Source organism: Urocampus carinirostris, chromosome 12 (genome assembly GCF_059441175.1).
Source record: "Urocampus carinirostris isolate Australia breed hairy pipefish chromosome 12, RoL_Ucar_1.0, whole genome shotgun sequence".
NCBI lineage: Eukaryota > Metazoa > Chordata > Actinopteri > Syngnathiformes > Syngnathidae > Urocampus > Urocampus carinirostris.
In genome coordinates this window covers 25,978,598-26,232,286 of record NC_142360.1, presented here as the reverse complement: position 1 = coordinate 26,232,286, position 253,689 = coordinate 25,978,598, and the positions used below count along the sequence as shown (strand labels likewise).

Below are 253,689 nucleotides of genomic sequence, written 5' to 3'. Positions count from 1 at the left end.
CTTAATTGTTTTTGCGTGTGTAAGCTATGTGTGAATTGGATGATCCTAAATTACTTTGAGTGAAATTAAAAAGTTATATATTTTACCTAGCCAGACACTTTGGGTGATCAGCAACCCCAAAGCCCTAAACCTAAAATTGCCCCTGTATTTACCAGAAAATTACAAAATGAAAGGTCAAGCATGGGCTCGCCTGACTTAAGTTGGTTGCACGTGGCATTCGAGTATGGGGTGCCATCTAACATCAGCTCTCACACTTGCTCCTTAAATGTTCTCATACATAAGAGCGCAAAGGAACACACATGTCAAAAGCTTACACAAGTACTGGTCAAATGCGTGCGTTTATTGCTGCAGGTCAAACTTCCTCACTTAGATACACTACACTAATGAAATCCTCTCATAAACTTATGTCATAATTTTACACAAGTACTGCTCAAATGTGTTAGCCAGCACTGATCAAATGTTCTCGCTTACACTGCTGAAATGGCCTCAACCTATATCCAAACACGGGTAAAACTCTTGCATGTGCCCTCGAGAAATATTTGTCTTCTAAAAAACATCCAATACAATCGTAACGTCTTTATCTTCCGGACAACGTTGTGTCGCGTCTGGGAGTGAATACGTGGACCTTCTGCTCTACCTTGTGTTTCGCTTAACAAGAAGTCGAATGTAGTTTAACGCTCCTTTCACAAGTGGTGAGTAAGCACAGTGAAAAGCAATTGAAGCGTCCTTCTCTGTCTGTCTGCTTCAGACGTCGGCATCCAAAGATTCCTAGAAGAAAAAGATGAGATGTCATGAAAGGTGAACAAACACACCTGTAAGCACCACTAGGACCTATTAGCGCACACTGATTCTTCAGGAGCATGAACTGGGACGTGCACTGACTACTGTGAAGCCCCAGGAAGGCAGCTGGCTGGATGGAGTACCAGGGAGTGTGCTGATGGAGTGCGGTGACCTTGTTACAATCGCACTATTAGTATAACGTAGACCAGTCTTTAAGCACTAAGTTCAAAACACGTTTTCCTATTTATCCTGAAAGTCTCATCTTTTTTTCCTCCCCTTTTAAACATGTTTATCCTGGAGTGCTATGTCTAATCTCATTGCATACATTGTTTCACTATGTCGAAGTCAACGCTAAAAAAGATGATTTAATTCAATCAGGAGTAACACCAGCCTCAACCAAAGCATCTTTGTGTACATCTTCTAGATCCGGGGTGGGCATCTCTGACCCTCAAGAGCTGGAGCCCTGCAGATTTTAGTCATTTCCCTTCTGTAACTCACATGATTCATGAGTCACTTGTCAGCAAACCAAGAAAAAAAAATCGAACAATATTCTTAACCATGACAGGGAGGTGGCTCTGTGGAGGAAACTTCACAAGTATTGAAAACTGTTATGTGCTCTACCATAAAGCTTATAACGCTGAAAAGAACTTCCAAATTATAATCGGATAAACACGGGACACGAATGTTCAGAATATAAAACATCATTTCGCCGAAGTAAATATTTTCAACAAGTGATTTTTAGACAAGATACAAATGCCCGGTGCTTTACTGTTGTATTACATTCCCCAAAATTTCGATACTAAGTAATTTTAGTAAGGTTGGCGAGAGGGGAACGCAAGGGTTGCATTTTTTGGCAAAACGAAGCACAGTAATCCATACCAGCTACGAAGAGCTGGTAAGCATCCAGACTTGTATAAGCTTTTAGATCATCACTGGGGGTACTCCATTTATGATATAGTGGTACAGATTGTATGGACTAAAGTCAGGCAGACTGGAGGATTTATTTTGATGTGGGAAAAAGTCAGGAGGAGGACTGTATCGCTAGGTAGCTAGCATTGCTAATGCTATCGTCCGTTTTTCTAAATAGTGCATTTTGTGCTTTCTGACAAGGTGAGCCATCTCATTCCACAGCTACAAAATATTAGTTTGACTAATCATTGTCAATGGTGTTCAATTATATAGCTTTTTTGGTTGTTGTCCACTGTTGACTACGGGTTACTACCATCCGTCATGGTGTCGTCACATGGTTCAATCATGTGTGGGCGGAGGGTCAATAGACAATGGCATTGTCATCAACATAGTTGTAGGGATCAGTGATTTGCTTAGGAAGATTTGGACGTTTTAAGTAGACTACTTCAAATGTGTGTAGTGCATACCTGTCAACCTGTATGTTTTTGTCGTACAAAGTATGTTTATAATGCATTTTAAGACATGTGCGACGTACAAGAAAATCTATACGGAAAAACGCAAATTTGTCAATTATGGGTACCATCAGGTATATCACGAAACGGCAAATCAATCAAGTCAAACGAGTTCGCCGCGGTAGCCTCTATCTCGGTATCGTTTTTTTCGTTGCAAAAGAAGCGAGCGGTTTGATGCTACTGTGCGCATGCGTCTGCCGCCTGGGGATTTCCTATCATGCATCATTCCGATCACACAAGAACAAAGGCTTCAAAAACATCGGATTTCATGTGGTAGTTGTTTAGTGAAAGGAAGTCCGTATCTTTTTAGAGAACCGTCTTTTTCGGCTCAACTCATTAAAGAGTGCCGGCTCTCAAATGGCTCACTTGCTTTGATGCATTGTATTACGAATTATTATCTTGTATAAAAAGTTAAGAAAAAAAGGAAGTATAAAAGGAGAAAATGAAAAAAGACAGGTTTGTGGTTATCCCTTTAATCAGTTAATTACCAACAATAATTTAATGCAGAAAATGAATTCATAATTTGAATAAGAAAATGTATTATTCTACTTAATTCTATTTGCATGTATTTTTTCCTTCTACAGTGAACGTCCAAGCTACTTCATTTTTGAACTTTTTTCATAATAAACCTCATTCATGTCGAGCAACTCAGGATCTCACAACAACATGTTAAATAACAATATATATAATATAACGAAACACATGTACAATGTAACATGTGAAACTACATAAATAAACACGTTGAAAAAAAATATGGTGTAAGTTTTGTTTTGTATTTTGTAAGGGAAAATACGACAGTTTGTAAAGGGCATGGAGCCCTGGAGCACGACAGGTGTTTAGTGTAAAGCATAACAATATGTTGGGAAGACAAATGCAATTTGGATTTTAAATGACTGATAATGTACATAGGTAAATATGTTTTCATCTATATCAAAATATTGACATAATTTTCCTTTCAATTAAAATGGTACAGTCTTGTCTCTTAACTTATCAATATATACCTGAATGTCTTCCCAATAACAATAACAGCTCATTGCTATTCTATTCATTCCAGTTCCGCCTCCATGGCTAAGTGGACCGTCTTTGAGTCAAAAAAGGGGTCCACTCTCTGTGTATGAGCAGGGTTGGGTAGGATTACTTTAACTGGATTACTTTCAATTACTTTTGGATTACTCCAATACCAAATATGTTAATAAAAGACAAGAGAAACTAAATATGAATAAAATGATGACTCACAACACGTGGTAAGCTTTTTCTCCTGGCTCTGATCTCTTTGATCTCCGGCAAAACTAACAAAAAATGTGACAGAAACGAAATGAAAATAAATCCAAACAGCTTGCCAAAATCACTTTTGTCGTACCATGTATTCCGTTACTCCCCAAGCCTGCACGAAATTTAGTCATTTTATTCATATTTAGTTTATTTTGTCTTTTATTAGCATATTTGGTATTGGAGTAATCCAAAAGTAAATGAATGTAATCCAGTTAAAGTAACCCTACCCAACCCTGTGTATGAGACGATTTCAGGTGCAAGTGTAAGAGCCGATCCTGAATTTTGGCCCACACGGGACTCTATATGGCTTAAAATTGCTGCACAGATTCAGCAAACTTGAAGCATTTCCATGACGACCGATTGGTAATCAGTTGAGCGCCAGACTGTCGCCCGCCACTGCTTAAACACGCGTGCGCGAAGGTGGAAAGGGCGGGGCGATCAAGTTGGCCTTTTTTTCAAGTGTTGCATTTCGTGAGGGCGTTTTGTCTCTTGTTAGAGAACCGGCTCTTTCTGCTGACAAACGGAGTTTTTTTTTTTTAACAGCCAGTGTTGGGCACGTTACTTTAACAAAGTAATTATATAATAATAATAATAATAATAATTTCCTTTGTATTGTCATTCTTTTGTAACAATGTACACAGAACGAAATGTCGATACACCTGACCCGTTGTAGCGAGCCGATGCAGCCGCAGCCAACAGAGGGCGCCGCCATTTTACCAATGTTATAAGTCTTAGGTATGACTCGGCCGAGGCGCGAACCAGCGATTTCCCAGTATTTACTCAGGGTTGGGTATGGTTACTTTAACTGGGTTACTTTCAATTACTTTTGGAGTACTCCAATACCAAATATGCTAATAAAAGACGAAAGAAACTAAATATGAATAAAATTATGACTCACAACAAGTGGTAAGCTTTCTCTCCTGGCTTTGATCTCTTTGATCTCCGGCAAAACTAACATAAAATGCAACAGAAACAAAATGAAAATAAATCCAAACAGCTTGCCAACATCATTTTTGCCGTTCCATGTATTCCAAGCCTGCACAAAATTTAGTATTTTTATTCATATTTAGTTTCTTTCGTCTTTTATTAGCATATTTGGTATTGGAGTAATCCAAAAATAATTGAAAGTAATCCAGTTAAAGTAACCCTACCCAACCCTGTATTTACTCACTACTTCTTCCCAAAACTAACTGATGTAGTATATGAATTACCTTATAGTAAAAATAACTAGTTACTATTTCCGTTTCTTTAAAAAAAAGTTGTATGTCCGAACAGTATTTGAATCAGTTAAATAGAGAAGAACAGACAGTTTTTGTCATAGAACTTTGTAATATTTATTGCTCCTCACTGGCACCAGATTTATCCTACATTTAAAGTGCAACAACAATAAACAGTAAACAATAAAGTAAAATAACTGTCAATATATATCCCAACTGCATATCTCTTCTTCTCTATGCTACTGGTAATTTCTTCTACCGCATCAATAACAGCCATTTGTTGTTGATCTGTTCGCCCTAAAACTATATTGACTTTCATTAATTAATTTATGCGTTTCTATACATTTTTCTAGTCATATTTATGTCAAAACAATCAGTAGATGTTTTATTTCTACAATTGTGTCTATTATTTCTGATTCCATTACTCCACACAAAAACATGTCTTCGAATTCATTTTTTATCAGTGACTCGAGTTGTTTGCTACTGCTCTCGGGGATATTTGCAGCTAGTTCGGGTCCAACATTTACAAAAAAAACGATTAAAATTTTCCACAATGTGATTTAAATTATAATTGTTACTATTCAAGTCAATTAAATAGTTTGAATATGCATTACTTACATGATTACCTTTTATCATGGTTTTTAAGATTCCCTAAATACCTTTGATATTGTTTTGTGCTTTTGTAATAAACTAGTATAATATAATTGCTTACTTACTCTGAATAGAATGTACATAATACATAATATAATGGTGACAGTAATATAATAACAATAACAGCGTTCAACGATATCAATAAGAATAGTCATATAGTTGATAATGATAATAATATTAATATCAACAATAACAACAAAAACAAATGTAATAGCCTTGTTAATAGTTATAATAATAAATACAAACTTAATTATTAACTATTGACTGTATAAGGCTTCTACCCACTAACATGATTTGAAAGCTGATACTAATAATGACAATTGTAACATAACAGTTATAATCAGCATCATCATAAAGCTTATAATACAGTACCTTATTTTCCGCGCTATAGGGCGCACCGGATTATAGGGCACACCCCCCAAAAATAGTTTTTGGTCCTATATCTTCCATAGATAAGGTGCACCGGATTATAAGGCGCTACAATGGGAACGTCGACAAAACAGTCAGATGATTCAGTCAAACTTATTACCCCCTTAACATTTCCAAAGCTTGCAAAGAAGCAAATACGTGTCTCAGACATGCGCGGATGCGGTGTCCGTACGATGTCATTCAATTGCGTCATTCCACATATCATTCGGAAGGTTAAAGTCTTGGGATTCAAGAAATGCCAACCATTCCTTAGTTTCTATTTTCTTTTTCGCTCGCAACTTTACTGTGCATATGACAATAAACACTTGGGATTGAGTTTAATTTAAAAAAAGACCCATCACAGAAACATCGATATCACTCTGAAACAAGATACTGGGAAAATATATAGCCGGAGTAGCTCACCGAAGTCGTTGCGTTCAATAATAATGTGCAACCATGGTCCTCTTATATCCGTGAGTGTAGTAAATCCAGGAGGATAAAATATTTACAAATACAGAATAGTAAAACATGCTTTCTCTATGCCGTAGACAACCAACCAATCTTGCTTTTCACATTCATCTTTTTCAGCCAGTTGCAGGCTTTGTTTTGTCCCTTTAGCCTATGCAAGCCCGTAAATGATAAAAAGGATCCGCCCCCTTTACCTCTGAATAACTTTAGCCAATAATGATCGATTCAACTGATGATTGACACATCTTTTTCGGCCAATTGCAGGGTTTGTTTTGCCCCTTTAGCCTATCCGAGCCTGTAAATGATAAAAAGGATCCGCCCCCTTTACCTCCGAATAACTTCATCCAATAATGATCGATTCAAATGATGATTGACACATTGGTTAGACTACTTCACGTTCGGGGGAAAATCTAGTTGGCGGCTGTTGCTTTAGTTGCAAGACTTTGCGACACACCATTGAGCCATATATAAGGCACACTGTATTATAAGGCGCATGGTCAGCTTTTGAAAAAAATTAAGACTTTTAGGTGTGCCTCATAGTGCGGAAATTACCGTAATTCTATCCATCTACCCTAGTCATATCCCTCGAGTGGTGTGACCGAAAGCAAGACAAACACATACAAAAATAAAGAAAATTTAAAAAGGGAAAAAGTAGCAAAAAACACACACAAACATTTTTGGACCATGGCCAACCCACACCCCCTTACCCAAACAAGTTAAGCACCTTGGCACCCAAGTCGGTCATGCTTTTGTCCCTCCAGATGAAACAGGACGCAAGAATGCTGCCATGTCACTCGGGTCAGGGTGACACAACGCTCTCTTCTGTTCAACAGCAGGGCCTGACAGCTTTCACTGGTTTACCCCTGCAGCATCATACAGGTACCCTTCCCATCCTATAGAACACATTTAAACATAACACTATCCTTTTACAACACCTCTCCACTCATTCCTATCACCAACAAGAGCTCTAGCTTCCTTCTTGAAGGGTCACTAATACAGTAATAGCAAATTAATTATTAGTTTTACCCATCTATGAACACTATAATGCTACCAATCACAAACATATAATTCGAACACCAATAATAATGACAATAATAACAACAATTGCAATAATAACAGAGATAGAGAATTAGAGAGGAACAACACAGAGAAAAAGAGAGAGAGAGGGAGAGAAAGTTAGAGAGAGTTACACGACAACCTACTCCCCCATTAAGAGCCGGCTCCCGCTTTTTTGCTCCTAGGAGCCTGCCTATAGAGCTGTATCGTCCACGAATGACACATCTGAATGTTGGGATACTGGCCTACTAATCGATGCGCGCAATTAAAACGAATTGCACGTGAACGCTAACAATTGCACGATCAGAATTGCTTTTTATTTTTCAGTCATGGACTCCAGCGAATTTTTTCATCTTTGGAGAGACTACATGGGCTTGGCAGGCGCCCTGCGAGCAATCTCCCTCAACACTCGAACGGTAGAGACCCAGACGGAACCTCACCGTTTTGGAGCTATTGCTGAAAGTTGTAACATTGAAGACGAAGTTCTGGATTTTCGTTCCCGGGTTCCAGAACATTGCTCGACCGAGGAAGAGTCGTCCAGAGGCCGCAGGAAACGTTGTCCTAATTTGCCGTTCCAGGCCATCCGTGGGAGAGGGGCGAGATCTTTGCAGGAACCTGCAAGACCCGGGACCACCTCCAGGAAAAGACCCGGGACACCTGCAGGGGAAATGAGGTGCGCGTTTTGCCTGAATAACCGGGAGGACGAAGTGATCTACTCATCTCACTGGCTGAAGGATCTAAACGGCGAAATCCAGTGTCCCTTCCTGCGGCAGTACGTGTGCCCAATTTGCGGTGCTACTGGCGGCCATGCGCACACTTTGCGATACTGTCCGAAGGTCGCATTCGACTACTGCCCGGTTCATCGCGTCCGCACCAGATTCCGACGCTGAAGTTTAAACCGACGACAAAGTATTTTTACCTCCTCGCATGTTTTGGAGAAATTTGAGGACTTTCAATGTTCTGATACAAAAACTGCCTTTCCAGCTTCCACCACGTGCCCTGCTCATGTTTTGTGGTGTTTTAAATAACGTTCACGTTTTTTCAAGAACGGAAAAACAGTTTGAAAAGTTATTACGCAGAAATGTTTGTTGTTTTTATGAATCCTTGTTATAAATATGAATGTTAAGGCCTCTTATGCTTGTCATTTGTGTTATTTGCTACTCTAGCTGCACTCTAACATTGGGGATCCTCAAAGTGAGCCAGGTATACGTGATGATAAGAGTTAAAAATGAAATGAAATGATCTGCATTTATATAGCACTTTTCAACTCAATGACTTCCCAAAGCGCTTTACAATGTGCTCCACATTTCCCAATAGCGGCCTTGCAGCCATGTAAGGCGCTAACCGGCTTATTGGGGGTAATAGGGGTTCAGTGTCTTACCCAAGGACACTTTGACATGTAACTAGGATGAGCCGGGATTCGAACTGGGATCCTTTGATCCCAAGATGAGCGCTCTACCTCCTGAGCTACAGCAACACGATTTGACGATAGTGACAATAAAGTTAACAGTTCATATTCGTCAAAACAGCGAAAAACAGTGCGCAAATATAGTCAAAATTAGCAACTGGCATAATATGCAATCTACTTTGCAGGTGTCCAAAAACTAAAACAGAATAAACTTATCACTTGTCAAACAAATGATGAACTAGCCGTACAGTAGGTTCGAGATCTGACTGTGCCTCACCACAAATAAGCATCACCGTAACGGAATGTTCCTTATAATGATGGGTGGGTGCTTCAAGGTTCGAATCGTGCATTGAAGTTGTGTTTAAAAATGTGTGTTGGGAATGTTTCGTTAAAATAGTAATAAATTATAGTTACTCACTACTTTGTTCAAAAGGTAACTTAGCTAGTATCTTAATTAATCTATAGTCACAGGAACTACTTACCAGGAAAAGTAACTGTTTCTGTTAATTTAAAAGTAGGTTGTTGTATGTCAAATTATTTCAACTTTTTTGAGCAGTGTCCGAGTCAGATGAATAGAGAAGTCACACATATAGTTGTAACCTTGTAATATTTATTGCACCTTGCAGGAAAATATTTATCCTACACAACATACTGAACAGTAAACAATACAATAAAATAACAATTATCAGTAAACAATATAAAGTGAGTTTAATAGATCATATCTAAGTTTCACAACCTAAAGCCAGTTGGTCAAGTATACTACTGTACTTCAAGTATTTGGTTCACGACAAAAGTCAACTATGAGTATAACTGTAGAAAAATCACTCTTCTCAGACAACTGCTCAAGTAGACATATGCTACTGTACTTGAAGTATTATCATACAGCAAAAGTAAACAGTTCAACAATATAAAGAGCGTTCAACACTGCAGTGTAAAATAAATAAATCCAACTCTCACAACCTTAAACACTGGTCGAGTCGCTTTAAATATTTTGTTCACAACAAACAGTCAATCGATATAAAGTGACTATTCAATCCCTCTATGTCAGATATTTTTGAGGCCAGAGTAACACAAAAGGCACCTTGATAACGCACTTCAGAAACAAGAAATTTAAAGTGATGAATTAATGAATTATATATTCTATCTCACTGATATATTTTGTGAGAAGTGATTTTCAGTATTGGGCAGCACGGCGGCGCAGTGGTTAGCGCTTGTGTGGCACAGTTCATGTCATGGGAACCTGTCGTGGGTTCAAATCCAGCTCCAGACTTCCTGTGCGGAGTTTGTATGTTCTCCCCGTGCTTGCGTGGGTTTCCTCCGGGCACTCCGGTTTCCTGCCACGTTCCAAAAACATGCATTTCAGGTGAATTGGCCGGTCCAAATTGTCCCTAGGTGTGAATGAGCGAATGAGTTGTCTGTCCCTGTGTGCCCTGCAATTGGCTGGCAACCAGTTCAGGGTGTCCCCTGCCCACTGCCCGGAGATGGCTGGGATGGGCTCCAGCCCCCCCGCGACCCTAATGAGGATAAGCGGTACGGCTGATGAGATGAGAGATGAGATGAGATTTTCAGTATTAATATTTATTCAGAATGATTCAATAAGGTAGGAAACAGATAAACTTGAAAATGCAAAATTGTATTTCTTCTTTACCTTTCCAATTGTTTCAATTACAAATGATGAAAAGGAAACAACACAAAAAAAGAATACTTTCACGATATTTTGCAGGAAATCACGTTACATTTTTCAGTTTCATGAACTGTGAACCATTTTTGTACAAATGATCAATTATGGAGGAACAAAAAGAAACTCTTTTTAAATGAGATCACATTTCTACTAATTACTAAATGTGCAGCGATTAAAACAAAACATATCTGTTAAACTTAGTAACCCATCTTTAACAGTTTTTCAATATTTTAATTGGAGTGAAAATTGACCGTGTTCGCCCCCAGCTGGACATCGGAGAAAGTAGAAAGGCTATCGCTCCAATTCTTTTCATCTTTAAGTACGGTATTGGAAATAAGCATCATGGCTTCTTGAAGAACCTCCTCTTCTGAAATAGCCTTCTTCCCCTTTATCGAAAATAGCGTGGCTCTAAAAGAGCCTTTTTGAGAGTTTTTTTTTGCCAGCCATGTAAAAAAAGACTACAAAAATAAAACTACAAAAATACTGTACTACAGAAATACTACAGATAAACAACAAACATTATTGAATGGAAATAATACAAAATACAACAGAGATGGTACACAAATACTAAAAAAAGAATACTACAGAAATACTATATTCATAAAACTACTGTAATAATACAAAAATACTACGAAAATATACAAAAAAATCTACTTTTAAAATACAACAAAAGTACTACATAAATACTTAACAAAAATAATGCGATCGAAATACGACATAAAATTACTTCAGAAATACTACAAAAATAAAACCACAGTAACAATAAAAAAAAACTACAGAACTTTAATAAAAATACTAAAAAAAACAAAACAAAAAAAAAAACACGGGGATACTTGAAAACTAAATAACAAATGAAGTCCTTGAAACAGGGACCTAATATAGTATTTTCCTGTAATTGTGGTCGTTATAAAACTAATTTGATAAAACGTATCGATTTCAAACGAAGTATAAGATGTCACATGTGGCCCCTGACTTCTAATAGTTGCACACCCCTGGACTAGAACATGGAATTGGTTCTAGTAGGTAGAGAAATGATCAAGTAATTGGGGGCCCCAAGTCTAATTTTCCTTAGGGCCCCATGAAGGCTCAGGCCAGCCCTGGATTTCAGTTAATCATGCCTCCTAGTACTCACATACATGTACACTTTAGAACTCCACTCTACACTTCACAGATTCATCTGTGTCGCCCAGTCCACACTCATTGCTTTCACCAGGGCCGTTGCCGGACATGAGTCAAGGGGGGCATATCAAATGCACGGGGAACGGGGGGCATCTACTATTACCCTCGAATTTTTTGCACAGCACCGTTTCCATTGTTTTTCAGGGATGTGTTTCACAATTAGCTCTTTTTTATAGAAACCAAAACGCAGTTTATTCTTGTATTTCGTAGTTTATTTGTTGTTTTTGTTAGACATTTTGTTGTGTCACGCATTGATTCCAGTTTGATGTTGCCTAGTATGGCAAATAGTAAATGGTCAGCTTTAAAGTGGCTTGCGAAACTATTTGGCCCCCTTGAACTTTGTGACCTTTTGCCACATTTCAGACTTCAAACATAGAAATATAAAACTGTAATTTCTTGTGAAGAATCAACAATAAGTGGGACACAATCATGAAGTGGAACACACTTTATTGGATATTTTAAACTTTTGTAACAAATGAAAAACGAAAAAGTGGGTGTGCCAAATTTTTCAGCCCCTTTACTTTTAGTGCAGTAAACTCTGTCCAGAAGTTCAGTGAGGATCTCTGAATGATTCAATGTTGATCTAAGGGACTAATGATGATAAATGGAATTCACCTGTATGAATGCATCTGCACTGTTATAGTCTGAGAGGTCTGTTTAAAGCGCAGAGAGCAACATGAAGAACGAGGAAGTTTAAAGCTAGATTTGGATACAAAAAGTTTTCCCAAGCTTTAAACATCCCAAGGACCACTGTGCAAGCAATAATATTGAAACGGAAGGAGTATCAGACCACTGCAAATCGACCAAGATCGGGCCGTCCCCCTAAAGTTTCAGCTCATACAAGGAGAAAACTGATCAGAGATGCAGCCAAGAGGCCCATGAGATGAACTGCAGAGGTCTACAGCTGAGGTGGGAGAATCTGTCCATAGGACAACAATCAGTCACTTAATGTACGATAATTTGTAACCATAGTTACTGACAGCTTTATACATGACTTTTTGGTGCCGGTAGTCAAGTGGGTAACTGAACTACTGTATTTTCCGCACTATAAGGTGCACCGGGTTATAGGGCGCACCCCCAAAAAATAGTTTTTGGTCCTATATTTTCCATACATAAGGCGCACCGGATTATAAGGCGCTACAATGGGAACGTCGACAAAACAGTCAGATAGTTCAGTCAAACTTATTACCCCCTTAACATTCCGAAAGCTTGCAAAGAAGCAAATACGTGTCTCAGATATGTACGGAAACAGTGTCTGTATGATGTCACCAATCACTCAAATGCATCGTTCCAAATACCATTCGGAAGGTTAAAGTCTTGGGATTGAAGAAATGCCAAACATTTCTTAGTTTCCATTTTATTTTTTGCTGGCAACTGTGTGGACAGCAAAGTAAGAATTTTATTGTGCAGGGAAACGGGGTTCTTTACTGTGCATATGACAATAAACACTTTGAATTGAATTTAGTTTAAAAATAAGACTCATCACAGAAACATCAAGAGCGTTCTAAAACAAGATACCGGGAAAATATGAAGCCGAATAGCTCACCTAAGTTCTCTTGCAGCCATCACGTTCAATAATGATACGTAACCATGGTCTTCTTACAACCGTGAGTGTAGTAAATCCAGGAGAGTAAAATATTTACAAATACAGAATAGTAAAAAATGTTTTCTCTATGCCGTAGTGCAACCCAACGTGTGATTCACATTCATCTTTTTCGGCCAATTGCAGGCTTTGTTTCGCCCCTTTAGCCTATGCGAGCCTGTAAATGATAAAAAGGATCCGCCCCCTTTACCTCTGAATAACTTTAGCCATTAGTGACTGATTCAAATGATGATTGACACATTGGTTAGGAAATGAAACGCCGGGATATAAATCCCAGCATACACCGCGGACGACTTCGCCTTTGGGGGAAAATCTAGTCGGCGGCTGCTTGCCTTAGTGCAAGACTTTGCGACTTAATGTTGATCCATAAATAAGGCGCACTGTATTATAAGGCGCATGGTCAGCTTTTGAAAAAAATAAAGGCTTTTAGGTGCGCCTTATAGTGCGGAAAATATGGTACTTTTTACAGGAAGTAACCAGTTCATGGTTTCCCTTAACCGCCTGGGTCGTCGGGGCACCACTTCCTGTAGTTTGTCATGGGCAAATACACCTGGGTGGCGCCGATCCCTCTCCAGGCTGGAAGTGACAAGAAACTGTAAATACTGTTTTTCAGTAACACGCTCAAGACTTTCTACAACAGAGTGGACCGGATTAAGGCCAAAATTCAACATCTGAAATAAGTCTGGTGCAAGGTGGGTACAAAGCATGACAAAGAAGCCAAAAGCAAAGTCAACTTGATTTAAAAATGAGTCCAGGCACGTATGATGGATGTAATAATATTTATTTTCAGTTCACAGTGCATACAAGAGGTGCGATTGCACCATCAACAAACACCTCATGACTGACCTCGGCTGATTTTTTTCCACGACGACAACATGCAAATGCGCACGGAATCGAAAAGTACCAGAGTTGTTACAAAACAAAATTGAATCACGTCTTCGCTGCTAATACATGGTTGAATATTTTTGGCGTACGAAATGTTTTGTTACCATATGAAAGGTACCTGCGCTCATTAATGCTACATTAGCACACTTTGCGAAATAGCAACAAGCGGCTGCCACACACAATAGCATGATTGTAAACAGTTCCCATCCTTTTTCCTGTTTCAGTAGTTCTTCGCTCACCTGTTGACTCTTACGGTTTACTTACAGCAGCCAATGAAAATATAAAATAGATTCTTCTACAAGGCAGACGATTTAAATACTACAATGTAATCCAATGCAAGGCAGAAAAAAATATATTTACGTCATTCTTTTGTTTTTTTTGATGGGTCTACGTGCTAAATAGAGTTAAATAGCAATAATTCTGAAGTAGATCTTTGTTTACATCCGAGTACTTAACATGCGTGCAGTAACAACATCATCATGGACCACATGGTTTATAGGTTAAAAACATTCAAAATTGGGTGTCAATGCTAATAAACAACAATCATATATTACTTATGTAAGATACATTTGAAAAGAAAAATACACGTTAGCTGAAAATATTCTAATCGTAGTTTGTCGTACTAAAATGAAAACCTCTGCGAAAGCATTTAAATGCCTTTTTTTGTTTTGTTTTGACCTATGGTTAAAAAAAAATCATGAACTCATGGAATAGAAAATGAAATCTATTTAGTATAAAACAAAGACAAGGCGCTACCCGTCTGAAATATTTCACCTGAGTTCACTTCAGGTCATTTGGTCACAAACACTCCAACGTTGTTTTTATTCATAAAACAATCAAACGATGAGTTTAACATTGCATAATACTGTACCCGGTATTTCATAAGGCACACACACGCACGCACACTCCACATGTGGCTTATTTCCATTCTAAACTAACTTGATTGTTCTTCAGTTTTTCAAGTAGTCAAAGTATTTTATATCTTTTGATCTGGAAATGTTTGCATAGTCATGAGAAGGTGTTTGCATGTTGTGGAAATGGGTCGCTTCTAGCCTCTGCCTTTTTTGGACTGGATAGATAAACGCTGAACCAGCCAGTGGCGGAGATCTGAGAAAGTGCCGGGCGGGCTGCTCTGAATCACGAAAAGGGAAAAGCACCAAATACAAAAAGGAATGGGAAGGGGGTCACATTTCGACCCCCAGTTTTTGTCTGAGTGTATGTATGCTAGAGGTAAGATCATGCCGATGAATCAGCCAAACTCTCCCCTCCTCCTCCCGAGTCCTCTAATATATTAAAACTCGGGTTTTCTTTGGACTCGGTCCCTCAAATCAAGTTGAGTAGTCGGACTTGGGCTGATTCGGGTCGGGCTTGATTTTTAAAACCGGATCTTACCTCTTATGCATGCTAGAGAGTACAATCAAACACCCCATCATCAGTGTCGGATTGGAAGCTGGAAGACAAGACTGTTGCCGTCTGATCTTCATCCTTTGTACAAGTAAGCTCTTTGTCCTCTCAATTCGGCACACAAGTACTAAAAAATTGTTGTTTTAGTATTCTCTCCCCCACACACACAGATATACTTCGACGTTAGGCTATCAATTACTATCGTGAGGAAAATAATGCTTCACTAGTAGTCTACTTAAGGCCAAGTTGGTCAGAACTCAGTTAATAGTTGCTTCTCGTTTTTTACTTGTAGCACCAAAATTTACAACTGATTGCTTCAAAGCAAAATACTTCAAGTAGTATGCAAGATGAATCTCTGATCGTTCACCATAGTAGCCTCTTTAAGGCTTACTTCTAAAGATTTGATACCCGCAACAGCAACTGATAAGAGTTTTGGTCACGTTCTGAGAAAGTGCCGAAAAAAATAGTTTAAGCAGTTCCTTTTAAGGGGCACTATGTAATATTTGACCAATAGATGGCACTGAATTGTGTAGTGCTATCAATAATGAGTGCTAAAAATAACAAGTAAGAATACAAACTAAAGGGACTCAAAGTGATCAAACCTCACCAATTTTGTTCTTGTTTTTTGCTCAGCCTTTCACAAGGTTTTTGGGGGTAACTGTTGCAGCAAGATGGCGGACAATCACGTCAGCTGCTTCTAGGTCAGCCTCATATTATGTCAATAAACACAAATTTCTCGACCTACTTTCCAACGGCAGATGCCAGGGCGGCAGCCGACTTGGGAAACCCGATTGAAGTGAATGGGCTCCATTCAATTACTTTTCAATTAATGCCCACCTTGGCCGCTAGGGGTGCCCAACTTAGTTAGCTCATTTCCAATAGCAGCTGCAATACCCACGACAGCCATTAGGGTTGCTTGACCTAAGAGAGCCCTGTTGTAACGTGCAAAAGTCTGTAATGGGTAAAAACTTGAGAGTTTGAGAAGACAAAGAGCTGACTCGTCCCCAAAAATGATAAAACGTACTTTAAATGGTAAAATAAATTGAGACAACTCAAGATGTAACAAGGACCCATGACCAGAGAGTGACATTGTAAGGGACAAAAAACCTTGTAGTTATCATTAAAGTGGATGACCTGAAGTGTGATGTACATTTTAAATCACGTCATCCGGAACAGAAATGTTTTGACCAACGTACTGCTCACAATGGACATTATGAGCGAGTAGGGAAGAGCTCCACAGACGATCTGTTAAGGCAAAATGAGGGAAGCACTTGTAAGCATTGTCCGAATCCAAACGCGTCCGCTTCCAATGTTATTTCATTTTTTGTGATGCTCATCGAAATATTCAGGGAACGAGTTTACTCATCAGAAAGTGCTAACGTCCTCCGCTTCGGTGAAATGTGACGACCTTTGACATGAGGACAGGATTGAGCCTTGTTACTTATGGTACGTGAAAAATGCAATATGGACGCTACTCTCAAAAATGCACAACTTGCAGATGACTATAAAGACAAAAGTCTTGGGACACAGATGAGACTTCCATTTCCTGTATATTAAATGGTGTCCCAATAGTTTTGACCATATACAGGTGCATCTCAATGAAGTAGAATATGCTCTTTTTTTCCTCCACATCAAAAAGAAGAGTAAAAAAAACGATAATTGATAGCATAGAAGAAGACTATGTCAGTTTCGATGACCAAGCTAGTTTGCCTGGCTGACCTTGCTATCAGTGTGTGATTTCTGTGTGAATGGGTAAGTGTGAAGCACATTGTAAAGCACTTTGGGAAGTCTTCAATGACGTGAAAAGGGCTATATAAGTGCAGACCCAGGCAACTGATATAGCTGATAGGCATCACATTTAAATTAAACACAACGACTTTATGTATTATTTAATTGGTAGAAAATATTAATTAACGAATTATTATTTTTTCCCCACCCACCTTAATCCTTTTTTCTTACTTTTAGCAAAACTGTACATTACGTCAGTGGTAAGGGAGGGAGGGCCTTGTTAAAAATTGACTTTATGCTAGTCACCACAATTATTTTCTTAAAGTTATTCGAGCGCATCCAAGTAATGCACATACTTGCATGTGCAACATGAAGAGCTTGACAGAGGCTGCAATGTGATACAAGCCAGAAGATGGCATCAGCGTGTAGAAATGGTCTAAATTCTGTACAGCACCTTTGAAAAAGTGAAACTGGAGTTTCCCTGATATTCTATTTTGTTGAGATGCACCTGCTAAAAGTATTGCCTTTCTTTTGCATCACATGAAGACATATTTTCCTGGGTAAGACCTTGGTATTGTTCACCAGTTTTTCCTGTTCGGGTTAGCCTCCGCCTATATAATGTCACATGACTCACTGAGGGCCTAGAATTCTTGGGCCTATTACGAGGGCTCTGTGTTTTTTCCGTGGTGCCCACTGTTGCAGTGGACCTGCGAGAGCTGAAGGCCACCTTGGAGGACGGGACCCACGCAGCACATGGATTCGATCTCCTCCAAGAGGCCGCGATCCTGCACCGCTGGACCCCCACTGGGACCAACCCCCGGCTTTGCCTCCGCATAGTCCTTCTCCCAAGGGACCTGCACAGAATGGCTGTTTCTCGCCCGGCTCTCCTTGCTAGCTTGCCTGTGCAGAGACTTTTCCTTGTAGTTCTTTACCGTCTCCTTGGACAGAACTTTCCTCCTGAGGATGCCCGTGGAGCCCGTCGGGTTGTGGGTGGGAACGGCTTCGCTGCTGGCGTGCGGCTCCGAACATGTACGGGGGCGGGATACCGGCGTCTGGGCTGCATTTGGGTAAGATGACATTGCTGGCGAACAGGAGAAGCGATCTGACGCTTGTTTGGCGTGTGGAGTGGGTGGGGGCGGTACTGAGGGTTTCTTTAGGCTGCTTTTGGTGGGCTGTCTTCGCGGGGACGGTGGGAGATGCTTGCCGTGGACGGCACTGTCGTCTTGACCCATGTTCCAGCCCCCTGCTTCCCCACCTCCATCGCAAGAATTTCCAATTGATGGAGGGCAGTCGCTAATGGCACTCTTCTTACTCTGAAAGATACCAACAAAGAGAAATTAAAGGGGAAGCCGACACAAAGGATTGTACAACAATAATAGATCGTGGGCCCCATAAATGTACCATAATTACAAGACGACATCTTTGGCTCCATTTTAAACACTGCGGTTTTTAATATGGTGCGGCTTATTTTTATGTTTTTGATGTGTCACCGAAGAAAATGGCGAGCAGTTCTCTCTTGGGTTGAGATCAGGAGTCTGGGCAGGCCTTGTCATTAATTTAATGTTTTATCTTTCAAGGAAATTCTTTACTTGTTTTGCTGTGTAACTTGGAGCATTGTCCTGCATGAAGACTGCAGGCTGGTAGGGTGATGAACGCAAATAAGGAACCTTGTGCAGTTAAAGAAGGTTTTTAAACACATTTGCATTCCCTCAGCCATGTAGATCTCCAAGAGACCTAACTCCTGCTGCAGAAAACTTGCTCCAAACCATGACACTTCATCCTCCAACTTTCACTGACTTTTTTTTAAACACTTTGGGTTTATTCTTTCTCCAATGTGTTGCCGAAAACAACGCTCCCCATCAGAACCAAATAAATCACATTTCACTAAAGTTAACTTTGTACCAGTTCTCCTCTGTCCACGTAACATGCTCCTCAGCAAAAGCTCAGTCTAGCTTTTAATTTGGATCTTTTCCTAATGAGGGGTTTGGTCACTGCAGTGTAAATCTTCAGTCCAAATGCTTTTAAACAGAGACACACTGTATGGCGAGATAGATCCTTACCATGTTCAGCATGGAAGTGGTGAGCAATTCCAGCTGCAGTGTGGAAATAATTACCCATTGATATCGTGCGCAGTGACCTGTCCTCTCTTGCGCTAGTCTTCCGTGGAAGACCAGCCTTCTTGGAGGGATTTCAATGAGTTTGTAGTTTTGTAAAATGAAATATTCTTGAAATCACAGGTTGGGAACGATCAACTTGTCTTGGCTGATAGGGTCGTCCCTTTCGTTTTGATCTGGAAAACCTGCTACCGGAGGCTTTCAATCACTTGAGAACCGCACACCATCTTGCAAAGTCAGTGAAACTGACAGTTAGAATGCCAGTTAAATAGGGGTTGTTTAAGCCAATCAGATGTGTTGTTTTATGTCTGCTTTCCAATAAATGAGTTTCTAGCCATAGGAGGAACGTGATTCCTTCCAGAGCTGATCTTGGAAGTAGACCTTGGAAGCACGCAACTCAAATGGAAGGTTTATAAAATTTCTGACTCAGTGCGTGTTCTTTTCTTTATCCAAATACAATCTCAGGTTTCACCTCGACAAACACTACTTTAGAGACAGGGCTATTACACCTTTTTCATGGCCAAATTCAAACACTTTTAAGGACTATCAAAGCCAATTTGCCATTTTCTACCAGTACCATTAAAAATACATTTACCACTGGGAAACGCTAACTTTATTTTTTAAACAGCCGTAATAAATGTCCATAATTTATACGTAATGCTTGCATTAATGCACATCACATTATTTCATTATACCCAATTTAGGTAGCATCCAGAAAATGGTTAGTAGAAAAATTAAGAGATTATAATTAAGCTAGTCATCTTCGGGAATTACTATTAATATGACTGGAGAAAGCCGACTCTCCCATTGTGAAGAGTTGGATCTCTTTTTTGCATACTTTGCAGCATGCTGTGCATGAATATATTCAACCTTTTTAGCTGTTGTGTGTATTTTTCGTTTTTTTAACCTTCGTTCTTTGAAATGGCAGCCTCCCGTGATGCACCTGTTCTCTTCAGCTCAACACATTTTTTAAGCAGACTCGTTTTATTTTTTTGGTTTGTGTTAGGTTTACGCAGGGTTTAAAATGTAATGAAGACCAGAATTTGTTGATTTTTATGACGGTTTAACCCCTTAGGCTTTAAATCTGGTTAGGCTCATACAAAGACAAAATAGATTTTTTTTTTTTAAGCATGCGGCTGTTATTAAGTTGTGCTCTGAAGTTTGTGATTCGTGGTCAACTTTATTTAAATTTATATTGTGTTAAAAAATGGAGCCAAGCAAAAAAAGCAAAACAAAACAATATGATTCCCCGAAGGTGGCAGTTACTTTGTTACTTGCTGTCCAATAAAAATGACATCATCGTTGCACCAACAAATCACGTTTTACTTGTTCACTAAAGCAGAGCCGTGACTGGTCCTTAGTTTTATGATTCAAAATGGCCGACCATCTAAGATAGAAGAAATAACTTTTTAAACTGCAATCATACTCCGGATGTTTTTTTGAACATATATACAGAAAAAATGTTTTAGAGTGAAGTTATAATTTATCAAAACTGGGACCCTAAAGGGACCGTGTATAGTAATTTGTGCATTCTAGTGGTACAAATTTAATTCAGTAAAAACAAAACGAAACGTTGATAAATGTTTTTAATTTTATTTAAAAAAATCATAAGCCGAAAAATTTAATTTTCATCTACATAGTGGAATCCATACCTAAGATAGCCGCCATGTTTGTCTGTCGTCTTGCTGCGACACTGTTCTTTGTTCGCATTAGACAACAGTGCCATCTAATAATATTACACACTGAATTTTTCGAGGCCAATGATAGTTTTAGGCAAGGGAAAAAATGTGTGTATTTAATTTATTGAAAACAATATTGTTCAGAAAGTGTAAAATAATTTCTTGCAAACAAAAGGAGTAATTTTCTGTGAATAATAAACTAATTTATTTTTGGTTCTCAGAATGTATTCAAAGAAAAAAAGTAAAAGTTCAGAAATGCATATTTGAATTTAAATGTATTTGCGCCGGGCTATAAGGCGCAATAAAAACCTGACAATGTTGCCAGAAATTCAGAAATCCGCCTTATAGACCAGAAAATACAGTATTTATCTGATGTATGTGTGTGTTGCACAGGCCTTTTTATTTGTTACCACTATTTATGTTAGTACATAGAATAATAAACCTGCACCAAATAAACTTGCTTATTATTTTCTTTTACTACCAGCAAAACAAATGTTAACACTAAAGTACAAAAAACACAAACATTTAGCTACAGGATCGTTTCAAATATATTTTTTTAAGAATTATTTATAACTTTTTAATAACTAAGAAAAGTTACTCGGAAAGATAGTTTTCTTCACTCTATTTGTTCTTTTTTATTTGTGATTGACTTCACACAGTATTTGTACAAGGCTGTATAGACTTCTACATTTGCTGTAGATACCGCACACATCGAGCGGTTTACGTGATGCGTGTCTCCTACCGGGGCCTGGTAGTCCAGATCCTCCAAAGACCTGAAGAAGTCCAGACTCTTGGCCGCACTCAGCTTGCCTTGCTCCAAAGTGCTGGTGTTGAGAGAGTCCAAGATCTCCTCCAGGAGGTTCATCTTGCCCGTCTGTGAAGAGTCCATGTCCAGCTCCAACGAGTATGAGTCGTCACTGTCCTCCGGGTAGGAGGGCGCATCGCCACTGTCTTCCGAAGAGATCCTACGGCAAAAACAATGGAACAAATATATAACCTCAATTCACAATTAAGTTTTTGCCCCCGCACTATAAGCTGCAGCATATTATAAGCTGCACCCCCCAAAATATATATATTGGCTCTTGGGAATTTTAACTCATTCAGTGCCATAATGTATAACCTTTTTGGGAAGTATCGTCCCTGAGTGTCAAAATGAAAAAACCTTTTTTTGGGTTTTATTTTAAAAAACAATTATTAAGGGGTTGGCGCTGCTCATCAGTAAGTATCAGGCCTCTGTGAATTTTAGTCTGACAAGTTACCATTAGATGACAGGAGTGGCTTTGATCAGAGCCCAACTTCCTAGTGTTGTTTCCTGTATTCAGCAATTGAGTGTGTAGTCGGACACTGGACAGGCAAAGTTAAGCAGTATGGTGAGAGTAGCGATGATATTGACATGTATACTAGACAGGTAATGCTTCAACAGCTTTTTTATTGATAAAAAAATGACATCCATCTGCTGGAATGCGATCGTCACGGTTATTGAAAAACAAAATTCTGAAGGCTTTGGCGCTGCTGATCAGTAAGTATCAAGCGTCTGTGAATGATTTAAGTATGATAAATTAACACTAGATGGCAGGAGTGGCTTTGTTCAGATCTTGGTCATCACACTTTGTGCCTTGTTTTGTTTCTTGCACGTATGACACTGTATGGAGTGTGCGGGGGGCCCATATGGCGTATGTGATGAGAAAAGAAAAGATAAGTAAAGACAGTTTAACGTTTTAAAGCTCAATTCTATCTAAAAAAAATGACAAAGTCCCTTCGTCATCGTTGGGAAAGAAAGAGAAGCTGTTTTGTGCATGTCCACAATCGTCATAACGACCCGAATCATGTGAACACAATACGGGTAACAACTAGTTCTCGTAATAACATGTTATTCTACAAGCAAAGTGCCCTTGTGTTCATGGAAAGCAGAACACCGCTTCCTCCTTCCACCTCGCACTCACGTCAGATCTCATTTACTCTTCTTGTCATTAGCTTACAAGCTTTACAAACCTATTTTTCGGGGGGAAAAAAAAATCACTATTTGCAGCTTGTTATCTGCAGGTAAAGATTTTTTTCTGTGCCAACTCGTTCGCGTTGCACTTGCGGTGCACACTTCATATGAGGGACTCAGCCCCGAATAAACCCCAAGCTGCGTAGTTTAGCCGAAACAAACAGTTCGACGACGAAGTACACATGACCGAAGTAAAGCTTCCCGTTTACTTGTGTAGTAATGCATACCTATAAATAATGTATACATTTCTAAACTTATCTACCGTATTTTCCGGTATATAAGGTGGACTGGCTTATAAGATGCACTTTTAAATTTTTGGCTAATTTCTGTTTTTTTTGTGCGCCTTAAAGTCTGGAAAATATAGTGCCTTACACAACAAAATCATCCATGGACTTGCTCCCTCATATCTTTCAGATTTAATTTCCACCTATGTTCCAGTCCGGAGCCCTCACTCTGAAAATGCTGGTCTACTAGTGATCCCAAGAGCCAAGAAGAGATCCGCAAGTTTGAGAGCGTTCTTCATTCGGGCCCCGGTGGTGTGTAATGCTCTTCCCCCTGAGATTCGATCTGCAACCTCAGTGGAACTGTTTAAATCTATGCTTTAAACACACTTCTATTCTATAGCATATGTATAACCTATATTTTATTTTGACAATATCTGTGTATTATTTGTTATTGCAACCTGGTCATCCTGGAAGGGGGATTACCTCATGTGCAATCTCTTCTCAAGGTTTCGTCCTTTTCGTCATGTTGAGGTTTTTGAGTTTTTCCTTGCCCTCATGGAGGTTTTAGATCAGGGGATGGTGTCATAATACTCTGTAGTTTGAAATAATCTATGGTCTGTGCAGCCCTTTGAGACTCTGTGATTAAGGGCTATAGAAATAAACATGACTTGACTTGACCAATGTATCAAAACAGTTTGGCCAAATTATCTTGTTGTACTGACAATCACCACTTGGGGACAGTACAACCATGACTAAAAAGAGAAGTCAACTTCAGAAAATGTATTTTAGGGACCTTTAAACTTCTTTTTTAAACCCAGAGGACTTGAGTGATGGAAAGTAGTACTTACTTGCTGGTGCTGTCCAGCTCTTCGTCGTCCAATCCGTAGTTGAGCTCTCGTGGGCCCAGCCTCATAGGAGAATTCAAGTTTTGCTGTAAGGTAAAATAAAAAAATAATAGAATACTATAAGACAATTCGATCTGGTGTTTCCTTGAGGGACAGTGCTTGTTTTATACGACCTGAACCCAAAGAGACACGATACTACATCAAAACAGGGTTAAGGATGATCATGTTCAGAAGCATTTTATCAAATGAAGCATTAAGTTGGTTGCTTTAACAATCGCCACAGTAACTTCTTGCCGTGTATCGTTTTTCTGACTTATCGCTACGCGGTGTCATTTAGTGGCCCTGTGGGCTTAATAAGCGACCTGTGTAACATTTTAAATACGGGTTCAATAGAAGACAGCATCTTTTACACTTCCTCCATCTGCTTACGAACGAGGCCACCGCCACCACGAGGGGATTCTCTCCTCCCCTTAACACTTCTTCTTTGACATTTCTCTCACAGAGAAAACAAACGCCAAGATACGTAGGATTTTTCAGCACTGTTTTAAGCACGTCATAAAATGCAAGAAAAAGACAAAACACCTCAGGGAGGTACGTAAGTTCAAGTGGGTTCACTCAAGTGCAGAGGTGGGTTTTACTTAAGTAAAAGTACTCTTAATTCTGAAACATACGACTCAAGTTGAAGTAAAATGTAGTCATCCAAAAAAACACTCAAGCATTGAGTAACTGAAGCAAAGTCTAATTCATTGATTCATTGCGATCATCAAAGTGCATCCAATCAACAATAAATGGTACACAAATGTCTGTGTGAAGCAACAGCTATATACACTGCGCAGACAGTTCACAGATCCCTTAACCACCAGGGCAATTTACAGTGTCTCGTTTGCCCGCGTCCCTGCGTCCTAGACGCATCATTTTTGCTGGGGACGCAGTGTCGAATCAACGTGCGTCCCGGGGACGCAACTTTTTCGACGCAAAATTGTCATTATTACGCGATTACTTTTATTTTTAACAAAGATTTACCGCACTCCAAACTTTTCGTCAGGCGGATCCGCCATTGTTGTTTTGGTCTCGCGGTTCGAGTTCGTGCTGGCGAAACAATTTGGACCGGCCAATCAACCTGCTGTGCATGTTTTCGTCTGCACGCCGATCTCGGCAAACAAGATCTCGTTTCTTCGAGATTACGTCATTGTTGTGGTGGTTGTTGTCGATTTAGGGTGAAAATCAACACAAAATTGGTAATTTCTTCAGTGTCAGTAATAAGTCGAAACATAACGTCGAAAGTGATAACAACGGCAATAATTCCGGCACGAAAAAACGGCGGAGATATTCTTCGGAAGATCGCAAGGAAAACACGAGAGGCTAGGAAAACACGTAGGTTGAAGCGAACGACTCGACGAAAGAAAATATACAAAATAATACTCCTAAACAAGATAAGGACTTTTCTGCCAAAATGGACTTAATTTCATTCCTGGTTACTCTATGAGGATGATGATAATGGATTGGACCTTGAGAAGGCAAAGGCGTGACAGCAAACCACTAAGAATATATGAACTGAAAAATAAGTGATAACTGCTTTGTATAACCAATTAACTGTGATGATTAAAACTGCATGAATATATAGACTAATATTTCAGCAATATTATTTTGTATAATTTACAATATTGTGAACTGAAAAATCTGAAGTGATAACTGCTTTGTATTACCAACTAGACAATTCCCACGGCAATTGTAAGAGTTGTGATTGATCTGGAAGATGATACGGGGATCAAGCATAAAGTTTTTAATTGGGAGATCTGTATTTGTAAATTTTTACTTAGTTCTCTGGATGATGATCCCGGCATGTATATATAACCCCGGTTGTTAGCATTATGAGTTAGCATACAGTTTTCAACTCAGAGCGATGTTTCTGTCATTTTTAACTTGGTTCTGTGGGGGGACTCCACCCCTCCACACCCCCCTGGTACTGGCAAGTTCATTTTTGCCTTGTGGAGGTCTAAAAAACACATTCATGGTAATAACATAGTAATAACACTGTTATTACCAGCTCAGTAGCCTAGATGGTAAGGCGCCCGCTTTGAGACTGGGAGGTTCGGGTTCGCGCCCCGGCCGAGTCATTCCTAAGACTTAAAAAGTGGTCGGCGGCGCCCTCTGTTGGCTGCGGCTGCATCGGCTCGCTACAACGGGTCAGGTGCAATCGACATTTCGTTCTGTGTACATTGTTACACAGAATGACAATACAAGGAAATTATTATTATTATTATTATTATTATTACACATTAAAAAATTTAAAAGGTACATGTTCGAAAGGAATGAGCCATTCTATCTGAATTGGCCCATCCAGAATGCATTGAGCCCATTCAATTTGCTGAGTCATTAGCATGATAGCATTAGAGTAATTTTTCAGCATGAAGAAGTTAACATTTAGCCGTTAGCATCACTTTTTAGCATGTATCCATTAGCATAACTCCTCAGTTTTTACTGCTTACAGCACTTGGCAATGTAGTTGTGCCTTGCTGAAGCAATCACAACTAATTAACTGTGATGATTAAAACTGAATGAAAATATAGATTAATATAATTATTTCCGCAAAAATATTTTGTATAATGTACAATATTGTTGTGAACTGAAAAATCTTGAAATGATAACTGATTTGTATTACCAATAAACTGTGATAATTAAACCTGAATGAATATATAGATTTATATTATATATTTGTCGCCGATTTACAATTTCAACCGCGATAACACTAAATTTTGGGGACCCATAGATCTCTGTTGGGACCCGTAGATTTTTGAGCATGCGAGTCCCCGGGACCCATCACTTTTCACAGGTAAAATGAACACTGGGATTTCAAGTTTCTATTCGAAACCCTCTACATATGGAAGGATCGGTCCTCGTCAGCAGACACGAGTCACGGGTCAGACAAACAGACGGAGGTCTCCCTACAATTTTGCTTTTCCCAAAACTTTCTCGCAAAGAGTTCCTCGAGGGCGGGCGTCTGAACTGGCATGCTCGACGAAGGGAAAAATGGCGTTTAGGAGCGCGCAGGCACCCGCAGTTAAATATAGACGAGCCCCCGGGCTCCACGGCGCAGGCGAAAACTTAACAAAGAGGAGGCGCATTAGCAGCCTGCCGTGCCATTAGCTTCTTGCTGTGTGCTAATAGTGAAATGAAAGGTGCAAATAAAGAAGAGCTCCCTCAGTCTCAGATTGTCATTCACTTCTGTCAAGACTCAATAAATAAATACATTTAAGAAAAATAAGACTTAGCAAGTCAGCCAACCTGGTAAACGCATTCACTGCACTACAAAAAATAAATTCTTACCCCTTGTCAGAAATCTGTGCTCACTTTAAAGCACAGGTGTCAAACAGGCAGCCCGCGGGCCAGATCAGGCCCGCTAAGGGATTTAATCCGGCCCGCGAGACAACACTCAAAGAAGCGCAACAGAAAAACGAGCTGCAGGTTGAAATGTGTCAACTTGATGTTGCCAAAGCCAGGTGCCTCGAACAAACTTAACTTCCTTTTTTTCCTTTTGTCCCTTTTCTCTTTCTCTCTTCATACCCTTTGCGCTTTCTTTTCTCTTTTCTCTCCTTCCGTCTTTCTATTTCTCTTTGGATTTCTTTCTTCCTCTCCCTTTCTTTTCCCCCTCTCTCACGACTTTTTATCTTTTGGTTCTCATGTTCTCTCCCTCTCTCTCTTTTTCTTTCTTTGTCCCACCCTCTCTCCATATCCCTCCCTCTTTCTCTTTTTACTTTATCTCTCTATTTCTTTAATCTACTAGTCCGGCCCCAGACAGAATGTTTGTTCTATCGTGTGGCCCCCGAGTTAAAATGAGTTTGACTCCCCTGCTTTAAAGGGACAGTGCGTAATATTTGACCATTACATGCCGCTGTATTGTATAGTGCAACCCTATTCTATGCAATCTCCTTTGCAAGTGTTTAACATTAAAAACAGAATAAACGCATGAATATATTATCTTGCTTTTTAAAGAAAATAAGAAAAAACATCCTTAATACAAGGACTAATTGTGATCTGATCTACAGAAATGAGTCACAGTGAGGCAAATGTCAGATTTGGTTTTTGCTATCAATGGAAAGTATAAGAAATTATCTTTTTGTCATGGTTGCCATGGCGCCCAATTGGCCCAACCCATGTGGCGCCAGCTGCGGTTCGTTGACAGATTGGCTTTCCTTCTATTTAAGCTCGGTGCTCTCACTCACCCTTTGTCAGTCCGTCAATGAACCTCGGCACCCACAAGACATGGGTTTTGACTCTGTCCGGTTTCCGGTTTGTGTATCCTGTCCGATATCGATCCCGTCTGTTTCGCCCTGTTTTGATCAGTCTCCGGTCTCCAGTGTCTAGTATCGTTCCTGTGTATGTCATCCTGTCAGTTTTCTGTCTCCAGTCTCCTATATCTGTTATTGATCCCGTCAGTCCCATTCTGTCCGTTATCGACACCATCTGACTCGTGTAACTGGTATCGATCTCGTTGGTCTTTTGCTTCCTGTTGTTCCACGCCAGACTGCTGTCTTTCCTCTTCCGCCCAGCAATAGCCGAATCACTGGCGTTTGTGTTAATGTGCATGACTGCACACACAGCTTGTGTGAGAAACGTCACGCATTTGGGTTCTCCTCCAGTTCCGGTTCATGACACTTTCAAATGATACCATAGTAAAATCTTTATACTTGCCATTGATTCATTGGACTATTATGATCATATTTGGGTAAGAGAAATGCTTTTTTTTATTATTATTACACTGTCTAGAGCATGTACATGTTTAAGTCAAGTAATCTTTATTTGTTGTTTATTTGAGACGCCCTTAATCCCGCAAAGGGCTGCACAGACCACAGACCATTGCAAACTACGGACTATGATTACACAATCCCCTGATCTAAAACCTACATGAGGGCAAAAACTTGAACATTCAGGGAAAAAAATGGAATACATTCATCAAATATTATTCATCGCCTATTATGTCAATGTTGCCATATGGCATCGTTGAGCTTTGGTTGTAGTCAAAATGTGTGTGATAGCAGTCTTGAGTGTATTGTCATCCTTCAGCACAAGTTTAGTACAACTCAAAGAGGTTTGGCATAAAACAAGAGTGCAAATGTAACAGTTAAGAGCAACAGTATATATACTATGTAGTATACAATCCATTCTTCTACACCTCACTTTAACCGCACCCACATCAATCTCGAAGATATCTCTTTCCACTCCACCAGTTTTTCCTTTGCTTTCTCACTCACAAGCACAGCCACTCCTTCTTTGGCATGTCCAACCGTAATTCCAGACTTTCTACCATACATACCTCCAAGCTGTAATTCACCCTTTCCTTTCATCTTTGTTTCACTCAAAGCTAACACATCAACCTTCGTTTTAGTCATCGTCCTTCCGATCTCCTCTTTCTTACACTAAGTCGCTTTACTTCCACATCCTCTCACATTTAGTGACCCTATAACTAGGGTTTGCGGGACCTTTCGGTCTCCCACCCCCCTTTCTTTGCCTTGCTGTCTCTTAGGGAGTAGAGATAGAGAGGAGAGGATCCCCGAGACCCTCGCTCCCTCCACTTTAGTCGGCTCTCACGACACCCAGCGGACCATGGTGGGAGAATTCTCTCACCTCTCAGGAGGAGAGGGCCCCTCACCACAGGTGATAGGAATGAGTGGAGAGGTGTTGTAAAAGGATAGTGGGATGTTTGGACGCGTTCTAAGGGATGAGCAGGGCACCTGTATGACGCGGCAGGGGTAAACCAGTGAAAGCTGTCGGGCCCTGCTGTTAAACAGAAGAGTGTGTTGTGTCACTCTGACATAGCCGCTTTCTTGTGGCCCGTTTCAACTGCAGGGACGAAACCATGACCAACTTAGGTGCCTAACTTGTTTGGATGTGTGTTTTTTTTTTTTGCCATTTTTTTCCCCCCTTTTATTTTCTTTGTTATTGTACGTGTTTGTCTTGCTGTCGGTCACCCCTCTTGAGGGATATGACCAAGGTAGGTAGATAGATATATACATAGATATTATACAATATGCAGGTGATTACGTAGGACAGTGTTTTTCAAACTTTTTTGAGCCAGGGCATTTTTTTTGCGGCACAACACTAACCAAAAATGTTATACAATGACACGGAACAGTATGTTTAATTACAATATCATTTAGAATACCCCCAGTTTTTACAGCACAGACACTTGACAATGACATATTTGCAGAAAATGATTCATAAATGTTTTATAAAATTTTAAATTTTAAAAAGTGACATTGGATAATTTCTAACGGCACACCTGACAATCTTTCACGGCACAGGGGTTGAAAATCACTGACGAAGGGTATATATATATATATATATATATATATATATATATAGATAGATAGATAGATAGATAGATAGATAGATAGATAGATAGATAGATAGATAGATAGATAGATAGATAGATAGATAGATAGATAGATAGATAGATAGATAGATAGATAGAGAGAGAGAGAGAGAGAGAGAGAGAGAGAGAGAGAGAGAGAGAGAGAGAGAGAGAGAGAAAGGGTTAAACTGAAAAAAGCCACTCTTAAAAGCAAAACAATCTGCCAATGAGGTAAGATTTCTTTTTCAAGTGGTCAGTGCTCCAATCTCAAACTCATGTGTGCAAATGATGAAATGACAGTTCTGAGGGCTTCGCAAAGCGCCCCCCCAAACGTTTCCCCGCTTCTGATGCAAGACATTAGCGTTCATTCCGGATTAGAAGAAGAAAATCAAACCGTCGGCATCCCTTAAGTTGCATGCATCACAAGGAACTAACTTTCCTCCTGCGTGACCGTTTAAGAGGGACAACTTTCTCTGTGGCGAGGCCAAACTCTTACGGGCCTTGAAAGTCCACCTTGCATTATGCATTTCATAGGATATTTCAGAGCAGCCACTGATCTCACAGATTGGCAGCGTATGACAAGAGATACCGCTAAAATGCAAACAAACCTTGGGGAGAGGCAAGAAGTGTGGCCAAGTCCGCCGGTTTAAGAGCGGCGCGTTCCAAAGAGGAAAAAGCGCCTTCGTCTGTCCAACTGGCCTGTTCTAAAAGCGCACTTTAAAAAAAAACGGGCGCAGTATAGAAAAGAAAGAAAACGTGAGGCGGGCTTTTTCCGTTTTACCCCTTATTGACCAAGTACCAAACAGGCCGCTTGTAAATTTTTTCTAAGTTTGGCCATAAAAGAGTGAGAAATAAGGTTATGAGTGGTTACTTTTGGTCCTTTTTTTATTAGAACAAACCAAACTTTGAATATCTGACAATAGCTACCATAAATATGTGTTAAGACAATGTGATAACAGTTTAAAATGAAACATGAACAAAAAACGGACTTGGATTTTTCAGGATTCTATTAGTATCGAACAAGGGAGGGCAAATATTTGAAGTCAGGGGCCACATTGGGTTGAGAAAATTGGATCCTGGAGACCTATCCAATTTTGCCATGATACATTTCTTTAGATTTGTTTTAAAATAAATTAGTTTGATTAAATTGGTTCCAAAACCGTCAAAATTAAAGCAAAATATTTTATAAGGTCCCAGTTTTAAGCACTAAATTTGATATTTAGTTTTGTAATATTACTGTAGTTATATCTTTTGGTATTTTTTAGAACTGCTGTAGTAATATTTTGTAGTATTTCAGCAGTGGTATTTTTGTAGAATTCCTGAATTATTTCTGTAGTATTTCTAAAGTACTTTAATAGGAGAATATTTGGAGTATATCTGGGATGTGGTGCATGTAGACCTCAGGCTGTAATATTCCCCCCTCTGGTATAGGACAACTAAAGGGACCTATCTGTTTCCTTTTTCCCCCAAGCTTTTTTCTTGCTTCCCCCCGAGATGATTTTTTTTCTTGATTTTTTCTTCCCCCCCGCCCCTAGCTTTTAACTTCTGTTTCATGCTTTCTTTCTCTCTCTTTATTATACGCCCCCCCTTATTTACCCACCTTTTAAGTCATTGGTGTGCATACTGTTAATGCAATACCTACTCACTGCCGCCAGATGGCACTTTGGTTCCAGTCAAGAGGAGCAGATGAGTGACATAGCTGTCGGCCCTGCCTACTATATTTGCACGTCTTTGATTCATTCTGAATTTAGGATATTAAAACAACATTATTGGATGTTTTAATAGATCATCAATGGCGTGCAAAAACATTTCAAGGGGAAGATGGTAAAAGGAGAAATAAAAGACGCTTCACTGCATCTGCCCATTTCTGTATTGAAGTGTAAATATAACAATAATCAATGAAATACACGAATGAAACAATAATATTTAGGAAATTATTGTATTATGTTAAATGCAATTTCATCTTATTTTGTATTTTTTTTACTTAAAAAATATTATTTTGAGCATCAAGTTTAAAACAGATACAAAATTAAGTACTACAATGCATATTAATATACGTTTGCTGGTATTTTAAAAAGATTAGTATTTGTAAAGTGAAATTTGTAATTGTCCACAAAATTTACCACGTATAGTTTAATACTTATATTTAATGATCCTTTTATGAATAAATTTTGAACCTATGTATCAACAAAACAACCTAATCATGATTAATATTTGGAAAATAAATATTCATTTTTTTTAAGATTAATATTTTAGTAAAGTGGCAAGTTGTAATTTTTTACAAAGTTGTACTTGTTCATAATACTTGTAGTTAATGGTCTTTTTATGCAGAAATACTTAAACTATGTATTCACAAGACATTCGAACCTTGTTTAATTTTTGTAAAATAAATATTTGTATTTTTTCCGATGTGTTCTATATTGTCTGTAAAAATAGTAGCTGTGGAATTTTAGATACGCTTTTTACACATTTTTAACACCCTATTTTCTATTTTCAACATTATTTATTATATTTTCAATACATTTAATAATAATTACTATTTATTATTTTTGTTGTTGCCAAATGAAACTGTGAATATATACAAAATATATATATATATATATATATATAAATTATATGCACCGCTTAGGGTCGCGGGTGTGCTGGAGCCCATCAAAGTTATCTTCAGGCAGTGGCCAGGGGACACCCTGAACTGGTTGCCAGCCAGTCGCAGGGCACACAGGGACAGACAATTCGCTCGCTCATTCACACCTGCGGACAATTTGGACCGGTCAATCAACCTGCTGTGTATGTTTTTGGAATGTGGGAGGAAACTCGAGTGCCCGGAGGAAACCCACAAAAGCACGGGGAGAACATGCAAACTCCACACAGGAAGGTTTGATCTCGCGACATCATCACAATAACCACTGCGCCGCCGTGCTGCATACACACACACACACACACACATTATATATATATATATATATATATATATATATATATATATATATATATATATACAGCATATATGCAGACATGCATACAGACACAGCCAGATTATTTTCCAGATTAGAGTACATGTCAAGTTTTGTGTACACATTATATTGTCTGTGTCCACTCGCCATGAATATATGAGCTGTCTCTTCCTGAAAGAATTCGCAAACATCGGCAAGCATGCATTTATTCAATTCTAGCTTGCTCACACTCTCACACACACGCCTGCGTGCACAGGCCCCACAGTGAGCTCCCTCTCCATCTGCGCATATTTCACAACATTCTGGGTTCTGCGCAAGGGGACCTGGGCCGAGTCTGCTGCTTGATTGTCCGTAACTTGGTCTAGGACACCTCTGCTCTTTCTTCTACTGTCACTTTGTTCCCAGTGACAGGCATAACAATGTATAACAAATACGTCTGCCGTTGCCAGCTAGCCTAACGCAGCCAGGCGAAATCGCATCCCGAACATTATCCAACATCCTCAACGGGCTTTCGAGAGCCGCCGCTTACACAGAGGGAGCCAAAACAGTGGCGGCGGATGTTTGAAGCCAGCAGCCTTGATTTGATCAAACCAAAGCATTCCTCCTACATTCCTAATCAACAAGCTTTCCAAGAGGCAAGGATGGATTGTGCATCCGCTACGCGCACACATTAGGGCAGTTCATTCATCTCAACTTTTCTAGGCAAGAGTTTCGGTGGTTTGCCAAAAAAAAAAGGATCTTTGGGAGATTGGAATGGTTCTTTATCAGATAGTGCTTTTGAAGGTTGTGCTGCTACTGAATGCTTGTCAAGTCACACTGTAGGCCAATGCAGCAGAGCAAAGTCACTCTTTCAGAGCATGTGCTTACTAACATTTTTTGAGTGTGTTGGAAACTCTACATCTAATCCAACCTAAATCCCAATAAATACCAGCAACATTCATACACATCTGCTTTTGTGTGGTCTGCTCTCGTGGGTTGTCATGTCAAAAGACTGACCTGAGGACAATTACAGTCCGTGATCAAATTTTTACTGTCCCTGTTATGAGATTAATATAATGTGGCCCGCCAGTAATGTTAAACGAAGTATAAAATAAATTTGTACAAAAATAAATTCATCATTTCATCAGAGTTTTAGCCCACCCCATTTCCAACATGGCGACTGTAAATAAGTCAAGTCATGTTTATTTGTATAGACCTTAGTCACAAAAAGTGTCTAATAGCTGCACAGACCACCATTACAACATCCCCTGTTCAGAAACCTACACGAGGGCAAGAAAAAACCCAAAACTTCAGCATGAGAGAAATGAAAATAAGAAAAGTTGACTGTGAGGGGCTGCCAGTCCCAGGACAAGCAGAAATCTGAGTATTTTTATTACTAAAATCCAAAACTGCGTCTGCTTAATCTGCCAAGAGAATGTGGCTGTTTTCAAAGCATATAATATCAAGAGGCACAGCCAGACAAAACATGCTGATCACAAAAAGCCAAAAAGCTAACTGAAGCTGTTTTAATGGCAGAACAGCTTCTTTTCACCAGACCATCCGAGTCAAATGAAAATGCTACAGAGGAGAGCTACAAGGTCACAACGCTGATCGCCAAGCACTGCAAACTTTTCAAAGAGGGTGAATTTATTAAAGACTATTCAAAGAATGCCATGGTGAATAGCCAGCCCAGACCGTTTTCAGTTTACCAAATCTGGCCTGCTTTTCTGACATTGAAAGTGAAAAGAGAAAGGTAGGACAAAAGAATGCTCGAATCAATAGGCAAAAGTTTTACAAAGTAGTGCTTCAAGACTGGTCTAAGTTGTGATTACATGCAATGAAAAAAGCCCATCGTAACAATAGTGCAATAAAAACTAGTTCAATCATATTGAACAGCAAAAAAATGGCCATCCATCCATCCATTATCTGCACCTCTTATTCTCAGTAGGGTGGCGGGGATGCTGGAGCCCAACCCAGCTATCCTCAGGCAGTGGGCAGGAGACACCCAGAACTGTTTGCCAGCCAGTCGCAGGGCACACAGAGACGTACATCTCATTTGCTCATTCACACCTAGGGACAATTTGGACCAGCCAATTAACCTGACATGCATGTTTTTGGAATGTGGGAGGAAACCGGAGTGCCTGGCGGAAACCCATGCAAGCACGGGGAGAACATGCAAACTCCACACAGGAAGGTTTGATCTCATGACCTCAGAACTGAGCAGGGGACGCGCTGGTGTGCTGCTTCAAAAATTGCCAAATACGTAAAAAAAAAGAGATGAAGAAACAATTTTCAATGCAACTCGCAAGATAGAATACATTTAAAGGATAAAATTACTTATAACCTTTTTAATGTAACACACGGATAAAAACTGATCGGGGTTTTTTTTTCAGCTACCTCCACCTACGAAACATCAATTCATGAATCTTAAATTCTATCGCGGCTGCTCGGTTTCCACGTTCTTCCGCGGAGCGTAGACATCAACACACCATGGCGGAAAAGCGAAAACACGGAAAGCATTTAATGAAGGGAAAGTGAGGTTTTGGATATAATTCATATTTTGGGCGACAACTCTGTTCCGCCTCCTATAGCACAATAATTTCAAATTGCTAGATACGCTATGGCGTTCTCCATGAGTACTTCTGTAAACAATCTTGCATGTGCCGAAAAGTGTCCTCTTCTGCAGAAGTGGGACACATTTCGTTCTGTGTGCATGGGCACAAGAATGACAATAAAAGTAAATTCTTTTTCTTCTTCTTCTTCTTCTTATTTGGAGTGTCTACTAACTTATTAACATAATGAGCAAAATGAAAGGTTTCACATAAAAGTAAAATAAAAACAAATATTGCTTTACCATTGTGTGCAGCAAAAACTTGTTGACATAGGATTTTTTGTTTTTTTCTCTCTCAAAAATTATACTTAAAATTCTATGTGGGGTGAATCAATTGAGGTGTCCTTATAAAAGTGTCTGTTAAACCAGTGCTTATATAGTGGGGGGTTTAGTGGGCAGCTTGCAATTGACTGTGGTAAAATAATGCTAAGAAGAAGAAAAAACAGATGGTCAATTAAACTCCTTAACAGTAGATGCCGATAATGCCCGGCTCAATCTCTTCTTTTTGCTCAGTCAATCGGCGCGTTGGAGAGGGACAACATCTCATTTTATGTGATTTTGTAGTTTTTTTTCTGCCCCTGATAATGGGTCTCAAAGTTAGTGTAAAGTAAAGAAAAAGTGAAAAACAGTGACAACAACGATTGAGTCAGAGAGGGAAACGATCACGAAACATGAAAATATAGTCCGCTATTGAAGCGCTGCCGGAAAGGGAAAATTGTTTAAAAATGTTATGTTTTTAGCTTTTTACCAGAACTGCATATTAATCCCTATTAACCATATATTTAAAAAAATGATCGATGCTTAAGTACATGCTTTATTAATATAATGTGTTGCTATTTGAAAGCAGTTTCAGGGGGCACTTATATGCGATGGAGGGTAATGCAAAAGTAAACACGGTACTTCAAGTTGTTTTGGTTTTGCTGGTCTTTTTCTTTTCTTTTTTTTTTAACAATGTGAATATATTATACTATCTCTGCTTTAAACTACACATTTTTTTCATTGGATACATATTGGAAGAGGAATTTTTTTTCTTGTCCGGGTCGTTGCTTGGAATTAGGTTGGAATGGTGGGTCCTGAAATCAGACCAGTTGAGAACTACTGTAATAAACTATAAATGTATCAATTATCTGTAATTAATTACATCTTTTTATTAATTGCTTATTTAGTCAGTGGCCATTGCGTTTTCCATCACAAAAGAAGAACCTACATTTGGATCATATAAAAAGAATTTTTTTTACAGAAAAGAATCAATATAAAAAAGAAAGTCACGCTAAAAACAGTTGTGAGGATATCGTATGTTTTTGTACCACTGGCCGATGATAAATACACCCAGCTTTGGGACGTGCATCCCGGGGTCTTTTGTGACCCTCCCGCAGCGGTCTCCAGGGACCCGTTACAGACTTAATGGCACGGAGGCGACCGTGAGCGAGTGTGTTTGCTTAATTCGCCGCGTGCGTGTGTGTTAGTTGCACCCATCCGCGAGCATCCTTTGTATGGACGTCGAAAGTCCTGGTGAAAAAAAAAATCCCTAATTGCCGTTCCTCTGCTCTCCCCCCGCAGGCCTTCGCACCTTCTCGTGTGCGAAGAATTTTCAGGCCGAACGCACGCACACACTGGACACACAATGCTAATTAGGGAGCCCGCAATCTCTCCTAATCACAGTCTTACACGAGCTGGACCAAAATGTCACTTTGTGCATGCAGACATTATGTTGAAAATGGCCATGTTTGAATATAAAAGAAAAGAAATCCACTTGGGAATCCCGAGGGATCTGTGTTAAATAAGTCCTGTCCAGATATGTGTGCTTAATCGCTAAATTCTCTTAAAACTGGAAAGCGAATGTTCACATTAACGGTGCACTGAAGTACAATCCAATTTTCTCTCATTGCATACGTGCAGTAGTACTTGATACAAACTAAGGCAAGAACTCAATATTCTCAGCAGAATATATATCACTGTCTATTGCTGCCTACACTCCTCTGCCTGTCTAACAGCATCAAGTGGAACACTGAGCAATTTTTTGTCTTGATTTGAATGGGATGGTGGGTCCTGATGTAAGACCAGTTGAGAAACACAACTTTAACCCTCTTGTGACCATGGGGGCACTATTTAAATTATCATAACCCTGCGACTGTTATAAAAAAATACATCAAAATTAGATAGATAGATAGATAGATAGATACTTTGTTCATTCCCGAAGGGAAATTCACATTTCCAGCAGCATCCCTGAGCTGAGAACAATCGAGAACAATCAAAAATAACACGGGAGCTGCTGGAGTGGCTGCCATTCGTGACGGCGCCGGAAGAAAAGATTCAATTTGAATCATGTACAAACAAACAAACAATTGAAATTAATCAAAGTAGTTCTCAAAAACCCCCACAAGGTGTCATTAACTTCCAACAATCGTATCTTACAGGCATCCACGTGTTGAAACAGACCAATCACAGGCATTTTCATGCATTTTGTAAAGCAATATATTTTTTTTTAAAAAACATTCCAATCATTTGAACATTACTTTATTAGTTTAGCTGGTCAAAGGGGCAATCGATTGGGGTACTGATGGGTCATGTATGGTCTCTGTCTATCTCCAGGAATTGCTGCACACAGGACCAAGAAACAGCTGGTCATGATGAAAAATAGTTGACAATATATGACTGAGACCCAGACTAAAAAACTGTTTTTTTTTTTTTTTTTAATGTTTTTTTTTTTTTTTCCAGTTTATGTCTTCTTAAAATCTGTTCATGTTCAGTTCCAGTCTCTACTTTATTATAATGAAAAATCCAAGTCCGTTTTTAGTTTGGTTTTTCATTTTAAACTGTTAATATATCGTCTTAATAAATACGTATGGTAGATATTGCCAGATATTGACAGTTTTGGGTTCTTATGAAAAAAGGGTCAAAAAGTACCTACTTTTTAACATAATTTTTGAATCTTTCATGGCCAAAATAAAAAAAAAAATCAAATTGGTCAATAAAGGGTTAAGGTAACCTGATGAAGCAGGGTTTTGTTGATGCAATGTAAGTGCTCAATTCTAACATAAGAAAAAAAAAACAACATAAACACTTTGCCAAGAGAGACACTTATGATTTCAGTTTTGGAAAATAAATAAATAAAATAAAATAAAAAAAAATATATATATATATAAATATATATACAGTGGGACCTCGCTACTTTGCGGTTCCACGTTCTCGGGTTCAGAGCTTCGCGGGTCTAAGATAATAATATTAATAAAAAAAAATTACAAAAAAAAAAAATATATATATATATATATATATATACACATATAGAGATTTTTTTTTCTCCTCTCTCTCTTTTTTAAGCATTTTTGAAGGGGCGTCGCTACTTCGTGGTTCCACGCTCACGGTTCCACGTTCATGGGTTCAGAGCTGCGCGGGTTTAAAAAATAATAATAATTAAAAAAAAAAATGTAAGCATTTTTGAAGGGGCGTCGCTACCTCGCGGATTTTAACTTTTCACGGGTGGTTTTGGTCCCCATTAACCGCGATAACCGAGGGATTACTGTATATATATATATATATATATATATATATATATATATATATATATATATATATATATATATATACTCAGTAGGTTGCGGGGGTGCTGGAGCCCATCCCAGCTATCTTGGGGGCAGTGGGCAAGGGACATCCTGAACTGGTTGCCAGCTAATTTGATTTTATGAATTATTGAATTGTTTTTCTTTAGACTATATCATTCATTATTTTACCATGTCTCTTTCACTCAATAGTTGTAGTTCCCGACTTCAACACCCCTAAAAAATCTATCATGAAAATAAACAAGAACAAATTTGTTCGTAATAAAGTTATAAATTGTCTGTCTGGTCCAGTTCGGTGCGGTCCAGTCCAGTCCGGTTCTAATCTCAGTCTTAGTCTGTCTCCCTCATATCCGATTTTGGTTTCCATTTTAGTCCCAGTCAGTCGTTCTACTATCAGTCTCATCTCAGTCTGTCCCTCTCATCTCCGTCTGTTTCTCTCTCTCGTCTCACTCCAAGTCTCTCACTAAACTTCTTGAATGTGTTTAAAAGTCACAAACTACACTTGGCACAGGCGACTTAACCACAAATGGGTATTCATGGGTATTCAAAAAAAATAATCATTTAACTGCTATTATTGCTTAAAATACATTTCTATACAATATTTCTCATAAAGGACTGACCCATTGATTTTCAATAAGAATTTGGTTGCACCAAACGTTTGTGCCGTGTACCAATTCCAAATGTTCGTGCACCAGTGCAAAACGATAGTATAGTTTGATAGATGAGCAAGATGATAAGGAGAAAGGGAGTGTTGGAATGACGTCATGGGAGACAAAGGAAAACCCAGCTGAAAGGCTGCATCTATTTCAGTCAGATTCTGTCCAGATCTGTGCAGAGGCAGTTAACTAATTTAATGGTGTGCAGTGTCTGCTTATGTGTGTGTGTGTCATACCCGTCTCATCCTTTGCAGTCGCCTTGGAGACAGGCTCTTGGTACTCGTGGGGGACCCTGCACAGACAGTCATGCCTTCCTCCTCTTCTTCCTGTGAGGCCCGAATAGTGAGCATCAGTCTCAGACATTTTTGTGGACATGTGACTTGCAAACACGTTCACCCAGCCACGGTCCAAAACATCATTTCAAAGACAAACCTCCCATACATTTGCTGGCCTCTCGTTATTATAGAAAGGTCATGATGTATTTCACAATTAATTAACACCAGGTCGAGTTTAGATATCAATGTCCCATATTTTCTGGACTTTACCTTAAAACCCCAAAATTCAAACGTGCGCCTTACATTTTGGTGCCCCTTATAGACCGGAAATACGGTATATCAAATCTGAAATACATAACTACAAATCAATTTTTCACTTTTGGTAAAACCATTAATGAAGAAATTAATTCATTTTAATTTCGATTTACTAATACAGGATTCCTACAGTTAAAGGAAAGTTAAATTCAATACTTTTAAAGACTTTTACAATTTCTTTTGAAATCAAATTTAAGATTTAAGTGGATAAAAAAACAACTGAAACAAAAAAAAAGAAACCACATGAATTAGAAATTTCTTATCTGAGAGCCTTTCTTCTGGGCCTCCATGCAAATTCGAAATCCATTGATGTCCTCTCTCCTTATTTTGAGTGCCTATTCAAGTTTGAACTTCACATTTGGTCCTTCGATAGCAGTCTGCATTACGCTTGAGGCTTAAAGGCACATGCAGAATGATGGCTATTTGACACATCTACTTCCTTCTGGTGCCCAGAAAGAGCATTTTGTTGGCAGTTATTTAAAAAATCATAACTTCTGATAGAAATGACCTAGAGAGCTGCTTTTTCTGAAACAATCAAAATTCATGGCAAGCCGGATTAGATGATAAGCTGGGCCTGGCCCGTGGGTTATATGTTTGACATGCCTGCCTTAAATAATATACATTTTTAAACTTTAAACCTTGTGAAATTTCCTAGATTCGTCCCGGCAGTAAAAAATGTTTTTCATATTTCCTTGTATGCTGTTTTATAAAGTACAAAGATGGTCTTTAAAATGGGGCTTAAGTGATGGTATTGTTACTAGATACGATTAACGAGTTACATTCAAACCCTATCCTTCTCAATTCAGGTATTCGGAACATGGCAACCAAGCTTAATGTCTTTTACTGTCCATTATCGGCGTGCAGCAATGAGGTTAAGTTGATGACCAACAAAGAAACAATCTTTCACAAGTCCTTAAAAACAACAAGATTATCAACTACGAGCAAACCGAGAGAGGTGATAATGTTTTCATTTTGTATATTTATCTGTCTGTTTGAACTTTTGGTTTTGCTGACCCAGCATTCCCAGAAAGACATTAAACTCTGCAAGGCCATATTTAACAGCATATTTAAAAGTCAATCAGAGAAGTTACCCTAGATGTGATAACTGCAAAAAAAAAAAAAAAAAAAAGCTGATTTAGCACTTTTGATTTTGCTTTCCCAGATAGACACTCAACTCTGCAAGGCCCGAAAGAAATGGATATCAACACCATATTTAACATTCAGTCAGGGAAGTTACCCAAGATATGAAAACTGCAAAAAAGCTGACTCAGCGCTTTTGGTTTATTGACTCCGAATTTTTCCCAGAAGGATGTTCTACTCTCTTAGACCAGAACATGGTTGGCCAGGACTCATATCTTTCACAAGCATTAGGGTAACGACCCTGCCAAAAATGGTTTTGCGTCTCAATGCGGGTGATGCTCTTATGGCACACAGTCATTCTAGTTTCAGATTTGTATTCATTTATTTGTGAGTGTTTGCGCACATGGATGTTTTACAGAGTACTGCAAATTCAGCACCCTGCTGATAGTTCAAACTGTGTTTCCTTCATCAAATTCAGCGCCCTAATGGTAACATACACCTCGTTCCATTCGCTTTGAGGAAATCTCAGGATCGCTGATGAAATATGCAGACGATAAAGCTGGTAGAGGGGCTGGGGGGCAGGTGACAGTCCATCGCCAGAGGGGCATTACTTGAAAACAGAGCAATAGTAACAAAGTGACAAGGCAATTTTGCCACTCATTAAAGCAGTGGTCCCCTAACTCCACATTTGGTTCGGCCTTCTGAACAATACGAGGGAGAATTTGACGCACTATTATTATTCTTTTTAACAAAAATCAATTCAAAATCTTGGTGCGTGTGTGTTTCTGGTTGTACAGGATTCAACCCCAGGTCGCTAGGGTGAGAGTGCCAATCTATTACCACTGAACTAGAAGTGATATAGATGACACGTGAAAAGATATTGGGCTTAGAGATAAGAACCTGCCTAAATTAAATTTCAGCTTGAACCAGCGTGAGCCTGACCAATTAACTTGATTTGCAGGACCAAGCCCAGAGGAAACCTGAAATTTCCTTTTTTATTTGTGAGGACCCAGGCAGGGGAAAGGTGATTTATGCTAACAAATAAAGTGCTGCTTTTTGTAATGAAATAAAAGTTACCAAGAATGTATCATCCGCAGAGGATACAATAACCGACAATTTTTCATTATTGACAGAACTGTTTCACAATTGGCAGTCAATCATTTTGACGGGTTGAAAATTGTGCCACTTGCCAGAGCAGCAAAACTAGTCCATGGCAGCACTTGCATTAAGATGGAGGCAGAAGGACAAAGGAGAACAATACTGGGTAGAAAATTAAAAAATATATATACAGTAGTGAGGGAAAAGCCTGCTCCGGCCCAACCCGAACATAATGATTGAACTTTTAGGCCCAACCAAAAATTTGGCTTAATATCTTTCATCTAGTTTAGTTTTACCTCATTATCACAATATCTTTAGTAATGGTACCAGACTCAAATGTTAATTTCATTGTGCATTTCACATGTTCAAATTACAACTAGACCCCCAGTGGTAAATACAGTGTTACCTCTACCTACAAACGTTTCTACATACAAAAGTTTCAGGTCACAAAGTACCTGAAAAGGAAATAATTGCCCCGAGGCCTTTCAGTATACAAAGTCAAAAGTACAGTGCGGTACACGCTGCCATTTTCCGATCCCAAAGGTCTACCTGGCAAACCTACACCTAACACTAGCTGTAACTCTAGCCCTAACCTTGTTTCGAATCGTAACCCTTTCTCTAAACTATTTTGTAACCCTACATCCAGTTTAGAACCCTAATATGGAGCTCAAAACCTAGTTTCTAAACTTAAACCTACACCTAACTCAAGCTGTAACTCTAGCCTAAAGCCTCATTCAGAACCCTAAATTGAATTCATACCCTAATAAGGAGCCTAAACCTTTTACCCTAGCCCCAATCCTATTTTGGAAACATAAAATAAGTTTAAAACCCTTGTTAGAAGGCCAAAACCTAGCTTTTAACCTTAGCTAAACATATAACCTATGAAACATGGTAACAATTTCAAGCATTTACAAGCACTTCACCTAAACTTCAAACACTTTTCACACCTTGAAAACACTACATCAGAATTGAAGAATTCTTAAGTATTTCAAGCAGCCGTACGAACCCTGACAATCTTATCTGCCACATTCTGCGGAAAATAAGTCGCGCGAGGTTATAAGGCAAACTTTCAAATTTCTGGCCATGGTTCTTGGATGCGCCTTAAAGTCCGGAAAATATCGTAACCTAATTTTGACCTATTAAGACGGTTCACGGCCAGGGTTGGGTAGGGTTACTTTAACTTGATTACTTTCAATTACTTTTGGATTACTCCAATACCAAATATGCTAATAAAAGACAAAAGAAACTAAATATGAATAAAATTACTAAATTCTGTGCAGGCTTGGGGAGTAACGGAATACATGGAACGACAAAAATGATTTTGGCAAGCTGTTTGGATTTATTTTTATTTTGTTTCTGTCGCATTTTATGTTCGTTTTGCCGGAGATAAAGAAGATCAAAGCCAGAAGAGAAAGCTTACCACGTGTTGTGAGTCATAATTTTATTCATATTTAGTTTCTTTTGTCTTTTATTAGCATATTTGGTATTGGAGTAATCCAAAAGTAATTGAAAGTAATCAAGTTAAAGTAACCCTACCCAAACCTGTTCACGGCACAAACGAAAGTAAATGTTCTATGGATTTTTTTTGTGCGTGAAGGACTCACAGATGAAATTTTTGTGAAAATGTATTTTATGAATAATATTATTATTTACATTCTGACTTTTGTTCAGTAAGGAATCCAGTGCGCTGGATTTCTGGAAAACAATACAATTTTACCTTTAGGCACTTCTGCAATTGTTAAATCAAGTCAGGTAATGTTTATTTGTGACACCCTTAATCACAAGGAATCTCAAAGGGCTGCACAGACCACATATATATTACTATTACACCATCCCCTGATCTAAAACCTACAGGAGGGCAAGGAAAAATTCAAAAATCTTATCATGAGGAAAATAAAGAAATCTTGAGAAGGAACACGCATGAGATAATCCCCCTTCCAGGATGCAATATTCATTGTTGGTCTTAGTTTTTTATCTAATATTCTAATTGTGGTATTTCATCTAGTAAATGTTCTTGCACCTTAAAAATGGAACTTTTTAATTTTGTTGTGCTATTCACATGTTACAATGACAAAAAAATCTATTCTATTCTATTCTAAAAGCAAGCAATGACTCTCTCTCTAGCCCTTTTACAAACTGCCCCTTCATCAGAGAAGTGAAAAGTTATCTGGCCCTTACAGGAAAAGTTTCAGGAACACCTGCTTTAAAGACTCTGGCGATGGAACAGCATGCTCTATGTAAAACAGGCACACCGTCTCTCGCTTTGATGGGGTATGTGTGTCCGGCTTCCTTGCAAGGGTGTTTATCCATGTCATTCTGAATGTGAGTGGTTATGTAACTGTGTGTTGTTGTGTGTGAGCTGCGAAGGTCCGCAGTGAAGCTCACCCGTGCTTTGAGCCGACCCTTGATGTCCCGGATGCCCCTTTTGGCGTGACTTTTGGCCTGGAAGGAAACACATAAACATTGATTAAGAAAGAAAAAATGTATCACCAACTCGTTTGCTGTGTTTTCATCGGTGATATATTAATATTATCACATACAAGAGCACTTTGAACATTCATTTTAAAGGCAGGAAGCAGCTCATTAAATTCTCTATTTAAAGGGTGGGCCGTATTGCGTACAAAATGTGGCAAGAGGGCCAGGAGGGGGGGAAAAAGATTTAAATATTTTTTTGTATAAAAGGATTAAGTCTGATATCAGATACCTCGGCAATACATGAGGTAAAGATTATCTGGGCCTATCTTGTTTTTCTCATATTTTTGCTACCTTTTCAAAATGACGGATCTTTATTTTTGGCTTTTTATTTTTTGTCGTTGTATATATTGCACATTCTATCCAAATAAAAAAAACGAGAAAAAAATGAAGATAAGAGGATATATATTTATGAATAGACATACAGACATTTACCAATAGAGGTTATATTCCTTTTTTTTGGTCTATTAATAAACCATTGAGTAAAATTGATTTTGAAACATTCAGAATTAAAGCGAAGGAATAGATGACACCCTATTTTGAAGCTCTTAATATTATAATCTCTCAGCTCAAAGCTCCCTTATTCACTAGGGTCATTGGGGCACCACTTCATGTGGTGTGCCTTGGGCATTTACAGCATGGCGGCGCCCATCCATCTCGAGGCTGTTTTTTTAGGTAGGGGTTTTATCCCCCACATGAAACAGAAAGTACTGGTTTCCATGGTTGCTAGTAGCAGGATAAGCCGCCTGATCTGACACTGATATAGATCCTACATGCATTGAACAACTCAAAAGTTACCTAAGCTAGCTCAGAAGTTGTTTCCCATTAAATCTGATATATGTGTTCATAAATACCACAAGTACACAAAAAAACAGCAAGTAAAACAAAAAGTAGCTAACTGAATGTTGGTGACACTGAGGACAAGAGAAGCAGCAAATGAATACATTTTCATTAGGAGAACCGTAAACTCCAGACTAAAAGCCTCTACCTTTTTGCTATATTTTAAACAATGTGGCTTTGATTACGGTGAAACTTATTAAAAATGTATTTATTACGGCGGCAACCACCAGTGACAACGACACAAAAAGCCATGTCTGTGTTGCAAACTGGCACTATTCTCCAGAGTACAGTTGGCCTTGCGCAGCTGTCTAAAAATATAGGGCTCATATTTTAGGCAACGCAGATCTAATTCGTGTCAACATGGGTAGACCTCAACAATGAGAGACAGAATGTGGAAAAAAAAACATTGTTTGATTTTTAAAATATTTATTTCCAAATTAGAGTGGAAAATAAGTTTTAGGTCAACCACAATCAAGCAAGATTTCTGTCTCTCAAAGAGGTCTTACTTCTTTCAAGGAGGTCTAGGCTCCACTCAATACCTGTATTAATGGCACCTGTTTTAACTCAGTATCGGGGTAAAGGACACCTGTCCAAAACCTCAGACAGTCACTCTCTGTCGAAGGACACCAGAGACAAAATTGTAGATTTGTACAAGGCTTGGAAGACTGAATCTGGAATAGCTAAAACGCTTAGTGTAAATCAATGAATTGTGGGAGCAATTAATAGAAAATGGAAGACATACAAAACCACTGATAATCTCCCTTGATCTGGGGCTCTATGCAAGACCTAACACCATGGAATCAAAATAATAAAACTAATGGTGATCAAAAATCCCAGAACCACATCTAGATCTAGTAAATGACCTACAGAGAGATGGGAACCCAGTAACTATCAGTGACACAATGCGGTGCAAAGGACTCAAATCCTGCACTGCCAGACGTGTCCTCCTGCAAAAGTAAGTACTTGTCCAGGACTGTCTGCGATTCGCCAGAGAGCATTTGTCACAGTCAAAGTCAAAGTCAGCTTTATTGTCATACAGTCTTTATTGTCAACAGATAATTTAAATTACGTTACACTCAACCCTCAGTGTCTAGAACATTTAAAAAAAAACACAAACCCCCCCCACAAAAAAAACAACAACACTATGCTACACACTACACTAAGCAACACAGGTAGACAGTACAACACATAAATAGAAAGTGCGGACACATAGTCATAAAGTGCATATTAGACCTTTGTAAATAAGTCGTGCAAATTTGGATGATCCAGAAGAGCCTCGAGATGGATGGGCAAAGCCATGCTGTAAATGCCCAAGGCACACCACATAAAGTGGTGCCCCAACGACCTTAGTAGATAAGGGAGCTTTGAGCTGACTGGAAGAATGTGTTATGGACAGATGAAACCAAAAGACAATTTTTTTTGGGGGGTAGAAACACAGATAGATAGATAGATAGATAGATAGATAGATAGATACTTTATTCATCCCCTAAGGGAAATTCACATTTCCAGCAGCATCCCTGAGCTGAGAACAATACAATAATAAAGCCAAAAGAAAACAATATACAAATACCCAGTGTGACGTGCAAATGCCCACTTTAGCATGTTATATAGATTAACTAAATAGTGCTACACAGAACACATAATGCAGTAAGATCCAATGTAGGTGGTGTGGTTTAATGTGGGCCTTTACTCTGCCGGGTGGAGTTAAAGAGCCTCATGGCATGAGGAAGAAAAGATCTCTTCAGTCTGTCCGTAGTACAAGACAGTGACAGCAGTCTGTCACTGAAACTGCTCTTCTGTCCGGAGATAATGCTGTGAAGCGGATGCGATGGATTGTCCATGATTGACCTCAGCTTTTTCAGTGCCTGTCTCTCAGCTGCTGTTGTTAGGCTGTCCAGCTCTTTGCCCACAACAGAGCTCGCTTTCCTAGCCAGTTTATTGAGACGAGAGGCATCCTTCTTCTTGACGCTGCCTCCCCAACACGCTGCCGCATAGAAGAGGGCGCTTGCCACTACTGTCTCATAGAATATTTTCAGGAGCTTTTTGCAGATGTTGAAGGAGGCCAGCCTTCTGAGGAAGTAAAGTCGGCTTTGCCCTTTCCTACATAGAGCTTCTGTGTTGGCAGTCCAGTCCAGTTTGTTGTCCAGCTGCACACCCAGGTATTTGTAGGTCTGGACAAATTCTACACATTCTCCCTTGATGGTTACAGGAACCGGGTGAGTTCTGGTTCTCCTGAAGTCCACCACCATCTCTCTGGTCTTGGTGGTGTTTAGGTGCAGGTGGTTTGCGTCACTCCATCGGACAAAGTCCTGAATCAATTTCCTGTACTCCTCCTCCTGCCCGTTTTTGATACATCCCACGATCGCAGTGTCATCGGCAAACTTTTGCACATGGCAGGACTCAGAGTTGTACTTAAAGTCCGATGTATATAGAATGAATAGGAACGGAGAGAGAACGGTCCCCTGCGGAGATCCTGTGCTGCTAACCACGGTGTCCGATGTACAGCCCCCCTGTTTCACATACTGCGGTCTGCCTGTCAGGTAGTCAGTAATCCATTCTACAAGGTGTGAGCTAACTCCCATCTCTGTCAATTTCCTACTCAGTAGCAGAGGCTGTATGGTATTGAAGGCACTAGAGAAGTCCAAAAATGTAATCCTCACAGCCCCCTTCGCCCTATCCAGGTAAGAGAGGGATCGGTGTAACATGTATAATATAGCATCCTCCACTCCCACCTTCTCCTGGTAAGCAGGTTCTTGTTTTTGGAGGAGAAAGAATACTGAATTGCATACAAAGAAGACCATACCGACTGTGATGCATGGGGGTGGAAACATCATGCTTTATGGCTGTTTTTTTGCAAATTAACCAGGCCGACTGATATGTGTGAAGAATCGAATGAATAAGGCCATATATCAAGAAATTCTAAGAGAAAATATCCTTCCATCAGCAAGGACATTGAAAATAAGAAGTAAGTCAGCATGACAATGATCCCAAACACACAGCCAGGGCAGCAAAGGAGTGTCTTCGAAAGAGCATTTAAAGGTGCCGGAGTGGCCGAGTCAGTCTTCAGACCTGAACCCCATAGAAAATCTGTGGAGGGAAGTCCATGTGGCCCAATGACAGCCCCAAAACATCACTGCTCTAGAAGAGATCTGCATGGAGAAATGAGGCAAAATACCGGCTAACGGTGTGTGAAAAGCCTGTGAAGAGTTACAGAAAACATTTGCCCTCCATTATTGCTAACAAAGGGTACATGACTAAGTATTGAGAAAAACTTTTGGTATTGACTAAATACTTATTGTCCACCATGATTCACAGATACATTCTCTAAAAACAAAACAAAGTGATTTCCTGTTTGTCTTCTTCACATTCTATCTCTCATGTTTGAGGTTTACTCATGTTGACAATTACAGGTTTCTCTAATATTTTCAAATTTGAGGTGGGCTCTGTAGTCCGGAATTGATAGTACTTTTTTTTAATACATATTCATCATTATATTTTCAACATTTCAATTGTGCAGGCCACATGAAAAAGCTGTAGTTTGCCCACCCATGCTCTATTTCCATCAACATCATATATATGCTTTTCTTTTGTTTCCAAAATGTCTTCATTTAGACTTAATTGACCAGAGGTGTTTTAAAGTTCAGGCCAATGGACATGGATAAGCATCAAACTGTCTTCCTCCCTTTTGGTAAGACTTTTACCTTTGTCACTGCTGTGTTGATGAGTGCTCCACCTCTCTGTATACAAAAAACACAATGTCATTGGTCAGAAGTCATATACAAGGACAAGCAAAGGGACTTTATTTCTGTATGTGGAATTGAATTTCAAGAGGGACTGAAAAATGTAAGGGATTAAATATTCAACACAATTTGAATAGATTCAACAGTTTCCACCATCTTTGTTCAAACTAATTCAAATTTTGTTCTTTAAATTTACTAACCTGCACAGCAAAATACAAGTTGTAGGTTGTAAGTAATTAGGCTATGCTTATTATACTTTTTCAAGTCTAATAAAACCACAATATATTTCCTATGTTGAAATATACTGCATTTAAAATTAGCAAAATGGGTCAATATGGTTGACTGTTGATAATTTGCAAATTTTGGGTATACTTTTTTGTTTTTAAAAGAGAAAAAATCTTTGGCTGAATAAGATAATGATAATAAAAAAAGAGACGGTAGCTAAAGATAATAGCTGGCAGATTTTTCTCATTTTAAATATTATGTAAACATTTTTTGCTTCTCATAGTGTGCTCTTCATTATCACAGCTAGCAGCGATGGGCTTTAAATAGAATCGGCGTGCAATTTCACAGCAACGTTGCAGGCACCTGGCTAAATATCATCAGTGCATAAATCTCCCGTTTCAAGGCATTATGGCGGTTTTTATTTAGAAACGGCGAATGGAAGGGACATCGTTTGATTGATAACCACTTTGAGGCCACCGTGCTCAGACTTTTTATTTCATTTTTTTACAGCATCATCCAGAGTTATTTGTCTTCTAGCTCGTGCTCCCTTAAGGTGTAGGTAAAAGCACAAAGCTAAATAAACAGCTAAACCGAGACAAATACAAGCAGTGTTTAAAGGTGTGGTGCATTGTTTAACGGGTCCTTAAAAAAGTTAAATATTTGCTCGTAAGCATGTGTTAGAATTCCCAACTGAGTTCAAATACCCCTTATGCTTTTTGATTTTCACCGCTATCTGCTTTATCTTTTTTTTTAGCAAAGCTGTTCGGTACAAAACACAAGAAAAAGGAGGTTTGGGGCAAACGGGGGAGGGTGGTCGAGAGTGACATTAAGCTCGACCCCACTTTTGGGTTTCTATTTGTTCGTGTATGACAGATGATTCATCATTTCCTTTTGATTTAAAAAAAACTAAGTTATTTTGAAACACTATGCACTAGAATAGGGGTTGGAAACCTATAGCTCGGGAGCCAGATATGGCTCCTTTTTTGACTACATATGACCCGGAAATAAAATGCCAAAGTTCTTCTGACGCCTTTAGATTCCGATAAGTGCTATGCAAAATTAGGGTTGTACATGTCTGGAGCTGCGCTAGTATTCCAAAGGGTTCAGTCCAGTAAATAAAAAGCACAGTTTAACTACATTTATATGTAAGGTGTCACACCAACAGACCTCGGTTTGTCTGTACGTTGCTAAGGAATCCTTTGTATGGAAGCTCATTAAATAATGTATGTTTACTGTTGGGACACTTTATGATAAAAAAAACACAGAGCAAACTGTAACTGAAACACTAAAAAACACCAGCAAAACTTTTCGTTTGTATCTTTTTTTTTACAGATTTATAAAAGAACTCAAGTTCCCCCTGGTTTTGAAACCATTATTTATGAAAAAAATAAAAGTCAAGATGAGCCTCAACGGTCCTGAATTACTGTGGGAGGGAAACAAGTTTAAAAGTAAAGTGTGTAAAATGTAGTGCCTCCTGGTGGGACAAAAAAACTTTGATTCAGTAAATATTAAATTTTGATTTGAACACTGGACAAAAATACATTAACTATCACACCAATGTTATTTTTTATAAAATAAATTCTAGGTGGTAACATTTTTATTTATTTTACAGAGTGGAATCCCAACTTAGGTCGCCACCAGGTTTGTTTGCCGTTTTGTTACTTGCTGTGGAACTGGTTTTAGTTTGTAATAGACAACAGTGACATCTAGTGGTCAAGTATTACACACTGGGGCCATAAAGTTGTATACGGCATTTGTTGATTTAGGACACAGGCTCTGTCATTTTTCTGATTTCATACATTTGATCAAAATATCTTATGTCACACAGCGAAATGAAATGCGAGGAAAATTTTGTATTTGTCTAGTGAGCTGGTTTGGCGGTTATGCTGAATTTTGTCTGTGTCTCTTTCTCTCTCAAAAACAAAAATCAAAATATTTTGGTAGTATGGGTCTTTGTGTCAAAAAGGTTACCGACCCATGCACTAGAATATAACAAAAAACAAACTAAATTAAGCTGTTGGCCTTAAGGTTGTGTACAGTTTAGCATTTTGCTATATACCATCAAGTCTTTGTAGAAGAAGTAGAAAATCAATCATTCAGAGAAGAAAAATATGATTTCCCCAGATAGTAACTTGCTGTAAGCACTACTGAAAAAAAAGAGTAGTTTCTCAGCAGTTTTTCGTGCATTTTTACTTTACTCTTACTGTTACGGCTTCAAGTGAAAATTATGGGGAAAAAATAAAATGATTTCATAACAAAAATAGCAAGTACTTTAATATTTTGAGATTAGATATCCATTGAATGCCCATGCTTCATTCCAACTTGCTTTGTACCTCAGTATCAATCCTCTTAGTTGTATTCACACTTCCCAAATTCCCCGATTGCATTTATTATGATACAAATCCCTTGTAAAGAATCATTTTTGTGTTCCCGTATCCCTGCCCAACTTCCCAGTTCTGTTTTAATTTTCCATCAATTTAGTCTGGAGTCTGTCACTATGCACGCATGCATAGAGGGGTTTGAGGTGATGGTCCTCTTATAGACCCCTGTCAGTCAGGAAGTGTGAACTTTAACAAACCTTTGAAGAGCACTCTAGAGAACTAATTCAACCTCAGTTGACAGCGGGGGAAGTTAGCTTCAGTCAGTGTAAAGAGTGAGAGGAAGAGACAGAGATTGGATTTGTGGTTGTGTGTGTGTGTGTTTGGGGGGATTCTGTGCCAGATATGAAGCGAGGAAGACAGATAAAGAGAGACAGCCAGCGAGAAAAAGAGCAAGAAAGAAGGAAGGGGATCCATTTTCCCGCTTCGGTCCGACGCGGAAACGCCGATGTTTGCGGCCAGATCAACACGTCTCGTCCGTCTCGTCAGATCACGTCCGTCTCTGCTGTCCGGCTGCACGCGCCACTTCACGCGGCCTCGGAAGCTCGGCAGCTGCGCACGAGCATCCGGGCGGCCCCTTGCAGGACTGTCAGTCATGCTTTTAATTAAGTTTCAAGAAAATGGAGAGGAAGACGAGAGGGAGCGAGTGCCATACGGTGCAAGTGCAAGTTATACTATGGAGGGGAATGAGTGAATACCTTTACAGTGTGCATCCACTGCTGATAGGACTTTGCATTACCTAAAGAGAAAAATGAAAGAGGGCTCGATCAGTCGATTCAGTTACTAAATGTATTCATTCAGGTTAAATATTGAATTAATAAAGCATGCATGTCCAAGGCCCATGATGGTAATGGTAAGCAGTCAGCAATTTATATAGCCGTTTTTAACTCACTGAAGACCTCCAAAACAGTCATACATCAATAGCGGCGACCTGCTTATCATTAGGGATTCAGTGTCTTGCCCAAGGACACTTTAACATATAAATCGGAGTATTGCTCTACCTCGTGAGCTACGCCTCTACGTGATCAAATTTTTACTGGCCCGCAGCCTCTGTCATAAAATTTATAGTATGTGGTCCGCCAGTAATTTTTACCGCAGTATAAAATACATTTGTACCAAAAAAGAAAATCACCATTTCACCAGATGATGGCAGTAGCCCTTTGGCCACTCTGCCTTGGCATTCTGCAAAAATTTTAGTCCACCCCATTTTTTAAATTGCGACTGTAATTAAAAAAGTAAAGTCGACTGTGAGAGCCACCAATTCCATGACAAGTTGAAATCGACATATTTTTTTCACCGCAATCCGAAACAACTGCCTCTGGCTAATTTGCCAAGAGACAGTGGCTGTTTTCAAATAATATCAAGAGGAACTGCCAGACCAAACATGCTGACTACAAATACTAAGTGTAAATGATTGCTAAGAAAAGGTGAAGAACAAGAAGTTAATCATTTAAACGTGTATTTTTTTAAAAATATTCACAAGTCGAGATATTAGTATTTATTTGACCTCACCAAGAGGGAGCTGACATAGTGTAATTGTCAGCCATCTTGCTGCTACGGGTACCCGAAAACCCCAAAGCCTCACGAAATGCTTGGCCAAAAGAATTAAAAGAATAATGAAGCGGTTTGGTCACGTCGATCCACTCTCTTGTGCTCTTTCTCACTCATTTTGTTTGCAAGACACAATACAGCGATATCTAGTTGTAAAAACATTTGATTGGCCCTTTAAGCGAGTCCAATTTATATAAATCGGAAAACGTTTACCGATACCCACTATAATGCCGGGGACGAAATGGCAGAGGAGGAACGAAAGGGACACTGTGTTATATTTAACCACTTGATGTCGCTGCATTGTATAGTAAAACCAAGAATGAGTGCTAGAAAGCACAATGAATACAAACTACGGAGACTCAATGAGAAAAAAAGCACTCTTTTTCTAAATAGTCTTTTGCCCAGTATTTAACAAGGTTTTTGTTATTTTGGGGGCTATCCCTAGCAGCAAGATTGCAGACAATATATCAGCTCCCTCTAAGCAGACATGGGACCAAGTCACACATGTGCAAGTCTCAAGTAAGTCTCAAGTCTTCACCTTCAAGTCCCAAGTAAGTCCCAAGTATTTTTTTCTTGGGCAAGTCAAGTCACAAGTCAAGTCCCGAGTCTTAGATTGCCAAGTCCAAGTCAAGTCACAAGTCATAAAAACAGCGACTCGAGTCGACTCGAGTCCAAGTCACTAAGTCTCAAGTCCCCATGTCTGCCTCTAAGTGAACTTCATGTAAAAAAAGAACCTGGAGTGTCATACAAATTCCTTCAAGATTTGTCTGTCTCACATACAATTATAATCATTTCCGTCAAATGCATTTTGCCAAATTGAAAGTCAGATTTATATCAGGCATGTCAAAAATGAACATAACTGATTCTTTTTGAAAAAGGTACAGCCTTGCTTTAAAATTGACAGTTGAGTCTGTGTCACTTCAAGGTGTTTCTCAAAGCTTGATGCTACCTTTATTGTCTGAAGTAATTACAACCCAGTAGTCTCATCAATGTATTAAATCCTATTGTAACAGAAATACCAGCAGTTATTCATGATTGGTTATTAGAATACACCTCCGACAAACTTTCAGACAGTGTTCCTCAACTGATGGATTGGGACTCAAAAGTGGGTCATTGACCTGTTCGGGCACGTTTTTAGTGAGTCGCAGGCTTTTGCCTATGCAAAAGCATTATAACGAAAAAAATAACTGAGGGTCTTTCAGACTTCTTAACAGTAGATGGTGATAATTCCCCGTAAATGAGAGTTGAGTTGACACCTGCTATTTCAGATACAGATTCAGATTCAGATATACTTTATTGTCATTCGTGTACACGTGTATACAGAACAAAATGTCGATGCATCTGACCCGCACAGTTTCCTTGAGCGTCAGCCGGGATAGATAAGATTAACCATGTCTTCGTCAGAATATTAGCGCGGCAGTTCGTCATCTCGCGGTTCGATGTTAGTTCCAGTTGTAAATGGTCCAGTTTATTGTCCAGAGAGCGAACGTTGTAGAGGAAAATGGATGGGAGAGGCGTTTTGAAGGGTTCAGCCTTTAGCCTAGCGGTTAGCCGGCCCGACAAACTCGCTTCCTCCTCCGGTCACATCGCTCTCTTGCCACTCTGCTTCGCTGCTTTGTAGGCCGTTGGGTCTTGTTGACGTAGCAGTCCGAGGCTAAGTAACCACTCCCGAGTGGTCGTAGCACCGAGCACTTGATTTCTGGATGATCGCATATCCAGCAAAAAAAACTGCGATCGTATATTAATCTGCGGTTTGAGTTGACTTTGTTTGCCGTCAAAACTGAGTCGAAGACTGGGTTTTATGACCGAAGTGTAAAAAACTGTAGCGAGCCGAACAGGACCGTTAATATTACATGGAATTCACCATGGAAATTAAAAGGGTCATCCTGATAGTACAAGAAGATTTACAAGATAAAATACCATAGTTTGAAATGAGGTAAGAGTAATAGTATAAAAGAAGTAAAATGAAATAAAAACAAATATCACGGATCTCTTAACCGCACTGGTCATCGGGGCACCGATGAGGGCACAACTCTGGACAGCTTTCTCCACTGTTGACGGTTCCTGGCTTGTTTTTGGCAAAGTTGGTACTAGTCCATTCCTTAATGTTGTCGGCCCACTTATTTTTCGGTCTTCCTCTCCCCCTGCCCCCTTGGACTGTGTCCTGGAAAATTATCTTAGGCAGTCTTGATCATCTTGTGACGTGACCATAAAACTGAGGTTTTCGTTGATGGTCCTAAGTATTCGACCAGAAGGCATCAGTAGATAAAGTTTATTTACACATGCTAAACATGGCCAAACGCAGATACAGCACAGGATATATGAGATATGGATTTTATTATCTTGAAGCCTATTACTATTACTATATTATATAACTTGAAGTCCTCTTGGTTATGCTTTTCTTTTTATAATGTGAATATATTTGAATGTCTCCAATTTAAATTGAAAAGTGGAATTTGTCGTCCTGATTTGAAATGCGCCTTGCAATACGGATGGGATGGTGGGTCCTGAAGTAAGAACAGTTGAGAAACACTGAGTTCGCCCTCTAATTGCCATGGGGTGCTGGTGTCCCCGTTTTACAAGCACTATTTAAATTACAGTAACTCCGCGACCGCGAGAGAAAATTCAAACGTTCCTGGAAGAGAAGACGGGCTTTGCGGCGATATAAAAAAAAATCAAATTGAATCAAAGTAGTTCTCGAAAATACCAACGAGGTGGCAGCAACTAATAAAAATAGTATCTTACAGGCATCCATGTGTTGAAACGGACCAATCACAGGCAAGAAATGACAGAGATGGGGCATAATTAGTAATGCATTTTTAGTTACTTGTAACCAATAAAAAACATTCAAATCCTTTGAACATTATTTTATTAGTTTGGGATTGTCAAAGGGGCAAGGAATTGGGGTATGGGTCATGATGTTGGTCTCTATCTTCATGAATTCCTTCATCATCTACCATGCAGGGCTCAAAACGCCTGGTCTTGGTGAAAAAAAGTTGACCATATTTATGGCAGTTTATATTTTCAGTTTATGTTCTATTAGAATGTGTTTCGATTCAGTTACAGTCTCTACTTCATCATAATTCTGAAATGTAGTTAGTTTTATTTGTTTTGTTCTACAAATTATGGTAGCTCCTGCCAGATAGTGAAAGTTTTGGTTGATCTGAAAAAAGTGCCAAAATAATTCACTCATAACATGATTCCTGGCTCTTTCGGGCCAAACTTTGAAAATACTTGCAAGTGGCCTGTATGGTACTTGGTCAATAAAGGGTTAAGATGTGTTATTTCCCTTTATCACCTTTTTACTTGAGCACAATACCTTTCATGTAGTAGTTGACATACGAGCAGTTAATATCAAGTGACTAATTGATGGACAGGTCTGCCGCCACTCACTTCCACAAAAGCCTCCTTCTGTGATCTCCTCTTCAAACGCGTCAGTAAAGCCGCGGCCTGCGTTCAATTTGGCCAGCCGTCCGTCGATGAACTGCAAACATAAATTAACAAGCGCTTTATTAAGCGGAGGAGGAGGGGGGGCAAGCAGGCACTTAAAGTGATATACAGGCACGTGGCCAGCGCACAGAGTCAACGGCCAGGGTGTTATCAATCCTGGCAGACGGAACCGCAGGACAAAGATTAGGTGCTTTGCAGGTTATGGGGATCTGGCTAATATGGAGCAGGTGAGGACTTAGTGCTAGCGACTGTTTGCGGAAAAGCTTCCGACACAGGGGAAGTTTCATTTCCGATCTTTGCAACACATCTCATAAACAGGAAGGTGACAGCCGAGACGGAACTTGATTCAGGACACTCCACAAGTGCATGCATCATAGAGATTAAAGACATCGACAATAATTTTTTTTTCAATTGAAAAGAAAAAAAAGGGCTATGGCTAGCAACGAATGAACCAGTACTTGGCTGTTGGTCGTTTGGTACTGGGCTGCACAGAAAAAATAAATGTTACCTCATTTTTGCTTATAAAACTTTATTTGTGTATACATGTATTTTTCACCCCCCAAAAAACTGAGCGTTATGTTGAGGATTTATGGTCGTATAGTGTCATTAAAAGTATTTGCCGTCTTCCTGATTTCTGTGTTTTTTGCATATTTATCACTCACAAAGGATTCAGCTCATCAAGCCAAACCAAACCAAGAACCTCAAAAAACATCCAAGCAACTGCCAACCTTGATGGCCTTAGTTAAGGTCAGTGTTCATGACTACGAAAAACACTGGCCAAAACTGGCATAGCTGGGAGAGTTCCCAGGCGAAAAATTACTGCTGACGGATCTATTGACACTAACAAAGATGTTATATAACGAAATTGTGAATATGCTTGATTGCTATTAAGATTTTCGAGAAGGGTTGTTCAAACCTCACATTGTGTTTGCTGTTAAACGTCATATTGAAATATAATATTGTGAATGTGCTTGATTGCTGTTGAGATTGTCAAGAGGGGTTGTTCAAACCTCCCACTGTTTGTTTTCTGTTACTAGTGTCAATAAATTTGTTCAAACCACAAACCGGTGGATTTGTTCAGACCAAAAAAAAAACGGCTTTGGCCTGGACGGATCTATTGACACTAACAAAGATGTTACATAACGAAATTGTGAATATGCTTGATTGCTGTTAAGATTGTCGAGAAGGGTTGTTCAAACCTCACATTATTTGTTTGCTGTTATTAGTGTTAATAAATTTGTTCAAACCACAAAGGAACACAAAGAGTTGTCTCATATTTGCCAAAAAGCATCTTGATTATCATACCTGTCAACCTCCACGGGTCCATGCCCGTACAAACCGTCGTATTTTCCCATAAAAAAACCCAAAATAATCGTATACTGTATCTTTTTTTTCCGGAATGATGCATGATGGGAAGTCCCCAGGCGGCAGATGCATGCGATTGACAAATTTCCGTACAGATTTTTTTGTACGCCGTACTCGTCTTAAAATGCATAAAAAACGTACTTTGTACGGCAAAACTGTACAGGTTGACAGGTATGGATTATCCACAAGACTTTTGGAGAAACATTCAGTAAACTGACGAGTCAAAAATGGAACTTTTTGGAAGGTGTGCAGCCCGTTATATCTGGCTTAAAAATAGCCCAGCATTTGACAAAAGAACATGATGCCAACAATTAAGCATGGTGGAGGCAGTGTGTTGGTCTGGGGCTGCTTTGCTGCCTCAAGATCAGGACAACTTGCTGTGGTTGATGGAATATTGAATTCTGATGTTTACCAGAAGATTCTGAAGGAGAACCTACGGCCATCAGTTTGTGCCCTCAAACTCAAGTGATATTAGACCATGCAGCAGGACAACAATCGGAAACTCACCAGCAAGTCAACCTCTGATTGGCTAAAAAAACAAAACGAAATGAAGGTTCTAGTGGCCAAGTCAAAGTTTACATTTAAATCTAATTGAGACACTATGGTGAGACCTTAAACTAGCAGTTCATGCTAGAATATGGCAGATTGGAAACCATTTCGCAAAGGTCCACAGCATTTTTAAAGACTCACGATCAATTATCATAAACGTTTGATTTTAGTTATCGCTGCCAAAGGTGGCCCAACTCCCCATTAGGTTCAGGGGGATATTACTTCTTCACATAGGGCCGGATAGATTTTGATTTGTTTGTGCCTTAGCAAATTGAATCAACATTTCAAATCTGCATTTTGTATTTCTTAAGGTTGTCTCTGTGTGAATGAGCTAATCTCATTTGCTAAGTATTGAATGCAACGGGAATCTAGCCGAGAACCCGGCGGTGAGAGCGCAGAATCCTAACCATTACCCTATTAGGTTTGTAGATGACTAAGGAAGCAGTTACAGTTTATTTCAAACAAACTATGATTAAAAGCATCAAAAACCAAAGGTTACAGTTTCTGGGAAATCCAATATAGACGTCAAAATACAAATAAAGAAAGGTAATGTTTAGAAAATAGAAAATAAAAAAAGTTTCTCGGATTGATTCTTAGTCATGATACCGCATAAAAATAGCATACGATCCAAATTAGCAGAGAGCATGGCACTGATGAGTAGATCTGACGCAAAAATCCTCTATATAATTTACAGTTCATTTAATTTGGCTTATTTCAATCATTGTATAGACATTTGGGGAAATACATTTAGAAGTGTTTTTGACTACGAAAGAGAGCTGTACATAACGCTGGTTACAAAGAACATACAAGCAAGTGTTTTGAAAATCAAACAGGTTAAAACATGAAGATATAATAGATGTTTAGGGTAACTATAAGTACATGAAGCAAGTAAACATAAACTCCCAATACATTTTTAAAATCAAATATCCACAGTGCAGATACTTATCACCATATGACTTTACGAAATTGTATTAATTTACGGAAATGATCACCATCAGGGATCATGAAACCCTAAGAAACTGTCATGTGAAGTCAGCTCCTATATGGCCTTTTGTGAAGGCCCCAAAAAAGCCCATATTGTTCCATTTGTGAAATCTAGATCGTGATGATTCTATAAATCACACTTTGCGTTTGTGTGAGTGTGTGTGTGAACGATTTTCGTGCAATTTCATACAGAACACTTTTGGGCCTCTAGGAGTGGCTTTAGCTAGGATTCATGTCAAGGCACCCTAAATAAATACCAAAAAATGGATAACCATCTGCTTTTGTGCACAAACTGCTCTGCAGCTCCATGCAGTCGTACTGCTCTATGGCACTCCCTAGTTGCTAACTGGCACTTTTTCAACAAACCACAGCCCAAAAAACTTCACTCAAGTAGAATACCCAGCAGCACTGAGTTATTATGCTTGTTATTAGAGTAAAAGTCTCTGTGTGCAAGAACTGGCATTTGTATGCAAGTATGTGTTAAGAAACATGTGCGGCGCAAAACTTTAAGTGTATTTTTGCAGATACATTACTTGCACAAAATGTCCGGTCAACTTCTGATTTCATTTTTGGCTGTCGCTATTGTGTTATAATAGTGTTTTTCTAGCTGGGCCCAAACCGACGCTAACAGTAAAAATGTAAAAATTTATGATGCAGTGATTTTTTTTTTAACTTAATGTTGTCAAAATGTACACTTGTGACAGTCAAGAAGACTTGATACGATAAACAAATGTATGTTTTTGTATGCATATAAAATCGAAATCAGGTGAAACATAAAAGGAGGGGTTTGAGAAGAAGGAGGAGGCTCACAATTTCCATGTAAAATTGTTTATTAAAAAACAAAAAAAAAAAACAATTTTTGATCATCTCCTTCCCCTTTAAATACATCTATAGATTGGCAGGAAATGATTATTTCTGCTGATCAGTGTTCTAATTATTGGTCACAATGAGTCAAGTCGTAAGCTCGAGAGAGATAAATGGCGTCTTTGCTTCTGTGTTGATGTGAGTAACTTGATTATGTGCTCTAATTGGAGCAGCTCAAGTCGCCCAGTCGTCTCTCACCTCTCATTAAAACCATCTAATGATGAGCTTCCAGCTCCCAGACCAGGGGAGCGGCTGGCCGTGCCGCTTGCTAGTTAGCGACCATTCCCTCTAGAGACCTGACCAACAACAACCTGTGTTCTGGCTGCATGTTGCACACACTTGCAAATTAGGGCTGGGGCAGTCGGCCTAAAAATGAAAGAGTGTACATCAATTAATGGACACGTAATTTCTTTTTTGTCTCTCCTCTTTGATTGTCCCTGCATCTGTGTTAGATTATTCTTTTTCACTTGAGGGTCTGCTCCACTTTGTATCAACACTTCAAACTTAATGCTTATACGCTGAGCTATTTGAGCTAAGTGGAGGCTTTATGTAAACAAAGCACTCTGCTAAGGAAACCGCCACTGGGCTCTAGTGTAGTGGAGGTGCAATTGCAATTTATTCTGGGAATGTAAAAAAAATAAAAAATAAAAGTTTCTTGATCTAACGCGCCCTCCCCTTGACGGAGCCTCGCGACACGTAAGGGGGGCCTGCCCCGCGGTTCATAAACCAATGCTTTAATGTGATAGTATTATTGGAAAAAAACAAAACACAAAAACAGCAGTCAAGACCCACGAGAAGGAAGTTATGCCGTTGCACGCATAGAATATATGCACGTTGTTCGGAGCGGATATGGGTCAGGGCCAGTGCATAGCTCGCGCACGCCACTGGCATCTCGGTCAAAAGAGGAGTGGGGGAGATAAGGCCGCTCTCATCCCCCGCGTCGGAGCGCTGATAAAGGCTCGTTTCCCAACATTGAAACAGAGGCGGGAGCCAGTCAGGAGGAGGCTTTGAACTGCTGCTCGCTATCTGCTATACTCTGGGAAAAATGAGAGATGGAGCGCAGTGTCCACAGAAACAAAAGGCCGATTGAGGGCCGCTCTGCTGTACTGTGGGGGGTAAATCACACCACTATCACGGGTCAGGGATCACAAAGAAAAATTTGAAGGGTTGAAGAGATATGTTCTCCGTAGCAGGGGTGCCTGAAATAGCTGCGTTTGGTATGATGGAAAGAATTTGGTAGAACAAATTACATAGTACACGTGAATGAATGAAAGGAAAAATGAACTTGAGGTGAACAACTTGTCAATGGCATATTTGAACATTTCTTAATTAAAATTCTTGCAAAGCGCCTGAGCCGCCTGGAGTGTATGCGGAGATAAGCACTGTAAACATGATCATGAGGTCAGTAACCATCTAACAGTCTTCTGTCTTTGCTGCTTCCCATCACTCAGAGAAAAAAAACCGAAAGAGTCGACAAGCTGACTTGAATAATAGCAAGTCAGCACATGGTTTGCTGAGCGCACTCTATAGAATTTCCCACAAGATCATCTAGAAAATGATGACACGTCTTGATGTTGTGGGGCGGTGCGAGCCTCATGAATGATGCAAAATGCTTGAAAAGGTCCTATGACAGAGATGTCAACACAATAAGGCACAAAACAGGGGAGTAGGACACAATAGTACAAAAAAATAAAGCGAAGTAAAAAAAATAAATACTTAGCGCTTCGGTTATCGCTGGTTCACTCCTTCACAGTTTTTAAATTGAATCGATTTTGTATTCATAGTCACTGATATCATTGTATCGTGCATTAGTTTATGTAACACACCATCGACTGTTAACTTAACTGTTGTAGGCTGGTCTGACTGTCTGTGTGCCTAAGTTGTGATAGGTATGCTGTCAGTCAAAGAGCAGGCAGGCACAGACCCTGTAAAAAAAACTGAGAAGCATGGCAACTGCTTGCTTTTAGCGGCTAGTAACATACTGTCATACATACATTTATCAATTAAATCAGACTCTAAGGAAAGTCAGAAGAACGCTAAGAAATTGTTATCACTAGCAGGTGCATACTGCATTATATTGGGTTCCAGTAGCCACTAGGGTGGTGTCAGCGTGAAGGCAAAAACGGTGCTCCTGGTCCGACCTACTGCTAACGGCTAGGCTAAGAACTCTCCTAAGCAACGGCTGTGGACTCTGTATCTTGCCAAAGCCAGATTTATTAGCCATAATGTATGACCTGGAGCCAGAACTTGATGGAACCAGCTACATTCTGGATGGACTTATTTTAATCATCAAAGAGATCTGACACCCGATGCTAGTGCACAGCTAGCCAGACACTCTAAATAGCTTTCGTACACTGAAAGGAGAAGTTCTTCAATGTCGGTTTACTTTGGCAATAAAATAATTAATTCAGCTTCTATTATGTGTTAGTTTTTATTATCTAGAGTTCAAAATAATTGTTTTTTGTTACAGTCGTATACTCTCATATGGTTATGACGTCATCCCCAGGTAAGTTTAACCCTTTTGGGGCTTTAGTGAAGGTGAAACACTTCTTCGTGGATTAGAACATTAAGCAAGTGGTTCTGATCCCCATTAATCTCAGAAATCAAGGGATCTCTGTTCTCCAATTATGATTTCATAGTAAATATCGATTTATGAAGCTATTGTGTCAATAATTGTTTTTATGTTACAGTCATATACTCTCCTTTGGTTATGACGTCATCTCAAGTTAAGTTTAACCCTTTGGGGGCTTTATTGACGGTGCGATGCAACTTTGTGGATTTTCACTTTTAGCAAGTTGGTTGTGGTCTCCATTAATCGCAAAAACTGAGAGATCTATGTAATCTAATTATGATTTCAAAGTAAATATCGATTTATGAAGCTATTGTGTCATTAATTATTTTTTCATCGCTTTAACTATACGTTCTCTAAAGTTATTATACTGTTCAGGCGGCAGTAGCTCAGGAGGTAGAGAGCTCGTCTTGGGATCAAGGGTTCCCAGTTCGAATCCCGGCTCGTCCGTATTACATGTCGAAGTGTCCTTGGGTAAGACACTGAACCCCTGATACCCCAATAAGCAGGTTAGCGCCTTACATGGCTGCAAGGCCGCTATTGGGAAATGTGGAGCACATTGTAAAGCGCTTTGGGAAGTCATTGACTTGAAAAGCGCTATATAAATGCAGATCATTTCATTTTCATTTCATTTCATTATCAGACATGATACATATTAGCAGTGGTCGGCGACCACCAGGCCGCGCACAGGTACCAGGCTGTGGGTGGTTTGGTACCAGGCCACACAGAAGAAAGAAAAAGCCTTATTTTTTGCCTATGTCTTAATTCATGTACACACAATTTTTTTACAACAAAAAAAAGCACTCAAAGTTTGGGTGTGTGTTTTATGGTATTATATCATTGTAATTGAGCAATGATTGATCAATGGATGAATATCGCTGACCTCACTTGCTCATCAATGGATGCAACAGGAATCGAAACCAGATTGCGAAAGTGAGAGCACCAAATCCAAACCACTTGGCTACTAGGATTTAAAACATCAAAGGAAAATGCATTAGATTCTATCTCATAATCACCAGCGCTGGACTTATTATTACTCATATTATGATTATGTTTATCGTCATCCTTACTATGGTAATTATTGGGGCAGAAATGAAACCAGTCTGTGGTGCAGAAAAGGTTGCCGACCACTGCATTATAGGAAAAGTAAGGATATCGGATATATTTCATAATATTTTGGATTTTTTTCTTTTAAAATCACAAGAGCAGATTTCTATATAATTTGTTGGTATAGGCATTGTGTTTTACAGTAGGTAATTTACATTTTGTAGGCTTGTTGACAAAACATGAAAAGGATGAGGTCCGTCTGCCTAAAGTGTACAAATGTTACAACAATATAATGCAGACCAATTCACTGATAAAGCAAGTTTCAGATACTTTTTTCTTTACATACCCAGTGATGTAAGCTCGTTCAAGACATTGACTGAGAAAGTTCCAAGGACAAAAAGGATATAAGTTCCTCTTTTACTCGTTTATTTAAATAGCCCCCACTAAAATAATACCGGCATTATAATGCATCAAGTGATGGTAAGGAAGCAAGGACAGTGACAGCAAAATGAAAACGCGCCACTATGTGGTGCGGTGCTGTACTCAATTTGTCTTGAGCACTGTATTTTGATTGTACTGCTACAGACTCTTGGTTGTTCTTACCTGTTTGAAGAGCTGCAGGTTGACAGCAATGGACAAAAAGTTTCTCATGGTACTTGAGCGATGGCCCACAAAGCTTTCCTCGCAGAAGGTAATTGGCTCCCCCTTGAAGGACACACAAAATCATTTTGAAAAAGAGCAATTTTTTTTTTGGACAAACTATGCTTTCATAATAAACCAATTGATGGAAACAAATTTTAAGGAACAAGTTGTCAAATAATGTCCAGTCTATCTATATCTGTGAATTTGTGTATCTGTGTATCTATCTATCTATCTGTGTATCTATCTATCTATCAATCTACCATGGTCATATCCCTCAAGGGGGGTGACCAACCGCAAGACAAACACTTACAAAAACAAAGGAAATAAAAAAGGGAAAAAGTAGCAAAGAACACGCACAAACATTTTTGGACCATGGCCAACCCGAATGCCCAAACAAGTTAGGCACCTCGGCACCCAAGTTGGTCATGCTTTAGTCCCTTCAGATAAAGCGGGACACACGAGAGCGTCCATGTCACTCGGGTCAAGGTGACACAACACACTTTTCTCTTCAACAGCAAGGCCCGACAGCTTTCACTGGTTTACCCCTGCCGCATCATACGGGTGCACTGCCCATCCCTTAGAACGCGTCTAAACATCCCACTATCCTTTTACAACACCTTTTCACTCATTCCTAACACCAACAAGAGCTCTAGCTTCCACTATATTTAGACCTCCTTCCTGCAGTGCTCTCACAACACCATCTATCCACGTCAATCGCGGCCTTCCTCTTGGTCTCCTTCCATTTACTTCTGCTCTGTAGATCCTCTTCAACATTCGATCCTCATCCATCCTCTCTATGTGTCCAAACAAACAGAGTACTCTCTTATCCACACACTTGCTCAGTTCCACGACTACTCCAGTTCTGTCTTAAATGTTTTGAAAACAGCCAGTCTCTTGGCAGATTAGGCAGATTGGATTTACTCCAATTTCGACTCTTCCTGGAATCGGTGGCCCTCACAGTAACCTTTCCTTTTTTTACTTACAGTCACAGTATGTCGGAAATGGGGTAGACTGAATTATTTACAGAAAGCCAAGGGCAAGGTGGCCAAAGGGCTACTTCCATCATCAGGTAAAATGGTGATTTTTGTGTTTCTTCTGTACGGATTCATTTTGTACTGCGGTCAAAATTACTGATGGGTCACATATTATAAACTTTGTGACAGAGGGCGCAAAATAGAAAGAAAAAAGATCACGGGCTATAACTGGACATTCATCTATTAAATGAATAGTATGTAAACATTATAGACAACTGAAATTCAATAATAAAAAAAATACATGTGGGATTATAAAATAATAAAAATTCAATTAAGTATTTACGAGTACAACTAACTTGTATAAGTAGTGTATGAGCGTGAGGTTGCTATAAGTCTGCCCTAAATTTCAAATTTCTTTCATAATTAAGTATTTCAACATATTTCTTCATTAGTGGGTCGAGAAATGTCTGAAAGGGGACATGACGGAAAGCGGAAGGAAGAAAAAACAGACAAAAAAAAGATCCCTTGGCAGAGTGTGCGCAGTTCCAGTGAATTCCACTGTGCTCCACATGAATACGTTATTACGATTCCTTACATCATGTCTGCCGGCCTGTGAGCTGTAGACACAGAAGATGACAACAAAGGCACTCCGGGCCAATTGCACGACGCCCAGAGTCACTTTCAATACATGCTTTCTGATAATTAACATAATTCTCACATTGTGAGACAATGCTCTACATTCTTTGGCTGAAAAACAATGTGTGTTGTCTGGTGGTCTGACTGAGAGCGCAGTGTGACGCGTGAAAAACAACAACAACACTTGGAGACTAACCCTGTTTTCAGGGACGGGCGGGTTGATCGTGTTGGCCCAAATTACATCACAGGACTAACGCTCCACTTACATCACAAAAAAACTTTTTTTTAATGGCTCATTCCCTCATAAAGGAGAGTTGAATCATTTTGCCAGGCCCCATCTGGCTGCTTCAGCCTGCGGCCTGACTAAAAAAACAAAACTGAAACGCATATTTTTTTTATCAGGACTGCGTACCACTGGAGTTGAGTATCTGTTTAAGAGATATTTAACTGATTCAATGCCATAACGTACAAATATGTTTTCAGAAGCATTGGCCCTGTGTGCCAAAACATATAAATACGTTTTTTTGTTTTATTTAAAAAAACTAAAAACAAAAACAAAGGGTTTGGCTCTGGGAATGATTTCAATATGAAAATTCACGCTCACTTTACCCAAGTTTTATAATCCACATAAACAGGGTAAATTAAAAAAACTGTGATTAAAGTTTAATATTTCAGATTTTAGACAACACAATTAATGTTATTTTAATATATGTTTAAATAAATATGTCCTCAAATGTATTTCAGTCCGGTCTAATTCAAGTCAAGTCAAATTTATTTGTATAGAACTGAATCACAAAAATGTCTCTAAAGATTGCACAGGATTACAATTACACCACCTCCTGATATTAAACCAACAGGCGGGCAAGGAAAAACTCAAAACCTCAGCGAGAGGAAAAACGAAAACTTGAGAAGTGGTAATCCCTCTTCCAGGGTGACCAGGGTGGAATAGATTTAGCAGTGGGTCACAGTACACAAACATAGTAACCATCACGAAAAGAGAACAAAAGGCAACATGATGAAATTTGTCCGGAAAGTGCATAACAGCAATGACGACTCAAGCCTATAAACTAGTCCTAAAAAGTCCATAACAGCAACGACGCAGTTTCTCATCTTTGCCGGCTGGTCAATGCAGGAGTTGACATGCTTCAGGTCGGACGCTGGTCCGCTGACTCATCTCAAATCGTAATTCTTTTTATACTTTTTAAACTTTAAAATTAGACTATTCTATTAACCAGTGTCTGAAATAACGTATGCCCGGACGCCCGGGGCGTGCGTCTTTTACGTCGAGCGTACAACTTACAATACGTCTCCGCCCGGGTGGCAGACAACTTTTAAATATATATATATATATATATATGTATATATATATATATATATATATATATATATATATATATATATATACATATTTTTTTTTATTTTTGTTTTTTTCAAATCAAACGTTTGCTTTGTTCCGATTTCGAAATCTTTGTTAGGTTTGGAAATTTAGGAAGTTTGTTTGGCAATTTGCATACTCGGCAGCCAATCAGAAGCCTGCATCGAATGACTTCGTGCTTCCGGACTTTCCCGAGCGTTATATGGTCGTGCATTTGCATATCATTTTCCAAAGTAGATGCACAGAGAACACAAGAAAAATGGATTAGTGGTTAGGAATAAAGCCTAAACCTCAGCCACAGAAGATTCAAAAGAAGCTAACAAAATTGATGACGCTACAAAACGTGAACTTACATTAAAAGCATCGTGGAAAGAGGAGTTCAAGTGGCTTGTAGCAGACAACGCAATGCAAACATTGCATGAATGAAGAAAACAGTGATGACATATACATGCAATGAATGTTATAAGTAGATTAATAATAAACTTAAAATTAAAGTGTTGTTCTGTTATATATTCTAATTATCAATTCTTAATACTTTGCAACAATAGGTTGTTTTCTGATTAGTCTTATTGTGTTTCAAGTTGTGAAAAATAGGGCAGGCAACTTTATGGCTGGGCAGGCAACTTTTCAGAGTTGTCTACCCTGGTGTTTCAGACACTGCTTGAACTGTAAAAACATTTAAATGACATCACACCAAAAAAAAAAAAACTTTCTCAGGTTTTTCATCAGAAAAATATGGATCGAAGGCCGTTACTCAGATGGCCATATCAAAATAGTTCATCACTTTTAAAGATCATTGATACCAAAAAGCCAAATGTTAAACTTGCCTCACAGTGACACAATTGGGTAGATCAGGTCTCTCACACACACACACATAATATATATATATATATATATATATATATATATATATATATATATATATATATATATACAGATAGATAGATAGATAGATAGATAGATAGATAGATAGATAGATAGATAGATACTTTATTTATTCATCCCCTAAGGGAAATTCACATATATATATATATATATATATATATATATATATATATATATATATATGTATACATAAACACACACACAACACACACACAAAGTGATGTGTGTCCCAAAACAGTAGAAATATGAAATGCTAGCGGTGCTCCAATGGTGCTCCAGATGACAGGCAACTGGGAGAAGATGAGCTCTAAAATGATTGCACTAAGAAAGGCTTTTCCAATCATTGGACTGCTTTTGGACTCATTAGCATTTCCCAGCGTTGTTTCATTTACAACTTAGCAAGACTCCCGCCAAGGCTCCACACCCTTCCTTCTGTCAAGACATATGGCCCTGTGAATCACAGCCATGGCTCACTAACGTCTGCAAAGAGTCACACCGCAAATATCTCAAGATGAGGTTGAACTGTGCGAGCATGTGTGAACGCACTGTTCACCCAGAACACTCAGTGAAAAAGCAGCCAGAAATCACGGCATGTCCGTGGACACAAACACACAACAATGAGCGTGAGTGCTCGTGTCAGAAAGGAGACGGTTTGTTGGTGTATTCGCAGTAAGGCAAGACTGCATCAATAATGGAGTATCTTGGCGAGTGGGAGTCCGCAAAAGTCCAATTAGTTTCAAAGCTAAAGGAACAAAGGCTCCGCTATTTGTCAAACAGGACATGCTGTAGTCTGCCCGGCTCCCACTCACACCTGATCTGCAGAACAGATCCAGTAAAGTGATGTTAGCGGGGCTTAGCGCCGGGAAGGCAAACTCCAAAAGCGGCAGAAAGAAATCTTCAATAGAAACATCCATTCTGCTTTGATCCGTTGATGTTTGATTGCTTCAGACAGGCCCACCTTAAAATTGCACTCTGCCAGCAAACTAACCTTTTACTTGCAAATTGAGCATGCTCGCTTCATTTTGCTGTAATCATTCAAATTTGGCTGATGTTAACAACATTCTGCTCTGTGATAGGACATGTTATTATTAGTATTACGTTTTCGCTTTCTTTTTTTTTTGTCGTTTGGGCCTGTAGTAATCAAAATCTGTTGGTGCAGCTACCTGGAACAAAGAGTTCATTCACTAATTATTTGTTTTTATTTATTTTTTTATTGATCGACGAAATCATTCAACATAACATGGTTTTGTTTTTCTCCCCAATGCAAAGAATAGATAATAAAATATTTATGATACACTCAATATTCTTAAAGCGGAAAGCCTCTGAAATACCAAAACCTAAAAAAAAAAAAAAATCAAAAACAATTTTTTTTAAACTGAACTAAACAAAAAGGAATAAATAACTAAATATGTATATGTATTAATGGGGGGTTGGGTGCCTGACGACATTTCTTATCTTTTTTTAAAGAAACTTGTTACCTTTCAGATACATTAAAAAAGTAATTTAAGTAAATTTCAGGTGAATTGGCCGGTCCAAATTGTCCCTAGGTGTGAATGAGTGAGTGAGTTGTCTGTCCCCGTGTGCCCTGCGATTGGCTGGCAACCAGTTCAGGGTGTCCCCTGCCCAATGCCCGATGATTGCTGGGATGGGCTCCAGCACCCCCGCAACCCTACTGAGGATAAGTGGTGTAGCTAATGAGATGAGTTGAGAAGTCTTAAAGTGCTTTTTATTCCTTTTTGTGAGCATACAAGAAACCAAAAAATAAGGGGAAAGTTAAGAAGGAAAACCCAAAAGAAACACAAAAAAAATAACAAAACAACACTGCAGTGTTGGGGAGTATCTTACATGCTAAAGTCATTCTTCAAAATCCAAGTCTTCCTTGTTCAGAAGTTTTGTCCTTGTTTTTCCTATAGTCTATCCATTTTGGGTGATTTAAACAGTAATTTTGACACTTGGGATCACGGGCTTAACCAATTCTTTTTTGGGGGTTCTCAAGTAACCCAAGCACCCCCAAAAGCTTTTTTAAAACTTTGTTTTACTTAATAAAGGACAGGATAGGTTTAAAAATAATGAAAAAATGACAGTTCAAATAAGAGAAAAAAAAAGTCAAATAAAACAAAAATGTAAACAACGGAGCATTGGAAATACTACACTGCCTTAAAATAGTTAAGTCCATTTGATTCCTAGCATTGCTCTCGTCCCCCTTTTGCTCGGCTAGTGTCACTTGCGGCATAGCGGCGGAGTCTGTGGAGGCTGCGGTGTATTACGGTAAGAGTTTGTTATTATGGAAGCCCAAGGATGCCATAGTTCAATTAAAGAAAGAACATTACATTCATAAAAACTTCTGGAAAACAAACATTCAATTAATAAAAACGGCCTTTCAATATAAGAAGCCAACAGGAAAATGTTTTAATTAAATGTTATAATTGAATTTTTCATGTTATTTCATTTTAAGTAAAATGGAAAAAAAAATCAACCAAAAAGACACTTTGGGTGCTCAGCATTCTCAAAGTTCTGAAACTATAATCACTCCTGCTTAGGATGCATTCTCTTTCAGGTTAGGTTGAAGATTAACTTGCATTTACTGAGCTTGATTACAAGTGGTAAAAAATAGTTTTTTCGGTTAGTCGAGGGATCATAATCCTAACCCTTAAAATAACCTAAGGTGGGGTGCATCATTTATGTAATCTTAAAAGTGTTGATTGTAGAATATTGTATAATAATATTGCATAAGTATAAGTTAACAATGGCCAATTGAGTTCAAAAAGAGTCTCAATATTTTTTCCATCGCGCCTATCTGCTTTTATCTTACTTTTAGCACCCATGTTTCGGGACAGGGGGGAGGAAGGGTGGAAAGTGATTTCAAGTTGGTTGCCAGTTTTTTTTGTTAGTGTAGCCTGAAAATGGTAAAAGTAAGAAAGGGCCTGTTTAAAATACAGTCCAAACACCAAACCAAATCCCCAAAAAGATGCGAAGAGTTAACGAGTACTTGCGGAATGAGCTGACTGAGTACGATCATGACTTTAATCCAGGAAATGGCGGAATAGAGTAGCAGAATTTCAAGTTGTGGACACCAGCTTTAAGGGATACTTGATATTTTAAAACATGTTAAGTTACAGCATTTGCTGACTTTGTACCTAACACTGCCAAATACATAGATTAAAGTCCACGATTGATTGATCTATCCATCTTTTGTGAGAATGTCACTGCAAATAGTCATAATTATGAGGGTTTTTTCAGTAATATGTGTTTGACTATTTGAATCCTCATACTATTTATCTGTTCCTAGTTAATACATTTCATGATTATCTTTGTATTTGAGTCACGCATCCATTATCGCTTTTGCGTCTGTACTTGGGCAGAAAACTCTCAAATTCCAATGAGTCCGCCTACGGTTAAAAATAAGGTCTTGTCGGTAAACTCATCTCTTAAACCTAGCCTAAAATTGAGTGAGTTTCCCAATGCTTTTTGGGAGACATTCTTTCCTGAACAAACCAAGAATATATTTTGTATTTTTTATTTTATTTTATTTGTGTTTCCTTGTCCTATTTTATTGTAATAAAAGACTTTAAATGAAATATGTAGAAAATCAATTTATCCATCTACAGTATATATCTACACTATCTATCCATCTATCTACACTATCTATCTATCTATCTATCTTTTCCTCACAATTAACAAAGATCCTCAACGAAACGCAGGTTAGGGGGTATTTGATCAGAATAACAAGTTAACAGCGGTACATCAATGAAAAATGTTGAGAAACATAAATTTGTCAATACCACAAAATGCGGCAATTTTAAAATATCACACTACTTAGCAATTTATTGCTGACATCACTGGTAGAAAGCGTCGGGCACATAATTACAGCCATTTTTTTTTAATCATTCCTATTTTTTTATTAGTGTCTGTCTTTAGTAGCTTTGACACTTATTGGGAATTTATCATGTGTCAGACAGTCGTGCTGTGGTGTCACAAGAAATTTAAATTTTGCAGGCCAATGTGCAGCAGGGGTGCTGCGCATAAATCTTGTCTTATTTCGATTACGGAGGAAAAAGTCTAAGATCTGCAAAAAATGTAAGTGGCATGAGCTGTAATAGCTCACAACATCGATAACAAAGCTATTCACATGTATAGGATGTTTTCAGAAGAAAATATCAGCTTGTGCTCAATTGGGAATTGCTAAGGTATTCCCAGCATATTTTTTTTAAAATAGGCACAGATCATGTAGTGTTCCTTCACAAAAGTATGCAAATATGCTGCAAAAGATTCCACACACTAGGGGACTCGTGAAATGTCGTCTTGAAGTTGACCCGTCCGGGTTGTTTGCGGTAGAGCAGTGACATCATTGAAGGAACACAACACTTAAAAAATGGTGAATTCCATTAACAAAAATTGTGAGGCCCTCTCTGAAGCAACCAGTGATTGTAGTGAGCAGTAATTGCATACCCCTCATTTTTGCTTAGAGTTAGGTAATTGTGGCATTTTGTTTGTTTTTTGCCGTATACTGTTGGTATAATTTAGTGCGCTTATCTTGCTGTTAGCGTTGCAGCTGCCAAAGGCTTTTTATGTTTTTCACTGTGGGCACTCGTTGGCTGCCGACCATGTGTTGTTTCGCCGGCTAGCCCGGCGTTAAAGCGTGTTTTGCCATGTACCTTAGTTTGTCACCTGTCACGGGTTAATCGTTGTACCTGTTGCTTTTCGCAGTTGGTTCCTAGTTCCTAGTTAGCCTAACTGTTCACCGCATGTCTTTTTTAATTTGGTAGCCTGGTGTTAGCGCAGGTTTTGCCATATTCCCTTGTTTTTTTTATTCCCAGCCTGCTTTGCATTTGTTGCCATAACCCTTGTCGCTTTTTGTTGTGAGTTCCCACTTAACCAGGTTGCTCACTGAATGTTTATGGGTCAGCGTCTTTCCACCAAGACTATGTCTGCCTTCCGTTTATCATCCCGGCTCTCGGTGTGAGTTTTTTTTTTTTGCCAGTTAACCCCTTTTTGGCTGCTCGCCCGCATTCACCTGCAACACAACGTCTAGACATTCTTCACCAAAACTACCAAAGATTAAAACACCGATAACTTCTTTTGACTAAATAAAATGAAAAACAATATGGCGACTGGCTTGCTAGGGTGCTGGTGTTCCTAAGAAAACGTCACAGCTGAGGATGACAAAGACAAGACATGCTGTCTTCAAAATACATCATTTCGGAAAATAATGGTATATATCAATTGTGTATTTTGCATGTTTAACCCCTTAAAGTTCTTGTAAAATTCGCCTTAAATCCCAATCCAAGAGGTACCCAAAGTATATTGAATGGTGTTCTGGAACTGTTTGTAAAATCCGGACGGTTTTGGTCTCTTTCGAAAGGTAAGACTCTGAGATTTGTCCCTAACTAATCACAGAAAGTGCTACTAACATTGAAAATTCTAAGTTGGAACACATAGAAATATATTTTTTTGTAATCAAATTCTTGCAGATGAGTGTGGCATGGGCATCTTACCTGGAAAACAAGTGAGACAATATATTGAAGCCTTACCAGATACCTTTTCAAATTTGCTCACAATCTGAAAAACTAAACATGGTATTTTACACATTTTCAAATGGTAGTTGTAGGTGTTTCCAAAAAGTGGCCATTTGGAGACAACCAGTTTACAGCACTAGAATATTTTGAAAGAGTTCTCTTTCCATGTCTCTATCACTATTGTCGATACTTGCCGTAATAATGGTGAAAAACAAATCACGAGTGGTATTATGCGAGTTTATCTTAAGGTCTAATTTAAATACACTAAGTACATCTGCTGTGTCGTTCTTTTCAGAATTTCTTTGGCTAATCAATGCGTCAATCATCATTGAATCGGTCACTCCTGGTTAAAGATATTCTGGGCTGAAGGAGGCAATGTCCGTTTTATCAATATTAAAGCTAATGGACTGTGGAACGTCAGAATGTTAAGGGGTTAAAAAACGTATAAACTCTTCGACGACAACCTAAAACAATATGGCAACTGAATTGGTAGGGTGCTGGTGTTTCTCCAATTATGTCACAGCTCAGAATGACAATGTCTTCAAAATGAATCACCTCGGAAAATAATCTAAATATACAGATCAAACAGAGATTTTATGCAAAAAACATGTACTATTTCCTCACATTTGGCATGTTTAGGAATTTGAGATTACTTTCAACAAGGTCAGTAATGGTTGATGGTGAACGCACTCTTACCGGTTTATATCGGAGGGCGTCCCGGTAGGAACCGAACAGAGCGGCCTGCGCTCTCAGGAAGGCCCTCGCCACACCACTTCCTGTTGCCGTTGACTGCTTCTTGAGCTTGCTCTTCAAAGACGAAACCTGGCGGAAAACATGGCCAACGACACAGTGAGCGAGCCACGGATATGAAAGTGAAATCATCATCTCTGAAATTGGCAAAAGGGAGGGAAGCAACTATCCCATTGGGAGTGTGAAACATCACATTTGCAGGTCGTCATGAAAAAAAAGCAAAACCAGGCGGGAGTAAGGGAAGGAACGCTCCTATGTGTTGTGGTGCTGGGAGCACCTGCTGCTTTGCTAATTGAGCAGAGCATGGGAAGTGGCAAAAAGGGAAATGGAAACTCACATCTTTGCTTTTAGCCACTCTCCTTCCCATCACCTTTTTGCTTTTGACTCGTTCCATTTCTTCCTCCCCGACTTCTTCTTGCCACCTGCAAGGTGTTCCCCTCCCCATGCTGGCTTTTCCAACTCCCTCTAGAAAGAACCTCTTGACATAAAATGTCTTTAATTATTTCCCCCTCTCTTGGCTGCAGTTCCGAGACTGCAGAGAGTAGGAGAGTAGCAGCAGGCCCGAGCTCGTTTTAGGATGACAAAGGATTCACCCTAGTCGTGGTCCCTGGGGAGTCTGGGAAAAAAGTTGTCAAGAGTCTCTCCTCACCTGCTCAGCACTTGTCTAACTGAGCCAGGACGAGGCAAGGAAGAAGAAGAGCCAAAGAGGGACTCCAGCGCTCTGTGGGGACTCTGCCAGATTTACAGATTGCACATCTTTTGTTGGACACCCCATTTAATCAGTTCAAATTTGACAAAAATACAAAAAAGTAATAAAAATATAAAATATTTGATGTTATTTTATTACAAAAAGGTTGTTGCTGTCACATATTTTGAAGACATTATTTAATATGATACATGCTAAAGCTGATTTTGTATACAACATACGAAGTGTTTGGCTGGGTTGAAAATAATACAGCTAATCAGAGTGGCTCAAATTAGAAATATTTCATTTTTGTAACCTTAAAACTTCTATGATTTAAAAATTAAGCTGGTTTTAAATAAAAAAAAACATCATGAGAGTTTTAACTCAAGTGTTCAGAATTTTTTTAAAGCGTCAACTCTGATGGTTAACCTCTAAAGGGAATTCTAATAGCCTGGTATAGGTCATAATTGATCCTGGTATTGGTATTTGCCCATCTATAATTTAAAAACAAATTATTGCTATATAGCATATTTTCAGTTCCATATATAATAGAGAATTTTCTCTTCTTTGTATGAGAAAATCCACCAACTGCTACAAGGGGGAACAAGAACTAAAGAATTCACCCACTATCAGAACATCTTGCTCTTTTAAGAAATATTTTACTATATTCTTTAACTTATTTCTTCAATAAAAAAAATAAAAATATTGTTCTTATTTTTATAATTTGTTTCTGGGAAATAAGAAAAACATTCATTGTACAGAGAATTATTAGGTTTTCTTGTGTTTTGCGGTATACAACAATGTGACCACCCAAAGTAATCATGTATCAATCAATGGAGCTGAATAACAATAGATATGTAATAAGTATCAGGCAGACACTTGTTCTTATGTTATAGGGACAGTGTGTATTATTTGAGCAGAATACAAACTGCGGAGATTCAAAGTGACCAAGACAAAAACATTTACTCCTCAAATTAATCGAATGAAAAGATTTACATTAAAAAAAAAGACCCGCGAAACAAAAACGACTTCAAGTAATAATATTCCCTTAAACGCTGAATTGGCCGCATTTTTAATGAAATTTAAAATATTTCAGTAGCTTCAGCCATTTTAAATACACTCAACATGCACAATGGTGAATTGATGGCTTCATTCTTTCATGTTCTACTTCCTTACAGCACAAAAACACACTGAACTTTTGTGTTCATGATAATAAAACCCACATTGCAAATATTTTATGCTGTACCTGCAGTTGGACGTGCACACCATTTGTAAACAAACTATAATGCTCTTATTGTGTTGTGTGAAATGTTGGGTGTCAACCCCCAGTTGCGGGGCATTATTACCATCTACTGTTAATAATAATAATAATTTCCTTTGTATTGTCATTCTTTGTAACAATGTACACAGAACGAAATGTCGATACACCTGACCCGTTGTAGCGAGTCGGTGCAGCCGCAGCCAGAGGGCGCCGCCATTATACCAATTAGGTATGTGTCGGTCGAGGCGCGAACCAGCGACCTCCCAGTCTCAAAGCCGGCACACTACCATCTAGGCTACTGAGCTGGTAATGAGTATAGTTGAGCTTCAGGTATTTTTCATCATAGCATTAGTTTACCACTTTTGGGTCCTGACACACCAGTTGAAAAAGAGGTGTGTGTGTAACTTCAAACTATTCTACTGATGCAGACGCCATCTTCTGGCTGAAACCATCATTGCGGCTCCTTTTGCTGCGCATGCAAGTGTGTGAAATTTGGGGGGGGGGAAAAAACGCTTCCGTTTTCATCGTTTTGGGCATTTAGGTTGGCATTTGAACTTTACTTGAAACAGTCCCTTTCTTACTTTTATTTTCCTCCTTCAGTGTAATGTGCGTCGTGGCCGAAACACTGATGATTAAAGTAAGACAAAAACAGAGAGGCGCGGTGAGAAAAAATGGCTCTTTGAACTCAGTTGGACATTGTTAACACATAATAGAGAAAATGTTTAATTCTAAACTTTTTGAGGACAATTTAAACTACGAACTCCACCTATAAAGTATCTGTAGTTGGGACGATGGCAAACATTTATGGAAAAAAATAATAATATAGAAGCGTAGACAAATGCCAATGGGAGTATGTGGGTCTTTCCTTCGAATGGTCCTTAATTGTTTCGGGGTACATCGAATGTATGATTGATAAGTTATTGTTGTTGGTGGTTATGTAAAACCGGAGATGTTCTGGTATGTGTAGAAAAAAGTCACAGCGATTTCTGATATAGATCCTTTTTCATATCAGTTTACATCTTATGCATAATTAACCAGAATAGTCCCTCAGATCACTTCGTTTGTGTGTGTGTGTGCGCAAATTGACACAACGTCGCAAAGCATTTCAGGACAATTGCGATCAGAGGCAGCCAAACAATCACGCTGAGAAGCTTTAGCGGCATTCATCCCGAGTCGAGGACGTCCGGGTCTCTGCAATTAGGCAACGAGGGGGGAAGAGCGGGGGGGGGACTTCAGGGAGGAGAAGCAAAGTGTTACGAGAGCTCAGACGAAGGACAGGCGGAAAGCAACAGCGAGCGCCAGCACAAGAAAGACAGAAACAGAGCCACGGAGAGCGTGTCGGTCTTAAACTGGGACAGATACAAAATGAGCGGCGCCGTTTCGTTCCTCCCGGGTGCTGGGGCTCGCCGCAGCATCCCCATGCTGCCATGGCGAATACTCACAGGCATCAAACGGAAAGTTTACCGCCGCTAAATTAACAAGTGTCATCTCCATATTCACTCATTGTGCTAAATGCTTTTATGTTTGTGTAAAGCTCTTTCTAGAATTAATATTTCATGTTTATGTGCATTTTCAGATATTTTTCTCCCCCCCATACACACCCACCACTCAATCTCGCAATTCATTAAAAGGCCTTTTTATTTCTGCCGTATTTGACGGTGGGGGCGTGCGTATCAAAGCGAATACAATGTCAGTCTAAGCGGGGGGAGGCGTACCCCGAAGACCGTCAGACAAGACGGGCTAGCCGAGTTTACTCAGTAAGTTGTGTGCAGCCGCTTTGAACGGCGGAGCGCAAAACACTTTTTAATGAGCTGGGGACACAATCACTCGTGTCGGGGGTGAAAAAAGTTTGGCGCCAAAGTTTAAGGGTGATTAAAACTCCTCCCATGTCACATGTGGGCGATCAATCGACGTTTCCGAATGTATCGGCAGATATCGGTTCCGTCGAGAGCAAAGACGGCAGAGCCTATTACGTGGAAATCAACGCTTTGGCTAATTGGGGGGTTCGACTGTGGGCCCCATCAGGTAACATGCTCCGCGGTAATGGTTCTGTCAGACTAATTAACTTCTCGGCTTTGAGCCAAACTAACGAGAAGCGCGCCGGCATCAGAGGAAGGCCGGGCTCTACAGGTGAGAACCCGATTTGGCTCTGACATTTTTTAGTGTAAAGTCACAGTGGCGGTGACGAGATCAAAGCCGGAGCGTTCCCCCGTTGGGTCCAATTAGAACTATTGCATTGTGAGAGGGAGGGTGGCGGCGGCTTAGAGCGAATGAAAACTGTTGAGTTATGATATTCATAATCTATGCAGAGAGGCCTTTCCAGCCCAGGTCTTCTCCCCATAGCTGTGATCTTTTCAATTTACATCAAGGGAGGACGCTGCCGGATGAAAAGAGGGTGGGGGATGTAGTGGTAGTGGGGGGGTCTGGTGTTGGGGGGCGGTATTCCAAAGCGCGCAGCCCACAGAGGGCAGACATAGGGCCTCATTAAGGCCCGGCCGGCCCCCAAACAGGGTTTGAAGTGCGTCGTGTAAAGAGCATGGGGTCGGAGGTCGGACGGCGAACAGATCTCCGTTTAACTCTCCATCTGGAGACGGTAATTAGCAGGTACGATGATGATGCCAGCCTGATGGGGAGGGACAGCAGCGCCCTATCACATCATCTTCCGCCAACGCACGTTCATAGGCGCGCAAAACACGAACTCCGAATCCGGTGAGACACGGACGTTCCGTAAAACAAATCCTTAGAAAAGCTCCGCTGAAATATTGATCTTGACTTGTTGGAATAAAAGCACAAGTGTGCTGGTAGTGTTATACATTTTTATGCCGTGCTTGATAAAAAATGGATTTCGCACCTTCTGCTGCGCCCTGTTTACTAAGCTGATACGTATGCACATCTTAACTAAATCAAGCAACAGAATGTTTGAACAAAATATCCACAGGAAACCGATTCTGCGGCTTCTGTGATTTGAATTGATATTATAGAAACGTTAGATAATTTACTGGAATAAAGGGTGCACCAGATTAAGAGCGGCATGCTCAAATTTATCTATTAAATTAAATTTTGTACAAACTGCACCGGGTTTAAAGCGGCCGGTTTAAAACAGCCATGAAAAGGAAATCATTAACTTATACAAAATTAGCACTACTGAATACTTTACCTATTTTTTTGTTAAATGCTTGGGAGAAAGACGGTCTCAATTATTCACAGTTTGATTAACTTTTCGATGTTTGAATTATTTTTATTTTAAATTCCATGATTTAACCGTTGGCATGCGATAATGGCCGTAATGACGTATTGTAAGGCCAATGTCTCATACAAGATCCTTTTGAAATCCAGTATTTTTTCTGTAATGTTTTCTACAAATTCATCAGATGTTGTAAGGTCATTATCGTATGATAAATCTGTAAACAGTGAGGCCACTATCAGACGGGAAAATGATTTAATTAACTATTCGCTGATTAGCAATTGTTTTGACAAGCTTGTTGTGTGATATCAATATTATTTAATCAATGATTTCAAAAAATAAAACTAATCAAGTGAAACAATATTTATCAAATTGCAACAGTTTTTAGCCTTGCTCTCAAAAAACAATTATTGTCATTAATGCCATTTTCACATTTACATCCATTTCTTACATTTTAAGCATGCCCTCAAAACGCGGACAGCACCGTGTCGTTCACATCTGAAGCCGTTTTCAGCTGCATTGATTTCAGTTCTTCTCTGATTTGCTAATGTCACGTGTTTTCAATCATGTGGCCATTCAAGATAGCGTTTACAAAGAGGAGGAAATATTTATTACTGCACCAAAAGAAAACGCCAATGAGGATTGCGTTGCATAAAAAGTGAGCCCTATATGTATAGATTGAAGAGCCAGGACAACTGTACTGAGGAGAATAGCGCCAGGTTGCAACACAGACGTGGAGGCCGACTTCTGGTGTTGGTGGTTGCTGAGGTACCGGACCAAACTATATTCGCTCGTTATTGTTGCTCAAGGATGAAAGGAAACTTCAGCGACCTGACATTGATGCAGAGGAAACGGAAAGAGAAGTGTAGCGTTTTTGATAGATAACTTACACAACTGTTAAATTTAGATGTATATATTGAGAACTTGTGCACATTGTAAATATAAAATAAAACATTGTCAAACCTCTTGTTGGACTAATATTTCTCAATGGCCAGAACCTCACTGCAAGGTTTTGTATTTAAATCTCATGCGTTGTGGAAAAGAATAGCTAGTAGTTTTCCTCAGTGCAGCCACGCGCAAAAAAAAAAAAAAAAAAAAAGAGAGAAGCCACACTTTATTTAAAGCTGCAGGGTTGAAAATAAGGCTAAAAAAGTAAGGGCGTGTTGTCTGGATATAACAGAACTACCAGATTAACCAGTTGGCTTAAACAAAGGGTGTCCAACTACAGCCCGTGGGCCTTTGAGGACAGCCATCTATATTTCAATCAGCAGCAGCTATACTGAAAATGATAAGTGATTCTATAAATAGAGTTTAATAAGGTATTATTTTTTTCAAATCAAAAGATCCACAAGATTCCATTTTTTTCATAATAGATGTATAGATATATTTTTGTCATCTAAAAAAGGGGTCTTAGACACAAAATACTCGGGGTCTGCCGGAGCGAAACTGTGGGTGAGTGTGATCCAAATCGGGTTTTTAACAAGAATAACAACATTCCACTGTTCTTAAATCTTTTTAAAATTAAGATTTAATTTTTTTATAAAACATTACAAATAAATGTCTCATCTCATCTCATTAGCTGCACCGCTTATCCTCAGTAGGGTCGCGGGGGTGCTGGAGCCCATCCCAGCAATCATCGGGCAGCGGGCAGGGGACACCCTGAACTGGTTGCCAGCCAATTGCAGGGCACACAGAAACAGACAACTCGCTCGCTCTTTCACACCTAGGGACAATTTGGACCGGCCAATCCACCTGAAATGCATGTCTTTGGAATGTGTGAGGAAACCGGAGTGCCCGGAGGAAGCCCACGCAAGCACGGGGAGAACATACAAACTCCGCACAGTAAATCCGGTAGCTGGATTTGAACCCACACAGGAGGTTCTCAAGACCTTAAAACTGTGCCGCACACGCGCTATACACTGCGCCGCCGTGCTGCCCTACAAATAAATGTGTTTTATCTTATTGTATATTACATTGCACTTTTTAATTTAATTGTGTATTATACATGTTTCAATGACAAATTCTATTCCTTTGAGAATAATTGATCAGTAATACATCAATCTCCAATTTGCGTGCGCTGCACTACGTTATGGCCGCGACTGGCCCCTCGGCCACGAATTTGAGACTCCTGATCTAAAGTAACCTTTGGCAAATCATTTTCTGCTTTAAAATGCTGCAAATCAAAACAATAAACATCAATTTTGGTTTGCTTGTTAATTTGCTAAGAAAAGAACAAAAATAAGGAAATTAAGTGAACCTTAAATCGTTTCTGTATGGGGCACTCAGGGAAAAATGTTAAACCTCTGGCAAAAGTTTTGTTTATAATCTAAACGTTTCACTTTCTTTTATCTTATGCTCTATCTCTTGAAACCAAATGAATATTCAAATGCCTAATTTAAGCGACTTGTGTTGCTCCATTTTTCAGATTTATGTCAAAGTCCTCAAGGTTCCTCAGTACTCAATGGTAAAGACTTGAAGTGCAAATCCAATCAATATTCCCCCAAAACAAAAATGTATACAGTTATATCCTGGTAGGAAACCACGATGCATTACACACAAATAAATAATCTTGCCTGAATGAAATAAAATGATCTTAATTCAAACGCACCACCTCAAATGCCCAATTCCCTTCGGGAAATCCCACAATACCCCCCACCCGTCTCAAAGATTTTTCTACTCAGATTTACGTAATTCACGTAGGTCCTCCCAAAGGTTGATGTACAATGCCAATACAAAATAAATTCAAAACTTAAGATACACATAAACCAAATAAGCCTTGGGTCCTTGTTCTTGACTTGCTATTCACAAAAAAAGTTGGGTTATCTCCCCCCTGCCCAAAAAAAACCCCTCTGAATGTTTTGTTTAAGATTCTGTCCATGGAAAGAAAGCCATGGGGACGCAATTAAAGAACTACAAAGAAAAAAAAAATAGAGATGAAAATCTCCCACTTTCTTTTGATGTTCTGCAGTATGAACTGTATGTGCGCACACACCAATACGAACAAAGACACACTGAGCGGGCTTGTCCTTTCGTATGAAAGCGCAAATAAAATATTCTCTTTTCAAGGCCCAAATTCAAGCTTTTATTGCATCTAAAACATGAGAAAGTGAGGAATTAGAGTAGGGTTAGGGAACCTTTATGACCCAAAAGGAGCCATAATAGCAAAATATTTAGATTTTTTTTTAGAGAGAGCCATACCATATATTCTAAGACAAAATTTAGCAAAAAAAGGTTTTCTCTGTGTAGATGATTTGATTACATTTTAGGAAGTAATAATAACAATGCCAGACTATGTATGCATTATCAATAAATATATTACTTAAAACTGGTCTCCCTCTCACGTTTACTTCATTGGGGCCAATTTTGACCATAATTTTTTTTTGTAAATAATGATTTCAAAACAAGGTGCAAGCAGAGTTCCTTTGTAAGTATCTATAAAAAAACTGCAAACGAAAAGTTCAGGAGTGTATTCCCTTCAAAGCCGTGTGTGCGTATGTGAAAGAGTGGAGCATGCATGTTGTGTTGCATAGCTTTGCCCACCCCTACCCACCTAATCAAATTGTTCTGTGTGCTTGGCTAGCATTTGTGAGTAACTACAGTTTGTTGTGTGGGTTTTAAATCATAAAGTATCTCAACACTGAACATACATTTTTAATGATTTTCCATATAGAGGATTATTTAGTGATGTACAGCCAAAGCGGTTGGTGAGATACTTTGACTTTAAACTGGAGGTAAAACTGTGGCCTTAATATATCGGACCGAACTGTGTACATGATTATCGTGGCTTTGGTTTATGCACGCACCAAACCAGACATGAGCTTACTAAATTTGGAATGCTATGGATGAATTCACACTAGTAGCATTTATTACCAAGCCATACGTACTCATGGAAAGAGACATTTATATAGGTTCTCGACCGCTGGATTAGAGTGTTGAAAACCACAATGAAAATAGTCTACGGTCGTAATCAGTCCTTTTGCATCGGACTGGATCAAATGACAAGTTGAGACCCAGACACGACCAGCCTCAATTAAGATGGCGTGAGACGCGCAATTTGCAGTTTTTTCATCGTGCTGTGCAGGCTTCGTGATGCACGAGTCAGGTGAAATAAATAAGTGAGGAAATTATGTCTTATGTCTTCTAATAGGCATTTCCATGAGATTTTCCTAAGCGAGAGGCTATTTTGTCAAACTGACCTCTTAAAGCGGCTCAGCGGCTGAGTTTTGCATACATAATTAACTACATTTAAATGTCATCTCCAGCGTCAGTGAAACAGCACAGTGGGTGATGGCGCTACTTTTTTCTTTTTTTTCCTCAACTTGTGATCCTGTGGATGAAAATCAAATGAGTGTCAGTGAATATGTCTATAAGTATACACTTTATTCTCACTTTAAGTCTCAACCAGCACACCTATTATCTACAAATAGAAAGTCATTGGAATATAGAAAACACGCTCGCATACATATATTCACACACAAAATCCAACTTCAAAATGTTCAGGAAGGTGGGCAGATGTGGAGAGCTACTTGTTGGTTACTGAACGGTGCCAAGTGATGCCAGTAAGACAATCACCCAGTAATCTCAGTGTTTCCCATAGCATTAAAAGTCTCTGGCAGAACACCAAGCTTTAATTGACCGCGCCAGGGTCTCATAAACATGTATTATAAAAAATAGAATAATATTTTTAAGGTTGTCATCATTGGAGCACACGGCGGCGGCCATTGTATGAGAGAAGCAGTATTTCTGGTGTTGGAACGTGTCCCTCCTTGAAAATACAATTCATTCAGGAAAATAAGGATAATGAGAAACCAAAAGCCTTCAAGGCAGGTAAAGAGGCAAAAAAAAGTGGCATTATACCACAACTTCAGAAATTGTTTGTATTGCCGTAATGCTGCACACTTTCTAGTAAAATGACCGCACAATTTTTGTACTCGTCCTGCCTTTTAAAACTTTCTGGAAGGAGCATTACATTTTTTTTCTCTGAAAAACACCTTTAAAAGACCAAAGAATTCAACCGTGTCTAAAAATACCAGTACGTTTTCGAGATATCTCCAAGGTTTTCTGGTTTGGTAACTTTGCCTGATCTTAATTAATTGCCCTTAAAAAAACGCTATCCATGCGAGCAAGAAAATATAAATCAAAACAGTAACCTTTAAAAGCAGCCTATGATTATTTCAAATACATTTGCTAAAATAAAATGTTAACTGACTTCTTAACTAGACCTACAATAACAAAATAATACTTTAAATAGAGCAGCTTAGCCCTGCTGTCAGATCAGCAGAGTGTATACAGTTCCACCTGTGTTTTCAACAACAGGTTTTCTGGAGAGAGCGACAAAGTATGCTTGTTTAAATTCATTAAATGTAAAATTTTCATCAACTATGCTTTTAAAATAAAACGGGTGTCGCGTGCCCTGATGTTTTTCCATTTTTCCTGTATTGGCTCCTGTTTCATTAGTGTAAGCCTATTAGACCAAGAGGACCTAGTCTATTGTTAAGATTCACCTGTCATCAAACAGCCGAGGCAAGTTATCGTGTCTAACCCCATGTCCTCGACAACCGGTGAGCTTTATCTCCAGAAAGGGGAAAGTGTTAAGAGGCTTTAAGTGAACTTTACAAACACAAGAAATTGGGTTTCATCAGAAGCATGTGAAGGAGGTTGATAGTGAAATCACTCTGAATAATCTCATCAATGAGAATAGCGTTAATGGAGAGCTTCAAGGTTTCTTCATTTTCCTCATGTTGAGGATTTTGAGTTTTTCCCTTGCCCTCATGTAGGTCTTAGATCAGGAGATGGTGTAATAGTAGTCAGTGGTTTGCAATAATCTGTGGTCTGTGCAGCCCTTTGAGACTCCTTGTGATTAAGGGCTATACAAATAAACATGACTTGACTTAAGAATAAACAAATATGAAGTTAATCAAAATCAATCTCATCAAGATCACAAATACCATGGTGTGCTCGCCTGCTCGCGTTTCTTGTTCTCTGACTCGCTTTGTTATTTGGTTGATCGGCTAATATGTGTGTTTTCGTCTCTGTCGCTGCGCTATTTTGTTTGCTGAGCAGAGAGGGGAAGGGCCGCGGCAGCACCACAAGTGAGGTAAGGAACAGGTCAAAGAGAGGTAAGAAAGTGTGATAAGAGGACAGAAAGAAGGAAATTAAAAAAATTAGTCAAAGCAGGAAGCATATCCCAATCATTCTAATTATACTGTACTAATGGCTCCAAAGCAGAGTGTATTGTCTATTAATGACCGAAGAATCCAAACCAGTCCCACAAAGTGTAGGCACTTGGTGTTCCTGTACATTACAATAAAAAAGTATGTTTTTCTCATATTACATACAATTTTCATCATTTCGAATTGTGCACACCATATAACAATTACTGTAGAAGTAATATATTAAAGGAAATAGTTTTGTATCCCACCTTGTCCTTTTCAACTTTAATCCTCCTCGTCTCAGTCACTGGTAGAAGACGACAACATCGTAGTACATTGAGAATATTGCCGTGGTACACGAGCGATTGTTATTCTTTATTGAGCATTTATTTTTCAAGCATATTTTGTACACTAATTATTTTCAGTCTACATAGTCTGTCTTGCAGTGAGTATATAGGGTACTTATTCTTTCGCATGAAACATCTGTCTCGTTACAATGCATTGTGAGTGTGTCTTGTTTGGTGTGTCATTGCTTTTCATAGCCAGTGTGTATGTGATTCAATAATTTACAGGGGAACACATTAATCATCTATCTAGTTTCTTGATTTTTCTCTAAAAAAAACACTAGCAAAATTTGAGGGGCAACCCTGAATCTCCCAATTAAGCCAGGTCAAGTCATGTTTATTTGTGACGCCCTTCATCACAAAGAGTCTCAAAGGGCTGCACAGACCACAGATTATTGCAAACAACACTATTATTACACCATCCCTTGATCTTAAACCTACATGAGGGCAAGGAAAAACTCAAAACCCTCAACATGAGGAAAATGAAGAAACCTTGAGAAGGGACTGCACCTGAGGTAATCCCCCATCCAGGATGTCCAGGCTGCTTAATCAATTCTTAAATAGAGAATTGATCATTTGTGCAAAACCAGATAGATAGATAGATACTTTATTCATTCCAAAGACCACCACAGAGTCAAATGTTTGAACAATTGTTGAAAAAAAAAAAATCACACAATCCAATCATAAAAAATGTTCGTCATTTTCTTACTATGTTGTAAAATATGTTATACCCAGGTTACTTATTGGAAGTCAGGTTAAATCGTCTCAGTCAACCACTTAAAAAAGGATTATTAGAAAATCACAATGATCCAGCACTGGTGAGCTATTTTCAGAACCGCGGACACCACGCCCAAGACCCATGGTTTTGTGCAGTGTTTTTCAACCTTTTTTGAGCCAAAGCACGTTTCTTTCATTGAATAAAATCCCGCGGGGTACCACTAGTGGGTGCCGTTGCATCTCCGGTAAAAGCAAATAATTCCAAATGAAAGGTAACTTTTACTAGACCACACAGGCACATTAATTGGATAATTTCCCACAGCAGTGTACATTAATAATATAGAGTGCCGAGGCACAGTGGTTAAAAACACTGGTCTAGTGAACGTAATTGAACTAATGAAAAGCAAACAAATATACAACAATTTGAGCAGATGAATAAAGTATAATTTTTGTCGATATACAAGTCCCTGTTACATTATCATTAAATGAATGTAGCTTGTATTATTTGTTTAGCATCAGTAGCCTATATTTTACTGTACAGTTTAGTAAAAGTGTAATTGACCCTCTGTTTTTTCCTATTCTTCGATTTATTCTGCCAAGGCAAAGCCCCGCGATCCACTGAAAACAGGTCTGTTTATTGGTCTCGACTCACAAGTTAAGGAATACAGATCCAAATCCATCCAAACTATTTTAGAGACATTGAAAATTTAAAATTTAAAATGTACACAAGGCCTCTTTGAGTGTCTTTAGTTAGGTTTTTTGTCAAGGCACCCCACAAAAAAAAAAAAAATTAAACTACTTCATAAATGATTTGTGGTATGTGTGTGTTTGTAAGAAACGTATAGGCTCCGTAACAACAGAACCGATTTTTGTGAAATTTTACACTGTTGTAATTTAGGCTTCTGCGAATGTTTTTAGTTAGGTTTCGTTTCGAGGCACAACCCAAGGAAACTATCTAAACTACTTTATAATTCCCCAATTGTATGTGTGAGTGTGTTTGTAAATGACTTATATGCCCCGAAACAGCTGAACTGATTTTTGTGAAAATGTACACAGTCGTACTTAAGGCTTCTGCAAATGTTTCTAGTTAGGTTTCGTGTCGAGGCACAACCCAGAAGAACTATCTCATCTACTTTATAAATCCTGATTTTTATGAGTGAGAGTGTTCGTATGTGACTTATACGCTCCGACACGTCTGAACCAATTTTTGTGAAAATTTACAAAGTGGTACATGAGGCCTTTGTACATGTCTTTAGCCAGGATTTGTGTCAAGGCATTCCCATAAAAAACTATCTAGAAATCTTTATAAATCCCGATTTGTGAGCATGTGTGTTTATATGTAACTTATAGGCTCCGAAAAAGCTGGACTGATTTTTACGAAAATCTACATAGATGAACGTCAGGCCTCTGCGAGATTCTTTAGCTAGGTTTCATGTCAAGGCCCCTTCAAAGAGATACCTACAAAATTAAACATTTGTTTTCGTGTATAAGCGGCTATGGAGCAGCATGTGGCTCTGTGGTGGTCTTTAGTGGCTCCCTGGGCGTTTTTTAATAAACCACGCCCCCAACAACCTCGCCCAAGTAGAAGTCCCCGCGACGCAGAGCCGGCAACTTTGGCCTACTATGCTCGTTTCAGAAAAAGGAAATATTAACGTTTGCCTGCAGCCAACCGACGATGTAGACACTGCATCGGTGGGGGAAATGGCGTACCAATGGCACCGATGTTTGATTAAGCGAGGAAGGTGATCTCAGGAGAGGCAAGCAGACGCCACCTCAGCCCCCTCGTTCATTTGTAAACCTCATCACAGAAGCAAAAAATACAGAAAGTGGGAGTGTGTGCCGTATATTTACCCCTTGATTGGAAATACAAATGATCAAATGCGCCGGGGCTCAGAAAGCGTGGCTACAACCGTGTCAGCAAAGTAGCAAGAGGCGGAGGAGGAGAAGAGAAGGAATTAGTCTGTGATGTGAGAGAGCGTCTGAATGTAAAGCCGCGTGGTAGCGCCTCACCTTGAACGCTGCGGCACCCAAAGAATAAGACATGAAAAATGGCTCGCGGATCAGTCGCAGGGATCAAATGAAAATCCCATTCAGTCGCGCGCTGTTTGTTTTTGGAATTAACAGACTCATAATTTGCTATTCTTGGTTACTTTTAATGACGAGCGAGGTAAACAGCCCCGCCGACCGAAATCCAATTATAAAGTTATCAGCGCGGTGTCTATGCAGAGAAGCCGCGCGTCTCAGAAGAAGAAGGAAGCGCCGAAATACCTTGATCTCGCGGCGGAAATTTGATTATTTTTCTCTTCAGGATGCTTGTCAACACATTGATTTTACTGTCACAAGCACTGTCTCCGTGGAATTATTATTGTTTATTCATTCCCATAAAATACCCAAACTTCAAGTCTCTCCAAACTCGAATAAAAGCAGCAAGCAAAGTTAAGAAGCGAAACTAAAGTCGTAAAAGGTAAAAATAGAAACAGGTTATTAAATGGACTTTCCTCGACAATCTGATATTGAATAATAAAAACAATGGCTGATTTTAAAACGCATTTATTATAGAGTTCGTAAACATTTTTTATGGCTAAATTCAAGCACTTTTTAAGGATTGTCAAAGCCAAATTTTACATTTTTCCTGTACCATGAAAAGAAAAAATCAGGTGTGACTCATGGATTTTACAGAGCTTCAAATAAATCTGCGATTCATATGTGATTTTGAATCTTACGTGTGTATTTCTAAAAACATGACTTTGTGGAGTTTGCATTTTCTCCCTGTGCCTGTGTGGGTTTCCTCCAGGCACTCCGGTTTCCTCCCTAATTCCAAAAACATGCATGTCAGGTTAATTGGCCGGTCCAAATTGTCCCTCGGTGTGAATCAGAAAGTGAGTTGTCTGTCTCTTTGTGCCCTGTGACTGGCAGGCAACCAGTTCATGGTGTCCCCTGTCCACTGCCTGAAGACAGCTCCAGCACCCCCGCGACCATAATGAGGATAAGCGGTGCAGATAATGGATGGATGGATGGATGGACTTTTTGACCTTGAGTAAATTGCAAATATGTTTGTGGATCTGCAAACTCCACACAGGAAGGTTTGATCTCATGACCTCAGAATAGTGCTGCACAAGTGGCTAATCACTGCTCCGCCGTGCTGCTGGATCTGAACATTACATGTGTAAATATTTCTGATACAAATCTCCCCCCGTATAGGTGTTGCATGATAACATGACAATAATTTCACATTTTTAGTTGCAGAAAGTTCTTCCGGTTACAATTGACCACTATGAAACACTACCTTCATTTTTGCATGGCCTGTAAGAAAGCCAGTAACAAAGACTGAAGAACAGACTGCATAATGGAGACCAAAGAACACACCAGGCAGGTCTGGGATAAAGTTGTGGAAAAGTTCAAAGGAGGAATGGGATACAATAAGATTTTGCAACGTTTACACAACTCCCAGGGCATTGTGCGAGCAATAATATCAAGGTCCAAACAAGGAGTCTTGTAGTCTGTTTTGTTTCCCATGTTGTTGATTCTTAGAAATATTTATAGGTTTTTTTTAAATCCTTAAATATGGCAATATAGAAGCTCCCCTACTTACGACTATTTGAGTAATAAAAAACGGTAGATACGATCTTTTTTTTTCCGGGATGTCGAAAAATATCCGGACATTGCGGTAAGTTAGAGTCTGTATTGTGTCCACCTGTTTTCAGAGTAGGACAGTGCTGTAGTGCTTCTTTCCGCCGCTACCGGCGTGTAGTGCTGTAAGAGGTCACACAGCATCCGCACCGAAGAAAAAAGCCAGCTTCCCCTTCCTAGTTTGTGCGTAAACATTCTATACTGTATGTCCAGCGCGGTAAGAACTTTTATATTTTTATTGTTTAATATCTCGTGCATCCATTCAATATGGTTGGTGTAAAGTGTAAAGAAGAGGCAAGCCGTTTCTTCTGAAACGAAAGTGGTATAAGAAAGCTTGATGCGGTTGAGAAAATGGTTCGATGGCTTTTTTTCGGCCACTCTATAACACAGAGGAGGACCTCTTGAAGCTTATCTTCCAAAAGTAAATTACACTTGACATTATTTATCTTTATAGAGCATATTATTTTATGAAATGTTTATTTTTTAGTACAAAACAATACAGGTTACTTATAAAAAGCCTTAAACGTTATAAACCTTAAACATACAAAATATAGCAGTGAAGCAGCTTACGAACAAATTCAACTTACAAACATTGTCGTTTGTAAATCGGGCAGAGTCTGTATATCAAAAGGTTTTTTGGGGGCAATATTTTTGCATGCACTGTAGATTCTCTTACAGATTTTAATGAGTTTTCTTTATATCCTTGACATGAAATATATGTTTACTAACAATAATGGCTCATTCAAATCCTTTTCCCTTTTTCCTGAAGCAAGCGGAACAGCTACTGGCATGGCAGCATTTGCGAAAGTCAATAAATCTAAAATATGATGTGTGAAATAGTGGGGAAAGCCCATTAAGGAGGCGGGGCAGAGGTAGGGTTCCCGTCTGAGGGAGAACGGCTAATTCGGTACAACTGTGAACTCTGAACCTGCCAAAAGCACGGCCACTGGTCAGTCAGATACAACGTAATCCAGTCCACATGTGCATCGCCTTCATTAGCAGGAGCTGGTAGGGTCGGTCTAAATCAACATCAGAGCGCTTGAAATAGACGTAAAATCTGGCCTGTGGCCTTCAGTCAATTTGGCTCCCTTTGAGCAGGGTTCGTAGACCTTTTTCCTGGCCAAATTCAAGCAATTTTTAAGGACTTTTCAAACCAATGTTCCAATATCTGCATTACGACCAAAACAAACAATCTGGTGTAAATCATGTATTACGGAGAGCCACATATTCATATGTCATTTTTAACCTTCCGTGTGCATTTATAAAGACATGAATTTTAGATCTTGAGTGAAATATATTTATTTTTTTAGATAAATATCTACCTTATATAAGTTATGGGCAAGAATTACAATAAAATGTAACTCACATTTTCAGTTGCAGGAAGTTCTTCCCAATACAATTTACCACTGGAAAACACTACCTTAATTTTTTGCATGGCCCATGGTAAATACCCATTATTGATGCGAAATTCTTGCACTAATACACTTCTCATTGTGCCGAGTTTAGGTGTAGCCTGCCCCAGTCCTTTTGGGCACGACACGTAAGGGACAATGACGCTTCATGAGACAATGCCATACAAAATAATGGCGGCTGCCGTTATTTAGGATGGAAGAAGAAATGCAATGGCAAAGCGAAACCACTAGATAGCAGTGTCTGCGTCATTTTCAAGCAGACTTGATGAGAAACAAGGCAACAACAGTATTTACAAGCACTTCACCCAAAATTCAAGCACTTTTCAACCCTTGAAAAAACAACATTCATATTGATGCATTTGCAAGGATTTCAAGCCCCAGTACGAACCCTGCCGGTGACACAGAAGCCTTCAAAAGGAAAACAGTACGGCAGGCCTTTGGGTTGAATATAGGGTTGCTTTGGCGGATCACAATCAATGCACGGCTGCTAAGCGCCGGCAGCGAATCACTCGGTGTTAATCAAGACCGGAGGCCTCCTTTTGACTGCACAATGCCTGAGATGTCCCTCTCGTGCGTAAACACAAACATCAAATGCCACGTAGCGCGTCCTGGTCGCTAACAAGCTGACTAACAAGAGACCTGGAATTCCACTTAATTAGTACCTGCTCCCTCGCTCGCTTATTAATCCGACAGTCCCGGTGAAAAGATGAGAACGTGCCTCGAAAAAAAAAAAAAAAAAAAGGCAGTGACTAGGACTTGGAAATAACAACAGTCGTTTGCCGTGTCAAATACATTAATGCCGGTGTATGTTCCTTTTCAGGAAGGGTAATTTGACGTGACATGCGGGCTTTATTCTGTCATTAGTCAGGAAAAATGGTGAGCACCTGATCAAAGTAATAGAATAAAAGGAAGACTGTGCTGCGTAATTGATCACAAAACAAAGACAAAGGCTTCCCTCTTGGTTTCTGTAGCTAAACAGGAATTCTGACTTGGTTATATGACAAAAATGCTTGTCCGATAGATTTGAGTCGACTACGAGACATCAGGTGGAAATGAGACATAGCTTCTGGGGCAAAAAAAAGGACCAATTACTGTAAAAATGAAATATGTTACTGCTTATATTTAGTCATGAACATGTACTTTACTTTTTCATAACTTCCTTATTTATTACGTGGTAATCATGTCAATTTATAATATCTTCTTACTTACACACCAACAGACAGGAAAAATTAATTTCAGCTCATTAGGTGTCTAAACAAGAACCTTCCAGCAAAGATCACACTAACTAAAGTCCAGCTTTCGCATGTTTTAACAAAATATAATTGATTTCCTTATCAAATGTTTAGAAACTAGAGCAGGGGTCAGGAACCTATGGCTTGCAGGCCATATATGGCTCTTTTCATGAGTACATATGGCTCGGAAATAAAATTTATCTCACCAATAACTTTCAAGACATGACAAGCACCGAGTCGAGTCTAGTGCGCTCATTGCTAACGTAGCACTAACTGTGTGAACGTTTTGGTCGATTATATGAAGAGCATACTCCCCGCTACAGTTTACAGTCAAGGTGTCACACCAACGGACCCCGTTTTGGCTGTACGTCTATAAGGAATCCTAAATATCTAAGACCATTAAACAGTTAAGGTTCACTTTAGACACTTTATGATGAAAACACACAAAAAAATTGTAAAATAGCCAGAAACATCAGCCAACCCAGAGCAAATTGATGGGGTTCGCAGTAGGGTTGGGCAGAGCTCTGCCCTGAAGTTATAAACGTCAGTCTCCTTGTTTGCTGCATTTTGTGCCATTTTTTCAAAATAATTCTTAAGTAACAATATTTGGGAACTGCTGAAAGGAGAAATTTTTAAAGTGGCATATTTGTTGCCATGGGACATAGGCTCTGGCATTATTCTTATTTCATCAATTTGATCAAATCATTTAAATGGTAAATGGTTTGCATTTATATAGTGCTTTTCAAGTCAATGAAGACCTCCTGAAGCGCTTTACAATGGGCTTCACACTTACCCGTTCACACACACACACACTCAAAAACCAATAGACAGAGCAAGCCATGCAAGGCACCTGCATATCGGGGATATTCGGGCTCAGAGTTTTGCCCGAGGACACTTCGACATTTAACTCTTAGGAGACAGGTTTGGTGGTTATGCTGGAAATGGTCTTATAATATATGGTATGGTTCTTTCATAATAAAACAAAATAAAATAAATACAATTTAAAAAAAAGAAAAAGAAAAATCAAAATATGTTTCCATTATGGGTCTAAAATGTTCCTCGCCAATGAACTAGAGTAAAGCTTCCCTAAATATGATGTTGTAGACATCAGTAGAATAATGGTCGATTCAACTGTTTGTTTGACATGGAATAGATTTTCAATCAGCTTATGGACTGCCCTTTTTGTATAAGAATGATCGTAAAACATGTCAGCCGCTGCACAAGAGAATTGCTACAGCCATTGTCTGTTACTTCATTCATGCCCAGAATATGTTCTGAAAATCAGGAATAAGGAACTTCTCATCTGTTTTCAGATTTTATATTGAAAACCTGCCTTCTTGGTAGCCAGAGCCAACAAACAAGCTAAGAAAAAAAGCCAGCCCTTAACACAAGCAATCTAGCATAGAAGAGTATTCAGTTACATTTTCAATGTGCATTGTGGACACAAGTTAGTACACTTTTTTCATGGCCAAATTTAAGCACTTTTTTAAGGACTTTTTTTGTGAATTTATACGACTCATGTATTTTGCAGATCTTAAAAATATATTTGCAATTAAATTTGTGTGTGCATTTATCAAGACATATGATTTTTAGATCTTGAGTGAATCACGAATATATTTGTTGAAGAGACAAATCTTTCCCCATATAGGTGTTGGGTAAAAACAACTAGCCTACATTTTCAGTTGCAGAGTTCTTCCCAAATACAGGTACAGTACATGCAACAGCATAATGCCATCTAAATTTGTTCGTAGCGACACTTATATGTGGTATCAGTATTAACCCATCCTTAAATATTTAACTGCACAGCACTTTGAGTTACACATTCTCATATGAAAAGTGTGCATGATATTTAGTTGATTAGGTTTGAGAGCAGAACCCAACAATTAGGGGTTTGTCATAGCAGCAACAAAATGATAAATCTACATTGAAAAATATTACCTTCTCTGTTGGCATCATTCTAGAAAATTATTTTTAATCCATGTCACGATATTTGGTTCTATTTTACTAAAGGTGATATCCTACTTCTTACCTGCTGGACTTACCTACTACGCACCCACAACCACGGCTAATGTATCCCGTAAATATTCATTTTTTAAAATTCAATGTCTGACACTACAGCTTGTAGAATAGCAGCAACGCATAAGACAATTTTGGCAGCCACCCAACACCTCAATGTATCGCTACATTGAGTAACTAGGTACCATCTTGTCAGATGGCGCCATTGTAATGGATTTTTGACCGTAAGTTGGCTGTTACGTGTTTATTTGTTCACAATTTTTAAGTTTACTTTTTGCAACCTGAAAAAAACAGTACAATAGTTATATAACATTAATTTAAAGTATTTAGGGTGAATAGGGAAATGATTCCCTTTCTCTTTAACATCCCAACCTTAGCCAGGTTTATTCTTCAAAGATAAAAAAATATATATTTTTTGTCAAGAAACAGCAACAGGTGGGACACACCATTGTATGAACTATCTAGTCAAGTTCTCACAAAAATGTATTTATGATTATATTAAAATAAATTACAAATTAAAAAAACATTAAAAAAAAACTAAGAAAAATAATCATACAACTGTTCAAGTAAATGTTACATAGAGGGTCTATAATTTCTCTAATTTGTTCTAGATTTTTTTATTGCGTAAAATTTCCCAAATAGAATTCTTATATACTGTATATTGGTCTAAGTGATATATATGCCAATTATTTTGTTGGTAGAGTGTACGTCTGAAGTTAAACAATAACATCCTTAATGCCTTTATTATATAAGCTTTTTAGTTTTATTTTATTTAGGAATGTCTGACCTGTACGGTTAAAAAGTGACAACAGCTTGACTGTAAAATAATTTTCTTTCCCTTATTTTCTGAGGAAAGTGATTTTTGCAGAGCCAAAAATAGCGTGGAAAAGATTGTGTTTGAATTTGTAAATTAATATATCGCATTTTGACACTGCTAATAAAGTTGATTTTTTTAGAATATTTATATATGTCAATTTTAACTAAACAGGTCATGTAAAATAATATGAATGTAGGGTAAGGAGTTCCAAAAGCGAGTTACATTGATTTCCCAAGTTTGAAAGTACCGCATTATAAGTTTCTCCGGAGTACAAGTCGTATTTGCACCTTGTATAGAAATCACTTTTGAGCATGTTAAAGATCTTTACTTTGGCGAAATGACGCCTTATCTTCTGGACTTTCGTGTCCTGATTGGTAAGAAAAGGGGGACATTTTTTAGCACAATGGACCAAGATTCAAATTATCAACACAGGCTTAGAGCGCCCTCTTCCGGTTCAGTGTGAAAATAACATGTGAAATGATATATTTGGGGTGAGACTTATCTATAAAAATTTCATAGATAAGTTTCACCCCGGGCCAAACTATGAGAAAAACTGTGATTTCTAGCCCGGGAAACACAGTAGGTTGAATTATATAGAGTACAGTTGGTCTGGCCAGAGGTCGGCATGTGGTAGAGTGTATAGATGTAGCGCTGTGGCTAATAGTGTGTGTGCAACCTTAGTGGGGGGCTGCCGCACCTCACAGAGACGCTTTAATACACACCGACTGCAAACAGACAAACAATCCGGCTTTGACATATACAAGGGAAGACAAGCTGTGTATTGTTTGGAGCGTGTGTGTGGTTGCATGTGTACACCTGTGTGCCAGTGTAAATGTGTAAGTGACCCTGACGCTGGTCACCGTTACAGGGAGCATCTCCACAGTATCATTGGTCCATTAATTAAAGAGACGACGCGTTGGCAGGTAGCTTCACGGCCCGCGCCGGTAATTGGCCCCCTTCCTCCCGCTCTCGCCCCCTTGAAAATCAGCCATCGCCTCACCCCCACCTCCTACCCGTCGCTCTCACAAACGTGTGCCGGTGGGCAGACAGCGAGGCAAGACTCGGGAAAATAATGATAAGAATGGATGGAGATGAAGGGAAGGGAGTTGCGAGTTTTCCCACAAGCCTCAGATGGTCAGGGAACATTGTTTGCCTTCAAGGCTCACGCCGCGCAACGGGGAGTTTACTTGAGACGGACGCAATCTGAGGGGCCAGTACCGCCGTTGTTAATGATGTGTGGAACAATACGACGACAAGTTTTGCCTCTAAGAATAAGTCAGGCTTTGTGAAATACAGGACTATAACAATAAAGTGAAAACAACTGAATAAGCAAAACAACGCAGCTCACCACGTCACTTGGAAGGTTATGCAGATCATCAAATGGACTCTCGAGTGTGTTGGTGTCCACGTTCAAAATTACCACGTCTTCCAGGGACCGGCTGCGTACTCTCTACAAAATGACAAAATCACAGAATATTTAGCGTTGCCACCATTTTGTGCACCAAATCATCACCACAGGTATTATATCCCTACTTCGTTTGTGATTGGTTATCAGACTGTTCATTCATTTTGTTTTTACTTTATTTTTCCATTGTGTGTTGTTGGGGTGGGGGGGATCTTATATTCTTTCTGTACATAGAAGCTTAATTCATTTCAGTAATTCGAATTATTCGTGTAACTAGCGAATTTTCCCAATATGAAGTACCGTATTTTCCGCACTATAGGGCGCACCGGGTTATAGGGCGCACCCCCAAAAAATAGTTTTTGGTCCTATATCTTCCATAGATAAGGCGCACCGGATTATAAGGCGCTAAAATGGGATTGTCGACAAAACAGTCAGATGATTCAGTCAAACTGATTACCCCCTTAACATTCCCAAAGCTTGCAAAGAAGCAAATACGTGTCGTAGACACGTGCAGATGTGGTGTCCGTACGATGTCACTCAAATGCATCATTTCAAATATCATTCGGAAGGTTAAAGTCTTGGGATTCAAGAAATGCCAACCATTTCTTAGTTTCTATTTTCTTTTTGGCTCACAACTTTACTGTGCATATGACAATAAACACTTGGAATTGAGTTTAATTCACTCAACTCATCACAGCAACATCAAGATCGTTCTAAAACAAGATACCGGGAAAATATAAAGCCGCATAGCTCACCTAAGTTCTCACGTTCAATAATGATACGCAAACATGGTCTTTTTACAACCGTGAGTGTAGTAAATACAGGAGAGTAAAATATTTACAAATACAGACTAATGAAACATGTTTCTTTATGGCGTAGTTTAGCAAGCTTGCTATTCAGTCATCTTTTTCGGCCAATTGCAGGGTTTGTTTCAGCCCTCTAGCCTATCCGAGGCTCCGAATAACTTCAGCCAATAGCGATCGATTTAACGGATGATTGACACATCTTTTTCGGCCAATTGCAGGGTTTGTTTTGGCCCTCTAGCCAATCCGAGGCTCCGAATAACTTCAGCCAATAGCGATCGATTTAACGAATGATTGACAAATCTTTTTCGGCCAATTGCAGGGTTTGTTTCGGCCCTCTAGCCTATCCGAGGCTCCGAATAACTTTAGCCAATAGCGATCGATTCAAATGATGATTGACGCATTGGTTAGCCAATGAAACGCCGGTATATAAATCCCAGCATACACCGCGGACTATTACACGTTCGGGGGAAAATCGAGTCGGCGGCTGTTGCGTAAGTTGCGAGACCTTGCGATTTAATATTGAGCCATATATAAGGCGCAATGTATTATAAGGCGCATGGTCAGCTTTTGAAAAAAATTAAGACTTTTAGGTGCGCCTTATAGTGCGGAAAATACGGTAATTAAAATCGAATTGGTTCGCTCCCTGCTTCCCAGAAGCATCTAAATGAACCCTAAATAGAGATAGAACACATCTTCCTAATCACTAAAATAATCAAATAATAATGAAAAATACATTTATCGTTTTTGTTTCCAACTTAATTTTTCTTATTATCTTACCCGTCTACTTATCAAGACATACAGTTTATAGACCTTGAATAATCGCAAATATATTTGTTTTTGAGACAAATCTCTCCCCAAATAGATATTGAGAAAAATTATAGAAAAGTTGCATGTAATATTTTCATTCGCTGGAAGTCCTTTTCGTTACAGTTGACCACTGGGAAACGCTTCCTTAACTTTTCGCATGACCCAAAAGAAATTTCCATAATAGATACAAAATCCTTGCACAATTACACATTTCATAGTGCCCTGTTTAGGTGTAGCATGCACCTGTCCTCTTGGGCACAACCCCTAGGTGGCGATGAAGCTTTATAGGACAATGACGTACAAACTAATACCAGCTGCAGGAAATCGCGAGGGGAAAACGAAATGCAATGGTAAAGTGAAGCCACCAGAGAGCAAGTATGCATTGCAGACTTGTTGAAAAACATGGCAACAATTTCAAGCATTTACAAGCCCCTCACCCAAAATTCAAGCATAATTAAACCTTTGAAAACATAACATCAAAATTCAAGCATTTTCAAGGATTTCAATCACCCATAGGAGCCCTATTTATTTGGTGGTTTTGTTTAAAATCACACACCTTATTGATGGATCAGTTTTTGGTAACAGTCTTAAGTTCAGATGCATGTGCTTTCCTAAAGTGACAATCTCAAGCATCAATGACAACATGATTCTATGCTATACCGCATGCATCCTTATGGCAACAAACAGAACAATTATTTCAGTGTGTTGCAGGATATAGGCAGGTGTATGCGAGAGTCTGTGGAGAAGGGGGTTCAGGGAGTGTAGGGGGTAGGGATATCTTACTGTGTGCATTTTCTAGTTTGTCACTTTTGTGACAACCTAGTGGAGGCTCACATTCTGATCTGGACTAATTATGGAGTGGCAAGAAAGATAGTCTGTCATGGGGGCAGAATGTGATAAATACTGCCACAACTGTCAGATAACTATAACATGCACACACACACAAAATGCTTTTAGAGAATGGCATTGGTGATGGCTTGGACCGCAAAATAACAAAGGTTCATTAAAATACAGCTTGTTTTCCTTTTCATTAATAAAAACTAAGAGAAAAACTATTGTCTCTATTAATCTGAATTCATTTTCATTTTATAAAAATAGCATAGCACAACATAGGAAAGGTAGTTTCGTACTTACCTAATTAGGAGTAAAATAGGAAAGTAAATACAAGTTTGAACTTATTGCATACATTTGCTTGCTTCGCAAACGCGATCAAGAGGCACACTGTGCCCAATCCTTCATATACATAATGATGCATATATATGTGCATGCTGTTTATGTGCATATTTATAACATCAAATTAAAAAACATGCCTACCTCCAGCAGACTAAGATGAACTCCCACAAAGTATGGCATGGGGGCACTGCAGATGGAGAAAGGAAAACAATCATCAGCAGTGAAGATCACAGGATACTACAAGTTTTACACACCCAGCTACAGCTTCTTCAAAACATTGCGTTTCTGTTGTTGCTCATTTTCATTATGTGTTTTCGTACGTATGATAGTAATCAAACTCAATTTAATTTGGTGCGGGAGCACTTGAGGGTGTGGGTCTAGGCTGCTTGACTTAAAAAAAAAAAATCTAAAGAATCTAAAGAATTTGGTACAACAAATTCAAAATCTAATTTCATTAAAATTAGTTAAGAGGATTTACATTACCTCAAAACATTAGTTATGTTAAATAGAAAACACTTTTAAGATGTGATGTTTTGATATCAGTCTCCATGCTTTTTTTAATCCCCATAAGAAATTAAATTGATAACATACAGATTTAAATAATTGTGTTATAGCTTTGGTAGCTCCATCTCTAGTATGCCATGGTGACAAGGTGGTTGATACCAAAAAATGTACAACTTCCCATCCTGTGGTCATTGTCAAACTTAATCCCGTTTAAGAGACCTATCGCCGTGGTAATAGACGGTAGCCATGAAGCATGTCTATGCTATAGAAATAGATTTAACTGGATGAATCCTGTCAAGTGACTATATTTTTTTCACTATAATTTTCATAAAAAGGGCTGTATTGGATTGCTGCGACAATATCAGATATTGGATCAGGATATGAAAAAACTAAATCCCCTTCCACTCTACAGTAAAATGTAATACTGGAGTGCCACGTCCAATTTTGTTGTAACAATATGTTCAACCCATTTTTTTAACAATGACAATAAAGGTATATTCTATTCTATTCTATTCTATTCCATTCTCTCCAGGATGACCATTTGAGTAATAACATGATTTTTGAGCACTGCACATGTTTCCGTGCTGTAAAACAAGTTGGAGAACTTTTGAAGCCTCCTATAAAACTAAAGATTCTGGGACATGGTGGCAGGATCAATTCCTCCCATATTGTGCCATAAAATAGTTACAAAAGCTGTGATGGCCTTGTAATATGGCAGACCATAGGCCTGGGTCGGAAACCTTTTTGACCCTAGGAGTCATAGAACAAAATAGTTTGATTTTTTTTGTGTAAGAGCCATACCATACATTTCAAAAGAAATTTCAACAAAACTGTCAATCCCGCTTTCCAGACAAAATTTTATTTACAGCGAATTTCATTTTACTGTGTGATGTTTGATGATTTGATAAAATGTATGAAATAAGAAATGTTCTACTTTAAACTTGTCTCCCTTCTGCAAATACAGATTATTGAGGCTCATTTTGACCTTTATTTTTTTTTCATAAATAATGGTTTTAAAACAAGGTGCAAGCAATTATTTTGAAAAAATAAATAAATAAATAAAAATCACAAAATATTGGAAACAAGGATACTGACGCATTTACCTTCGGTGCAGACAACGCTGGGAAGAGAGAAGTGTGCTGTGTGCATAGCTCGCCCCACCCCTACCGATCACACAACCATATTTCTAGCTGTTTACAGTTTTTTCTGTGTGTTTTCCTCATAAAGTGTCTCACTAGTGAACCTAAATTGTTCAATAAGCTTCCGTATGAAGGATTTCTTAGTGACGTACAGCCCAAAAAAGATTCTGGTGGTGTGACACCTTGGCGTTAAACTGTGGTGGGGACTATGTTCTTTATATACTGGACTGAACCATTCAAACTAATAGCGCTACGTCAGCAATGGAGAATTTCATGAGTGTAATTTTATTTCCGATCCATAGGTTCCTGACCCCTGCCATAGGCAATAACACAAAACGCCCGAGGCAATGACATGGGGTGTCTTGCAATGTATTGTTGCAGGTCTTTTCACAATAATACGGAAGTGTCAAAATCAATATTGCACTTTTATTCATAAAGTACCCAGGGATTTCTCTGAAGGCTATACAGTGTGTACACATTTCAAACAAACAAGGCGCTGCCGGTAAGAGAGAAGTGCCGATAATGATTTCGCAATCCAGCATACTAAAAATATTTTTGGGGACACAGAGTAAATCGATGTAGTGTTAAAATATTACAATACGCGAAAGCGGTGTCTTGGGATAAATGTGAGCTATGATTCATATAATAAAAGCAACCCTTGTACCATGATGGACTATGTATTATATTGGGAAGTTTTTAGCAATACCCTAGCAATGAGTTTGAAGTGTGAAGTCACAAATACTCAAAAAAAAAAAGCCTGTTGATAAATTTAAGGTAAAAACATTAATTGAAAAATGAAAAAAAGCTTCTTTGCGTCTGCTTGGACAGAACACTACTGAAAAAAAAATCGTAGTACTTAGACAGGCAATCTATCTTATTTTGAGTATTATATTTTTTAAGGGCAGCACGACGGCACAGTGGTTAGCACGTGTGCGGCAAAGTTCTGAGGTCATGAGATCGAACCTTCCTGTGTGGAGTTTGCAATTTCTCCCCATGCTTGCGTGGGCTTTCTCTGGGCACTCCGGTTTCCTCCCATTCCCAAAGAAATATGCATGTCAGCTTAATTGGCTGGTCCAAATTTTCCCTAGGTGTGAATGAGCGAGTGAGTTGTCTGTCCCTGTGTGGCCTGCTACTGGTTGGCAACCTGTTCAGGGTGTCACCTGCCCACTGCCCGAGGATGGCTGGGATGGGCTCCAGCACCCCCGAGACCCTACTGAGCATAAGCTGTGCAGATAATGGATGGACGGATATTTTTTTTAAACTCTAACTCAAATGTTCTATTGTAATATCATGAACAAAGAAATGTTGAAATAAGCAAAATTAGCATCGAAGAAAAATGACAGCTATTTTTCTCACTTTCAAAGTTTTTAAAAAGGTTGCCATGAAACGTTTATTAAATGATAAAAATAACACCGTACTTGGAATGAGCAAGATTTCCTGCTGTTAGGGTAGGAACTATACCAAAGTATAACATTTTACTTTGGTTTTACAACATTGACTACATTAGGGAGCTTTACTTTAGAACATGATTATTTTTAAAATGTTTCTTTACATTGGGGATGTTTGATACCACCATTTTTCAGAGAGATACCAAAAGTGGTAATCTATACTGATACCACACACCCATACTTAATACCAATAATATCAAATCATAAAATTCCCGTCTGTCCGGCAAGATTGGGTATTTCTAAATAATTACCTTTGACAGTAGAGCTGCCAAAAACTGAACACCTTATTTCAAAATGGATAGGGAGACTTTTTGGATTGATTTTTTTTTTCATAGTAGCAATACAGAGTGCTATTTTAAACGCCGAAAGTTATTTTTTGACAAAAATAAACTGCACATAAAACCTGCTGTTACTGCAAGGGTTCAGCAGATGGCACTAATGCACCATGGATAATCAAGGAAAAATCAACATTGTCAATACAAAAATGAGCATTGCTTGATTTCTTTTTTTTTTTTTTTGCGCAGTTTTTGTAGAAAATTCGTATTTCGTAATTTGCTTTAAACAGTGCTTGGATGGTAGATACTCGTACACCGTATTTTGCTATCATCTCCTTCCTTAACTCAATCGATGTTGTCAATGTTTTCCACTTTTAGCTTCCCTTGTCACAAATATTTTTGGGACCCATTAAAATGGCTGAAAATGTCAATAAAATGCAAAACACCAGAGTCGTCGAAATAGTCGGATTTTCGAGGATTGAGCTTGGAAGAGCTAAACTGACAGAGAGCCTGACTTGGGTGACTCTGCCTGTCTCACGCCACCTTGTGTCAATTTCGTTTTTTGTGCATACAAGGCCAACCCCTGATTTGAGGATTGTATTTTAAAATTCTAAATGTGGCTTATATGAGATTACATACAGTAGATTTTGTTGTGTCAAATAATGTTTGCCTTAAAGGAATCGTTGCTGGAGGCTCATAATCAGCCTAATAAAACCCAGCAGCAAACAGCAGGCTTGAAGCTCTACAGCGTAACAGACTAAGATATGACACCATCGTCCATCATACACACACGCCGGTAAATCCAGCCACACAATACTGCGTATCCTCATCATGTAATAACATTCTATTCTGGTAATCAGTTCTTGTAGAACACCCCTGTGATTGAATCAACTGCTGCTGAGTCTTACCAGAGTGTTGAAAATCACATTTTACAGTGGATGATGAAAAGCTTCTAAGAGCAGAAGCCTTCCTCACAGCACACGCAATGATCAATCACTGTTGATTCCACAAAAAGCAGCACTTTTTAAAGCAGATGATATCCAAGCAGATGACGAGACGTTATATTATCTCAGTCAGAGGAACTTGACAAAGATGATATTGCAGCCATGACCAACGAAGCATAGTGACCAATGATTCCTTTTAAGCTGCATGCGTGTACAATTGTGCACTGGCCAGAACTTCGCAGCGCACAAAAAAAGCTATCATGCACGTGAAAATTAGTTCACTGGAAAATTTGGCCATAATTACAGTGTGGGTTCCCTAACTCATTGTTTAAAAGTGTTATTTTGAAGTCACTGTCAGCACAAGATTGAGTAAATGAAAGCAAGCGTGCAGGTGAGCTTAAGTTACTGTAAGAGAGAGGCGGCGGGAAGGAGGGATGGCGAGGGTTGAGTAGTTTGCTTTAAAAATATATATGATTGTATTAACTTAATGTATTATTTTTTATCACTAAGACATTCAAATATAGAGAGACAAGAGTGGCTTATTATATTCATCACCTATGCAGTTAGACTACAACACTACATGACCTTTCTTACCTACATGACTACATCAATGTTGATGCACAAGTTGCTGTTTTTTTAAAGAGAAACATTTTTTTAAGCTCGGCTTACTAAAACAGAGCTGGCTCTTTATGGCACCTAAACGGTTTTTCAGATTTTTTTGTTGCTTTCATCCATATGTTATGTAACATTATACACAAAATGACTTAAAACATTCAAAATAATAAAGCAAAAGAAAGAAAACCGTACAGAAAAGAAGCAAGAAAAACTGGAAAAAAGAGGGGAAAAACAGGTAAAACATATGAAGAAAAAGGAAAAAAAAGCAAGAAAAAGGGGGGAACAATTTGAAGAAGAAAACAATGAATAACAAATAAAGGAAAACATAAAATAGAAGCCAAAAGGCAAGAAAACAAAGTAAAAAGCTAGGAATAAAAGCATGGAAAAAGAAAGAAAAAAAGAAGAACAAATTTAAGAAAAAAGGAAGAAATAGAAGCAGAAATAGAAATAGAAGGACAGGATTTTTGGAGCGTCTTTGATGGTTCATTCAAATAATTTGCGATTGGTTTCAATAAAACAATTTTTTTTTGCCAACATTGTACTTCCACTATAAAAGTGTGATTAAATACAGTTCTGTATTGTGCAACTAACTAAATAAATCCACAAAATGTTTGTATTACATAGTTGCCGTGCAACCTTATCAGAATGTTACTTGTTTCCATGTCAGGTTTTGGACATGTTTGGTAATAATTTGGTTGCCACACTTAGGATTGATGTTGCTCACTGTTATTCCAAGAAATGCTCACAGACTTTGTGTGATGGCTCAGACCCGTGGAAGCTTAGAGGGAACATTGGCATGCTGAATTTGTGTCCTGTACGTTTGCATAGAGGTGACAGGCCTTACCAGCAGTAGTCCAGAAGATGTGGGGGCAGCACAGGGATGAAGATATGCTGCCAGTACATGGGAAAGAGCAAAGCAGCTGCGCCGTGGACGCATGCGGTTAACTACATCGAAAAAGAGAAAGGAGAAATCAAAAAGTCAATGAACAGGTCAACCCAAAAAAGTCAATTAAAAAACACTGTCAAGGCCTTGCTTTATGTTGCACGAAATCAACGGTTCTCAAACAGGAGTACCCTTCTTCTCTTGCGGTACATGTGATGCCACTACAGGGTGAACTCCAAGTTTTAAAAAAAACCTTTGAAAAAAAACCTATTGAAATAATTCAAAGTTGTTTTTTTTTTATTAAAAACAAACATACAGTAAGTATTCAACATGAAAATGTTTGGCAGCTCATTTGAAAATATATTGTAAGTTGAGGATATCCCTTTTACAGCAGATATTCATTATGAGCTCCAAGAGGTATTTGTATTGTGATAACAATGATAACAATATGTAGACTATAATATATATATATATATATATATATATATATATATATATATATATATATATATAATTATATATATAATTAAATACATAGATATAATATAAAAAAATATATAGTTTAGTTAGCAGATAGACTTTCTGAATCTAACTATTATTGTTTTAATTTTACAAAATTGTTAACTTTTTATGCAAAATAACTATATTTTAAACTGGTATTAACTGTATTTTATATTTGCCCTCGAAAAAAGAAACTATACGATTAGCACATTATTCATAACTGATTATAATTGTGCTTGTTTTTTTCTTATTTAGGTAAAACGAACTATCAAAATAAATGGTAATTGAAATGGTCAAATTCTGCCGCGGACTAAAAAAAAACATTTCACCTGGAGAGAGGATTCATTTTTATTTAATTTACAGTAATTTCTTGTCATATCCTTTTTTTGTGGTTTAAAAATGAAGCCACCGTGTTTGGTAAATTAAATCAACCACCTTTCCTGCGGTATTAATTTCATCTTATTCATTCTGTCAGAACCCGCACAGACGGAGGACCCAGACGCGTAACGTTTTCCACACAACCTTTATTTTACAGGATTGGGGCAGTCATGCGCATGAACACAAACGCCAGGGATGTGGCAATGGCTGGGAGGAAGAAGTGAGACAGAGAAGTCAGAGGCAGACAAGATCGAGGCCGGACAGAACAGATGGGATCGATACAGGACACATGGGGGCTGGAGCAAGATACCAAACAGGATAAGACAGACAGGTTGATACCGGATTCTGGGGACTGGTGCAAGATACCGGACAGGACGAGACAGGCGGGGTCGATATCGGATACCGGAGACTGGAGCAAGATACCAGGCAGGAGGAGACAGACAAGATCAATATCGGATACTGCAGACTGGAACAAGATACCAGACAGGAGGAGACAGACAGGGTCGATACCAGATACTGGAGACCAGAGCAAGATACCGGACAGGACGAGACAGACGGGTCGATACCGGACACTGGAGCAAGATACTGGACAGGACGAGACAGGCGGGATTGATACCGGATACAGGATACACGAGCAGGATACCGGAGTTTCAAATTTCAGACCCCCAAAATATTATGCTGGTTATGAGTACTTAACTGAATGAGTAAATAAAAAAAAATCTAAATACGCTTGAGAATTTACATAACAACTTGCTGATAAATATTTTTGCCTATTAATCCTGATATCCCTTTTATCTTTTTTTTTGCGTGTTTATCCTGGGGTGCCACGTCTAATCTTGTGATCAATGACAAAAAAGACAATTCTATTCTGTTCTATTCTATTCTATCATAATATACCATATTATATCATCTGATGGTATGATATTATATTTTGTTTGATTTCAAATAAATCACAAATGTGTATGCAGAGCTAAAAAAAACAACTTTAAAAATAAACAAATGAAAGTAATATGTAAATAATCCACTTGCATATTGAGAATACGCGTAAAAAAATTGGCAGGCGGCAAAGGTTTGTGTACAGCCTAGAAATACGTGTTTGTCAGGCAAAGATCGGGCATGCGGTTCACAAAAAATGCCTGTCAGAACACTTGCATCCAAACACGTCTGCTATTAGTAACAAAAATCAGAAAATCTTCCCAAGCTTGGGAGACTAACAAGAGAAAAATAGATTAATTAACCTATTTTTGCCCCAAATAATGAGGTGCAATCAAAAGAATTTGACATTGCTTTTCAAAGGCACACAACACACATTTAAACCAGAACCGCACATTAAATTAAAATCCTTGTCTTCTATTGTCTTAGCACCCGGACCCCCGAGCACCCCCATCCCTACTCGCCCCCACTTGACACGGCGTCTCTTAAAAAGCAAGCTAAAAGTAATGACCTGAAACACACACACACACACATACGCAAGCACGGCAGAGGAACGAGGCGTTAGCTCATCCCCCAGATTAAAATAACATGATTAAATATGGAAAGAGAACAGAGGTCTGAGGGGGTCCTGCGGGACTTCATTAGGGCAAATTGCCAAAGAATGAAACATGAGTTAGCCAAGAGAGACTGCGGGCTAGGCCAATACCGCCGGGACCCGGAGCAGCAGCCGCTGTTATCCTGCTGCAGCTTCACAGTCAACGTGTGAAGCGGACACACACTGTCACACCAGCACGACCGACTACCAGGAGACCCTCTGCTGCTCACTGACACACAAAGTGTCACAATTGACCGACCAAGAAGCCCCCGAATTCCCCACACAGGGTTCGTATATCCTTTTCAAGGCCAAATTTAAGCCCTTTCAAGGGCAAATTTCAATTTGACCAGTACCTTCAAGAGAAGAAATCCAGTCGCTATCTTGACGCTAGCACATGCTTTGTGCTATTTCACACTGTATATATGATCTACGATCTTTGTGTGTCAATAGTTGCTATAAAGTGACGTGATTTCTGTCATTCTGCTTTAACAATGCACGCGCAGCTTCAATAAGTCACACTAGTACCAACACAGCAAAGGCTCTTTCAGTGTTGGGTAACATTTGAGTTAAATACAGAAAACAGAAAAAGGAAGAAAGTACTGTATGTATAAAAGGCAGAAAAAAGAGCCAAATTCGGACCCATTTGAATTATATTGATTACTTTGAAGTGAACAGCATTCAATCTTTCAATCTTAGAGACTGCTGATCTTCTGCTATTAGTTTTACTTATTTGAATTTATATTTTTTGTGTTTTCCAGAAGATCTGTGTCTTAATTGGTTAAAATAGAATTGTAAATAGTTATTTTTTTCCTTTTTTAATTGTTTTGGAGCACTTAAGAGTTAATATATTTAATTTCTGTCTCATTGTTTTGCACTGTCAGGGATTTTGTGTTGTTGCTGGGCTTTAAATCTGTTCAGTGTGTAAAAATCTAAAATTGTTTTGTATTTTACATTTTATTTTTTGAAGATCTGTTAATATTTTAATTTGTATTTCATGTGTTTTTTAGGGATCCCTGCAAAACATATGAAATGAAAAATTATTAAATCATTTGGTGTATAATGTTTAATAATTGTTAATATTTTATCACTAAAAGGAAAAAATCTGAGGAACCGTTTGGGAGCCTAAAGAGCTGGCTCTTTTCAGTGAGTCGAAATAGCAGCTTCTCAAAAAATAGTCGTAATTCCCATGACTAGTCTCATAAACCAGTCCAATTGGAAGCGACAGTAGGGGGCAGTAAGGCTTCTCATGACAAATCGATAATGAGGACTGGAGCCACAATCGGTGTCATTTTTACACCCCTAATATTTCTTCATTTGAAAGCATGGTCTATTGAGTCAGACTGCCAGGAAACACTGAAACAATGAAAACTATTTCAGGCATTTTCAGGCACTTCGTCCAACATACTTTCCTGACTTTGAAAACACAACATTAAAATGTAAGCATTTTCAAGGATTTCAAGCACCCGTACAAACCCTGATTTATGATCGACTGAATGTTTATTTTCATTTTTTTAAACAAAGTCCATAAATAAGAGGTTGCTACAGATACACAGTACTTTAGTTTCTCAACGTGTACTTTTTTACTTTTATTCAAATAATTATTCGGATGACTAATTTTGTCTACTCTACCCACCTCTGCGCGTGCCTGCGTGTGTTTTTGTGTAAATGTGCCGCCCTCCTCGCGTGTTTGTTTTAACTGCATTCATTTTTCCAATCGACTGGGGAAAAAATAACAGTTTTTCTGTTGTCTGGGTGCAATCTCTCACCCAGCTAGTCCCACAATAGTTAAGACTTAATCAACATTTAATTGGTGTCTTGCTCTGCGCATCTGAATATGCATGTTTCCTCCACCCGCCGTCTTCGCACACAACAAAAGCGCTGCGGTCGTGTCAGAATGAATTCATTCGCAAGGAGTTGGGTTTCTTTTGCTAATTTCTTAAGTTCATCAATTCGATAAATATTAATGTGGAAAAGTGGGAATGGGTAATAAATCATTGAATATGATCAATTTTCCATTATAAATACAATTATTGGAAGTAATTTGGACATTTGGTAAAACATGCAAACTATGGCGGGAAATTTCTAGTTGAATTTAAAAAAAAAACTGAAAATAATGCAGTTTAAAAAACTATGCTTGCAGTATAGCATGGGTGGGCAAAACCTTTGGGTCGCAGGCCGCATTGGTTTTAAATATTTTGGATAGGGGCTGGGCCAGGAGAGGAAAAAAATGGAGGTTTGACGTATTTAATATTTTCGATATGCAAATTCAGCCTGTCGCATCAGAATCCTCGACAATTTAGGAGGAGAATAGAAAACGTAAGCCTAAACAAATGTTCTCGTTTGCATTCAAATGCACAAGTTACAGATATTGTATACTTCTTTATAAAATGACTATTTCATCTTATTGGTTTTGAAGCAAATGTATAAATAAATGTATTCCTTTACAAATAAATACAAATGAAAAATAATTGAAGGAAAGTGATATATTTCAGAATTTAAGCACAAAATTTGATTATATGCCAAAAAAAACTCAAAATGCAAATGGTCTACTTCAAAAGGGTTTTTATTGCATATGCTTTAGTAAATATTTTGACAAATAACTAAAGATATTTTATAGATAATTTAAAATGGTTAAAAAAATACCAAGTACAGAAAAATCTAGCCATTAACGCATTTAAAAATACTGTTTTTACAGGGGGACACGAATGGACACGGCGGATAAAAAGGCTCCAAAAACAACCACAGCGAGATATATATATATATATATATATATATATATATATATATATATACTGTATATATATATACTGTATATATATATATATATATATATGTAAGAAAAAAGTCCTGCTTCCTCTTCCTAGTTTGTATGTAAACATTCTATACTGTATCGCAAGAACTTTGATATTTTTATTGTTTGATATCTCATGCATCCATTCAATATTGTTTGGCGTAAAGTGTAAAAAAGAAGCGAGCCGTTTCTTTTGAAATAAAAGTAGAATAAGAAAGATTGATACAGTTGAGAAAATGGTTGGATCGCTTTTTTTCACCCACTTTCTACCACAGAGGAGGGAGACCTCTAACTCTTGAAGTTCGTCTTCCAAAAGTAAGTTAAACTTAACTTTATTCATCTCTATAAAGCATATTATTTTACAAAATGTTCATTTTTATAGTACAAAACAATGCAGGTTACTTATATTAGCCTTAAATATGCTTATATAGACCTTAAACGTACAAAATATAGCGAAACAGTTAGCATTCATAAAGTGAAGCTAATTTGAAAATTATAATCATAAAAACGTAGTAAGTTATAAAACATCAAAAAAATAACCGGCAATAAAAAACCCTTAAAGCCAGGGCTTCTTCTTTTTTTCTAAAAAAAGAAAGAAAAGTTCCAACTGTGTTTTTGTCTTTGAATGCACCACAATTTCAGCACACATGCCAGTAGAGGCTTTACACGTGTAGAAGCGTGGTTGTAATGAACAATGTGTCCTACTTCCTGCTGAGAATTTTTTTCACCAAAGCGTCAAAGGTATAATATAACCATTAGAATCATTTAATAGTTTATTGTAAGATGCCTTGAAATCCAGGCTCAGTCTTAAAAGCACAGTATATGTTTCCTTTAAATAAAAGAGTGCTGAGTGAGGATTATTGTTTGAAGGGGACACTGTAATATTTGACCACTTGATGTAACTGTATTGTTGATTGCAACCAAAAACAATTGCTACAAGCACAATGGAGAAAACCGACTGCGGAGTCTCAAAGTGCACAGATCGCACCATTTTTTTTCTATTTTTTTTTGTCTAGCCTTAAACAAAGTTTTTGTTTATTGGTGGTACCCATAACAGAAAGATGGTCAGAAAATCATATCAGCTCCTTCTAAGTGAGATTCATGTTTATGTAAAATAAACAAACAGTTCTCAACCTTCGAGAATTTAGGGGAAAAAAAATGCAAGTTAGTATGTTATTAATGCATGTTGGTTTAAAATCAGGCGTAATTATAATCCTGTGCAGCCCTTCGAGACATTTTTGTGATTAAAGGCTATACAAATAAATGTGACTTGACTTGATGTATTTTTTTGCTTATTATTCAAATCAATAGTGTGTTCTAACATAAAGTATTTTTAAACAGTAAGATACACAATGTCCATTTAACTGAACAGAATCAATTAGAGATCAAACACCGAGAAGAAAATTTAACTAAACACATTCAAATGCACAATATTTGTATTTATTTATTTGAATACTCCAATTACGTTACTGGTCTTTGAATGTATCACAAGCTCAGAACACTATGCCAGTAGGTGCTATATCTGTCGAGAAGCATTTTTCATGAACAGGGCGTCCCACTTAGAGCTAAGTGCTCGTAGAACACCAAAGAGTGTTGGGCGGCGATGTTTAAAATTTATTAAAATTATACTCGTCCAAGCTGACGTACAAAATCAACATTGTATGATTTGTCAATATCAACCAGCCTGGGGTCAGAAACAAGCGTCTTTTTAGGGCTTCCTAGTGGCTCCCTGACCCTTTTTCAAAAATGTTTGATAATGGAAAAGCATATAGATTTTGTAGAAGGTCAAACATGAGACAAACAATATTAACATATACCAAAGAATATGAATGAATACAGTAAGTATGAACTGTATGAATTCCTTGATATGTCTTATGTAAAACTTTTCATTGTTTGTTGTTTTTTTTTGGTCCAATATGACTTTTAAAACATTTTGGGTTCTGAACCCCTGGCCCAGCCCTATGCCAAAGTGAAGCAATTGGTGCAGGAGTAACAAAATTGGCAGATACAAAACATTGCAACCCCCACCACCCTCCGCCTTGAAAAGTGACGATAAAGGCCATTAATCTGTGATAAAGAGGGGTCAGTAGTCTGACTGCAGGCTTACACACACACAAAGCGAAGATCCAACGGGCAAGTGTATTCCTCCTCTGGGAGTGCGAGACAAGCCTCAGCCATTCACCGGTACGAGGAGGTAATGGCACAGAACACCTCACTAACCAACTCCAATTATCTCCACCGGGCCTCAAGGTGAGCCCCCCCACCCGGCATGATTTACTCGCAGGTTGAAAGGGGAAAAGACAAACCTCACACTCTTCTCTCTTCTAACACTGGGAGGTTGCTTGAGAACAGAGGAGGGAACGGAGGAGATTTATATTTATTTCTTTTGCTATCTGCAAATAGATAAAGATCTGAATGAGACCGTGTTGAATTAGCTGGACGAGGTGAAGAAACTCATGCACGTTTCACACTTGAGTTGCCATATTTTCCTCACTATAAGGCGCACCACAACAACCATAAATATAAATATAATCCGGTACCCTTTACACATAGACAAAAATGGAAATGCTTACCATAATTGTGCAATTTTTGATCAGTTGATAAATGTTATTGCTGACCACAAATGCATAATAACGATGGCAACGGGTATCAACCCGGATACCACTGGTAAAAGCACTACGTTAGGGACATGGATGGTTGTTCACAATTGCATAGCATTGAGTTCAATGGGAATCAAGCCCGGATTGTGGGATGGAGAGCGACCAAGCCTATCCACGAGACCACAAGAAATACAAACAACACATTAAAAGGCACTAGATCTTATGTCTTTATGGCACTATATTTAGTCACTGTAGTAGAGAAAATGTTGTTTTACTTTTTCTCAAACTAAGCATTGTAAGTGGCAAATGTTTTAAATACTTCTGTTTATTTATACATTTTAGGACGGCCAAATTATTTACCACAATGCCATTCTCTTCATTCAGATAAGAACGACCAAATGACTTCCCACGATGCCTTTTGTACAAATCATTTCAGAATCCCGTGCGCTTCGTATAGACTTTGCCAGTCGGCTGAACTACGGAGCGGTTTAATGTCTGACAATATTTCTGCAGCCCGGCCGAATAACAACATTCACAATATGGTACTGTGGCTAAAATAGTATAACGGTGAGATAAAATCTAAAGCCTTTTCATGTGACTTCTTGCGTCTGTTCAGTGTAATATTCACATTGATCATTCAATTCCAAAGTATAGCACTTATTAATCTTTTGTGCGACCCCTGGCCCAAACAGAAGTTGTAATTATATCACAAAAGGAGATTTTGGGGACGTGTCTTATAACCAGGGATGTGATTTGACCAAAGTGAAATTATCTGAAAATTAGGCGGGGGTCTGGGGGCCGCGGGTACCCAGCTAGGTCCAGGGCAGTGCCCTGGTGGGGGGACAAGTGGGGCGAAGCCCCCCGGAGCTCATGGGTTTTACGTTTTTTTAAGTACTTTCAATGCACTCAGATGACAAAGAAATAGACAAAACAACAGCATCAATTTTCAATGTATTTTGAACTATCCCATATAAAATTACAGTTTAAGTCAACTCAAAATCAGTCACATTAAAAAACATTGGACTGCCTTTGCTTTTAAAAACTATCACTGAGAATATCATCATATCTAACTCATGTGATTACTAAGTTAACACATAAATTATGTTGAAGAGTTCAAATTTCATGAAGAAATAATTGTATCATGACCAAATGAAAAGTAACTCATATTAGAACATACCACAAATGTCTTTGTTATAGCAGAAGATGTTATCTATAAATGAAAGTACAATAAGTATAGGCCCTACAGTAAAGTGTTGGTGTAATGTACACATGAAAATCTATTATTGTAATTGTTAAATATTTATGGCCATTTTTATTACGTTATAATATTTTCGAAAAAAAGGGGAAAACTGTCAAATAAATTTGAAAAGTTTACCACCTACCTCAAAATTCACGACACTATCAGCAACTGGTACAGGTTTTTGGGGTGGATCACGTCTCTCTATTATCGCTTCCGTTTGTGGTGTCAATAAGGGATGGAGGCCTTAAAGTTTTGGAGTTTTCGTTTGGGCACCGAAACTACCAGCGATGGAATAATTTGTTGTTCTTGACTGGAGTTCTTTCACGTGTTTTTTGCTCTTTGCGTGACTTTCAAGAGCTTTGAAACCTCTCCCACCATAGACAATGGTATCATGGCATCAAATGCAAAGCGCTTTCCCGGCACGATCGATCTTCCGAATAAAGTCACTGAACAAATTTGTCACAGTCTTCTTTCCAACATTTGTAGATAATTCCTTCTCCAACCAGTCCGATCGAAACTTGTTTTTTACGATCTTATCAATTTCTTTACCTCGCGGAGCATCTTTGCGTTCGATCTCGGACATCTTTCTTTAAACACTCGGCAAAAACGTGTGAGAAATGAACAATGGCATACTCCTACGCCTTTATAACAAGCGCGTTTATTGGTCAACACGGAGACTTCAACCAATCGCAAGTACGTTTCATTTCAGTTACGGAAACACTAAAATGGAATGCTGTAGAGACAAAATCGTTTTTTTTACCAATTAAAAAATCGGAAATCTTAAAATTTTATTTTTGGAGATAAAAAAAGCGGAATTCCGCGAATTAGCGGAAAAATCACATCCCTGTATAACCCGGTGGACATAATTTAGTATATATATGTTTTTATTTGGCTATCTGCAAACAGATAGAGATCTGAGCAAGACGGCGTTCAATTTACTCCAGAGCAAAGTCAAGAAACGTTTCTAACTAATATTACTAAAAAAACGGACAGTTTGGGTTTGACTGATCGACAGCCAATATATGTAAATCATGTAAAATATATCAAAGAGGGTGTCATAGGATTTGGCCAGGGGGGTCGGAAGGGGGGAGGGCGGTTGCTGGGGGGATTGTATCACTTGACAGTAGGCCATAAGAGGCTAAGGTTGATAAAATATTTGCCAAGCTGATAAATAATAGATGAGTGGAGCCAAATGGCTTACACGCTCCACAAAAGACTTGGGTGCTTAATATTCCATTCAATAGAGAATCACAGATACAGTCCCCAAGAACAAATACAGGATTAGGTGCCGGGTCCAGTCCTTAGGGACCGGAGCTCAGCCCGGTAATGAGGGGCTGCTTGCTTTTCACACTTGTGTGTACTTGTGTGTGTGTGTATATATATATATATATATATATATATATATATATATGTGTGTGTGTGTGTGTGTGTGTGTTCGCTTGCCCTGTCAGCTTTAAGTAGCCAAGCGATTACACAGCGACAGTCCACTTGAAATAGCAGTCAAGGTCTTTGGTTGGGCACTGAGAGGTTTTTAGTGCATTTGTATCCCAAAATATAAAGAAACTCTATTCACACAACCAGGCATAAAAGATGGAGGCAGATGTACAGTGAAAATACAAGAAAGCACAAAAGAATTTTTTTTAAAGCGTTTTGAAGCGTATCACAACTGGGCAAAATGGCACAAACAAAAATCTCCGCGCTCACCCTTAAATCTTCACAAAAAGTCTAAGTAAAGGCTAAAACCAAAGTCAAACCAAGAAAAACTTAAAAGTGAGAGCAGTCGTACGTGGGTGATTCTTTTTTGCAGCAACATTTTGGAGTCATGATTTTTGATAGATATATTCTTTTAAATCCTGTGTTTCCTGATTTTATAATTGCATTACAACACTAATATATTTAACACTAAGAAATACATAGTGGTCAATATTAGGGATTGATACAATTATAATTATATCTTGTATTCTTAAGCTGTGTTTCTGAATTTTTCACACCCTGCCATTTCTCAACGAACATTTTAGCAACTAAACTTTTTTTAAAATGTTTTGTTTGTAAACACATACATCTATACAATATGAATTTATTATGATTATTATTATATTAATAATATACAATATCATTTTTGTTATGATCACTGCCCGATCTAATGCCCTGCCCTGTCATGTGTCGAGTCCAACTTGTTGGGTTCATAGACTTTACAGGGCGCAACCTTTTTGTGTGGAATTTGTTTCATTTAATTTAGCTGTAACTACAGCTGATCAACTTTTAGCTAACTAACTTTCATTGATCAACAAAACTTTAGTGACTAAATCTCATGTGTTTTTCTTATAAAATGTACCCCATAAACATTTTCTCTAATTTGCCATAACAGTGTAGAATTTTAAGAGTGACTTATACAAGTACAAAACATTAAAAAGGAGAGTAAAAATTGAAACTTACCACTTTTCCCACAGTTGAGCTCCCACCAAAATAAATGGATGTCACTTCCTGTAAATGGCTTTTATGGAATTGTAGAGGGGGCATTTGATAACATTCAAACAGGGTGGATAATTACGACTGGGACATGTAAAATTTGAACAAAATACTAAGTCAAAATAAATTGTTATAGCCTACATCTCTTGAAGAAGTTGATGACATTGCACTGCTGACACAATAAAATTGAGCATGTGTGTCACCAAAGTGTTATCTAAAATAAAAAAATAATATTTGAAATGCATTTTATTTAGGGTTAAATGATTGCAAACAGGCCAGCACGGCGGCGCAGTACTTAGCGGATGTGCGGCACAGTTCTGAGGTCATGAGATCAAACCTCCTTTGTGGAGCTTGCATGTTCTCCCTGTGCTTGCCTGGGTTTTCTCCTGGCACTCCGGTTTCATCCCATATTCCAAAAAACATGCATGTCAGGTTAATTGGCCGGTCCAAATTGTCCCAAGGTGTAAATGAGTGAGTGAGTTGTCTGTCTCTGTGTGCCCTGCTACTGGCTGGCAACCAGTTCAGGGTGTCCCCTTCCCACTGCCCGAAGATAGCTGGGATAGCCTTCAGCACCCCCACGACCCTTCTGAGGATAAGCGGTGCAGATAATGGATGGATGATTGTAAACAATACCTGTCATAATCATTTTGCAGATTTTAAAGAAAAATCATTGTAAGGGAAAAATGCGGACATAAAATGTTACTCCAAACAGCAAATCAGCCATGTAATTGTACCTTTTAAAATAACCTGAAGCTTTGTGAAGCCCGCTTAGAAATGCCATTGGTGTTGATAAGACTTTTTTTAATCGTTATACTCCTTTCGGCTGGCTATTTTACAATTAGAAATCTGTAATTAGAGAAATGGTAAATTGGCAGGAAATAAATGCACTATTACGACAAAATATGTTAGTATTTAAAGGTATACCTTTAAAAAGATTGATTGATTGACTTTTTTCACTCTGTTTATCAAATCCAAGGTTATAATAAATATTAAAACGGCCAACATTGATAAACAATTGAAAAAAAAAAGCTGACAAGAAAAAGCCAAAGCTCGACAGTAGAAAATGTTCAAATTAATCAAATCATGTAACCAGTTATTATATATAGCAAGGTATTATTTGTAAGACTAATCACATCTTATGTTCATTCAAAAGAGAAAGAACATAATAATAAACACTTGTGTTCATAAGGAATCAGATAATAAATGTTAGATTATAATTTCTCATCAGAAGATAATTTTTGGCAGGGCAAAGGTAAATAAATCTACAAATGATAACCCTGATTTATGTATGTATGGTAACAATGGCATCTGTATGTGGTATGAGGTGATTTCTGTATAAATACTCAAAATTACAGCAATGAAAATAAGTGTGGTAACGTATCATGTATTTATTACACCAACCATAAACCCAGCAAACCACTGGAAATACCTATTTTTGTTTTGTTTTCTTGTTTTAAATATTTCTCATAATTCATAATTAATTTTTAGTTCTGTTTGAATTTAACTCCAGGAAGTTACTTTTACAGAGTTCCATATGTTTTAAGATACATATTGTATTTTATGGCCAACACGTTTCTCTGGAGTATAAATCAGACAAGCCCAAAAATACATAATACAAAAATGCACTGAAATAAAGTCCTATTTCTTCACACATAGATGAAGGTGATGCTAGTTTTCGGCATAGAAGAAGACAACGCATGTTTCTGGCGTAAAATAAAGACTTGTTTTCAGTGTAGAAAACATTGATGCAACTTATTGACGTACACAACATTTGTTTACTTTCTTATACATTAATAATTCTGAGCAAAAGACAAATAGTATGATAAGGCTTTGAGGTTTAAAGCTATCAGTTTGTCCAATCAGGAGCGAAATTGTAATAGCTAGTAGGAAGCTTGACATACAAAAAGTGTGTAGGTAAACATTTACTTTACAAGATCTTTGTGTGAAGTTTTTGTAAGTATCTGACTTAACAATGTATATATAAATTGAACGATTTTACGGGATTTGAATTCATTAGTCAGTCTGGATGATGAAGAGGTTTATCCAAGTTAAATCAAAACCCAACAAAATATACAGATTTTTATAGAAAATTATATTCAATAAAATATTGTAATACTTCCTGTGTAGAATGAAACTGATGAAAAATCAGTTTTAGCAAAAGTGTTAACACTCCTGGCTTATGCAAAAATAGCTGCCCATAGCTAGGGACTAACTCGTTCCACAGATAAATATTGTTCTACAATCGCCACCATCTTTCTGTAATTCAAACTAAACTCTTAAATCCGAACCCTTAATTTCAAAACTATTGTCTGACTGGTTTACTTTAAACCATTTACTGTAACACAATTCCCTTTTTAGGTCACATTTTTATGTTTTTGTTTTGAAGTTGGTTGGTATTCTTATTTTTTTTGTGTTTCCTCGTCTGGGGGCCCACACTGGTAGGGTTTGGTTCAATGGCTGAAAATCCTGAGGCCATCTGCTACCATCCCCGATAAGTATGGATAAGACTCCCTCAGGTCCCTTTCCTTACTTGGTTCGTCTGTGCCTTGCCACAATCATATTTGATTTCTATAATTATTTATTATGTTTTGATCATATTTTAAACCCTGCGTGTGTGTCTGTGTATTAGGTGATTTGGGTTGGGTCGGGATAAAAGAGGGGAGTTTTTTGTTTTGTTGTCGTATTGTACACTGAAAGTCTTTAAACACCTCTTTAAGTGGCAAATTATTGCATTTACATTTACATTTGATTTGAATAAGCAAATTTTCAAAGAGTAGAGTTTTAAAATGACAAATTAATTGAATTAATTTAAAGTATGCCCGATAGAGATAGGATGATAAGGGTCTGCTTGGTGGAAAAGTGTCTAATTGTTTGTGACCTTTCTGAAATTTAAATGAACCTTTTGTTTTTTTGACGCATTATCTCGTGGACCATGAAGCAAAAATATAGATAAGTGTCAAACTTCCCATTAAATTTTGACAATTTTAAGAATGCAAATTCTTACCTGATTGAGTTTGATTTTAGCTTCAACTCCTTTTTGTTATCTTTGCTCTGTTCATGCCAGCTTTCTGTAACAGTTAGTTTTTTTTAATTTTATCTCCTCCTCAGACACAACTACCTTTCCAATTAGACCGCCTGCTTTCGCCTACCTACATCAACATAAAATGCTAAAGAAAAAGAGCGAGGGCACACATGTTGCGGAGGGCAACCACTAACACCAAGCCTCCTATGTAGATAAAACGACTGAAAATCTGTCACAGGTACCTACAGAGGCATGCATGGGGAAAAAAAAGAAGACAAACACCCACTACATGCAAAAATGTATATAAGTGTCTAGAGACGGAAAACAAAAATGGAGAAAGAGAGGAGCAGCCAGCAAGAACATAAGACAGATGGGTGAGAAAAAAAACATACAACACTTTTCAAAAGTTTGGGGTCACTCAGAAATGCTACCAGAGAGGAAAAGTCCAGGGTGATATGGCATGGTAAATTCATAACAGATGGGTGCTTATGCCCAGCTAAAAGAACGGGGCCGCCCCTCAACTTTATAAGATGTAGTCGAACAAGTTGAACTGCTTTGCAACAGAGCCGCGGTAAATCGATCAGAAGAGCCTACAACAACTGCTTAGAGTTTCTTGAGAAGAAGACTGCATATGATGCGTTACAAGCTACAGTTAGTCTAAAAGTTGAAGTCAAGTCAAGTCACATTTATTTGTATTACCCTTAATCAAAAAATGTCTCAAAAGACTGCACAGGTTACAATTACATCATCCCCTGATCTGAAACCAACATGTGGGCAAGGACAAACTCAAAACCTCAGCACGAAGAGAATAAGAAACTTTGAGTCTATGTGACCCCAATTCTAAGGAGGTGTGGATGAGGTAAAGGCAAGAATAACAAAACCAGTTGCAACCATTGACAATGTAATGCAGGGAAGCGTTGGGCAAACATTTGAATATTGGCTTGATGTGTGTCTGTGGAACAACCTTTATTTTGCAACTCATTTAAAAAATAAGAGTGTTTTAATGGAAAAAACAAATTGTCCGCGTGACCCCAAACGTTTGAACGGTAGTGTATGTCGGCAAGGACCAAGATAGCGCAAGTCGGGAGCCTCAGTCAAGTCAGGCAATGAGAGGGGAGGAACAACAGAGGGGAAAGCAGGAAACAGAGAGACATCTGGCACTCTAGGGCATGCTGGATGGATAGTGCCTTGTTAGCATAGGCCTGACAGGCTGATGAGAGGACTACTGTCAGACCATGCTGGGGCCCAGACTCTGGAGTTTGGGCCACAGGCATGGCAAAGAATGGGCTGGTGAGCTCGGGGGCCTCAGCAGATGAAAGACGAGAAAGGTGGTGATGGGTGGGGTTGGATTAGGGGGGGTCTCCCTGCTGACTAGTTAGAGGAAGGGTTGATGCTGCCCCTATTATACGGCACTATGACAAGCCTGCATGCTCTACTGGCGCCCGCCCCTTGCGCCACAACCGGGCAGCGCGTGTTCACCTCTGATCGCAAAACGGCAAAAGGCAACCGATGCATTGTTGTACAATAATGATTTATTCCTTTGCTGTTGGCTGCTCGCAAGCCACACCGGCCGTGTATCAACAGACTGACATGCTGGCTTCACTGGAGGCTATCACACAGGCAGTTCCCGGAGCAGAACGAATAAATGTGTGTGGGTGCGTCTTTTACCCTTAGCCTCTGCTGCCTTCTCTGGGTAGACTGCTTTTGCCATTCAGTAGGGAAAAAAAGCTATTAGGACTTGGCATGCTCAAAGTACAAATAAAATAAAATATAGCTGTTCAAGCCATCTACTCTTCTAGGAGGAATATAAAAAAGACGTTTTTTGTGTCTGTGGGATTTGTCTATTTAACTCTTTCAGTGCAAGACGTTTCTCTTTAATGGGAAGTACCGGCGACAGCCAATTTTTGCTGTTTTGACTCCCTACAGAAAAGTGAGCTCTGCAGCTCAATAGGCATAGGACATATCAAATAAAGCTTTCACCCTTATCTTTCAGAAAAATCTGTGCTTCTAGCTTTTAACAATGTGTATAGACAACAGTTGAACATTTCTAAGTGTCTTGAAATTTCTCTTTTCCAAGAAAACTTCTAAAAGAAATGACTTTTTTTTAACTTATGCATTTCAAGCATAACTTTTTAAAAATATATATTTGCTATAGCTACAACATCTAAACAATACTTTACATAAACACAAGGGCACTTTGCTTGCAAAATAACATCTTATTGCAAGAACACTGAAGGTATACATGAACGATAAATGAACTTTGCAAGAACTTTTTAGACCCCAATGTTTCCGGTGACATGGTCACATGATTCGAGCCATTAAGGCGATCGCGAACGTGCACAAACCATCCTCCCGCTCTGCCCCAACAAGGCACGAAGTGTGTTGACAAAGACCTGATCAAACCTACTCCTGGCATCTAGTGGTGATATATCATAATGAAATCATTCCCTGAGGCTTGATACTCACTGAAGAGCAGCGCCAAAGCCTTTAGAATACTTTTTAAAAAATAGCTTCAATGTTTGACATTTTTTTCTTGAGCTTTTCTCAGCATTGTCTCATGGGCCAAAAAATTCCATCTGGCGGGCCACGTCAAGCCCGCAGGCCATGAGTTTGACTCGTGTGAACTAATGGCTCGCCATATTCTTAAAGTTGCTTGACGGCTTGAATATGTGTAGCCTGTTATTCCTTAAAAAACTAATCCTGAATTAGGAATTGGGCTGGGGAAGAGGTGGGTTTACATTTAAAATGGTTTACCCACACTTTTTAAGATAACCTTAAAGGTACAGTGAGTATTATTTAGTGCTCCTTAGTGGTAAAAAACAAAAGAAACAAAACTTAATTCATTAAAAAAAACAATACTGATTTTATTAAAGCAAAAATACAAAAACTATAATATAAACATGCATTATTAAAATACACGTAGGTATAGGAACTAGCATTTAATTTTCATAACATGAGCCACACGTTAAGGGAGCTGAAAAATCTGTCCACCATCTAGCTGCCATACTGAAAAACCTTCAAAAAGTAAAATATTTTTTTGAGCTGTACTATAACAAAGTGACACCTAGTGAATAAAAATAAACACTGCCCCTTTAATTGAAAAATATTGTTAATGTTTTATTTATGTTAATATTATATCACATTCAGCAAGCATAACCCCTCTTTGCCATCATAAATTGCATAGTTTGAATAGCATTTTTTATGGTGAATTTCCAAATGCTGCTGCTGGATAACAACATCTGCAGCTCTTCATTATTTTTCTATTTACAAATACATTAAATATGATGTGTTATAACTAAAGGGGTCAAACTATACTTAAATTTCAGCAGCCAACTGGCTTTAATTTTTTGAAGACAAACATTTTCACCACAAATCAGCAAAGTAAAATCAAAGCCTAAATATTTGAAGCTAGGTGTGCGATGCTAGCCGTCAATGCTAGCAGTCATTTAGCAGGTAGTTGCTAATACTAGTATCCGCAATTCTAACCTCATGATCTGTGAAAGTTTTTGCTAAATGAAGACCGGTGTTTACCGGACTGCAGCAAACTTTATAACATTTCACCTATTCCTAACGGAAACCACACTCGTGTTAAAGCTACAGAAACCCATGAATATGAATAAATCCCCCCCAAATCTATAGTTTGCCCAGGCCTAGTAAGAATACAACACTGCAAATAGGAAAGAAGAGAAATCATTGAATTCGGTATGAAATCTTTGATGTTTTAAAAACAATTGCCTGTGTCAAGACTGGACCTAAAAAGTCTACAAAGCACCGCTAAAATGTACGTATTTTGTGTTAAGAAAAATGTCACAGAATGCCTACAACAGCAACTGAAATTTGGATTTAATTAGAGCCATTTTGAAGGCCTCCTTAATGAGACAAGCATTGACATTTATTTAGTAGCTCTGGACTTTCAAAAATGCAATACTGGTTCCACAACACGGGACTTCACAATGCCATTGAATAACTACCACACAATTTCTTTGTGTTTGTATTACTTTGGGCTGATATTGGTGGAAGAAAAAAAATGCAACGTTACAGAATCTTTCTATATTTGAGCTGGAAAGCGCACCTACCACTAATGAGCAACGCAATTCATTCTTTCAGTTTGAAGTGCTGAGCAACAGTGGTGTTAATAAGCGCAAAAACAGAACACGTTGAAGAACGAGAGGAAAATACTTTCGTGGCCAGCAGAATATGTGCGAGTGCGCGTCTCTCAATACTGCCACAACTATCTCTCCAATAAAAGTAGAAAACAAGCTTTGAAAACCTAACTGTCCATCTAGTGACTGCCAACACTCACTTTATCACGCATTTATGACAAGCTGACATCAATTATATATTTTTCACCTGCTCAGGTATTTGATCACGAGACAATGGGCCAGATAATGAGCAGTCTTCTTTACAGTTAAGTATGCATTAGTGTGGCAAGCTTTTCCTCCTGAACATGGAAGGTCAGTCTTCCCAAGAGCAATAAAAAGGAAAAATAATGCATCACAGAGGCAGCAATAATGTGAGGTCCTGCAAGTAATCCCTGGGGGAATGTGAAAATATCTCTGTACCACAGTGCTTGACACATATCGCTTCCTAACCAAAACAGAGAAAGATAGATGGCTCGACGGATGAGCTAGTGACGGATTGCGGAGGATAAAAGTCTGGAGGAAAAAAGGCTCTGATGAAAAATCTCTAAAAATATACTATGGGTATACTTTACTAAAACAACCGTTTGACTCTAGGGTTCAGAAAATTCTAAATATAATAATTTTTTGGGCTTGAGAAAAGAAAAAGCACTTTTATTTCAGAGTCGAAGGAGGTTCATTTCGTGCCAGGGAAGTTGCTGATGGGAGACAGGTGAAAAGTCGAGCAAGGCCGGCTGACTTTTCCACTTTTGCCTCTGCGGCTCCTATGGGAAACCTTGGGTGCTGCCAGCACCCATCATCAGTGCGGGGGCCCCTCCGGCTGCTCAGTGTCGATACCCTGGCAAGTTCAGCTAGTTCGAGATATAGAGGACCGGGATGACATCACTTCCCTCTTCCATCTCATCTGTCATAAACATTTGGCTCTGCCTTGGGTAACACCGAGATAAGGCTCAGAGGGTGGAATGAGAAACGGAGGAAGGAAGCATTCCCTCCCTTACGGGCACCGACAAAAGTAGCTTTAAATTTTGTGAGTTAAGACATGCAATAAGAGAGAATTTAAAGCTTTTTGGTACAACATATTTTAGGGGGAGGTACAAAACAGTCAAACATAATCCAGCTTTGGAGTGACTATCAGAGCCTGCTGCTTTGGGGAACTGTTTGACTGCAGGGGCGTGTTTCACTCCCTGCGCGAGCGGCCTTGCATGTTAAAGAAATAGTCTCTTCCGACTTTTTAGTGTTTTAAAACCTTGCCGGAATATTGATGAAGCACTTTGCATTCTATTAAGACATTCTTGCTAAATTAGATCGTAGATTCTATATAACGCTCAAGACATTGAAGCTTGGACGCTGTAAACCAGGGGTTGGGAACCTATGGCTCTTATCATTAGTCCATATGGCTCAGTCATAGAATATAATTATTTAGTGTATTGTTACAAGTGGTGCCGATTGTCGCACGTGCGAAGCCGAAACAACACTGATGGCTCACTGGGTTTGGGCCAATATATATAGGACACAATTTCAACCACAGTTTACAGTCGAAGTGTCACACCAACGCGAAAAAAAAACAGTTTCGGTGAGTGTGCCTCGCTCAGAGAAGATTTAGTTACATGTTTATGAAAACAATGAATAGGACAGTGTATCAATTGGCAATATTAGGAGTATTTTTAAAAATAGTACATTTTTATATTAAATAATAAATGTTGGTGTCAGTGGGATGACAATTTGATTTGATGTTGGAATATTATTGTTTAAGTCGATAATTGTTGAACAAAAGTGAACCTGCTCCAGTGGCTCCCCTTGCCCAAATGCAAAGGCAGTTTAGTGTTCCCATATTTTTTACAAGTGGTGTATCAAATGAATTCCTGTAACATTTTACTGAAGAGGTTGTTAAATTATTATTAGTATAATTTGAATGTTTGTCATAAACCCTTAAGGCTAAAACGCTTGGCAGACCTATTTCTAAAATGTGTAAGCGAATTAGGACTCCTCCCAAATACCAAAGCTTTTCCTTGAAATTCATTTCAATTGCAACACCTAGTATATATTTTTAACTCAACCCCTGAAGCACAAGATTACAAAAACATTTGAGAGCTTATATAATTGGCTTGCACACAAGCTTCAGTTTACTATTGAAAATCTTACTTTTTTATATTTTGCAAACTTTAATCGAATAAAATACAATAATGAATAATAAAGAAGTCTCATTTTTGTACTTTTTCTTTTATAGTATGTTGTTAGTTTTAAGTTTGATAAGTTAAATATTTTACAAAAATGCGTTTTCATCTCTTCTGCAGTCACAAATTAGCACTTATGTTTTCCTTAACTCAGGATGTTAACTGGAATTATTGGACATCAAGACGTGTGAATACGTAAATACAGCAGCCATGTAGATCAGTGGTCTTCAACGCATGAACAATTGGCTACAAGTTGGTCCCACAAGCCAATATATGCAAGTTTAATATCAGTGTAGCCATTGAGTTTAAAGTGAATGCTGAGGAAGATTATGTTTTATTCTTTTTGATTTGATGTATAAAAAACATTTTTTTTTTCTCATTATCAATTCGTTGATTGTTCATTTTATTTGGTTTTGAAAAAGAAAATATTTGTGAATCTGTCTTTACCATAACTATTTTATATGAAAAATGATGAAGCCCGGGCGGCACGGCGGATGAGTGGTTAGTGCGCACGGTGCGGAGGTTCAGGGTTCAAGTCCAGCTACCGCAGCTTCCCTGTGTGGAATTTGCATGTTCTCCTGTGTGGGTTTCCTCCGGGCACTCCGGTTACCTCCCACATTCCCAAAACAAAACATGCATGTCAGGTTAATTGGCTGTTCCAAATTGTCCAGAGTGAGTTGTCTGTCCCTGTGTGCCCTGCAACTGTCTGGCAACCAGTTCAGGGTGTTCGCTGCCCACTGCCAAAAGATGGCTGGCATGGGCTCAAGCACCCCTGCGACCCTACTGAGGATAAGCAGCGCAGATGTTGGATGGATGATAGAGCCCAGCGGCCTTGGGGTGAATTGAATTTGATATCCGTAATCTCATCTCATCTCATTAGCTGCACCGCTTGTCCTTAGTAGGGTCGTGGGGGTGCTGGAGCCCATCCCAGCAATCATCGGGCAGTGGGCAGGGGACACCCTGAACTGGTTGCCAGCAAATCGCAGGGCACACAGGGACAGACAACTCGCTTGCTCATTCACACCTAGGGACAATTTGGACGGTCCAATCCACCTGAAATGCATGTCTTTGGAATGTGGGAGGAAACCGGAGTGCCCGGAGGAAACCCACGCAAGCACGGCGAGAACATATAAACTCCGCACAGGAAGTCCAGTAGCTGGATTTGAACCCACACAAGAGGTTCCCGAGACCTTAGAACTGTGCCGCACACGCACTAACCACTGCTCCACCGTGCTGCCCGATATCCGTAATGTAGCATGTAAATGTATTTGCTTTCACCATTTTGGTCGTGGTTTTGTACTAGTATAATTTTGAGTGTTAATCTTTAACATATTTACTATTCACAAAAAGTCTTAACAAGAAATCAACGTCAACTGGTTCTGGATGTTATAAGTTCTAAAGCACTTTGTCAATGATTAATGTCATATGTTTAACAACTCCAGTCAGTCTGTGTCACTGAAAAGACTCCCCAAATGTTTACCTGAAATGTGTCCATGGCCCAAATGGGTTTTCCCCAAAAATGCACAAATTGTTTAAATAGATAATCACTAGGGATGTTCAAAACGACATTTTCTAAGACAAATGGTGATACTCAACTCTTGGGCTAGCCATGAATTGTTAACCCATAACACCACGTGTACATACTATTTCCTAGCAAATATTGACTAAAAAACACTTTTGAATCCCAACATAAAAATGTATGATTGGTGATTGATGACTAGCTAAAACAGGGCAGCAAATACTGGTATCGGACAAACTCACGGCTACAGATAACAATGCATGTTAATATGGGAAACTATTCCAATAGCTAGTATCATTACACACCTAACCCTAATTAAAAAAAAACATTCTATTTATGTTTGAATTATCAACACCAAATGTAATTTTAGTTTTTGTTCTGATCGTTGCAAGTTATGCTACCAATAAAGGGCTGATCATGTTACTAAATCAGGTGGTTTGCAATCTCAAGTTTGCAGTCAAATTTACGTCCAATACATATCTTAATAATTGGAATCCAATGTGTAATACAGAGGAGCAAAAAAATATATGTTGTACAATAAGGATCGACCAATATGGGTATTTCAGGGCCGATACCGATTATTAGTTGTTATTGCTGTAAAAGCTTAAAAATTGGCATGAAAATGTTATTAATGCAAAAATAAAGAATATTTATGAATTCAGATAAAACCATACTGGCGCATTGAAAACTTTTACAGGTAATTAATTAGAGTTTCAACACAACTAACATGACTAATCTTTCCCTTTCACATGGCTAATAAGTGTGGTGGTTTTTACAGGGAAATCCCCAAAAAACTGAGTCTCGGTCACAATTGTGCCCTGGTTACAGTAATCAGTAAACAACTACAAACAATAAACATGCATTTGCAATAAGGCTGTAATAGCACATAGCTAATGTAATACGCTATATAAAGCCTACTTGTGAAGTACTAGTAAACATTGGTGTAACCAGTCAGTTATTGGGGAGGTCATGCACCGCCCCCAAAATGATAGCATTTTTTAAAACTCGTTGCCTTAATATAGGACAGGATAAGCTTAGATATGAAGAAAACGTGAAACAAACAATAAAAAAATGAAAACAAAACAAAAATGTGAACAACGCATGGTCGGAAACACCCCCCCTGCTTTGAAATTTGAAATCCATTTGATTCCTAGCACCGCTTAAGCATTATGATAATTATGTATTTTCTCCTCAACAGTTGACCAAATTAACATAAAATTTTGATGGATTATGAAATAACTATAGACTATTAGCAGCAGGGCGGCGTACTGGTTAGCGCGTGTGCGGCACAGTTCTGAGGTCATGAGATCGAACCTTCCTGTGGGGAGTTTGCATGTTCTCCCCGTGCCTGTGTGAGTTTCCTCCGGGCACTCCGGTTTCCAGATGTATGCATTTCAGGTTAATTAGCCGGCCCATATTGTCCCTAAGTGTGAATAAGCGAGTCAGTTGTCTGTTCTTGTGTGCCCACGACTGGGTGGCCACCAGTTCAGGGTGTCCCCTGCCCACTGCCCAATGATAGCTGGGATGGGCTCCTGCACCCCTGCAACACTACAGATAATGGATGGTTGGATATAAACTATTATAAAAATATTAATTGATACTAATTTTTATGATACTGAATTGTTATTTTCTTGTAAATGAAACAGCTTGTGTTTGCTCTTGTCTGTGTCTGCCAACAGTGCAAAGTAGGGACTTTCGCGTAAGAGGCTCCCCCCGGTTTTTATCCAATCAGCAGGCACGGGGTGGGTGGCATCAGGGACAGAAGGCGCGAGAGGAGAAAAATAAGCTCGGCTCGGCTGTTGCTCGGTGCTGTGCTCAATATTGACCTAATAATATGCCGATACCCATATCCGTCAAATTCCTAAATATCTGTGCCGATAATCTGCCGGTGGATAATCTGTCGACCTCTATTGTAAACAAAAATATTTGACTTTGACAAAGCAGCAATGAGATGACTGAGTATACCAAGCAAAGAATATCTATTTTCTTTATCCAATTATCCCACAACCCCTCTCCATAGAGTTAATACGGATTTGAAAAAAAAAAAAACAAAAAACAAAAAAAAAAAACAGGATGCACGCTAGCTATTGACTCACGGAAAAAAACGCATCGAGCAAAACAGACAACAAATAACAAACAGGTAATGAACCTAATATAATGAGTGCGACAGGTTTTGGACCTAAGGATCATTGACACGATGTGGCACACTACTTCTAAGAGCATCTTTGCTATGGAGGATGCCAGCCAATGGACTCACAGTGCTCAGCTTGCTTGAGGTAATGATGATGCGCCGCTCGTGAAGCATGCTGCCGTAGAGTTGCAGCATGTTGTTGACATCCACAGCCACAAAGTATTCTGTCAGGTTTCTCTAGAAGGCAGAAAGGGAGGGATTTATAACAAACTGTCCTTAAACAAGACGTTACAGAGAAGTGGGAAGGATTCAGAAGGTGAGCACTCGTTGAAGAGACGTACTATACCCGAGCTACAACCTTGCACCTATTACTTTGTAGTAAATACTAACAGAATTAAAGAAGCTGTGATTTGCATGCACGACACGTGACTGAATTCAACTTTTACCACAAAAACCAACAGGGAGGGAGGCACGTTAAATCAGAGGTATCTTATACCCTTGCAAGTCAGCGAACTTCAAAATGACAATGTATCAGCACCGAGAGACAAAACTGAAACAAGAGGATGAGGCAATCATTTCAAAAGATGACAAGTGTATCTGGTTAAATACGATTATAGGCAGATATGTTACCAGAAGCAAGGGGCTCACTTTATCTCTCTTTGTCTGCTTTTCCACAAATACTTACACTCTCTGGGATAGTTGGCAGGCCATTGATATCCGGGGCGATGAAGTAGGAGTGCTGCGCAAAACACAAACATGTAGGAGAAAGAAGAGAGAAGGTCACAAGTGAAGCACACCACTTACTTAGAAGAAAATGAGGCAAAGGGGGTGGGGGGAGTTGACTTTGTTCTATGATTTATGGCTCATCTTCAGCTCTGTCTATATGAATTGCTGAGCTGGTGTCTGAACTGCCATGCCGCTTTTATCGGGCTTGGAGAACAGAGAAAGCTCAATAGAAACTCATCTCCCCGCAGACACAGACTGGGGTGATGTCTCTGGTGGAAAACGGAGTCTTTATTTAAGCATTAGAAAGGCTTGCAGAGCGGCAACACTCATGCGTGCCAGCACACAAACACAGGTTGTTTAGAGGATCACAGAGCTGCCTGTCTCACTTTGGGAGAGCAGGGCACTTTCAGCGTTCCGATCAAAGGGGCCGGAGAGGGGTTCTGTCTGGAGACGGGGAGGCGAAGCACCGACTTAAAGCTCACACTCTGCCGCGCTCAACCATCTGTTGCCGGCGTGTCCCCTAAACCCGGGACAGAGTGGCCCGGGGGACTTTAGCTGTTAGATTTTCAAAGCAAAGGAACAACATTTAAATGCATTTAAAAATGTTGTACATGTGCCTTATGGCTGCTGCATAATCTGTTGATTCATCTCAATGAAAAACATTTTATTACTTTACATTTTAGAAGCTAGTGAAGTATAGCATAAAAAGGTGATTGTGATTTAGATTTCCTCCCAAAACATTTTGGGAATAAAGGTACAAATGAAGGAGACACCCAGAAAACAAAATTATTAGTAAGGGCTCAGTAAGTTAGTTGGGAAATGCATTGTAGAATATTCCACCACCATATTTGGAGGAAGTTAAAAGGGAAGTCAACCCAAAAATTACCTTTGCAATAGTATCTCAATAAAACATTTTGGCTTTCGTTAGTTTAATGTAGGCAGTATTTGACCATTTTTTAAGAACTCATTTGAAATATTCTTTTATGAAAATACTCGAAGGAAACAGGCTGAATCAACTTTTTTGGGCCATTTAAAAATGCCAAAAATCTCATGTAATCCAATCTTTGAATTTTTCACGGCAGTGTAGGAATCAGGACCCATGTGCGGAAAGCAAGAACAGCCAGACTGAAAAACAGTTAAATTAACAAAAACGCGGAGCAATGTACCAAGACAATAACCACAGAACTGCCCCCCCTCCCCCAAAAACCCACAGACACTGACATAGAGGGCATCTGACAGCTATATTGACATTAGCCAGACAAAGACTGAAGGAAAAGCGGAGACCTACGTACACACACTGGCAAGACAACGTGGAACACCTGCACAGAATAGAAGACACTGAAAGTGGGTCACTCGAGTCCAGGAACACAGGTGGACATAAAACCTAAAGACAGACATGGAACACAGAACCTAACACATTTTAAAGGAACAAATGGAATAGGACAGGCAGGAAGAGGAGCATAACTGAGGGCTGCAATGGTTAGAAGCCAAGGCAAGGGACATACAGGCACCATATACCTGGACCTGGGGCCTATACATGGCTGTGGTGAGACAACACTGGACTTAATTTGCTTCAAATGGAGTGGGGAGTGCATTCAGGACTTGCAAGCACCATCGGAGCCAGGGATTCAAAAAAGGCAAGTGGCAAACGGCAAGGGCAGGACCTAAGGCCTACACACCAAAGCGGGTGGCATAGGGTTGCTGTTGGACTGGGCCAGGGACCATTAAGTGGCAGTGGTGCCAGGAATAAAAAGAAAAGCTGTAACCATGGGCCATAAAAGGCAAGGGGCTCTAAAAAGAGCTTGTCCGCCAAAGGACTGAAGCTGGGCTCTTTACTATGGCTGTAATGGAACAAAACTGTGACCGAGGTGGAACACGACTTGACTGTGGTAGGGTGGAAAGGGTAAAATGACAGGCCAGGTTTAAACGGGCTCTTTTTGCCGGGTGCAGTGTGGTTAGGTTATCCTTTAACGCCAGCGGGGGAGGGGATAAGAACCCAGGTGTGGACAACAGGCTCAGGTGAACTTTAAAAAACAGATCAACAAATGTGAGGAGCAAAGTACCAAAAATAACCCGCGAGGAAAAAACTTGCATGGAGAGAAACACCTAGGATGACATATAAAGCAACACAGATACAAAACATAGAAACTGACACATATTATAGAAGAACTTAGACACCAAATAATTCGAAGAAGGAAAAAACATCAGATGCAAGGGCTTTTTTTTTTAAAAGAATATTTCAAAAGAGTTGACTGCGTGTCTGGTTTTTGAAAGCACCACTAGTCAATATGTAGGGGTCAGACCAGTGATTGGTCACTACCCAAACGCTAGGCAAATGTGGTGTTGCTTTTTGTCCACTAGTAAACAGCCTAATTTTAGTGCTTAAACTAGATACCAAAAATCATAATCAGAATGTTGAGTTTCAACTTAAAATTTGTCCAGCCAGAGCTTATTTAAATAATAAAGTTTTGGGGTTGACTTCCCTTTCAAAACAATTCCTTGTAGACACACAGAAATTAGCAAAAACATTTTTTTCTGGAGAGTGGATTAACATACTTACATGTACTGCATAACACTGGTCCTTTTTTTCATCCTCATTAGAAAGGATACTAACGTGGTAATAAATAGACCAGCAAGAGAGTGTGCAAATCTAAGTAGTTGCTCACGAAATTGCCTGGATAAACACTCTGAAATATTCCTCTCCCAGGCGCTTCGATAGCACATACAAACACTGAAAAAAAATTGAAATGTCATTGTTCAAATGGCTAGATTTTCCCTGCGTATCAAGGGCAAGGCACAAATGGTAAAATGTAAATCCTAAACACAATCAGATTATTCCATTGCTCTTCTAAAAAGATTTATGTACTAACGAGAAAACATAACATATTGTATATTCACAGTATGATTAATGACAACACGACATTTTGTTTCTGCATGCTTTCGAAAGTATGAGCCAGACTATCAGCAAATGTTTATAAGAAATTTGATAACAAGACCCAAGGATGATTTATGAATTAAGATATAAACATATACATATCTGGCATTTGAGTTACTTGAAGGCCTATTTTGGAATTATGGCTGAAACAATAGAATAGTTGTCTTTCAATTTGATGATTGAGTTTTGATTATTCACGTAGTTGTTCCAACTCTAATTTACCTTATACGCCCACAATATTTCCTCATCATCTCTCCCAATCGTGCCAAGAAAGAAACTACGCCAGGAAAAGGCACCTACACTTACTAACAGCACTCCAAACAAGATTTATAGAGAATAAACGTTTTATTACGCATTCCCGCTTCCTGTCTACGTGTCCTGTGCGCTAGATTATGTTCTCTCAACAGTCGACAGATCTACGACATTATGGAAATAATAAACCAGGCCCCGTAATTCACTCCAGGCTTCCAAAGGCGGCTCGCTCTCTTTTGCTTTCTTCTTTTTCATCCCAACTTATGTTTATACAAAAACACCGAAAGTGGGTTAACTGGAAAGGCATCAAGGAGATTCTCTGAGTACAATTGCCTTTGCTTTAAACATAAGATGTAAAAAATAAAAACTGTTGATATTCATGGTGAGAGTATGGCGATGTGGAAAGGCATTAATCATTTACAAAGTTTGATTGTTTTCCAGAGAAGAAGCAGCACACACCAAAGCCCAGGATAGTTTGTTTTTGTTATGTTTAAGAAGATAGTGCGGCTTATTTGGCCAGATTGAAAAGCGGTAGCTCCCATGTGGTTAGTACAGCCACGGTTTCACATTTCAGAGCAGCCTTTCCTCCCCCTTCCTTTTCTGCCATTCACTCACCGGTTCCTTGCTTCGCTGATCTCTCAGTACTTGCCCAGTGGCAATATACAACTGTTCATTCTTGCACAATGAGAGAGGGAGAGAAAAGAGCAAAACAAGGTTCACACATGAAAGGGGACAAGGGTGCCTATTCTTGGCTGGCATGATGAGAAAAAAATACACTCTAAGGGAGTAACTCGCTTTAAAAATAATTATCAAACAAATGGCTTCTCTTGAAAAAATAAAGATGAAACTATCACCTCTGGTCCTGTAGCACCTTTCTAAATGACGTGAGTTTCAACTATTTCTTTTCTCATTCGTGTAGCGCTGGCATGAAGGAAAACCAAATTATAAAGGACATTGTGCTAATTCACTTAAAAGTTGTATTGATTGTGTCATATTGGCATATCGAGCTGTATAAATCAGGACAGCTGCAGGTGTCCTACAAAGATACAGTGAAAAGCATTCTGGCATACGGCTTCACAGTGTGGTATACTGGAATGCAGCAGAAAAAACATACAGAGAGTAATTAACACACTCCAAAAGATCATCAGGTAATCTCTGCCCAAGTCGAGAAGACATTCCCGGCTTGCTATACTGTAAAGGAACTTTTAACATTATGAAAGACCCTTCCCGCCTCGGCCACCGCCTCTTTGACCTGTTACCCTCTGGTAGGCGCTACAGGTCCCTCAAAACTAGGACTTACAAGCTCAGGGAGAGAATCGTACCCAGGGCCATCACAACCCGAAATGAACGCACAAAACTGTAAAGAAAATAGTATGCGACAATTTTTCTCTTTCTGTTGTGCCAAAAGAAACTGAAAAAAATATATACTGTTGCACGAAACTGTGAACAAAATATAACAAAATATAACAAAATATACTAATATATATACTAATATATATATATATATATATATATATATATATATATATATAATAGAACATTACATCAAATTGGATTAAAAACACACATAATCAAAGTAAAATACATGTCCCTTTTTCAGCAATACACTTGACAATACAAATAATAAATTAGGACTAGTTCATGCCTTTTTTTGGCGTAAAATTCAACTGATACACAGAAAAAGAAAATAAACACATGATGAAAAAATTAAAAAGTAAAGAAAAATGCTTAATTTTTTTATGAGGCAGGAACCAACATGCAGGGACACGATGGGCACTGAATCAACATATTTTAAACCATGTTGTCACAATAATAGTAATTTTTAGGACATTTTAGAAAAAATACCTATCCCAAAGAAAAATTAGCTAAGTCTAGAATTCTAGATCATAAGTTAGGCAGAAATGCTGCTTGTTTTGTAAATCGTGCAGCTTCTTATGGGAAGCTGATTTTGGTAAAAATTTCAGTTGGAATTACACACATATGTTATTAGTGTGACGATAAATTACATTCTTACCATTCTTGTTTGCCATATTAAAAGGGCGAACGGGCTGTAGTTTTCCCACTGGTGTCCTAACCTAATAGTTTCTCAACATTGGATTAATTTCAAGTGTATCATTCCTGAATGGCCACTTTAAGGCGGATACGTCTAGAAGGATGTTATTGACACTGATACGATACCTAGTATTCGTCCATCCCTACTGGAGACCATTGCATGCTAGGGTAAGGCTCCATGTTTACAAAGTGTGTACCGTATTTTCCGGATTAAAAGTCTTTCTAAAGTATATCTTTGTACATTTTTGGGGGGTAATTTATTAGATTAAAATCCAACACCAAAACATACCTGTCATTAGAAAGGCAATTTAAAATTAAAATAAAACTAAAGTTATACATACGAGCATATCTTATGACATGCACATCAGTATCAACCTAACATATCAAGAGTTATTAGGATAAGTCTAGCATAAAGAACATGCTTACCAAACAATCAGCTTCACTCCAAATCACTACATTCAATGAAATATTTGTCCTCCATGACGACAAGCCGTTACACTTCCTTTTCCCGCTTCAAAAAATGTCCACCACAACAGGCCATGTTTGAAATTATCAACATAGGCCTAAAACGTTCTCTTGCGGTTTAGTGTTAACATAACATGTGAAGTGATATACAATACTGGTAAATACAAATTGAAAACTCAATGATCTAATAATGTGTTAATGATTTCACATACACCTCTCACCGGAGTATAAGTCGCACCCCCGGCTAAACTGTGAAAAATAAACTGTGACTTATAGTCTGGAAAATATGGTACTTTTTTGTGAAACTGTGGGAGGATCTGGGTCAAGATTGGACACAAACACTTTTTGAAAGGCTCGGTCTCGTTAAGCCGTTCCACTTTCACAGAGTCTGTGTTGTCCAAGGCCTTCTGTCAGCGTGTCAATCTTTAAATATATAGATGTCGGCATATTCAGGTTTCCTGTTTGAGCACAACACCCACGTATACATCTTTAACTTTGTCCATTCCAGGAACCAGAATTCTGACCTCAACTCAATTATTGATTTCATGTAAATGTAGACAGACTTTCTGCTGAAAACTCATTCCAGCTTTACTATGGCATTTCTGCCCCATTTTTGTCCTTTCTCTTGATGCCGTAATCTTTTTGTAAATCATTTTCCATTTAGTTGTCATCCCCTGCTATTTTTTCACCGGATAATGCATTTTATTTTTTGTCCATTTTTGCAGCACTTTAAGATTTCAGCAAACGCTTATCAACCATTTATTGAAGCAAGAGATGACAACAGTTATCCACCAGATATTTTACTTTGTATATTCAGTTTGCTAAGTCAAAATATACCAATCAGATTCGATGCCTACACTGAAAAACACAAGCACCATGCATTGCCTTGAATATCAAGTTTAGCCAACTAAGGTAAGGTAAGACTACTACACATCCTAACATATATTTGGGACACATGAACTGTTCAGTCTGTATAACCCACAGAACTAAATTAGAAGCAATTTATCTAAGTAAATATCATAGATATAGGTATTATGGATATAATTATTATCTAGTCAAGTTTATTTAGTTAAGTTAGTTTAAAATACCTCAAATCATGTTTTGCTTACACAACATTTCTGTTTTACCAAAAATATTTAGAAGCTGCTCGAAAAAGAGAACGTAAATAAGATTCAAGAGGTACACATGTCAATGAAAAAAATCCAAAACAAGAGCAATTATCAGGCAGAGATCAATTTTTACTGTTTGTGTAAAACTGTTAAATTAATTTCTGAATATTTCTAAAAAAAAAAAAAAAAAAAAGAAGTAAATCACTTGCATGTTCAAAACGATTTCTAAGAATGCAATGCATTAACAAATTCTGTGAATCAAGACGTAAAGCTAATTAGTATTGATGTTGATTTATCAGTAGAAGCATTCTGTATTTTCGAGCCCATAAAGCACACATAAAAGTCTCTGATTTTCTTCTTGAAAGTTATTGTGCTACCAGAGTCTCAAAAGAGTTGTCCCCTGAAGTATGAATTAAATCAAAAATCTAACTTTTCCTCCATTGAATGCTTTCTGTAGTTTCGTCCTCCATGATGTGGTGATATCTGAGCTACGCAGAAGAACATGAAAACCGAGCAGCCGCCGCGATATTAATGAATCAAAGGTTCGCAAGTTGGAAGAAGCTGAAAACAAACTCAGACAACTTTTTATCAGAGTATTTTAATTTATAATCAATACTTAAATAAACCACAACCAAACTGAGTTTTGCTGCCGCTGTAATTTGAAATACGTATGGGTGTCTGTGTTGTGCCGAAAAATGACCCAAACAACCCCCCTGCATGAAAATGTCCCCCCTCGCGACGCAAACATTACTAAATGTCTTTTGTATCTAATTTTGGGGGGAAATGTCACAGAACAGTTGAGCAACCGGACTTTGTATGCATGAGGGGAAACCTTTCATGCAAGCCGAGAGCACCCGCACCTTATCGAGCGGGTGCGCCCCCAGTAGTGTTAAACTCTGAAATAGAACCAAACCCAGAGACTGCACCCTTTCACACGGTGCAGCCTATGGGCGTTGAAATTCGGTTTTTGTATTTGCATTATACAACCATATCTCATGATGTTGGTCCATGAATGCAAGAATCTAGCCATATTCATCCATATTTGAAAGTGTATTTGTTGATTTTACAAACGGGGTTACATTCAGATGCATTTTTCACTTCTTTTCTAAAAATTAAAAAAAAACATCGGTAAAATGGCATCAGTGAAATTTTTTTTTGAACTCGCGAGAACGGGTAGGAGAGTTGATTCTATATTTTGTCATATGTTATTATTAACTGCTACCGCAGTTTAACCAGTGAACAGATGGGAATATTGGTGTTTGCATACTTGATTTCATTGTATTTTGTTTTCCTTACCACACTCAGGTTGACCGGCGTGAAGGGCTTTGGCACGGGAAGATCGTACAGCGAGTTCAGCATGTCATTCAATTCATTATTCTGTGTGGGGAGCAAAGACACATGTCAAGTCAAGTCAAGTGACTTTTATTTGTATAGCCCTTAATCACAAATAGTGTCAAAGGGCTCCACAGGTTATTGCAAACCACAGACTATTATTACACCATCCCCTGATCTAAAACCTACATGAAGGCAAGGAAAAACTCAAAAACCTCATGGACATTATTTACTCAACGGGTTGCAGCCTCATGTAATATGTTGAAAAAGGACATAATGTATGACTGCAATTTTTTTTGTTCAAAGAATTTAATTTGTTTTGACACTAAAATGTTCGTGCTATTGATGGCTGACTATGGATGCAAAGCTCGGTATTTTTCGCTACTTTTACGACGGTCTAATTGCCAGGTGCCCCAACACGTATATCCCAACAGCCTATGCTTAATAAAAGACAGTAAGGTTAAAAGAGGCCCCTTTTGCAGGCTGCAGACGGCCATTACCCAGTAATGTTGATTTACAAGCACAAGAAAGCTGTCAGTAATTAAACTCAGGTCTCCCCGTTACAAAGACAAGGGCTTTCAAAAACCTTCAGAAAGCGGACGTGACCACAGAACAGGCACCAAAATGATTCTAACGGCCTATATGAGCACCCATGGCAAGTCTGCTATTTAACCTGCTAAGGGACGGGGAATACAAACTTGCTTTTCTTGAAATATTTTATGTCTGAAGCCGTGTTTCGATTGAGTTTTTCAAAAAAAGAGAAGCGAAATTTGCATAATTTTGATCAACAAAATATTACACAGTTGGTGTTTCCACTGGAGACTAATCTGCTTCACGTCTCAAGAAACCATTAAACAGAGGTGGGCAGTAACGAGTTACAATTAATTAAGTTTTAGGACATTTTGTACTTGTGGGAGTATTTTTATCCCTATACTTTTTACTTTTACATGTGTCGAATTGTAAAGAAGAAACGGTACTCTTACTCCGCTACATAAATTGAACCTGTTACTCAATAACTTAAATCCCCTCCACGCAAATACCCGTAATTCTTTGAGTCTTACGCTTGCCTTTTTCTCTCCAATGAAAGGCATTGAGCGACCCAAGCCCCGCCTGTTTTAAAGGGGCAGCGTCATATACCAAGCAGGCAGCTGTTTTAAGGAAACTGGCGGGAGTCTAATCGGCCATGAAGCTCTGAGGTAAAAATATTTAAAAAAATTCACAGAAATAAAATTTAACTGTATAATTCTGATGTTATTTACTTTACTTTTTCAAAAGATTGCTGTTATATTTTTATAAATTCATGATGCTTTTTATTGCACTCTTTTTGTTGGTCAAATAAGGTGCACATTATGAACCTTAGTTGTTGTTGTTTTTAATCCTCAAAATAAATTACATAAAAGAAATGGATTTCTAATTGCATAACTCTAATTTTCTCAAAACAATTAAACATTCCGTATTTGAAATGAAACGATCTGCATTTATATAGCGCTTTTCAAGTCAATGAAGACTTCCCAAAGAGCTTTACAATGTGCTTCACATTTCCCAATAGCAACTGTGCAGCCATGTAAGGCGCTAACCTGCTTATTGGGGGCATTAGGAGTTTAGTGTCTTACCCAAGGAAACTTCGACATGTAACACGGAGGAGCCAGATTTGAACTGCAATCTCTTGATCCCAAGACGAGCGGCTCTACCTCCTGAGCCACTGCCCCTCCTCATTAACAAACTTTGAGGCGGTATCATACAACAGAGTGATCATGTCATTCTCCACAGGATGTACTGCATCCAACAAATACTTTTGTCAATAGGCTTTTGATTTTTTGCAGCTTCTGACAAATTTGTTTTTTGGTCCAATATGGCTCTTTCAACATTTTGGGGTACTGACCCCTGGGCTAGCTTATTGTTCTGCCTGCAGAAGTTGTTGAAAATGTACATGGGCTTTAAATTTGCTACTTGCGCTTAATTCTTTTCTTTGATTCATACTAATTCTATTGTTTATTAAATTAATTGATTTTAGCCTGATTTTTTAACCTATTTTAAAGTTAAATGCAAATTATTGTTGATTGGATGGATTTTGATGATTTAATTATCGGATTGAATGGTTGTTTTTTCGAGAAAAAAAAAAAATCATACGTTTTTACAGTTACTTTGTACTCGAGTAGTATTTTTCACCACTTGTACTCAGGTAATTGTTTGGAAGACTACTTTTTACTTTTACTTGAGTCATATTATTTTGAAGTAACAGTACTTTTACTTAAAGGAATATTTTTGGCAACTCTACACACCTCTGCCTGAAAATAATCGCACTTGTTTTTTGGTATGCAGGTCACTGTTCAGCTTTAGCAGGTTGACTCCCTCAGGAAGGGATGCAGGGCAGGCACAACGGATAAAACTGATCTTGGGTTTTCTGCGTTAATCTATTTTCTACAAGCACATATGTCCATTTCCAATCCATCACATACCGTTAACTGGCAAAAGAAGCAAAAGCGAGAGCAGCAGCAGTTGTAAAACTCGGTTTGTTCCAGAGCTGTCAGTCAACAACCGACAGCCCATTGCTCCTTTATTTATATGGAGCACTTCCTGTTTGTTCTAATACAAAGCGTGTGGTTAGGAGTGTTGTAACTAATGTGTTTTCAAGGAATGTAATTACTGTATCGAATACGTTAACACGCTTATGATGACATTTTCTAACTCTACTGTTACTGCGTGGTGCGGTTATTCCAAAACTGATTAAATGCAGATCATGAATTACAGTGTGCTCCGATTACCAAAGACTCCAGCATCACTCACGTTGTCACATACAACACTTGATCCACCAGCAACATTCGCTGAGAGGTGTTTATAATTGCCTACAACATACAACTGAATACAGTAAATGCGGCGCCATCACAAGCACAGAGTACAAGGATGCTGAAATCCTCCTCATGGGGATATTCTCTCTACCTTGTATAATTGCATGAAAGCCTTATTTAAAACTATAAAATGAAATACAGAAATCAAGGGGTCAGCTTATATGAGCAAAATGACTTGTGTGTCACCAGTATCGAATGGTAAGATGCATGTGGGGAGGGGCGCGTGGCATAAACAGGAACAACAAACCAGCGGAAATTCAATGGAGAAAATGTGAGCACAGGGTTTACGCTTAAAAAAAAAACGCTTGGACAGTACCCTGAAAATGGAGAAGATCTTCTAGTGGTTTGAAGTCCAGACTTCAAAACGGTGAATTTTTCTTAAAGGTGGTGGATTTTCATGCCTGTATTTGTGCTTAAGTATTCATCAAAATATGACTGCTCAATGCAACACCCGACACATGTGATCGAACTGGGTCACATGGCGGCTGGAAATGGAAGTAAAAAATTGTTACCATTACATGTAAACGCAAGCGTAAACAATGACATGTTTTCGAAATTCCCACGTTTTCATTATGGCTGTGCTTTGGCTAGGAGCCTCGTCTTTGGCGATAAGTGTAAATTTATATACTGTACTTGACTGCACGAGCGAGAGCGTACGAGACAGAGCGCAGATATACAGTGAGTGCGGTGTGGAAGGGGGGTATATTGTATGGCTCGCAATCGAACAGCCTCCTGTCATGAGAAGCTCAATGCTCACACGCATGGTCAGAAACACGGCCTGAGGAAACAGTTCATTTAGCCCTCACCCTAAACCCTCATCGCTCTTCTGTCTTTCCTTGTCTGTCAACATTTCCCCCCTCGACCGTAACGGACAGTGGAGTAAATAGAAAGCAAATCAGCCAGACTAAAAGATAAGACATCCGAGATTTGCCGCAAATTCTCTCGTCCTCGCCCTTCTCAGATTGTGCCGCACCCTATTTATTTTATCACACGGTTCTAGTCAGATGGCTTATTTTAAACACTTATGTAAGGTGTGTGTGTTCTCGATTGTTTTCTTCTAACATGACTCCCCTCCAAGGATTTGCGGAGCAAACGCCAACAACATGACAAGTGAAAGTGGTCCCGCGTGATAAGTCTCTCCCTCCCTCTTCCTCTCACCTCAATGATCCTGTGTGCTACATGTTGCACATCTCCCCAGTTTGTTGCATATTTAAGATAACTCTTACCTCGGCTGTATTGCAAGCAGGGTTGGGGATAACGTTGTTACGTAATGGCGTTATTCATAACGGCATATTTTCGATAATGGGGTAGTTTTACAAAATATTTTTTCCGCCCTTTACAACGCTGTTGCTGTTACTGACGGTCAAAAGTGGTGCGTAAAGTACGTTTTTGTGTGATTCCACGTTCGTTTTTGTGTGTTTTTACGTATGTTTAATGTGTTTATACGTTTTTGTGTGTGTTGACGTAGGTTTTGTGCGTATTGACGTAGGTTTTTGTGTGTGTTTACTCACGTTTTTGTGCGTGTTCATGTAAGTGTTTATGTGTGTTTATATACATACTGATTGTCATTTTATTATATTGATTACGAGTTATTTATGTTGGACGTGTTGGATATATCAGTTGTTGGTTGGGTGCAATAAATATTAAAAGGTTCTAAAACACAACTACCTGTCTGTTCTTCTCTATTCAACTGACTCAAATACTGCTCAAAAAAATTTAAAATACAAAATTATTTTTTAAGAAATTGTTACTTTTCCTGGTAACTTGCTACTTTTACCAGAGTAATTCAGTTACTAACTCGGTTACTTTTTGAAAGAATTAGTGAGTAACTATAACGAATTACAATTTCAAAGTAAGGTGCCCAACACTAATCGCAAGGAATGGTCAGGGGAAAAGGCAAGACTTGTTCCATGGGTAGTAAGCATTTGTTTTGCAGAAAATCACCAAGAACATAATCAAAAATTTTTGATCGGTGTTCGGTCTGCAATATGTCAACCGAACAGAAGCAAGGGCGAGCCCATATAGGCAAACAACACACCTTTGCATGCAAATCGAATATAATATGTTGTCATTCACCGAGCTGCAGTCTTCATATTCCTTGTTTGCACTTGTCAATCACCGTATGAACATGGCCTGTCAACAGTGAATCAGTGAAGGCGCAAACGAGACAATTACCTGTTGTCTTGTTAGGTAGTCCGCAAGGGTGTTTAACAGCTTGTAGAAGATTTCGAACCATGGCAGGTAGCTGCAATTAGAAAAAAAAGAATCCCTTTTAAAAAAACATTTGCAACTGATTGTCAAAGACATTTAGAAGAAAATCAAATGAAGGGTAGCAGATTGTATTTGCAATGGGCTATCTTGAGTGCCAATGCACCTGAAAATGAAGATATTACACAGAGAAAAAGTTTTCCAATCACAATATAATCTTACAAAAGAAATAGCATTGCAATAATAACAATGATGATGATGATAATAACAACAAATGCAATTGATTTGATAGAGCTTTTCATGAGATTGAGTGGCACTGAAATGCAACAGTGATATGCAAAAATTCTGAGCAGACTAAAATAAATTAAATCAAATACAAATAATTTGCTGAGAAGCCCAACTAAATAGTCAGCTTTTTTAAGTTTAAATTTGTCTGAACTATAAATATGACAACCTTTATACTATGAACATGTAGCTACTTATGTTTTTCAGCATTTGGCAGGAGCCTTTTCCAAAACACTTGGAAAAGAAAATGAAAGATGAAATATTGCTTTCTTAATTTGACTAGGAAATAACCAAGGAAAATCATAATTAAAATAATAATATTAATAATTAAAATACCTCAAATCTGGCAAGATAAGAAAACAAACGCGTATTAGTGTTCAGTCACTACTTTGCAGTTTAGTTATTGAAGATTTTCTCTGTCGTGTATTTTCGTTTGTGACTAATTCATTTCCTGCAGATTTTTGGATCAATAGGACATTTTAGAATTAAAAACAAAAATTCACATCAGCAGCTCAAAGTTTATTTTACATTAGGCATAATAACGTCTGAAGTATAATAAATGTTTCGAAATGGAAAGTCTCAATCTCAATTACCCCCACCCCAACCCCCCACACTCAAAATAATTTAAAAAGTTATCCAATACATCGCACTTTTGTCTCTTTAAACAAAGTTTTGTTTTTATTGTTACATCTTGCAACTATCAATTACTTGCAGTGTTTCACAAACCATAGAAGGATTCTGGCAGTGCCACTAGGGTTTAAGTGGTCCCACAAGAGACTCATAAACTTGTATTATAAAAACATAAAACTTATATAGATGCAGTTAATCAAAATAACAATTTGGATTTATTATTTCTTATATTATTTCTATATAATTGATCGCAAACACCCAGGTGTGTGTTTGTGCTATCAGTCAGTTGAATTTGAAATGTACAAAATTTTTCCCCAAGGGAGCAGACCCCCGGACTTGTCCATACTGTCTAGCCACCAGGGTTTCAAAAAGTTCTATAGGCAACACTGAGTTGGTTAAGCTTTTTTTTGTATACATATGACAGACATTGACAATTCAAGGTTAACTTTCTGGTTAGCACGCAAAACTAGCAAAATCAATTCCAAAGAGGACGAGAAAATTTGGCAGATTTTCCGTTTAGGGGCTCTTTAATAACGTTACGTACATAACAAACCATTTTGGCAGAAATAGTGACCTGAAATATGTATTTCTTAACAAAATCAGAAACACACAAATGAGCAGGTAATTCTCCCTCCTCATTTTCTTTTCTTAAAGACCAAATTTGTTCTTTATTATGCCAATGCTAAATATCCTGTCATATATGCTTTTTTATCCAAAACAAGGAGACAAGAGAGTGGCAAATTTTGTGTACAACAAAAAAAAAAGAAAAAACAGGTAACCAAAAATATGAAACAGCGATGCTATAATTTAAAAGCATGTTGTTGCCAGACGGAAAAAAAAGCAGGATTCAATGCTTCTTTGACCCTACCTCAACAACTCTTTTTGCCCTTTCCCTTCATGCCCTTCACATACTGAAAAGAAATTACCTTTTGTCATGAATAAGCAAAAAAAAAAAGAAGTCATTAACAGGAATAACAGAGTTTGTACATCTTTTTTTAGTGTTGTGGCTTATGACAAAGAACAGCCAGCATAGGCTTAGCGCAATTGCAGCATGGCTCTCTTTACGAGGGTGACATATTCTTGGCCAAGGTGCTGCCTTGGTGGAAGAAGGCCAATGCTGTCATTTAGCTGATAGGCTTGCAATGATTTAATATTATGCAGGAAAACTGTAAAAACACAGTGTTTCGTCAAATAACTGTTTTGATATCCACATTGCTATTTAATTCGATTTAAAGACGCAACATGAATAAGGACTCTAGATAAGGACATCTTCTTATTAAATAAACACAAATTCACACTTATGCCTCATTAGCATGCATTGATGCAGGCAGTTTAAACATTTATTTGACAATGCAGAAATCAGTGAATTGTGTCATTCTAGCAAGCGAGGGAAAAGTAATGTGAACTGCACTGATTTAATATTATGCAACAAACTGTAAAAACAGTGTTCTTCCAAGCTAATGAATTGACATTTACATTGATTTTCAGCATAGATTTCAAGACACAACATGAATGACGACTCTAGATAAGAACATTGTTCTATTGAATAAAACACAAATTCACGTTTATGCATTTATAGCGTGCATTGATCAGGCTTGGGTGGTACCAGAATACATCTAACGGCGTTAAGTAATCAGAATTTTTAAAAAATGTAGTTGTATTCTGAAACAGTAATATTAAAAAAAAGACGTAGACAAATTAAAGATATATCAGTAAAAATAAAGATTACTTTAAAGGATAGTAATTCTGTTTAAAAAAAGTTTGGCGTGCAGCGGTTGCAACTTTTATTCTTTTTCCCCTTTGCATTATTTTTGTTAACATTCGACATGTCTGCTCGCGCCTCTTTCTCAGACTGTCTTATTCATTCCACACACACGCACTGTTGCGCTCACTCTCAGGTCCCGCCGCAGCTGGTAGCTGAGTACCAAAAACTAACACAAAAGTTCCAAATAATAAAGGGCAACTAACGAGACGACATCAACAAACAAGTTTGAACATGATTAATGTCTGGGGTGTGTGCCTTCTTCCACTGCATCCTTTCAAGAATCCATTCATTCACTTCATGCACACATTCACATGTGTCTCAAATTTACATATACATAATGCACTGATGGATTAAAAGTGTCTCTCAATCACTGACCCTAGAGAGAGAGAAAGAGAATGAGAAAGGGAAAGGGAAAGAGAAAAAGAGAGAGAGAGAAGACAATACATCCCAGGGTTTGTTGGTAATTTAGTAAGTGAACACTTGGTGTGTTTAAAACAATATTGGGTTATTAATGTGCTCTACATGTGAACTAAAACAGAGAAAATATTGTATGCCATGTGAAAGAGAAAGTTTAATCTTGCCCAATACACTACATTACGTGGTTAAAATTTGAGCACTTTTTTGTGGGACTACCTAATCTTGGTTTCCTCTATTTTTTTCGTTCAGGTTACATTTATTGGGCGGCACGTCGGCTGAGTGGTTAGCGCGTCCGCGGCACGTAATGGGATCAAATCAAGCTACCAGCCTTTCTGTGCGGAGTTTGCATGTTCTCCCTGTGCTTCCGTGGGTTTCCACTGGGCACTCCGGTTTCCTCTCACACTCCAAAAACATGCATGTGAGGTTAATCGGCCGGTCCAAATTTTCCCTAGGTGTGAATGAGCAAGTGAATTGTCTGTCCTTGTGTGCCCTGCGACTAGCTGGCAACCAGTTCAGGGTGTCCCCTGCCCACTGCCTGAGGACAGCTTGGATTGGCTCCAGCCCCCCCGCGACCCTACTGAGGATAACCAGTGCACATAATGGATGGATGTTTATTTATTTTAAACAAAATTTTGTAATTGTATTTAGTTTATGTTTATTTTTGTATTAGCATATTTGGTATTGGAGTAATCCCAAAGTAATTGAAAGTAATCAAGTTACATTATGGTACTTGGCAACTGTATTGGATTACATTTTAAAAGTAACCCTCTCAACCCTGGCATTGATGCATGCAGTTTGAACATCTATTCCACAATAAAAGAAATAGCTCAATCGGGCCATTCAATCAAGAGAGGAACTGCTGTTTAAGTTTAGAACATGTTGTGAAAAAACTAATAACTAACATGTAAAATCATGAATATTAATATTTGTGCTTTTGTGTGTGAGAGTCTACTCTGGCAGTTGGCCGGAAAATGAAGAGTTTTCTAGGCCATGGGTCACCGACTGCTCTGTAGACTGGAATTAACATACAAGATGAAAACAATAAAGTCAACCGAATGCAAATTTTCATAACGCTAAATCCGGGGAGGGCCCATTGGCTGGCCGGCTATATGGGGAAGTGCATCCAAGCGCACCAATAAGAGGGGCTGAGTGACCATTAGTCTGAAACAATCAGCCTCTTTTCGCGCTTCTATTTTGACATCTGCATGAAGATTGGCCGGAATCGGGTCACACTTGCAGGGAATCAAACACGCTTTGCTTCATTCGCAAGCCGACTGTGGATCAGCCTATTTCTGCCACGTCAAAAAACATACAGCGCAAATGCTTACATTTGAGGTCAGTTATGTTGAGACCATAGAGGAAGAAAAAATAGATCACCCTGTAAATTAAACACAAAAGACAGCTTTTGCAGGATTCCGACTCTTGTTACCCTAGCCAAAGGGTGGGAAAACTACAGCCCGGGGGCCACATGGGGCCCATCGGGCTTTTCACCTGGCCCGCCAAACAAAAATGATAAAAATATAATTTCAACTGCAGTAATACTACACAACCTTTTAGTGCTTAAAACAGAGACCCAATTCTATCATTTTGCCTAATTTGTAAGTGTTTGAAAACGAATTTGATAAAATTTATTAATTCTAAAAAAAATATATAAATACATATAACATGGAGATGTCTGCATGTGTATTTATACGTAAATGAAAAAAAAGCTCTCCAGGAACGGCCCCTTGGCCACCTCTTCTAACCCAATGCGACCCGCGACTACAAATAGTTGCCCACCCCTGCCGTAGCCTGTAGTTTTTGGGGAATAAAATGTTTTTTCCCCCTAAAAAGACTCAGTGCCTGAGCCGCTGTCAAGCCTGGCAGAGCTCGCAGTTATTCTGCTGCAGCGTGCATTCTTTGTTTTAGACCCAAACACGTGAATGCTGGTGAAGGAAGCCAGCCACAAATAATCAATACTCTTGTCATGCGATGCAGCTTACAAAAGGAGTTCTCCTTGCTTGCTTCAGTTTATTACCCAGGTGTACTCATGTCCACTAAAAATTCGATTCAAGGGCGGTTGGAATTGAATGTGAAACTATTTGTTTTGGCTATGGCGGAAAGGGATTTCCATTTGATCCCACATAGCAGTGGTTCTTAACTGGTTTGACTTCAGGAACCACAATTTCACTATAATGATAAGCTGCGGCCCAAATCAAGACACTTTTTTTACTCCTTAAATATATTTAATGAAGGGATTGTGCAGTTTACAGCATATATAGTAAAATATAATCACTTAAAAAAACTGACCAGAAAAAAAATAGCAAGTACTCGCATATAAGCCAACAATCGCATAATAGTGACCCCCTAAAACTGCTAGAAAATAGCAACATACTAAAAGAAATTCAAAATATTAATAAAGTGTGTACATAAACACCGATAATTTAAATATAGAGTTAACGCCTTAACATCCTTGTAAGATTTGCTTAAAATTCCAATCGAAGATGTGCCCAAAGTAAATTAATTGCTGTTCTTGAAAATTTGGAGAATATAGATGGTTTTGGTCTCTTTTGAAAGGTAACACTCGGAAGTTTTGTCCCAGACACAAATAATCACTGCAAGTGCTAGTAACATGAGTAATCTATTTTGGAACACACAGAATTATTCACGCATGATGTTTTGTTTTGGTTTTGGTTGTGTCTGCAAAAGAGTGAAGCATGGGAACCCTAGCATGAAAACAGCTGGGACAATAGCATAACGACTTACCTGGTCAAATTCGATGACAATCGGAAAAAATAAAAATTGTGTTTTACACATTTTTGTACAGGTATGTCTGAGCATTTCCAAAAGTGGCCATTTGAAGGCGGCCAGTTTACAGCGCAAAAACCTTTGCAACCGTCTATTTTACTTTTGTCAAATTGTAGATATTGTGAAAGAGTTGTAAATGTTTTACTTCTCTTTCCAGAAGTCAATCACTGATGATGTGATGATCGCACATAAGCGTATAAGGGTTCATATATGCTAATTTATTATTGGCTATGATTTCAATACACGTTGTAAATATGAAACATTCATGTTTCGAATTTTTGGGCAAAACAATATGTCAATCAACATTTGAATCGGTCACTATTGGCTAAAGATTTTTAAAGCTGAAATAGGTCAAATTGATTAAACACATGTCAACACAGGTCACGGGCTAATCATGCAATTGCCCAGAGTGGGGTCAATCAAAACGTCAGAAGCTAATGGCCGTATTGAAAATGATCCGACGGGTTCTTTTTAAAGAGTAATTATTAAGAAAGAAACTGATTACCACAAGGATCGTAAAGCGATGCCGGAATGCTTTTAGGCGATTTTTTTTTTTCAATCTGGCAGCACTATCGGGTGTGTTACACGGTTGGATGGATTCACTGTACTCACGTGAGTGTACCCAGACCCTCTTTGTGAATAATCGTTTCATGAGTGGAATATTACTGCACTTTTGGGTGAGTTATATAGTTTTCGGGTATCTTGTTTCAGACTGATCATGATGTTTCTGTAAACAAATCTTGCAATCTTAAAGCTTTCCAATGATATTTGACTCGATGAATTTCTGTGAATGGTGAAACGACTTTGTTTATCAACAGTCTGACTGTCAGCCGACCGGGTTAGTACAGATTGATATTTGAGTAAAATGCTAAAAATAGGTTTTTAAACATGTTCTGTACCTTCCAGCAGCGCTTCAATAACAGACACCATTTTCTTATTACATAATAGTTTCCTTTCCTCAACCAGATTGTTGTTGTTTTCCACATATCCTTTCATTAGCTTTCTTGGGACCAACTAATTTTGGGCAGAAAAAGAAACATAACCAACAAAATCACAATAAAATGTGATGTGGTTCCTTCAAATGCTCTTATAGAGGAGACCGAGCAAGCATTATTGCTACCTACCGTTACGGAGTGTAATTGACCATACGCTTTTTTCTTATTCCCAGTATTACTTTGTCAACTCACTGCGACTTACTGAAAACGGGCCCAAGACCTGTTGAGAAACACGGCCATACGGTACAGTTCGGCTTCTAAGGGTAGGATCCAATGACTTAAGTGAGAGCTTGCAAGTACTATGTCAGGTATCGCTATCAGAGCGCATACCACCCTTTTTCTAAGGCTGGATGGAGGAAGACCACAGTGCACGGGCCACATGCGGCCCATTAAGCTTTTAACACGGCTCACCAAACCACAATTGTAAAAATCAGGGTATGTATACACCTTTGCCATGGCCAAATTCAAGCACTTTTTGAGGACTTTCAAAGCCAATTTTCCAAAATTCCAAATTCACTCGCAGGTTTTCATTATCGGTGAAAAGTGATGAATCGCTGTATATTTGTTTTTGAGACAAAGTTCTCCCACATATTAGTGTTGAGTAAAAATGATACATGTAGCTTAAATTTTCAGATGCAGGAAGTTCTTCCCATTTCAATTTACCACTGCGAAATAGTACCTTAATTTTTGGCATGACCCATAATAAATGTCCATAATTACACCGTAATCCTTGCACTAATACAGACTTTATAGTGCCCCTTTCAGGTGTAACAAGCACCTGTCCTCTTGGGCGCCACTCGCGATAGGACAATATTGTACAAACTAATGCCAGCTGCAGTTAATCACAGAGGAAGAAGAAATGCAACGCAAAGCCAGCATATTTAGACAGACTTTAAAAAGCTGGCTACATTTTTCTGTTCAGTAAAACATTTATATGTAGATTTTTGAAATCATATATTCATAAATGCAAAAGAAAAAAATTGATAACTCTACATGATCTTTTTCCCTCATGTATTGCTAAGGTATTAGATTCGAGTGGTGTCAGGACTCATTGTGAAAATCAATGAGTGTCAAGATTTGTATTGTTCACCCCCAAAGTGGTGTTGAACAATACTTTAAATTCATCGTTTTAAATATGAAATATCCATCACCCCAAAAAGACTATTTGACATGACAACACAGGTTTCGTACACACTTTTCATGGCCAAATTCAAGTACTTTTCAAACTTTTCAATTTCTATAGTACCATTAAAATATTTACCTATGCAATTTTCAGTCTTGCGTGTGCATTTTTTAAGACATTTGATTTTTAGATCTTGAGTACATGCAAATGACAGTAATATGTAGCCTACATTATCAGTTGCAGGAAGTCCTTCCATTATATTTTTACACTTAGAAATGCTAGCTTTCTTTCATGGCATATTATGTCCACAATTGATAGATTGCACTACGACACATCTCACCTGTAATAGAGACAAATCTCTCCCCAAATGGGAATGAAAAAAGCAGTATGAAGCTTACATTTTCATGTGCAGGAAGTTCTTATCACAAATCACAATTTACCACTGAGAAAGGCTATCTTAACGTTTTGTATGACCCAAAATAATTGTGCATAATAGATACAAAATCCTTGCACTTGAACAGCTTCATAGTGCCCTGTTAGGTGTAGCATGAATCTGTCCTCTTGTGCATGACCTATAGGTTGAAATTAAACTTCCTAGGACAATTCCATACAAACTAAGGATAGCTGCAGTTAATCTCAAGGGGAGATATGCAATGGAAAAGCAAAGCCACCAGAGAGCAGAGTGGCATCATTTTCAATCCGACCTGTGAAAGATGGCAACAATGTCAAGCATCCACAAGCACTTCACCCAACTTCAATAACAATCCAATCCTTGAAAACACAACATTAAAATTCAAGCATTTACAAAGATTTCAAGCACCCATACAAATTCTTACAAGAACTCGATTGTTTGTTTTTTCAATTTACATCTTTAGAAAAATATAGATATAAAAATGTATAGTTAAATAATATTTAAACAAACATTTTACATTATAATCGCTTTTTGGTGCACGCGTAGTTATAATAATAAAAAATGCTGCCGATGCTGTTATTTGTCCTTGTTATCCTTCAGCTCGGTTTCTCTTGTTATTGCTAAATTGGAGTTAGGAGCGCTCAGAGATGCACTCCTACTCGTCACAGTTCATTGCTCAGATGTGTTTGTGCAAGGCAAATCCTCTGATAGGGAGGGAAAAATCAATCACTGAAGTCGCGCCCCCACCTCACATCCCATGCCTTTTTAAACAAGCACTCTTCACTCCATTCATGCGATAATTAAAAAAAAAAATGTTATGCATCTAAAAGTTGAACACAGCCAATACTTTTACAAAGAAAATGACATCGTTATGTATACCAATTGTCCAAAATTGGAACTTTGAGGAATTTGAATGAGTAAATTTCCCATCCTGATTAACACCACGCAATCTTTTAAACAGCTCTGCATCAGCTGTGGGGGGCTGACTTTTACTGCGGCTCCCACAGCTGAGTCCTAAATCTCCTTAAGCATGCGGGCACCAAACATTATAACTTACCAGAGGCTTCGGCGACAGCACCGTAGTAGATTTCATATTGCTTCTACATTTTTGGGTCGAGGGTTAGGCGCGTGGGGAGGAAGCGGCACCGGCCCCCCTCCCAGGAACCCGTTAAAAGCACCACTAACCAGCACGGTGCCGTCGCTAAAGTCTATCATACGGCCTCCGCCGACAAATAAAATTCAGGAAACGCTTTTTTTTTTAATTCTTCTCAGCAATGAACAACCCCGCACTCAGGCAGAAATCCTTGATAATGCTGGGATGTGACAAGTTAACATATGTATTTTTTTATCCAATCCATAAACTCATATATTCACAAACAGAACAAAAAACATGAAACATGCCGTCAAGTCAGTCATACGCCAACTTCTACCTCATTACTGTCGTCATTATATTTCCCAAAATTATCAATATAATTATTTTGAACACCAATGCACAAGCATGACTGTTATTAAAAAGCATCACTCAATGATGTGACTAAAACAAATGATTTATAAAACGTATTAATGCTAAACAAGCGTGCTAAACTGTGAAAAAAATATACGTTGCTTATGTATCGAAAAATGCGTATTCATATCTTTGATTACTGCTAAATTATATTCCTCTACTTTTCATTTTGCTGTAGTTACAATGCACTGCTTTTTATTGCATTATTATTAGAAATTAGACCAGTCTCCAAGCATTGCACTGTAAAAATGTTTGCCCATTTATGCTAACATTCTTTATCTATGTTTTCATCTTATTTATTCTGTGTCTATCCTGGAGTGCCATATCCATTGCTAACAGTCTTCAGTACATTGTAATTACCTCATACTGTATACTGTACTGTAAAAGTGTTCATTACCTCATACAGATGTAAAAGATTTTCATGCGTATTTCTTATTTTGCACAATGTTGCCTATTTTGCACTAATACGGTCCCAAAACTGTAAGTAAACACCCAATGTAAATATCTTCTGCCTCTACATGCCCACACTTTCTTGTGTAAATCATCTTTTTATTTTTTTAAATTTTTTAATCCTTACAGTTAAATGCGTAACTGGAGTGCCACGTCCAATTTCGTTGTCACAATATGTTCAACCCATTTTGGAACAATGATAATAAAGGTGTAGTCTATTCTATTCTGTTCTATTAATAAAAATGAAGACAATTTAATTCAGTATAATATATCAGAGTTAAAAAATACTCAACCTATATTTTTCATTCTAGGATGTTTTGATAATACAGCCAATTTTATTTTAATTGCTTTATCCTCAGCCACCTGAAAGGGCCCTGTGCTTTTTTTTTCTGCCCCCTCGTAAAGGCACTTCCTTGCACAAGCAGAGGTGACAATTTTATTGTCCCGGCATTTTATTATCAAAGAGGCAAAAACACTCAGCGTCATTTTCATTTCGAATGTACAAAAGATTACACAAACCTATTTAATTGGCGTCTGGGTTTCTCAATTTCTGAGCTGATACACACTGGCAGTTAAAATAGCACTGGTTTCTAATTTGGAGAAATTCAAGGAAAATCAAAGTGTGTGGCGTTTGACAGGAAATGTAATTACCCGTTTATTCCAAAAAACGGTTTATGTCGAATGGAATATTTTTTCCCAGTTTGGGAAAAAAAGGACAGAAACCAAAACAAATAAAAACAACATTAACATGTACAGCAATTTTTAAAAATGCATTAAAACGAAAAACGCGAGACATGAAGTCCTCAGAATGCATAATGAATTTTAGACATCATATGTCAAATGAATTAGCATGTCTAACTCAGCGAGAGGGACAGGGGAGCCTCTGCTAATTGGCAGCAAAGCTTCATGCATAATTATGGACTGAGAGCGTCTTTGCTGTCGCACAGTGGAAGTCACCGACTAACGAGGAGAGAGGAAGAGAGACGGTGACACGCGAAGAGAGAGAGAGAGAGAAACGGAGAGAAAGACAAAAGACATAGAGGGGAGGGGGTGGTGTCCTGGGTGTTCGGGCTGGACACACACACACACACACACACGCCATCGCACTCACTGGCTTTGTGCTCTTTTCACCATTTAACTGTGTACAGTGGTACCTCCAGAAATGGGTAAAGAAGCCAAAAAATGTACTCAAGTAAATGTACTGTTACTTCAGAATAATATGACTCAAGTAGAAGTAAAAAGTAATCATCCAAATAATTACTGGAGTATAAGTAAGAGTACCAATACATCAGATCATCAAATCAACAATAAAAATAGATTAAAATAATCAAGATAAATTCAAGTACTTAAATAAACAATAAAATAATAATCATATAAATCAAATAAATAGCACATTTAAATCCCAAGTACTTTTATTAACAAGAACAACAAGCTGGCCTATGAACTTGTTTAAATTGTGTGTGTGTTTCAGACTGTGTTAAAGGGGGAAAAGGAAGAAATAAAAAGCTGGGAAAAAGAGAAAATGAAAAAAAAGACAGGTTTTTGGAGGTCCCGTTTATCAGTACCGGTATATTACAAATAATAATGTAACATTGTGTACAAAATCAATTCATTAATTGGAAAAAATATCAGTTATTCTGATAAATTATAGTGACATTTATTTGTTCACTTTAACGCAAGATGCCGCTGTGTTGTGTAACTCCTTTAAACTTTGAACTTTTTTGATACTGAGCAACTTTAATGTTAACTTCAAGAAACTAGGAATCTCTGGGAAAAAAACACGCAACAAAATGTAAATTATGAATATTGACTATTCAGGGCAACAACAAATAAACTATGTAATACAAGAATGAACTTAACATATATTATGCAAAACACATTGACTGAAAAACAGGAAATAAATAAAAATATTTACAGATGTACAAAAAATGAAATACAATTTTAAACTTTTCCATACTCAACAAATTAATAGTGAAGACACAGAATCCCTGGGAAAGAAGTATAGCGATTTAAAAATACTCCTAGATGTACAAAATGTCCAGAAACTTACTCAAGTAAATGTAACAGAGTAAATGTAACAGAGTAAATGTAACTCGTTACTACCCACCTCTGAGTACCTCATTAAACGAGCACCTCTACACGAGAATTATTTTCTTTTTTAAAACACAAATCTGATACCGCACCCTTGGTTATACCTGCTGTATTCTGCAGCAAGTTTGTTTTGATTGCATCTCTTTAATCACATTTCATAGCCTCTCCTTTATGTGACATTTTGTGACCTTAGCCATGAGTTCCGAGAGAGGAAATAGGGGTGTCTGAGAAAAAAAAAACAGGAAAATGATGACAGATGAAACAAAGCAAGAAATAATAGAAAAACACGAGTGTGGTGTTCATATGAGTGACCAAGCCAAGAAGTACAATCGGAAAGCAGCGAGTGCCGATCACAAAGCCGCGGAAGAATTTGCGCAGTGATTCATTGCAATAATGTCTGAGGGAAATTATATTCTTGTTACAAAAAAACAGTGAAGATGAGAACGAACCAGAGAAGCTGGTGTCTTTAAAAACATTAAAGAGGTACTGGTTAAGTGGGATCAAGTTGCTGCTTTCGTTGAAAATTGATACCGTTTTTTTCTTTAACAAAAGACATGCAGAGAGTGATAGCATTGCGATTCCAGCTTAAAGAGCAAAATAAAGTGATAAATGAAAACTGAAACAAGGCAATAAAAATTGAAGACTGTATTCTAAAATTGACTTGATCATAGATATTCCTTAACACTGCAAGGATTTCACCTTCGTTACCTTTTGTTTGTTGATTGTTAAAAAAAGAACAGAAAAAAGCAAGTTTTAAAAAAAATGAATGAATAAAAAAATAAAAAGCCTGCTTTAAAAAGTGTGTGTTCATGTGCAATTAAAGTTACAGTAGCTTTAATATTAAGAGTACGATACAGTAAGTGCTTACGCGTCATCAAATATCGTTTTCTGTCACTCCTTCCGCACACCCCCCTACTCAACACCGTGCACAAACCTTCGTTACGACGCTCATAATAAACTCGCTTTTTAATTTGTTATTTTTAATCCTGTTTATCAAATTTCTATTTTTGATTACTATTTCAATGTTTTTAGTGATCAGAAGATGAGCAGCTATTTTGGATTATATGTTTTAGGACGGGAGTGGATCGATTCTTTTTTGATTATTCCACAATGGCAAAATAGTACCGCTGTATTAACAATATACTGAAGTTAAAATTGATTCATTTAGCACATTTTCCATGTTATCCCAAAGTGCAAAAGTTTGTCCACTGAGACTTGCACCAAAGTGCTCTTTCTTAGTAATGCTAGGGTAATTACATCTGGGAAGAAACCGGAAAAAACACTGTCAAAATGAAATTATGCGAGAATTAAATGATGATAGCCTTTGTTGGGGTGGAATTATGCAAAGAATGTGCCGTTTGACTGAATTTTATGTTCTCCTTAATGTCTGCTGTGATAGGATAAATCCAGCTTTGCAGAATCAAAAAGTGCTCAACTTTGGGATTATCATGGATGAATCACAAACCATTGTGTGTAGGCAGGCAACAATTCATGATGTTTAACCTGGCAAAGCTCAGCTCTGTGTGAAGACTGAAAGAAAAAGAATGCACCTCCAAAATGTGTGCTTGCTACAAAGTTTTTGCCTTTTGTTTCTTAAGGTCACCTTCTCTGTGGAAATTATTAGAGGAAAAACAATGAACTGTTTCATATTCAGATTCAGATATAATTCATTGTCATTCTTGTACACATGTATACAGAACGATACATCTGAAGTATGGTTTAATTTTACTCTTATACATTTGAAAAAAAAATCTCAGGATAACATGTTAGTTTTGTTGGCCATAAAGTGGATCACAAAAATGATGACAAACAAAAATGTAAAATTGAATTTGAGACTGTCAAAGGGAGCTACTATTGCCAACTAACTTATCAGTACTATGGAAGTTGTGTAATATGTCAGTAAATTTTACATTTTATTTTAAGTGATTAGTAGAGAAGGCATTTCAAACAAAAACAGATGATAGTTACCTTGATAATTAATTGTTTGAAGCCCTTTGAATGTTTAATTAATTTGAGCCTCTAACAAGTAGTGTTTGGTTTCTACAGTCATTCGTAAAAGCCAAATTATTAACTTTTGAGTTTAATCAAAATAAGACATTTGCAAACATTTGCTTTGGAACAGATATTCGATACTTCTTTTTCATATTTTCTGAATCATTATAGGCAAAAACAGTAATTGAATCATCATTAATAAATAAAAGAGTTTGTAATATAAGTAAATCGTTATTAAGTATAACCGGTAACTTGACATGAAGTTGAACCTGAGCAGTACATTTATAGAATCTCTTTATTATCATTGTGTTGCTACAAAATTAGATTTGCAGACCAATTGGCAGAATATACACATATGAAAAATTAAAGGAGAAAAATATAAAGAATTTCGCTCTGATATAAAGTAGTTACATTTAATATAGAGTGTTCACATTTAAAATAAAAGGCATACATATTTATTACACAAAATTGTATTTTTATTTTTCTATCGAAATACTCAACTTATTAATTTACGCAGAATTTATTGAATCATCTATAAAAATATATGTGATCATGACAACTCAAGAAAGAAAACCTTTTGGTGCAAGATGATCCTACACCACAAGGTATAACCATATTTAGGAACATTTCATATAGTGATTGTCTACATGTGTGGCGCACGTGTGTGTGCATTACCTGAGAAGACATATGCAGACTCTGCAACCTTGAGTCAGACGACAGAAGCCAAACCTCTGCTTGCCGTCGATATCCGTCAGCACAAAGGTGAAGTTCTGCCCAATGTGAGTCTGGGAAACTCTAAAAGTTGTCATGAGGAATAAAATAAATCATTAACAGATACAGTCACAATAGATCTATCAAATTATGTCGAAAAGAAAAATTAAGTCATTTTATGACCACATCTCATTTAATCTGTCCTGACATCTCGAGAAACTGGAGTTTAAGCCCCACAAGATCCAGGCGCCACTAGATGGCAGCAGCTCAGCTTTGGTGGAAAAAAAGAGAGATCCCACACTGTGGAACACGTTTCACACGCTCTCTTTTGTAATGGGGATTTTATCATGCCCTTTTCCCAAGCCAAAAATTAAAGCCCACTGCCTTGAGGAGAATTGCTGCCCTGAGTTGTTTCATGTGTCAGAAACAGGCCGGCCTATAAACGTTTGCGTTTTGGCAATGTATTACAAAGGCAGTTATAAGGGAAATATCAACTGAGCCTAGGTTTTTTTATTTTAGGGTTCTCTTTTATTTTGGTTTAGTGCAACCATTAAGTGATACTTTGATCTATTACATTGTGAAATTTAGAAAAAGCAATATGAAAATATTTTGGTTCATTTTTTTTTTTTTAAACTGAATAGTGGTCGGTGGAGGAAAAAACATGACAATTAATACAGCAGAAAACGAGTTAAAGGTAGTGTCCCTAACTTCAAAATAGTCTACTTGCTTTTGCCATTTTCTGGCTGAAAGCCTCATTGCAGCCTCTGTCAAGTTTCTTTTGTTGCCCAGTAACTAAGTGAAATTCTAAGAGCGCTCGATTAATCTTCCCTTTTCATTTTTTTGGGGGGGTTGGGTTGGCATTTGGACTGTATTTAAAAAAATGTGTTCTTACTTCTACCATGTTCATCCTAGAATAAAAGAAAACCACATGCATGCGCATTAAATAACAAAATGTGAAAAAATGCCAAGCGACCTTCATTAGAATACGCTATTGGACAGTGAATGAATTTGTAAAAGTGTTCCTTTTGCTTTTCAAAATAAAACAGACTGCTTGCATTGAAAATGTTACCTCCTCGATAATAGTCTATTTAAGTGAGACTCCATAAAAAAGCATTGTTTATTCAAACTTTGAGTGAATGACTATACATTACACAATAGAATAAAAAAATGAAGTGAATTGAAACAAATGTTCACACTTTGTATTGTAAGTATAATGCAAACAATAAATAAATCAAGAAAAAATGCATTTGAATAACAATTTAAATATTATTTAAATATAAATCATGCGAAGCAATAACACCTACAAAATTAGACTATCAAATACCGTAGATCTTTTATTAAATGTAAATTGTGACCTATCTTTTGTGCTGATAAGAGCAAAATAATTCATTGCGATTGAAAACATGGGGGACAATAACAAAATAAAACAAAATCTGAAATTATTTTACTGTTGAAAGGAAAATACCGTAAATTGAGAATGTGGAATCCAAATGGATTTTAAATGAACAATCGATTTTTATAGGTTGGAGATGAATTTGATAATGAATTAGTATTCACTGAATGACAAAACTCTATTCGGGTATGTGTTCATCAATTCTAAATTTCCTACAGAGTACTTTTTTCAGTCTTCATTCATGGAGGAAAAAAAGGTGTAAGGTATATGCAGTAGTTCATATGTAGGTGATCATAGGCAGAATTATGCTTTGTGTGCACGAGTGTAAAGCAGATTGAAACTGAGGCGTGAGGGTGAGATGAGGGTGAGAGGAGGGGTGAGAGAGACAGAGAGAGTGGGAGGGAGGAATCATACCTTTCCATGTCAAAGGGAAAGCAGAACTTTGGTATCGTCTGAAGCACCTCCTGAGAGCGAAACAGACACACAGTTTAGAAAAACGCACATCAAAAAGAAAACAATAATAACCAGCACAGATTTCCACAATAAATCTCTCTTGGGCGCTATCAAGTGGCTGAACAAATGAGGATTAATGTTAATCACTTCTGATAACAATCTGACAAGTACTATACTGTGGCTCCTAAATACACTTAATCCAAATGAATAGGCTGAAGCAACGACTTCACGTGGCTTAACAAAGTAGTAATGGTTCCTTTTCTCCACAGAGAGGCAGGGATCCTTAGTCCACAGCTTGAATAATTAGCAGTTAATACATTGATCGATTATAGCCTCCCAAAAGATAATAAAAGGATGAATGATGCAAAAGAAAGCGAGAGATAAAGATAGAGAGAGAGAGAGAGAGAGAAATCAATCAATCAGTTTTAAATGGTTCATGCACCTTTTTCATGGCCAAATTCAAAAACTTTTTCAGGACTTTCCAAGACATTTTTTTTATTTCTCCAGAATCATGTTTTTGCTAAGGCCCAGGATATATCTGCAACTTACATATGCAATTTTTAGTCTTGGGGGTGAATTTATCAAAGCATATGATCTTTAGATCTTGAGTAATTTAGAAATGTATTTGTCTTTGAGACAAATATTTCACATAATAGGTGTAGGGTAAACATGACTAATGACTAATATGTAGATTACATTTTCAGTTTCACAAAGTTCTTCCCGTTACAAATTACCACTTGAACACGCTAACTTAATTTTTTGTAAGGCCTATAATAAATGTCCATAATTGATACCTAATCTTTGTACAAATTCCATAGTGCTCTGTTTAGGTGTAGCATGTACAATGACGATGCTTCATAGGACAATACCGTACTGTAACAACAAACGCCAGCAAGAGTTATTCATGAGGAAAAAAGAAATGCAATAGAAAATTGTCGTCATTTTTAAGCAAACTTGAGAAACATGGAAACAATTTCAATCATTTACAAGCACTTCACACACTTTTAAATCTTTGAAAACACAAAATTAAGATTTAAACATTTTCAAAGATTACAAGTACCCGTACTAACCGTGTTAGTGGCAAATAAAATGTGATTCCATTTATAGAATTCATGAAAAATCAATAAAACTTGTAATCTTGGAGGAAATTTTAGCATCAAGTTACGTGTATAGAAAATCTTATAGATAGGGCGACAGAATGAGAGAATTTGCGATTAAATATTAGTGCGATCTACTTCTACAAATGAAGAGTGGGAGGGAGAAGAGTGAGCCCACGCTACGGTGGCGGTGGCAGATTGTAGCGACAATGGGCTAAGCAGCTCAGAGGGGTTAAGAGGTAAGGGGGGTGGTGGTGGGGAGTACAAGCCTTCGAGGCTTTACCTCCCAACACCTCCCCTGTGGGCTTGAGGGGGAGTAGGAGAGAGGGGATCTCTATGCTCTTCAAGTAAGGTGGGAGGGGATGTGAGGGCTGTGGAGGGGGGGTACCTTTTCTTGCTGCGGCATATGGATTTAGACAGGGAGCAGGAACAGAGCAGAGCGCCATATGGGTGAGCTGCAACAGCCGTGCAGTCCACACTCTTGTCTGTCCGTCTGGCTGTCTGCTCATGACTCTCAAAAAAGTGCAGGGTGCTTCCTACAGCGCGGCTACTACTCTTTCAGCTGACGCCAAGCCCAAAAGACTGATCCTGGTGAAAGCATGCGTCAGGGGGTCTCAAAGATGTATCCTGGGGGCAATTTGCAGCCCCTGGGACAGTGGTTCTTAACCCTGTTGCTACCGAACCTCACCAATTACATCTGTGCATTCACTAGTGCTGCAACGATTAGTCGACTTTGTCAACAAAAATCGTTAATATAGTACTATTGTCGGTAGGCACGTTTTTCTAAGGGACTAAGGTCTCTCTACATGAATATAATCTCTGCCGAGAATCGCGCATGTGCATAGCCAATAGCTCGAGTGGTTACAAATACAGAAGTGGTCAAGTCAACATCCACGGGACCAAGGGTTGGGAACCTGTTTGACCCAAAGATCCATAAAAACAAAACGATTGTTTTTTTTCTCGAAAGAGAGCCACACCATGTATTTCAAGACAAAATTCAACCAAACCACCAAACCTGCTCTCCAGACAAATGTTAATCCTTCAGCACATTGTATTTCACTGAGTGATGTAAGATGATTTGATAAAAATCTATGAAATAAGAATAATGACAACGCCTATGCTGCATACGAATTTAAACATACCACTTAAAACTTGTCACCCTCTCACAGTTACAGTTAAAAGTGTTGAGGCTCATTTTGACATTTTTGTCCTAAATAATGGTGTTTTAAACAAGCAGGGTTGGGTAGGGTTACTTTAACTTGATTACTTTCAATTACTTTTGGATTACTCCAATACCAAATATGCTAATAAAAGACAAAAGAAACTAAATATGAATAAAATTATGACTCACAACACGTGGTAAGCTTTCTCTCCTGGCTTTGATCTCTTTGATCTCCGGCAAAACTAACATAAAATGCGACAGAAACAAAATGAAAATAAATCCAAACAGCTTGCCAACATCATTTTTGCCGTTCCATGTATTCCGTTACTCCCCAAGCCTGCACAAAATTTAGTAATTTTATTCATATTTAGTTTCTTTTGTCTTTTATTAGCACACTTGGTATTGGAGTAATTCAAAAGTAATTGAAAGTAATACAGTTAAAGTAACCCTACCCAACCCTGAAAACAAGGTGCGAGCAGGCCAACTAGCAGGCGCAAGCAGTTCCACTGCAGAGCCATTGATTAAAGGGAATGGCCGACCACCATGTAAAGTCAAAACCTTAGAAATGCCTTACTTAGAAATATATAATGATTCCTCGGAAAACACTTTATTTTGTATGAAGCTATGGTCAACCCTAAGACATTTCTAACAATAATATGCTCAATGAGCCCCCTACAGTCTCAACAAGAAAACACCGATTTGATTAATATTTTGTTTGTATAACAGTTAAGTTTTTATAAATCCATACGTGGATCCTTTGATCTTTTTCAAAGAACTGTCTATTGAAAATGACATTGACGAGGCCCAGGGCTCAGCCATCGACCAATCTCAGTTCCCATACTAAAGCAGATCCATCAATGCTCAATACCTGAGGCTTGAGCACCTAGTTCAGTATGTCATTTTCTGCGCAGAGTAAAGAACAACACTGAGGTAGCAAAAAACTGATGCTATTACTTGATTCTAATTGCTTCAAACACAATTAATCAAAATGACTGTTGATGGCTTAACAACATCGGCATTTTCATGTTTTTGTATTTAAGGATATGATTGATTGCAGTTAATCTAAAAAAACTCATGCAAATAATTCATATAAAACATGTAAATAAAATTATTGGTAAAACAGGAACATTTTGATTACTTCCTGAAAACAATATCCTTCTATAGTGTGTTTTGTTTATAATGATACTTAAACAACACTGTTACTCCAAAAGACACATTTTACCAGTAGTAATTTACTAAAAATTGTTTAATACAAAATAATACAAAACTGATGTCAAATGTTGATACCATGAGTACATTAAAGTTCCTAAAAAAAAAATGAATGAAAATATTTTAACTTCTTATTTTGAAAGGTAGGCAGCACGGCGGCGCAGAGGTTAGCGCGTGTGTGGCACAGTTCTGAGGTCATAAGATCAAACCCTCCTGTGTGGAATTTGCATGTTCTCACCGTGCTTGCACGGGTTTCCTCCAGGCACTCCGGTTTCCTCCCACATTCCAAAAACATGGATGTCAGGTTAATTGGCGGGTCCAAATTATCCCTAGCTTTGAATTAGCGAATGATTTGTCTGTGTCTGTGAGCCCTGCGACTGGCTGGCAACCGGTTCAGGGTGTCCCCTGCCCACTGCCCGAAGATAGTTGGGATGGGCTCCAGCACCCCCCGCAACCCTACTGAGGATAAGCGGTGCAGATAACGAATGGATGGATGGATGTTGAAAAGTGAATCCAGAATATGAAATTGTGTTACTTTCTGCCGCCATCTCTTGGCTAAAAGCCATGATCCCAGCTCATTTGTCAAGTAGGTGCATTTCCTAAATACCCTCGAATAAACTGTTCTTTTTTCATCTTGAGGTTTGTATTTGCGTTTGGACTATTTTTAAAACGCCCCTTTTCTTTTTTTTTAGCATTTTCATGCTACACTAATAAAACAACTGTGATGACGGCCATAAAGTCACTCTCCAAAGATCTCCTTCCCCCTTTCCTTCTATCTAATGTGTTGCTCGTCTCAAAACAGCATTAATAGAAGTAAAATAAAAGGATATGGGCGCGGTTGTTTTTTTTGTTTTTTTTAAATCTTTGAACAAAATTGGGCAATATTAAGACATACTTACTCGAGAAAAGATTACACTTTCAACTTTTTAAAGACATCTCAAAAAACGTACCTGAATCTTAAAGTCAAAATTATACAGACGCTCCCCTACTAACAACCATTCGAACTTACGAAAAACGGTAGATAAGAACATTTTTTTCGGGATGTCGAAAAATATCTGTACATTGTTGCGAGTTAGATTTTGTATTGTGAGCACCTTTTTCTGAATAGAGGACAGTACTGTAGTGATTCTCTCCACTGTGTGGGGCTGTAAGAGGTCACCCAGCATCCACCCCGAAGAAGAAATTGGGATTATACTTCCTAGTTCAAGTGTAAATGTACTACATGTACGTGTACTGTATCTTTGACGTTTTTATTGTTTAATATCTTGTGCATTCATTCAATATGGTTGGTGTAAAGTGTAAAGATGAGGCGAGCCCTTTCTTTGAAAACGAAACTGGAATAAGAAAGCTTGATGCGGTTGAGAAAATGGTTGGATCGCTTTTTTTCAGCCACTTTCTAGCTCGGAGGAGGAAGTTGCCTAACTTTTAAAGCTCATCTTCCAAAAGTAAGATAACCTCAACTTTATTTATCTTTATATTGCATTTTATTTTATGAAATGTTTATTTTTGCACAAAACAATGCAAGTTACGTATACAAGCCTTAAACATACTTATTTAAACCTTCAACATACAAAATATAGCACTGCAGTAACTTACGAATTAATTCAAATTACGAACAATCGTCTCGTTCGTAAGTAGGGCAGCGTCTGTAATATTATTCATCTTATTACTTAGTCACTAATTTTTATTATTATTTCGCCGCAAGAAAGTGGCTGTCATTGCGAGCAATAGAGCATATTGACACCAGTAAAGATGCCGGTATTGATACTCGGTCATTACAGGTTTGAATAGTATAACCTGAGCCTTCATTTGAGCCATGAAAAAAATTGTACATTTTACCTAATCACTCAAATATTTGTCCATTTATTTACTGAATAATTAGTTGTTGATTTATCAATTGTGATTTTAACCCTTTTTCTAAGAATACTGGCTAAATGCCAGACACACTAAGATTTTTATCTCCATTGGAACCCCCAAAAAGTTAAGTTTGGTCTATCTTTCCTCATTTGTCTTGCTTTGTCCTACCATGTCTGCCAAGTCCATGACCATGGCTGAGCATGGACACATAAACTGATCCTGGGGATGACGAGTAAGGTGTCGGCTGCCTCTGCTAAGACCTCAACATGGGGAGCAGTCAATGATCCGCCACCAAGCCACCAAGGCAACCACCCCACCTTTAACAAAGCATAATGCTGCCGTTGCAGCACCAAACAGGCATCGTCACAGACAACCAAATAAAAAAAGCAACAATGGGATATGAAAAAAGGGGGTGAGGGTGTACGCGCATTTGTGTGTACGATATTAAAAAAAGCTTTCAGTGTTGCATTTGGCTTGCTGTTGCTGCGATTTATAATCCAGAGCGATTTATAACATTGGACCAATTATTTGGTACATTGGAGATGCATTTTTACAGATGGCCACAAGAGATCACAGTAGATTTCACACTACATAACTGGAAATGGTTTACTTTTTCTTTTTTTAAATCAATGAAAACTGAGCGTTTTTTGCCAATTTTTTTTGCCTTATATTGAAAGATTTTGCAAATGTTGAAAAATCTGTGGAACAGATGAAGAATATAATGGTCGGAGTTGGTCTTTGAAGTGAAATTGTACAATCACAAAGGGGGTGTATTATTTAAAGGGGTTTATGTTTGCGTGTTTTTGCTTTTGAGTGTGTGCACGCAAAGTAGAAGGTGGAGGGCTCCGCATTATGGGAAGGGCCTCAAAGGTATTACAAAATTATTAAACATTGAAAAATTGAGCAAAAAGTACATGTTTTTGCATAAAATCTAAATATATTTAATTTGTATTTTCCAATTGTGTTCTAAGATCATGTATTTTGAATGTCTTGTCTTCATCATCCTGAGTTGTGACGTCATCTGAGAAACACCAACAACCTGGGGAGCCAGTTGCCATTTTGTTTTACGTGTTCATTAGTCGAAGAGGTTACGTGTTTTGGTAGTTATTGTGGAGAATGCCTAGACGTTGTGTCGCAACTTCATGCCGTAATGGTACAATAGAGGGCGAGCAGCCAAAAAGGGGCTAACTGGCAAAACTAACATGCAAAGTCGCCAACACAGGGCTAACTGGGAACGATAAACAAAAGGGGGCCGCAGGCCCGGGGGAAAAACGGAATGCTGGCTGACCAAGAAACATACAATTAGCAGCCCAGCTAACCAGTAACCAACACCGAAATGCGGAAAAGGCTACACACTCAAAGCTGGCTGGGAATAAACCGGCGCTAACGACAGGAAAGCAGGCCTAACAACACACAGTGGGCAGCCAACGAACGCCAACTGGCAGCAGACAAACCAGGAAAGCCCTCGGCAGCCCCAACACTAACGGAGACCTGGCCAGAAAAAAAAAATCATACCAACTGCGACACACACGGCGAACAGAACACGAAAAAACCGCCACAATTGTCCACTTATAGAAATAGAAGGCAAAGAAGGAACGCACGTTGTAACAGCGGCAGGTAAACTTACCCTACGCAGCTTTTGGAGGTTCGAAGCACGCAACTCCGCCAAAACAGTCACAAGGCCCCAAGCAACATGGCAAAGTTCCAATTTCTCTAAGCAGAAATGATGCAATCGCTTTTCACTAGAATCACTTTCTGTTTCAAAGCTTCTTTCGAATTGGGAGAGCTGGGGTGCCGGACAATTTTTGCCATTTTGACTCATTTTTGAAGGCCTATGGAAATTTAATTTTAGCTATATAGGTATAGGACATCTTAATCGTCCTTTTTCCATTAGAAAAAAAGTGTGTTTCTAAATTTCCCCTTTGTTTAATAAAGAGTTGAACATTGCTAAGTTTCTTGAAAAGTAAGTTGACAGGTAATATGGACATTTCAACACGTGTTTACACCCAAGCCTCAAATACGAACTATGGAAGTTTATACAAATTCTAAAAATTGCAGTAAACCACAAACAAAAATGAGCTTCATTGGCATGCATATATATATAAATTATAAACATACTTATTTTCAATGACATTTATTTTGTGATGGTGTTATAGATAAATTGAACGTGACCACTTACTCTTTAGTATTCCTAATATTATACTCATAATTGAAATAGAAAAAAAATACAAAAAATGTTACAGCGCGTTCAATTTCGTCATAACAAAAAATGTTACGAATCAAACTATTCGGTGACCACCTTAAGAATTGCTTGCTTCTTTAGCAAACCACACTAACACATGAATATTCCAAGAACAATAAGGTTAAAATAGTTGCAATGGTGCCATTTCAAAAGAAAAGAAAAAGTCGAAAAAAGAAAAAGTGATAAAAAGCTGGGGGGGGACAAGAAAAAGAGGTAAAGTGCTAGGTAAAAGGGGAAAAGGAAGTAAGAAATAAAAGAAAAAAGAAAACTAGAGAACAAAAGAGGAAAAACGGCAAGAAAATAAGAAATGAAAAGCTAGGGGGAAAAGGATAAAAAAATGAATGATTCTTTTTAAAGGGTAAAAAAAAATAAAGAACAAAAGGCAGCAGGGGAAAATAACTTTTTTAAGGTGACTTTGATCTCTCAGGTATTACATTCAAATAATGTGCAAATTATTTTGAATGTCACAGTCACTTATTACTAACATTGTACTTGCACTAACAATTGTGATACAGTTCAGCATTGTGCAACCAACTAAATAAATTCACAAAATATTAGTTTTATGTAATAAATGATACTTTTTAAAAAATAGAAATCTCATGTAATCGTTGTACAAAACAACTGATATGTGTGGGCCGTGCAACCTTTCCAATTCATTGACATTTGAAAAACTAACTAAGCCAGCAGAATGTTACTTGATTCGATCTTAGGTTTTGGACATGTTTGAAAATGATTTGGTTGCCACACGTGGGACTGATGTTGTTTAAGCAATGCTCACGGACTGTGCGATTGCTCGGATCTGTGGAAGCTTAGAGGGAAGGAGGGATTGTTGTGGAGTTAACTGCCTTTAACTATTTCTCCATGTATCGTGACTCTCATCACACGTCTTTACTACGCCTACTCACCATGAGACCGCCTACATACACTTATTCACCGGAAAATGGAAGCAACACTAGAAAGTTGGGCTTCCGTGATGTGGACAAAAATCTGATCAAAACCACTCCTCCCATCTAATGGTTATTTATCATACTGAAAGCATTCCCAGAGGCTTGATACTTACTAATAAGCAGCATCATTTAAATAAAACAATAAATGTTTACTTATAAGTTTTGGCACTCAGGGACATTGCTTCTGAACATATTTATATGTTATTGCATTGAACAAGTTAAACGGCTCTCCACTCCACTTCGACTTGCTGTATATTTTTTTCCCAAATATCCAATTGTGAATTTTTAGCTTGAGTCTAGAAAATAAAGTTCTTTATTTTTCATTTTATCTTAATCACTAGACTGCTGCGCAGTTACGGGAATTTTGGTGAGGCAAGGTTGGTGAGGTTAGGCTGGTGAGAAGTAGCTGTTTTCAGAATTTGTGAATAGGATTGAGAAGTCAACAAAGACAGAGAGCTGGGTGGCAGAGGACGTCTGTGTGCGTGGGCGGGTGTGTACATGTGCGTGGGTCTTGGCGTGTGCGGCTGTAAAAAAAAACAAAAAAACTGTCACACACATCAGAGCTTCCATCGCCGTGTGCGTTAGCGACTATTATTAACCACTACGTACAAGCACCAATATGTTCCAGCGAACCCTCTCTGGCGCACTGCATATGGTACAGAAACCAAAACACACACACATACACGCACACACTGGGACTCGCTTTTCCTGCAAATAAAAACATTTGACTTGCCAGATTTGAGAGTTGTCACAGCCCCGCCCACATCAGGTATCGGCGCCTGAGTGACAGTCGAGGGACTGCCGAGACTCTGATCTCATACAGGACCATCGGGAACGTGCGCATTTGTACGTGTGAATAATGTGACATAGAAACAGCAGAAGTGTTCTATATATACATTTCTAAGGGCAACACAACATGTAAGATTGCCATCCTCAGGTATATTGGTATCATATATTGTGCAGACGTTTGCAGTCCTCCGTCTATAGCCATTACCAAACTGGCATGTCTTGTCTGTAAGATCTTAGAATGAATTTGTCTCTTCACTTGCACGATGCACAGCGATTTATTCGGAGATTCAATGTTTTACTATTTTCATTTCAGTCAATTGCAATCTGTAGTGGGAAAGAACATTTTGAGAAATTCTCTCACTGTAGTTGTTAGCATTTTGATCGAGTGTTACATATTTTTCTCCCAAGGACAAATAAGAAAAGGTTGCAAAAGTCTCAGGTCTACAACACTCTAAATATTATGTTTGTTATAGGGCCACACCGATTAGTCAATAAAGTTGACAAAAATAACTCATAGCTGACAATGGAATTCATTTTTGAGTATTGTCGGCAGACACCATTTCAATAGACTGAGGCATGAATATAATCTCTGCTGAGAGTCGCCCACATGCAATAGTGTCTCTGTCTCAAACAGTAACATAAACATATAGAAATCGCAGCATCAACAACAAGTAACTTCTCATATTTGAGAGCATTTTATCCTGGTTAGGTTGAATAAAAAAGACCAGTTGCAAAGTTTGCAAGGAGAACCTTGTCTGTCATGGCAGTAGCTAAGTAATGCACCAACATTTTAAAAGTATGTCGGACTATAAACGAAACTGAGTCTGACTCGCTTCGGTAAGATTCAAGTAATGTTCAAGCCAATACGGTTTTGATGACATCATTTTAGTTTTTATTTGTTGACAGAAGCCACAAACTTTGGCCATGTTTTTCTACAGGTGTATGCAGCAAAGACGACAATAGTCTTGGTAGGGGTGGGGGAAATTTCCGATTCTTGGATGCATAAACATTCAAATCTTGATTATTAAAGTTTGTCTAATAAAAAATGAATAAGACAAATGGCAGGTTAAAAGTAAGGGAGAACTAAGAAAACAAGATTCTGTTTCCTTTAAGACACTTTAAGTGGGCACACGTGCTTGTGCAGGCCTATGTAAATTATGATTAATATAGGAGGCACGGCAGCTGAGTAGTTAGCGCATCCGCGGCACAGTTCTGAGGCCATTGGTTCAAATCCAGCTACCAGGCTTCCTGTGCGGAGTTTGCATGTTCTCCCAGTGCTTATCTGGGTCTCCTACGGGCTGCTCCGGTTTCCTCCCACATTCCAAAGAAATGCCTGTCAGGTTAATTGGCAGGTCCAAATTATCCCTAGGTGTGAATGAGCAAGTGAGTTAACTGTCTCTGTAAGCCCTGCACCTGGCTGGCAACCAGTTAAGGGTGTCCTCTGCCCACTGCCCCAAGATAGCTGGGATGGGCCCAAACAACCCCACGACCCTACTGAGGAGAGGCGTTGAGGATTATGGATGGATGATTAATATAATTATATATAATTTAATCTAGTATTTAATCAATCTAATACTTTGATTATAAGTAGTTCGCTTTCTGCAAATTCGACTGCAGAACACGAGATCAAAGCAATAATAAATGCCCGCTGGGTCACGCTAAACAAGAACACTCACGGAGGTGTTTGAGTGACGACCGTCCAGACTGCAATAGCTGCCTCACAGTTACCATTTAACAACCAGAAAACTGCCAGCTTCATCAGAAATTGTGAGTGCTCATGTAGGTGACGCCACCTATTATTTGACATAAAATACAAGTATTGGGTTGGATTAAAGAAAGCTACAATCGCACTCACCAGGACGTGGTATGTGGAAGTCTTGCTTTAATTTATTACTCCAAACTGTGGGTTTTATCGTGAATGGAAAATGAAGACTTGCACCCTGATTAAAACGTCTCATCTCATCTCATACCGTACCGTACCGCTTATCCTCATTAGGGTCGCGGGGGGGGCTGGAGCCCATCCCAGCCATCTCCGGGCAGTGGGCAGGGGGAACCATCAACTGGTTGCCAGCCAATCGCAGGGCACACAGGGAACACAGGGACAGACAACTCATTCGCTCATTCACACCTAGGGACAATTTGGACCGGCCAATTCTCCTGAAATGCATGTTTTTGGAACATGGGAGGAAAACCGGAGTGCCCGGAGGAAACCCATGCAAGCACGGGGAGAACATATAAACTCCGCACAGGAAGTCTGGAGCTGGATTTGAACCCACGCAGGAGGTTCCCATGACATGAACTGTGCCGCACAAGCGCTAACCACTGCGCCGCCGTGCTGCCCTGATTAAAACGTATTAATGATAAAAACACCCAGGTGTTTTTGCAGGATTTTTAACACATTTTATCTTCAATCAGTTTACACACGGCAGATGAAATTGACATACTCAAGTTAAGGTTTTCATAAAAAGTGGAAATAAAAAGCAATAAAACACGTTGTGAGGATATAAAAATTGTGTGTGTAAGCTATTATGAGTTTCCAGACTGCATAAACTGTAGTGGAAATGAACTTCCTTGTTTTACTTTGTTACAAATGCACAATCATTAAAAACTATAACTGTTCAAATATGAGTAGGCAAAAAAATGCTTCACTAATTGTTTGATAATCGTGTTTGTACACCTTGAATCGTGGGGAACTCGGAAGTCCCACCTCTCGTCTTGGGTTCAGCAAATATGATTCTAAAGGTCAACATGTTTTTCTCTAGGCAGAAACTTTTCTTGTCAACCATTCTTTGACTTTTTTTATATCCACTATTTTTGCTCGACCAGAAATGTCGGTTTTCCAGAACTCATCGTACAGCCTCACAAGAAAGATATTTTTTCGTAGTTGTTTTCACTAGGTAAAGAATCCTAAACAAAGCTCACACTTGACATTTAATTATATTATCAATTGATAAAAATCTGAAAAAAGGTTTAAATTAATTATCTGGAGTTTGTTTTCCTATGATGCTCAAAAGATGATATCATTTCTTTTTGCATCCTTTCCTTCCACCTGACCCAACATCAATGAGAATGTGCGAAATTCACAAAAGGTGTTTTCCCACAATTTGTGCAATAACCTGCAGTAAGCGCCCCACCAGCAACAGCACTTACATACCTCTCTTATATACCTCTCTGTTTGCCACTGTCCCAAGACAATAGAAAAGGAGGCGAGCAATATTTTTTTTAGATTTGCAAGGAGGGTGGCAGGGGGCCTTGGAGGGAGTGAGGCGGTTCTAGGTTGGCAGACGCTGGTATGTGTGTGTGCTGTTTATGGTGAACGGGGACAGGGATATCACTCAGTGAGACAGAATGCTCTGGGTTTCCCCCAGCGGACCAACCTGCTATCACTGCACCGGCACACTACAACTGCAGCCCTGTGCAACTTTGCATTACACCCCAGCAGGATACAACACGGTACGACAGGGAGGCGCCACGTTTTAGCAAAGAGAAGCAGACTTATTTCTCTCAAAAATAGACTGGGCTTACCTTACATTCTTACTCAACTCGTGTACAGAAACTATTGTTTGAAGAACAACACAGTCAGTTTTGAGGGTTAGGTGGTGAGCCAATCGCGACTTTTCAATTTCAATGCTCCACATTTTGTATGCAAGAGAAAGCATCAATGTTCAAAACATTAGATAATATCGTTTGAACGTTGTGTTGTGTCAAACACATGAGGACCCTTTTTGTCATTTCACAACAGAAGATGACAACAGTTTTGTTTCCTTGACAGCGTGTCAATCTGATTTTTCGAGAATGTAAAAATAAACTTTTATGCAAGGAAAGGTCCACCAAAAATTCCTAATTTATAAACAAATTTAAATCAAAAGGTTTTAAAACTCGCAGAAAAGAAGACACATGGAGAGTATTGAATTTTTAGCATAGCAAAAAAGGGAAACTTTTAGTTATATAAACACTTTTTTCACAAAAACTAAGACAAGACAGGCAATACTTGGCACATCTTAAATGAGTATTATGTCACACGTAAATATGCAGCCCTTAAAAAGAATAAATCAATTCCAAGAAGCGTTTTGCTTACTTGCATAAGGCTGACTATATTTTAAACCTCAACAACATTTTCCCTCATCATTTTCATTACATGATGGTAGGTGATGAACAAGGACCAAATTGTGATCAAATTTCTTCCGAGCAATGGAAGGATGATCGATTATTTTGTGGTACTAAATCTGTAGTCATATGACGTCATCTTGGAATGTCCACTGGAGAAGCTGCTTTGGATAGTCAAAACATGGACCAAAGGCTGTCATGTAAAATGTGCAAAACAAAAGAACTATACACGCATTAATTACATGGAGCATGGTTTATCTCGCACCAGAGTCAAATATATGAATAAAATAAATTACTGAGACCTACAATAGGAAGTGACCCAATAGCCTATCACAAGGAGGAGGCACCAACCGGTCGCGCATTGCGTTACGGCGTGGCTCAGGCTCCATATCGGCAAAACAAGAAGAGACGGAAACGAGGACATGCCACAAGTCCGAATAGCTAAATACAGGTAAATTTTCTTGAAAAGAAATCCAAAAGTTTGGATGCAAACCAAATTATTTTTTTAAACCTTTAAAGATCAGGGAACAAGATATACAGATGACCCTGGTATATTGATTGGTACACTCCCCAAAAATTCAAGGAAGTGTTCAGCCTTGGTGTTTCGTTTAAAGTTTAAACTTCAATTGCAATGTATAAATGAACTTACTTCACAAATCAATAATTTATCAAAATAGGAAAGTAAAGAACAGCGAAAGTCCAGTGACTGAAAAAGCGTGAAATGAATGCTGAAAATAATCAAGAAAAAAAAGTGAAAAGACGCAGGAAAGCGGCAACTGAGAAACGTGCTGAATGTCATAAGGAAGCAAGGAAGGGATGGAAAGTTATTCAGCGTAGAGCAACAGTGACCGAGGGAGTGGAGGTAGAAGAAACTCAGTTCATGCCCCTATCCCCATGCAGCAAGGGCTCTTCCCTTGGGGCACACAGACTTTAAGCCTATGCCCTGCTTTATATTCCCCTGGCTACTGCAGCCAGATCAATCTAGCCGGCTGGCCGATGTAGCTCAACCTAGTTCAGGGCAGCTCAGCCTCCAGAGTCCTCCAATGAGAGGATGCCTTTCTTGCTAGAAAGATTATAGTGGATATAGAATGTATAGGCATGATTAATAAACCAGAGTGTTTGATTTTGACTTGTTGAAAAAATGTGATAGCTCCAAAACAGATGTCTGCTTTTATTTCTATTATTTTGCTGCTGCTTCAAAGAACAACCTTTGATACCCAGAGTTACTGTATAGGTATTACTAATTCAGCAATTTCCACAAACCAGAGTGTCCAATGCCATGGATTAGCAAAGGTTATCAATGCTTTTAAAAAATGGTTATATAAAATATAAAATTGGAAAACTAATTTCTGACAGAGTGACTTAATGCAACTCACTCCATATTGAAATAAATGTAATAATAAAATACTACCTCTAGTATCTGAATATTAAATATGTCATTTTAAAATTTAAACTTAAACCTGAAAACAAATTTTAAAAAAATAGCTGAATTGATATATTTGGAGTGTATATAACCATCGCTGCTATAATTGAATTTGTCAATTAGGGACAGATTGTGTAGTGATACTCACCACATTTATGCATATAGGTTACAAAATGTTCCAAGCACTTGGGGAAATTTTGTTTTATTTGCTCCCTGTTGGTGCTCGTTGGCTTCGTACTGCGTTTGTTTGGCCGGCTAGCCTGGCGGTAACGCTGGTTTTGCCTTGCCCCCTACTTTATCAAGAGACGAAGAATAACAGCCAGCATACCCACTCAAAACATGCTGAAAGAGTCGTAGACAGGGCCTTCATCTTCACCTATTGGTAGGTATTTCGGCTACTTTGAAAAAAACAGCGGCGATATGCACTGCAAACTTTGCCAACCACGACGTGCACCACGACAAACTTATTCCACCATTTAAAACGGTACCGTCCATTATAATACGTCAAAGTAAATAGAAATTTAGCCCCAAAGGAGTGCTAGCGGATCTTTAACAAGCTTGTTTAATGTTCCTTATATTTGTAAAATGCTATGTAATAGTTTGTCACCATGTGCATTTGTTCTGACATTAAACACTGGTTAAAGCAGCATATGATTTTGTCAACATTCACTCAGGGACAAAATTTAGAATTAAATGTGAAAGGAAGAAAAGATGTGATAACTACCACGATAATTATCGATATCAACCAAAAATATATTTTTTTATCATGATAATAATTTTGGTCATATCACCCAGGCCTACTCGTAATCTCTTCGACCAAATAACACGGCTACAGACTTGCCAGGGTGCTGATGTTCCTCCAGTAATGTCACAACTCAGGATAATAAAGACAAGAAATGCTGTCTTCAAAATGCATTATCTTGGAAAATAATTGGAATGAACCAAAGAAATGTGCGTGTATGTGGATATATATGTATGTATATATTATGCAAAAACAATGTATTATTTCCCAACATACATTTGGAAAGTTTAAGAATTTGAGAATACCTAACTTAAAGATTACCAAACTAACAGAGTATGGCTCCATACACATCTACCCCAGTTATACCTCACCATACCTTGAGCTCTTCCGTTACAAACCCCAACTCAATGTCCTCTCACCTCCCACCTAACTAGGGGTCGTCTCAAGTCCCCTCTTCCTGCAAAACCCACCTTCTCTTCGTCCTTACCAACACCCGTTGTCCCCCCCTTTTGGCCCCCCTTTCCCCAATTAGTCAGCCTGCACACAGCTACCCATCCAATGCCTGCCCAGCCTGCCGGTGCGAGTCTGCTCATCCAGCCCCTCTGGCGAACATGACAAAGAGAGCGCCTCAGTATTCAAAAAGACTCTCCGCTTTCAAATGCCGAATGGTAGGGTCGACCTGGGTGCAGCTTTAAGCAAAATATTCAAATTCTCAGCCTTGCTTTTTTTAAAGAATTTGCATGGATATGCATTCATTTGCAATGTGGAAAGGCACAAGGACAGCTGAGCTTTGGTTTTAGAAAGACTGCAAAAATAAATAATGCAGAGTTAAAATGTATGATGGCATGAAATCTTGATGGGTAAGCCTGGTACAGTAAAATCACGTTGGGAAAAGAAAGATGAAAACACAAAATCATAAAAAATGAAACATTCATACTAGTGATGTAAAATACAGACAAAACTTTATATCCGAATGACGATCAAGTGCATTCCTGTGCAATTATGTCAAATTCATGTTATATTATATTATTTCGACTTATTTAAAGAACAACAAAGTTTTTGTCAAATAATATTAATGAAAATAGTTCTAATAAATACATTGATGTCAAATTTCTCAAGAATCACTGAAAGTTGCTTATACCTTAGGCCAGACCTGGGCACTCCGGTCCTGGAGGGCCATACGTCCTGCCAGATTTTGAAGTTTGCTCTTCTTTAACTCAGGTGATACAAATTATAACCTCGTTAGCAAGCTAGCAAGTGCTCGTTAACGATACTGGTGATTGGAATCACCTGTATTGGATCAGAGAAACCTCAAAAATCATGCAGAACATACGGCCCTCCAGGACCGGAGTGCCCAGGTCTGCCTTAGGCTGTGTTGTATAATGATACGTCAAAGAAATAATCTCAGATAGCATTAAAAAGCTCCAAAATTGAATTACTAGAATGATAAATGAGCTTTATGATCATTCCTGAGCTAAAATATAAAATAATGACAGCAAAGTATTAAGGATTGATAATCGGAATATATAATACAACAACACTTTAAAATTAAGTTTATTATAAATCTTCTTATAACATTCATTGCATGTATATGACATCGCTGTTTTCCATCTGCCATCAGTATGTATCAGTATTTACTTAATTCATGCAATGTTTGCGTTTCGTCGTCTGCTACAAGCCAAGTGAACTCCTCTTTCCACAATGTTTTTAATGTACGTTTACGTTTTGTAGCGTCATCAATTTTGTTAGCTTCCTTTGAATATTTCTTCTGGGGCTGAGGTTTTGGCTTTATTCCTAACCACTTCTCTATTTTTCTTGTGTTCTCTGTGCGTCTTCTTTGGAAAATTATATGCAAATACACGACCTTGTAACGCTCTGGAAAGTCCAGAAGCACGAAGTTATTCGATGCAGGCTTCTGATTGGCTGCCGAGTATGCAAATTGCCAAACGAAACGAAATTTCCAAATTTCCAAACCGAACGAAGATTTCGAAATCGGAATAGAGCAAACGTTTGATTTGAATAAAAAACATTTCGTTTTTTTTTCCCCCCTTGACAAGGTTGTCGGCCACCCGGGCGGAGATGTTTTGTAAAAAATGCACGCTCCGGGCGTCCGGGCAGACGTTATTTCAGACACTGATGGTGGTCATGGACAATCTCAAAAACACTATTTTAGCTGATTATTTCCCCCTCGGATGGGTCTGGCCTTGATGCGGCGAGGGGGCTTGCGTGTTCCAGTGACCCTGGAGAGCGATACCGTCGGGAGCTTGCTCCTGGTAGGGTCACCCATGGCGGGCCGGTCTCCGGGGTAGGTTCCAGACAAACAAAGACCCCAGCGTGTCGGTACGCTGTGAGGTGGCAGCCCCACCAACCGACTATCCTGCGGAGGGCTAACAACTCACCCAGGAGAAACACACTTTGTTACGAAACTGACCAGAGAAAGAAGCCGGACTGACCAACACGGTAACGGACCCCAGCCTGCCCCCGACCAACGAGTACGGATCGATCTTCGTCATAAGACCTGTGTCGCCACCTGGAATGTCCAGACACTCCTTCGCCCCGGAGCTGCCACCCTGCTGTCCCGAGAGCTCTGTCGCTATAACATCACCATGGCAGGGCTCTGTGAAGTACGATGGCAAGGCAATGGTGAAACAACAGCTGGCAACCATTGCTACATCTGGAGTGGCCCCGAGAGTCGGACCGGCCTTTACGGTGTGGCTCTTGCCATTCCAAAAGCCCTCCGGAGGTCCCTCATCAGCTGGACACCAATAAGCGACAGACTACTGTCTGCTCGATTCCTCCACCATCACGGCAAGATGACAGTGATCGTCGCCTACGCCCCCACCGATGTCGCTGATGAGGATGCGAAGGACGCGTTCTTTGACCAACTCCACCAGGCTGTCAACCAAGCCCCACCACACGACGTCACCATCATCCTCACTGATGCCAACGCCACTCTATCCAGCAATGATCGGTCCCCCGGCTCACCTGTCGGCACCACCTTCGTTGACAGCACAACAAACGACAATGGCAACCGCCTCCTCCTCCTCTGCCACCAAAACAACCTTTGTGTTGCTGACACCTGGTTTCCCCGGAAATGCATCCATCACTGGACGTGGTACAGCCCAGATGGCAGAACCAGGAAGGCATTGGACCACATCCTGATATCACGACGCTGGAAGTCGTTTGTAACCAACTGCCGGGTGTTCAGAGGAGCACAGCTTGGCAACACAGACCATCGTCTGCTGGTGGCCCAGCTCAAGCTAAAGCTCCGAGCCAACCAGCACAAGACTCTGCCTCGCCCCGACTCCTCCCGACTCAGCGACCCCAACATCGCCAGAGACTTCAGTTGCTCCATCCGCCGCTCTCTTGATACCCTGGCTCCTGACAAGCTGACAGACTGGGCGGCCTTCAAGGAAAGTGTCCTCCAGTCTGCTCACAATGTCCTCGGACGCCCGCGATCCTCCCCGAGAAAGCCCTGGATATCAGAGAGGACACTAAACATCATAGACCAGCGGCGTGAGGCCCGACTCCGAGGCGACCTCACAGAGTATCGGAGACTGAATCGCCTGCGCAATGTGGCCATTGCTGAAGATAGGGAGAGGTTTTGGCAGGCAGAAGCCCAACAGCTTGAGTCCGCGGCCAACAACAACAACATGAGCCGCGTATTCAGTCTACTACGCCAAGCCTGTAGCGGCCCACACATAAAGACAGCCCTGGTAAAGGACTCAGACGGCAACCTCATCATGACAGAAGCCAACTGCCTCGAGCGCTGGAAGGAGCACTTTAGCCTCCTCTTGCAGCACAGCACCATCCCGGCTGATCCCACCCTCCTAGGGGCTGCGAGCACAGCACCTCCTAACGACACCTGCTGCACAGACCCTGTAACACCCGAGGAAGTGAGAGCTGCTCTGAAGAAGCTGAACACCAAGAAAGCCCCCGGCATCTGTGCCATTACCGGCGAGATGCTCAAGGCCGGCGGTGATGGCATGGTGGAGTGGCTAACCCGCCTATTCAACCAGGTGTGGGAATCGGAGCAGCTGCCCACCGACTGGACCAGAGGAGTCATCTTGCCCTTCTGGAAATGCAAGGGCGACAGGCTTGTCTGTGGAAACCACAGGGGCATAACCTTACTCTCCATCCCGGGCAAGGTCTTTACCAGGATCTTGCTCAGCCGTGCCCTTCCAGCAATCAGAAGCTGCCGCCGTCCCCAGCAGGCTGGCTTTATGCCCAACCGCTCCACAACGGACCACATCTCTGCCGTCCGTTTGCTGATAGAAAAGACCCGTGAATTCCGTAAAGATCGCCATCTATATATCGGATTCATTGATCTGAAGGCCGCCTTTGACACCGTCTGCCACTCTTCACTGTGGAACATCCTCCAAGCTCTCAGAGCACCACCCAAGATCATAGCCCTGTTCAAGCTGCTCTACAGCAACACAGAGAGCTGTGTCCGTATCAACGGCATTGACTCCGACTGGTTTGCTATCTCCAGCGGCGTTCGCCAAGGCTGTGTGGCTGCTCCCGACCTTTTTAATTGCATCATCGACCATCTGATGTTCAGGGTTAGTGAGCGCATCCCCGGAGTGTCTTTCGGCAACTACCACCTGACTGACCTGGAGTATGCTGACGACACCATCATTCTCAGCACTTCCTACAGCCAGCTGAGAGACGCTCTGGGCATTTACAGCGAAGAGGCAGCGCGGCTTGGCCTGCAAGTGAGTTGGACGAAAACCAAGTTCATGTATGTCGGTGATGGACCAGATCCACCTCCCATCCAAATTGGTAGCGACATCGTAGAGCCTGTCAAGAGCTTTGTATATCTGGGGTCCATGGTGACAGACAATGGGGACCTAAAACCAGAGATTCTCCGCAGAAGAGCCCTGGCAGCATCTGCTCTGCAGTCTCTCTGGAAACCACTCTGGCGGCACCAGACCATCGCACGCAAGACGAAGCTCCGCATTTACAACCTCGCCGTACTCCCTATCCTGCTTTATGGCTCAGAAACATGGCCCCTGAACGACACCCTGGCCACAAGAATCGATGGTTTTGATAGCAGGGCTCTCAGAACCATCGAGAACATCAGGTGGCCCCAGCGAGTCTCCAATAAAGAGCTCAGAGCCCGCACGTGCCAGCCCCAAGCATCTTCCTTGGTCGCACAACGCCGCACCCGCTGGTTTGGCCATGTCCTTCGTCTACCACCAGACCATCCGACACGAGCCATTCTCCAGTTTGACCCAAAGGCCGCAGGCTGGAGACGACCACGAGGGAAACCCCGCACTCGATGGCTCGACGTCGTTGCGGGCGACCTCCAACAACACGGAGTTGCCGTAGAGGATGCAGAACAGCTGGCACAAGACCGCCAGCATTGGAAAAACCTGGTTCATCTGGTCGGCTCAACGCACAGGGACGGGACCCCCCGACCTTCGCTGGAGCAATAAGTAAGTAAGTAAGCTGATTATTTCCAAAACAATGCAAGACAAGCCCCCCCAAAAGACTAGTCAAGTCAATCAACAGATTTGAGCCCAATTGAGCATGCACTTAATGACTTTTAAAGATAACAGAATAGGGTACTTCCCAGAAACAAAAGACCTTACCATGAAATTTAATGGTACATACATTTTAAAATTCAGTTACTACTCACTTATTGTAATGACATATATTTAAATACTTTTGCCACTCAAGTTTTCCCTCTTTCACTTTTTTCACCAGTTTAGTAATTGTTCCACAAGCAAATAAGGAATTACAGTGACCCCTTACTACTTTGAGCATTGGTTATTGCTGGTTCAATCCTCCGCGGATTTTGAATTGATTCGTCTTCATTGTCCGGCAGCATGGCAGCGCAGTGGTTAGCGCATGTGCGGCACAGTTAGAGGTCGTGAGATCAAACCTCCTGTGTGGATTGCATGTTCTCCCCGTGCTTGCGTGGGTTTCCTCCAGACACTCTGGTTTTCTCCCACATTACAAAAACATGCATGTCAGGTTAATTGGCCAGTCCAAATTGTCCCTAGGTGTGAATGAGTGAGCGAAATGCCTGTCCCTGTGTGCCCTGCGACTGGCTGGCAACCAATTCAGGGTGTCCCCTGCCCACTGCCCGAAGATAGTTGGGATGGGCTCCAGCACCCCCGCGATCCTACAGAGGATAAGCGGTACAGATAATGGATGGATTGTCTTCATTGTCATTGATATCAATGTATAGTTCATTGTGGTAAGAGAGTAAGTGCTGCATAGGACAGATTGTGCATGCGTGTACAGTAATCCCTCGGTTATCGCGGCTAATGGGGACCAAAACCACCCGCGAAAAGCGAAAAGTGAAAATCCGCAAAGTAGCGACGGCCCTTCCAAAATGCTTAAAAAAAAAAAAAATATATATATATATATATATATATATATATATATTTTTTTTTTTTTTAATTATTTTATTTTATTATTATTATTTTTTAGACCCGCGAAGCTCTGAACCCGCGAACGTCGAACCGCGAAGTAGCGAGGTCCCACTGTATTCGTTGAGCGTGACTGTTTGCGTACCGGACTGTTGTAAGCTGGTGTATGCTGTCAGACAAACAGCCGAATCAAAATATTTTGGGCAGGATAACGGCTGCTAGCTTTTAGCGGCTAGTTACATTGAAAAGAAATGTATCAGTAAAATTGGAATCAGGGGAAAGTCAAAAGAAGGCAAAGAAATGCTGATCACCACCGTGTGCTCCATAGATTGCTATCAGGTTCGGGAATCGACTAAGGCGGCTTCAGGAGCGAACAATCACGAGGCTGAAGGTCCAGCCTAATGCTACGGCTGAGCTATTTCAGCAGCCAGATTCATTACCCATGAAATAAATGACCTTGAGCTACAACTTGTGGGAAATGGCTAAATTTGGGACTCACTTTATTTTAATCATGGCTCAAATCGCCTCAAATCGAGGGCCACCAGTGTAAGCGCGCAGCTAGCCTTTTGCTCTCTGAATTGCTTCATTACCCTCCAAGGAGAAAACCCTCCAATTTTGTTTTACTTTTGTATGATGACAATAAAACCATCCATTCAACTGCAATTATGTGTTGTAAGTTATTGTTTGTAGATCTATAGTTTTTTCTTCCAACAGTCCTATTTCTTTATCGGTAATGACATCATCTCAAGGTAAGTATAACCCTTCGGGGGCTTTTATGTAGGTGCAGCGCTACTTCCAGGTTATTCCCTTTTCACGGGTAGTTCCGGTCCCCATTAACCGCGAAAACCGAGGAATCTCCGTATTTCTTTTGACAGTGTACATAAACTAAGGAATAACTCACAAGACCAATTTGACTTTTTCACTCACTGGTTGAGAAGTTTTTCAGATAAATATTTTTACCTGACTTAATACAATAGATCGTAAAGCATAAGAATGGTTTCGTGACGGACTGAAATTTGAACGCACACATTTGGATTGTATGAATTTTGTTGGACGGCAATTATCCCTAACATTTGTATTCTTGGCAGTAGTCATTATCGTGGCACCTTAATGATGATTTCATCCAAATACATTGAATCTTAAATGTGCAAGAAAAAACAAGTGAAAACAGTGGCAGGCACAAGCAGTGGATATAACAGAGATTCCAAATAAAAGGAAAGAAGGAAAAGAACAATGAGCAGAGAGGCAAAGCCTCCATTGCCCAGTGCAGTCCACAAACCCTGCAGAGATTCCTTTCATTAGGCTTTAATATTATGCTGCTGGCTTGCCATCCTGACCTGCACTATGTGCCGGTAATAAGGACGGCCTTCAGAGCTGGACCAAAGCAACAGAGCTGCTTGGGCTGGGGGGGAGACGGAAGAAAGATGGAGGGGCGCATGAGCATGAGCCGATGTGGTGCACTTTTAAATCGACACGAGGCGGGGGTGTTACATTTTCACATTCTCGCTCATTCCAACCAAGCTGCTCTGGGAGGGAAATGGAGGAATAGGGCATTTTGGTTTCCTGGAATAGATCAAATCCCTCCATCAATGAACCCTCTGGTGCCGAGCGTCCGCAGTGACAGAAGTTGTTTTGAGTAACAGCGTCCCATGTTACCACCTTTTCATTCTGGAGGCGTTGAAGGTGGCAGATTGATCTTCTGGCCTCTTCAAACACTTAGCTAACACTTGTCGGGTACACGTGTCCTATAGAAAGTCTTATGGCCGCAGAATATCAATTTCAAAAGCTTTCTTTAGAACCCAACAATAGCAGAACTTTTTCATTACCCTGAATACATAGACAATACAAGCATCAAATGCTAAGAACAATTCCATCCCGAGATATGAATACTTTTGACTACTGTCCATTTCAATCTAAATTTTACAATGTACTTTTTTATCTCAACTACAAAAATATTCTATTGTTTGATGTTTTTTGTTGTTTGAAGGTGATGTGCATCATTTGAAAAAAGTTGAACTGAAAAAAAGTTGAACGTTAAATATTTTCTCTATTAAGTATGAGCTAACAATGTCCAACTGATCCTAATTAAAAACAACTCCTTCGACATGATAGGAAAAATTTATGAAGAATTAATTGCAGACAAAAATATCTCGTCATTTTTAAAAGCTACAAAAATCATTTTACTTGTTTCCATTCCCTTCAGGCCACCATCTACAGGGAAACTACTCTTCAGAAAAATGTCATCTCATTTTTAATTTAATTGGTGATCAATTTCAAACACATAATAAGGTTGACAACCCAAATACAGCATGTGTAGTGGAACTACTAGATAAGAAACTACTGTGTGCACTCCACTAGTTGACTGGCGTCCTTTAAAAGCCTCATTCCGTTAATTATTATGTAATAAATAAATAAATAAAAAAAGTGCAGTGTCTGCCCGGACGCTCAAATCGTAATTCTTTTTAAACTTTAAAATTAGACTATTCCATTAATTAGTGTCTGAAATAACGTCTGCCCGGACGCCCGGGGCGTTCATCTTTTCGTCGTGCGTACAACTTACAAAACGTATCCGCCCGGGTGGCCGACAACTTTTTCAACGGGGAAAAAAAAATCTTTCTTTTTTTTTTCTCAAATCCAATCAAACCTTTGCTTTATTCCGATTTCAAAATCTTCGTTCGGTTTGGAAATTTCGGTTCGTTTTGCAATTTGCATACTCGGCAGCCAATCAGAATCCTGCATCGAATAACTTCGTGATTCCGGACTTTCCCGAGCGTTATAAAGTCGTGCATTTGCACATCATTTTCCAAAGTAGACGCACAGAGAACACAAGAAAAATGGATAAGTAGTTAGGAATCAAGCCAAAACCTCAGCCCTAGAAGAAAGATTCAAAAGAAGCTAACAAAATTGATGACGCTACAAAATGTAAACGTACATTAAAAGAATTGTAGAAAGAGGAGCTCACGTGGCTCGTACCAGACGCCGCAACGCAAACGTTGCATGAATGAAGATGAGTAAATGCAGGTACATACTGATTACAGATGGAAACAGCGATGTCATATACATGGAATGAATGTTATAAGTAGATTTATAATAAACTTAATTTTAAAGTGTCGTCCTGTTGTATATTCTGATTATCAATCCTTAATACTTTGCAACAATATTTTTTTTGTGATTAGTCGTCTTACTGTGTTTCAAGTTGTAAAAAATTGGGCAGGCAACTTTATGGCTGGGCAGGCATCTTTGGTGTCCAGTAACTTTTTGTCATGAGTTTCAGACACTGATACAGTGCTACATCTACTTACAAATGTCTCTACATATGAAAGTTTAGGTTATGAAGAACCTGAACGGGAAAATATTGCCTCTAGTTACAAAGGCGTTTCAGGATACAGACTACAGTATGCGCTGCTATTAGCCACTTCCAGAGTTTCCCGAACGTAAACAAACGGGCTGCGGGTTCTTGTGCCATAATCTAGATCTAAGAGCTTTGTTTCATGTTCTAATGCTCTTTTATGATTTATAAAATGATAAAATGTACTTTTGCGGGGCTTAGAACAGATTAGCGCATTTACATTCAAACCTATGAAGTTTTCAGGCTAAGAAGCTATTCCCAGAAGGAATGAAATTTGTAAGTAGAGTTACCACGGTAGTGCTATTGGGTTTTACATGATTATTTTTTTTCCTGAGCGATGGACTTTAGCACAATTTAACTTTTTTAGTTTCCCCTTACCCAGGGAATGCTCATTCTCACTATTATGTAGTTATGAGCACAAGAAGCCGCAAGAGTATCTAATTTCACAGTTTGATCCCATTTTATCCACCATGATTAATGATATATCAATAATGTATATTAACTCAATCTGGCAAGAGAATCATAAGTATTCTAGAAGGAATATCTTTTCCTGATCCACTCAAAGTAGCAGTGGACAACATCCGTTTGAACACCAAGTTTTTGTGCATAAACGCCAAATGTCTGATTCATACAAACATGGCAGCCACTGAAATGCACACATTTAATTTCTGACTCTACTCCAATGTATGTATTTATATTGTGGGGTGAGAGGGCTAGCAGTTTAGAGAATAAATATGCAGCATCAACAACAGCAGTGTGCATTATTTGGATACTAATACCCTGTCCTGCTGATGTCCTTTATACGCATCACAGATGGGCTCAGACAGGGGCGAGTAGCAATATTATGCCTCTGCCGAGATCTTCTGAATATATTACCAAATGATAGGGGGAGATGTCTCACTCCCTTACACACTCATGTGCACAACACATTCACATACACTTGGAAGTGCTTTGCCAAGAGCACTGAACTGCATATGCCCCAACATACAACCATGAGATTCATTAATGAAGTGCCAGGAGAAGAGGGAAAAGGGACACATATATCAAGCCTGTGCGTGTGTGTGTGTGTGTGTGTGTGTGTGTACAAACTAAGCGTCCGGGGGAGAATTTCCTTCTTTAAGCTTTTTGCTCCCATTGGGCTTAGCTCGACTGTATCAAACCTGGGCCTGCCTCAAACACATGGCACCGGACACACACATGCACCATCTCCATTGCAGGGACTCCACCCACTATGTAGCAAGTGTGCAGGAAATTGTCTGAGGAGTTCAATGCAATGACGCAAAAAGAAAAATTCCAAGTATTGTATTTTCCGCAATATAAGGCGCACTGAATTATAAGGTGCAGCACCAAAAATAGTCTTATGTGACAGTCTTTCCATATACAAGGTGCACCAGACTATAAAGTGCATGGAATTAAAACTACAGTATGGGCTAAGTTTGCACAAAAACTAAAGAGGTACCGTATCAGTGCATTTATTGATCAGTCGGAATATTTGATCACAATTGGATAACATTGGATGCAACAAGAATCAAACCCAGATCGCAGTGGGGGGACGCCAGATCCTATCTAATGGACCACTAAGTTTACGGATGACAAATGAAAAGGCTTTAGGTATTATCTCATCAAGATGTTAATGTTATTATTTGGGCCGGGCCGCCAGAATGCTGTCAGACATTGAGCCGTCGTCGTACAGAAAAGATTGGGGGCCACTAAAATACAGTTTATTGTATCACTGACTGGTAAAGTCTTTACGAAGCACATTAAATTCTGAACTGTATAAGAGAAAAGCATTGTGGGTAGTAATTTGGTTGTTCTAAAACAAATAAATGCATGGCCGTACGTTTCAAAAGTGTTTGTCCCATACAATGCAATGTAATACAAAGATTGAGCTGAGAAAATGTGAAACTAAATTTTACACCAATTCTTAATCACTGTCTCATTACTCTAACATATCAGGTACCATTGTTAGAAACGGCGTGATGATGAGATAAGAGCTAATGCCTTTTTATGCGCGGTCTGTATCTCTAGTGTTCTAATGGATAGGATTCGGCGCTCTTGTTGAACTGAGTACTCTATGATACCGGCTGTGGTTTTTGACTTGCTCTGTCCACTCCACGCATCGGCCCGGCATTGCAGTACCTCCGGGAACGGTGCATTCGCAATGATCGCAGCAAGGCTTTAGGGCTAGGACCTTAGCTTGGCCTTTTGGCTGAGAGTAAGTGTTCCGGCTCCTAGGCTTTGTAGCGTATTATGAACTGACCGATAACGGATAATGGATAATAAATAACGAAGATAGAGCAATAACCCTTAAAAATCCCTCCCCCCTCTTGTGCAACTTCATGACTGGGGTTCTGCGATTATGAAAATCACGAACTGCCGTTCTAGCATTTTTGCAATTCGGAGATGGAATAAGAGCTTGCTCTGTCCACTCCACGCATCGGCCCGGTATTGCAGTACTTCCGGGATCGGTGCTTTCGCACTGATCGCTGCATGGCTCTGTGGCTAGGACCTTGACTCGGCCTCTTGGCTGAGAACAAGTGTCCCGGCCCGTGGCATTGTAGTGAATTATGAATTGACCGATAATGGATAATGGATAATTGATAATGAATATAGAACAATAACAGTCCAGAAAATACAGTTAATGTAAAAAATATTCATACTGTTTTGTAATGCAGCTCTAATCTTTATCTGAAGTTGTAGTCAAAACTTTTTACTTCGGCACTCTTACTGCCATACTGATAACGTCTACCACCGTCAAACATTAGACACTTAAAATAATACAGAATGGAATGTTAGTTAAAAAGTTTAAAATGGATATACAATATTTTGCCATAATCTCGACTATGGAGCTTTTGGGGAATGAACCAGAGGTCAGTCCGATCAGGACCCATGAGCAAAAAAGTGTGCTAAAGAGGCATCCAGCTCAGGGTCAGAGCCAAAGGCCAAATTATAAGGGCAAAACTGTCCATTAGTCAAGACCCTGGAACACCCCGGGGATCTGGGGTGATAAGGGTTAGAAAAGAATAAAAACACCATCAACCCAGTCACATACAAGCATACATTCTCAAAGGCATACACAGATCATATGAAGCCTTGTTTGACACTGCTGTCAGGGTGCAGTGAAGGGGAAAGACAAAACCCGGTGACACACTGACATCGTACAAGTACACGAATACATGCAGAAACACAATTTTGTACATACCAGGCAAAAGAGGTTAAACATTCTCTTATCCATATTGTTCACCTTTCTTTAACAGTTTAAAAATGTAAATACTGATTAAAATAGGAAATCTGACAATAATATTTTGCAATCCATAATATCAAAGCTTGAAAAACCCTTTTTTTGTAAATCTATTTGTAAAAATATATTGGTCTGACGATGACGTTTATTCTAAAGCAGGGCGCTACTGACTTTTTCGAAGCTATATCCTTATTACTGATTAGTGTGAAACGGTACCAATAGTGTGTATGGACATCATAAAACCGTAACAAACCATTACGTTCCACTCATTTGCAACTCTTTGGTTACTATTGCAGTCAGCTGAGTCAATCTCAATCTACAACTGTTAAAGGACCAATAGCTTCTGCAGCAATGGCTGAAAATGAGCAGAAAATATTTTTGAGACATTCCTGTATTTACAACATTTTTATTGTCAGCAATCGAATAATCAATAACTACATAGGAACCAACCTCTTTGAATAAAATCATGGAACTACCACCACGGTTCACTCATACGTTGGGTTATTTTGGACGACGAGGAGTTTTTGAATTTCATATTGAGTAATAAATAGACTAGATTTTTTACAGGGCTCAAACCAATACAGATTAAATGTAGTTCATGAGAATGATAACTTTTTCAAGCCAATATTCAGGTGCCATCCAATCAAAATGCTGAAATTGAATTTTCGAATAAAATCAAACCCAACACATAATGCATAAAACTAGATGCAAAAAAATGCACTTTTAAATTTATGTCTTATCTGCTGTCGGATTACCAGAAAATCCAATGCCTAAATGCGCTTAGTATCGCTCTCGTGACAAGAAACCGTTTTCAAATGACATGAAGCTGAAAATTTTGTTCCCTTCTTTTATTCTTTTACGGATAATAAACGAATAACACATATAGCTAAGAAGCAGCTAAGTAGCTAGTTTTATATTCCATTAGGTCCCTTTCAGCTCTCACAAAACAAGGGAATGTTAAGGTTTTTAATAACAGCAGCCAAATGGTTGGAAAGTAAGTCCTTCTAATAGTTTGAAGCAAGAGAAAACAGTCACAAGTAAGCAGTATTCTGATAAGGACTTGGATTTGGTTCCCAATCTGCTACTTTCAAACAGATTCGGCAATGACTTCCACATGACACCAATGTCAAAAATGTTTGGATTTTACAAAAGTATACTACTTGGATAAAGTGCAGAGTTTTTGTGTTCTTAAATAAGACCATTAATAGGTAAATTTCAATGACTAATGTCTAATATTTTTTTAACACTTATCAGTTCCATAACTATTCATTTACCAAACAGTAGAAACATCCTTGCAAAATAATAATTTGCTCACCCATGCAACTTGATCATCACTTCATCCGAAGTGGTTATAACTTTGGGGGAGAAACAGTCTGAGACTGCTAGTCCTTGTTTTAAGGGACCTGTAGGATGGCTCTGTTGCAGTAATGCAAGCTGGCAATGTCCTTCAGACTGGGAAGAGAGCGGTCGGTGGGTCTTTGAGCAGTGTTGATTACTCTCTGTAAGGTGTTTCTGTCTGCAGCTGTGTACCACGCCATGATGCCGTATGCTCTACACCATGGCCATGTAGAAGGGCACCATCAGCTTCTGCTCCAGGTTGTTTTTCCTGAGCACTCAAAGGAAGTTGAGTCGCTGCAGGTCCTTCCCTATCACAGTTTTGGAGTTGGAACACCAGGAGAGGAGATGCAAGGTTCCTACAGCTTAAGGCAAGTTCAATTTAAGACCCTTAAAAATTTTTTAAGGCCTTTTAAAATCAAATTTAGGACAAATTTGACAGAAATGACACATCCAAACAAACACAGTAAAAGAAAAATTACAAATATTTCGTGCCTGGAACACATTACCTGGCACAGCTTTGAGCCATGGCGAAAAACGTTCAGCAGGCGGACACTTCTCATCAAATTTACACTTTCCCATGGTTAAAAGTAAACATCCATTTCCGAAGTTGCTGTGTATTGTGGGTAGACCTAAGACATGTGTCTGCTCTAAAATGGCCAACTAAAAACCACATCACCGTTTTGATAGTTATTGTGGTCACGCAATGTTGCCACGATAGTAAATTTGAATTACCGTATTTTCCGCACTATAAGGCACACCGGGTTATAGGGCGCACCCCGAAAAAATAGTTTTTGGTCCTATATTTGACATACAGGGAGTGCAGAATTATTAGGCAAATGAGTATTTTGACCACATCATCCTCTCTATGCATGTTGTCTTACTCCAAGCTGTATAGGCTCGAAAGCCTACTACCAATTAAGCATATCAGGTGATGTGCATCTCTGTAATGAGAAGGGGTGTGGTCTAATGACATCAACACCCTATATCAGGTGTGCATAATTATTAGGCAACTTCCTTTCCTTTGGCAAAATGGGTCAGAAGAGGGACTTGACAGGCTCTGAAAAGTCAAAAATAGTGAGATATCTTGCAGAGGGATGCAGCACTCTTAAAATTGCCAAGCTTCTGAAGCGTGATCATCGAACAATCAAGCGTTACATTCAAAATAGTCAACAGGGTCGCAAGAAGCGTGTAGAAAAACCAAGGCGCAAAATAACTGCCCGTGAACTGAGAAAAGTCAAGCGTACAGCTGCCAAGATGCCACTTGCCACCAGTTTTGCCATATTTCAGAGCTGCAACATCACTGGAGTGCCCAAAAGCACAAGGTGTGCAATACTCAGAGACATGGCCAAGGTAAGAAAGGCTGAAAAACGACCACCACTGAACAAGACACACAAGCTGAAACGTCAAGACTGGGCCAAGAAAAATCTCAAGACGGATTTTTCTAAGGTTTTATGGACTGATGAAATGAGAGTGAGTCTTGATGGGCCAGATGGATGGGCCCGTGGCTGGATCGGTAAAGGGCAGAGAGCTCCAGTCCGCCTCAGACGCCAGCAAGGTGGAGGTGGGGTACTGGTATGGGCTGGTATCAGCAAAGATGAGCTTGTGGGGCCTTTTCGGGTTGGGGATGGACTCAAGCTCAACTCCCAGTCCTACTGCCAGTTTCTGGAAGACACCTTCTTCAAGCAGTGGTACAGGAAGAAGTGCGCATCCTTCAAGAAAAACATGATTTTCATGCAGGACAACGCTCCATCACACGCATCCAAGTACTCCACAGCGTGGCTGGCAAGAAAGGGTCTAAAAGAAGAAAAACTAATGACATGGCCTCCTTGTTCACCTGATCTGAACCCCATAGAGAACCTGTGGTCCCTCGTCAAATGTGAGATTTACAAGGAGGGAAAACAGTACACCTCTCTGAACAGTGTCTGGGAGGCTGTGGTTGCTGCTGCACGCAATGTTGATCGTGAACAGATCAAAGCACTGACAGAATCCATGGATGGCAGGCTTTTGAGTGTCCTTGCAAAGAAAGGTGGCTATATTGGTCACTGATTTGTTTTTGTTTTGTTTTTGAATGTCAGAAATGTATATTTGTGAATGTTGAGCTGTTATATTGGTTTCCCTGATGAAAATAAATAATTGAAATGGGTATACATTTGTTTTTTGTTAAGTTGCCTAATAATTATGCACAGTAATAGTCACCTGCACACACAGATATCCTCCTAAAATAGCTAAAACTAAAAAAGCCCCACTCCAACTTCCAAAATATTCAGCTTTGATATTAATGAGACTTTTCGGTTCATTAAGAACATGGTTGTTGTTCAATAATAAAATTAATCCTCAAAAATACAACTTGCCCAATAATTCTGCACTCCCTGTACATAAGACGCACCGGATTATAAGGCGCTACAATGGGAACGTCGACAAAACAGATAGTTCAGTCAAACTTATTACCCCTTAACATTCCCAAAGCTTGCAAAGACGCAAATACGTGTCGAGAACGCGTGCGGATGCGGTGTCCGTACGATGTCACTCAAATGCATCGTTCCATTATTCGGAAGGTTAAAGTCTTGGGATTCAAGAAATGCCAACCATTCCTTAGTTTCTATTTTCGCTCGCAACTTTACTGTGCATATGACAATAAACACTTGGAATTGAGTTTAATTTAAAAATAGACACTCCATTCCATCCATCATCTGCACCGCTTATCACAGAAACATCGAGTTCAGTCTGAAACAAGATACAGGGAAGATATATAGCCGAAGTAGCTCACCAAAGTCGTTGTGTTCAATAATAATGTGCGGGCCATGGTCCTCTCATATCCGTGAGTTTAGTAAATCCAGGAGAATAAAATATTTACAAATACAGGATAGTAAAAAAATGCTTTCTGTATGCCGTCAGCCACGTGCTATACACATTCATCTTTTTCGGCCAATTGCAGGCTTTGTTTTGCCGTTTAAGCCAATGCTAGCCTGTAAATGAAAAAAGGATCCGCCCCTTGACCTCCGAATAACTTTAGCCAATAGTGATCGATTCAACTGATGATTGACACATCTTTTTCGGCCAATTGCAGGCTTTGTTTTACAGCTTAAGCCTATGCCAGCCTGTAAATGATAAAAAGGATCCGCCCCTTGACCTCCGAATAACTTTAGCCAATAGTGATCGATTCAAATGATGATTGACACATTGGTTAGCCAATGAAACGCCGGTAAATAAATCCCAGCATACATCGCGGACTACTTGGCGTTCGGGGGAAAATCTAGTCGGCGGCTGCAAGTTAGTTGGAAGACTTTGCGATTTAATATTGATCCATAAATAAGGCGCACTGTATTATAAGGCGCATGGTCAGCTTTTGAAAAAAATTAAGACTTTTAGGTGCGCCTTATAGTGCGGAAAGTACGGTAATAAAAAAAGACGATTGTTAAATGTTACGAAATCTTTAAGTCATACAAATATAGATTGGATTACTGTGTTCACATTTTTAAGACTTTCGAAACTTGGATGAAAGACATCTTAATGCCAATTAAGGCCTTAGTTATAGAATAACGATTTCAATGCATTTTAAGACTTTTCAAGGTTCCGCGAGACACCTGTCATGAGAGATGTGCACACCCAAAAGTTTGAAAGAACTACAATGATATCAAACCATGCAACTGTACATTGTCCCTGGCATTTTTATTCTGTAACGCTACTTAATTAGTAGGAAGAATGATGATTTGTATTCACTTTCAAACAAAACAACATAGAATATTAATAAAATGTTTATATAAGCTAACATATTCAGTTTTAGAACCTGTATGTCATTACTATTAATGAGAAAAAAGGTTATTGTGTATTCTCATTGTATAGCAAGGCTACCTGATTTTCATTCATTTTTGATATTACATACATCTCTTTATTACATGCTAAATAATTATTACACACACACACACACACACACACACCAATCATTAACATGTAAAGTCACCAGGCTTTGTAATTAATGTGTTGATTTAGTCAACCTTTTAGGGCTAAGCAATAAATTCAAATGATACAATTGATATGACGTTTTAAAATTCGAGTTTGAAAATGTACTAAATTGGATGGTATGGATGAAATGTAATTTGAATTATCAAAAGTTGGTATTAATTATGAAACAACAGTTAGTACTTACCAGGGAATTTTGTTTTTAAAAATTCTGGAACAAACAATAAGTAACTATCTTTTTGCACAAGAGTGATTTGTCTTTGAACTATTTTGAACAATGTTATTACTGCATGACCATTTTGCAGAAAAGCTTTTTTATACAATTAATCCTTTTTCAGGGCAGCACGGCAGCGCAGTGGTTAGCGCATCCGTGGCACAGTTCTGAGGTCATGAGATCGAACCTTCCTGTGTGGAGTTTGCATGTTCTCCCTGTGCTTGCGTAGGTTTCAGCCGGGCCCTCCGGTTTCCTCCCACGTTCCAAAAACACGCGGGTCAGGTTAATTGGCTGGTCTAAATTGTCCCGCGGTGTGAATGAGCAAGTGAGTGGTCTGTCTCTGTGTGCCTTGCGACTGGCTGACAACCAGTTCTGGGTGTCCCTTGCCCACTGCCCAAGGACAGCTGGGATGGGCTCCAGCACCCCCGCGAGGATAAGTGGTGCAGATAATGAATGAATAAATAATCATTTTTAATGTATTGCGGTTTGGGTTTATTGTTTTAAAATCCAAAATGACAGACAAAATAGAGATTGTATTTTCTGGACCATATCGCCATGCTCAACTACCTTTGGATGTCAACCCAGTCAGCACGCATTTTTAAACACCACTCTCTCTTTCCAATTTATAGATATCCACTAAACCGTGCAAATAAACATATAATTTAAATTGAATCACCGAAGCACGATATCCTTTAGGAGGGGTTGTAGAATGTAAACCTTAATTTAAACCATAATGTAAATCTTCTAATGTTCATCTCAGTACCATTGACTACTGGAATTTTTCATCAGTATAGTTGCCACGACTGAGGGTTGTTACTTGTTACACAGAGGTGACCACCAATCTTAGGATGCCAGGTAGTCTGTACTGATAGAGTACCTTGTCAAAGCAATACTATGTTATGCCAAGGTCTTTCCTTCAGTAGACCTTTTGGCCCTCCCAATCTCAGTCTTCTTCAAACTCTTAGATGTATGTTCTTCTCATGCAGCAACCTACCTGGTAGTGTCAAGTCAAGTCAAGTCAAATTTATTTATATAGCCCTTAATCACAAAAATGTCTCAAAGGACTGCACAGGATTACAGTTACAAAATTACACAATTACCTGATCTTAAACTAGCAAACCAGCATGCGGGCAAGGAAAAACTCAAAAACCTCAGTGTGAGGAGAAAAGAGAAACCTTGAGAAAGGACCTCACATGTGGTAATCCCCCTTCCAGGATTGAACAGGGTGAATTACAATTAGCATTACTGTACACAGAATAGTAAACACTAGGTAAGATGTTGAAAATGTCCGGAAAGAGCATGACATCAACGACGACGCCAGCTGGTAAATGCAGGGGTTGACATGCTGCAGGTCAGACCCCGGTCCGCTGACCCATCCCAAATCATCCTTCTCCTTCGTATCAGCCAGGCAGGCCTCAGAAAAAGACAGGACAAAACAGAATACGAGGTGGGCATCAATCATATGCTTTGGAATAGAAGTGTGTCTTAAGCCTCAATTTAAAAACTTCCGTTGAGGTTGCAGATCTTATCTCCAGAGGCAGGGCATTCCACAACACCGGGGCCCGGATGGAGAACGCTCTCGAGCCCGCAGACTTCTTGGCTCTCGGAATCACAAGTAGACCGGCATTTTCCGAGCGCAGACTCCGTGCAGGAACATAGGGGGAAATCAAATCAGAGAGATAAGAGGGTGCAAGCCCATGCAAACATTTATATGTTAATAAGAGAACCTTAAAGTCACATCTTAAGTGGACTGGGAGCCAGTGCAAGTTGGCCAATACAGGTGTAATATGCTCAAACTTTTTAGTCTTAGTCAAAAGTCTAGCTGCCGCATTCTGAACCAGCTGCAAACTTTTAATGCTAGACATCGGGAGACCAGAAAGCAATACATTACAGTAATCAAGCCGAGAAGTAATAAACGCATGAATTAAAATCTCTGCATCTGATTGGGACAGCATTGAACGAATCTTCGCAATATTACGGAGGTGGTAGAAAGCTATTCTAGTAATATTTTTCACATGTAACTGAAACGACAGATTAGGATCAAATATAACACCTAGATTTTTGACCGAGTCACTATGGGTGATATTACATTTGTCTAGGTTCAGGGTAATGTTTGAAAACAAATGACGACAGTGAGCTGGACCAATAATCAACATTTCAGTTTTTTCTGGGTTAAGGCGTAAAAAAATATTTGACATCCATCTTTGAATCTCAGTAAGGCAATCCTCCAGATTTCTAAAACTTAAATGTCCAGTTTTTTCCAGTGGCACATACAGTTGAGTGTCATCTGCATAGCAATGGAAACTAATATTATACTTGCGGATAATGTCACCAAGCGGGATCATATAAATACTAAAAAGAAGGGGGCCAAGTACAGAGCCTTGAGGAACACCACAAGGGACATTAGATTGTTTAGAGGTCATATTGCCATAGTTAACACATTGCATCCTGTCTGACAGGTAGGACCTAAACCACGAGAGTACAGTTCCTGAGATACCAATGCGTTCTAGACGAATCAATAATATGTTGTGGTCGACCGTATCAAAAGCAGCGCTGAGATCCAGCAGCAGTAACATTGATGAGGCACCAGAATCTATTGTTAAAAGGAGATCATTGGTTACTTTTGCAAGGGCTGTCTCAGTAGAATGATTTGCTCTAAATGCTGACTGGACAGTTTCAAAAAGGTTATTTTCTGACATGTAGTCATTTAGCTGCTGTGCAACGACCTTTTCAAGTAATTTCGCAAGAAATGGCAGATTTGACACTGGCCTATAATTACCTAGGCTTTCTGGGTCAAGGTTAGGTCGCTTAAGCGTGGGTTTAATGACGGCAGACTTGAAGGCTACAGAAACAATACCCGAGGATAGCGATATATTAATAATATTTAAAACTGATGGTCCTAAGATCTCAAACAGATCCTTTACCAGTGAAGCTGGAAACGGATGAAGCAGGCACGTAGTTTGTTTGGCCCTACTGACCATCTGTGTTAGATTATCAAGGGACAATTCATTGAAACTGAGAATGTTTCTAAACAACCGCTGACACAGTCCATACCTAGCACCTCCACATCTTTGATATAGGAGGAGGAAACAGAGCGTTCTTTTAAAATTTCATTCCTGATTAGTTGAATCTTTTTATTAAAAAATTCCATAATGTCATTAGCAGAATGAGTGCAACCATTTGGGTTAAGTTGTTGTCTGGTAAGTTTCGCCACTGTGTCAAATAAAAATTTTGGATTATACTTATGTTCAACAATAATCTTAGAGAAATACGAAGCTTTAGCTGAGGCAAGAGCTACTTTATATTTCAGCAAACTGTCACACCAGGCCAGTCGAAAAACCTCCAGCTTAGTAGTGCGCCATTTTCGTTCAATTTTTCTGCAACTTTGTTTGAGTAACCTAGTTTCTTCAGTAAACCAAGGTGTATTCTTCTTGGGTCGGAATTTATACTTTAGGGGCGCCACAGAATAAAGAACATTTACCAAAGCAGTATTGAAGTTGTTTGTAAGTGAGTCAACAGACCCAGTGTACGAAGGGAAGGCTGCAGTTACCGTAGGTAATAATTCTTTTAAGGCTAACACCGTTTTAGGGCGGATATTGCGACTGCTAAAGCCTATATTTTCCTTATCACAGTAAACATTAAACAACACCTCACATTTAACAAAATAGTGATCAGAGATGGCATTAGGATACGGTAACACTGTAACATTTGAGGCTACAACGCCACGGGTCAGGACAAGATCTAGAGTGTTCCCATCTTTATGAGTTGGCACATCAACTATTTGATTGAAACCAAATGTATCCATCAGTGACTTAAATGCAATTGCAAGTGAATTTGATGGGGAGTTTATGTGAACATTAAAATCACCAATAATTACAACATTATCCGCATACGTAACTAAGTCTGTTAACAAATCAGAAAATTCTTCCAAAAAATTTGAGTATGGTCCAGGTGGGCGATACACAACAACTACATAAATTGGTGTTGACATTAAGGACCTCATAACAAGTGCTTCAAACGTTTTAAAACTAGTAGGGGTATTAGAAGTAAATTTCAACCTATTTTCCGATATAAGAGCAACACCTCCACCTTTTTTGCATGGTCGTGCCAAGTGCGCACTCACAAAGTTAGGGGGAGAAGCCTCATTTAACACTACAAACTCATTTGGTTTCAACCAGGTCTCACAAAGGCCAATAAGGTTAAGATTGTGTTCATTAATAAGGTCATTAACAAGTAAAGCTTTGGAGGCTAGTGATCTAATATTAAGAAGGCCAAGCTTCAGCACTGTGGACTGAGCTGAAACCTTTCGCGAGTTTTGCACCTTAGTGGTAACCACCACAGGATTCGACTGCCGGTCCCCGGTCTTGTGCCTTGCATGACGGCAGATGCGGCCCGAATTCCATACCACAGGAATATTGTTGACCGGTGGAGTAGCAGGATGACTATTGGTAGAAAATAATGTTATTTCTTCTCCCTCCTCACCTAACAAGGGAGAAACAGAGGTAAGAGGCACAGAAGAAGATGCTATAGAATAGTATAAATCAGGGTGTATGGTGCAGTCAGTAGAACACTCTAAACTACAAAAACTATGTGAATTGCATGAATCTAGCATAGCGCTAGTTAGCTCTAGCGTTACAGACTCCACACCCATGGTAACAGGTTCACTAATCACCTGTGACCTGGCCTGCACTAGTGTATCCTGTCATGGAAGGCTTAAACAGTAATCTATATTTTTAGAAAGAGTGAGAGCACCTTCCCAGTTAGGGTGAAGGCCGTCTCTCCTCAGCAGGTCAGGTCGGCCCCAGAAAGCAGGCCAGTTATCCACAAACCTAAATCCCTTCTGATTGCAAAAACTTGCCAGCCATCGGTTTAGCGAGACTAGTCTGCTAAACCTCTCATCATTGCCTCTCGCAGGCAAGGGGCCAGAGACAATTACTCGATGCCGACTCATCTTTCTGGCGAGATTACAGGTCCTAGCAATATTTTTCTTTGTAATCTCAGATTGTCTCATTCTAGTATCATTGGAGCCGACGTGAATGACTATATCGGTGTAGCTAGCCCTGTCCTGGTGTCTAGGTTTGCTCGTCAGCTCCCTCAAATTAGCCTCAATGTCGGGTGCTCTGGCCCCAGAAATACACATAACCGTGGCTGGGGTGCTAAGCTTTATGTTACGGGTGATGGAGTCACCTATAACTAGGGTGCGGGAGCCAGTAGACCGGGGTGGAGTGGGACTAGCTAGGGGGCTGAACTTGTTATGCGTCTGAATTTGCTCACCGCGATTAGCATGCCGTTTAGGGCTAATGCTAACCGGACTAGCAGGTTCGCTACAACCCACGCTAGCAGTGGTGTCCGAGGCACCTAACATTTTCCGTTTAAACTGCTCTAGCTCACGGACACGTCCCTCTAGAAGGGCAACCTGCCTACGGACACGGGAGCAACCTTTACAGCAACCCATACTTACTTGTAAGCGTCGGATGCCAAGAGCGTCCTAGCAGCCGTGGGAGGGGATATCCTTCAACAACGATCGGCAGCAGCTTCCGACTGTAAAAACAATTGTGCGCGGCACTTACCTTGCGCCAATCGTCCGAGATACTTACCCGAAACTTTTCAAGATAAAAAGTCTCAATCCAGAATTCTGCTAAAGTAGGAATCTGAAACAATCTCGTAGACGCGACGACGTGAGCAACACAAAATTCCCGCCCAAGTGCAACGAATACAGTTATCCTCCTGTTCTGCTGTTATATGTCAACACAATTAGATGTACGTCAGACAAGGTTATATTCTGAACGGTCTAGTGGGTTTTCTAGTAAAATCACAAGGTGGGAAGCAACAATCAAATATCCTGTGTGTGTTTCTTTGACGGGAGCTTTTACTGTCTGTACGATGTTTTTCTCTTTAGCAACTTTGGGGGACATCTAAAGAGGAGTGGATGTATTTTCAGCTGTTGTATTTATTTGGAATGAAATAGGACAAAAAAACCTCTTGGAAATATAAAGATATTTTTAGCCACTTTCCCTTCGTTTTTACAATGCGTAGCACCCTTGACAACCAAGTAAATGACCGAGACATAGGTGCTCAGGGAGGAAAGGTGAGCAGCAGGGGAAAAGAGAAAGGCCAGCTCTCAAAAAGAAGAGGGAGCAAGTGCCTCTCACATCAGGTTTCCCCAGCACACCCCAGAGTGCCAGCCAGCCTGCAGTCTGTTCTCCTTGGAGCTTTCTATTCTACTAGAGAACAGAAAAAAATCAATTCATATTTCCATAATCCACACTCCTGTCTGTCTGCATGTCTTAGCCGCGCCCCCTTCTTCCATGGCTCTCTATCGTTTCCTTTCCCCTGGGGTAGACTAACCCCTCCACCCCGATCCTACGGCCTACAAATGTCATTTCACTGAGCAACAATAACGGCCGAAACAAAAGGAGGCCTTGCTCTGAGCTTTGAGCCCCTCTGCAGAGACTGTTGGCTGCTGCTGCCATATGCTGGCCAACACCGGCTACAGAATGAGAAAACCGAGTCTAGCTACAGAAGACTACAGCCTTCAATCCCATAAAAGAGGAAAATATCCTTAATCTTGGTAATGAGGCTAGTGAATACAGCCTTTATGCATAGAGGGGAATGGGCCAATCCCTCTGTACACAACACGCTAACTTGCCATCTTATCCACACAAACAATCTAGCCGACAACTGAATGAAATTAAAGTAAGGTTGTGGCAGTTAGGGACTAAGTGAAAAAGACATGTTGAAAAAGGGGATGAGATCCGGACAAATGTTAACACTCAAACTATCACATTGCAGTTCTGTCTTTCTGGGTTTCTAATGCTTTTTCGATTGGAAATATTTAGATTTAACCCAACATACCCAATCCGTACATCATCACCCTCCCAGAACAAGTCTCATGTAATTGCCAACCCACTCTTATTATGCAGACTGGTAAATTATAACAAAAATGCTTAAGTGTACATTTGATTGACGTTCTGATAGGAGCTAAATTAAGAGGAACTAACTTTGAAGTCGGCATATCCAGGATATGGTAACTAAATTTATATTTCTGAGGCACAGGCTTCATGTTCTAAATTTGAATTGAAATTTTTGCACAAAGATTGACTCTTAATTTATTTTGAAAGTTGTAAACTACTCAAAAATGCTGTATACAGAAAAAAATTGTTAATAATAAGTAGTGAGTTGCATAAACCAATTTTTGGATGAGTTACTGGAAAAAATATTTATCCTGGAGTTATCGATAATAATATTCTTCTGGCCGCTGATACCGTTAACTAACATTCCCTCTAAGCTTCATTTATTCCCAAAGATAAGTGAATGCACTTTGCACGTTACTTTCAGTCAGTTTCTGCCTTTGAGCAAAGTGAGTTGAGCATGTTGCTTCTAGATTAACCATGGCAACAAAACACAACTTAAATGTTAATGTGGCAAATCGTGAAAACCTTACAGGAGTCTGACTTGGTTGGCGGCTGGCTGCTTTCAACCACTCTGAGATGGCTGTTCACATTAATTACATTATATGAAATAGATTACCTTGTTCTTAGGTCGATGGTCGCAGAAAAAGTTCATGTTAGATTAAACTAAGTAGCAAAGTTATCTTAACCCTCTTTCATCTGATGAAACCATATTATTTGGTTGTTCTCTACTTCCACAATGAAGTGGTGCTGTGCGACTGAATGAATCCACACAATTTGGAAGTTGCTGTGAAACAACCGATTTCTTGTGGGCTGGGTAGCCAGTTCTAAATGAAATTGATCTCAGGTTTTAGAAATTCTTAATAATGGTTTGATTGCTATACACACGACTGGCAATGCTCACCGGGGATCAAGAAACACAGAGTACGTGATGCTATGTTTAGAAAAAAATAGAAAAACACAGAGTCCAATTAGTTTAATGTGCATTTTAGTTTTTGTTTTAGTTCACAATGACAACAGCTTCATACAGTTCCCAAAAATATGTTTCCAAAAAGTAGAGTTGGAGAGACAACAGGCAGGCGGTGAATTTATTATTGACCCGAATAATTCTTATTGTGAAGGTCAATACTAACTATACTGAATATAAATACAAGCTATTGTGATGAGTAATATGAGAATAAGATATAGATATTTTCGAAAGTACTTGCGTACATTATCATGGGTTTGTATGAACCAAGATGGGAAAACACGCCGCTCCTCAATATTATACAACTGCACCACAAATGAATGGCACACATGCCTTTGCTAAGAAAAAAATACCACTCATTCTTATTAGGGGGCATTATCTTAGCTGTACACATTAGTAACTATAATAATTCAAAATAAATATGAAAAGGCCGATACAAAGAGGGGATATTACATCAAACAAAGATATCGTTTAGGCCAACTACAGCAAATTTATGGCAGCGATGACTTGCTAAAGTAAAAAAAAAAAAAAAAACATTAAACTATGCAAACTACACTTTTTGAATGTTCAATAGGGAAAAGTAACATTAATTCATGACACATATGGGGACTGTACCTTAGTTGTCAATCTTAATTAATTTGATGCACATACATGCAGAAGTGACAAAAACCATTAAATAAAGAATACAAAACTCACTATACTCACTAGGGTTAAAAAATAAAATCAGAACAATGGGTTACGAACATTACAATTACTGACATTTTATTTTTGTGACAAGTGGTTTGGAGTAGTGGTGTGAGATTTTTCAAGCTTAAAATGTGCTCCTTGGGAGAAAAAACGATTAGGACTCATTGACCCAAAAAAGTTAAAGAGGTCTGCATGCCTTGAAGCTTTATTTAAGTTTCTCTGCTTCTTTTTTATTTTGGAACTTCAAATGTGTGTCGTTTGAGTAATTTTGATTGCATCATATATATTATGTTTGTGCTGATTATCTAACCTAAACATATCTAATGTAAACTTATTTATAAATCTCGATTTGAGGGTGTGTGTGTGTGTGTGTGTGTGTGTGTGTGTGTGTAGTCGTATGTCACTTATGGGATCTGAAACGGCTCAAGTGATTTCCGGGAAAATTTACACAGTTGTACTTTAGAACTGTCTTTAGCTGGGTTTTGTGTCAAGGCACCCAAACTAATTACCAACAAAATTAATAAACATGTGCCTTTGTGTGCAAGCAACTCTGGAGCAGCCATGCGGTTCTTTTGGCACTCCCTAACGGATTCATGGTAAAACAAACCAAGGCCCCAACAACCTCACCCAAGTAAAATACCCAGCAGCAACATACATGGCAACATCAAACCCGGCAACACCAGGCCATTATGCTTGTTAGAAAGAGTAAAATCTGAATTTTTATTATAGTTTATTACTTGCATCTTAGGAGCACACTCCAGTTTGACATATTTTGCCCAATAACCTCACAAAAAAGGATTCCACACAAGTGAAGGCTAGAAAGACCTCTTAAAAGTTATAACAAATACATTAATAAACCTGGAGGGCGTTACAAAGTCATGCAGTTTATTCATGTATATCAAAAAATGTCTCATAGTAAGAAATCTATTTCGATCTTAGTTTTTTGATCAGCAGAATCTCTTCATATTTTGGTATTGTATTGTATGGTATGGTAGGGTAGGTTAGGTTACGGGATTTGTCGGGTTTAAACTCAGTAAGGAAAAAAACCGCTAGATATGTACCTCAAAAAAGCTACTAAATGAATAAAATTAATCAATTAATGCTGTAATCATGAAAGATGGAACAGACATAACAAACAATGAAAGCAAGACAGGACAACGTGTGCATTCCTGTCACGGTTGCATGATAATTTTCAAGTGATTCGTCAGTTATTGAAGAGCCATTCACTGCTTTTCATTACCAGCAACAGACATGCAATGAGACAGAGACACAGAGTCGGAGAGAGTGTGACAGAATGAGAGAAAGCACAACCAGTGATAATGATGGGGAACAAGAGAGAGGTTGTGAAATGGGAGAAAGGAGAGGTCAAAGTCAAGGCCCGTAGGCCTCATCCAGCCCACAAGATGATTTTCTATGGCCCCTTAGAAGATCTTGTTCCATTATTGTATCATAAACCCACTGTATGATACTTCTCCTTGAAGACATTGTTGTTTTTGGTATATATGATATTGCTATTTTTTCCTTTGAAGTAAATTTAGCCCACTTTTACCAAACAAGAAACTATATGCTACTGATCGTGCCTGAATAGGACTGGCTTCTTTCATTCAATGTTCATGTAATGGGGATTTCTATTTAAAGCCATGTCTTTTGTGCTTGGTGAAAATTAAAGATTATTTACCAAGCCATAAGAAATATTGCTGTGTTCATTAGATCATGTTGGAATATATTTGTTAGGTTTTCAGTAGGATCATTTAGGTTCACAATGGACTAAATGCTTGATTTAAAAAAATGTCCACACTCAATCAGTATGGCTGCCGGCTTGAAAACAATTTTTTTTGGGCCCTCTGTCTATTTGACTTTGAAACGCCTGAGTTAGATATGAGAAAAGGAAAAAGAAAATCGACATGAGAACCATGGAGGGAGAAGTTCAGTGGTACCTCTTTACATAAGCACCTGTAAATACAATAATTTCGGTATACGAGTATCTTTTAATAACACTTTTCCCAGCTATATGAAGGAAAATCCAGTTCACCATCAGTCCCAGTGGCTACCACTAGAGCTCGAGACAGCTCAAGGCTCATGTTTGCTAACCACCAGCATCAGCTCCTCCAGTTTGCCTATGCAAACTACTACGGGCAAAAAAAAAGTTCTGTAAAATGTTGTGTATGTTAATTCAAAGTTACAGTGACCTTAATTTTAAGTGTACTGTAATTGCTTATGTATCAACAACAGTCTCTTGATTCCATACCTGTTCCCCTTATTAATGATTGCTAATCCTCCGTATTTAAACAATAATAGACCTTATAAACAGAACGCGGCACATACTCACAGCAAGACAGACTGTATAGAATACCAGGGGCTGCGGCAGGGGGCCACATGGCAAAAAGTAGAGAAAAAAAACACTCTATCATTCCCTTTTTTCCCCTCATTCAGCTGAGGGATAGGAAAAATGAGAACCATAGCTTGCTTTTGCCATGTTTCCTGGCTGGGGAGATGAGGGGGTAGCTTTCAGGCTTTTTGGTCACCATTGTCCGCAGGCGCCCTCATAATAGCCTCACATTTTATTTTGATAATATTATTTTATTTATCTTGGAACTGTATTTCATATGTTAAATTAAATTACTAGTAGAATGCGTTTTTAGTGATCAGGAAAATGTGTTTTATGGCTGTTGATTGCTTTTGGGAGGATTGGAGCGAAGCTATTAGTTTTGAATTATTTTATATTCTGAAAATATGCTCGTTACTCGAGCAATTGAGCTGAAAGCACAATCTAGGCGAGGTAAACTTGTAAAAAGAGGTACCACTACAGTGAGATATGTTGAAGGAGTGAGAGAGAGAAATGGAAAGAGAGAAGAGGGAGAGTGTGAAAGAAAAAATTAGGAGGAGAGAAAGATGAAGAGGCAGAAAAAGAGTGAGAGAGGGGGAAAAAGAAAAAGAGAGAGGAAGGAGAAAAAAAGAGAGAAACATTGACAGAAAGGAAGAGAGAGAGAGAGCGAGAGAGAGAGAGAGAGAGACAGCGAGAGAGCGAGACGAGAGGCAAACTGTGTGCGTTCCAACCTGGTCGGTGTAGTCCTGGGGGAAGCTCCACTGCACGGTTGGATCTAGAGGTAATTGACAGACAGCATTAATCAGCGGGTGAGAAACACACCGTCTTCGCTAGCTGCCTCAGAAGACATACATATTAATGAGATGGGTGGGGGCAAAGGGTGGCGGCTGTTTCGGTGCTCGCAAGCACACAAGCACACACACTTTATAATCGCACAGCAGTAGAACATATTGAAAGAAAGAATGTGTTGAGGCTTTATGAGCTGTAAATATGCAAATACATTATAAATACAATGATACAGCCATTTACCCACATTTGAAAAAAAAATCACCATCACATGAGTCTTTATTTCAGAATTCAGATTGATTTAAAATAAAATTGCACTTCAATTGAATAATAAATAGCAGTATAATATTTTTTTTTAGCAAAGTGAGTTGCAATTGATGGATTATTTAGAGTTTGGTCAAAAGCATTCACAAACCTAAGTAAGGGTGATGGCCACAGATCATACAGAAATGTTGATTTGTTTGTCATTTTACATTTGGTATAACGAGTTATAAAAATGTTGATTTTTGACTGATCAAAAATACACTCAATAAACACTTAACATGCATCAATTACTGTATCTTAATTTCACTAGAAGTATAAAAAGTTTGAGATACTTACAATTAAAATGTGATACCAGTCTACAGTACTACAAACAAAGTTAGATTAAGAAAAAAAAATCCATGCTTGAATAGTCATAACACTTGTGCGCAATGGGCCTGCATTTTTCACAAGATCGTAAATTCTTCATCCGGACCAAGACTTGAAAATCTGGAACTCATGAGATCTAAATAATAAAACGATTGCTTCCAAAGTTAATTTCAAATCAAACGCTGGATCATTGTCGACTTTAGGAAAAACCAGCCCAACCATGCCCCACTTTGCATCAACAACAAGGCTGTGGAGGTTGTCAGCAGTATCAAGTTCCTAGGGGTGCACATTACAAACAAACTCACCTGGTCCGTGAACACTGCGTCACTGGTTAAGAGGGCACAGCAGCGCCTGTACTTCCTGCGGAGGATGAGGAGAGCCCACCTGCCCCCACCCTCCCTCATCACATTCTACAGGGGCACCATAGAGAGTATCCTGACCAGCTGTATCTCTGTGTGGTGTGGAGGCTGCAGCGCTACCGACTGGGGTAGTGTGAGGAGGGTAACGAGGACAGCAGAGAAAATAATCGGGACTACACTTCCCTCCATTCAGGACATTGGCCAGAAGCGCTGCCTATCCCATGCTAAGAACATTACCGGGGACCCCTCTCACCCCCATCATGGACTGTTCACTCTGCTAGCCTCTGGGAAGAGGTTCTGCAGTGTGCGGTGCAGGACCACCAGGCTCCGCAATAGTCTAGTCCCCCTGGCCATTAGACTGTTAAATGGTCAATCTAACATATAGTTAACTTAAATCTAAACGGCTGCTAATCTGTCTTTTTGCACTACTGGCAGTTTTTATAGCTTGCCACTCATTGCACATTGCTCTCTGCACTATGGTAATTACAGCGTTATTGTTACAGTGTTAATGTTACTGTGTACCTGACTTGTTAACCTGGCTGCCCATTTTGCACATCTGGTTAGCTACTCTTCTTGCACTATCGGCACTATGGTAAAATACTATACGTAGCCAATTACAATACAACTTTATTTATATCTGTACATTCAAGGAAACTGTGGGGGTCAGATGCATCGACATTTCGTTCTGTATACACGTGTACTAGAATGACAATAAAGTAGATCTGAATCTGAATCTGAATCTGTAGATCAATTATTGTTGTTCATGTAAGTATTACTGGTATCACTTGTTTGTCTTTTAATATCAACATTTTTTTTTTTCAAAAAAAATATTTTTGCGTTGCCTCAATTTTGTTTAAACTCTTAAACTATAACTGTAAAAAAAAAAATCTAAATCATCGAAATTACGGGAAAAAAAGAGCATCAAGTGACATGCAATTGTTCTAATTCGTGAAGCATGCCAGATCTGTATTACTATTTTGGACACTCAAAGGCAGGAGGACAAGATTTCTTTAGTATTTATATGAAAAATAATAGCTTCAGAAAATACATTTAAAAAAAAACTTGTTTGGGAAGTTATGTGTCACAGCTGCATTAAGGGCAACCGACAAATGGATGGCAAAACACTACAGAATATATAATGTATAACATTCTCCAAAAATATTACTTAAGGTTCATGGTTTCTGGATTCCTTAACTGCCTAGGTCATTGGGGCACCACATGCTGTATATAGGCAGTACTCTCTCGGCCAACTGGTTTCCATGGTTACCAGTAGCAGGAAAACCCTCCTGATCTGACTCAGATACAGCACCTTCATCATCCAGTCACCATTAATTTTCGGTGTGAAGCATCCCGCTCTTCAGAAATGAGCCAGACCTCGGCATTGATGGGCAGTCGAGTGTGAACTCCATTTTAAAAAGCATAGCAAAACAATTCAGAGCGTTCAGGACTGCTTTAGCTTCATTTGAGTGGATAGAAAATGCTACAACTTTTCTATAACTTTATTGGACACATGGTACTCCTCCGTTAAGGGTATCAATCCGGGTGAGAACGGGCAGGTTTCCTACAAAATTTTAACTCCAGACTCCTCCTGCATACCCACACATGATCTAGTGAGATAAAAATCTGATATCTAATTTATGGAACTCCATTAAGATGAACAAACATGAGTCATCTAAGGCAGTGATTTTCAACCATTGTGCCGTGAGAGATCGTCAGGTGTGCCATGAGAAATTATCCAATGTCACTTTTTAAAATTTAAAATATTATAAAACATTTATGAATCATTTTCCGCAAATATTATGTCATTGTCAAGTGTTTGTGCTGTAAAAACCGGGGGAATTATAAATTAAAATTGTAATTAAACATACTGTTCAGTATCATTTTATAACATTTTTGGTTAGTGGTGTGCCGCAAAATTTTTCCAAAGTAAAAATTAGCCCTGGCTCAAAAAAAGGTTGAAAAACACTGATCTAAGGAAATGTCAACTGATAGAAGTAGTATTTTTTACATCTTATTGCACTGATACAGACTATTACATTCATGTCCAGTTCAAGCCCTCCTTATTGTTACCAATATTCAACCTTTTTTCTTCTTAAGCCCCTGCCAATAGCTCTCCCCATATTATTCCCTCACTCTCTTGCTGGGCAAGTGGAGGGTGCAAGAGGAAGCCTGAAGGGGGTGAAGGCTAGAAGTTGAAGGTTATAGGGGTGAAAAGAACCCCTGCTGCTCCGCCTGGGGACACAAATGTCATCATGACAGATCCTGGAACAGTTAATTCACCCTCCTCTCTTTACAAACTGCACACTCAAATCTGAATTGATTGCACCTCTACATGTCACAATTTATGTTGTCACCAATTCAAAATTCTTGACTGAATAAATAAGATGTGCCTCTATAATTAAGGAGGTAGAATATTTTATCATACACGCATAAATGTGGAGGCATATTTTTAGTTGTAGGGCATCGTAGAATGAACAAATAATTTGCAAATGATATAATAAAAATGTGTAATTTACTGTTCATAGTCAAAAGTGCCTCGTGGAATAGTACAGGTACACTACAGTTTTGATTTAATGTAGCGAGACTCAAACAATGAACAGTTTAATATGCCTAACAGTGGAATGAAACTTCCTGCGATTTCATCCCCAAATATATTGTTCTCCCAATACGATCCCTCGATTGTAAATAATGTTTAAAGTCTTGATACAAAAAAAATATTCCAGGGATACAAATACATTGAGACAAGATAGGTGATATTGCCGGTTTCAGTTGAATTGAATGGTCTTTATTGTCATTGATATCAACGTTATGCAACATTGTATGCAACGAGATTAGACATGGCACACCACGGTAAACATGTAATAAAGACTTAAAAGAGATAAGTAAAATAAAAAACTGTCAGGATAAATAGGCAAACATATTTACAAAGCTGCACTTATATACTTATTCAAGTTATAATAATAGTGCAATGAAAGAATAGTGCATCATAACAGTAGTGCAATAACATTTAGCAATAATAAATAACATTTGGCAGCAGCAACTAAAAATCCCAAGTAAGTAGCATGATATATATGTTCGCAGTTTAGCAAACTTGTTTAGGGTGGTGACAGCCCTGTAGAAGATGCTGTCTCTGACCCTGCCAACCCGAGGGCAGCAGGTCAAAGACGTGGTGGCTGGGGTAAGAGTCGTATTATGTTGACGGGTCCTCTACGGTAACGCAAGTTGGCAATGTCCTCCAAAATGAGCAGAAAGCATCCAACGGTCTTCTGGGCTGTGTTGATTACTTTCTGTATGTTTTTCCTGTCCGCTGCTGTGCTTTCAGCACAACAGACGGTAATGCTGTATCACAACTAGACTAACGGGTAGGATTTCCCCAAAAGGCAAGTTGATTACCGTAAAGAGCACCAGCCAGATTAAAGAAGTTAGCTGGGGTGTTGCTGGCAAAAAAGGGGGAAAACAACGCAAACAGAGCGTCTGGGTGTGGATTGAAATAAAATCACCTATCAAGAAATACATTCCTACATTAACACCCAGGATTATAGTGGCAGCCAAATGTGGTGACATGCGAAGCGGGGCCATTGGACCCTGCCATGTGCACATGTGTAAACAGCCACATGCATGTTTACAGTGAGACAGCAAGCTCATGGCAGATTATTTACTGTACGGGTAGCATGTCCATTGATCCCTGGGGCCTTCAAGCATGGCTGACCTCCAACAGTCAGCATGTGGGCAACGCGTTAGCAGCCCCTGAGCAATGGCACATTTACTTGGAGAAGCGGCGGGTAGGGGGAAAAAAAATCAATGATTTGGCTATTCCTGAGACACTTGTCTTTTAAAGTAAGAAGTGGAAAGTAAGTGAGGTGAGAGAAGGGTTAATAGGTGAAGGGTGTGGGGAATGGAGTGCTGGGCATTAGGGAAGTTGTGGGAGGCTATGAGGAGAGTCTGTAATAAAAATGTTAAACTGCTTACTTATGGTTGATGAACCTGTGCCATTGATGACACCATGGACAAATAACTAGGTACTTACTTTCTTTAGTTGTGACCTGAAAGGCGTCTGCCCTTCTGAGTAAGTTTGGGTCACTAAAAGTTTTTTTTCCTCAGTTGAATGTCCTGGATTGTAGAAATCTTCAATAAAGTGTGGAGTGGGAAAAGGATATCAACAGGCTTGGGAAGTAAAGGAATACATGCAACAGCGCTAAGTAATTAGGATACAAAAAATGTTTGTATTCTGTTACATTTACAGGAAAAAAAGGAGTTAAAATAGGGATTAATTGCCAGGATTAAGATTTGATTTAAACATATATTTACAAATATATAATGCGCCGATAGACTACTTGTGTCTATGATAACTCCAATCTCTGACACTCGAGAGACAGAGAGAAATAAGGTGCGCACTTTGTAGCAATGTATCTGTTGCTCAAATTGTAAAGACGGTCAACTTATCCACAACTGCATGTTTTCACACTGTGGTGCAGGTAAAAGAACTTTTCTTTTTGTATTATATTTCTCCTTTAGTGTAGCATTCATTTTGTTGAATTGGCGTGAGCCTGCAGTTTTGTGAGGGACGCACAGTTGCGCGCTAGTGATGCGTTCAGGGAGATTTAGTAAATATGTTTAATTGTCCTCTTTTTGTATTTCGCGGTTCATTTGTGTTAAAAATAACTCAACAATAACTGTATTGTGAGAATGTTTTAGTTAGCCTGCTAAAGCTGAATATTGTCTAGAGGTTAGACATCCCTATTTTAAACAATGAAAACTTGAACTTGGACACAAGACCTTCCAGAGTTTGTTAAAAATCTAGAAAGTGAACACTTGTGTGCTCTTAATGTGAACTAAAAAAAAGCATATCGTGTTCGCTATGTGTAAGATAAAGTTATGTTTTTTCTTAATAAACTATAGTACTTGGTTAAAAATTAAGCACTCTTTTGTAGGACTACATGCAACTACCTGACCTTGGTTTTCCTCCGAGGTTACATTGTTCATTTTTCTTAAACAAAAGTAATTTTATTTATATTAAATTGATTTTGTTTTTTACTAGCATATCTGGTATTGAAGTAGTCCAAAATAATCAAAAGTAAAAGGGCTGCACAAGGCCACAGTTATGGTGATCTCAAACCAGTGTTGAATACTTTATAACTAAAATTTAACACATCTTCATATTTTTGGGGGGTTGTTTTTAAAATATATATTTTATTTTGTCAAAGCTTCTAATTTTAGGCATGCACTTAAAGGGTCCATTATAGCCGAAACCGAAAATAGAAAATGTGGGTTAAAAAAAAAAAAAGTTAAATGAATTACAAAGAAATAAACTTAAAATCTCAAATCTCCCAAAAATGAAATATGAACTTTCTTTGCAAATCACCTAGAAACAATGATTGTCATACACTATGTAAGTCTTTATCAATTAAAACTGAGAAACTGTAATAAGTTACATCTATTGTGTTAGCAATAAATCTAAATACTACCCAAAAGACTAACAAGCAGCTAACAAAAACCTGTGAGCAGAGGGAGACACTAAAATTTGAGAAAATGTCTCATTGGTGTAAGCTAGTAGAGCTCCCATTTTGAAAGCAAACTCACTAATTCTTACTAATGTGCAAAATTAAAAGTTAAGAACCCGTGTTGTGCATGAACACCCCCAAGTTAAAGCAAGCTATGCAAGATTCGCTTTAAAGAGACTGCGTTTTTGCGTCATGTCAACATATTTCTCAGTTTTATCCCTCTTTCGGCCAAACGCGAAAATAATTTTGGGTCAAATTTGGCTGAAAAACTTTCTATGCAGAAAAATTTGGTGTGTCCCTAATTTTTTTCTATGTTTAAAAAAAAGTGTAATTTTACTTTGAATAAAAAACCATTCATAATTAAAACCACACATTACTGTAGTGCTGAGTACCAGGACTAATTCCCAGATGCCTCGGATCAGAATCAGAATGGTTTAAATGTAAAAGGTACCTATTTCTAAATTTCACTGCCCTATTTCTAACAATGTATGTGAATCAAGAAAAAAGTAAATGAATATGTATATCTGCTGTTGTTTGATCCATCATATTCAAATGAGGAAGGGGAAAGTAAATTGTGTATTCTGTGACAACAATTGTATTTATGTAGCTGTCCAAATTGGCATGTCCAAGTAGGCTAAAAATGAAAAGTGCTGGCATCTTCATCTTGGCATACATTTTTGCTTCTTGGGATTTCTGTGCAAGGCAAAAAAGCAGTTATTGGCAGATAATGGTATTCCTAATACTGCTGGCTGAAAGAAAATGTTGGCACAAGATGGCATGTGTCAGGAAATACACAGTGCCCAATAAAATTGCATGAGAGTATTTACCCTATCACCATTTTGTACAAAATGTAAAAGTAAATCGATAGTTGATCTGTGGTTACATGAAAACATCCTATGTGTCCTGGGAAAAATTGCTAAATGTGAAACGCACGTGCCGTGTGTACCCAGGATAATCTTGTCAGCTCAATGGCCTGAATTCGGGTCTTCTGGAAAACCAGAAAAAAGGCCTAACCCTAAACCCTGTGTGAATACACATAGATGAAAGCAGTCTCTAGTTTATAACTTTCTCTACTGTGGGAATCAAACGCAGACTTGAAACCCTTATGGCCGTCCATTGCTCTCAAAACATAAAAAAAAAACATTTTTTTCACCGCCTTCTACAAAAAAACTGAATATGTGCTGTGCATGAATAGGGGGCCTGTTTGTTAAGGGAGGCCAAATCCCATATGGTGAACATCAGCTCCTCTGGTGAGGGGAGACTGTGAAAGCCATCGGCAGCCTCTCTCCTCCATCCTTGCTTTGCAGATAAAGGGATGCAGCGCCTGCATCTTCTTGTTCCTTCCCGTTGCCTGTTGTCCTCCTTTTTTTGTGGCCAGGGGTTAAACTGCTGCACTCTAACCTCCTTGGCAGTGATTTCTTTCACTCTGTTTTCCTTTCTTGCTCTCTCATCTGTGAGAGACTTAGTTCACAGTATGTAGTGGATTAGGCCTCATTTGTATGCCCCCCTAAACAAAAGCATTGTTTTAGCGGGAGCCAGAACGTCGTAACAAGAGGAAGCTGAGGCTGGTAAGCGTTCACAATACGACCATTGTGGGCGTAAGGCTGGAGGGACCCTGTGCAAGAGGCTGTCTAGACTTTGAGCCTGGGCCGATTGGGGAAAGAGAGGGAGAAAATCCCATCAGGCAGTGGAGTGAAAGTAAACTAAGGTACCCTGCTGTGAACCTGATGAAGATGTCAAGCCAACATATGGCAAAAAAATGACCATTGTCAGAAGAAGGAGCTTTCTTCTCTCAGAGGGTGGCTAAAGAAGATCAGGAGGGTGGGGAGCGCAACCTAAAGTAAGGAATAACTGGTGGTCATAGCTTTACTTCTGGATCACTAAACTTATTCTGGCTGGGAGGAGGCCCAACTCCACCGCCAGCAGTTAAAAGAGTAAGCAGATTACCCGGCATCTTTCAAAAGGGCAGCTGTTTAAAAAAAAAAACACACACACACTTGGACATTTACAACATTTTTTTAGATAGAGCGGGAGGCTTTTACCAATCAACCAGCCCATGATGAATGGCATTACATTTCATGCTGATTTAGTCACCAGAGGTTTCAAGTCAGGATGATATGCTCCTTAAGTTTATTAAAACCTGATTGGTCACACCAGGTCAATTACAAATGAGGACAAAAAAACTGAAAAAGTTGACACAAGGCCCAATAAGACTATTTTAAATGACATTCTGTTTTTCTTATAAAGAAATGCGCAAAACGTATTCAAAATTGTCATTTGAATCATATCTACAGTGAGAGCATTGCATATTAATAATATTATAAAACACAACCCAAAAAATCCAAAGAGGAAAAATAATTCTAAGGTTTGGATGTGACTATTTTGAGTCAGAAAAAAAATCAAATCAACAACTTGCAAGCCTTAAAGGCGCTGGCTAGTGACCAGGGTGATTTTGTAATTCAATCCTTTATGTACTTTTAAAAGTATAATCAACAGACTCCGTCTTACTAAAAGATAGCTAAAGATAGTGTTGCATTGAGCTGATGATACCCTTATAATGCCATATTAGTTGTTCATTTTCCCTACGATGAAAGAAAAATGTTTCAGTAGGACAAGCTGAGAAAAAGACATGGCGGGGGTAGTGGAGCAGAGATGGAACAAGAGAAGTGAAAGTGATAGTGTCTCCAGGCTAGATGGGATACAACCCAATTTAACAGCTTCACGAATGAGTGGCATAGCATATGGATACAACCTTTGTGACAGCCATTGTGTATCACCTCGAATCAACACTGAAATTTCCAGTCTTATGCCATATATGACGTCAACCAGACGCCCTGCATCACTGCATTTCCAACATACTCAGTTTTTGTTTAACTAACAAGGGAGGATGTAAAGAGTACAAATTCCCAAAACAGAGTTACTAATAAATACAAAAAAGCATTTAAGACAGTGTCTGAAGTCAACAGTAGAGGTCGCTGCATCTGAAATGAAGTCGAAGTGTGTACATTCGAATAAGTTGCACACCAATGGATACCACTTCGCAAAATTCGTAAATCTATTCCCATATCTTTTTATTGAGCAAAGAAGCGTTTCACGGATAACAGGATGTGAAAGGTTTCCCTGAGAGCGGCAGATCCATATAGGCAAAATGAGCTCTGTTTACCCAAAGCTGCTAAAAATGCGGTCAGCTTAGGTTTTCAGAGCTGGAATAGGCTGCAGTTTAGTGACTAATTTTAAAGGCTAGCGGGATAGCAACTAAAAATCCCACTAAAATCTTATTAGAGCAAACCAGAGTGTTGACACTTTGAGTCACAGGACTCGGCGATGTTCACTTAAATCCCGAGCTTTGGAAGGCCATTGACAATGAAACCTAGCAAGCTTTATCTACCTGTTGCCGCCCACAATAACAGCAGCATAAGATGAGAGTGTAAAAGGTCTTGGTAAAAGCTTGCAAGAGCAAAGTAGACGAGTCGCAGATGACTGAATCATAACAGTCAGGGATGATCGCTAGCAGGACCCAGCTGTGATAATGTTAACTTACCAAAATGGTCGTTCAGACATTGGTGGAAAGAATATGGCGCCAGACATGTCAACCTCTTTAAGAAGCGTCCAACTCACGTAATATAAAAACAAATCTCTAGATCTGGATGTATTTTTAACTTGTATTTTTGCTTAGTAATTGATGCATTAGTATTTTTTTTTTATGAATGGACTATTTTTAGATCACTGAGTGTCGAGACATTGTACACACTGGGGCTTTGATATACAAATGCCTGAGCAAGGAGGGCATCACTGCAGGTTTATGGGGTTGCTTTTATAAATGAATTTACACATAATATTAAATATCAAAGTCACAAGTGTTTTTCAGTTTTTTGGTGAGTTTCTCATGCTCAGAGAGAACTTGTATTTTGCAGGGACAGAACACAGTTATCTGCTAGCCATGTAGGTGGGAATAAAGAGCCCCTGAGGACTAAGTTGATTCACCATTTCTAGACCTAACATCACAGACATTAAAGCTACACGAGTCAGCTATCCATGGCAAGCCTTACGCAGCCAAAGTAACAGCAGAAAAACACATTCAGCAAAATTCCAAGACACAATGCAGTCGCTGACTACATCAGAACAACCACAGAGAAGAACTGCAGATAAAAGGAAAGTGTATTGAAAATCATATCTGAACAATTCAGAATAAATATGCCAAAAGATGGGCTGGAAATATTCTGTATAATCAATCAACTTTTTGTTTTTGAAAGACAATCAAAACATTTTATAATAGATAAGCTTGGCTCTTGGGCACATTTGTCTGTTACCCTTCTAACTGGTTCACTGATGTCTAGTTTCTGTGTCTTGCTTCCTGTTTACTCAGAAGTTTCATGGTGACATGCTATCCGTTGTAAAACAAAGAAAGATGACGCAGTGTGCGTGTGTATTGTTTTACATCAGTAAAATTCAGGCAGAGTCCAGACGACTTGGTTTAAGTGGTAATAAATGTATTTTACTAAAGCCAAGTCAATGTATTTGTAAGATTTAAGGTGTCTCTTTGGGAATCGAATTAAACACCATGTTCAGTGGAATAAATTACAAATTTAGATTGTATTGATGTTTTGTAGTGGATGGGTCCACAATTATGCCATGGTGCCCTTTATTTCTGCTGTACAAACATAATGCAGGTATTCCTTGTTGGATTCCCGTTTAAGACGGTCTCAGTTTTGTTAGGCATATAGATAGAAATCCTATTTACAGGAGTGCGACCAAACCAAGTTTTGAGATACACAAAGTTGAGAAAAGCCAACGATCAGATTATTGTCAGTCAGGAGGAGATGCTTAGAAAATAGTTTCTTTTAACTCTTTGAGGCGGTAGGTTTTTGAATCACAGTAAACATAGTGTCGCACAGCAGCTCCTTGAGGTGTGGAAAGGATCGATCTCTCTTAATGTCATATGGCACGGCACCCAGAGGCAGCAGCATGGTGCTGATGACAGTGAAAAGCCTTGCCTTTGGCGGCTACATGCACGCTGCTGCTGAGCTGTGATTTGAAGTTCAAATGCAAAGGCTGACAGAAAGACAGCTCTCAGTCAGGCTTTCCAACTTTAAGTCAGTCAACCAGTCTTTCCACAGGGAAGACAAAACATGTGTACCCGTTAAAAGCACAATGTGTAACATAAGGTCTTGAAGTTCGACAGGAATGGTGGGCAAAATGCTGACACGGAATACAAAAATTTGAAATACAAAAATAATTTGCAACAATGCAGACTATTTTTGTGTATAAAAGTTAAATAAACACTTCTGGTGTAAAGTGTGTCTGGGGTTTTACAATACCTGATGGCACCCACAAAACCTCACAAGCAGACTTCTCTACCTCTGTGTGGCAATAAGCCAAATACAATTATAATCAAGGATGATAATGACAAGATAGCGATCAGCATTTATTAACTTCTAGTGCCCATACGTTTTGTTATCATGTTACAGCAAATAATTACCACAGGAAAGAAATAACGATAGCAGAAATTCCAAAAAGAGTTAAACTTGTATGAACTGAACCAAAACTTTAAAGGATTAGCATGTTCCTCCACCGATGAGGATAACTATAAACCAAAATTGACAGTGTGTGGCATGTAATGATCATTTGAAAATACATGATAAATTTCATTGTCCGAGCACTCCTCCCCACGAGCGTTGTAGGGTGCGGGAGTCTATTCCTACAGACTCAGAGTAGTTGGCAGGGGACATCAGATAGCTAGATAGATAGCTAGATACTTTATTCATCCCCGCAGACATCATGACCCGGTTGCAAAACAATTACAAGGAATAATTCATTTCACACCATGTTACCTTACCAAAGTATCTGGGCCCCTTGAATTTTTCAACAGGCTATAAGCAAAGAAAGGAAAATATAATAATTTTGTCAAAAATCAACAAGTGGTACACAATCAATAGATCCGACAGAGAGTTCTAAGTCACGCCCACCATAGTTACGGTATCCATGTATTACACGCGGGGCAAATAGAGCGGCCGAAACAACATCAAGCAACTCTTTAGTCGCTATTCCTGATAGCTGCAGTAAAATGTATTCCTTATTATGCAAACTTATCTCAAAAGACAGTAGAAAAGGGTCTCAACTAAACATGCCAATACTCTAGTAACGGTGGATGCAAAATGTTGCCGATCTATGAGGATGTCAGAAACCCCATACCAACTACACCTAAAAATAGATTCAGATTTGTGCGATATAATGGTATATATATATAGGATATACAAGTTGGTGATGCGGCTTGCATGCCATGCATTATGTGTGATACAAAAACGGGCAGGCCTGTCTGCCTTGCGTTCTGATTGGCTGAAAACAGCTGTCAGATCTATTAATTGTGAAGTGGATATGTTATACTTTATAACTTTAACAAATAAAAAACTGAAAAGTGTTGCATCAACAATAATCTCGCATTAACAATTTGTGGCGCCACCTTTTTCTGCAATTACAGTTTGAAGTCTCTCAGTTGTGCACAGCGACAGAGAAATTATTGGCCAGTTGAAAATAGCTCAAGCTCAGTGGGATTGGAAGGAGAGCGTTTCTTAACAGTTTTGAGCGCTGCCCACAAATTCTCCGTCAGTTTCAGGACTGGACTTTGCCATGGCCGTTCTACACCTGGATACATTTATTTGTGAACCATTTCATTGTAGATTTGGCTTTTCGTTTAAAATCTTTGTCCTTGTTGGGCTACACTTGAGACAAGTATTTTCTAACCTTCACAATTGTCAGTACACTAACAAATAGAAACAAAATAAAACTGTTTATTTGTAAACGGGAATTATGGGGGTAGACAGACGGCGAGCAACAAGAAACATCCATCGATGCTGAGATGATCATCTGTAGAAATCATCGTGTAATTTGGAGTAAATATTTTACAAGGTTGGATTTACCAGACTAATGGATGTAAAGAGGCCATGGTTGCATATGATCATCAAATATCAGGACGGCAAGGGGACGTAGTTTTTGGGTCTCTTGTTTCAAGCAGATTGTGATGCTTATGTGACGGGTATATTTCTAAAAGGTCAGCATATCTTGAATCCGAATAATTTAACCTTTCCAATGATATGTGGCATGACGTATTTCAGTGACTAGTGACATCAGACAGACATGTGTTTGCTTCTCAAAAGTCTGACAGCCAGCCATTTGGAGGTTAAGTACTGTACACAAATAAAGTAGTCAATCGATCAATATTCATATAAATTCTGATAGAAATGCATCTGGAAACTTGTTTTCCTCACTAAAGCTGAAAACAGAAAGATATAATCTATACACTAGATATTATGACATATAAGTTTGCTGTGAAGGGATGCACTTTATTTAAAGAAACGTAACACACCCAGAGCCCTACTCGTAGACATGAAGATAATTTTCCTTGTAATAATGTATGGCAATTAATACTGAATATTAAATTCAAACATTCTACTGATATGATGAAATGAATGGCATGTTTTTAGATGTGAATATCACGTGGTCACAGAGAATGTCTGTCTGTAAACAAATTGCAGGATTTCCCGTGATAAATGGTCTAAGACATACACAAAAGCATCAACATTGACCTATATTTTCTGCCCTGAAAAATAGGCCAAAGCCCAAATTAAGGGCCGATAGGTCTTACAGCACGCATGTAAACGCCATCATCTTAGTAATTGTGGTGTGTAAGGCAACATTGCAGTAGCCTTGAACAGAGAGACATACCCTGGAGGCATTGCTGTTGACATGTAAATAGTGAGGACAGAAGCTGAAATGACAGCACAGACAGCAGGCTTGCACCACTAGTTCTGCTTGACTTGGGTTTGGTCTTGGTGCCTAAATTAAGAGTCTGGATGTCAGAATACCAGTACTCATATCATGTCAATAAGTAGGTTGATTTTCTTAATTACCAATGGAAGATATATAGGTCTTTTACATCATGTAAGCTCAGAGATCAACCTACAACAGCTTGGCCGAGAAGTTATGTCCAAATAACTTGTGAATTGTGTTATTTTATTGTTTCAAGTTTGATAGTATGTAATAATTTTAAGATTCCAATGTTGAATCAGTTGGTGTCATTAAGCTTGGGAACTCGTTGTAGTTGTAACGTTTTTTTAGTCATTGTACAACAATGTGTGGAATGGGAAAAAGTAGTGATAATTACGCTTGAAGAAACACAGATTCTCTTACAATAATAGACTACCATGTACTCAACTTAGATGAAAAAATAAAACATCATTCACTTTATTGTTGCCTAATCTTTGTTTTTTTGTTGCATTATTCTAGTGCTTCTCAATTATTTTCTGTCATGCCTCCCTAGGAAGAAGAAAACATCCGCCCCTCCCCCATGTAAGAGTGCAACTGCCTCCTAGTGTAGTGGAGGTGCGATTGTACTTTATTCTAGTTAAAAAAAAAAATTTAAAAAAAAAGCAAAAAAACTTCACTGAGGTGAAACGCGCCACATTGATTGAGTATCGCAGCCCTCAAGGGAGGCCGCCCCACTCTTAGAGAACCACTTAATTCATCAAACTTGTCGGCTACAAATACTGCCATCCAATCTAGGAAGACTGTGAAAACAAGACGAAGCCTTTATACATATTGAAGTTAACTGAGGGCAAGAGGTGCAACAAATTATATTCACTTCTAGCTTGATAATCTTCAACACGATCCCTCAGGGTCCAGAAAGAGTTAGTGGATGATTTTCTAAAATTTACCACCTATGAAACATTGTCATTTATGTAGATGTTTTGGAAGAGATAACACAAAGATATATTTATTGATACATTTATCTTGCAGAGAACTCTTACTGTGATTTACTCTTATCTGTTTTTGTGCTTCCCTTGTCAGTGGAAAAACAAAAAACAATTGAGTACATTTATTTTTTACTAGACCCACTTTGTGAGGCACAGTGAGTTAAGTAGCACCACAGAAAAATTAAAGCAGGAGTGAATAAATTCAGTGCATTTGTGGTTGAAAGTAGGCCACCCACATATTACATGCTTAAAATCCAGTCAATCATTATTCTTTCGACTCCAGATGATAGGTTGCGGGTATTTGTAAGCATGCTTTTATGTTTGTATAACAAATGCTATCTGCTGTGCTTCACATACTTGTATTGAATATTCTGAGTTCCTGACATATGAGTCAAGATAAGCTTTCTTTTAGCAGGGTCCCTATTTTGTTTTTGTTTCATTGACTTCATGTTTTCACATTAATAACCCATAAGGTACCAAGAGAATCTGAAGAATGGTCACAGGGGGATATATTCATTCAGTTCCCTCACCATGAATGCTGACAGACAACAGCCAGTAAAAACAATTGTAGGTCTGTAAAGCTGAGAGTGAACGTGATACAATGAGCTCCTTTGCATCTAAATCATTGCATTTTAAATTATTGATCAGGCCATTAATTTCATTCCCTTTGTCTATAAATAGCTTGCAAAGATTGCTCCATGCCTAGAAGTATGTTTGTTTACCCATATATTATGCCAAACAATGGGGAAAAAATGGACAACATAAATATCTTAGATAGGTAACAAATATTAGATTAGGTATGAATTATTCATGCATTATCCTCAAATAACCGGTTTCATGAAATATCAACAAACGCAACTACCTTATCACCATCAAAACCCAACTTTTGTACAGAGGGCCTTCACTAGAAACAAACCATGACACTTCAGTTCACAGCAAGCATCAGAATCCAAAGAGTAGTGAATGAATGCAGAAGAACACGTGATTCTTGACAAGAACAAAAAAAAGTGATGCTGAACAAGGAGAAGCGGTTACAATGGTCTACATAATTGAATCTTCTTTTGGGGAACACAGACATAATTACACACAGATTAATGGATTCAATTAAAGACAAACACAGAAGACATAACTTTGATTCAAAATAATAAATAAATGTAAAATAAAGACATGGTGGTTGGTTCAATTCAACAAAAAAATGCCATTTAAGTTTAGCCTTGGGTTGCCAACATTTCACTTTTTTGTGTCACCTAAGTTTGTAAGATATTGCTCAATAAAGCACAAATCTCCAAATAACTTTTGCAACATTGTTTTAATCAGGATGATGCTTTTACTTCTTCAAGTTGAGAACGTTTTGTGATTTTTTTTCACCCATAATAAAAGACATTAGGGGTGGGTGATGTGACAACATTAAATTGTTGAGGATTTTAACGGGATTGTGATCCAAAAAAAAACCTGAAAGATTGTGTTTTAGGAGAGTACAATTTCTTGATTTAAATCTGTAATTTATGCATTTAATTATTTCAGTTTGTGTTTCTTGCCCTCTGTCTCGATTATTGTAATGTAATGTCTCCCAAAGTCAAGCATCAAGAGCCTGCAGCTGGTACAAAATGCTGCAGCGCGTCTTTTAACTAAGAAGGTTCAATCACATTACCTGATTTTAGCTCACCTGCATGGGCTCCCTGTCAGCTGAAGATGCAATTTCAAAGTTCTATTGGGTTATATATTGTTATATTATATATTGGGTTCAGATACAATTCCCCCTATGTTCCTGCTTGAAGCCTTCGGTCGGCAAATTCTGGTCTGCTAGTGATCCTAAGAGGCAAGAAGAGATCCGCAGGTTCACGAGTGTTCTCTATTTGGGCCGTGGTGCTCTGGAATGCTCTGCCCTGTGAGATCCGATCTGCAACCTCAGTGGAACTGTTTAAATCTACGCCTCAAACACACTTATATCCTGAAGCTTATTAATGACCAATGTTTCATGTTGACGATGTCTGTGTATTGCAATATTCATTGCAGCTTATTATCCCGGAAGGGGGATTACCTCATGTGCGATTCCTTCTCAAGGTTTCTTTATTTTTCTCATGATAAGGATGTGAGTTTTTATTTTCCTTCATGTAGGTTTTAGATCAAGGAATGGAGTAATAATAGTATGTAGTCTGTAATAGTCTCTGGTCTGTGCAGACCTTTGAAACTTCTTGTGATTAAGGGCTATACAAATAAACATCACTGGACTCTTTTGGGGATTCTGTTGGGTTTTTCATGTAATTAAATCTTAGAATTAAATATCGCTGGGAGCGAATTGCCAAGTTCATACTCATTCCGTCATTTATACAACAATTAAGTCAACACTAAAGCATGATCCCCTCTTTCCTGGTTTCAGTAAAGTGAGTGTCCAGTCTGAATAGTTTTTAATTGCTCATAAACACACAAACAAGCTCGCAGAAGCTTAAAAGGCAGGAGATGGCTGACAAATTCCAGAAGTAAATGGTAGTCTACAGATCCCAGAAAGACTGTTTATGAGTGTCAGAGGAGTCTGGTAACTGGTAAGTTTTGAGTTTTGTTAAATTACATGGCTTTTAACTGACTATTGGCCAATGTGGATCCATGTAATGACAACAGAATATTGTCTACAGAAAAGGCACCTATAAATACAATGAATTGTTATCATTCTTACCTATTGAACATTTGAGAGGGCGGGGCTAAGGTTATTAAAGGAGCTCTCTGGCAGTGTGAATATAATGTGTATTATTGTTAAGTGAGGAGAAATCCTTTGCTTTGTTCAATTTCAGGTTATTATTCAAATCAATGCATACTTGATACAAATGTGCATGTTTAGACTATCGAAATTCAAGGAAAGTCAGACACTTTGAAATTCAAAACAAAAATTGTGTTGTCAGTAAAAAGTATTCAAACCATTAAATAACTTACAATTTAAAAAGTCTGGATCATTTACTGTATTTAGAATAAGATTTAAAACTTTAAAATTATGAATTTTTACTAATCAGGCAACAGCATGATTTATTTTAACTATAAGCATCATTATTGTTATTCGCGAACTTGTTTTCATTATTTGAATCAGTTTTCATTTCTCGCATTCACTTAATGTTTCTTCTACTGTTATTGATCTAATCACTGTATGAGGAAATATTGTATTAATTAAATGGGTAAGACATGCTATGTATTTATACTACCTTCTACTCCATTGGAACATGTTATATTTGCTGAACATTTATCATTTGTTGAGCCACTGAATGCCTACCGTTTATCTTTATTTTCTATTTTTTTACTGTGTTCATACACACTATAAATAAAGCAAATAAACCTAATAAATTTATTTCTGTTTTTATTGTTGCACAATTGCACAGGAGATTGAATCGGATGCCAGGGTGTTTCCTTATGTTGACTATTATTGCTCTCTTATTTATTTTGTCAGCTATTTTGACTACAATGCACTTCATACAGCATTGTCACAGTTGCCCAATTTTGTTGCCGTTCTTTGATAACCAAACCCTTTACCGTGGCTATGCTTTTTGCAACCTAGAAGTTTTAATAAAAAAAGAAGGATCAGAGGAGGGCTTTTAGAACACATTTGGAATTTTGCACTGTGAGGGTTTCTTTTACAGTCCGTTCCTGTTTTCCTTGCAAGTTCAAAATTCATTAATGTCTTCACTCCTTATTTTGAGTGTTTACTAAACTATATATTTATCAAAATCGAAGCGAAACCAAATTAGAGTCTGCTAAGGGGGCATATTTGGCTTAATTTGTATGTTTTCTTTTCTAATTTACATTTAACATGATGGGAAAACGGTCTGAAATAAACAAACTAGTAAAAAGAAAATAAATGTTAAAAAAAAAGAATCATGATCTTTTCTTGTTTATATGTGATTTTTTTCTATATCGCCCACTCCTAGTTAACATCTTAAAAAAGTATGAATTCCTAATCTGTTTTTGCAATTATTTGTCAATCAGATATTCTAATAAAATGCCTGACCCAAGTATTTGCTTAATTTAACCTTAGCCTGACACCAGAGTGGTAAAATGCCTAATTTGACTCAGGGGAAACAAAACAAAGACTTGGATGACATCTTGATCCTTTGTAAATGAGCTAATTTAGTAAAGTCACACAGGCCAGCCCAACTAGAAAGGCATAAGGATTGTGAGATAAACAATGTGCGAGAACCACGGGTCTTCTCAAGAGTGCAAGTGAAGGAGTGTGGCCTCTCTAATGACCAATCAACACCCTCCTTGCTACCATGGCATCTGTTCGTACTCCGCCGGCCTCTGATTCGAGTGAAATTCTGCCGTGGACTCGATACGCCGCCGGGTTCCAGTCGCACAGCAGAATGAGTGCGCTTTGTGTCGAGGACCAATTCTGACATTTCACAGAATGCCAACATTCAACCTTTTCTAAAAGTTCTACTACATGTGAGTTTTGCTCTGTGAATACAAAAGGTGAGAAAAGAAAAGGGAAAAGAAAAATCATAGTATTGCTTGAGGGGAGCTCGAGCAAAGTAGCAAGCAGGCAGATATCGAACTAGCGAATAGAAGTTGACCCTTTTGAGACCTCCATATCTCATAGGATACTGTACAAAAGAGACATTTTATAATTGGACAAAGTCAAACTAAAACATGATGTGGATAAAAGGCCAAACTGTTACTTGCACTGTACTTTTTCTTCTCAATTGCATTGGGCATTTTCAAGATAAGGCAGAGTTTAAATAGGTTTTTAAACACACCTAATTACTTTAATAATTGATCTTTGAAAAATGAGACATCATGGATGAGTTCAATTCAAATATGTAATGCTTGAAAATACAATGTGTACAATACAGAAATCCCTCACTGTAACGAGGTTAACTTTTCGCGGTTTTGATTCTTGGCAGATTTTCATCATGTCGAAAATGCTATCATGGAGGCAGGTGGCAGAGGGCTGTTTGTTTGTGTAAAAGTTGGGTGTGGCTGTCCATGTGAGTGACTGTGATCGGCTGATGTATGTTGTCAGTCAAAGAGCAGGGCAGGCGCACAAGTCAATGGGTCCACCCGGAACAAACTGCAAAGCATGGCGACAACTATAGTAGCGGCTCGTTACCGTGACCAGAAATTCATGAATCAAATCAGACTGAGGAAACTCAGAAAAGCACGAAGAAATGCCAATCACCACCGGGCGCTCCGTGAATTGTTACAGGGATGTGATTTGACCAAAGTGAAATTATATGAAAATTAGCCGGGGGTCTGGGGGCCGCGGGCACCCAGCTAGGTCCAGGGCAGTGCCCTGGTGGGGGGACAAGTGGGGCGAAGCCCCCCGGAGCTCATGGGTTTTCCGTGTTTTTAAGTACTTTCAATGCACTCAGATGACAAAGAAATAGACAAAACAACAGCATAAATTTTCAATGTATATTGAACTATCCCATATAAAATTACAGTGTAAGCCAACTCAAAATCAGTCACATTAAAAAACATTGGACTGCCTTTGCTTTTAAAAACCATCACTGAGAATATCATCATATCTAACTAATGTGATTACTAAGTGAACACATAAATCATGTTGAAGAGTTCAAATTTCATGAACAAATAATTGTATCATGACCAAATGAAAAGTAACTCATATTAGAACATACCACAAATGTCTTTGTTATAGCAGAAGATGTTATCTATAAATGAAAATACAATAATTATAGGCCCTACAGTAAAGTGTTGGTGTAATGTACACATGAAAATCTATTATTGTAATTGTTAAATATTTATGGCCATTTTTATTACGTTATAATATTTTCGAAAAAAAGGAGAAAACTGTCAAATAAATTTGAAAAGTTTACCACCTACCTCAAAATTCACGACTCTATCGGCAACTGGTACAGGTTGTTGGGGTGGATCACGTCTCTCTATTACCGCTTCCGATTGTGATGTCAATAAGGGATGGAGGCCGTAAAGTTTTGGAGTTTCCGTTTGGGCACCGAAACTTCCAGCGATGGAATAATTTGTTGTTCTTCACTGGAGTTCTTTCACGTGTTTTTTGCTCTTTGCGTGACTTTCAAGAGCTTTGAAACCTCTCCCACCATAGTCAATGGTATCATGGCACCAAATGCAAAGCGCTTTCCCGGCACGATCGATCTTCCGAATAAAGTCACTGAACAAATTCGTCACAGTCTTCTTTCCAACATTTGTAGATAATTCCTTCTCTAACCAGTCCCATCGAAACTTGTTTTTTACGATCTTATCAATTTCTTTACCTCGTGGAGCATCTTTGCGTTCGATCACGGACATCTTTCTTTAAACACCCGGCAAAAACGTGTGAGAAATGAACAATGGCATACTCCTATGCCTTTATAACAAGCGCGTTTATTGGTCAACACGGAGACTTCAACCAATCGCAAGTACGTTTCATTTCAGTTACGGAAACACTAAAATGGAATGCTGTAGAGACGAAATCGGATTTTTTACCACTTAAAAAATCGGAAATTTTAAAATGTTATTTTTGGAGATAAAAAAAGCGGAATTCCGCGAATTAGCGGAAAAATCACATCCCTGTTGTTATCATGTCCGGAAGAGGCTGAGGCAGTCAAGAGAGAAAGCAATTGCAGTGCTTCAGGTCTACCCTACAACAGCTAGCTCCGTACCAACTCTCACAAGCCAAAACTGAAGAGCATGTATCTCACCAACATCAGATCGATTAACCTATAAAACAGATAACATGAAGCTACAAGTTGTGTGAAAGCCACAACATTTGTGTCTTTTGTGTATTAATTGTCACAGAGACCTGACTATTAGAGTATCCCCGATCACTTTCTTACACTGAAAGAAGAAACCCTCTAGTTACGTTACACTACTCCTTATTGTATTAATGATACAGACCATTCATTCAACTGCAATTCTGTGTTCAGTGTTTTTATTTAGAGATGTATAGTTATTTTCTTTCAGTGATATATAATATATTCTAAAGGTTTCTAAAAACTAAATGTGTGTCTACTTTGCAGGGTTTAAAACTTTCGTGGCAGTTCTTTGCAAAGCAACTCCCACAAAAAACAAGGGATTGATGTGCATAAATTGTTTGTTTATCGCGGGGTGTTACGTTACAAAATCAACCCATGCTTGGCAAAATCCATAAAGTTAGAACCTTTTTTTTTTTCACAATTATCATACAACTAAATACTCTATTGAACACTGAAACCAAAGAACAAACCCTTTTTACAGGCTCAAACATTTGTTTATCAAATAAAAGTACTGTAAAAACATTTATATAAATAGCTCATGTACCTTCAAATAACAATAAGCAGTGACATTGTGTAGCCAATCACAATACAGAACACAATGCAAAAGCATAAAGTAAACAGTGAAAAGAAGGCATTATTGTATATAGTAGGGGGGACACCGAAATGGAAATTTTGGGCCAAAAGTGAAAACAAAAATGTGAAATGCCAAACATCTCATCTCATCTCATCAGCCGTAACGCTTATCCTCATTAGGGTCGCGGGGGGGCTGGAGCCCATCCCAGCCATCTCCGGGCAGTGGGCAGGGGACACCCTGAACTGGTTGCTAGCCAATCGCAGGGCACACAGGGACAGACAACTCATTCGCTCATTCACACCTAGGGACAATTTGGACCGGCCAATTCACCTGAAATGTATGTTTTTGGAATGTGGGAGGAAACCGGAGTGCCCGGAGGAAACCCACGCAAGCACGAGGAGAACATACAAACTCCGCACAGGAAGTCTGGAGCTGGATTTGAACCCACGACAGGTTCCCATGACATGAACTGTGCCGCACAAGCGCTAACCACTGCGCCGCCGTGCTGCCCAAATGCCAAACATTATCCAAAAATAATTATGACTTTAAAACTCGTATTTTGCATTAACTAGCATTAAAAAAAGAATTATAAAGTATAAAATGATGAGTAACTGACTGGCATTTTACTAGATGCTTATTAGAACTACTTTGTCTACCATATTCTCAAAAAAACAAACAAAAAGAAGGCATTTGATTGCTTAAAAAATCCTTTTGGACAACAAAATGGTACAGAAGAAGAAAACCTGCTGAGAAATAAAAATGAAAATTACACAAGCAGTTCCATTCTACTTGATTGAGGAGTTATGACCAAAAAATGCTTGTATCTGCAACACTGAACAGTCTCTCACTCTCTTTTTTAAGTACACATTGTTAAGGCATTTTTTAATCGGACATGAGAGTGAATGGTGACGAGAAAACGGGAGAAATGAGGAACATTTGATGACTGTGACGATAATTCAAAAAAAAACAAAAGATACTACGATTTTCACCAAAGTCAAAATGATAATAGTAAATTAAACTCTCGCCTTACAATCCTTAGCACAAGCCAATTGTCTTTGGAGACTTACAGACCGTATTTCACGCACAAAGTACGTGTAATTAATACTGCTCAACTGTAGTAAGTTGACTATTTAGTGTTGGCTTGTAAACATATGCCAAAGTCCGGCGAGCAGCAACCAAAATTGTTGGAACAAGTGGGACGCACGAACTTCATAGAAAATGTCTTGTTGGTATAAGCTTGGCAGAGCTCCCGTTAAAACAGCGCTCTCCATCTTCTTCCTTTTCGTATGTAAAATGAAAAATATGCAGCCGCATCAAAAACAAATTCCCCCAGGCAAAAGAGAGGCTCTCTTCACGTTTGACGTGATGTAATCACAACATCGTTTTACAGGGTTTTTTTTTCTTTCGTCTGAAACAAAAAAAATGCAGTTTATCCCTTATATACAGTGGTTATCGCAATATTACATTAGTGGGTTTTCTCTAGGCACTCTGGTTTCCTCCAATGTCACAAAAACGTAAGTGGCAGGCCGATTGGAGACCCCCGAGTTAGATTCACCAAACTTTTTTAAGCTGTTATTTTTGTTTTGTTGCCATGTTATTCTCATGTTAATTATTCGAAGTAGCGTTAAAATCTATACACTGTATCTACCCCAGTCATATCGCTCGGGAGGGGTGACCGACAGCAAGACAAACACATGCACAAAAACAAAGAAAAGAAAAAAAGTAGTAAATAACACAAAATATTTGAACATGGCCAACCCAAATGTCCAAACACCCAAACAAGTTTAACAACTCGGCATCCAAGTTGGTCGTCCTTTCGTCCCTCCAGATGAAACGGGACACAAGACTGCTGCTATGTCACTCGGGTCAGGGTGACACAACACACTCTTCTGTTCAACAGCAGGACCCGACAGCTTTCACTGGTTTACCCCTGCCGCATCATACAGGTGACCTGTCCATCCCCTAGAATGTGTCCAAACATCCCACTATCCTTTCACAACCCCTCTCCACTCATTCCTATCACAAAAAAAGAGCTCTAGCTTACACTACATTTAGACCTCTTTCCTGCAATGCACTCATAACACCAACAACAAATTTATACATACCGAAACCATATCCCCCGAGTGGAAGGTGGCTAGAGTCAAGAACACATTACATTCACCAAATATTCATTACCCTAAGCCCACAGCACAACAAGGGGTGAGTTGCTTGCCATGCAACCATTCATTAGCAGAGAAGCCTGACAGCATACAATGGTTTACCCCCTCTGCATCATATGCGTCATTATTAGAGGTAAGATCGGGCCCAAAAAAAGCACCCGAGCCCGACGCAGGCCCGAGGGGTATTAAACCCGACCCGGACCGAGCCCGACTAATTAACTGGATTTGCTGGCCCGGCCCGAGGGGGCCCGAAATTACATATTTTATTTATAAGGAGGGGTGATTTATGATAACAAATTAAACTCTGCCTTTTGTTACAACATCTAGGCCTAAGTTAAATAAAACTGTATAAACATTTACATCTTTTATATTTCTGTGTCTGCACTGCAGATGTTACATTAAGCGACAATCTGTCATTGACGGTTTTTTTTTTTTGAGGTAGCGAAAACATTTAAGGGCGTCCGTCATTTTGACGACTTGATCATTGGGCCATAATCCACAGCAGCAGTAGTAGTACGTCCTTAAGATTTTAGCGCGGCACTATCATTGAGGGGGTGTTGACGTGTTGTGCCCTTTTCCGACTCCTATGCAAATCCCCCCCCCCCCTGATCGTATTCTATATAAAACGCTTATTAAAACAATAAAGCGAGCTAATTATAATAATTGGGAGATCCTAGTCTATATAACGCGTTTATTTAAACAATAAAGCGTGATTTTATTCTGCAAATTGCGTTTTTTAACGCGGATGAAAATGTCACCAACGTCAATGTACACTTCCGACAAAAGCGATCGTATTCTATATAAAACGCTTATTAAAACTCTTACCAGAGTGCGTTTTCCTCGTCAGTTCTCCTCTCTTGAGTTTATCCTTAACTTCTTGTTGGTCCGACTCCATATCGGGGATACCAGGCCAAAATCACGCGAATTTGCGGAGGGGAAGATTATTAAGAGGACAGCATTCACGTCACGTCACGTGCACAGAGCATGCTCTGGCTCCGTTAAAAGCAATTACAGCTCCTTCTCCGTTTTATCCAAATTATTTATTTTATAACAAGTATTCCTTGGTCTAGTATCCATACATAGTTTAAGTATATATTTTTAATGAACATATATTTATAATTATTAATTAATTTAAAAAAAAAAAATAAAAATAAATAAATAAAAAAAAAAAGCAGGACCGAACCCGACCCGACCCGACCGTATGACTGACATTTCAGGCCCGACCCGGCCCGAAATTGCCTCGGGTTCGGGTTCGGGTTCGGGTTCGGGCTCGGGCCATGAATCTTAGCTCTAGTCATTATCAGTCACCTAACTATCTTTCGCCATTCTCATCTATCCCAAGCACGTACGCTTGCATTCATTATATCAACTCTTTCGATGCCACAGACGAGAATTTTTGTCACATGACATAATGACGTAGGCTGCCAAAGACAAAAGTTCTCGCAAACTAATTTTTTTTTTTTTTTATGAATGGAACAAAACCACACTCCGATGATACCATTTATCAGTAACACACTGTTGTACTGGTACTTAAAATAGGCACTTAATATGTCTGACAGTAATACACTATTTATACTATTTCTAAACATAAGTGCAAAGTAAATTTCTAGTTTTCGTTTTTCGTATATTATTTCGGTGTTGCTGTTTTGGCATTTTAGCCGAGAGATTTGGCCCCACATTTGGATCTATCCTTAATTCAAACAGATAAAAAAATGACATCAGAGGTAAGAGTGTTCCCTGAGCTCCACCATATTTTAGAAAGAATATACTGTCCTTGTAATTGTCGCATGAATTTAGTTGTAAACTGATATGCTGATCTCTTAAGTTTATTGCTTTGTGACTGGAAACAATCTGGCTGGCAGGAGAAGGTGAAGACAGGTAGCATCTGTCCCCACCTACTGCCTTGGCAGCTTTTGTATCATCTGCTAGTTTTGGCAGTATCTTGGAAGCACATCAATATGGCTTTATGTAGCCAGGACTGCTAGTCCCTAGCATGCCAGTCACGCTCTCAGGCAACACTAACTCCCATCCTGAGCATCCAAAGAGCAGCGAGCCAACAGAGCTAAGCACAACTGAGCTCACATTGAACAGGGAGGCCAAGTCTCTCTGGACCAGCATGGGGGGGGAAAGGGCCGGTGTCTGGCATCTACTCACACATGTGTGGTTAGAAGTCGAGAGCAAAGCCCACACAAGTATGTCTCGACAATTGCTTTGAGTTTTATTTTCAGTTTTTCCCTAACAAATATTAATATGGTGGATACATATTCTAAAATCCTAGCTAGTCAGTTTGTTATTCAAAAACAATATTTGAGAAATTCGCCAGGAATTAGTTCTTATTTAGATTAGGATTGAGTTTTTATTTGGGATTTAAGATTTGACTCAATTCTTTAACACAATTGATTATATGTATATATGGCTGTTAACTATTGAAACAGGCGCCTAAGCTTGGTTGAAATATCTGTTTTTCATTAGCGGAAGCAAACGTGAACTGTATACCAGTGACGTGCAGTCAGGAGATGTAGGTGAGGCTGTCATAATGACATATAAAACTAAAAATGTTGTATTTATTTAATGTTAAAGTTCTTTCTCATTTAACTACAATTTTGGGGGTATTATTATGAATATTATTAATACAATATTATGCAACCCATTACTGTGATGAATGTCTGCAGATGCAGAATGAGGCATGCTATTCTCTTGCCTCATTGTAGAAGACAATAGATTCAGATTCAGATTCAGATTCAGATCTACTTTATTGTCATTCTAGTACACGTGTATACAGAACGAAATGTCGATGCATCTGACCCCCACAGTTTCCTTGAATGTACAGATATAAATAATGTTGTATTGTATTTTGGCTACGTGTAGTATTTTACCATAGTGCCGATAGTGCAAGAAGAGTAGCTAACCAGATGTGCAATATGGGCAGTCAGGTTAACAAGTCAGGTACACAGTAACATTAACACTGTAACAATAACGCTGTAATTACAATAGTGCAGAGAGCAATGTGCAAGGAGTGGCAAGCTATAAAAAAAACTGCCAGTAGTGCAAAATAGTGTAGTGAGACCTAATTTGATAGCATAGCTTTATGAGCAGTAGGAATGTTAAAGCATAATGCAAAGATCAGAGCAGGAAACAAGAGGAAAAGATTCTAAAAATGATATGAGAACACATTTTTTGTTTGGATTGGATTGTAAAGGTCATGCATCATTAGATGCAAAGAACTATAGCATTCTGAGTGTTCAATAGCCTTGTTGGCATAACATCAGAAACCCTAAGTCTCAAGAGAGCCTCCCACACATTCATTCTGTCCGATATATACACAGCAAACAACAAATGATTTTCTGGGGATTCACATTTAGAGGGTGTTTAAAGGACAATGATTTCAAATTGGCTGTTTATTCTTGTGCTTCCACGGGAAGCTGCATAAAAGTACACCATTCAAGTTTGATCTACTGTAGGTTTTGAACCAGCTTAAAGAATAAAAATGGAAAACTAAAAAAAAAAGGCCGAAAGTATAACTTTAAGACTACTTGTTTCAGCTTTTCCATTCTGTTGAGATTACAACTAAAAAGGGGGAATTTAGTGAACATGAATTTATTCTGATATTTTTGCTAGTTTTTTTGGTATGTACTTACATCAGAAGAAGTATTTTTCAGTGCACATCACTTGAAATCTTCCCAGCATATCTGGATCATATTTGAAAATGAATTTTTCTTTGGAATGTAATTGATTACAATAAAACCAGACTTAGCTATTCAAGTTTTATCGGGCATCACGCCTAGCAAGTGTAATCACAGCTTAAAACGAAAGCAGTGTTAGCCATAGAGTAGCCTAGAGAGCATTCACTCAGATTTTAAAACTTTGAGTTTCATTGTTCTTTCTGCATTTTGGAAAACCAGCGTTATTTGAAATACTGTATAGGTGTTAGTAGTCTTTATATTATTTAGTATAGAAGACAGAGATTTAAAGTGTTGGTGAGGCATTATTTATCCTTCAAATGCTGAATTCTGTCAGGTTATGAATGACTTATTCTTCTTTTTCTTAAGCCAAACACAAAATAATGAAGTCAAAACTTTGCATACATAATTTATTTGTTTTTGGTTGATAATTTCAATGGATAAATATTGTGAGTCTACCACACAAGGTAAAAAGATAAGTATCTGTTTGGTAGTAATGAAGTACAAGTAATATTTTAATATAAAACAATATTGTCTGAATCTGATTTTTTTTTTAAATCAAAATACTTATTTTGAAATGACACAAGTACCATGAAACAAATAAATATTAGCATCTATGTAATTCCATGTAACAGTGGCACAAGCACAATTTATTTCTAATGAACTGTGGACGTTGTACATTTTATTTTTTCAAGATTTGTTTAACATTAGGAAAATGTCTCAATGTCTATAAATACATTCAACATACATGACCACAATCTGTGTTTTTTATGAAGGATACAGAAATATTATAAGAAAAATTAGATGATTAGTCTGAGATAAACAACTTATAAAAAATTACAAAAAACAGAAATCTGCCGGATTGCAGCCCTTCCTGCCAACATGTGGGTGTCATCAGCACAGTGCTGAAAAAGAAGGTGTGAAAGCTAGTTAACACAGGAAGACCCTAGCCATCTTAAAAGAGGGATTTTCATTGGACAACTTGGACAATACAATCGGGTCTATTGCAGGTGACTCAAACATCAGACTGGTTTTGTGACAGTGTCATATGTGGATCTAGTTTCATTAGCTGCAAACCCAGGATGTGGTGAGGAGGGTAAAGCAGTGTTTGCAACATCAGCAAAACCACGTGAGCTTTCCATTGACTCAGACATTCCCCCCTCCCAGTCACTGTAAAATATGTTATCGTAAAACTGGATTTACGATATACCCATGTTAAAGAATTCTTCAAAAGAATAGTGCTGCCTGAATTGAATTCAATTTTGTATTTGTTTGGATGATAACTAGAGGAAATCTGCGGACTACAAGTCCTGATATGAAAAAAATATATATATATATCGTAATTTTTGCTTTATCGAGGTCATAAAGTTATGCATATGAAACTGAAGTGATACTTTTGGGTGAAAAGAGCAGATTGTAATGAGTGACAAGATGTTTCACATCATAGCCAAACAGTTTCTAGTTATGACTCACAGCTTCAACTTTTTTAATACAATAAACACACACAACTGTGAGTCAAAACCAATGAATCTTCCATTGTCAGCTGTAGTTCGTTACACATACGTCTGAATAAATAAAAGTAGATAATTTGCCTGATTGAAAAAAACATGAAAGAAAACTGCTTTTTGATAGTATACATAGTTTATAGACATTTTGGAGATCAGAAAACACCCCAATAGGACATTTTTTATGCAGGTGTAATTAGGTCTGAGTACACAGCTCAAATGACTGAACTGAAGGCATATGTCTGACCCGCAGCGTGTGCAAACATTGCTGAGTAGCTGTGCACCAGGGAGCACAAGACCGGATATGAGCCTGACCCTGAATCATATGCGGAGGAAGTGGGCCATTACAGCACATGCTGTTGGTTTATGAGTTTGCTTGAAAATCCAATATCATAACTACATCGAAGGACAACCTTCAGTACACTCAAGGTAGCAGCACAACAGTCTGACCATTATAACTCCTCATGTCAAAACTGAGTGAACAAAATAACATGCTGTAATGCAAAGTGTAAAAGCTTATGTGTGAATTGTGACTTGTGAAATTTGTAAATGTTAGAAATCATGTTAAATATCACTTTTTAGGCTTGGTATGCCACCTTTTGTCCGGCCAGAAATTTCTACCATATGTGACCACTGGAATAGGGAAATTTGACGATTAATGCACGATTTTTCCCAAAAAATCCATCTGAAGAAAGACGGTTTATTTTACAAACTGAATGGCAGCACATGAACAGAGCTGCAAAAAAAGCCAAACAAGATGACAGTTACACCGCCAAGGAATTAGTTGCTTGACTAGTCGTACTAGCTGCCAAAATTACAACAATTATTACAACAACTTGTCTGCACAGTATTGCAATCACTACAATTACACAGTAAACATTTGTCTATCTTTAACACTAACATTCCAGAGACACCTGAACAGCTATTTAAATTTGTGTTTGAAAAACACTTATTTGCACAGCCACCTAAGGTTTGGTTTTGTAAAGATTTAATAACAAAATAGTAAAAAAATGCTTTTTATGTGGTTTAGCAAACACAATTGCCAAGGAGTTGGCATGTTGTATTAAAATGAAAACAGAAAAATGTGCAAAACCGTGCTGATTTTTTCTCTTACGATTTCACCAGGCCTAACTAAACATAAAACGGATCTTATCATATATATATATATATATATATATATATATATATCAATCCATCCATCCATCATGTGCACTGCTTATCTTTAGTAGGGTCGCGGGGATGCTGGAGCCCATCCCAGCTATCTTTGGACAGTGGGCAGGGTACACCCTAAACTGGTTGCAATCCAGTCGCAGGGCACACAGGGACAAACTCGCTCACTCATTCACAACTAGGGACAATTTGGACATACATGTTTTTGGAGTGTGGGAGGAAACCGGAGGTCCCAGAGGAAACCCACGCAAGCACGGGGAGAACATGCAAACTCCGCACAGGAGAATTTGATCCCATGACCTCAGAACTTTGCCGCGCACACACTAACCACTCAGCCGTCCTATATATATATATATATATATATATATATATATATATATATATATATATATATATATATATATATTTCATTTACACAAGGTAAGGAAGGAGATGGAGAACACTATCAAAACGGGAGCTCCGTCAAGCTGGAACTAACAAGACATTTTGTCTGAAGTTTTTGTGTCCCCCTGCACCCACATTTTTGGACCTGCTAGCCTGACGCTGATCAGTTTATACATGCTAATAAGTTAGCTTACTTCAATTCAGCAGTTTTTAATTGTAACTCAGTGCCCTATCTGTAATGTTCAGTCTGTTCATCCCCAAAGTCGATTGGCTGGTGCTGAGCTATGTGCAAGGAGAGTTTCATTTACAATCAAAACTATTAGTTTTACTTTGGAAAATATGCAAGAGTGAGTCATTTGTAGACTGCACTGAGTGTTGCACCATCATTATAATCTGTTCCATCAATTTCTAGTTTTCTTGTCACTATTTACTTTGCAGCCTATTAAAAGACATTATTCCCCAACTTTATTAACATGAAAAAAACTATTTTTATAATGGAGAGACTGTTCAGTATAGCAGCTACAAGTAATGTATTTTTAATCTTAACCAACCACTTCACAAAAAGTGCTTAGTGCTTGTGAGGATGAGATATCTCGGCAGTTTTACTGTATCTGCTGAACTTTGTTGTCTTTGTATTTTTTCAAAGCATTTAAATGCCTTTTTTGGTTTGATGAAATTTGATTTTAAAAAAATGAAAGTAAGATAGTGAAGTACTTTTTTGTGGCTTTTTTTTCTTATTTTATTTTTAATTTTGTCCGAAATCTGGTTATTTTTTGTTAAATCATTAAAAGGAAAATACTAGAAAGTTTTGGTAATGGGTCCAACTAGATTTTATGGCATTTGAATTACAGTCTACTTAATGCAGTTAATTTAAAAAAATATTTCAACTGATGAATAGGTAAGTGGGGGTGTTTGGCTCAGTGTTATAGTTGTTTTCTTGCAGAAAGAAGTCGTTGCTTAATTCTCGAGCCATTGTGAGCCGGCCAAAATATTCTTGGGCAAGATACTCAACCCCCTATTGCTCCTGATGTGTCATCACCTGATGAATTAGCAGTAAAATGCAAAAGTAGTTTGAGGGCCAGGTAATGTGGAAAATCGCTTTTCAAATGAAGTAAAATTTATCAAGTGAAATTGAATTATGTCCCAAAGAGCTCTTGGAGTTGGCTCACAGAACCCTTGTTAAAAATCACATGTTTGATAACAACTTTTAAGACAATTTCTATCTAGTGGGTTTCTTGATCCCTGCTTCACTGAGTGTGGCATTATCCCACTGTTCCAAAACCACTAAGTATGAGCAGTGATTACTTTAATTCTGCAGTAATCTTCAACATAGCTGTCATGTTTACATACACAAATGCATAAAATGAACAGCCCATTTGAGTTTAAGGGTCAGGCAAGTTTTAAACACATAAATTTGGGTCAGAGATGATGAAAGCAGATTAACAGTGGTCAAAACGAAATCGCTTACCCCCATTTCTAGTGGCTGAAGATTCCACGTGTACGACCAGATCAAATGTTCTCTCTGGGTTCTCCCTAAAACACGAGAAGGGGTTATAGATGTTTGAGAAAGAATGTTGTCATCACAAAAACATTTCAAGTCATGGTTTTGACCATTACAGAATGCATTTGAACTGCAAAATGCATGGGTATTAATCTCATTCGAGTCAATAACAGAATGCTTCTTTGATTGTTTAGACTAGAAACTAACTGTGGTGCATGACATTTACATGTGAGCGAAGGTTATGCACATGTTATTATATCTTTTGAGGTTAGCAGGGCTGCTAACAAGCAGAGCAGCAGGCTGACCCAAAAACCTGTCGAGACAGCTGGTGTCTCTTAAATCCACTCCGAGAAAGGGGTTAAATAACGGCTAGCATTTCCTCTATTTCAACATGAACTTCTCCATGCACGTCCTGCAAATGCAAACGAGTAAAACTGTTCAAAGCTTACTTGACTCTGCTGTCCATGATTTAGCTACCGCATCGCGACAGCTCCTTGCTGTCTCTTTCGGCGGTTCTGCTGCTCAGCTTTCTGACAAACGTCCCGTTCCCCACCCACTTGGTACAGCTCCCGGTCCGTCCCGTTAGCTTGTGTGTCCCCCGTAGAAAGCTGTCACATCTCCAAATGAAAGGGAACGATGTCTCTTTCGTCCTTGTTCCGTTAACGTGGGCCCAGTCTCAGTCGAGTGCCACACCGCTTATTTCCCACAACAAACATGACACCAGGAAGTGCTGTCAAACGGGCTATGACGTCATCACGTCGGCAAAAAGGGGGGTTCTGCCGTGACGTCGACGAGTGTGAACACAGTAATTCGGGACTTTTTAATAAATGGAATTAAACAACCATTGTACTAGATTTAATTTTTTGGTTTGAACCGTTTTATTGACACTTTTAACAGCAAATTAACAATGTGAGGTTTGTACATTTTTTCTCGACACTTTTAACAGCAATTAAGCATATTCACAATTTCGTTATATCATTTTCTAACAATATGACGTTTGGACATTTTTTGTCGACATTTTTAACAGCAATTAAACACATTCCCAGTTTCATTATATCATATTCTAACAATATGAGGTTTTATCAACACTTTTATGTTTAAAGTTTTTGGTTTGTAATACAAAATTTAATTGTGTTTGGTCAAAAAATAATATATAATTTGAAATGGCTTCTAGAATGTCTCATCTCATCTCATTAGCTGCACCGCTTATCCTCAGTAGGGCCGCGGAGGTGCTGGAGCCCATCCCAGCAATCATCGGGCATTGGGCAGGGGACACCCTGAACTGGTTGCCAGCCAATTGCAGGGCACACAGGGGCATACAACCATCCACTCGCTCATTCACACCTAGGGACAATTTGGACCGGCCAATCCACCTTAAATGCATGTCTTTGGAATGTAGGAGGAAACCGGAGTGCCCAGAGGAAACCCACGCAGGCACGGGGAGAACATACAAACTCCGCACAGGAAGTCCGGTAGCTGGATTTGAACCCACACAGGAGGTTCCCAAGACTTTAGAACTGTGCCGCACACGCGCTAACCACTGCGCCGCCGTGCTGCCTAGAATGTCTCATCTCATTAGCTGCACCGCTTATCCTCAGTAGGGTCGCGGGGGTGCTGGAGCCCATCCCAACCATCTCCGGGCAGTGGGCAGGGGACACCCTGAACTGGTTGCCAGCCAATCGCAGGGCACACGGGGACAGACAACTCACTCTCTCAGTCACACCTAGAGACAATTTGGACCGGCCAATTCACCTGAAATGCATGTCTTTGGAATGTGGGAGGAAACCGGAGTGCCCGGAGGAAGCCCACGCAAGCACGGGGAGAACATACAAACTCCGCACAGGAAGTCTGGAGCTGGATTTGAACCCACGCAGGAGGTTCCCATGACTTAAACTGTGCCGCACATGCGCTAACCACTGCGCCGCCGCGCTGCCTGCCTAGAATGTATAATAATTTATTTAAAGCAGGGGTTTCCAACCTTTCAAGCCTTGAGCTGATTTGTGTTCATTAAATAACTTGTGTTTTTACTGTGTTATCATTGGAAGTAAGGTTTAATAGACTGTCAACCACTAAAAAGCGCATTTTATGAGAAAATCACAATGACCTAGCACTGGTGAACTATTTTCAGAACAGGTACACGGGTACATCTATCCTTAGGGGCCACCGTTGGGGGCCCTGATTAGAAAGGACACTGGGTAGTAGTTGAGTCCTAGAACATGTTTTATTTTATTTCGCAACCAAAAATAAGTTCTGCAAAGCACAGAAAAGAAAGAAAAACACATTTAAAGTGACCAAGTTGCAGAGTGACATCATGCTCAGCCCTGTGTTTTTTCCCCCTTTCCATATGTTAGTGTAGCATGACAATCTGTGGTGGTCTGTGAACATGCGCGTAACCAGCCCACTTTTCAAAATTAAAACATTTTAAAGATATGGCCCACTGCCCGAAGATAGCTGGGATGGGCTCCGGCACCCCCGCGACCCTACTGAGGATAAGCGGTGCAGATAATGGATGGATGGATTGATGGATGGATGGATTTTGATCCATAATGGACTCTTAATTCCAGCTGTTTTTAAGTGATTTCTGATGTTTGTGATTTTATTTACTTTATCCAAAGGCTACTTTTTATAAATGCATGCTACTGTCAAACACCCACTTGGGATGACGCGGAATGACAATGCAGAAGCAAGGAGAAAGGCAACAATGGGTCATTTATTCAGTTCAGTACACAGTGGTGAGGTGCTCCTCGGTTCGAAGCTCTGAAGCGTGTGCAGAGTATTTTCGATGAGTGAAGGCCCGCGAAGCAGGTGTACCCAGTGACTGATTTAAGAAATGAGTCCCTAGCTTTGAGTGTGGTACGAAATAAAAGCGGCTAGACAACGCTCACAGATTTAAAAGTCCACTTGAGTACTTAGAATCACAGAAATATGCAGTTTCAGTTCTTTAAAAACTTGCTATTATACAACTGTGAACTTTCGTATCAGCTGTCCCTTGTGAACTTTTATTCTATTCAAAAAGAGGTAAATTTCCCTGCAATAAATTCACAGCCTGCGCCCAAAAAATTTTGAAAATATATTGCTTTTAAATAAAAAAATGACTAAGCACTTTATTTTACCTCTGGTTGCATATACAGAGGAACACACAACAATTCATGATTCAGTACACTTTTACTCAACCAATACACCCTTCAAATATGTGTTTTTGTCTCCAGAGTGTATTTTTCACAAGCATGTTTTAAATTTCTCTGACCAAATGATGGCGTAGTCAAGGAAATTAATCTTATTGAAGCCCCGACGCGTGTGTGTGAAGCATTTCTCTTGAGGGTTTCGCTGCCTAATGGGGCTTCATTTTGCCACCACTTGTAAACAGGAAAGACAGAAAATTAAGGCAACAGTATCTTGATCACCCGAAGCAGTTATTGTCCAGGGGCAGGCAGGGAAGCGATTATCTGGTAAACTCACGTTATCGTTTTGGCGAAAGCACCAATCGAAAAGCTCTGCATAAATTCATGGTTGGGAAAGGAGGCAAGGGTTCTGTACACTATAAGCAAAACAAGGATGAGACAACGCTAGAACGAGACAAGAATTGCAAATTGGAGTGCTTAAATAGTGTGCAGGAGACGTGATTAGGGTGCAATCAGGGCAAGTGACACCAAGTATGAGTAAAAATCAGAGACAAAGAGGAAGTGACCAAAAAAGGAAGAGGGAAAGCGGGAGAGATAGAGTGAGATAGAGAGAGAGAGAGAGAGAGAGAGAGAGAGAGAGAGACAGAGAGAGAGAGACACAGAGAGAGAGAAAGAGAGAACCAAACCTGAAGGGTATTTTATGCACTAATAGTATTGATATGATTGTCTACTAGGTATCAAGATTTGTCTGAATGAAATGTTGTATTGAACAATCAATAAGGATAACATGTACATACTTTTGACATTTTTATTATCTGGAGATATCCTTGAAATATTAATAGGTAGGCTATAGTAGTAGAACAAAATTGGATGTCATACTACGAGCAGTCCCTCGCAATTTTACTTGTGTGCTCCAAACAACTTCCACATTCGGCAAAACAGGCGAGCACTTCCATGTGACGCTTTGACAAAACACCTCCCAAGAATAGCAATATAAAATGAATGATGTAATAAAAATGCATTTATTTTAATAGCTTATTGGTATATTAAAATCACAGCAAAAAAAAAACCAAGAAAAAACTGTTGTAAAAACTGTTACTGACAACCAAATGTCAGTATGATGATGATGATGTGGAAAGGTATAATGTCTAATTAGTTATATCTAAACCTAGTCTACGAATAGCTCAGATACACAGAAGTTCAAACTCATTTTACCTTTCTTTCTTTGTGAATGTCTCTAGGTTTCTTTCATTTATGAAGTGTGTAGTCCTGTTATATTTTGAAATACTGAGCTACAGCATACAAGTGTCAAGATTTGACAATTTCTCTCACCTGCGCTCACTCGTTTAGCCCCAGCGACCACTTTTTCACTAATTAGTTCTCCTCCTATTTAAACACATAATTCTTATTTTTTCCTTGTCAGTCCATCAGCGAACCTCCGCACATGCAAGGCAAGCACTTTTTGACTATGGCTCCCGTCCCGTCCCATCCTGTCCTGTTTCCTGCTTGTCCGTCTCTGGCTTCCCGATTGTCTCCGGTTACCTGATTTGTCCCGATCTCTGACCACGCTCCGATCTCCCGTCCCGGCTGCCCGACTTGCTTCCGTCCTCCGACCAGGCTCCGATCTTCCGTCCCTGCTGCCCGACTTGGTTCCGAACTCCAACCACAATTCATTTGCGAGGGCTTCCTGCTCCTCCTGCCCTGCGAACACCGGATCGCTGTTGTTTGTTTCCCCGTGCCTGACTTCCTCGATTTTTCAATAATGCTTTATGTTAAACGTTACGTGTTTGGGTCTAATGCCTGTTCTGGTTCTGACAACAAGATAATTCAAGGGAAACAGTATTCTGTTACTGTACGTTATTTCGGAATCTGGAACACATTTAAAGTTAAACATGAAAAACAAAAGTAATCTTGCATAAATTACCAATATTAAAAAATGGATTGGTCTATGAAAATTGAAACTGCCGTCACGAGTTAACCTTGGAAGGATATTCACGTTTTATGTGGTTGGATAACATTTTATTAGAAATTCAATACAGAAGGTTTTGATTGAGAGATGTTAACAACTAATGAACCAGTCTGCATGACCCAATCTAAAGAACAAAAATATAGATAGCATGTACATTTAGTCTTGATTTAAGTGAGCAATTTTAAGCAAAAGGTGGATTTTCAATTGTCATCGTATCAATTGTGTATATTCTCAATGCTTCAGTAAGGGGAAATCATTATTGTTTGGTTTATGGTCTGACAGAGTAAAGGGAACTTGCGTTTATCGAGAGACTCAGTTCTTTATTTGTCAAGGGGAAAACTCCCCCAAGTCAAACCTGACGGCAGAATCAATTACTATTCTGACACTCAGAATTCCATCCTGGGGGAGATTTATGTCTGTGTGAGTGTTGTTTTTGTTATCAGAAACCAATCCATCTCAGAGGAGTTTGAATTCTCTTTAGACTTTACTTTACTGTTTCAGTTTATAGTTACACTCACATTCGAGGGGTATTTGTCTGATGTTAAATTAATATCAAATCTTGGATGGGCCTCTCTCCCCTCTCCAGGGACTCTGTCTGGATTACAGCCAGAGTTTTACAAGCAAACTAAAAGGTAATTAAGTGGCAGCAAAACGAAGCATATGGTTTCAGGCAGCGGGATGCGTTTAGAATGATCGCAAGACTCCATAGATATTTTAATCCGTAACGTACATAAAGATGCCAAGGAGGTTTCACAACTCCACAGTAAATGTGCTCTAAATAGTCCCTGTTCATGTTTATTTATAGAGGACACCAGTTTCCAGTTCTGGTTAGTAAACTCTTGGTTGAAGGGGTTCTAAACATTGACTAAACACATACATACCTTGCTAGAATGAAGAAGATATAAGAATTTTTTTCACATTTGAGAGTAATTCTTGGTTGTTTTGTGTAACATACTTTCATCAATACGAAAAGAAACACAGACTATTGCATAATATTCAATGAAACCTAAAGGATCTAGCAAAATCATGTTATATCAGCCTCTATTAGTTTAAACATGGCGTTTTGTGTTTTTAGTATTTGAGCACTGTTATTCATTTCTTGGGGAGACTGATTTCAGAATCCTGTCAATCGAAAATGACACCACAATTGCTGAGATTTTAATGAATGACCAATCTTTGAAACTAGGTTAACCGTGATCGGTCATCGATTAAGTCATCTTCACTCAACAATATTTTTAAAAAGATCCTACCCAGGGAAGAAAAAACTGTTCATGTAGATTTTTAACTTTCAATATACATATCAAATATGAATAAAAATTCTGAGTTTAAAATAGTGGGGGCCCATACAACACATTATTGGGGGTAAATCCCTTTAGTTATCTTTTGTTTTAACACCCAATTGTTAAATTATTTATGCCTTGCAAATCACATGCACCAAAGTGTCAAATTGCATTGATTAGAACTGTCCATGAAGGAAAAAAAACATCAAACACTGGATCTTTAACCATGTGCAATAGGCTACACTCCATTTTTACAGAATATTGTGTCAGGTAACCTTTTTCTGTGTACCAAAATATTTTGTGTTATTTACTCTGAGCAACAAAGGTTTTTGTTTTGGGACAAAATAGTACAGGACATGTTGTTTGTGTTTGCGACCTAAAGCAGATACATTTTCAGATATTTATTATCATTAAAATTGTTTGAGGGAGAGTGGATCCTCACAATGTCAATCTAAATACACTTGTCAGATTTCATTATACTTCAATGGTAGAGTTAAAGCGTCATCCGTAGCTTCCAGGTCAAGATAACCTTGATAAGACTCATCAACCTTGAATTTCTCAGTTGAAATCCTCATATCACTTTAATATTACGGGAAGAACTTATCTTTGCTCTCAGTCAAGGCGAGACAAGCCCAGATTTAACAGGATTAAAAGGATTTACCTGCATTGCATGACATACAGTCCATCTAAAGTGTAAAGGGCCCCATAAGGAATAAGTGCACTATGGAGGATGTTTTATATTGGGTATAGTCTTCAATAAGAATATTGTTCACATATGTTTATGTTATTTAATAATAAAATTATGACTCACAACACGTGGTAAGCTTTCTCCCCTGGCTTTGATCTCTTTGATCTCCGGGAAAACTAACGTAAAATGCGACAGAAACAAAATGAAAATAAATCCAAACAGCTTGCCAACATCATTTTTGCCATTCCATGTATTCCGTTACTCCCCAAGTCTGCACAAAATTTTGTAATTTTATTCATATTTAGTTTATTTTGTCTTTTATTAGCATATTTGGTATTGGAGTAATCCCAAAGTAATTGAAAGTAATCCAGTTAAAGTAACCCTACCCAACCCTGCCAACAACTAACATTTCAGTATTTTCAGAGTTAAGACGCAAGAATGGGCAGCACGGCGGCGCAGTGGTTAGCGCGTGTGCGGCACAGTTCTGAAGTCGTGGGAACCTCCTGAGTGGTTCAAATCCAGCTCCCGGCCTTACTGTGCGGATTTTGTATGTTCTCCCCCTGCTTGCGTGGGTTTCCTCCGGGCACTCTGGTTTCCTCCCACATTCCAAAAACATGCATTTCAGGTGAATTGGCCGGTCCAAATTGTCCCTAGGTGTGACTGAGCGAGTGAGTTGTCTGTCCCCGTGTGCCCTGCGATTGGCTGGCAACCAGTCCAGGGTGTCCCCTGCCCACTGCCCGATGATTGCTGGGATGGGCTCCAGCATCCCCGCGACCCTACTGAGGATAAGCGGTGCAGCTGATGAAATGAGATGAGAAGACGCAAGAAGTTGAGTGACATCCATTCTTTTATCTCAGTGAGGCAGGCCTCCAAATTTCCACAGTGTGGGAGGTTCCTCCATCGGAAGATATAGTTGAATGTCATCTGCGTAGCAATGAAACTGATATTATACTTGCAAATAATATCACCTAATGGAAGCATGTAAATGCTGAAAAGAAGGGGGCCAAGTACTGAACCCTGCGGAACATAACAGGTAACACTAAAGGGCTCAGATGTCATTTCACCATGTTTAACACAGTGCGTCCCATCTGTGAGGTAAGATCTGAACTATGAGAGGACGGTTCCTGAGAGTCCAATCCATTTTTCCAACCATTCTAGTAAGACATTATAGTCCACAGTGTCAAAGGAGGCACTAAGGTCTAGCAGCAGCAATAGTGATGAAGCGCCGGAGTCCATTACTTTTTTTTTAAACTTAAATCATAACATTACCATGTCTGCCCGAGGTTCAGGATTCTATATTTGGCTCCAGCTTTCCTATGAGGAGTTTGCATGATCTTTTTGTATGATCTTTTCATGCTCGCATGGGTTTTCTCTGTCTTCCTTAAAAAAACATGCGTGTTTAATTTGTTTCAGTTATGTGGCTGTCCCAAGTTTCGAGATAATGGATTTGCTTTGAATTAAAATAGCCTCTGACAAAATGTATTTTAGTGTAACCATTTCACGTTTGTTGTTGTTGTTTTTATGTACGACTAAAAGTGGCTCGACCTATTGCTCAACACTTACTGCTCAGGCTAAAAAACTCAAGGCACCTAACATGATTTGCTTTGTGACTTATAAAGATGGGTTGAAGGGGCTTGTCATGCTCCTATACTTTGCCATAAAAATGAAACAAAAATAGTTTCTTCACCAGCTGTCCACTCCCCAACTCAACTTAAATTTATCAGTGCCCACTTTTGGGTCTCACTCGTAAAAGATTATTGCCCTGAAGTGCTTTTAGTAAAGGTGAATCTGCATGTTCCTTTTAAATAGCAACCAGTCCATGTGTCATTCTGTCTTTTGCACAAATTGTGCTTAGAGATGTTTAAATTTACCTGAAAAACTAACAAGGATAAAATTCATCAATATGTCTAATGAAATTAAATCCAAATGTTCTTGACAAAATGATGATGCAACTAATGAATTGAATGATGATAGGAGAAGTCTTTCATGGATAATTTTTCCCATTTTAAATATTGTTCTTGTTACTTTTCTAGAAAACAAAATATAGTAAAGTAAATAGGAAAACATAGTAAATATAGTAACACTTGAAAAACAGATTAAAATATAGCAACATTCGAATTTATATTAAATTCATTTAACAAAATGAACAACTGTAATTATCTTTTGAGCCACGGTGACCAATCTTATGTAGCCACATAATAAATCAGTTTTTCTTTATTTTTTGTTTTTTATTTTTATTTTTTTAATCGAATCTTATGTTTGGGGGGTTATTTTTTAAACATTTTCGATAGATGTTGTCCTGTTAGATTCTTTACTGGAAAAAAGTGTGCCTTGTTCCTGAAAAGGTTGGAGAAACATTGGTTTAATGATGTTTTCCATAGAAGTGCGAAGTCCGGTTTTGAAACCTACGACCAGGAGTGGGGATTTGTACCCCGTCGTTCCAAATAGGATTCCCACTTCGACTATTATATCAAATATTTTCATAATCACAGGTTGGAAATGCCGAATTCCCACTTCAACACTTTTCGAAATGCTTTTAAGTCGTATCTGGTACAACTAAAATAGGATTTTTCCCATTTCTCATTTTTATGATCATCATATCATATCATTGATATGCAGCAGAAATTATGTGTTTGGTCACGTGCTTGTGACGTACATTCAAAACAGAAAGTAGTGCACTGAATAGCTCCTAGCGCAGGTCGCAAAATTGCGTTTTAAGGTTGTTGTTGTTTTTTTTTAATCCTTTGATTTAGAAATTACTTAACATGCTACGCGACCATAACAGCACATTTAATGTAGGCAATGTATTTCCAGCGTTATAAAAACAGAGCGTTGCTCAACGCGTTGACTCTCTTTCGTTTCGAGTTGAAAGAATTGCCGGTACTTAATGGTGAAACGATAATGGCAGTTTGTAAACTGCATGTAGTTGGCTCGAGGCGACAGTCGACGAATGAAGTATCTGGAGGGGTAGAGCTGGAAGACTCTTCCAAAGTCGTAACCGAGTCGCAACAGGCTCAAGGAGAGCTAACAAAGGAAGAGCTTCTCATTCACAAAGTCCACACAGAAGCTTGCCAGGTAATCGATCAAATTGTCAATAATCTGTGGTCATAATCTGTGTCCTTTCTTTTGCCCTCAAAAGTAGATTGTTGGTCAAATGTGATTTTTCGAGTTACATTAAAATAGCTCAGGAGGTCGAGCGCTCGTCTTGGGATCAAGGGATCCCAGTTCGAATCCCGGCTCGTCAGTGTTACATGTCGAAGTGTCCTTGGGTAAGACACTGAACCCCTAATACTCCCAATAAGCAGGTTAGCGCTTTACATGGCTGCAAAGCCGCTATTGGGAAATGTGGAGCACATTGTAAAGTGCTTTGGGAAGTCTTGACTTGAAAAGCGCTATATAAATGCAGATCATTTCATTTCATTTACAAGTAATTTGCAGGAAGTGTGCTATAAATAGTACTGAAGTTTAATTGGAGCCGTTGGTTTCATCAGCCACGCAAGTAAATTTATTTTTAAGGTTCTAGTGAACATGCTGAAAACGTCCCATACCGGTCAACCTCTGGGGCTTAATGCCCTTAACAAACTGTCGTATTTTCCCTTACAAAATACAAAATAATCTTACACCATATATTTTTTTTCAAACGTGTTTATTTATGTAGTTTAACATGTTATATTGTACTTGTGTTTCCTTATATCATATATATTGTAACATTATATAATGTTCCAATATATATGATACATTTTGTTGTGAGAGACTGAGTTGCTCGACATGAATGAGGTTTATTATTAAAAAAAGTTCAAAAATGAAGTAACTTGGACGTTCACTGTAGAAGGAAAAAAATACATGCAAATATAATTAAGTAGAATAATACATTTTCTTATTCAAATTATTAATTCATTTTCTGCATCAAATTATTGTTGACAATATACTGATTAAAGGGATAACCACGAACCTGTCTTTTTTTTCCATTTTCTCCTTTTATACTTCCTTTTTTTCTTAACTTCTTTATACAACATAATAATTCGTGATATAATGCATCAAAGCAAGTGAGCCGTTTGAGAGCCGGCTCTCTTTAATGAGTTGAGCCGAAAAAGCCGGTTCTCTAAAAAGAGACAGACTTCCTTTCACTACACAACTACGACATGAAAGCCGAGGCGGCAGACGCATGCGCACAGTAGCATCAAACCGCTCACTTCGTTTGTAACGGGGGGAAAAACATTCCGAGATAAAGGCTACCGCGGCAAACTGGTTTGACTTGGTTGATTTGCCGTTTTGTGATAGTCGGTGTATACCGGATGGTACCCATAATTGACAAATTTGCGTTTTTCCGTACAGATTTTCTTGTACGTCGTACACGTCTTAAAATCCATAATAAACATACTTTGTACGGCAAAAACGTACAGGTTGACAGTTATGACATCCTTGCCGAAGAACAGGCATGTTTCAGGGAAGGAAGGTGTAACACAGAACAGATTTTCAATCTGCCCATCCTATCCATGCAAGTAGATTCAACTACATCAGGGAAGCCTCTTTCACATCGGTGCCAAACTTCAGCCCGCAGGTCATATTTGATCCGCAGTGTGTTATATTTGGCCAGCGAGCCAATTTAAAATGACTATTAGAGCTGGCCCACCAGTTAAGAGTGGTGGATTGATCCAAATATCAATATTATCGATACTAAGCAACTACCTCTTTCGGTTCATTGCTTTTGTCCCCAATTTACCTCAAAGTGACAATGTAGATGGCACAGCCCTTCTCTCTCTCTCTCACCCAGCGCCATCAGCCATTTAGGTTTATGGATAGGTGCTGACAGGCACACTTTTGTTCTGATACAATAGAACTACAGACGCTCCCCGCTTTACGGACATTCGATTTATGCATTACGGCAGATCTGATCATTTTTTCGGGATGTCGAAAAATATCCGGACATTGCTGTAAGTTGGATTTTGTATTGTATGCACCGTTTTCCAAGTAGAGGACAGTACGGTCGTGCTTCTTTCCGTCGCGTGGCGCTGTGAGAGGTCACCCAGCATCCACACCGAAGAAGAAATCCGGCTTTTACTTCCCGGATCGTGTGTCATAACAACGTGCACTGAATCGCTAGCGTGCTGAGAACTTTGACGTTTTTATTGTTTAATATCTTGTGCATCAATTCGATATGGTTGGTGTAAAGCAGGGGTGTCAAACTCATTTTAACTCGGGGGACACATGATAGAAGAAACATTCTGTCGGGGGCCGGACTACTTGATTAAGGATAGAGAAAAAGAGATAAAGAAATAAGAGAAAGAGGAAGGGAAAAGGAGAGAGGGCGGGACAGAGAAAAAGAGAGAGGCAGAGGGAGAGAGTGTGAGAAACAAATGATAAAAATTTGTGAGAGAGGGGGAAAAG

General features: G+C 38.8%; 3 protein-coding genes and 1 pseudogene across 5 annotated transcripts in view; 3 read left to right on the top strand and 1 right to left on the bottom strand.

The window, feature by feature from the left end:
• Positions 1–7,542: 7,542 nt before the first annotated feature.
• Positions 7,543–8,406, top strand: LOC148355335 (nanos homolog 3-like; the record flags this gene model as incomplete). Its single annotated transcript, XM_088350218.1, has 1 exon — positions 7,543–8,406. A coding segment is annotated over one exon (621 nt), but the record flags the coding sequence as incomplete, so codon positions are not given.
• A 5,500-nt stretch (positions 8,407–13,906) lies between these two features.
• Positions 13,907–241,946, bottom strand: dennd1b (DENN/MADD domain containing 1B). Of its 2 annotated transcripts, XM_088349467.1 has the most exons (23): positions 241,692–241,946; positions 241,210–241,274; positions 208,265–208,308; positions 162,547–162,596; positions 160,704–160,823; positions 145,545–145,614; positions 140,485–140,565; positions 136,178–136,237; positions 132,335–132,388; positions 131,776–131,886; positions 107,119–107,219; positions 101,491–101,536; positions 98,507–98,608; positions 75,655–75,780; positions 65,534–65,635; positions 57,496–57,586; positions 53,250–53,290; positions 49,910–49,945; positions 45,282–45,338; positions 40,365–40,454; positions 24,020–24,102; positions 21,697–21,919; positions 13,907–18,474 (listed from the first exon to the last, which is right to left on the bottom strand). In XM_088349467.1, exons 1-23 carry the CDS (start codon positions 241,706–241,708, stop codon positions 17,821–17,823), a joined length of 2,424 nt encoding a protein of 807 aa, XP_088205593.1. In that variant the 5' UTR covers positions 241,709–241,946; the 3' UTR covers positions 13,907–17,820. The 2 variants fall into 2 exon arrangements, with proteins under 2 accessions (XP_088205593.1, XP_088205594.1); XM_088349468.1 differs by lacking the exon at positions 136,178–136,237.
• On the top strand, positions 190,079–190,368 carry LOC148355334 (U2 spliceosomal RNA; annotated as a pseudogene).
• A 9,018-nt stretch (positions 241,947–250,964) lies between the features above and the next one.
• c12h1orf53 (chromosome 12 C1orf53 homolog) overlaps positions 250,965–253,689 on the top strand; it is an 18,903-nt gene continuing 16,178 nt past the window's right edge. For both annotated transcript variants that reach the window (XM_088350369.1, XM_088350368.1), the window contains exon 1: positions 250,965–251,376. In XM_088350369.1, the coding sequence (XP_088206495.1) occupies positions 251,104–251,376 (273 nt within the window). In that variant the 5' untranslated portion in view covers positions 250,965–251,103. The remainder of the gene's footprint in view (positions 251,377–253,689) is intronic.

Bases quoted from the DNA above. Each gene is read 5' to 3' on its own strand.
- dennd1b (XM_088349467.1), bottom strand. The intron at 107,220-131,775 runs GTGAGTCCATTG...TTTTCGATGTAG, and splicing joins CCTCAAGCAAGCTGAGCACT to TTAACCGCATGCGTCCACGG. The intron at 24,103-40,364 runs GTATGACACACA...TTTACCTTACAG, and splicing joins GACTGCAAAGGATGAGACGG to CAAAACTTGAATTCTCCTAT.